The sequence below is a fragment of the Narcine bancroftii genome, chromosome 4, assembly GCF_036971445.1.
Source record: "Narcine bancroftii isolate sNarBan1 chromosome 4, sNarBan1.hap1, whole genome shotgun sequence".
Lineage (NCBI taxonomy): Eukaryota > Metazoa > Chordata > Chondrichthyes > Torpediniformes > Narcinidae > Narcine > Narcine bancroftii.
The window spans coordinates 55369362-55616720 of record NC_091472.1 but is presented as its reverse complement, the minus strand read 5'-3'; the positions used below and the strand labels follow the sequence as shown (position 1 = coordinate 55616720).

Genomic DNA, 247359 nt, shown 5'->3' with positions numbered 1-247359 from the left:
CAGTATCCCTTCTATTATTATTGATGTATTTTTGTTAATTAGAATTGCTACTCCTCTTGCTTTTAAGCCAAATGAAAGACGATATTGCATGTCCCACCCATCCTCTTTTTAATTTAGCATGTTCCGATTTGGTAAGATGTGTTTTTTGTAGAAAGAACATATCTGTCTTTAATATTTTTTAGGTGTGCCAAGACCCATCTCTTCACTGACCCATTTGACCCATTAACTTTAGAACTAATAAATTTTATGTTTTATCCATACTGATTTTTTAAACAAATATTTTAACCTTTTCAGTTATTTAAATAATAGTGATATTTCTCCTTTTAAAAACACATACAATGTCTTTGACCTGACAGTGACGTAAACAGGAAACCCCAAAAGCGCATGAAAAAGCCTGTGGAATCTCTTGAGGAAGAACCCTTCACTTTGGCGCCATCTTTTATAAATACGCCTCTCTGGTATGATGAGCCCTTTCAATATGTAATTTTTCTCTGAATTTGTCTTCTCCCTGCACTTGCGGGATCCATGTTTCAAAGAAGTTCACTGGATCTCTTCCCTAGATTCCGTCTTTCAATTGAATAATTTGGACATTATTTCATCTGCTAAAATTCTCCATGTGATCGATCTTGTCCAGCAGGCTTTGTCTCTCCAACTCCCATTCCTTCACATCTTTCTCCAAAGCATTTAGCTTATCTTGTGTTTTTACCAAGTCTATTTCTGCTTGGGTCATTCTTTCAGTTAAGTCTTCAACAAATTCTTTAATTTAAGTCATCCTTTCAGCCATGTCCTCATTACATTTTCAACACCAGCAAGTTGGTTGTTTAAGTTTTCCATTTTCTGCAGGATAATATTTAGTTCTTGTCCCAACTCCCCAGCTCTGCGGGGATGCGCCAAATCCAAGGCCACTCGGCTCCCTTTTGGGTTTTTGCTCAATGTTCCTGGTTGAGTAGAAATGTCTTCATTTTTTGTTCTTGGCTGCCTTGGTTTTTTAGTACTTGTTTTGTCCATTTTTTAGTGAAAAATTCTTAATTTTAAAATTTTAACCGTCTTTTTGATACTCTTCATGGAAAGCTCAATCAAAACACATCTGCCTAGGTCTGCATGGCCACGTCTCCCAAACACAGGCCCTTTAATCTATGCAGAACTATTTTTCCGCCTCGTTTCACTGACCTGCATCCAGTCAAAACCCCTCCCCCATCCATGTACTGAACATGTCAAAATTCTTCTTAAAAGTTAAAATTAAGTCTGTATTTACCTGTTGGCAGCTCGTTCAACACTCCTACCACTCTCTGTGTGAAGAGTTTTCCCTAAACTTTTCCCCTTTCACCTTTAACCTATGTCCTCTGGTTTGCATCTCACCTACCTGTGATATTTCTTTTATTGTAATAAAGTAACTTGAGTACTTTTAAAACACTATTCTTTATTAGCTATAGAACTCATTCACAATAGTGTGGAGGCATCTATCTTGAATCCAACCAAAGCTGCAACAAACTAGTCTCCGACTCCCTGTAGTGGTCAGGAGGATCACTAGTGCTCTATCGCTACACTGCCTACATTTACTGTCAATACCTGTCATAATTTTAAATACCTCTATCAAATCTCTCCTCATTCTTCTACGCTCCAGGGAAAAAAGTCCTAACCTGATTAACCTTTCCCTGTGACTCAGTTCCTGAAGTCCCAGCAACATCCTAGTAAATCTTCTCTTCACTCTTTCTATCTTATTGATATCATTCCTGTAGCTAGGTGACCAAAAATACATCCTATATTCAAAATTTGGCCTCACCAATGACTTATACAATGTTACCTTAAAATCCCAACCATTTACCATATTTATTCTTTCTTGGTTTATCCTCCCAAAATGCAACACATCACACTTGTCTGCATTAAATTCCATCTGCTATTTTTCAGCCCATTTTTACAGCTGGTCCAAATCCCTCTGTGTGAGAAACAGAAGTACCTTCACAGAAATTGCTTGAGACAAAAATTGAGAACAAAGAACATTTATTATACAACAATGCAAAGTTGGGTGCTTTCCCTGGGAATACACACATACACTGGGGCTCACCCAACTTTTATACAGTTTATTTCAGTGTAGAAGTACCCTCCCCTTACATCCTTTTGCCTCCTGGATGAGTTTGGCATTAGGCAATCCTGTCTGCCTACGTGCTGTTTCTGTGATCTTGGAGGACCAGGGGGTATCCTGTCGGTGTCCCATCATGTCATTGTCCTTATTCACACCTTCCCCACTCTCAGGGCTTACTAACATCTTATATGCAGAACTTGCTAATTCTGTCTAAGACTTACTAATTACATATGCGGAACTTGTTGACTCTGTCTCAGGCTAGAAGACCCTTATCTTATTCAGACTAACTTTACTTCCTACATTCTATTATCTATTATCTATTCTTATCTTATTCATACTGGCTTTATTCATTACACATATATCCATACTAGTTTTCTTCATCTTTCATATTAGTTTTACTCTTCTCTCACAATCCTCACTTTTCTTTTAGCTATGCTTCGTGAATTCTCAACTGGAATGTATTACTTGTAAACTTGGTCTTTTTCCCAATGGGTCAGTAAACGAACTGCAGTCTCAGCATCATCAGACAGAATTTGGGAAACATACATCCTTTGGGTTATAGTGATCTGACGAGGGGTCTGTTGAATTAAATACTGCACACAAGTCTTTAGGCAGGGGAGCACCACGATGGCCAGAATAGTGAGTCCAGCTGCTATAAGGGCTGTGGGTATCAGATTCCAGTTACCAATAAAAAGTCTAGTCTATCCTACACCGGACCAAGGCTGCCAAGTCTGAACCTGGGCATGGGAAGATTTTCGAACTCCTGAAGAAGTGTCTTTAACCGCTTGACCGTTGTGAGCATTGTCATTAACCAGTCTTTCACAAACGCTGCCTTCAGCAACCAACGAGTAATCGAGAGCCAGGCGGTTTTGTTGAACTGTGGCTCGTATCTGTCGTCTTTCTTCAGCCCATAAATTCAGGGCCATCACTGTCTGTTCAGTGATGATCTCCAAGGCTGCCTGGAGTCTGATTAAACAATTTAAATGCCAAGCAGCTGTGGTGTTCTGGAGCAGCTTACGTCGTTTACAACTGGAACTCCCCTTACAGTGGTGGTTCTTAACATTCCGAATGTCTGTGTGACCCAAAGGATGATTTACAGGAGACCAAGTTGGGGAGGGGTGTTTCTTATCGCTTAACCTGTGAGTTGCAGCTTGTCTGCGAACATTAGTGCAAGTATCATTGAACCTGTGAGTTGCAGCCTGTCTGTGAACATTAGCATATGTATTCACTCTATCTCTGCTACATGTACAATCCTGACTAACATTCTGTCTGTCATTGTCCCACCATCTTCTTTGTTCTATCTCTTTAAAACTCCTCTTTTTAATATCTGTAGAGGCCGGAATACAAACCAAGTCTACTCCCCTAGGGCCGTTCTGTTCCCCTGGTCCATGTTGGGATCCTATATTAACCCATACTAAATAAGGTACCCCACTATGACTATACTCTATACCTGCGCCCTGTCTGCATTCTAAAGGTAAATACTTGTCACCTCTGCTGCCCCTATTCCAGGAGGATTTAATACATTGTGAGCAATTTGGTGATTTCCCAAAAATTGGGAACCAACAAGTAAACAAAACAGCAAATGATAAAAACAACATTACAGCACTTTTTCCCGGCGTAGTGTAACTTTCAGATCAGAAGGATGAAGGACTGCACGCCAGATGGAGGGTAGATAATCAATGTCTTTAATCCGTGGATCAGCAGCTTGTTTAATTCGTTCTATGTGAGTCCACCCCTTTTCTTTCATTCGCACTGCAGTGTCTGTAATCAAAAGTACACAATAGGGGCCGTCCCATACAGGTTTTAGTTGGTGATCTTGCCATGCTTTTACATATACCCAATCACCAGATTTAATAAAATGAATAGGATGCTCCAGGGGTGGGTTTTGAGCTAATAAACCCTTCCGTTTTAATTCGTATAGAGAGGGAGAAAGTCCCTTTAAATATTTGGATATGTACTGGTCGTTCGCCTCAGGGGTAGGGGTATTAAAAGGTGACATACAAGGTTCGAGTATACCATCTTTCACCAACTGGTCAATTACTGGCTGCAGCCACTTTCGGCCAGCCATCGGAATTGGATACTGCTTTCGTCTAATTACTTGCTCAGGATCTTTTAAAGTAACTTGCAGGGGAGGAATATCTAACACTCCTCTATTGCTTCTTTTTGCCCATACTCCAGGATTTATTAGTTCCCGATCCTCCTCGGTTAATACATACAATTGAACCCCGATACCTGATTCCTGTGGTCTGGTTCCGATAGCCAATTGGTCCTGTAAATCTCGTCCTAACAAACAAACTCCATCTTTGGGAACTAGTAGAATGTCCTCCATTACTATCTTCTCTCTGATTTGTATTCTTACATCCCTTAATACAGGGACCATAAAATCTCTTCCTCCTACTCCCGAAATCATCATGGTCCCCTCTATCTTAACACCCTCGGGTGGTTGTAAAATACTAGACCGGGCTTCCCCAGAATCTACTAAAAAGGTCATCTTGTCACTGTGGGGTTCTATGCTTAAATTTACCAATGGTTCTCTGTGCAGCCCCATGATGTGTATTGACTGAGAACCGTGACCCCCCCTATTCAAATTGTGAGAGATAACTAAAACTGATATAAAAATATGAAGATGAAACTAGTATGGATATATGTGTAATGAATAAAGCCGGTATGAATAGGATAAGAATAGATATTAGAATGTAGGAAGTAGAGTTAGTCTGAATAAGGTAAGGGTCTTCTAGCCTTAGACAGAATTAGCAAGTTCTGCATATAAGAAGGTTGTAGCCCTGAGAGTCAGGAAGGTGTGAATTAGAACAAAGGCAGGTTTGTTTTTGTGAATAAGGACAATGACATGATGGGACACCGACAGGATACCCCCTGGTCCTCCAAGTTCACAGAAACAGCACGTAGGCAGACAGGATTGCCTAATGCCAAACTCATCCAGGAGGCAGAAGAATGTAAGGGGGAGGGTACTTCTATACTGAAATAAACTGTATAAAAGTTGGGTGAGCCCCAGTGTATGTGTGTATTCCCAGGGTAAGGGGAAAGCACCCAACTTTGCATTGTTGTATATAATAAATGTTCTTTGTTCTCAATTTTAGTCTCGAGCAATTTCTGTGAAGGTACTTCTGTTTCTCACAAATGGGGGTCGTCCGGGATCCCACTCCCTCCACTGACAGAGTGCCCGACGACGGGGGTAGGTGCACCCTGGCTGATTCAGCTGGACTCACGGATGTTGGGTGACTGGTCAGTGGATGAAGCGAGTGATATCCGAGAAGAGGCATTGAGAACAAACAACGGGAGGACGTTAAGGAAGCGCGCTAGGAATAGCTACTGGATCCCGGTAAGAGGAATTTTACTTACCTGTTAGTATGGGAGGTGTGAGTAGCATGGAAGAAAGTCCTAGGGAAGGATGGGACGATCTGATAACTAAGCAAAGTCCGTTAGGATTAATGCTATCTGATTGGGGTGCGGGGAGAACCCGCGGGAAAGACAAACTGACCATGGTCAGGTATTGCTGTCTGAAATGGGTTAAAAGTCCGATAAAAGGGAGTTCGGTATATTGGCCAAAGTTCGGATCCGAGGATGACTGGATATGTCAGGCATTGAACATCTGGCTCTATCAAAACCAAAGAGATAATATTGAGAGCAGGGAATATGCAGCCTAGCCTGCTGGCTCAGTGGATCGGTTGATCAACTGGTTTTGAATGAAAAGGAATGTAAGGACAAGAAGGATGAGGAACCTTTTGTCCCTGAAACACAAGGATGGGATGTGTTACATTCCCTTCCTCCACCTTATGCTCCTCCTATGCCGGCTCCTATCTTTCCCCTCTCTCCTATGCTCTACCCTTCTTCACCTTCCCCTCCTCCCCCACAGCTAAAGAAAGAAGAAAGTAGGGGTGGTATGATGACCTCTTCACAAAGTACTAGATTACCACCTCAATTGACAAGAGAGGGAGGAGACTTTGATTCAAAACAGTGTGAGACCCTCCGGGAGGGAAGGGCAGAACCCTTTGATTCATTTCCTGGAGAGCAGGAATCTTGACATTATAAAGGAGAGGATAAGCCAGAAATTAACTGGATGAGACCTTTACGGGAAGTTCCCATGGGAGGTGCTCTCGGTTTCGTAAATGTGCCCCTGACTAGTACGGAGGTGCGTAATTTTAAGAGGGAATGCCCAATAAACAGAAAGGAAAGGCTAAGATTTTGATGCAGGCAGTCAAGGAAGTCGTGGAGGGACAGCAAGGAAAGGGTAGGGGCTGTGTGCCAGCTCCTGGACATTGGGAGTAGCTCCCGGAGAGGGAAAGTAGAGACCAGAGCAGGGGCAAGGGTAGAGGGGAATTCCGGGGACGACGACCGTTCCTGGGACCTCGTAATCCCAGTAGGAATTGGGAAACAGGAGCATTAGTTTGCTACCATTGTAAAAAGGAGGGACATTTTAAGAGAGAATGCCCAATGCGAGCCAGGGAGACGCGATCTTACGCACTGATGTGTTGGAATATAGGGGTTAATTAATCATAGAAAATATGTAGAATATATGCTTATGTACTATTCTGTTTGTATACATGAATCCGGTCTAGTATTTTACAACCACCCGAGGGTATTAAGATAGAGGGGACCGTGATGATTTCGGGAGTAGGAGGAAGAGATTTTACGGTCCCTGTATTAAGGGATGTAAGCATACAATGGGAGAAAAGATAATAACAGAGGATATTTTACTAGTTCCCCAAGCTGGAGTTTGTTTGTTAGGACGAGATTTACAGGACCAATTGGCTATCGGAACCAGACTACAGGACTCGGGTATCGGGGTTCAATTGTATGTATTAAGCGAGGAAGATTGAGAACTAATAAATCCTGGAGTATGGGCAAAAAGAAGCAATAGAGGAGTGTTAGATATTCCTCCCCTGCAAGTTACTTTAAAAGATCCTGAGCAAGTAATTAGTCGAAAGCAGTATCCAATTCCGATGGCTGGCCGAAAGTGGCTGCAGCCAGTAATTGACCAGTCCAAAAACCAGACGGTACCTATTGATTAGTGCAGGACTTGAGGGAGCTGAACAAAATTATTCTCACCCGTCTGTACCTAATCCCTATACAATAATGGGTAAAATCGATCCCCATAGTAAATGGTTTAGTGTGATTGACCTCAAAGATGCTTTCTGGACCTGTCCGTTAGCAACAGAGAGCAGAGACATGTTTGCCTTTGAATGGGAAAATCCTTTTACTGGACGCAAGAATCAATACCGGTGGACGGTCCTTCCCCAGGGTTTTACAGAATTACCAAATTTATTCGGCCAGGTCTTAGAACAAATACTAGATGAGGCTCCTCGGAGAGAGAATTGTCAGTTGATACAATATGTTTAATTACGGGAAAAAGTACAAATTAGTTAAACAGTATACTGTTGAACTTTTGAATTTTCTGGAGAATAAGGGTCTCGGGGTGAGCAAATCCAAATTACAATTTGTTCAATCAGAAGTTAAATACTTAGGTCATCTGGTAAGTCAGGGAACTAGGAAAATAAGTCCAGAGAGGATATGTGGTATTCTACAGATCCCACCTCCCAAGAATGCCCAAGAACTTAGGAAATTCCTTGGTTTAGTGGGATACTGTAGAATCTGGATTGAAAATTATTCTAGCCTGGTCAAATTCCTCTATGATAAACTCACGATTCTAGGGGGCGAAGCTGTTGTCTGGACAGAGGATGAGATTAAAGATTTTAACTTGGTGAAACAGCGCCTTATCAGTGCCCCAGTGTTGGCTTCATCTGACCTAAATAAGCCGTTTGACCTATATACCAATGCGAAAGGAGGTGTAGCCACCGGAGTACTAACACAAGAAAGGGCAGGCTGTAGACAGCCAGTTGCTTTTCTGTCAAAAGCTTTAGACCCTGTTTGTCATGGTTGGCCAGAATGTGTGCAAGCCATTGCAGCCACTGCTATTTTAGTTGAGGAAGGACGAAAGATTATGTTTGGTGCCCCGATGATAGTTCACACCCCTCACACTGTCTGCAATATTCTCTTACAACGTGCTGGAAGGTGGCTCACAGACTCTAGAATTTTAAAATATGAAGCGATCCTAATGGATAGGGATGATTTGACCCTGATTACGAATAAAGAACACAATCCAGCAGCTTTCTTGGTTTCTCCGGTTTCTCCAAATTCTGACAATACCATAAATGAGTTAGAGCATGTATGTTTAGAGGTAATAGATTTACAGACCAAAATTAGAGAGGATTTAAGCGATGAGCCTTTACAGGAGGGTGAAAGATGGTTTATTGATGGATCTTCCCATTGCATTGATGGCACTCGCTATAGCGGGTATAGTGTAGTGGATGGGAAAGAAGGAGTGGTGATTGAAGCCGGTCACTTCCCCGGTCATTGGTCAGCACAATCTTGTGAATTGTATGCCCTCTGTAGAGCTCTCCAGGGTCTAGAGAACAAGGTGGGCACTATCTACACGGACTCAAAATACGCTTTTGGTGTAGTGCACACCTTTGGGAAGATCTGGAAAGAGCGGGGAATGATAACTGGAAAAGGACAAAAGTTGATCCATGTAAACTTAATTGTCCAATCTCTAGATGCTCTTACATTACCTGAAGAAATAGCTGTAGTTCATGTACAAAGCCATCAAAGTGGTGATAGTCCTGAAGCACAGGGGAACAGACAGGCAGATGCAGCTGCCAAACAGGCTGCGCTCACGGAGAAAATAGACATGCAGCTGTTACTGCCCACCCCACTTGAGGTTAAAAAGACTCCCATCTTTTCATGGGAAGAGGAGGTTTACATGAAAGACCAGGGAATGCGTCAAACCGTTGATGGGTTGTGGTGGACAGCAGAAGGACGTCAAGTACTGAACAAAGCTTTGTGTCAGCAAATTATTGATCAGCTACACCAGCAGACACACTGGGGAACACAGGCACTTGTGCATACTTTTGTACGGTCTTTTCATTGCTCAGGCATATATACTATAGCCAAACAAAGTACTCGGGGCTGTCCAATCTGTCAGAGAGTAAATAAGAAAGTTATGCACCAGGTAATGCCTGGCGGTCGCGATATAGCTGTACGCCCGTTTCAACGGATACAAATTGATTTTACAGAATTACCTAAGATAGGGGTTTACAAATACCTCCTGGTGATGGTAGATCATTTCACACGATGGGTTGAGGCTTTCCCGACCCCTAATGATCGTGCCAGCACCGTTATCAGGATACTACTGGAGTCTGTGATTCCACAATATGGTATGATTCAAACCATTGACTCAGATCGAGGTACACATTTTACCTCTCAGGTACTCCAGGGTGTGTGCAAAATACTGGGAATAGATTGGCAGCTACAAACCCCATGGCACCCTCAGAGCTCAGGCCGTGTTGAACGAATGAATCAGACCTTGAAAAATCAGCTCACTCGACTTCATGAGGAAACTGGCCTCTCCTGGATTAAATGCTTACCCTTAGCTTTAATTAGGACTCGCACAGCTCCTCGTAAGGACCTTGCTGTCTCACCATATGAAATGATGTTTAGTCTTCCTTACATGGGATTCCACACTGATACCCCTATCCCTGAGGCGAATGACCAGTACATATCTAAATATTTACAGGGACTTTCTACTTCTCTCCATGACTTACGTTAGCTCAAACTCCACCCCTGGAGTATCCTATTCATTCTATTAAATCTGGTGATTGGGTATATGTAAAAGCATGGCAAGATCACCAACTAAAACCTGTCTGGGATGGCCCCTATTGTGTACTTTTGATTACAGACACTGCCGTGCAAACGAAAGAAAAGGGATGGAGCTACATCCAACGAATTAAAAGAGCTGCTGAACCACAGACTAATGACATTGATAATCTACCCTCCACCTGGCGTGCAGTCCTTCATCCTTCTGATCTGAAAGTTACACTATGCTGGGAAAAAGTGCTGTAATGTTGTTTTTACCATTTGCTGTTTTATTTACTTGTTGGTTCCCAATTTTTGGGAAATCACCAAATTGCTCACAATGTATTAAGTCCTCCTGGAACAAGGGCAGCAGAGGAGACAATTATTTACTTTTAGAATGTAGACAGGGCACAGATATAGAGTATAATCATAGTGGGGTATGGGTTAATATAGGATCCCAACATGGACCAGGGGTACAAAACGGCTCTAGAGGAGTAGATTTGATTTGTATTTTGGCCTCTACAGGTATTAAAAAGAGTTTTAAAGGGATAGCACAAAGAAGATGGTGGGACAATGACAAATATGTTAGTCAGGATTGTACATGTAGCAGAGATAGAATGAATACATATGCTAATGTTCACAGACAGGCTGCAACTCACAGGTTCAGTGATACTTATGGTAATATTCGCAGACAAGCTGCAACTCACAGATTGAGTAATAAGAAACACCCCTCCCCAACTTCGTCTCCTGTAAAGCATCCTTTGGGTCACACAGACATTCGGAATGTTAAGCTCCACCTCGGTAAGGGGAGTTCCAGCTGTAAATGATGTAAGCTGCTCCAGAACACCACAGCTGCTTGGCATTTAAATTGTTTAATCAGACTCCAGGCAGCCTTGGAGATCATCACCGAACAGACAGCAATGGCCCTGAATTTATGGGCTGAAGAAAGACGATAGATACGAGCCACAGTTCAACAAAACCACCTGGCTCTCGATTACCCGTTGGCTGCTGAAGGCAGCGTTTGTGAAAGACTGGTTAATGACAATGCTCACAACGGTCAGGCGGTTAAAGACACTTCTTCAGGAGTTCGAAAATCTTCCCATGCCCAGGTTCAGTCTTGGCAACCTCGATCCAGTGTGGGATGGACTAGACTTTTTATTGGTAACTGGAGTCTGATACCCACAGCCCTTATAGCAGCTGGACTCGCTATTCTGGCCATTATGGTGCTCCCCTACCTAAAGACTTGTGTGCAGTATTTAATTCAACGGACCCCTCGTCAGATCACTAGAACCCAAAGGATGTATGTTTCCCTAATTCTGTCTGATGATGCTGAGACTGCAGTTTGTTTACCGACCAGCTGGGAAAAAGACCAAGTTTACAAGTAATACATTCCAGTTGAGAAGTCACGAAGCGTAGCTAAAAGAAAAGTGAGGATTGTGAGAGATAAGTAAAACTGATATAAAAATATGAAGATGAGGAAACTAGTATAGATTAGATGTGTAATGAATAAAGCCAGTATGAATAGGATAAGAATAGATATTAGAATGTAGGAAGTAGAGTTAGTCTGAATAAGGTAAGGGTCTTCTAGCTTTAGACAGAATTAGCAAGTTCTGCATATAAGAGGGTTGTAGCCCTGAGAGTCGGGAAGGTGTGAATTTGAACAAAGGCAGGATTGTGAATAAGGACAATAAGGACAATGACATGATGGGACACCGACAGGATACCCCCTGGTCCTCCAAGTTCACAGAAACAGCACGTAGGCAGACAGGATTGCCTAATTCCAAACTCATCCAGGAGGCAGAAGAATGTAAGGGGGAGGGTACTTCTACACTGAAATCAACTGTATAAAAGTTGGGTGAGTCCCAGTGTATGTGTGTATTCCCAAGGTAAGGGGAAAGCACCCAACTTTGCATTGTTGTATAATAAATCTTCTTTGTTCTCAATTTTTGTCTCGAGCAATTTCTGTGAAGGTACTTCTGTTTCTCACAATAATCTGCTTCCATCTGTCGGACTCTGGCTTTACCCTACCCTTAATTTAGTCTATGTGTCGTCTGAGTCCAGCGTGTTCGTTAAATGAAGTGATAGGAGAAGGTATTCGGTTCAACAATCAGTTTATTACACAGCACAAGAATAAAGCTTAACAATGCTCTGGTTCAGTTGTTAGTTCATAGGTCACCTGCACAGTGAGCTATTCCCCAAGACTGACCTCTACTGTCCACTCTCTACAGTTTATATAGCTCAACCTTATCATACAGAACAAAAGTTGGCTTCCTTTGCTAGATTTCATTATCATACAGAACAAAAGTTGGCTTTCTTTGCTAGATTTCTTGCATAAGATTTATCACAAGTAATTTCCTGCTCTGAGGTTATCTGGGGTGTAGAGCACCCATCTTAATCCTCAAGGTCAGAATATCCTGTTGATCAGAAATCAATTCATACCCCAGATATTTCTAATTATTTCTTTGTTCTCATCTGGCCATATACTTCTGTTCTACTCAACACCTCCTTCTGTCTTAGCCTTCTTACTGATTCCCATTCTCTTTGTTTCTGACAGTCTCTGTCAGGATTCTTTTTGTTTGTGCTAATCAACACCTCCTTTTGCCTTAACCTTCCTACTAAATTGTTTCATACATATTCTCTCTTTTGTATTTGGGGAGCAGACAATTCTAAACCTACTGTAATCAGCCAACTTTGCTACATACTGTGGCTGCCTCTTACTTACACTACTCTTTCCCTTCACCATGAGGTAAATATTAAATTGTTACATAGTACTGGATTCATGTATACAAACTGAATAGTACATAAGCATATATTCTACATATTTTCTATGATTAATTAACCCCTATATTCCAACACATCAGTGCGTAAGATCGCGTCTCCCTGGCTCGTATTGGGCATTCTCTCTTAAAATGTCCCTCCTTTTTACAATGGTAGCAAACTAATGCTCCTGTTTCCCAATTCCTACCGGGATTACGAGGTCCCAGGAACGGTCGTCGTCCCCAGAATTCCCCTCTACCCTTGCCCCTGCTCTAGTCTCTACATTCCCACTCCGGGAGCTACTCCCAATGTCCAGGAGCTGGCACACAGCCCCTACCCTTTCCTTGCTGTCCCTCCACGACTTCCTTGACTGCCTGCATCAAAATCTTAGCCTTTCCTTTCTGTTTATTGGGCATTCTCTCTTAAAATTACGCACCTCCGTACTAGTCAGGGGCACATTTACGAAACCGAGACCCCCTCCCATGGGAACTTCCAGTAAAGGTCTCATCCAGTTAATTTCTGGCTTATCCTCTCCTTTATAATGTCTAGATTCCTGCTCTCCGGGAAATGAATCAAAGGGTTCTGCCCTTCCCTCCCGGAGGGTCTCACACTGTTTTGAATCAAAGTCTCCTCCCTCTCTTGTCAATTGAGGTGGTAATCTAGTACTTTGTGAAGAGGTTATCATACCACCCCTACTTTCTTCTCCTTTCTTTAGCTGAGGGGGAGGAGGGGAAGGTGAAGAAGGGTAGAGCATAGGAGAGAGGGGAAAGATAGGAGCCGGCATAGGAGGAGCATAAAGTGAAGGAAGGGAATGTAACACATCCCATCCTTGTGTTTCAGGGACAAAAGGTTCCTCATCCTTCTTGTCCTTACATTCCTTTTCATTCAAAACCAGTTGATCAACCGATCCACTGAGCCAGCAGGCTAGGCTGCATATTCTATGCTCTCAATATTATCTCTTTGATTATGATAGAGCCAGATGTTCAATGCCTGACACATCCAGTCATCCTCGGATCCGAACTTTGGCCAATATACCGAATTCCATTTTATTGGGTTTTTTTTTTAACCCATTCCAGACAGCAATACCTGACCATGGTCAGTTTGTCTTTCCCGTGGGTTCTCCCCGCACCCCAATCAGATAGCATTAATCCTAACGGACTTTGCTTAGTTATCTGATCGTCCCATCCTTCCCTAGGACTATCTTCCATGCTACTCACACCTCCCATACTAACAGGTAAGTAAAATTCCTCTTACCGGGATCCAGTAGCTATTCCTAGCGCACTTCCTTAACGTCCTCCCGTCGTTTGTTCACAATGCCACTTCTCGGATATCACTCACTTCATCCACTGACAAGTCACCCGCCGTCCGTGAGTCCAGTTGAATCAGCCGGGGTACGCCTACCCTCGTCGTCGGACACTCTGTCAGTGGAGGGAGTGGGATCCCGGACGACCCCCATTTGTGAGAAACAGAAGTACCTTCACAGAAATTGCTCGAGACTAAAATTGAGAACAAAGAACATTTATTATATACAACAATGCAAAGTTGGGTGCTTTCCCCTTACCCTGGGAATACACACATACACTGGGGCTCACCCAACTTTTATACAGTTTATTTCAGTATAGAAGTACCCTCCCCCTTACATTCTTCTGCCTCCTGGATGAGTTTGGCATTAGGCAATCCTGTCTGCCTACGTGCTGTTTCTGTGAACTTGGAGGACCAGGGGGTATCCTGTCGGTGTCCCATCATGTCATTGTCCTTATTCACAAAAACAAACCTGCCTTTGTTCTAATTCACACCTTCCTGACTCTCAGGGCTACAACCTTCTTATATGCAGAACTTGCTAATTCTGTCTAAGGCTAGAAGACCCTTATCTTATTGAGACTAACTTTACTTCCTACATTCTATTATCTATTATCTATCCTTATCTTATTCATACTGGCTTTATTCATTACACATATATCCATGCTAGTTTTCTTAATCTTTCATATTTTCATATTAGTTTTACTCATCTCTCACACTCTGCAAGCTTCGAAAACCTTCCTCACTGTCCACGATGCCTCCAATCTTTTTGTTATCAGTAAACTTGCTAATCTAATTTACCACATTATCATCCAGATCATTGATATAGATGATAAGCAACAATGGTCCCAGCACAGATCCCTGAGGCACACCACTAGTCACAGGCCTCCATTCTCAGAAGTCATCATCCACCACTACTCTCTGCCTTCTCTCACATAGCCTATGCCCCTTTCACACCTGCATCCCACTAAATTGGCTGTTCAGTGTTCTGGGATAGGAATGGGGGTTTGGCTTTTCACACTTGACCACTTCTAACTGGGACACTGAATGATTTCATCCTCGGGGGTTAGGACTTTTCTACCTTCTACTGATGCATCACGTGATGGTGCACCTGCCTTAAATCCTGATCAATGTATTATGATCTTGTATTTGAACAAAATTAATCAGTGTCTAATTATAACAGCACAGTATGAGCCCTTCAGCTGGCCTATATAAACCTTTATAAGGGACCGTGGGAAAGTGCGAGCAATAAATAGTAATAGTGGACAATTTTTAAACAGGGTGGGAAAGTTGGTAGCACTATCGTGTACAATTTATAAATACAATGGGAAAAAGCGATGGTGGACCTTCCCCCCCAGAATTCCATGCGGCAGAGAACGTGCTGTATGCCTGGCTGCATACCTGGAGCATTCATAGAGGGGTTTCTCTGCTGCAAGGCCTTCTGGGAAGTCAGGTCTGCCATTACTTTTTTTTCCACCTTCTTTATAAATTGTGTGCTATAGTGTGTGATAGTACAGATTCTATCACCAATGTGTATATGTATAGATTGTAGTGTAGGATGACTGTGATTGGCTGAGAGTGTAGCCACACCTACTGGCAGGTCTTAAAGGATTGCTCCTAGCCAGACCAGGTCATTCTGGACTGGTCGACCTACTTGTGATATGCTCCAGTCTTTTAGTTAATAAAATTGTAGCACGCATCGAAAGAACCAAAGACTTGTTGATCCAAACCAAGGCTTTTATTAACTAAAAGACTGGAGCGTTTCCTGAGGGAGATTAGCATATGAAGGGCCTCTGAAACAATGGTATAATGGACAATTGACACTTCTGGGAGAGGTTTAATAGGTTGGACATTGCAGCAGATTAAAATGTGGAATATGTCTTGTCTCTTGTCCCAAGTAACTGCAACTGCTCTTGTGAGTTGAACTGGAGGCATGGAATGGAGAAGAAAGCATTCTTGTTGCAGGGTCTGTACTGTTCTTGGAGGGAAAGGGACAACAACTGGTTCCCCTTTGCCTGTCCCATCTACAATTGTAGCCCGTGCAACCCTGAATGTAAACTTGCCCCTATTAGTATAAAGGGACTGTTCCTTTAAAACATTGATCCTTAAAATGCATTCAGGGAAAGGACCTATTAAGACTATTACAGGTATGTATGGCCTCAGGTTCTCCGAGTAGGAGTGGGCAATTGAACAAATGTGCTGGGGGCCCTGGCCTTCAACAGGCCTGTTCATGTCAGACCTCCGTCTGGAAGCCGGCTAGAAGAGTGGATTGAAAACCTAAAAGGCTGCTCCAGTGTTGTATTCATATTGAGTGGTGCCTCTTAGCGCCCTCAGGATCCGGTGGAGGTGGGGGTGATTGGTGCCGTAGTTCCACCCATCATAATGTCTGTCTTCCCTACCCATAATCCTCCACACAGCTGGAACCGTTCTGTATTTCCCAGAACAGTTCCAGCTGCTTGGGTAGGAAAGACAGCCATTGACCTGCTGCATTTTGAGCTGCAGAGTGGCCCTGAAAGCTGAAGCAGCTGGTGAGGCTGTCACAGCTCGCACCGGCCACCCCTCGATGGCTCCCGCTGTCTTCGCCAGTCCCTACTGCCCCGACAGCTCCCGCTGGCCCCTGCTGCCTCGATGGCTCCTGCCATCCCCTGCTACCCCGACGGCTCCAGCCGGCCTCCGCTGCCCTGACGGATCCTGTCCTCTGCCTTGGGGGGTTATGGAGGTAGAGGGGTGATGTCAGTGTCAGCAGAGGCAGCCCTATGCTTTATCCCAGGGTGGGTGTAGGTTTTCCCATGGCCTTTTTTCCCCCCACAAAGCTCTTTTCACAGAGTGTAAATGGCAGAGATTGGGATCTCATCCATGCTGGCATGGTCAACCCCTGTACGCAGCAGATCAAAGTTTAGCTGCCTGTGCATAAAGCAGGGAAGGAATGTGTTTCCAAGTCTTCACTGCTGCCCTATGGACCTGAGTGGGTGCTGCCTACTGCATGTTTTCTAGTCATTCCAGGAGGGTGATGGCATCCTACATGGTCTTCCCATTAGCTGGTGCTATGAGGGGCAGGTTCATTGATTTTAAATTGGGGCGCACGGAGGTGACCAGGTGACCATAACTAAAAAGTTATGGTCACAGGCTCCCTGGTAGATGCTGCTGACCAGCGCCTACTCTCTAATAACCCAGGTGCCCATTGCGGGTGCCTGTGTAGATCCCACTCCAGGAGGGTGGGGTACCAGACCACTGCAGTCACTACCTGATCCCACAGGGTAGTGCCATCCCAGATCTCTGGCTGGGGTGCCTGAAGGGCATTGTTAATGCTTTGTTGGTCAGAGAGACTCTCCGGGGCGGTCGCCCCTTGATGAGAGAGGCTCACTGGGGGCTCCTCGTCCAAAAGCTAGAGCAGTCATGTGGCCAGGTGCTCGCCTGGCTGTTGGTGATAGTGATCTACCAGCTGAGTCAGCTCCTTTGGGGAGAAATCTCGGGTCTCTGTGGTCTCAGAGTGACCACAGCATGCCTCCCTGCAACATGGTCATCTGCATCCTTCTCTCTGCAGTGGACCTGGGACAGGGTGGTGATGGGTTGAGCATACAGTGGTTCGGGTGATTAGGGGAAAGAGTTGTTGTAGGACCAAGGTTCCTCCAGCAGCCCCTCCTCGTCAATGTTTAACCATATATCCCCATCCCCCAGTCATCCATCCAGCTTGTTACTGCGCTGGACCAGGGCTTGGATTTTTTTGTGGGTCCCACACCTGCTGCAGCTGCATTAGCCTGCAGCTGACTTCAGTCTCCCTGTTCTTGAGATCGTTGGCTCGAGTCTGGGCATGCTGGACTGCCTCCTGCAGCATGCACCAGCGCTGCCGAGCTCTTCGAACTCCCTGTCCTTCTGGCTGCATAAATGCTGGATCTGGTTAATAATCTTGACCTGGCGTCTCAGGAAGGATGCAAACAGCCAAAAGGCACCCCTTTGACTCCCTTTGGCTTTTGGGAACCCCATCTTCTTAAGGAGGGAGACCACATGGTGTCCCAGTTTCTCACCATGTGTGTTATAGATAGAGAACTTAGGTTAAAATGGCTTAAGTTAAAATGTGATGATTAATCATAAAAAGGGAAGCCAGAACGGACAGGGAGCTTACTAGCAGCCAAGGACAAAAAGTTCAGCTGGATATGTTTTTTTAAACATATCTTTTCATGGTCATAGTGAGAGACATGCAGGAGACAAAAGATTGATAAGAAGGGTGAGAAACAGAATTTAGTGTATGTAGAGTTCGCAGCGTACGTAACGAACGTGATAATTAAAAATGCAGTTGTACTTAGAATGCTTTTGCAATACTAACCAATTAAAACAGTATTAATAAGAAGGGGAAGGGCAAACAACAAGGGTATAAAAATCAATGAACTGTATGTATCGGGGCTTAACTGGTGAGAAGCCAGTTGAGTCCAACTCTGCAGACTTGTAAATAAAGCTTGTCGTGTCATCAGTTTTAAAGAGACTCATGTGTGAGAAGTTTTATTTCTGACAATGTGGGTCCAATTGCTCAGACCAGTCCACTGGTTTACTGCAGTCTGCCAGCGTGCTGGCCAAGCGTTCAAATTACTCCCTCTCGTCTATCCACCTGGGAATCCTATCCTCGGTGCTTGCACTGGCTTTTTTTGCCCCTGTTCCAGAACATTTCCCCACACCTACGTCCAGCCGAGACCCTTAGATCCTGATTGCAACACCAATTGTTGCTGTTCTGATATTTCAACAATAGTCTGGATGTACCAAACACTTTCAAAATAGCTAAAATCCCTGCACAAAATCTTGCTGGGCTAATCTGTTGGCAACAAAAACAGTGCTTGCCATGGAAATATGGGTTAGAAATTGCAAATAATACCAAATAAAATAGTTTGAAATTAGGTCTAATTCAGTGTAAATGTGCTCAATGGAAAATTCAACAGTTAACCTTAAGGCAGAATTTTTAATTTGATTAGATAATCCTCCCTGGCATTAACTCAGTCAGGTTATATCACATTAATACATCCCAAATTCATGACGAGTAAGATTTTCAGCCATGTTAGCATGGAAAACAACAGTTCTTATTTCATCTTAGTAACTCTACCTCTCCTGAAAGGGTTAATGTCCTAAGTGCATTTTCTTTTGGTCCTCATTGAGATTAGTAACATCCTGTTATCTCAACTGAAGGCTCACAGATGTGCTGGGACTGCTTTAGCAATTGAAGTCAAGATCTCTGTCACTCTCAACTTCCTAGCCCCAGAATTATTCCAGACTTCTACTCAGCCACATTACACAATCTACTGGTGCCTTAGGGTTGGGAGTGAGCGGGTGGCGGAAATGACACGAAGCTTGGTGGGGTTGTAGATAAACTGCTGGGTTGTCAAAGATTACAGAGGGACATTGATAGGATATAAATCTGGGCTGAGAAATGGCAGATGGAGTTTAACCCAGAAAAGTGTCAAGTTATTCAAGTTCATTGTCACCTGATTGTATATATACATATATAACATGATGAAACAGTATATCTCTGGGCCATAGTGGAACACCCTACATACAAATGACAAATTTAGAACAGAATATAATTTTAACTGAGAGATTTTGGGGGTCTGTGTCCATAAGACACTCAAGGTGCCTTACAGGTTGATAGTGTTGTTAATAATCGTGGGATTGAGTTTAAGAGCCATAAGGAAATTTTGCAACTATGTGTCAGCTGGACACCATTTGGAAAATTGCATTCAGTTCTGGTCACTTCACTGCAGGATATAGATGCTAATAGAAAGGGTGCAGAGATTTACAAAGATGCTGCCGAGATTGGAGAGCATGCCTTATGAGTACAGGTTGAGTGAACTTGGTGTTTTCTCCTTGGACCTATGGAGGATGTGAGGTGACCTGACAGAGATATACATTTGATGAAAGGCATTAATTGTTTGGATGGCCAAAGGCTTTTTCCAGGGTTGAAATGGCTAACATGAGGGGGCAGAGTTTTAAGGTGCTTGAAAGTACGCATAGGAGGAAAGTAAGCATAGGAGGGATGTGAGAGGTGGGTTTTTCCACACAGGGAGTGGTGAGTACATAGAATGCATTGCCGGCAATGGTGGTGGAGGCAGGTACAATAGGATGTTTTATGATACTACTACAAAGGTACATAGAACTGAGAAAAATGGAGGATTATGCAGGAGGGAAATTCTAGGCAGTTACACTGTACTAAGGTGTAGATTTCTATGTTCTCTGAAAGGCCCTAATCTACTGCACTGGACATCAGTAACCAGCCAAACATTTGGCTTACACTTCAGGCTTACAAAAGTGCAAATACTCATGGACTGGAGGTTTTTTCTACCTTCCATGCACAGAGGTCTTGCCTCTTACATCTACCATCCTATGAAAGTCCCTCACACCACATGAAGGCACTCTCTTATCACCTTTCATCATTATGGCTTCTATTCTATTCTTTCATCAGCATCACTTTCCAACCTTGGGAAGAGTGCTGCTTGTAATGTGTCTATGGTCCTTAAAAGGTTGGCTCCCAAGGTCGAGCTTCAAAGCTAACCGTCAGAGGCTACGTGATCTTGGCTTTGGCTGGCTTGGCTTGGCGGACGAAGATTTATGGAGGGGTATGTCCACGTCTGCTGCAGGCTCGTTGGTGACTGACAAGTCTGATGTGGGACAGGCAGGCATGGTTGCAGCGGATGCAAGGGAAAATTGGTTGGTTGGGGTTGGGTGTTGAGTTTTTCCTCCTTTGTCTTTTGTCATTGAGGTGGGCTCTGTGGTCTTCTTCAAAGGAGGTTGCTGCCCGCTGAACTGTGAGGCGCCAAGATGCACGGTTGGAGGTGATATCAGCCCACTGGCGGTGATCTTACAATGGATTGATACAATAATATATGTTGAAACTGACAGTGTAGCATTGGAAAGGGAAACTCAACTGCATTGTCAATTTAACAAAGCAGCAAGAGAACACTGCACATTTTTTGTTCTCACGGCAATGTTGGCTCTGAATGACAATGCTACATCACTGAATCCTTCCTAACTTTCCCAAATTACCAGAGGCACTGCAGTACATTTAGACTATTTTCCAGTCACGTATGATATTAAAGTAAGTAAGCAAAATTTTAGAATTGAAACATTGTGGTGAGCCAGGTCCTAGTTTGGCAACTTTGGTGATTTTAGACTCATAAAGGAATGGATGTGTTTAGCCCAAATATTGATACACACAAAAAAAAGTTGTGCACCATACTGGCACTGAGTTCATTCACATGAACATCGGAATACACCTTCCTTCGCTTCCCCAAAGACTCCATTATCAGAAACATGAACAACATGAAATTAGGATACAGAATTATTCTGTATCAACTCAGTCTTATTTGGAAAGTTTTGCTCTTTGGCGTAAAAGCCCCAACACTCCACCTCTCAACTCATAACCTCACATTCACGTTACCATTGTATTCGATACACTGACATTCTCAGATGTTACATATTTTCTATTTCCTCGCCTTTAGTTCCCGGGGAAACAACAGATAGAACAGGTTGCAAAGAAAACTCTGCGCCGGAGACAAGTTGAGCCATTCATTGTGGAGATGCAGTCGAACCGAGGGATTAAGTGGCCAGGCAATCAGTGGCGTAAATTTGGATTGCGAATTATACATTTTTAAAACGATCTCCTCTGACGCTCAGAGACTAACGGTGAAAGGTGAAGGAAGGCAGGAGGGTGCCACTTCGCGGAGACGCGCACACACCGGAAGTGGGCGGGCGGCGACGCGAAGACGCGCAAACACCGGAAGTGGGCGGGCGGCGACGCGGAGACGCGCACACACCGGAGGTGGGCGGCAGGGAGCGGGCTGAACAGGAAATGACGTAAAAGGGAATGGTTGCGGGTTGGGCTGGTGAGGGTTGAGGTAGACCATGTTATCACAGAGACAAAAAAAGGACCTGGCTCGCTTTTATACGGTAACAGACCCAAAGCGTCACAGGAAAGGCTACACTGTTTACAAAGTGACGGCCCGGGTGAGTGGCATTTTGTGCTCATCCATTTCATCGCGACGGAGAGAGGTTTTGATGCTTTCATTGCGCAGCTTTTGTGTCCAGATGATACAGAGCTGCTGCCCGTTGTAGTTCAATGTTGAAGCTGGAGAGATCCGCCCTGGTTCCAGTAAAGAACGAGCCCTTGGCAATTTGTACCCGATCCCTGGTCAACCTGGCGGAGGGGGGTCTGGACCACTCCAGATATCCATCGTACTGGCACCTTTATGGCAGATAGAATAATTACCGATTGAAATGAAGACCATAGGGATATAAATGTTTAAATATACCAAAAAAACCCCAACTGCTGTCCATTCTTCTTATCGAATATGCCGCCTTGTTTCAGAAATCTGGAATTTACATTCCTTTAATGTGTATTAATCTATGTTCATCTGATTTGGAGAAGTTGATTTGTAGACATTATGCTGTATCACCAGTGTATTTTGAACCTGTTTGGTTTGCAATTGGCGGCAGCTAGCATTTTTTGTATTAATGATGTATACATGTATTTAAATAGGTCGTTTCAAGGAGAAACCCCGAGGAAGTCCAAGAGGTAACTATCAACTATTGAGCTTTTGAATTGAATTTCATAATTGATACTTTTAATAACTGCAATTACAGTTGCAGAGTGACTTTACATCGAAAGTTGAAAATAACTTTTTTTTTCTATTTGTTGGCAAGGATAGCATTTACTCTGACCATTCTTAACTGTTTTTGAGAAGGTGGTGGTGAGCTGCCTTTTTGAACAGCTGCATTTGCCTTCAGTGGTTGAAGAATTTAATTTGAAGGAATGAATGATATAGAAACTTAGACTAGGAACTGTATAAAATGTATAATTGTGCATGAAAGATGAGAAAATAGTCATATGTATGAGAAAGACAATTTCCTTGATGACTGATTTCACAAGTTCTCCACAAAATTATTGCAATAACTTGTTTCCTCTTCTAGAAAGTCAGTTGTTTGAAACCATAATTTTAAGAATGTTTTTCCACAAAAAAGAAAGCAGTAGCATGCTTTTGGATCTCAGCAGTATGTCACATGAGCAAGATTGAGTTTACAGTAATGTCAATTGTTACAACAATGTATGACTTCCACTGTGTGCTTAAGAAACTGTTCTTGTAGTATTAATCCTTCAACAATGCCATTACTGTAATATTTCATTCTTGACTGTCAACTTGGATATAATAGTGGAATATATTTGGAGAAAATACTCATTAGATAATATCTCTATAAATTAAATGTGTGCATTGGATGGGGAAAAGTGCTGACTTTTTAAGAATAAAAAGTTATTACTAGGTGGATGAATCTTCTAATATGCATACTGAAATTATTTGATAATTAATGAGTATGTATGCTAACACTCTGAGCTGACCATTCTATATAAATAAATCACGATCAATGTGAATGTTGGCATTCTTCCAGAATGTGGATTCTTAACCAAATCAGTCATTTTCAATGGGGGCTTACAGCATTTTTAAGTAAAAACATTTTCTTTTCACCTCGCAGAACAAAAATACTTATGTTTTTAATGTCGATATGAGAAAAGAACAGAAGAAACCAAAACTTGATTGCTTCACAGAGAAAGATGGGTGGGGGGGGGGAGGAGATATATACTTCGAGTAGAGTCTAAGAGAGGGTTGTATCTAGGTGAAAAAAAGGTTGAGGATGGCATATCTAAACTGTAGATGTAAGAACTATCTCCATTGTGGAAGTTTTATTCTGCGGTTTGAAGCACAAATGAAATTGCTTATTCTGAGCACATTTCTTGATCCCAATTTAAGTGATCTTATCTTGTTCCTTGGCTATATTGGATATGCCTTGATGTTCCAAGATCTTGGGTTCTGTTTGTACCTTAATTCAAAATGTTGAAGCAAATTTGCCCTTCTATAAATTAGCTAAATTTTAGAAATTAGTGCAGACTATCAGAAAGCTGTACAAAACTTGTTTATTATGTACTGCTGGGATTGAACACCTTTTTTATTTTGGAGTGCTCAAAACTTCTTCAAAGTAATGTATAGTTTGGCTGCTTTTGTTTAAAATGAAGATTCCAAGCAAAACAAATTTGGGAATAGATTGATATTTTACAATGTTGGATGTTAACATTATCAATCATGTTACAAAGTGCACTATATTAGAATACAAATCTTAGCTATGCTTCTTGTGGGAAATGAGATGTTCTTGGTTAATGGAAGTACATTTGTAAGTGCCCAATGGTAGTGGGGCATTAGCAGAAAGTGAGGGGGAGATCATCTGCGTCCACTGTCCTGGCCTGAATGGGGAGGGGGGGAAACCAAATATAGGAAATTGCGTAACTTTGTTTTCTAATGTAATATTGGGAATCTAATATGTTGGAGTAAAAAGGTGAATATTTCTGCTTGGGGATGTTTTGGATATTAACCTATGTTAATAAATTGCATCAAAAATGGACTCTTGCATCATGAGGCAATCTGATCAGGTTCAGCTTCTAATTATTTTTGCAAGTTTATGTTGCATGTTATGGGGATGGGAAAATTGTGTTAGGATAAACATTTGTAGGAAGTGGCCACCAGGTTGGAGTACTACTGATCGGCAACTCATCGAGATGAATGTGAAGTATTTCATGTCCAAAGAAAATAGGTGGGGGGAGGGTGTGGGGCTTTGCACATATTTTGTAAAAATACCTAAAAGTGAAGGAGATTGCACAGCTGCTTCATGGAGAAAACCCTGAAAATGGTAGAGCTCCAAGTCGGGCAAGTTGGATATAAAAAGTTTGATTTGCCCATAGTTCTTGTGCTGATCTGTTCACCAAGGAGACTATTTAATTTTGGAGCTGTAACTGATGTCCAGGATTTGGGGCTTTATCTTTGGAATAAGCTAATTGCTATATACATGCACTATAAATAAATAAAACCAAGTTATTTCAAAACCAATCAACTTGTGGAATGGCTTTCTAGATGTCAATATTTTATAGTTTTCAAAGAAAATCTGGTTACTCTAACCTTTAGGTATAGGTTGCTTTTGAAAGAACTAACAGAATGGTTAATATTGTATCAGACTTCCAGTATTTTTTTTCACCAAACATGCCTGTTTTTACTATGGTATTGGCTTGTAGATTTTAAATTCCCTGAGATGCATTTTGTTGAGGAAAATGGGCCAAATCGTGCTATTCCCTGCATGTGGCTATATTAACCTTTAACTGCTTGGTCTTGTGTTGTAGTCCTTGATACTGGAGTCCAGTAGTTTTCAGTCTTAGGCCCACCTGACTTCCACTTAACATATCATGACCCACGAGTGTCAATGACTGAGCAATACTTTCAAGTCAAGTACATCTTTATCTAATTTAAAGTATTTTCTTTAACATTTTTAAAGACCCACATGGTGGCCCACAGGTTGAGAACCACTGCTGTAGTCTGTCAACTATAATTCTCTGATAATCAGTTGTTTTGTAAAAAGGAAAATATTCAAATGCATTTTAAAATTTAAATAATTTTAATACATTTTATCTGAAAAAATGAATATAAAATATTAAATCCAATCTTGCCTGCATCACCTTTTTAAAATCCAAATTGGCAATCTTATTCAAACTCCCTACTTATTTATATGCTGGACTCGGTTGTGATGGAGTTTAGGGGCCAGAAACAGGATATCCAGCTTGATGGATTTGTGCTCTACTGCTGGGCTTGGTGCAGAAGATAGAATGCTTTGACATTTGAGCTGTAGGATGTCCCTGACATCCCTATTACAAAAAGCACAAGTGGAAGCTATAAAGAGGATGTACCTGACCAGAAGGTGAAGTACCTTTGTATGTCTGGCCTATTTCAGTGATACAGACTTGCTGCACTGTGACTGTGGTGCATACAGTCCCCTCTTTAATGCTTGGGACAAAGACACTTTCCACCCCACCCCCCCCTTTATTTGCCCTGTGCGCCAGTTAAACTTGTAATCAAACAATTCATGTAATTCAAGTGCACATTCCAGATTTTATTCAAGGTTAATGTACGTTTTGTTTTGACCACATAGAAATTACACTTTTTTGTACATCATCCCCCTCATTTCAGGGCACAATAATGTTTGGGACGTTTGGCTTGACGAGTGTGTGCCAAAACTTGGGTATGTTTAATTGTTTCATTGGTGTGAGTATAAGAGAGCTAAATTTGCTTTTTAGGAGTCTGTTGTTTCGATTTTTAAACACAAGGACCAGAGTTGTGCCAATGAAAGACAAATAAGCCATTATAAGGCTGAAAAACAAGACTAAAACAGTAAGAGACATTGCCTGAACCTTAGGATTATCAATAGTTTGGAACATCATTAAGAAGAAAGAGCATACTGGTGAGCTTGGTGATTGGAAAGGAACTGGTCTTCCAAGGAAGACTCCACTGCTGATGACAGAAGAATTTTCATCATCATGTCTGACAGATTAGAAACACTTCAGAAGGCAGGTGTGGCTATGTTAATGACTACTGTCCTCAGAAGACTTCATGAAAATAAATTCGGAAGCTGCACAGCAAGAAGCAAATCACTAGTTAACCACAGAAACAGGATGGCCAGATTACAGTTTGCCAAGAAGTATTTAAGAGTCTTCAGAAATTTTGGGGAAAATGATCTTGTGGCCAAATGAGAACAAGATTAATTTCTTGCCATCACTCTGATGGAATAAAGTGTGAAAGCATAAAGGAACTGCCCAAGCTCCAAAGCATACCACCTTTGACATGGCTTGCAGTGTAGCCTCTGTATTTCATTAATACATCTGCCTCCTGAAGAGTGTTTCTGATCTGTTGGTCATGCATTTGGGGATTTTTCTTCATTATGTTGAGAATTCTTCTGTCATCAACAGAGGGGGTCTTCCTTGGAATATCAGTCCCTTTGTGATTACTGAGTTCACCTTGCACTCTTCCTTCTTAATGATGTTTCAAACAGTTGATTTTGGTCACTGTAATGTTTGGGTTATGTTTTATTCTTGTTAAGCCATATAACGGCTTCTTTGACTTTCATTAACCCAACTCTGGTCCTTGTGTTGAAAAATGGAAACTACAGTCTCCAAAGCTTTGAAGCAAGTTTAGCTCTCTTATACCTTCACCAATGAAGCAATTAAATATATCTTGAGTACTCATAAACACCTTTGAAGCCAAATTCCCAAACATTTTGGTGCCCTGAAATAAGGGAACTATACACCAAACTACTGCAATTTTTACATGGTCAAACCAAATATATACAAATAATCTTGAATAAAAACTGGAATGTGCACTATAATTCCATGTGAATTGTTTGATTACACATTTAAAACTGGAGCACAGGGCCAAATAAAGGGGGGAAAAGTTGTCCCAAGCATTATGGAGGGCACTGTATATTAAATGTGAAATTCAAGTTGCATTCAACTTTTACAGTTCGGGGGAAAAAAATAGATTTTTTTTGTTACATGCATGCAGAATTATAGTTCTAAAATGATAAGACAAGCTTGTTTTATTTTTAGGTAATGACAATGTCACAACTACAGATTTGCATTAATAAGGCAATATTTAAGTAAATTATATAATGGGAACAATTTTGCTACTAGATTGTGGGTTGGAAGCAAATGAATGTGGCTGTTTGTGTTGAAACCTTTAGCAGCAATGTAGACTTTATTTAAAAAAAATTGATTTTAGTACAGTTCCACAGAATAGACTGTTTAAAGATTATTGCAGCACTATTTATATTACTTCCTATTCAGTGAGTTGGGCTGGGGGGTAATGTTCATTTTTTTCCTTTTTCAATATTTTTAACTGAATTTAATGTAATAGTATATACATAAAGGAAAGATGCATAAAACTGTAATAGATTAGACCAAGAACAATGTCAGAAAAATTCTTATCAATATTATTAATAGGTAAATTGAAAAAAATAATTAACTAATCTAAACCCCAAACCGTTCCCAAGTTGCATAGCAATAGAGGAAAAAAAAAAGTTTAAAGAAAAGATAATCACAAGGAACCTGATTAAGAATCCCATTAGAGGCTGTGAAAATGGAAGACATTTTGGCCAGTCTCCTCTCTATTTTCGACTGATTTCTTAGAGTGAACCTGCTAATAGAGGGTCACTAATAACCAAGAACTGAGCAGATTTGTTTATTTCCTCAAATGTTATTGAGATTAACTGTGGCAGTTGCACTATTTAATATATTGCCATAGACTGGGAATTGAATTTGAATTTCTGACCAACTGGTTGACATGGATTACTATGGTATGTTGGTCTCTTAAGTGTTAGAGCAGTTATAGAACTTCGTATTGTGCAATTTGCTTTCTCTGTCAATGTAGCTTCTGTACTATTGTGTGTAAATAATTGGTTTTCTAATTTCTTATTTCCCTCCCACCCTTGTTTCAGATAGTAGTTTGGAAACGTTACAATGATTTTAAGAAACTTCATAAAGAGTTCTGGCAGCTTCATAAAACTATATACAGGCATCCAGAATTATTTCCACCTTTTGCTAAAGGAAAAGTTTTTGGTAAGGCAGTTAAATTTTTTTATTTCTAATTTTACAAAAATGCAGTGTCAGAATTTAATTTCTTCTGCAAAAGTTTCAGTGATGGCAACTGGATTGGTTTATAAATGGGGAAATGTTTTTTTTGTGTCACGTAAAATGTATGAATTTTGCAGAAGAAACATGGCATGTGATTTTATTCCAAATTTAATTTGTGTGTGATGCTAATACAGTGTTCACAGAAGGCAGAGGAATTGAAATGGGTTCATTACAGAGTGGATAGGCCACCAGCACAGAACAAAGTAGATTTAAGATTAAAAGTGGTTACTTTAGCTAAACTCTGAAGTTTTTCTGATGTTTACCATATACATGAAAAAAGCTCTGGAATTGAATTTACAAGTTCAAAAATTTACTGTCAAATTTGGGGCATAATTAATGCTGAGGTAGATTGCAATAATGCATGATGTTGATAAGTGTTTATATAATAACAATTTACTAGTTGATGCATATTGGTAAGAAGAATAAAGATGCTAACTGCACATGGAAACAGTTTAGAGGGGGAAAGAGATTAAGAGGACCATGCGTAACACAATTTTTTTCACAATATATTTAGAGTTTGGAATGGGGGGGTGATGGGGGGGGAGGTGGAAACTAAAAATCCATTGGTGTTTCCTTCCCCCAGGTTTACTTTTGTTTCTCATTTGATGTTTTCCAAAATGTGGATTATTTTATACAAAACTTTAATTTCCCGCAAATAGCTGCTACTTTGTAAATGCTTATTTATCTTCTAGAAATGGTTAAATGTTCTATTTGCATCAAGCGATGCTTGCTGAAAATATTGTTAAGATTGGAGGGGGATTCTTTGGTGGGTTATGGAAGAACTCACAAGTTACATGAAATGTTTTGCTAAAAATAACTACACTTTCATGGTCTATAATTAAAGGCTTAACAATGGCAACAAAGCTTGGAATAGTGTTTTTAAAAAAAAAAAAAATCATTTTTAAATTTGATTTGTCAGAAGTGAAAGGGGGCTGGGAGTGGGAAGCTTCAAAAAACATGCAGGGGTTGTAGGTCAATTGGGTGTTATTGGGCAGCAGGAAGTTGTGAGCTGAAAGATCCTGTTACCGTGCTGTATGTCTAAAATTTTAAAAAATCCAGAATATTCAATTGAGCCAAAATATTAAAAAAAAAAGGCAGAGAGGCTTTAAATGGCCTGTTAAGGAAGCCAACTGTGTTTTATTTTAAAATCCTGCGACCATGGGGACAGGGCCCTCTATGCTGGTGCCCAAGCTTGGGAAGCAGATGACTGATGCAGGGCACCATAAAACAGGGAGACCACCCCCACCCAGTTTGAGAGAAAGAAGCAGAGGAGACAATCCAATGGGTGGAGACCAACGAAGGGCTCTGCAGCTGAAGAACATACAGGTGTTGGTGACTTGAGGTAAGAAATCCATGCAGGCTGCGATTGCTGGAAACTTGCAGTCAAAGGACTCCCACCAGGCTGGAGTCTGGCTCGAGACTTACTGAAGGGGTACCAGGTATCAATGTGAGAGGGTGCTGAAGGCTTCCTGATCATGTTTGAGGTTTGGATATAAGAGTTCAAATTGCTAATGGTTGGGAATGAGCTCTGTGTGACTGCAGAGCTGTGGGAGTGCTCTGTGACCTCTTAAGGGACTCTTTTTGATTTTCTTTCTTGGACTGTAAGAGCCGCTGGGCAATTTCTGCTGATGGCAGACTAAATGCAATTTTGTGTAATGTGTGTTTTATTACATGACAATTAAAAAAAAAACACTTTGAATAGCATCTTCATTCATGTTTTCCTTTATTTTTCTTGAAGCAAAATTAATTAATATCCAGTTATTAGCTTTTTACCCAAAATGTAAAATAAATAAAATAATTGCTTTCATGTTTTGGCATTGGTAACACTTAAACAAAGAAGCCACAGAATAATCAAACAAGAAGTGAACTTTGTTTAGTGCTGCCTTGAGTGCAGTAGATGCTACAAGGATTGTTAGTTACTCTGGCATGAGCTATAGCAGGCATTGCTCTCCAATGCCTCCAAAGAAATAGATTTATTTTGGGCGCTAATCCATAATCTGTGAAGGAATCCACAAGCAGACAATTGCTGGTAAATTCAGTTACAAAATTATGTATATATGGTCAATCTCTCCTGCAGTTATTTGAATATTATTTAGAAATTTTACTCATTCAGAGCCAGCTCTTCAGCGCTTGATGTCCTGTTTTGCGGAAACTGCCAAAATGTTTGGCTGGAAGTCAGCCTGAAGAAAACTGAGGTCCTCCATCAGCCAGCTCCCCACCATGACTACCAGCCCCCCCACATCTCCATCGGGCACACAAAACTCAAAACGGTCAACCAGTTTACCTATCTCGGCTGCACCATTTCATCGGATGCAAGGATCGACAACGAGATAGACAACAGACTCGCCAAGGCAAATAGCGCCTTTGGAAGACTACACAAAAGAGTCTGGAAAAACAACCAACTGAAAAGCCTCACAAAGATTAGCGTACACAGAGCCGTTGTCATACCCACACTCCTGATCGGCTCTGAATCATGGGTCCTCTACTGGCATCACCTACGGCTCCTAGAACGCTTCCACCAGCGTTGTCTCTGCTCCATCCTCAACATTCATTGGAGCGAATTCATCTCCAACATCGAAGTACTCGAGATGGCAGAGGCCGACAGCATCGAATCCACGCTGCTGAAAATCCAACTGTGCTGGGTAGGTCACGTTTGCAGAATGGTGGACCATCGCCTTCCCAAGATCGTGTTATATGACGAGTTCTCCACTGGCCACCGTGACAGAGGTGCACCAAAGAAGAGGTACAAGGACTGCTTAAAGTAATCTCTTGGTGCCTGCCACATTAACCACCGCCAGTGGGCTGATATCGTCTCAAACTGTGCATCTTGGCGCCTCACAGTTCGGCGGGCAGCAACCTCCTTTGAAGAAGACCGTAGAGCTCACCTCACTGACAAAAGACAAAGGAGGAAACACCCAACCCCAACCAACCAATTTTCTCTTGCAACCGTGTCTGCCTGTCCTGCATCGGACTTGTCAGCCACAAACGAGCCTGCAGCTGACGTGGACATTACCCCTCCATAAATCTTCGTCCGTGAAGCCAAGCCAAAGAAAAAAAAAAGAAAATTTAGAAATTTAACACTATTTATATAAAAAAAAAATTGAGCATGCTGGAAGCTGACAGAATGCTGTCCCATATCTGGGGAATGAAATTTTCCCTCCCCTTTTTAGAATTTTGCGATTCTTTAGATTTCATCTCCCCATCTCTCAAGTTTTCCAGACAAGCACAGGAGATACACACCCACCCTCTTCCCTTCTGATCAGATTTATTGTCAGAGTACATATGTGACATCACATACAACCCTGAAATTCCTTTTTCCTGCAGGCATGCCAGAATTACCACTAATTGGTAATGCAAAACAAACTACACAGGGTAAACAATAAACAAACTGTAAACAGTGTAATACAGAAATAACATACGAAAATCAATAAAGTGGACAAGTAAGAAGCCTTAACTGAGTCTCTAAGTTTGTTGTTGAGGAGTCTGATGGTAGCAGGGTAACAGATGTTCCTGAACCTGGTGGTGCTAATATTGTGGCACCTATATCTCTTTCCTGATGGCAGCAGTGAAAACAGAGCTTATGCTGAGTGGTGTGGGTCTTTGATGATTGCTGCTGTCCTCTGATGGCAATAGTGGGGAGGGTTTTGCCTATGATGTCCTGGGCTGTGTCCACTACCTTTTGGAGGGCTTTACGCTCAGAAATATTGGTGATCCCTTACCAGACCATGATGCAGCCAGTTAGCACATTTTCCACCATACCTCTGTAGAAATTTGCCAGTATTTTTGGTGTCATACCAAACTTCCACACACTCCTAAAGAAGTAGAGACGCTGACCTGTTTTCTTCACAATGCCATTGGTGTGTTGGGTCCAATTCGTTGAGTTGCAGACAGAGCTATAATCTGGCTCGTGCGAAAAATCAAACATCAATTAAAGGACAAGGCTCAATTTTGATTTTAAAAATCATGGATAAAGTTTGGAAAATGTCTTTCCCAAAAACTCTAAATTTGGGCATTTCCAAAATAGGGCAAATTTAATCTTTGCATATTAGACATTTTGTTTAAACTAAGCTTTGATTTTCCTCAAATTTTAGTCATTAATATTCTTGATTTATTTTTTTAACTTAATTTTTTTTCAAGGTGGATTAATATCATTCATTTACAATAATTGATATTAAGAATGTTTTGGGAATGAAATTTGAATATAACCTTTTCAGACGGGGATTGGTACTCTACTCTGGCTTCTTTAATGATTCTTGATTTTATGCAAGGCATTGCCTTTTGCAATTTAAGGTGGTACTATAGCGGCAGCTACACCTGCTCCTGCAATAACACACAACCAGATGGGTTGAACTCAGTGAGCAGACTAGTTTATTGCAGGCTGCTGGGCTGCATTTGTACTCCCAACCTGAACCTGGCTGAGAACAGTGCTGGAGGTCACGTGGCTCCCCCAGCGCTGGTTTCTGAGCCCCGAGCTGGAAGGAAGGGAAACCCCCGACGGTGCCATTTTGGCTGGCTGCCCCACCATGTGGCTTACAAGCGGGGCTGGTTTGCCTGTCTTGTGGTGAGCTGCCACAGTACATAGTTTAAGTTTAGATGCGTTTTCTATCTTGTTTCTATGTGTGAAATGCAACATTTTTGAAGTTTCCCTGATCCACATGTTTTGGGAATGCTCAAAATATCTTTGAACATGTGAAAATTCTCCTGATTTTTAAGAAAATTAATGTGTGGATCCTTTTGTTCTGAAATTGGTCCAATTATAAAGTAAAGCTGCAGTGTTGGTGGAAGATGAAACTCCCCTCTAATATTATAGATATGCTGGAAATTCATCTTTGTTCTCTTGGAGAGGAACTTGTCAAATATTTCCAAATTTTGTGCTGAATTTCTATAACTATTCATAATGTTTCAGAAAGTTAGCCACTGAGCAACTTCCACTTCCAAATCTATGTTAGGCATTTTACTTCATCTTTTGTGTATAGATGATTGTCATATGGATAATGGGATACTTTTAAAAAGTGATATAGTGAAAGTTCAGGGGCATTGTGCTCCTGTTAGTGTGAAAGGCATGGCTGCCAGAAGGAGGGAGCTCTGTAGGACAAAAGGTATGGAGGCTCTGGTTGAGAGAAAAAGGAGGCAAATGTCAGATCTAGTCAGCTGGGACCAAGTGAATGTTTAGAGGAGTATAGGGAAGGCAAATCAAAAGGGCAAAAAGGGGACATGACATAGCATTGGTAGGTGGGGTAAGGGATTCTACAAGTATATAAATTGCAACTAGGGAACAAATAGGACCTCTAAAAGATAAGTGAGATGATCTTTGTGTGAAGCAATAAAAAAATTGTCAAGGTCTTCAATGGATGTTCCTTGCCAGAGGACATTGGGAACCGAGAAGCAAATTGCGATGTCATCAAGTGAGTCCACATTAAAGAAAAGAAGGTGCTGGAGGTTTTACAAAATCATCAAGATAAAGTGTATCCTAGGACATTGTAGGAAGTAAAGGAGGAAATTGCTGGGGTCTAGGCAGTGATTGTTGTAGCTTGGTCACAAGCGAGGCCCCAGAAGCTTGGAGGGTGAGGGTGGCACATATTGTGCTATTACAGACATGTGTTGCTTAATGTCCATGATATGTTCTGTGAAATAGGATGTTAAGTGATTTTATAGTGGTGTGAAAACCATATTATATACTTAGCAAAGTTATTTGGGATATTGTAGTGTACCTGTATTGATCTGTAATATTTTCAAAAGAAAATTAAGTTGAGAGATAACACTGTAACACTCGAGCTGTGTGATACGCTAGCTTGGATACTGCTGCCTATAAGCCGAAGCATACACTATTATACAGTAAACTTTTTGTGAGTAGGAAAGTTCAAAGTAAAATAATGATTAAAAAGTTAAGTACATAAGCTTGTAACAGGCTTTATTATGACTGTAATACATGTGTATTATAGGTTACAGGGTATACGTTCTGTACCATTATATGCCTGGCATTGCAATTGCTTTGTAACCTTATGGGAGCAAGGACATAAATGTGGTTGGATGTTGTCTGAATGAGTGTTATGCAGTGCATGGCTATTTAAGAAGGGCCTTGAGGACAAGCCAAGGAGCTACAGGCTGGTAATATTATCATTATTGGTGAGAAAATGACTGAAGTGAATTCTAAGAGTTGGGATTTATTTGCATTTGGAAGGTATTAATTGGGGAATGTGAGTGTAGCTTTGACTGTGGGGAAACTGTGTCTCATGAATTTGGGTTTTTTTGAGGGTAAGACTTTTGGAAGTCCTTAGACTTGCATGATATCTAGTATGGAAGGTCAAATTGCATGGGAACCAGGATGAGCTGGACAATTGGATATAAAATTAGATTGATGGTAGGATAGTTGTGGAGGTTTGTTAGTTGAATTGGAGGCCTAAGGCCAGTGGTGTGCTGCAGGTATTATTGCTGGGTTCACTTTTATCATCTATTTTAGTTGTTTGGCTCACAATGCAGTAGTATGCTTTGTGAATTTATGGATGGCATCAACATGGAGGAGCCTGATTAATGTAGTGGATAGCACAATGCTATTACAGCGCCAGTGGACTGGGTTCTAATCTGGTGCTGTCAGTAAGGAGCTTGTACATTCTTTACTTCCTCAGGAGTTTGTGGAGATTTGGTATGACATCAGAAACAGATGTGTCGTGGAAAGTGTGCTGACTGGCTACATCACAGTCTGGTATGGGAACACCAATACCCCTGAGTGTAAAGCTCTCCAAGGGTAGTGGACACATCCCAGGACTTTACAGACAAAACCCTCCCCACTATTGAATACATCTACAGGGAATGCTGCCTTTGGAGGGCAGCAGCAATCATCAGAGATCCATACCACTCAGCACATGCTTTGTTCTCGTTGCTGCCATCAGGAAAGGGGTATAGGTGCCACAAGACTTGCACCTCCAGGTTCAGGAACACCATTAGACTCTACCATCAGACTCCTCAATGACAAACTCAGAGACTCAATTAAGGACTCTTACTTGAGCACTTTGTTGATTTTCTTGCTGTTTACAGTTCTTTTGATTGTTTACATGTTCATACTGTGTACAGTTTATATTTGTTTTGCACTTCTAATTAATTAATGGTAGGAAAAAAGAATCTCAGTATTATGAATGTTATTTATGTACTCTGACAATAAATCTAAAATCTGATCTCCCAATGTCTGTATGGGGTTTCTCCCAGGTACTCTGGTTTCCTCCCTACAAAGCATATGGGGCTGTAGGTTAATTTGAGTGTAATTGGGTGGCACAGGTTTAAATGGATGGAATCTGTTTCTACTGTATATTAAATAAAATTTAAAACATTGGTGGCAAGCTGTTTAGTGAGGTAGGCTATCTTAAGATTTCAAAAAGTTCGAGATCATTTGGAGAAAAGTGGGACAAGGAATGGCAGATAGAATTCAATTTGGATTAGTGCAAGGAATTGCAATTTGGCCTTTTGAACTGGGGCTGGATGTGCAAGAAATAACAGGGCTTGGGAGAGTGCTGTTTTTAAAAAGTGGGGAGAAGTATGGGGTACATTATATAATTCCATGAAAGTGGCTGCACAAGTAGATGGCAGGGGGTGGGGTGGTCGAGAAGGCGTTTGGCATGCTTGCCTTCATTGGTCAGGGCATTAAGTATGAAAGTTAGTCATGTTGTAACTGTACAAAATTTTGATGAGACTGTGCTTGTAGTAGTGTGCAGGTTTGGTCACCCAGCTACAGGAAATGTATCATGAAGCTCAAAGGTAGAGAAAAGATTTAACAAGTACTGGCAGGCTTGAGTTACAAGAGAGGTTGGATATGCTGGGACTCAATATGGTTGTATAAAGTCATGAAGGGCATAGACATGATTAATAGTTGTGTTGGGATAAGAACGAAAACAAGAGGGCACAGATTTAAAATGAGAGAAGAAAGATTTAAAATGGACCAGAGGGGGCACATTTTTCAGAGGTAATTATCTCTCAGAGGAAGTGGTAGCAGCAGATACAATAGCAATGTGTAAATTATACTTTGAGAGGTATGTGGATAGGAAAGATGTGGATGTGGACCAAATGCAGGGAAATGGTAGACAACTTGGTCATCAGAGACCTATCTAGCTGAAAGATTTGTTTCTATGCTGGAAAAATCTCTGTTTTTCTGCTCATGAACTAACAGGTCATCTGTATTTTTTGGATCTAATGGTAGTATAGAATTATATAATTTCTCCAAAACTACTTTAATACCTTGCCAAAATGATTGAATTTTAACACAATTCCAATACATGAACCACATCTAAAACAAGAATCCAAATTACTAAATCCAACTTTTCCGGGGTCAAATACAATTGATGTAAAAAATTATAATTAACCATTCCATAGCGCACATTAGTCAATTTAGTTACATTGTCTTGACACATACTTGCCCAATCTTCTTCAGGAAAAATAAACACTAAATCACTCTCCCATTTAAGTTTAGATTTCTCCCAATCTGGCTTATCCATACTATCTTGTAACAAATTATACATAACTGAAATATAGCTCTTTTTCGGTATAGAGGAAATCAAAGATTCAAATCTCTTTACCATAATTATTTTTTTATCAAAGCTCTAAGTTGATAATAGACAAACAAAGAATTAACAGGGATATCAAATCTTTCTCTCAATTGATTAAAAGAAAGAAATTGCCCCTCTACAAAACAATCTTATATTGTCTTTATACCTTTAGAATCCCAAGTCTTTAAATGATTATTAAACATTGAAAAAGGAATAAGCTGATTATTATATAATGGAGTTAAAATAGATAATTTATCTTTCGACCCTAACACCCTGTTTTTTTTTAGCCAAATCTTTAATAAATGTTTCAATATCGGCCTATCATATTGCTGTAACAAATTCAAGTTCCAACGAAATATAAATTCATGTACTTCAACCCTAGGAATACACACCATCTCCACTTTAGCCCAGCTAGGAGGCCGAACTAAATCCATCAATCTACTTATGAACTTCAACTGGGCCGCTTCATAATCATTTTGAAAATGTGGTAATTGTAATCCACCCAGTGTATATTTCCACGTAAGTCTATGCAACGCCATTCGAGCTAATTTACCTTTCCATAAAACCTCTCTCACTGCTTTATTCATATATTGAAAAAAAAACCCTTAGAAAGTAAACAAGGTAGTGACTGAAATAAATATTGAATTCATGGAAAAATATTCATTTTAATAGAATTAACCCAATGAATCAAAGTTAGTGGATCTTTCCACTTAATCAAATCTGCTTTAATTGGTCTTAATGTAGGTACATAATTTAATTGATATAATGATTGATAATTCGTATCCATAAACACACCTAAATATTTAATTTTACTTGTCCACCTTAATTTTGTAATTGTTTTAAATTCAGAATAAGCTCCCACTCCATCGGGTAAAATTTCACTTTTGTCCCAATTAACTTTATATCTCTACAATTCTCCAAATTTCAACAAGCACTCTTGCAATTGTTTCAACGAATGTTCTGGTTCCGTAAAATATACCAACATGTCATCTGCAAATAAATTAATTTTTTATTCTTCATTCTTAACTTGCATCCCTCTAATTTCTTCATTTTGTCTAATAGCTTGAGCTAACAGTTCAATAATCAATGCAAATAAGGCTGGTGACAATGGGCAGCCCTGTCGAATTGAACGGGTCAATTTATATGATAAAGAGATTTGGCCATTCGTCATCACCCTAGCCATCGGGTTCATATATAAAGCCTTAACCCAACCAATAAAAAAAGGTCCAAATTTAAATTTCTCTAACACCTTAAATAAAAAATTTCACTCAACCCTATCAAAAGCTTTTTCTGCATCTAATGCAACCACCAAAGGATGGTTAGGTTGCTTTCGGTATGCATGCCCAAAGTAATTAATTGAAGTATATTGTCTGATGCATTTCTATTTTTAATAAAACCTGTTTGATTAATATGTACAAATTTAGGCAAATATTTAGAGAGTCTATTAGCTAATAGTTTTGCTATAATTTTATAATCCACATTTAATAAAGAAATAGGTCAATATGAAGACACTTTCAATGGATTTCTTTTTTTTCAGAATGACAGTTATTAAAGCACTTGAACATGATTCTGGTAACTTCTGATTTTCAGTAACCTCTCCAAATTCATTAGATAAATCATCATTTAAAAAATTTATAAAATTCCACAGGAAATCCATCGTCCCCTGGGGACTTTCGGTTTGGCATTTCCTGAATAGCCTCTTTAATTTCAGAATCCATAAAAGGAGATTCCAATTCCTGAACATCAATTCCATCTAATACCGGTAATTTTAATTTAGACAAGTAAGAATCAATAAAACCATTATCCTGTTTTCCATCAGAAGTATATAATTTTTGATAAAATGAATAAAATTGGTCATTAATTTCCTGAGGCTTATGTTATTATTGAATACTTCACAGCATTAATAATCCGAGACGTCTGTTCAGCTTTCAATTGCCAAGCAAGTACTTTGAGCTCTTTCCCCCAACTCATAATAACGTTGTTTAGATCGATTAATTAAGTGCTCAAACTGATAGGTTGGTAAAGTATTATAACACAACTTCAACCTCTCCAATGCAATTTTTTTTATCTTCTGTTACCTCTTTCTGAAAATCCTTCTCTAACTTAGCCATCTTATTTTCTAACTCTAAACTTTCTGCCATATATTGTTTCTTAACTTTTGTAGAATAACTAATGATCTGCCCTCTCAAATAAGCTTTTAAAGCATCCCATATTACAAAATAACTATCCAGAGAATTAACATTTTCAGACAGAAATAAAGAAATCTGCTCTTTTACAAAAGTAACAAACTCTGGTTTTTGCAATAACATTGCATTAAACCTCCATCGAAACGACGGTTGCACTACCTCTAAACTTTCACAAGAAAAAAGTAATAATGAATGATCTGATATAACTCTACTTTTATATTCAGCTCGTAATACTCTGCTTTGTAAATGCGCTGATACCAAAAATAAATCAATTCTAGAAAACGAATCATGTCTCGAAGAATAAAAAGAAAAATCCTCCTTAGGGTTAACTTTTCTCCAAATATCCACCAAATTTAAATCTTTAATTAACGCATTAATTTGTGTTGCCATCTTTGATTTCCTTATACTCTTTGGGTTTCTATCCAATAAAGGGTCGAGAACACAATTAAAATCACCACCAACTAAAACATTTTCATTAGCTTGAGTTAACAATAAAAAAGCTTCGGAGATAAACCGCTCATCATCTATTTTAGGGGCATAAAGATTCAACAAAGTCCATGATTCAGCAAAAAATTTACAATTCACTCTTAACACCCTACCAGCATACCCTTCTGAAGATTCCAATTCCAAAGGTAAATTTTTATGGATCGAAATTGCTACTCCCCTTCCTTTAGAATTAAAAGAAGAAGCAAAAGCATGACCAACCCAATCCCTTTTCAATTTCAAATGTTCTTTCTCAGTCAAATGAATTTCTTGTAAAAAAAAAGCAATATCAATTTTCTTTTTTTTTTAATATAGGCCAATATTCTCTTTCTCTTGATTGGATTATTGAGTTGACAGTTGACATTTCATCACCCTGAACATTAAAAGTTGCAAAGTTCAATTGAGACATTTTTTTAACCTACTAATGTAAATAACACTATAAAATAATGCTCCCCTCTAAAATTCTTCCAAAAAAGAAAAACTCCCTCAAAAAATAAAAATAAAAATAAAATAAAAATAACAAAACAACAAAACAAAAAAAAGCCCAAAAAACCACCCAAAGGTAGTAATACCTTAAAAAACTGGGTGTGATTAAACCCACTAATGGCAGATGACTGTCGAAGTTTTAAGTGTCATCCATCCCCCCCCCCACCCCCCCAGCCAGATACATATTGATTATTTAATCAAACACAATCAAATATAGTCCACATATTCAACCCAATGATTCTAAGCCAAATGACTGCTCCGGATCTTCAATATCAAGATGACTCTGTGTCAACTCTCCTTTTCTTCCATACTTTCCATTTCCATTCTTAGGAGATAATGGAGGAGGAGATCCATTTCTTCGCAATTCCGGCAAAGAATTAGCAAAAACCAAGGCATCATGATCTTTCCCAAAAAATTGAGATTGAAAATTACCATAGAAAACCTTCAAAATTGCAGGATAACGAAAGCAAACTTGTAACCTTTTCACCACAAAACATCTTTAGCCGTATTAAATTCTCGTTGTCTTCTAATAACCTCGACTCAAATCAGCATAAAAGAACACCCTATTATGTTGAACCATTAATGGAGGTCGATTCTTTCTTGCATTCTGTACTGCCATATGTAGAACCATTTCACGATCTTGTTATTTTAAACAACAAATCAAAACTGCTCTCTGTGCTTGTCCTCGAAGTGGTCTTCTTCTCAAAGCCCTGAGCCCTATCCAATTCCAAACCTTCAGGGAAAGACTCTTTACCCAGCCCTGGGATCCGGTGCTTAAAATTTTTTATAGGGTCAGCACCTTCCATATCCTCTGGAAGAACAACTATTTTCACATTATTCCTCTGACTTTGATTTTCCAACAAATCAATCTTCATTAATCTCTTTTCTGAATCCCCAATCTACAAAAGAACCTTCCACTTTTTCCATTTTTTCTCTATTTCTTTTCACCTGAGTTTGACACTCAGAAAAAGCTGTTTCAATTTTCTTAAAATTATCTTGCACAGTATCTACTGATTGTATACATTTATTAATATCACTTTTAACTAGTCACTTCATGCTTCACAGTTGACATTTCATCACACAAAGTATTCATTTTTATTTTCATCTCCATAAATCCTTGAGACATTGGAGTTGATATTTGTTTTGATATATTATGCATTTGCTGTATTTGACCAGCAATCCCTTCCAAAACAGTAAACACTGAATCCAGTCCAGATTCCAGTTCCACTTTTTGAGATTCACCCTCTTTAATAGCAAGCTCCTCCTCCTGGACATATTCCAATAAGGTAAGTTCCTCTTCTTCCTCAGTCAGTACAGTTCCCTTAACTGAATGGCTGCGGGTCTGGACACCTGATGCCGGGGCCATACTTTTTCTCACACTAAAATACAGTCAACCATCATAGAGGAGGAAACCACAGTTAGGAAATCTCTCTGAGCTGCCTAATTGAATAGACCCTTTTCCCACCTATTCTTTGGAGTATGATTATTATTTGGGGGGTTGAATTCATTAAATTTATTTCACTTTTCTTTGTTTTAACAGTTTCTCTCTTGTGTTTGTCGCCTGTTTTTATTTCCTGCTGACTTGCCATCTGTTCTGTTTTTTGCTGAGTAATTTGGGAGCATTAGTCCAGTAAGCAGCCTTATTCAAGGTTCTTAGCTCAAATCAGCTGCTAAGTAATAACTGCACATATTTAAAGTTCAAAAATCAATACCTTTTTGGATTGAATTAAATTAAAATGAATGAGATACAAGCAATTGTCAAAAGGATCCCCAACAGAATGCATGAAGCTTTTAAATTCTGTATCATTGTGGGTTATCTATTTAAAAAAAACTTTGCTTCTCCATTAATTGCTGTTAAAGTCCTCTCAAATTAATTTGTTAATTGTGTGCAAAGATTGAGTTTTATTGTGTTTTGAACCAACAACCCTTTTAATTTCTTTTGGGGCTAAGGGGACTTTGTTGGCACTTAACAAAGCAGAAACAGCAATGGAAAATTCACTAGACAATAGTAAATTCAAAATAATAGTCCTTTTATTAAACTATTAGCAACATAATATTTCTTATTTATCTCTAAACTTAACTCTAAATTTAATCCCTCTATGCTCAAATTCAATATGTGTGTGTATAATTAAAGTCCCACTCTGAAATGTCAATCTTTAAAAGTTCAGGATCATTTTAGGCTTGCTCAAAGGTATGAAATTCTCATTTTAGAAATAATTATAAAGTGCTTTTAAACATCATATATTCAGGCTTATTTACTCACAATGTGGCTATTTTCTTCCACGATGAATTCACAAACCCAGACAAAGATTAAATGAAGTGGCCATACAAAAATAGACCCAGTAGAATTTTTTTCTAAAGAGACAGCAAAGTGGTCTTCTTTATTCCAAAAGCCATTGTTTTGTGTTCCTCTTTTCCAAGGAGTAACACACAACAGCACCATTTCTGATGTCTGTAACTCAACCCTGTCTTTCTCAAGGTTTTAACCCCGGCCACTCTCCAAACGGAATGCTACCAAAAATGTCTCAATTCGATAATATAGTGTGCCAAATCATGTGATTGTTACATCATCAGTCCCAATTCTTGGAAACCACTTGACTATCAGTTTTATTTCGACCAAAAATCTGTTTCTTTTTTAAAACCATTCCATATCCATAACAACCTCTGACCTCATCTCTGTTCAAGAGGCTTAAGTGGCTTTGATTAAAACAGATGACCTCTTCAGCAATTTTTATTGAGTACTTAGATACTTCAGTTTTTAATTAATCAAACACTCCATTGTTCTTGAATAATTAAGACCCACTTCAAATCCATTAGCTGTCTTTCCAAGATGCTCTGAGAATGAACTCTTCTGAGTTCAATGGCGTATCTAAATATGCTGTGACCTGTGTGTGACCCTGTACCAGTCCACAACTAAGAATACAGATACAGTATTTTAATTCTGTTACTTTACAAAGAAAATTTTATATATCAGAAATATAGTTTGACATTAAACTAAAGGTCAAGACAAATCTGTTACAATTGAAAATCAAAATTTAGCTCTTTCCTAATGGCTTTTCTGTCTATCCACTCTGACCCATTGCTGGTTATTGTATGATTTTTTGTTGCATGATGCTTTTAATTCTTTTAAATGTGCAGTAAAGCCATTTTGGTTAGGGCCATTAATGTTGTTAATGAAAATGTTTTTTAATATTGTCCATTTTGCACCAAATCAAATATATATTTGCAGTGAATTTGCATGCTAAAATTAGATTACAGAAGATTGTTGTGGCAGTGTTTAAAAGTTTGCATTTTAGATCTGTGTGATATGATGATGTGGTTGGCCAAGTCCATAACACTTTAATCCTTTTAGATAAATCTCTGCCCACAATATGCCTGTGTGCATTCACTGTATATTTAAAAAGTCCATCAAAAATTAATTCTGTTTGCAATCTTATTTGCGTCTGGGTGAGGAGTGCTTAATCTACATAATGTGGTAAATTAGCTAAGATGGGCAATATTGTGATGCACAATCAATTTTGAATATTTCTAACCCATATTTAAACCTAGTGTCGTTTATGAACTAATTGTAGTTATGCCCAAAATTAATGGTCATTGTGCTCTCTGGAGGTCAAATGTTGGATTTTGAATCTTTTATTCTCATAACACTTTTGTGAAAATCTGCTCAAACAGTTGGACTAAGTAGATCTAGTGCAAGATCTACATTAATTTCAAACAAAGAGGCTAGTGGCAAATGATTAAGGTGTTTCTTTAAATACTTTTTAATTGTGTTTACTTTAATGTTTTGTCCTTTACTTTTCTGGCCATTTGAAATCTTAAGACATTTTGACAGCTAGTGATTTGTATGTGGTTTTACCAGTTGTTGTTTGCAGAGTTGTGTTGGTGGAGCTTGTTCTTTGTCAGACATGTAATCTGCGCTTATGGAGATTATGCTTAAATTGCAAATAATGAGATTAGAATATGATTACAAAGTTTTCAGTTATTCAATAAAGCAGATTAGTCAACTGTTTATTCTTAAATATTTCTAAAATGGTTTTCACTGTGGGCATTTAGAATACTTTTGGAAAATTTAGTTCTTTTGGGACTGACCTTTATCAGTTTGTAATTATGATGAAGAATTAAATAATAACTAGTATATATTGTTCATTCAGTAGTCAATATCATAAGATTATGTTTAGACATTCCTAGGTGGACTGTTTTAAGGACAAAGCTATTACAAAAATAGATTTTCATCTTCTGTCACATTAGTCTCGATCAACATCATTGCAAAAAAGGAGTTTCTCCAACATCCCTGATGCTCGTAATGACTTGGGATCTCTTTGCTACATGTGTGGTTGAATAATATGAATAAAATGATGTAGCCCATTTTGATTTGAAGCTGTATGAAGATTCTAGCTTTTTTTTTTTAAAGCATTTGTATAAACAACCTACAGCCTGCCTACAACAAAGGAATTGGCATTTTATGTGGTGTTTAGTCACGTAAAGCAATATTTTTAGGTTTCCGGACAAAATATTTTCCATAAGATAGAACTGAATGGACCTTTTTGGTCCATTGAATTTGCTCTGCCATTCGATAGTGGCAGATTCTCTCACCCCCCCCCCCCCCCTCCACCACACACCCCACCATCTATTCACCTGCTTTCTCCCTGTAACCTTTGGATGCCCTTGCTAATTAAGAATTTCTAAACCACTGCTTTAAATATACCCAACAACTTGGCCTCCACAGCCATCTGTGGCAACAAACTTCATAGATTCATCATCCACTCTTCATCTCTGTTCTGAAGGGATATCTTTTTATTCTGATCTGTACCTTTTGGTTCTAGACTCTCCCACATTGGAAACATTTCCATGTCCACTCTATTAAGGCTTTTTTTCTGTAGTAATACTGGTGCATCTGATTTTTCGTTTCTCCTTCTCAAACTGTAGGGTGAATTCTAATGTATTATAATCACTGCCTCCTAAGGGTTCTTTTATCTGAAGCTCCCAAATCAAACCTGCTTCATTGCACAGCAAATCAAGAATTGCCTCTTACCTCAGTGCACTTGACCACAAGCTGCTCTCAAAAGCCATTTCATAGGCATTTTACAAATTTATTTTCTTGGGATCCAAGAAAACCTGATTTTTTTTTTTCTCAGTCTACCTGCATATTGAAGCTCCTCATGACTACCATAATATTGCCTCTTGCATGCCTTCTTTAACTAGTGTTGCAATTTGTACCCCACATCCTGGCTGCTATTTGGCAGCCTGTATAATAACTCCCATCAGTATCTTTTTACCCTTGATGTTTCTTAATTCACAAGGATTCTACATCTTTTAATCCTATATCTCTTCTTGTAAAGGATCTGATTGCATAAAAAAAAATCAATTGAAACAACCAACTCCTCTGCTCATTTGCCTATCAAAGTTCAAATTTATTGTCTGAATACATACTTGACATCACATTCTTTTTCCTGCAGCTGTTCCTGAACCTGGTGGTGCAAATATTGTGCCTCCTATATCTCTTTCCTGAAAGCTTAATTACTACTTTCTGTTAACATAAAACTGTTTTCAAGTAGAAAGATGCATACACAAAAGAGAAATGTAAACAAACTGCAATACAGAGAAGAAAAATTCAATAATAAATAATGTGCGAAATAGGAGTCCTTAAGTGAGTCGGATTGTGAATGTTGTTTAGGTTTCTGATGGTGGAGGGGTAGCAACTGTTCCTGAACCTGGTGTACTGGGTTGTTGTCATTTGCTCCACCTTAGTAAGGAGTTTTTAGTGATATATTTCAGTTATGTGCAATGTACTATTTTTTGACTAGCTCCCTACAGTGATCTGCAACTGGTATAATTAAAACAAATGCTTTCCAGTTCAATTGCCACATTTTTTATTGTAGGTCGGTTTGACAAATCCGTGATTGAAGAAAGAAGACAGTGTGCTGAAGATCTCCTGCAGTTCTCAGCAAATGTCCCAGCTTTGTATAACAGTAAACAGCTTGAAGATTTCTTTAAGGTAAGTGGACTTCCCAAACATTTTTCAAAAATTAAGATGGGTGAAGGGAGAGAAGAAATGCTGCACTTTTACGTGTATATATTTGCAAAAGGACTGTTATTTAGCTAAATTTTAGAGGTGTATTGACAGGCTGATATTAGTCGAGGGAAAGAATTGTGAAGAGTTGGATAAGTGTTTGGTGCCATAGTTGCAAGCAACACGTCCGTGCCAGGTTAAACTAATGCATCCGCCTGCAGATGATCCATATATCTGCATTTCTGAAGGACAAAGAGAAAGGAATAAACATGAGGCACGGAACCTAAATAAATACTAGTGTGAGAGTACAGCTGTGAGTCCAATCATCAACTGAGAGAATCACAAAGGTGTGTATGATATATCTGATATTACATGGCTATCTCTCATTGTAGTTATTAAAGTTGCTCAAAATGTAAGAATTGACTGGTGCTCTTTTCTTCAGATTTATTGTTAGAGTACATGCGTGATATCAGATACAACCTCGACATTCTTTTTCCTGTGGGTGAGGCAGAATTACCACTGCAAAAAATGCAGTGGTAATGCAAAAAAAAACTGTACACAGCATATACATGTAAACAAATAAATAACTATAAACAGATAATGAATGTAAATAAACTGCAACGCAGAGAGAATTAAAAAATTAATAAAATGCCAAGTAAGAGTCCTTAAATAAGTCCCTGATTGAGTTTGTCGTTGAAAAGTCTGATGGTGGACGGGTAGCAACTGTTCCTGAATCTGGTGGTGCAAGTATTGTGGCTCCTATATCTCTTTCCTGATGGTAGCAGTGAGAATAGAGAGTGTTTTGGGCGGTGTGGATCCTTGATGATTGCTGCTGCTCTTTGACAGCAGCGTTCTCTGTAGATGTTCTCAATAGTGGGGAGGGTTTTGCCTTTACTGTCCTGGGCTATGTCCACTACTTTTTGGACTTTTTCCACCACAAGTGTGTAGAAATTTGCCAGGGTTTCTGGAGTTGTTCCAAACCTCTGCAAATTCCTGAGGTAAGGTTCATCACAATGCCATTAGTGGGTTGGGTCCAGGAAAGATTGTCCGAGATGGTGACTCCCAAGAACTTAAATTTGGTCACCCTCTCCACCTCTTTCCCTCACCCCCCAAATAATAATCACTGGATTGTATACCTCTGGCTTTCTTTCCCTTCCTGAAGTCAACCATCAACTACTTAGTTTTGGTGACATTGAGTGTATGTTTGTTATTGGTGCATCATCAGCCAAGTTTGCAATCTCCCTCCTATATGCCAACTTGTTGCCTTCCTTTATACATCCACTATCGTGGTATTGTTGACAAATTTGTAGATGGTGTTATTATCATACAGATCCACTGGTTAATAGTCAATAACGCAGGTTATTACACTGTTCCTGGGCACTGGTATGATTGATGCCTGTTTGAAACAGATGGGTACCATGCCCTGCTGGAGTCAGATGTTGAATATATCTGTAAATACATTGGTAAGTTGGTCAGCACTGGTTTTAACATTCGGCCAGGTACTCCGTCCAGGCTGGATGCTTTCCTCAGATTCACTCTCTTGAAGGCAGCATGCACATCCTCCTCAGATATGGACAGGATGGGATCATCAGGGGACATAGGGATGTGGAGAGGTGGTTCTTTGCTGTTATAGTCATCAAATTGGGTGTAGAAGGCATCGAGTCCCTCTGGGAGCAAAGCTTTATCATCTGCTACTTCACTGGATCTGGTTTTGTAGCAGGTGATGGAATTTAGGCCCTGTCACAGCTGTTGAGTTTCCCTTGTTTCCATTTTCATCTGGAATCTCCACTTCACCAAGGAGATGGCTTTTCGCAGGTCATACTTGCTCGTTCTGTATTGATCTTGATCTCAAGACTTAAATGCCTATGATCTGGCTCTCAGCAGGTTCCAAATTTCATTGTTCATCCAGGGCTTGTGGTTGGGAAAAACCCTGAATGATTTAGTGGGGGCACAATTGCCCACAGCTGTTTTGATAAAGTCTGTGACAGCCCTGGTGTAATCATTCAGATTCTCAGCTGAGTCCTTGAACACTGTCCAATCTGGTGACTTGAAGTCATGTAACTGTTCTTCAGCCTCCTGTGACCACATTGTAGCTGCCCTGACCTCCGGAGCCTCTCTTTTTAGTCTGTATGAAGACAGAAGGAGCACAGCCAGGTGATCAGACTTGCCAAAATGCAGTCTCTGGAAAGAACAGTAGGAATTCCTTACCTTGATGTTGTAGTGATCAAGTATTCTGGGACCTCTCATACAGCAGGTTAAATGCTGGTGGTAGTTGGGCAGGGTTTTCTTGACACAGGTTAAAATTGCCGACTAAGATTTGTAGTGCGTCGGGCTTGGCCGTCTCTTGTTTACTGACCACCTCGTACAGCTTTGCAAGTGTCTATTTGTAATTGGCTTCAGGAGGGATATAAACTCCAGTGAGAATCACTAATGAAAGCTCTGTGGGTAGATAGAAGGGTTTACATTTAGTTGAGATTTGCTCCAAAGGCACTAGAGCAGGAGGTTGCCATAACTCCAATGTCTGTGCACCACCCAGTATTAACGAAAAAGCACACACCACTCCCTTTCCCTTTTCCAGAATCTGAGTTGTGATCCAGTCTATGAATGGTGAAGTCAACTGGTCAGATAGCAGTGTCTGATATGTTCTATTAGCCAGGTCTTGGTGCAGCAAACAACTGAGATCTGTCTTGCCTGTTTCTGATAAAGCAGCCTCCAGTGACTGGACAGTCGCCAGTTCTATGGATGGTAGGGGAGACCTCTGACTCGTGCGTTTCAGTCTTGTTTAGATCTCAACCTTCAATCCACATTTCTGGCCTCTGCCTTGGCAATCTTTATATAGCTAAAAATAAATGAACAACTCCTGAAGATGGAGTTAGATACAGGGGCAGAGGTGTCCCTAATGCTGTTACATGTAAAAGAACGCTTGCTACCATGCCTCCTGTTTAAAAGCAACAAATAAGATCTGTTACAGGAGACAGAATTAAAGTGTGTGAAAAATGTATGGTCCCAGTACAATACAAATAACAGCAACCAAAAACACTCTCTCTACATCGTAGATACCCAGGGACCAGCCCTTTTGGGAAGAAACTGGCTAAAACACATTCCCCTAGACTGGGTGGAAATCGGTTCAATACTAAATGTAAACCACACAGATACCTCCCAACCAGAACTTGACCAAATCCTCAACAAGAATTGGGGAAAATCAAAGGTGTTCAAGCCAAACTGCAATTAAAAGATAACGCAGAACCAAAATTCTTCAAAGCCAGAACCGTTTGCTATGAAAGGGAAAATTGAGGCTGAATTAAACAGACTAAAACATGAAGGCATATTAGAACCAATACAATACAGTGATTGGGCAGCGCCCATTGTACCCGTACGAAAAGCAAATGGTGAGATTTGCATTTGCGGCAATTACAGTCACCATCAATCCATCACTCAGAGTACCCGAACACCCCATGTCCTTGGCAGAAGACTGGTTCCAAGCACTAAGTGGAGGGCAAAATTCACAAAACTAGATTTGTTGCAAGCATATCAACAGATAGAATTGGACAAAAAAAATCAAGGGAATATGTGACAAGCAATATCCATCTGGGACGATTCACCTTATGGAATTTCAGCAGAATCTGCAATTTTTTTCCAAGCAACAATGGACAGTTACTACATGGACTCTCAGTTGGGTGTTACCTAGATGATATCACCATCATGGGCCGAGATGACAGTGGACACTTACAAAACCTTGAAAAGGTTCAGACTACAAAAGGCTAATATACGATTACAAAAGGACAAATGTGTCTTCATGTGCCCCTCAGTAACATATCTTGGGTCTATGACAACGAGGGGGTGTGAATGAATCCAGCTGGAACAGAAGCCGTTCGCAAGGCCCCATACCCAACCAACAAATCGGAATTACTGTTCTTCCTAGGACTTGTTAATCACTACTGAAAACTTATCCGTAATATGTCTACACTATGCAGCCCGCTGAACCAATTACTCAAGAAAGATCAAACTTAGTATTGGAACACAGAAACCAAAAACACAGTCCTCCATCAACTAGAAGAAATACTAACATCAGCAAATAAGGTGCTGATCCACTATGACTCTAGTAAAGAAATTACACTAGCCATGGATGCTTCACCAGTGGAACTAGGAGTGGTACTAACCCAAATCACAGAAAAAGGTGAACAACCAGTAGCTAATGCTTTGTGAACATTAACCACAAGCGAACACAATTATGCCCAACTAGAAAAAGGATTGGCAATAATTTTAAGAAAATTCACTCTGATAACAGACAAGCCTCTTGGTTTAATCCTGCGGCCACACAAAGATATACCAGTACTAGCTGCGGGCAGAATTCAAAGATGGGCCATGCTACTACTGGCGATTAACTATGATATAAAACATAAACCAGGGACACTCAACAGCCATGCAGATGCCTTACCACACATTCCGCTACCCAAGACAGAACAACGAGAAGAAATTATTAAGTGGACAACGGATGCAGCAGCCATCAACCAAGAACAACTTCAACAACTGCCCATTACAGCCCAGATGATCGGAAAGGAAACCCAAAAAGAGGCAACATTAAACAAGATCCTATACTTCACCCTTAATAGGTGGCCTGAATCTGAAGTCATCCCAGACGATCTAAAACCTTACCACACACGCTGTCGTGAACTATCAGTCGAAGAAGGATGTTTACTATGGGGTACCCGTACAATTATTCCAGCCCAATTGCAAATACCATGTTATCAGAACTGCACCATAACCATCTGGGAATGGTATGAATGAATACACTGGCCCAGATGCATGTCTGGTGGCCCTCCATAGACAGAGACATAGAAACAACAGTAAGGGAATACAAAGTATGTCAGTCAATGCAGCCAAAAATGGTGCAAGCTGAAGCTAACTCATTAAAAATGGCCATCCAAACCCTGGCATTAGATTCATGTAGACTTTGTTGGACCATTCATGGGTGAGACTTTCCTAATAGCTGTGGACACACACTCCAAATGGCCAGTAGATTCATAGCTGAAAAATACCAAAGGAGATCCCAACTGTGGAGGCAGAACATTTTGTACAAACATTCAAAAAAGCAATGAAAACCATGAAACTTCAAAATGCCCCCTGGATACACAAAATTGCAGATTTCCTATTGAGTTACAGAAACATGCCATATTCTGCCACAAAACTCACCCCAGCAGAACTAATATTTGGCTGCAACCTCCGTCTGTCCGCGGTTCATCCAGATCTGGGTTTCTGATTGCAAACATAAAAATAAAAACAGCATTGCCACAAACCTCATCTAGAATATTGGAAGTGGGTGAGAGAGTTCTGGTACAAGATTATGGGCAATATAAAGACCCATGGGTGGTAGGAGTAATCTTACAAAAATTGAGCCCCTGTTCTAGTGGGGGACAGATTGTAGAAGCGACACATTGACCAATTATGAGCATTGACTGATACTAAGGTCCATGAACTGCCTCATGAAATGGAGCAGGTGGAACCAGATCTGCTATGGCCTGCCCCGACTATCCTACTCCTCAGGTTGAGTGGGGGGGATAGAGATGGTCGTGGAGCTGAGGAGTCCAGTAACTGAGACACGCAGCCAGGAGGGCAGCGAAGGCAGGCAGCCGCCGGCGACTCGACCATTGATCCAACTGTCTACGGGTCCTGAGCAAAGATTGGCTCAGCAAACTATGCCGATGTGGTCCTAATTATTATTAAATACTTTCTCTTTTATAATTATAATAACTCCTGAGATGTATTCTAATTCTCACTTGTAGTCCTGGGCCCGATGTAATAACCTTGTTAGTTTGAAGGGGCCAAATCAGCATTTATCGCATGCTGGGGGAGAGTATTGGGTATAAGGCCGCCCTCTGCAGAACATCATTGTGTGTGTGTGTGTTTTAACTAGCCATGTTAGTCTAATAGAAGTAAAGGATGAGAAAGCATCACGTCTCCGAGTCTTAATTATGTGAGTGCATGCACAACACAACCAGTTGTTAAAAAAACAAATAGTGCTATATACAAATAACTACAAGCAAATAAAAACAAGCACATTCAGCAAGCAAACAATTATAAAAGTGCTGACAGTACAACGTGAGTGCAGTACCACTCAGCACTGTGATTCATGGTTCAGCAGGGTCACAGCCTTGGTGGGGGACATGGAAAGCTCTTCTTGAGCCTGCCGGTTCGAGACCGAAGGTGCAACAGGAGCTTACCAGATGGGAGAAGAGTAAAAAATCCAGTTTGGCTGATGCTCTTCGCCCTGCCCAGATGGCACTCCTAATAGATGTTCTCAGTAGTGGGCAATGGAATGCCAATAATCCGCTGGGTAGTTTTCACCACCCACTGAAGTGCTTTATGCTCCAATACGAAACAATTGCCGTACCAGACAGATGCCCTAGGTAGGTGCGCTATGGATCAGATTGAAGTTTTGCAGTCTTGCCACATCTAGTTATGATTGGTGAGGAGAGATCTGGACCAACATGAATGCTAAATTTATGGCTGAACCATTTGCATTGATGATCAGCCAGAAATGCCAAGTGGATCCAGCTCTGCTTCCTCTTGAGATTCTCCATTATAGAAGCCCAGGTTTGATCAATTCGGCGCACTCTTTGTGTCATTGGGAAACTGCGTAAATCTTTAGATACAGCAAAGCCTCTGGGAACAGACAGCGTGCTGGCTGTATTACCAAAGACCTGCACTCTAGAACTGACTACCTCTCTCTCCCAGCTGTGCTTGAATATTAGACACTTAGGAAAATTGCACAATGTTCAACAAATGAAACTGGCCAATGAAAATGATCTCCATTTTTAATTCTTCAGTGCACTGGTAATCAAGATGTCTCTGCCATATGGTGGAAAACGTTGTTAACAAACAACTTGGGTAAGTTTGAGAGCTTGCCTGTGATTTTGTCTTCCGCCTTGTTGGTGAGAAATGCTTGGCTGCCATCAAGTGACTGAGAAAATTATTGCAGGCAGCGAAGTTTTGGTGCAATGTTCTGGATGCTGCCCTTTCAAGCTTGCTGGTTGATCATTCTAAAGGTGAGAAAAGAGAATTTTTAGTACAGTGGAAATTTCCAGTGTGGAAATACAACTTCACATTTCTTTTGAATGAGCAAGTTTGCTTTCCACATGATCCTCAATGCCCCATTTGTAGTACCAGTGGTTACAAACTTTATACAGCATCAGTGGTCTTGGAGAGTCTTAACATTTAAGGAATCTTCCAACAATTTGAAATGTTATTGAAATTTAGTCACAAAGTAGCTGGAAGCAGAATTTATTGAAGGAATGTTGCCAATGATACACAGCAGAGTTGGGACCTGGATGAAGGGCTTACATTCAAAACATTGGGTTATGTATCTTTCTTGACGTCCTGTTTTGCGGAAACTGCCAAAATGTTTGGCCTGGAAGTCAGCCTGAAGAAAACTGAGGTCCTCCATCAGCCAGCTCCCCACCATGACCACATCTCCATCGGGCACACAGAACTCAAAACGGTCAACCAGTTTACCTATCTCGGCTGCACCATTTCATCGGATGCAAGGATCGACAACGAGATAGACAACAGACTCGCCAAGGCAAATAGCTCCTTTGGAAGAATACACAAAAGAGTCTGGGGAAAAACAACCAACTGAAAAACCTCACAAAGATAAGCGTATACAGAGCCGTTGTCATAATCACACTCCTGTTCGGCTCCAAATCATGGGTCCTCTACCGGCATCGCCTACGGCTCCTAGAACGCTTCCACCAGCGTTGTCTCCGCTCCATCCTCTACATTCATTGGAGCGCTTTCATCCCTAACGTCTCTCGAGAGGGCAGAGGCCGACAGCATCGAGTCCACGCTGCTGAAGATCCAGCTGCGCTGGGTGGGTCACGTCTCCAGAATGGAGGACCATCGTCTTCCCAAGATCGTGTTATATGGCGAGCTCTCCACTGGCCACCGTGACAGAGGTGCACCAAAGAAAAGGTACAAGGACTGCCTAAAGAAATCTCTTGGTGCCTGCCACATTGACCACCGCCAGTGGGCTGATATCGCCTCAAACCGTGCATCTTGGCGCCTCACAGTTCGGCGGGCAGCAACCTCCTTTGAAGAAGACCGTAGAGCACACCTCACTGACAAAAGGCAAAGGAGGAAAAACCCAACACCCAACCCCAACCCACCAATTTTCCCCTGCAACCACTGCAACCGTGTCTGCCTGTCCCGCATCGGACTTGTCAGCCACAAACGAGCCTGCAGCTGACATGGACTTTTTACCCCCTCCATAAATCTTCATCCGCGAAGCCAAACCAAAGAATAAAGTACACTGTTTGACCAGCTGAGTTTCTCCAGCATTGTTTTTGTACTTCAACCACGGTGTCTGCAGAATTTTTTGTGTTTTACTATAGTTGGGACTTCCTATTTTGGCCTGTTTTAGGTTCTGATTGTATGCTCAGTTGCTGGGCTTGTCACTGATTTAGTGGGAAATCAGTGGTACACTGAATCAGGGATCCCCATTCTCATTGTATCCTGCCCTTTGCTTTGCAATAGGGAGGGGTGCTATAATTGTATTCATGTGAATGAAGTAGGTAAGACGCTGGGGATGGGGGGGAAGAATCAAAAAGCTTTAATCTGTTTAAAAAAGCTTTTTTTGTTTGTTTGTGTTGGATTTTGTCTACCCACAGGAGCAATTTGAAAAATATTTAAAATCCTTCTTGAGCTAGTGAGCTGTCAAAGATCATTGTGTTCTGAGGTAGGACCTGTGAATACAATGTAGAGGTCCACCAATGCTTTGCAACCCATTTTCTCTCTTTTTCTTGAACATAATTAAAATTTTCCAACATGTATTATCAAATTCAACGCATTAATACAAACTAAAAATGACTAACAATCTAAAACCACATACATGTGGTATACAACCCTCCCCTCACCCCAAAATCCCCCCCATCCTCAGAATAATCAATATAAGAATAAAATATAGTTAAATAGAAAGGAAAAAAGGAAAGACTTTCAGGCTTGTGCAGAGGAATATGTTCCAACATACCTACTTTACCAAAATCTTTTAATAGATTCCAGAAGAGATTGTTTGTGGGTTCAGAGGTATAGGAAGCTCAACATTATAAAATCAAATGCTTTTTGGGCTTCTAGAGCCACATAAATCTCCCCCTTTTTTTGCTAAATAAATTATATCAAGTAATCTAGCTCATTCTCAGCTGACTCTTTTTCACAAAACAAACTGTTTTGTCTTATGGATGCTTGACAGGTGTGGGTATTGGTCAGCTTGTCAGCCTTCAGTTGCAGTCAAAGTGTGGGCAGGGGCAATGGATGGTCCAGCACAATTAACGATAGAGTCCTATCCTTAAACGATAACTGACCATTTCTTTCCTTGAATGTTGCTTGACCTGCTGACTTCCCATTGTTAACTCCATCACAATTCATTTCATTGAAATTGTGTTTATTTTTTAATTGTCAGAATTTATGCATGAATACTACTAATACACTTGTGTATGGCACTGAGAATCCCTAAATTGTACCTTTGGATCTTGCGTATGAAGGTTCCTCTTTCACTGCATTAGAACATAAGAGCCTAATGAATTAAAGTTATGTAAAGGCCATTTGCCAAAGCTCTACTTTGTAAGATTGTGGCTGATCTTTCTCTTCATGCCATTTTCTTGCACTAATCCAATACTGTTTAATTCCCTTAGTATCTTTAAGTTTATACATTTTCCTTGGGGGAACTTGTACAGCCCTCTTGGCTGAGATTTAAAAATACTTATTGGACTCTAGATGTTTTTTTTTTCAGCTTTGTCTGAAATGGTGATTTTTAAGACTGTGACCCCTATCACCCAGGCAACTAGCTGGAGGATTCATCTCCATTTTCAAAGAGGTCATTTCTCATTAATTGAGGAACAGTTGTTCTCCACAATTTTGGAAAGGTTTTCTGTGTTACTTTATGTGAGGTTTTCTTAAGGTTGTGTGGGGGGGGTTTAAACCTTGAAAAGCAGGGGGATGGGAACTAATGCTGCAAACGAATAGGAGAGTGGAGGAGGGAAAAGATATGAAAATTGCATGTAACGTTAGAAGTTAAAAGGTTGTAAGTAGTAGAAATGGTCTCTGTTACATTTATTTCGATGCAAGAAATTCTGTGGGAAGGGAAGATGAGTTTAGAGCATGGATTGGCACATGGAATTATGACATTGTGGCCATTAGTGAAAAAAATGGTTGCAGGAGGGGCAGGACTGACAGCTCAATGTTCCAGGTTTCCATTGTTTCAGAAGTGATAAAATAGTGAGGATGAAAAGGGGAGGAGTGGCATTACTCATCAAGGAAAATATCACCACTGTGCTTGGGCAGGACAGACCAGAGGGCTCGTCTACTCATGCTATATGGGTGGAACAGGAACAGGAACACTCATGGGGTTGTATTATAGATAGCGAAAATTAGAGAAGCAAATCTGTAAGAGATGCCAGACAGCTGCAGGAAACCTAAGGTGATACAGGAGATTTTAACTTTCCTCATATTGATTGGGACTCCCATATGGTAAAAGGGCTGGATGGTTTGGAGTTTGTCAAATGTGTTCTTTAAATTTTTTGAGTTTTTTAGAACAGGCACACATTGTGTAGAGAATACATGGTTACCAAATGTGAAGAATAAAAGAACATTTCCAAAAAAATAAAATAATAGAGATATATCCCTTCCCCATACAATGTTTTCAGTATGACAAAAGAAAAAAAATCAAAGAAAAGAACTCTAATCTACCAAAAAAACCTGGGATGCTTTGACATGAAATTAAAGGTAATATAATTCTGCTGAATCAATAAAACATTACTAACTGAAGGAAAAACCATGAATATAAATAAATGCATTCAATGAACAAGACAAACAGATTTAACAAGTATGAAAATAGTTCATAAAAAGGACTCCAAATTTTATGAAAATAAAATTGGAGCATCTGATCGCTTCTAAGTTAAGGCATGATATGACATGACATAAACACTGAGTATTAGGGGTAGAACAGCATCTTTCTATCTAAGCAGGATAGCTCTTCGTGTCATAAGCATTGTAAATTGTATGACTTGATGATCAGATGAAGAAAATAGCTCATCAATGTCCTCTTACACTCCAAACAAAACCATTAAAGGATTAGGTTCAAAATTAGCACGTAATATTGACAAAACACAAAAAAGTCTTCCTCCAATAAGGTTCAAGAGCTCAACAAGACCAGAACATGTGTATCCAGGTTGGTTCCCTGTTACATCTGTCATATCGGGGATTTACATCAGGAAATATGTGGGATAATTTTTCTTTAGGCATTTAAATTCAGTGTACAACCTTGAACTGAATAAGAGGATGTTGAGCACATAGTGAAGAAGTATTCATTTAAGAATCAAATCCCTATTTTGATCTGAGATGGAAAACTGTAGATCATGGTCTTTTAATTTTATTGAGGGGAAATCTGATGTGATTTTTTGAAAGCGTATCATATTATGCTGGCTGGGTTATAATTTCAAAATGACATCCATCATGTTAGATTTTCAAACCATGGGAAAATTTGTGTGTGTGTTTTTTTTAAATAAAAATTGGATCTGCAAGTATCTTTTTAAAAAAAAAAGTGAATTTGTAAATTAAACTTCACTGATAACTTGCTCAAAAGTCATGAGACATCTGTCAACAAACAAGTCTCAAAAACACTGAATACCATTGTAGCGTTCGTGCAAAGTGGGCATGGAGAAGAATGACACACACACTGAAGGCTTGAAGTCTAGACTAGTTTATTGCATTGGCCATCGCGTTTATATAGGGCACAGGCGCTGACGTCAGGGTCCTGCATTATCAGAGCATTGGCCTGGGATTGGTTGGCATTTCCACTGCAGTTCCCAGTCTTTACGCCATGCAGAAGGTAACCTGGGACAACAGCTGGTGTCACCCCCAGGTCCGCACATTCGTTGGCCATTTTGTGGGCTGGTCCACCCGTATCTCTGTGCAGGCAGCTACACCATAATCATACAAATTGATAAACGTTGAATCATATAAATAAGAAGGAAATGCATAATTAGATTATATAAAACTTAATAAAGAAAAAGATTTTTAAGTGAAAAATAATTCCTGAATTCAAAGCAGATACACAAAGAATGTTTTAATACAGGGCTGTATATCATTCAGTTAACTTTAGCTAAAGAAAAAGGAAGTGCTACTCCTAAAAAGGATAAAATGGAAAACTTCTCAGCTGACCTCAATTCCAGAGACCCAAACAAGGTGGTTCAATCTATTAAAATCCTTGCCAGGTTTTTGATCTCTTGACTCCTTGAGCTACTTCTTCATTTTGACTCTGTGAATGTTGTAGGCTTCACGTTTTGTCTCCGTCTTTTCTTGTATATTTTGGAAAATCATGTAAAGGGTATATTTTGGAACTTTATTGTACATTCTTTTGACATTTATATAGGCCTTTTAAATTTGTTTATTGCAATTAAGGCATTGATGGTGCCCCTCAGCTTTTTTTTATTAACATAAGCTGTCTGGTTTTTAAGCTGGGAAACTAATTTCTTTAATTTTATCTCAAATGGAAGATAGCCAAGGAACAGGTCTTGGGTTAATTTAATTAAACCATGTTTTCCTCCTTTAGGACGACTATTGGTTTCTGGTGGTTGGGGTGGGGGGTTTAGCTGTTGAGGCTTTTTTCACTGGGATTCTTTGACTACAAATATAATATATGGGCTTTCCCTTATTTGGCATATTTATTGGACCTTTTTGCTGTGCATATTTTTTTTTAAATTATACGTCAATAAATTTATATTCTGAATAAAAATCTTAATTTCTTGGAATATCTGTGGTGTTAATAAAAGGAAGAAAGTTATTAATCAACAAGATTAAGACATCAGTTTTGTTTGTACAAGAAACTCACATTAGAAAAGAGGATAATTTATGGTTTTTTAAAGTTTTTAAAGGGTAAACAATTTTATTCAATGTTTTATGCTAAAACCAGAGGGATCTCTTTTTTTGATTTCTCTGTCCCTTTTGTTCATCATAAAATCACTGCTAATTCTATGGCCAATATTTAATTGTATCTGGTAATTTGCACAATAGGAAGGTTTAATTTGTTGATATTTATGCACCTAACTTCGATAATCCACATTTCTTTGAGTGAGTTTTTTCTTTACTACCGGATTTGAGTGAATGTGCTTTGATAATGAGAGGAGACTCTAATTGTTGGATGGATCCAGTGATTGATAGGTCTTTCCCCTATCCTGCTATTTTAAACAAGTCAGCTATGTTTATTCCTTGCTGCAAAGTGATAGTGTGGATGTTTGGCACTATTTTCTTTTCTCATGTTTACCAAACCTTTACCAAGATTGATTATTTTATTAACAGTAACCAACTTGTCCCTTTTGTCAGTTTGCGTAAATACCAGATGATAGTTATCTCTGATCATGCTCCTATATCTTTATTGTTTAATTTTTCTGACATGCCTTATAGTAACAATCACTGGTGTTTTAACTCTACATTCCTTTCAGATAAATAATTATTGAATTTTATGGAGGAGCATATTACATTTATGTTGAGATGTATGCTTTGACATTAAGAGATATGGTTAAAGCTTACCTTAGGTCAAATTATATCCTACTCTGCAAACTTGAAGAGGAAAAACTAACATATCTTAAAGAATTAACAGATAGATTAAAAGAAATTGACTCTTGGCATGCCTCAATTCCTAGTTTGGATTTATAGAAGGAAAGAGTTGAATTACAAAAAAGGTATAACCTTTAACCTAACCAATTGAAACTCAGCTCTTAAGAACTAAAAATCAATTGTACAAAATGGGTGATAAATCTGGAAAACTGGCTAAATCAATTAAAAGTAGCTTCCATCAGGAGACAGATAACAGAAGTACGTAAAAAAAAAAAAACGGGATCCTCACAACTGATTATAGAGGAATTAATAATGCTTTAAAGATTTTTACTCCAGATTAAATGTTTCAGAGTTTCCAGATAATAATGGTTCAATGATAACTTTCTTGATCAACATAATTTTCCTGCATTATCCTCAGAGCATCGTATAAGATTGGAGGAACCCTTCTCTAAGGAGGAAATCTCTAAAGTCATTTTATCTATTCAATTTGGGAAGGCATCCGATTTGGATGGCTTTCGTGAAGAATTAAAAAAAAAAATCCTTTTCTCACTTATTGTCCTCCTGATTAAGTACTGTCCTTTGCAAGGGACACTCTGCCTAAAACTTTCTGAGACTTGATTTTCCTTGATTTAAAAAAAAATCTGACTGAATGTGCCTCCTACAAACCTATTTCATTATTGAATACGGATGTTAAGCTTCTTGTTATAGTGTTAGCTAATATTTTATCTTTGATTGTTTCACAGGATCAAACTGGTTTCATTAAAAATCATCACTCACATTTTAATATTCAATGGTTATTAAATATAATATATTCACCATCTAAAATTCTAGAGTGTGTTCTCTCTCTAGATGCAGAGAAGGCCTTTGGCAGGGTTGAATGGCAATATCGTTTTGAAATCCTAAGAATATTCAATTTTGGTCTTGATTTCATCTCATGGATTGAATTATTGTATTGGAGTGGGCCGAGTGTGGAGACATGGGCAGCCCCACAAAATGGTCGACGACTACACGGCGGGAAGATGGGGAACTCTGGGGGGGGGGGGGGGGGGGGGGGGATGCTGGCCAATTTGAGGCCGGGGCTCCAATGACTTGGAGGCCTGACGTCAGCACCAGGGGCCCCATATAAACATGATGGCCAGAGCAATAAATCAGGCTTGTTTTCCAAGGCAGTGTGTGTGTTGTTCTTCTCCATGCTTGTGTAGTGTGTACGCTACATTGGTGACCACGACAAGGCCAACCGGCAGTTGGACCTGAAGATGATGGATCAATCTGAGCCAGCAACCATCCACGTGGTCTCTCTCAGGCTCCAGATGTTCTGGGTGTCGCAGCCACGTGTAGTTTGAGCAGGCCAAGGCTCAGTTCCAGCTTTGCCACATCAGCACCAACAACACCTGCTACTTTTATGTTGTGAGCACCCCTGATCAGGACGCAGCTGCAAGGATCGTAGATTTCCTCCAGCAGCCTCTGGAGCAAAGCAACTACATGGCCCTCAAAGAGCTACTAATCCGCACCTTTGTGCTTTTCCAGTGAGAGCACGCTGCCCGATTTGCTGCATATGGATGGATTGGGGGACAGCCCCATTCTCAATGAGTGAGATTCTTGCCACAAACCTTTCCTGCTTTTTGAGCATATCTTTCTGGAGCAGCTGTCTTGCTCACAGACGAGGACTTCAACGACCCTTGGAGGGTTGCAGCCTGCGTGGGTGTGCACTGGAGAGCAAAGAAGGACACCAGCACTGTCGAAGACCACATCAGCAAGCCCCACAAACAACCCCTGGCAAGATCAAGGCCAGCGGAGAGGCAAGTGTACACCCCGGGACACGCTACTATCACCAGCGATGGGGTGCAGAAGTCTGTCGTTGCCGTGCCCCTGAAGGCTTTCGGGAAAAGCCCTGGCCAACCGTTATTGATGGCTGCGGTGGCTGGCCCAGGTGATAGCCTCTTCTACATCTGGGGCTTACTTTTGGGCAGGTGTTTCCTGGTCGACACAGAGATAAGTGTCCTAACCGTCGCAGTCATCGACACCCACAATGGCAAGCAGGGCCCAGCACTGAGGGCAGCCAACAGCTCCTACTTTCGAACTTTGGGACTGGCACAATCCCCCTTCATTTTGGCAACAGCCACTTTATATGGACCTTCACCCTTGTCCAGTGGCGCAACTATTCCTGGGGCCGACTTCCTTAGGGTCCACTACTTGCTTGTCAACCTCAAAGGATGGTGCTTGGCGCATGCCAAAACCTTTCAGACTGCTACTGGGGGAAGCCAAGCTACCTGCCCTCCACCTGGACTCTATAACACACTTGGACAATGAATTTGCTGGTGGAATTCCCCTCCATAGTGGCGCCACAGTTCTCTAGGGTGTGAGGGGGGTGTGAGGCACTCCATGCTGGGGCACGCTGACTCCCTCCTGAAAAGCTCAGCCTGGCAAAGGAGGGGTATAAGAAAATGGAGGAGCTGGGAATTGTGCGGTGCTCCGACTGTCTCTGGGCCTCTCCCCTCCACATGGTGCCCAAATCAGCAGGGAGTTGGAGACCATGCGGTGACTACCACTGCCTCAATGAGGTCACCATGCCTGACAGGTATCCCAAGCCCCGCATCCAAGACTTTGCTGCCAAACTGCACAGGACATAGTAGTTGTTCTCCAAAGTGGATCTCATCCTCACCCTCATGACGGCAATCATAACTCCCTTTGGCTTGTTTGAATTTCTCCACATGCTCTTCGGTCTAAAGAACGCGGCACAAACTTTTCAGCGCCTGATGGATGCAGTGGGCTGGGACCTCCCATTTGTGATGAACTATTTGGACAATATCCTCATGGCCAACTGCAGCTGCAAGGACTATACCGCCCACCTGAGACAACTGTGCACTGGTTGAATGACTTCACGCTGACCATCAACTCCACAAAATGCCATGTGGGTCTGGACACCATCGATTTCCTAGGCACAGGATTAACAGACACAGGGCTACACCCCTCCATGAGGAGGTTGAGTTGGTCCAGCATTTTGCTAAGCCATGCATAGTCAAAGGGCTGCAGGAATTGCAGGTATGATAAACCTTTACCACAGGTTCATACCAGCAGCAGCACGCATCATGCACCCCCTCTTTGTGCTGATGACAGGCAAGGCAAAAGACATTGCTTGGGACGATGAGTCCTCTAGGGTGTACCAGAATGACAAAGACGCACTGGCCAATGCCACCCTCCTGGTCCACCCCAGACTGGAGCCACCTATTGCCCTAACTGTTGATGCCTCCAGCACAGCAGTGGGGGGGGGGGGGGGGCGGGTACTAGAATAACTCATCAAGGGCCAGTGGCAACCCCTGGCCTTTTTCAGCAGGCACCTCCACCCCTGCCCCCGAGCTCAAATACAGCACTTTTGACTGAGAGCTATTGGTGCTGTACCTGGTAGGAAGACATTTCCATTACTTTTTGGAAGGCCAGAAATTCAGGGTGTTCACTGATCGCAAGCCACTGACTTTTGTCTTCCATGAGATATTGGACTCATGGTTGGCCTGACAACAGACACTAGTCCTACGTGTCTTAGTTTATCACCAACATGGGGACAAACAATGTGGTAGCCGATGCTCTGTCCTGCCCCGTGATCTAATTGATATATGCCCTGTTCCAAGGGGTTGATTTCGTGGCCCTCGCTGAAGCACTGCAGCAGGATCCTGAGATCCCTGGTAATAGGACACCCATCTCTGGTCTCAGGGTGGAGGATGTCCCTGTTGACTCAGGTAACCTGACACTGCTGTGCAATGGTTTTACCAGCAGCCCCGGCTGCATGGAGGCGCCAGGTTTTCGAAGCTATCCGCAATCTGGTGCACTCTGCCATCCACGCCATGGTCAAAAAGGTGGCCAGAAAGTTTGTCTGAAATGGCCTTTGCAAACAGGTCAGCATGAATTGTCAATCTTCCAAAGTGTAGATTCACAGAAGAGCACACACAGACTTTTGAGCTGGCATAGTGCAGATTCAGCCATGTACACATTGACATAGTGGGGCTGTTGCTGGTTTCCCGTGTCCTTTTGACCATGAGGTGGCTGGAGGTTGTCCTGCTGGCTGAAACCACCACAGAAACCTGTGCCAGGGCACTCATTGACACATGGATGTTCCGATTCAGGGTCCTGGAACATCTCACCTTGGACTGGGGGGCACAATTTGACTCTGGGTAGTGCTGGCTAACTTTTTGGGGTCCCAGTTCCACCACATCTTGGCGAATCGCCCTCAGGCCAATGGGTTGGTGGAACACTTGCACAGGCACCTCAAGGCACCCTTGGTGGCCCGGCTCAAGGGTCCCAACTGGGTGGACGAACTGCCTTGGATCCTGTTGGGAATTTGTACAATGCCTCAAAGTGGAGATGGTCTATGCGCGCCTTCAATTATTCATGGGGAGTTCCTGGCCTCTGATAAACACCTAGAAGTCCTTGCGGCGACCCTCGATAACATGCGACAAAAACTGGTGTCCTTGGTCCCCCGGCAACCCCACCACACGGTCAGCCCAAGCCTAGCGTCCTGAAGGAACTAAAGACTTGTCAGTACGTGTTCGTGAGAAGGGGCGCACACAGTCCACCCTTACAACGGCCTTATGAGGGTACCTAGTAGGTCATTAGGGACAATGGTTCCACCTTCATCCTCAACTTCGGCGGTAAGGAGGAGACTTTTACTGTTGACTGCCTGAAACCGGCATATTTGGACTGTAATGAGGCGGTCTCCACTCTTTCCCGTGATGCAGAGGCTACGGACAATGGCCCGGTCGCTGGTTCTGGGGGCGGGATTGTCATGTAGCGGCCTGTGTGCGGAGACACGGACTAGCACACAAAATGGTCAACAAACGTAGTGACTTTGTGAACCTGGGGTTGACACCGGCTGTTGTCCCAGCTGACCTCCGCACAATGGGAAGATGGGGAACTCTGGCAGGAACGCTGGCCAATCAGAGGCCAAAATTACAGATGTGTTTCAGATTTGGGACTGAAACGGGAACTTTTCTACATGCTATGTGGTCGTGCGTGAAAGTGAGGCCATTTTGGCAAGAAATAGCAGAAAAATTAACCAGGATAACAGGAGTGGCCTTCACTGGTGTCCTATGCTATATCTATTAGGTAATTTCATGGAAATAAGAGACAAATTTTCAAAATATCAAATCTCATTTATAAAAGTAGCAATGGTGGTAGTAAAATAAAAAGTATTGTGATCACTTGGAAGTCTGCTTCCCCTCTATTCAAAGCACGATGGACTGTGGAAATAAACAGCTGTATACCTATGGGAAAAAAAACCTTAAAGACTCTTTTGTAAAGGTCTGGCAGCCATAACTGGACCACACAGGGATCCAGATACAGTAATAAAAAGGTATAAAAGTAACTATTTTACATATACAAAAATGTAGTTTCCCCAACTGTGCTCTATAAACTTAAAATATTAGCAAGCTCTGACAGCAAATAAAGTGGAGGAGGGAGGGACTCTTTTGTTTTTGTTTGTGAGAAAAATGTTAATATATTGTATATGTAAAATGTTATGTGTAATTTTTTGGGGGAAAAAATACTTGCATCGTGGAACTAGGCAGGGATGCCCTCTTGTTTGATTTAGCTTTAGCTATTGCTATTCGTGATTCGGAGGACATCTCTGGGATTTCTGTAGGGGGTATAGTTCACAAGGTCTTGTATGGGTATGAAGTAATGAAGTATCTATTCCTTTTATGTTGTTATTACTATCACAATTCAGTCACTTTTCAGGGTGTAAACTAAACTTGCACAAGAGTGAACTTATTACCCTGAATACTATGGTGCCTATCTTTGCCAATATCCCTTTTAAGATTGTTAAGAATCAGTGTACTTATCTGGGAATTATAGCCACCAAAGACCACAAACATTTATTTAAGCAAAACTTTCTTAATTTATTAAAGCAATTTAAGCAGATGGTCATCTTTCTCTATTTCATTAGTTAGTCATAATAGCTCTAGTAAAATGATTATTTTACCCAAACTTTTATACTCTTTTATGCAATTTCTGTCTTCATCCCCAAGACATTTTTTGATTCCCTTGACTATTATACCTTCCTATATTTGACAAAACAAATGACCTCGGCTGAATAAGCTTCATTTGCAGAGATCTAAAAAGAGTGTAGGCTTGGCATTGCTGAATTTTAAATACTATTACTGGCCAAACAGGAAAGTTTTCTAAATCACTATCTTGAGGCACCAACCAGAGAGAGCAATTTCCTATTAGGAAATGAGACAGGGCAGGTGACAGAAGTATGTATATTTTGAGACCAGTAAGCATAATGCCATTAGTTTCAAGTTAATTATGGAGAAGGACAAGTCTGGTCCTCGGGTTAAGATTCTAAACTGGAGAAAGGCCAATTTTGAGATCATGAGGAAGGATCTAGATTTTTGTGCATTGGGATAAATTGTTTTCGGACAAGGATATGCGATGAAAATGGAAGACCTCCAAAGATGACATTTTGAGAGTTCAGAGTTTGTACTTTTGAGGGACATTGGGGATCTGGTTCGAAAGAAGGAAGAAGTGTAGAGCAGATATAGGCAACAATGAGCAAATTAGGTCCTTGAGAAGTATATAAAATAAAAATGCAAGAAAAATACTCAAATCAGGAAGGCTAAAAGAAGAGATGAGGTTGTTTTGCAAAGCAAATAAGGGTGGATAAGTTCCCAGGGCCTGACAAGATATTCCCTCGGACATTGAGGGAGGCTAGTATAGAAATTGCAGGGGCTTTGGCAGAAATATTTGAAATGTTCTTGGCCATGGGTGCGGTGCTGCAGGATTAGAGGTTAGCTTGTGTTCTGCTCCAAAAGTAAACCTGGAAATTATAGGCCAGTAAATTATTGGAAGGTGTTCTAAAAGATTGGATGTACAGGTATTTGGATAGCCAAAAACTGATTAGGAATAGGCAACGTGGCTGTGTACGTGGTAGGTGTTTAACCAATCTGGAGTTTTTCAAGGAGGATACCAGCAAAGTTGATAAAAGAAAGGATGTGGATGTTGTCTACATGGATTTTAGTAAGGTTTTTGACAAGGTCCCACATGGGAGGTTAGTCAGGAAGGTTCAGAAGTTTGGTTTTCAAGGTGGATTCAACATTGGCTATATGGGAGAAGCCAGTCAGTGGTAGTATATGATTGCTTCTCAGATTGGAAGTGTGTAAATAGTGGTGTGCCTCAGGGATTGGTGCTGGGACCATTTTTTTTGTCATGTATGCCATTGATCTGGATGATGTGTAATAAATTGGATCAGCAAGTTTGAAGCTAGCAATAAGATTGGAGGCTTTCAAAGTTTGCAGAAGGATCTGGACCATCTGGAAAAATGGGCTGAAAAATGGCAGATGGAATTTAATGCTAACATGTGAGGTGTTACAATTTGGAAGGACAACCAAAAAAGGGCATGCAGAGATCTGGGAATACAGATACATAATTCCTTGAATAGATAAGGGTGTGACAAGAGCTTTTGGCATATTGGTCTTCATAAATCAAAATATCAACTATAGGAATTGGGATGTTCTGGTGAAGTTGTATAAGACATTGGTGAGGCCAAATTTGGAGTATTGTGTGTAGTTTTAGTCACCTAATTACAGGAAAATATCAATAATGTTGAAAAAGTGCAGAGGAGATTTGGTAGGATGTTGCCTGGACTTTGGAAACTGATTTATGGGGAAAGGTTAAACAAGTTAGGACTTTATTCCTTAGATCATAGAAGAATGAGGGAGATTTGATAGAAGTATTTAAAATTAAGAGGGGTATAGACAGAGTAAATATAGCTAGGCTTTTCCACTGAGGGTAAGTGAGATACAAACCAGAGGACATGGGTTAAGTGTGAAAGTGGAAAAATTTAGGGTGATCATTAGGGGGAGCTTTATCACACAGGGAGTGGATGAGTGTGGAACAAGCTGCCAGCTGAAGTGAATACGTGCTCAATTTTAACACCAGAATAATTTTGACAGGTATACAAATAAGAGGGATATGGAGGGGTAAGGATTGGGTGCAGGTCAGTGCAACTAGGCAGAAAAATAGTTCAGCACAGACTAAAAGCCCTGTTTTTTTTTGTGCTGTAATGTTCTATGGTTCCAGGATAGATGCAAAACATCTGTTTAATTTCTTTTGTAATTTTCTTATTCCTCAAATATTATTCTCCTTTCTCTGTATAAAAGTAACCTGCATTAATCTCAGTAAAGCTTTTCCTTTTTGCACAAGGAAAAGGTTGGATGTGAATGTTTGGCGTTAAAGACACTGTGAATTTTGTGAAACTCGTGTTAAATCCTTCAACACAGATTTAATTCCATTTATAATATGCTCTGATTTTTAGAAGGTGCTTAATTTATTGAATTTAAGGTTATCTGCTCAGAATCCCACAGACATGTTTTGTTTTTAAACTTTCTATGCTGTTTTATTTTGAAATATGGGGGCATTCAGAAGATGTGCTGGTCTCTCTTCCAGCTCAGAAGGATGCAGTTGGAGTGCCCACTATCTTGACAAAGGTGCTACACAAGCTAAAGATATAAATTTCTCTGTTTTTTTTGAATATTTTATTTTAATTATGTGGACAACATGCATCAAAAAAATAACCATTACTTAAATTGAAATTAAAAAAATCAATGGTACATGTTGTCCATGTCTCCAAACAATCTCAACCCCCTTCCCCTCAAACAGAGCCCCAAAGTAAAGAATGAAAGAGAAGTTAGATTTAAAAAAAAGAACAGAAAAGCAAGAAAAAAAGAGAGAAGGAAGTGTTGGGATCCATTATCCAGTTCTTAGGATCTGATTCTTTTTCTTAGCTAGCTCTCTAATAAGGGAAAGAACAAGTATGTCGAACTCAGGAACAGAATAAATGTCCTAAATATTCAATGGGTTGAATATTTGGGTTGAATAAAATTACTTTCTCAATGCTCTTAAAAAGAATTTCATTAGGAGATATTTGTATTTTTGTTAATATGAAAATTCTCTTTTAGGGCGGCGAAGTTTACGATGGATCGGAACTCATTGGTCCAGTAGATGCCTCATCAGAGTTGCTGAATGATAGTTTATCAGATGGTAGTACGGAAGGTATGCAACTCAAAAGTTTGAACACCAAAACCTGAACTTTGGTGGATTCAGAGTTGTCTATTTTTATAGAAAACTTTGATAGGTACATTGTAATTCTCACTGTCTCTCCATCTGTCTGCATATGGAAAAGTTTTGTTTTAAGGGCAATTGGTTAGACCACTTTATTTGTGTTGCATCTAGATGTAATCCATAGTCATATTAGCACTGAAAATTGGAGCTGGAGCTCATTGACAGACTTGGCCTGCACCCTTTATTACTGGTAGGCTTCCATTTATTTTGACCCAGAGCACATTGTTAGTCTATCATCAGCTTTGGGTGACCACCTGAAAATAGTGGTCTCTGATCTGTGCTGGGGTAATGCAGCTTCTAACTTTTAACTACATGTCTGAATTGGACTGGAATGAATGTTTCTTTCATGTGAACTGTATTTTAAAAAAAAACCCAAATTAAAATTTTAATTGCCTTTAAAATTCTGAATTGATGAAGGTGCGCTGTTGCAGTCACTTCTCAAGCACTAATAAAATTCAATTTAATTTCAGACATGTTAAACTTTCCTATCTTGCCCTTCTAGATGTCTATAGGTCTGATTTGGTTGGCACCATGCTTCATCAATACACCCCTATTATCCAGCAGCGTGAGGCACAAGCCCTTTTCCATTCTTATCTGTCCATTCATTGCTGGGGAAGAGCCTGCAATGACTTCTCTTCCACCTATTTTTTGGAATTATTCAAGGGTTCATCCCCCCAACTTCTATTTCTTAATTATATGCTGCTCTTGCAATTGTTTCTATATCCATGCCAGCAATCCCTACCTCCGTTGACTTGTTTGCTGTTTCTAGTTTGTGAAGCTTTGCCTTAACTAGTCACTGGTTCTATTGCATTACTTGGCTACAAACCGAGGGTGAACCAGGCTCTTTTCATCCTTGGCAATTGGAGCAGTTCTCCCTCATGTGGATCCCCTCCAGCACTGCCTGTTTCCTCCTCTATGACATTTTTAATTTCTGACTTCGTCTTAACCTATTTTTTGTCTATGATAACTTCATCCATGCCCACAAGATTTCTCTCTTCCAATGTTATCTTGATTGTTTTCCCTTTCACTTTCTTTAAATTTAAAGTGCTCCCATTCCAACTCACACCAACCCCCATTCCCCTTTCACCATTGTGTATGCTGATCTACTTTGGCTCATGGTGCTGGCTGGATTTTGAAATTTTTAATCCTTCTTTTGAAATCTCTGAAATTTCTTTCTATTTCTGCAACCTCTGCTTACCCAATAATCTGAAGATCTCTGCCAGTTCTTCCCTCTTGCATATTTCTAATTTTCTTTGCTCCATCCTCGAAAACAGTCATTCCCAAAGGGGGCAGTGGAAAGGTCCAAGGGGGTGATAAAGAAAAAGGGGGCAGTCCGAACATTTGTATATTAGTGGCGTTGTCTGGACAGGACACATGCCACATGCCAGCCAGATCAGAAGCCTTGGAGATGGATAATCGTTGCATTTTCACATCTGCAAGGGCCAAGACTCTAGGCTTGTAAGCATTGCAAGTTATCTCTTGTAATGTTCATTTAAATTATAATATAAATATATGATTGGGGACCCCACAATGTTTCCTTATGTTTTTTGTGTTGTGTTTTGCTGTGATTTGCATGGTTTTTACATGTTTTTTGCTAGAAATGCTTAGTTTTGTCATTCTCCTCTGTAGCACACAAAATATATTCATTTATTTATATTCATGGATTATCAGGCAGCGTTAACTTGTATTTCATGATTGCACATATAAATGTTCTACATATATAGGCGACGTTGTGTTACTGGCTACACGTCGTATTTTTCGTTATGTATTTACACCTAACTAACTTCTAACGTTAACTAATTCTTAAGTATTTGATGTTTTTAAGTTTCACAATTGTAATTTTATTATTGTCATGTACCTTTTGCAGAAATTGCATTGCATGTTTTGTTTTGGGGGGGTGGGAGGTAGGGAAAGCACTAGGGATGTGGCCTTGAGCTAAGGGGATGGCAGCCCGAAAAAGTTTGGGAACCACTGCTCTGAAGTGGCTCTATTTTATTCCCCTCCCTTTTGTTCATATATCTTAATGTAGTCTTCAATTGTTCAGTGTCAAAAGTTGATAAAGGTCCTTTGAAGTCATTTGTGATACTTTATTGTGTTAAAGGAGCAATATAAATTATTGTTAGAATTCTCCATCCAGTCTCTGGAGAAGGGAGTTAAGTTGTGCTTTCTGATGGGCTCCTTTCAAGCTTGAGTACTAGTAATTCTAAAGAAAGTTTTGGTTGTGAGGGAGCTCAGCTACAGCGAAATTATAGCTGTCATTAAACTGGGATAAGGGCCTTGTATTCATTGTTCCCTTTTAGACCTACTTCGCAATTAGTCTGGTGTTGTTTCTTTATCTGCTTGAAGAATGTAAGACCTCATGCCAAGATGCCCTTTCTCCTTATTATTACTCTTTTAAGGTGCTTCCCAATGTTTTGAAATGGTGAAGGTTTCCAATTTTCTGGATTGAAAATATTTTTGTGACCTGGTATTTGAAAACATTAAAAGAATTGTGTATGAAATTTCTTATTTTTTATTGCATGGTTAAGCTGTCTTGTTTATTTTGAATCTAGAAAGTATTCAATGCAAGCTTTCCTTCTAGCTAGGAGGATATAATTGTATGCGTTAATGAAGCTACAGAGCAGGCAGGTCTTTGGTACCCTGCAAGACAATAGAGAATGACCAGAAGAGCTTTTTGTAAAGACAAAGGATGGGAAGAAGGAACATGGGAATAAATCACTGGGGTGCAAGGAGAGTTCATGGAGTTAGGTGCTAAGTTGAAGAAGAGGAGCTTCATGTGCTGGAGAGGTTAGAAATAGGAGGATAAGGCAGCTGGAAACATGGTGTAATAGGGAGTGCTTCACGGTTCTAGTTCACTGGGTTCTGTTCCAGGGAAGGTGGGATCTGTACTGACGTGACGGTTTGCATATTAACTGGAAGGGGATTAATATCCTTGCAGGTAGGTTTGTTAGTCTTGTCCCCATGGGTTTAAACTAGATTTGCAGTGGGAGGGGAACCAAAATGTTAGAGAATTTAGTGAGAATGAGGAGGATAAGGCCATGCGTTGACTGCATGTATAGACAGAAATCAAAGGTTTGTACATGATAGAAATTTCTCAGGTGTATTTATTTTAATACAAGGAGTATTGTTGGAAAGGCTGATGATCTTGGGGCATGGATTGACATTATTGCTATCAGCAAAACTTGGTTGCAGGAGGGGCAGAGTGGCAGCTTAATGTTTTGGAGTTCTGTTGTTTCAGATGTGATAGAAGGGGAGGGATAAAAGTGATATTACAAGTTAGAGAAAATATCTCAGATGTACAATGTCAGGACATCCTGGAGGGTTTGTCTACAGAAGTTGAGGAATGGGAAGGGTGTGTCCACACTGATAGGGTTGTATTATGGACCTCCCAATAGTCAGAGAGAATTGGAGGAGCAAATCTGTTGAGAGATACCAGACTGATATAAGAAGCAGAAAGTTGTGATAGTTGGAGATTTTAACTTTCCATATATTGACTGGGACTCTTATACTGTGAAAGGGCTGGATGGCTTGGAGTTTGTGAAATGTATTGAGGAAAGTTTTCTAAATCAACATATAAAGATGCCAACAAGAGAGAATGCAGTACTTGATCTGTTAGGGAACAAGGCAGGTCAGGTGACAGATATATGTGTAGGCAAACATTTTATGTCCAGTGACCATTATGTCATTAGCTTCAAATTAATTATGGAAAAGGATAAGTCAGGTCCTCATGTTGTGATTTTAAACTGGAGGAAAGCAAATTTTGTAGAAATGAGAACGGATCAAGGAAGAATGGATTGGGATATGTTGTTTTCTGTCAAAGGTGTGTTAAGTAAGTGGATGGCCTTTCAAAGGTGAAATTTTGAGAGTTCAGAGTTTGCATGTTCCTGTTAGGAATAAAGGCAAAGTTAACAGACATAGAGAATCCTGATTTTTATTTTTAAGGGATGTTGGCGATCTGGTTAAGAAGAGGGAGGTGTATAGCAAGTATAGACAACAAGGAGCAAATGAGGTACTTGAAGAGTGCAGAAAATGCAACAAAATACTCAAGAAGGAAATCAGAAAAGCAAAAAGAATACATGAGGTTGCTTTGGAAAATAATGTAAAGGTAAATCCAATCAAATGGTTTTGACAAGTATATTAAGAGTAAAGGGATATTAAGGGACAAAATTGGTCCTCTAGAGCACACATGTCAAACTCAGGCCTGCAGGCCAAATTTGGCCCGTGATATAATTATATTTGGCCCACAAGATCATATCAAATGTGTATTAGAGCTGGCAAGCTGGCCGTCGCGCCAGTATAGCGCATGCACAGCTAATACTACAAATCCCAGAATGCTTTACAAATGCGTTGGCGCCGGCCCGTCAGCCCGCTAATCGCTCCCACCTCCTCTCTTTACTTTCATTAGCATCTGCGACCTGTCGCCCAACTCACATGTAATAAACCCCTTACGAAAAATGGCCAAACGAAAGACAGAAAACAGGACCTTTCAAGACAGGTGGGAGGAAAACTCTGACCCCAGAGTTTGATGAACTTGCATCTTAAGAAGAGATGCCAAGTATCTGGTTTAGACCCAGGTGCATCAGAGTAAATCACAGTGTAGCAAGCTAAGCTTGGATTAATATTTTCTTTGGTTAACTTTGGACTGTTCATAGTTGAAAGATTGGATTTTCATTGAAGCAAGTTGTTATTTTTTTGACTTGTTGGCTTGTGGAAAAAAATACATTTAAAAGGAGCTTAAAGGCTATAGAGAAATATTATTTATTGAATAATGTGGTGGCTGAAAGTTCATGGAGAGAAAAGAAGGGAAACACTTAATTGAACAAATGAAGAAAGTAAGATGAAGTGTTGGGCTTGTGGTTTTTTTTACGTATGGTGGGACACTAGTATGGGGAGAAAAAAAATGATTTTGGACTTTGAGCATTTGTTAATGCTTCTTCTGGAAAGAGTTTAACCAAAACTATTATTAAACATTTATTTTAATAAGAAAAAGTTTAACATTACATATGTTGAAAGAAGAGAAAACATGCAGATGTTGTTGAAAATTTTCAATAAATATTTAGTTTGGCCCACGACTTAGTCCAAGTTTTTAATTTTGGCCCTCTGTGAATTTGAGTTTGACACCCCTGCTCTAGAGGATCAGAGCAGTCCACTATATGTGGAGCCTCACATAATGGAGGAGATCTTAAACTTTTTGTATTAGTATTTACTCTGGAAATGGGCATCATCTATAAGGAAGAAAGGGAAACAATCAGAAGGGTCATGGAACATGTGGAAATTAAGGAGGAGGTGTTGCTTGCTGCCTTACAACAAATAAAGGTAGATAAATCACCCAGGCCAGATATGATATTCCTCGGACCTTGAGGGAGACTAATGTAGAAATTGCAGGGGCCCTGGTGATGTATTTAAAATGTCCTTAGCCACAGATGAAGTGCCAGAGGATTGGAGAGTAGCTCATGTTGTCTCTTTGTTTAAAAAAGGCTCCTAAAATAAGCCAGGTTATTGTAGGCTGGTGAGCCTGACATTAGTAGTAGGTAAATTATTGGAAGGAGTTCTGAGATATAGGATATATAGGTATTTGGATGGTCATGGGCTGATTAAAAACAGTCAGTATGGCTTTGTGCATGGTAGGTCATGTTTAATGAATCTCGAAGAGTTTTTCTAGGTGGTTACCAAGAAGGTAGATGAAAGAAAGGCTGTTGATGTTGTCTATATGAACTTTAGTTAAGCCTTTGACAAGCTCCCACATGGGAGGTTAGTTCAGAAGGTTAAGACACTAGGTATCTATGGAGAGGCTGTAAACTAGATTCAAAATTGGCTGTGTGGGAGAAAAGAGTGGAAGTGGATGGTTGCTTCTCAAACTGGAGGTCTGTGGCTAGTGGTATGCCTCAGGGATCTGTGTTGGGACCATTGCTGTTTGTTGTTTATATCAATGATCTGGATGATAAAGTAGTAAATTGGATTAGCAAGTTTGCAGATGACACAAAGATTGGAGGCGCAATCAACAGCGAGGAAGATTTTCAAAGCTTCAGAATAATCTGGATCAACTGGGAGAATGGGCCAAAAAATGACAGATGGAGTTTAATGGAGATAAGTATTAGGTGTTGCATTTTGGAAGGGAAAACCAAGGTAGAACATGCACAGTAAATGGTAGGGCACTGAGGAGTATGGAGGGACAAAGGAGTTTGGGAATACAGGTACATAACTTCACTGAAGTTGGCCTCACAGGAGGACAGGGTTGTAAAGAAAGCTTTTGGCATCTTTCCTTTAGTTGCGATGTTATGTTAAAGTTGTTTAAGACATTGGTGAACCCAAATTTGAAATATTGTGTGCAATTTTGGTTGCCTAACTACAGGAAGGATATCAATAAGATTGAAAGAGTGCAGAGAAGATTTTCTAGGAGGTTGCTGGGTTTTAAGGAGTTGAGTTACAGGGAAAGATTAAACCGGTTAGGACTTTATTTCTTGGAGTGAAGAAGAATGAGGGAAGATTTGATAGAGGTTTACAAGATTATGAGATATAGACAGAATGGATACGAGTAGGTTTTTCCCACTTAGATTGGGGGAGATAAATGTGAGAGGTCACAGTTTTAAGCTGAAAGGGAAAAGGTTTGGGGGAACATTAGGGGAAAGTTCTTCACTCAGAGTGTGGAATGAGCTTCCATCTGATGTGTGAATGTGGGCTCGATCTTGTTTTAAGAATAAATTTGGATAGATACATGGATGTGAGAGGTCTGGAGGGTTATGGAATGGTAGCGTTCTATGGTTTAGCTATCAAAATTTAAAATGCATTAAATGTCGCAGTGAATATGATTCTGACTGCCTTTCTTTGTATTTCATTTAGCCCGAAGAGACTTCTTTGATGATGTCACTCTCAGTAGTCAATCAGAATGCGCTGGTAAGATGCCAGAACTAGTTTTATTCTTGACTTTCATTCTCCTATTCTCCTATGAATGATCTTCTTTATCTGAAATAGAAAGCGCTCACTTTTGTGAATGCCTTTCACAACCTCGAATGTCTCTCGTTCCCTACACCGGTACTGTAGTTTCCTGAACTACGATCATTCCTATAGTTTTGGACTTGAGACATTGAATGTCCACAGGGCAAGTGATAATTACAAGATAATGGATAATTAATCTTTTAAGCTCAATTGAGAAAACAGATGGGGCCTTGGTTTGTTATTTCATTGAGAAAGTCGACATCTCAGTGATGTAGAGCACTGGAGTGTCGATGTGAATTCATTTTCAAGCTGGGTCTTGACCTTGTGACCTTCTGTATCAGAAAAACTGTACTTGTACCTGGGCATACAACTTCTACTGTGTGTAAATCATTAAAAAAAAGTGTGTTATCAGCTGATAAGAATAGGATCATTATTTATTTAAAAACAACTCGATGGGAAGATTGCTTGAATTTTAAAGATGGAATGACCAAAGATGAGCATTTAACATAAGAACTGCTTCTTTCTCCCTCCACGTTAAGTTACCACTTCAAGCTGCAGTTCCATTTCAGTTCACGACTTGACTGTAATCATCACATTTCCATTCGATTATAGTAAGATTAGATTTTATTTTGAATGCTGCAGTATAAAGGTAGAACTCTGCTCCTTGCTTCTTTTTTTAATTTAAAAAATGAAAACCTGCAACATAAACCCTTTGTAATGTAAAAAAAAAATTACATGAAATACTGATGCATCAATGGGAGTCTGCAAAAGTGGGAGAGAAGCTGGGCATACAACTGAATAAGAAATTAAGAAGGTTGGTAGCAGAAATGAGAAATAACAAGATGAAGTAGTTTGAGAAAGGAACTCCAGAATGTGGTGGCTTAAAATTCATGGAGAGAAAAGAAGGGAAACACTTAATTGAACAAATGAAGAAAGTAAGATGAAGTGTTGGGCTTGTGGTTTTTTTACGTATGGTGGGACACTAGTATGGGGAGAAAAAAAATGATTTTGGACTTTGAGCATTGCAATTGGAATCAATAGAAATTTGGAGATTAAGGTGGAGCCATAAAAGGTGAAGGTGAGAGAAACAGATGGAATTTTGGGAGAGCTTTGCTGTAAGAGTCTTTCTTGGTTGAAGTGAAGGAACAAATTTAAAAAAAGATGAATGAAACTATGATTTTAAAATCAATTTTTAAGTGAAGTATGATGTAATTTTTTTGCATATTAATGATTCCCTTCATGAATTTGAGATTATCATGAATAGAAAGGGTGATTTACTATTATTTGCCTTTGGAGTAATGGCAAATACCTATTAAGTGCCATTAGTGAACATTTCAGCCTTTTTTGATGAGGAAAGGACAACCCATGTTGAACACCTCCGGTAGAATCTGCAGAATTAGGACTTCTTGTGGTGGCTTTTGTTAAAACTTTATTTATAGATTTTAAAATACATACAAAAAACATGCTAAAAACTCTACCCATACTAACCCCCTCCCTTTACATCCCTCCCCCATACAGGAGCCAAATACATATTTCGGGTAATTATCGATTGCTGTGGAGTGTGCCAACCCTTTACAAAAAAACACTTACAATATATCCAAACCCACACATTTCAAATATGGAGTCCACATTTTAACAAAAAAAGAATAATTATTCCGTAAATTATGTTATCTTTAAATAGAGGCACAAGTTTAATTCATTATGCCATGTTTGTATATTTTTTTTTAATTTTTTTATCACACCATGAACCATACTAACCAAAATATACATAAACATTTCCCTCTTGAATATACCCACTCAATGTTCAACCTATATGATGCATTAAACCCATTAAACAATGTCATCACTCAATGAAAATAAACAAGAAATTTGTGTCTTCTACTTTTACATACTGGGTCAGTTCATTTCGTCGTCTTCTCCTTCTGTCATTTTAGGCAGTTGTGTTCCACGTACGGTTCCCAAATTTGTTCGAATACTGTGATGTATTTCTTAAATTATATGTTATTTTTTTCCAATGGAATACATTTATTCATTTCTATGTACCATTGCTGTATTCTCAGGCTATCTTCTAATTTCCAGGTTGACATAATACATTTTTTGCTACAGCTAAGGCTATCATAACAAATTTTTTTTGCACTTCATCCAGTTTGAGGCTTAATTCTTTACTTCTTATATTACATAGAAGAAAGATCTCTGGATTTTTTGGTATGTTGCTTTTTGTGATTTTATTTAATACCTGGTTTAGATCTTCTCATGTTTGTATATTCAATTCAACATCATTCTTCCATGTAACAGCAATACATTTTCTAGCTACAGCTAATGCTAAATGAATAAATGCAATTTGAAATTTATCCAATTGCAAACCAGTTATTAATGTTACAGCATAACCCATTAAAAAAAGTAATGAATCCATGTTAATTTGATCTTAAATAAATCTTCCAAAAACTTCATAATTTTTCCCCAAAAAGGTTTAACTTTTTCACGGCCATACTGAATGTAAGAAAGTACCTGTCTGTGTTCCACAATGAAAACACGAACCTGAAGAACTAAAACCGTATTTTTTCAACTTTTCAGGAGTTAAATACAACTGATGCAAAAAGATATAATTAACTAAACTATCTCTTACATTAATTAATTTCGTAACACTATCTACACACGTCATCTATTCCTCCTGAGATAGTAAGATAGATATGTCCTTCTCCCACTTATTCTTTATTTTGTATAAGTCAACCTTAACCATCTTCTCTTGTAACAAAGCATACATTTCAGAAATAAACTCTTTTCCCCACTGTCAACAATTAAAATCTCGAATTTAGATTTTCCAGGTAATACCATATCCCATCCAAAATTTTCCATCAATAACACATGAACTTGATAATAAGCAAATAAAGAACTTAATAATATCCCAAATTTTTCTTTGAATCTAGCAAAAGAAAGAAACATACCAGCTTCAAAACAATCCTCCATCAATTTAATACCTTTCAGTTCCCAAGCTTTCACTTGTGATGACTTTTCACCAGAGCTTTGAGAGAACTATTGATAAGAGACTAATTTTCTTCTCTTCACACATTCTGCTTTTTTAATATTTTAAGATTATGAAAGGGATAGACAGAGTGGATGTGGATAGACTATTTCCGTTAAGAGGAGGAAAGATTAAGACAAGAGGACATGAGTTAAGAATTAAGGGGCAGAGGTTTAGAGGTAACATGAGGGGGAACTTCTTTACTCAGAGAGTGGTAGCTGTGTGGAATGATCTTCCGGGAGAAATAGTGGCGGCGGAGTCAATTGTATTATTTAAGAAAAGGTTGGACAGGTATATGGATGAGAGGAAGATGGAGGGTTATGGGCATTGTGCAGGGAGGTGGGATTAGAAAGGGCTGTTTGGTTCGGTGCGGACTAGAAGGGCCTAATGGCCTGTTTCCGTGCTGTAATTGTTATGTTATGTTATATGTTATATATGTTATGTTAAGAAATTTTTTAAAATAATTTTAAGCATCAGCAAGAAATGGTTGGATTTATAATCTTTTAATCCCTGAGAGCCATAGAACACTACAGCACAGAAACAGGCTCCCTCTGCCCTTTTAGTCTGTGCCATTCTTTTTTTTTGCCTAGTCCCACTGACCTGCATTCAGTCCATAGCCCTCCATACATCTCCCATCCATGTACCTATCTAAATTCCTCATAAATGTTAAAATGGAGCCTGCATTTAACACATCAGCTGTCAGCTCGTTCCACACTCCCACCACTCACTGTGTGAAGAAGTTCCCTCATGTTCCCACTAAACTTTTCCCCCTTCACTCTTAACCCATGTCTTCTTGTTTGTATCTCACCAACCCTCAGAGGAGAAAGTCTATCTACATTTATTCTGTCTTTCCTTCTCATAATTTTAAATACCTCTATCAAATCTCCCCTCATTCTTCTAAATTCCAGGGAATAACGTCCTAACTTGTTTAACCTTTCCTTGCAACTCAGTTCCTGAAGTCCAGGCAACATCTGAGTAAATCTTCTCTGCTCTCTTTCTATCTTATTGATATCTTTCCTGTAGTTAGGTGACCAAAACTGCACACAATACACCAAATTTGACCTCAGCAATATCTTGAACAACTTTACCATGACATTCCAGCACTTGTACTCAATACTTTGATTTAAGAAGGTCAATGTGCCAAAAGCTTTCTTTACAACCTTTATCCATTTGTGACGTAACTTTCAGGGAATGATATAACTGTATTCCCAGGTCGCTCTGTTCTACCACAATCCTCAGTGCCCTACCATTCACCGTGTATGTCCTTTGTGGGTTTATCCTTCCAAAATGCAACACCTCACACTTGTCTGCATTAAATTCCATCTGCCATTTTTCAGCCTATTTTTCCAGCTGGTCCAGATCCCTCTGAAAGCTTTGAAAACCTTCATTGTCCACAATGCCTCTAGTGTTAGTGTCATCTGCAAACTTACTGATCCATTTTACAGCATTATCATCCAGGTCATTGAAATAGACATCAAACAACAATGGTCCCAGCACAAATCTCTGAGGCATACCACTAGTCACAGGCCTCCAGTCTGAGAAGCAATTTACTCTCTGGCTTCTCCTGTCCAGCCATTGTCAAATCCAGTTTACTACTTCACTATGAATACCCAGTGTCTGAACCTTCCTGACTGATCTCTCATGTGGGGCCATGTCAAAGGCCTTACTAAAGTCCATGTAGAGAATATCCACAGCCTTTCAATCATCAACTTTCCTGGTAACTTCCTTAAAAAACTCTAAGATTAGTTAAATATGACATACCATGCACAAAGCCATGTTGACTATCCCTAATCAGTTTCTGACTATCCAAATAATTTATATATCTGATCTTTTAGAACACCTTCCAATAATTTACCTATTACATCAGGCTCACTGGTCAATAATTTCCAGGGTTACTTTTGAAGCTTTTTTTAAACAACAGAACAACATGAGCTACCCTCTAATTTTCCGACACCATACCCGTGGCTAAGGACATTTTAAATATTTCTGCCAGAGCCCCTGCAATTTCTACACTAGCCTCCCTCAAGGACCAAAGGAATATCTTGTCAGGCCCTGGTGATCTATCCACCCTTATTTGCTTTAAGACAGCAAGCACTTCCTCCTCTTTAATCTGTATAGGTTCCATGACCTCAGTGCTTGTTTTCCTTCCCTTGTCTCTGGGCTCATTTCCCGTGTGAATACTGATGGGGGGCGGGGGGGGGAGAAACCATTTGAGATCTCCCCCATCTCTTTATTTTCATACAAAACCGACTACTCTGATCTTCAAGGGGACTAATTTTGTCCCTTGCTTTTCTTTTGCTCTTAATATACCTGTAGAAATACTTCAAATTTCCCTTCACATTATCTGCCAAAGCAACCTTTTTTTTGTTGCCTTCCTAATTTCTTTCTTGAGGGTTTTCTTGCAAAATTTATACTGATCAAGTAACTCATTTGCTCCATGTTGCCTATATCTGCTGTACACTTCTCTTTTCTTCTGAACCAGATCCCCACTATCTCTGGAAAACCAAGATCTGCTTACCTTTCCTTTAATCCTGACAGGAACATACAAACTCAGTACTCTCAAAAATTTCACCTTTTGATTGTCCTCCACTACCTCACATTTCCTTGCCTGAAAACAACATCCCAATCCATACGTTCTAGATCCTTTCTCATATCTCAACCCAAGCTCAATCCTAACCTTCTCCATAATTAACTTGAAACTAATGGCATTATGATCACTAGACTCAAAATGTTCCCCTACTCATGTCTGTCACCTGTCCTGTCTCATTCCCTAAAAGGAAATCTAGTATTGTATTCTCTCCAGTTGGTACCTCTATATATTGATTTCAAAAACTTTCCTGAACATATTTGACAAACTTCAATACATCTAGCCCTTTTACAGTATGGAAGTGGGAGTCCCAGTCAATATCTTTTTCTTTGGCTTGGCTTCGCGGACGAAGATTTATGGAGGGGGTAAAAAGTCAATATGGGGAAAAATAAAATCTCCTACTATCACAACCTTCTGTTTCCTGCAGCTGTCTGCTATATCTCTACAAATTTGCTCTTCCAATTTCTCGTTATTGGGCAGTCTATAATACAACCCGATGAGAGTGGTCATACCTTTCCAGTTCCTCAGCTCCACCCATGTAGCCTCAGTAGATGAGTCCTTTGGTCTGTTCTGTCATGATCATTGTCATTCCTCTCCTTTCATTCCTCACTCCCCCCCGTTCTATTGGAAATAAAGCAATGATACCCCGGAACATTGAGGTGCCAGTCCTGCCCCTCCTGCAACTATTTTGCTAATGGCCACAATGTCATAATTCCAAATGCCAATCCAAGCTCGACTGGCTTTCCTACAATACTTGTATTGTAATAGATACACTTTAGAAAATTTCCACCATGTACAACCTGTTGACTTCTAACAGTGCATGTAATTTTCACATTATTTTTTCCCTTCTCGGCTCTATCAGCTCTGGCACTTGGATTTAAACTAGATTTGGAAGGGGATGGGAACCAATCGGAGGAGCACTAGCAAACTTCCCCACAAGGATATTAGTCCCCTTCCAGTTTGGGTTCAAACTGCCCCACCTTCCATGGAAGAGAGCCTAATGATCCAGAAACCTGAAGCCAGCCTTTCTCCTGTACCATGTCCTTAGTCATGTGTTAACTGCATTATCTCCCTATTTCCAACCTCACCAGCATGTGGCATGATTACCAATCCTGAGATCACAACCCTGGAGGTCCTGTCCTTCAACCTAGTGCCTAACTCCCTGAACTCTCCTTACAGGACCTCCTCACCTTACCTACATCATTGGTCCCTACAAGGACCACAAAATCTGGCTGCTTACCCTCCCTCTGAGTACTCAATCTGAGATCTCTCGGACCCTGGCACCAGAGAAGCAACTTACCATCTGGGATACTTGATCTTTTCTACAGAACATCATATCTGTCCCCCTGACACTACAGCTTGCCTCTTCTCTTCCCATCCCTTCTTGGCCACAGGACCAGACTCCATGCCAGAGTTGTGATCGCCATGGCTCGTGCCTGATATGTCATCCCTCCCCAACAGTTATTGAGGGGAATGGCCCAGGGATTCCCTGCACTGCCTGCCTGTTCCCTTTCCCTCTCCTGACTGTCACCCATCTACTCTCTTCCTGCATCCTAGGTTTGATAGTATCCCTGTAACTTCTCTCTTTCACCCCCTCTGCCTCCCGAATGGCCTGGAGTTCATCCAGCTTCAATTCCTTAAATTGGCTTGTCAGGAGCTGGAGCTGGATGCATTTCTCACAGATAATGTTATCAGGGATACTATTAGCTTCCTAATGACCCACATTCTGCAAGAGAAGCATTCCCCTGCCTTGGCTGCCATTCCCACTGTTTATGACTAGAGGAATAAAATGTACAATATAATATCTAAAATCTGCTCTTACCTGTGCCTATCTGCTGAATCCCTTTTGTTCTTCCAATAGGGTGGCCCTTTCATACTTCAACTCCTACTATCCCTCGCCTCTTTGCTCTTCTCGCCAAAGCCTACTACTCTGACTCAGTCCATTCCAACAATGACCGATGTCTCAATTACCCTTCTAATTCCTTCTCTCCCCATCAGACTGAAGGGTATCGGAATGAACATTTGCTGGGTTTATGTTGATACATGCAACAAATATGAAGCATTCTAATCATTTCATTCATCAATTTTTATTGTTGTCCTTTATACTAATTTGGATCAATCTGCAGATAACCTAGTTGGTTAATGCCATTACCTCATAATTGAGATGATTGTGATTAAAATTTGAGGAACACCCATTTTGATTGCTGTATTGTCTTATGAAACAGATAAACCAAACCCTTAATTATTTTGCATTTAACAAGTAAACTGTCCATCACAAGAATCATTCACCCTGTGAATGTTAATGGTGCTGTATTGCTTCTCCAAGTCATCAGTTTTGTTATGAGCATCATAAAGAGCCATCTGGAATTCCTAAAATGTAATTTGGTTAAAAATGGGACAACACAGAAAAATGACCCATAAATTGAAAGGACAAAGCATTTTTTTTTGCACACAGTAAGACTTTTGTGGTACATTAAATTGATGTGGATAAACTTATTTTGTGTGGAAAGAACAATAGGGAGATGAAAGATCAACTGTTTACAGAATTTCAAACATACTTGAAAAATATTCAGCCTGATTAGTTTTTGTGTGATAAACAGTATTGTTAAGTAGTGACTTTATTGTTGTGATTACAAGGAGAATGTTTTATTATTTCCTTTTGTTCTGATTGCCTTAAAGCTTAATTTTAATAGCCACACAACTGCAAGTTTAACTCATTACAGCAAGTTAAATTCGATTTGCTGCTAAAATAATGTTTAAAAATATGAAAATACATGTGGAGACTGCTAATGTCTTGCTCTATAGGTGTGATAACTAGAGATACCAATGTATCTGGTGCATTATTTTCCCATCTCTGTAGAAAAATCTGACAGATTGGATAGAGTACATTGGTATTAAAGGGATCTGATAGTCGAATGAGGGCATAATTTTGAGTTTAAAACAAAACAAAACTGCATGATATTATTAATTAGGCAGTGTGGTTTTGGGAGCAAGTTACAAAGAGGGTGTAGTGGATCATAAATACTGTGGAAGAATTTCGAAATGAATCCTTGGATGTGTATTTCATTGGGTTGGATCACAGAGAAGCACTGAGACTAAAGCAAGATAATGGCGGTCAGTAGATATTTAGAAAAAGATTAACTTGGTGTGAATCCTGGGAAGTCAGCAAGAAAGGTTGTCAGGAGGTGAGAAAAATGCGGGCATTTCTGTGACTTTGAGTTGAGAGGGGAATAAACTTAATTGTATATTATTTACGCAGTGTGTGATGAAATTTTGATGTTTTGTATCACTTGTTTTATTCTGAGGGGAGTAAAGTCATGATTTTTACAATTATTGAAGATGGTGATCTTCAATGTTTAATTGTCATACATCTTGATTTATCCATGACCTAAATATCTGGCAATCATACCTGTGCATCGTCAGTTCTTGTTATGTTTAAACTTTAGCACTGGAATTTAATCAAGTCTGTGGTTAAAGCTGGAACAAAATGTTTAAATCAGCCTAAGACAATTAATCTATTTGAATTAAGTTACAATTTAGTGGGGTAAATTGAAAGGTTGCAGTTGAGGCTTCTGATATAGTGAGAGAGAGAGAGAGAGAGAGAGAGAGCGCAATCTGGCATCAGTGGGTAGGAATGAAAATGGGCCATTCTACGTACATTGTTATCGAGGCGTGATGTGTATTTTTAAAAAAAAAAATTGGCTATTTCAGAATCAGAATTTATTGTCACGAGCAAGCCATGAAATTTGTTGTTTTGCGGCAGCGTCACAGTGCAAACATTAATATAAACCACCTTACAAAAATGAATAAAAATAGTGCATAAAAAGTCAAAGTAAGGCAGTATCTTAGGTTCATTGATCATTTTGGAATCTGATGGCAGTGGGGAAGCTGTCCTTGCGCCGCTGAGTGCTCGTCTTCAGGCTCCTATACGTTTTTTCCTGATGGTAGCAGAGTGAAGAGTGCATAGCCTGGGTGATGGGGGTCCTTGAGGATAGAGGGTGCTTTCTTGAGATACCACGTCTTGTACACGTCCTCATTGGAGTGAAGCCTGGTGCCTGTGATGTTGCAGACCAAGTTAACAACCCTCTGGAGTATTTTCTTTTTATAAGCTTTGGAACCTCTGTACCAGACAGTGATGCAACCAGCCAGAATGTTTTCCATACCTGTAGAAGTTTTCAAGAGTCTTTGGTGACATACTGAATCTCCTCAAACACCTCACAAAGTATAGCTACTGGAGAGCCTTCTTCATGATTGCCTTGACACTGAAGCTCCAGGACAGATCCTCGGAGATGTTGACACCCAGGTATTTGAAGTTCTTGACCCTCTCTTCTACTGAGCCCTCAATGAAAACTGGATCATATTCCCCTGACTTCCTCCTGAAGTCCACAATCATCTCTTTGATTTTTGCTAATGTTGAGTGCAAGGTTGTTGGTGTGAAACCACTCAACAAGCGGATCTATCTCCCTCCTGTAAGCTTCCTCTTTGCCATTTGTTATTTTGCCGACATTTGTCATTGGCAAATTTGTAGATAACATCGGAATTGTGCTTGGCCAAACTGTCATGGGTGTATAGAGAATAGAGCAGTGGGCTACGCACACATTCTTGAGGTGCTCCTCTGTTGATAGTCAATTAGGAGGAGATGTTATTTCCAATTTGTACTGACTGTGATCTTCTGATGAGAAAGTACGGGGTTGCAGAGGGGCTGCAGGGTTTGGAGCAGGTTGACCAGCACTGAGGGAATAATAATGTTGAAGACTGAACTGTCGTTGATGAAGAGCAGCCATATGTACAAGTTGCTGTTTTTTGAGGTGATCCAAAGCTGCAACACTGGAACATGAAGCAGTCTCAAAAACAACTGTAAGAATCTTGTGTTCATAGGGATCTGGAAAATGCTTCACAAAGGTAAGGAGTTATGGTCAGCCACAAAGATAGTTAATGACTTGCTTTATAGGCTGCTTCTGCCTGTAAATCTGCTGTTAGAAACAATCCAGCAAAGCATCTATAGCCTTTGAATAATTCTGAGACTCTCCTTGTGAAGTATTTTGCCTTTTAATTCTGGATTGCAGCGGTGACATAGGTACAAATTCTCATTGATATTAGTATTGGGTCTTTCCAGTAAAATCTGTACATGTATGATTAATAACTTGCAATGTCATGAGTCTAGATCCACCATTCTTAATGGGGGCCATACGGCCTCCAGGGAACACAGAATATTTAAGGTCAGGGGGTGCAAGGACTGAAATCGGAGTGTTTTGGATGTTTTTTATGTAGTTGGTAGGAAAGAAGTACATAAGAAACCAACTAAATTTGACTGCGTTACAGGAAAAAGAGGCCATAAACTTTGAGTGGAGTCCTAAGGGGGTCATAGCCAAAAAAAAGTTGAAAATGGCTGGTCTACATAGACATGGTAGTAATGTTTAGCGTTATTGTGAAAACCCAATGAGAATGGGCTGGCAGTGGCTTTCAGATTAGATAAAAGGAGAAACATTTTCAAATTTGCAAAAGCTTAATGAACTGATTGAGGAAAATGCAAGATCTGAGTAAGGGGCAACCAAAACATTGATAAGGAAAGGGAAAATAGAGTACAGGGCTTAAAGCTTTTCAATTAAATCAAATATATTTTAAGGAATGAAGAAATTGCAGAAATGAAGTTTGTCTTCATGGATGAAGACACAGAAATTCTTCCATAAATAGTGAAGTGTAGATTCAGAGTGGACAAGGTGAAAGTTAGTGTACAACACATAACTTGAAGGTAAATTTAGTCTTAATTGCAGTTGAATTTGGTACAGGAAAAGATGCACCTTTCTTCAATTATGTGGAGTTCTGGTGAGACTGCACCATATGAGGTCCAAATCTCATCTTTCTGCAAAAGGATAGCTATATTTGGAAGAGATGGTATATACTATAGGTTCACAATATAAATTCTTAGAATAACTCCTTTAGCATACGATGATGCAGACTGAGCATTTATTGTAAATTTGGTGAAATTTATCTCTTTGAAATGTGTTCGTTTAGTTATCATCTGTTTATATAAGTACAGGTTATACCTCTTTAATCCGGTGACATTGGGGCCTGGCCATTGCTGAACCACAGAAAATGCCAGAAAACAGAAATTGACCCCTAACGGAACCCCCTACATTAACATACCAAAGGTAGAACAAAGCATAAAACAGGAAATAATACTGTGGAGTGGCATGGAGAGCGTAGTGGTGAGCGCCACATCTTTACAGTGCCAGTGATCGGGACCAAGGTTCAAGTCTCGCACTGTCTGTAAGGAGTTTGTACTAATGGTGGCAGATTCAAACATGCCGAAGCACAGGAGTTGACGGACCACAGAGTGCCAGGTAAGAGAGGTACAACCCAACGAAACAGCATTCTCTGGTCCCTGGTGCAACACTGCAAAGACACAAACGGACAAATGACACCTATATAGAGTACTTATTTATTTTTAAAAATATTTGTAAACCTGATTGTTGCCGGTAAATAAATAGTTGAGTCATGGAGGGTTTGTATGAGCTGTTTCTCAGTCTTTCAGTAGTTTCACTGCCAATGCAAAGAAGCTATTTCTCAGCCTCTTGGTTCTGGCTCTGTGGGTACTTCTGTCTCTCTTTCCTGATTGGATTAGCTGAAAGATGGTGTGTGTGAGGAGGTGGTGGTGGGGTGTCCTCACTGTATTTGCAAACATTCCTTTGACTTGTCCATGTTGAGACTCGGGTTATTTTTACACAGTTTCACGAGATTTTTCACCTTTGTTGTTATTGTTGGAGGTCAACGACTGTTGTGTCATCTGCAAACTTGATGACGCTGTTGGAGCTGGATCTGGCGATGCAGTCATGGGTCAGTAGTGTGTGCAAGAGTGGGTTGAGCCCACAGTCCTGAGGTGTGCTAGTGCTTAGTGTGATGGTACTCAACATTCTGCTGCCAACCTAGACAATCTGTTGTCCTTCTGTCGAGAATCCAGTTACAGAAGCGGGGAACCGCTTCTCCATGGGTCATTTGGGTATTAAATGCTGAGCTGAAGTCTATGAGCAGCCACCTGGCATATGAGGAGTAATTCTTCAGGTGGGACAGAACAGAGTGAAGAGACAAAGCTATATCATCATCAATGGTACCATCTGTAGGCAAATTGAAATGGGTCCAGTATCTCTGGGAGATGTGCTTTGTGCTCCATTACCAGATGCTTGAAGCATTTCATAATGGTGGAGGTCTGTGCCACTGGGCAGTCGTCACTGAGACCTGTTGTCAGTAACATGTTGAAGATGCCTTTAAGGACCTCCATCAGTTGGTGTGCACAGACCTTCAGTACCCAACCGGGTATGTTGTCAGGTATGCAATACTTTGGGGACATTTATGGAGAAATGGAGTTTTTCTTTGAGCTGGGCTATCTCCAACCAGGGGTCACAATCTTAAAATAAGAAGTCAACTATTCAGAACTGCGGAGAGAAGAAATGCTTTTATCACAGGGTAGTAAATCTTTGGAATTCACTGCCCAAAACAGCAGTGGATGCTCAGTTGCAGAGTCTCATGAAGATGGAAATTGATGGATTTTTGGCTCCTAAATGAATAGACCATTATGGGTTTAGTCCAGGAAAGTTGTGCTGACGAAGAACATGAGGAGGCCAAATGGCATACTTTTGGTTCTGATGTTTCTCATGGAACCATTGAACAGTTGGTGTGAAAAGCACACAATGCAAGATGAGATGAAGGACATTTCTTGCATCATGGGGAGGCTTTGATATTTTGATTGTTGAGCTGTTGCTAGCAATTTAAGGAAAAAAAAAACTTCATCATAATATCTTAAATGGTGCAGCCAGATTTTTATAATGTCCTTTAGTTCAATTCAGCATGACTGTTTCAGAGGAGATAGGAAGATGAGTGTAAAATATCATCAAGGACAAGGTCTTTTAAGAAAAGATGATTATTTGATGGTTCAGAAATTATTTGCTGAAGAGAAATGCTATGTTCACACCACACTGGGAATGCAAATTAATTTTAAAGTCACCTTGTCCAGGCATTTTTTTTCTGCTAATAGTTGAGTGGTGTGTGCACCTGGCACTTCCAGATGTGTGAGAACACTTTCTAATGCAGAAAACATCAGTGTTTATTTATCTTAACCAGTGGAGTAAGTACATCAGGACAACATTAATTGCATATCTCCTTAAACATGCACTTAGCTTCAAATTCTAACATTGTTTCTTTTCTGCTGATTGGATTGCTTCAACAGTTTTCCCCCTTAATACCTTCAACATCAAGCAAATAAAATATTAGTTATTTCCCAGCAGAATATTTTGCTGCTCTTCAGTGTGCTTGAGAATATTAAGGGGCATCTTTATTTCCTATAATGAGCATATGGAGCAGAAGACCTTGACTTATAATTACACCTCTTCTAATTGAGAAAATAGCATGCATCCATATTGATGGACTGACCTTGATTTGAGTAACTGACCAATTAGTCTGCATACATTTGAGCTTGTATTAAATCATTTAATTCAATATAAGCGAACATAATATAGGTTTACAAAGTTTTTTTTGTTTTAACCCTCATTTTTCAGTAGCTGTTTTCAGATTCTTCACCCTCACTCATTTTTTTGTGCAGTAGCAAGAAAGTAATATACCATAATCGGTCAACTGCCAGATAAATAGGGTCCCCATTTTCAGCCTCATTTTAATAGTTTTATTATATATTGGACGTAAAAGTCAACTCCCAATTTTCTGCCTCCTAGCAACAACCCTAAATTTGTTACAATACCCCAATCATCAAGTAACAAAGCAGTAAAATAAGGAAGCAAGTAAAAAAAAACAGTTTATATTTAAAAAAAACACCTTTGTTTCTGGCTGGGAAGATGCCAAAAAGTGCTGGGTCCAAGTCTTTGGTGTCGGCTGTGGCTGGAATCGGTGACGGAGACTCCATTTTCAAAGTCTGGCATGGTGCTGTCTGCATCGAAGAAGTGCCTCAGTGCCCAAGTGTGCTCGGTGTAGGAACCACGTCCAGGTGTCGGCTCCTGGGCAGTAGCGGCAACCTTGCTCTCATGGGCTCAAGCCTGAAACATCGGTTCTGTATTTTTATGTTTGCTACATAAAGGAGACTGTTTGACCTGCTGAGCTTCTCCACCATTTTGTGTTTTTACTTCAACCACAATGTCTACAGATTTTTGTGATTTACTTCTGACTAATACAACAACTCTGTGAATGCTTTTCAACGGATGCTTACCCTGAATAAGTTTGCCTTTGCTCTCGTATCTTGATGAAAGGTTCAAGCCTGAAATTTTGGTTAAGTATTTTTACATTTGCTACATGAAGGACCCCGTTGGACCTGCTGAGCTTCGGCATTTTAGATTTTTGCTTCAACCACGGTGTCTACAGATTTTTTGTGATTTACTTTTGGCTCAATTCCATCATTGTGTTTTGATACCTTGCTGCAGTGCATTTCCTATTGGCTCCAACTTGTGAGATTCCTTCCTTTTGCAAGAAATCTTGGAAGAAGTAAACTTTGGAACCCAAGACCATGATGACCACAGTGAACTGAATTATAAGATGGATTATAATTTGAAGTGAAATTGCTTGGCTTAATTACATTAATGAGCTATCAGCTTCAGTGTAACCACTCTGGTTTGTAATTAAAACAATATACAAAAACATGCCCCTGCTTCTGACTCTGGGCCTGATCTCAGGCCTGACCATCTCCAGGTCAGGGCTCATGCTGTCTCCAATGCTGCTGCTGACACCCACTGACTCTCTTCCTTTACCTTATCCATCCCTGTTCTTCATATCTCCCCCAACTCTTGACTCCCCTCTGTTCCTGTGAGCCCACTCTTTCCTTCTTTAACCCTTGCTCTCCTCTGACCCCTCTAAATCTAATCCTCCATATTCCCATGGCCCCAGCTCCAATCTCTACTGGATCTTCACCATCCCCTCTGATCTTCACCTCTCTGAGGCAGAACGTTCTGTCCTCAGAAAGCACTTTGCCTTCCTTCTGCAGCCACATCTTAACAGGTTCCACATCTGCCATGATGCCAAGCTCTTCTTCCACCACCTCTGAGCCTACATTTTCAATCTGAATTCTCCACCTTCACCAATGACCACTTCCCATGTCTCGAGCCCTCTTCCTTCTCTTGGAGACCCTATTCTGAACTTTTTTAAAAATGTAAATTTAGACATACAGCACGGTAACCGGCCATTTCGGCCCATGTGTTTGTGCCGCCCAATTTGCACCCAATTTTCCTACAACCTGGTACATTTTGAATGGTGGGAGGAAACTGAAGCCCCATGGAGAAAACCCATGTAGACACGGGAAGAATGTACAAAATCCATTACAGACACTGCAGGATTTGAACCAAGGTCCCAATCACTGGCACTCTAAAGGTGTTGGGCTAACCGCTACGCCACCTGTGCCTCCCTTCTGCCCGGCCTGGATTTTTCATCTCCAATTGCTGATGAGATATCAACTGACTTGACTTCTTCACTCCTCACATCTATTCTAATCTCATCATCTGAGAGCACATTGCTCTCTGCTTTTTGTGTGTTGCTCCAGTTTTCCAGGGTCTGCAGTCTGTTGATTACCTCTAGTTTTTAATTTATCTTTTCAAACTAGAGCAAACAGAATCTGAGTGAAGTGAAGCTGAAGGTTTTGTCCATGTCTGCATTGGCTCTAGAGGATGCTTATTAGACCAGTCAACTTTCACTTTGCCTGTAGCCATGCACTTTTTTTTCATTTTCAGTTGTACTTTAATTTCTCTTTTGTAAGGTACTTTTTAATTTGCTTCCGCTGTTTTCAGATCAAATGTGTTGAGTTAATAAAAAAAAGACTTAGCTGTCTTCTAATATTTTTGTAGTCCTCATGAATCTCTGTTCATCAATTCTTACCCGGTGGACTTGTCTGATTATAGATGCATTCTCTTGTCTGTCTACTTAGCCTAACATGTCCCAAAGAAAGCAGTCCAAGATTAACTAGTCTCTTCTATGCTATTGAGCAATGCTGTTCTCTATCTTTGGTTCAAAACTAACAGCATTGATGCAATCCTCAAGTTAATAAACAAGATTTACTCACCAAATCTTCCTGGTCTTGATGGCCTTTATTGGATTGCATCATTTTATGGTATCTACAGGGAAAATAAATTTGCAGATTAATTCCAATGCCATTAAAGAGTTCTTAATTTTCTGTGAAGGGCATGAAGAATGGAATGAAATATCTCTGAGGGTGCAAGTGGAAGATGGGTTTTCATGGCCAAAGGAAATGAAGGAATGAGTGCCTAAATCCTGCAAGTTCATGCTGCACATCGACTCTTCTGGGGGGGGGGGGTGGATTTGGTAAGAGTTTGTAGGAAAAGCCTCTCTTGGCAGAATGAGTTGCATGGTTTCTCTATTGAGAGTTGCAAGTTCAGTTATACCACCAGCATTTTATTTTCCATCTTTGAGTCCAAGCACGTGTGGTAAATGTTCCTAAAGGCTTTGCAACATTAGTGCCTTAGGGAGCTATTGGATTTGAAGCAGATGTCTATTTTGTGACTTCTTACAAAATAATAACATTTAAAAAATCTTGTTTAAAAGCATGGTATGGTACATGGAAACTGAGTGGCTATATATTTTCAAAAGTAAGTTTACTCTAAAGTTTAAATATGTTTTGAAAATTCTAATGTTTAAAAAAAACTCAGAGTAATGGCTTGTCACAACTCTGTGCAGCTATTTGCCAAGTGATTTTAAAAAAAAAAATTCTTCAATGTATTCAGATCAAGTTTATTATCATCTGACACGCGACAAAACGGCATCTCTCCAGGCCATGATGCATCAACAAAAATGCACAATACCCAGTACATTAAACAATTAAAATAAATGCCCTGAATATAAATATTTGGGATGATTGTTACTGATATGGTTTATCAATCTCACAGCCAGTGAGAAAAAGCTACTCCTCAGCCTGGCAATGCTGATTTTGATTCTCCTGTATCTTTTTGATGGTAGTGGGTTGAAATGCTGTGCGCTGGATAGAAGGGATCATCTATAATTCCTTGAGCCCACTTTATATAGTGCTCCCAGTGAACGTCACCTATAGATGAAAGGGAGACCCCAGTGATCCTCTTGGTTGTTGTCTTAATGATACTCTGTATAGATTTTGGTCTGATGCTTTGGAGCTACCATACCAGTAATGATGAAGCCAGACTGGACACTCCCAATTGTGTTCCTGTTAAAGGTTGTCAAGATGGGGTCAGTAGCCTTGCCCTCATTAAGAAATTATTTACTGTAAGCAGCACTAATATTATTATGATGACCCATGACTCTTTGAATCCATGTGACAAAGGTATGTTGTTGGTAATGGCTTTCAATCACAATTATCAAAGTATAGGCAAAGAATGAAAGGGATTTTGAACTTGACTATTCCATTGGGCACTGTTGAACTTTATTAACTGAACTAGCCAGGTCGTAAAGATTCAGAGGAATTATGTTTGATTCAGAAAATATGACTGTTGGAAAGAGGCCTTTGTGTTATGCCAATATGTAATAAACATACCTGCTTGTCTTGTTTTCCCTACTGTTTCCCCATGTCCTTGCAGATTGCACTTTTTCAAAATGCCTGTTCAGTTTTTTCTAAAAAAAAATCATAATTCATTCTTCTTTCTTCTTTGGCTTGGCTTCGCGGATGAAGATTTATGGAGGGGTAATGTCCACGTCAGCTGCAGGCTCGTTTGTGGCTGACAAGTCCGATGCGGGGCAGGCAGACACGGTTGCAGCAGTTGCAAGGGAAAATTGGTTGGTTGGGGTTGGGTTTTGGGTTTTTCCTCCTTTGTCTTTTGACAGTGAGGTGGGCTCTGCGGTCTTCTTCAAAGGAGGTTGCTGCCCACTGAACTGTGAGCGCCAAGATGCACGGTTTGAGGCGATATCAGCCCACTGGCGATGGTCAATGTGGCAGGCACCAAGAGCTTTCTTTAGGCAGTCCTTGTACCTCTTCTTTGGTGCACCTCTGTCTCGGTGGCCAGTGGAGAGCTCGCCATATAACACGATCTTGGGAAGGCGATGGTCCTCCATTCTGGAGACGTGACCTACCCAGCGCAGTTGGATCTTCAGCAGCGTGGATTTGATGCTGTCGGCCTCTGCCATCTCGAGTACTTCGATGTTGGAGATGATGTCGCTCCAATGAATGTTGAGGATGGAGCGGAGACAAAGCTGGTGGAAGTGTTCTATGAGCCGTAGGTGATGCCGGTAGAGGACCCATGATTCGGAGCCGATCAGGAGTGTGGGTATGACAACGGCTCTGTGTACGTTAATCTTTGTGAGGTTTTTCAGTTGGTTGTTTTTCCAGACTCTTTTGTGTAGTCTTCCAAAGGCGCTATTTGCCTTGGCAAGTCTGTTGTCTATCTAGTTGTCGATCCTTGCATCTGATGAAATGGTGCAGCCGAGATAGGTAAACTGGTTGACCGTATTGAGTTTTGTGTGCCCGATGGAGATGTGGGGGGGCTGGTAGTCATGGTGGGGAGCTGGCTGATGGAGGATCTCAGTTTTCTTCAGGCTGACTTCCAGGCCAAACATTTTGGCAGTTTCCGCAAAACAGGACGTCAAGCGCTGAAGAGCTGGCTCTGAATGGGCAACTAAAGCGGCATCGTCTGCAAAGAGTAGTTCACGGACAACTCTGCATGCCAAACTGCATGAGTTTTTCAAGCTCTGCATAATTAATTACATATCCTCCATTCCTACAAACAAATCAAGCTTCTCCCACACATGATCCCTTGTATTTTTATTGTCTGAAATTTTAAATCTCTACCCTCTGGTTCTTCAACATGTTGCTCATGGAGATAGCTTCCTTCTACTCTCTCAATTAGTATGACTAAAAACCCTCTATATCCGAATCACATCTCCTTTCAACCTTCAGTATAGCAGGGAGAACAACACTAACATCTTTGTCAAACCTTGTAATTAAAGTCCCTTATTCTTTAAAAAAAAATTCTGATCAGCAGGTCGATGGCCAGGATTGGCCATCTCAGTATTACATATAGTTTAGAACATTCCCAACCATGCCATTTTGAAAGATTTGTACTTATGTACACTAAATATTAAAAAAAAATTAAAAACTATTTAATTTTTTTAAATAACCTGAAAACAGTTGGAAGCATTTAGTTAAGCTTGACATTTGAAGTTGATTAAAATTTATAATTGTTCTAACTGCCCTCTCCCCATTAAATATGCTTAAGAACCAGAGGGCGATGATTTAAAAGTTCAGTCTCCATTAAAATTAATGGTGCTGGTTTGCAAGATTTTCAGGCAGATATTCATGGAATAATTGACCTAACCTTGCACCTTGGTACATGATTTGTGAGTTGGCATCTGAGCAGTCAAAAGCTATCAAGCAGATGCCAGCTACTTCAATATTTGTAAACCTGTGTGCACAAATACAGAAAGCTCAATATCAGGAAGGTCAGTAGTTCCAAATGAAAGTCTGACATTCCCTATGAAATCTGAGCCAGTGCGCTCTCTGTCCAAATTCGCTGACTACAGTATTGGTTGGATAAAAAGGAGCGATGAGGGAGTTTGAAATCTTGGCTGGATGGTGCACCAACAACCTCACACTCAATGTCACCTCAAGTAAAGTGCTGATTGTTGACTTCAGGAAGGAAGATGCATACATCAGCATGCTCTTTATTGACTGCAGTTTGGCATTTAACACCATCATCCCCTCAAAACTGATCAGAAAACTGGGAGTTAACATGCCACTGAGTAATTGGATCATGCATTTCCTCACTTCCAGACCACAATCAGTGAAGATTGGTAAGAACTTGTCCTGCACAATCTTGATCAGTACCGGAGCACCACAGGGCTGTGTTCTTAGCCCCCTGCTCTCTTCACTTTACACTTCACCTTCTTCAATTTCCTTTGTCACCTTCTCATAAATTCATTTGGGCTCATGATGGCCTGCCTCTTGCAAAGCACTGTATACCATCCCAGAGATGACTATGCTTCTCTAAATGTTCAAAAATCCTGTCTCTAAGAATCTTCTCCAATGGTTTGCCACTACTGATGCAAGGCTCACTGGTCTATAGTTCCAGGATTTTTTCTCTTATCTTCCTTAAACAAGGTGACTACATTTGCCATTTTCCAATCCTCTGTTACCTCTCCTATTACCCTGGAGGATGCAAGGATCATTGCCAATGCTCCAGCAATTTCTTCCCTCAATTCCTGTAATAGCCTAGAGTATATCTTGCCTTGTCCCAGAAACTTAACTATCTGAATATTTTTAAGAAGAAGCAGATTTCCTGTTTTGGCGGTGATATGATTTTCCTCTGTCTTAACCTCGACATGCTCCAGCACTACCACCTGTTCTAGACTTTTCTCACATTCACCAAGATCCCTCTCTCTCTGGTGAATACTGAAGCAAAGTATTCATGTAGGACTTTCCCTAAATCCTCTGCCTCCTGGCATGTTCCCCCCTTTATGCCTAATTGGTCCTACCCTCACTCTCATCATTCTTTTGTTCTTCTCTTATGTGTAGAAATCCTTAGAATTTTCCTTAATGCTACTTCCTGACTAGTGATTCTGGAAAGATTGTTATTAATGCCTTCACAATATTTTCAGTTACTCTTTCAGAACCTTAGGGTGTAGTTTGTCTGATCCAGGTAACTTATCCACCTTCAGACCCTTTATCCTTCCAAGCAGTTTCTCCTTAGTAATGAGGACTACACTTCTGCCCTGACTCAAATTTCTGGCATGTTGCACGTAGCACACTGAAGACTGAAAAAATATTTGTTCAGTTCACTTACTATTTGTCTTTTATTACTACTTCTCCACTGCCATTTTTCAATGGTCCAATACCCATTCTTTTCTCTTTTATTTTTATATATCTACGAATGTGATTTGCATCTTTTTATCATTGGTTACCTTACCCTATTTCATTTTTTTCCCTTTATTCCTTCCTTTTTTTGTTGCTTTCTCTTGATTTTCAAAAATTCCAAACCTCTGGTTTCCTGCTAATTTTCACAATATTGTATGCTCTCTCTTTTGCTTCCACTGTCAGTCATCCTCCCTTTAGAAAGTTGTTTCTTCTTTGATATGAAATTATCCTGTGTCTTCCATATTATTTCCATAAACTCCTATTGCTGCTCCACCCTCTTCCTTACTTGAGCCCCTTCTAATCTATTTTGGCCAGCTCCTCTTTCATGCCTCTGTGGTTACCAGTACTCGACTGTTGTACGATACATCTGGTTTTAGTACTCTCTCTCAGATCACTGTCTTCTGAGGTTCTTTTAGCTTAAGGTCCCTTATCAAATTCAGTTCATTCCACAACACCAAACCCAGAATTTTCTTTTCTCAAGCTGCTCTAAAAAACCATTTTGTAGTTATTTTACAAATTCCTCCTTGATCCAGTGACAACTGGATTTTCCCAGTCAACCTGCACATTGAAGTCCTCCATGACTAGCATAACATTGGCTTTCTTAAATGCTTTCTATAACATGTGGAAATTTGCACTCCACATCCTGGCTGCTTTTATCAGAGCAGCTTGCTCTTACCCATTGTGCACTACTTTTTATTGCAAAGTTTCCTTACCTGAATGCATGCATATTGGACAGATGATAAAGTGAGGAGAATGCAACTGATAGGAATGTTCTTAGAGCTGGTATCAACTCCATGGCCAAATGGTTTTGTGTGTTGTTAGAAACATGAAATATATCATGTGATTGAAGGGATGGTAGTCTCCTGGATGAGACTATCCAGGTATCTTTTCCCATTCTTGTTGCATTTGATGCCAGCACTTGGACATTGCACTCAAGCCAACCACCCATGAATGTGTGGCCAGGAACAATTCCAAAGCCATCTACAAGTTTGCCGATAACACCACAGAATCACAAACAGTAATGAGGAAGTGTGCAAGAGGGAGATAGATCAGCTTGTTGAATGGTGTAACAACAACAACAACCTTGTGCTCCAGATCAACAAAACTAAGGAGATGATTGTGAACTTCAGGAGGAAGTCAGTCCTCATCGAGGGCTCAGTAGTGGAAAGGGTCAAGAACTTCAAATTCCTGGGTGTCAACATCTCCGAGGATCTATCCTGTGGCCTCCACATTGATGGAAGCACAAAGAAGGCTTGGTTATGGCTATACTTAGTGAGGTGTCTGAGGAAATTCAGTATGTCACTGGACTTGTAAACTTCTACAGGTGTACTGTGAAGGGCATCACTGCCTGGTATGGAGATGCCAACTCCCAGGACAGGAATAAACTCTAGAGGGTTGTTAACCTGGCCTGCGACATTACAGATTCCATCAAGGACATCTACATGAGGTGGTATCCTTAAAAAAAAAGTAGTCTCTATCCTCAAAGATCCCCATGACTCAGGCCATTCCCTCTTCAATCTGCTACCATCGGGGGGAAAAAGGTACAGGAGCCTAAAGATGAGCACAAGGTCAGCTTCTTCCCCCACTGTCATTACTGCCATTACTTTTCATGCATTTTAAAAAAATATAGTAATGTTGTAAGATGATTATAATATGAATGTTTGCACTGTGACGCTGCCACAAAACCCCAAATTTCATAACTTGCTCATGACAATTGATTCTGATTCACTCTAATCCCAGTTTCCTCTAGATGCAGACACTAGAATGATTTGCTTTAAATCATATCATCAGATCTTTAACATCTACCTACAAGTTAGAAAATGTCTGGTACTTTGTTTGGCTGTACTGTTGACTATGTAAAATTTCAACTGTAAATTCATAAAAAGGGTTTCCATTGGATTTTACCCTTGGAAATTGCCCTCCGTTTGCTTGTGTTCTTCCTTTGTGGTGTCAAGCAACATCAAATTGTTTTAATAGTTTCCTCCTACAAAACTAGTGAATATAGAAGTATGGACTGAGTATTTGCATTTGTGATTTGAATTGTGCTTGTAAGATAGCCAGGCAAAATGGAAGTGATCCTTTATTTATACGAAAAGAATTGTTTTATTTGATTAGCTATACAGCTTTCTTGACAGTAGGTGGCAGTCAGAGTTAATGTTCTGTACACTGCTGCAGGATCTGGGCACAGATGTAGAAAAATGTCCAGTAGTCATTTCACATGGCCCGAAGTGTTTTCGATGTGTCATCTCTCAACTTGGGATCATATTTTTATTTTGATTCAGTCCCAAACCATGTACAGCCCCTTTTTATTGCTTACTATTTGTACCTACTTTAAGACCTAGTTGAATTGCAACTAACATTTGAAAGGTCATAATAACTTTGAAGGCCTTTTTTCACAAAATAATTGCCGTTTAATCCAGAAACATGATCGCTTACAAGTACATGGGTGGATGTCCTTCAATTTAAAGGTACCATTTGACATTTTTTTTGTGCAGTAAAAAATACAAAGGAAAGTCATGAACTGGAAGGGGGTTTAAAAATAAATTCTAACTGCCTAAAGGATATATCTGAGGCATCTTTGTCTATCAGCATAAAATATAAAGCTCTGTGAAGTCATAGTCATACAACAGGATAAAAGGTCCTTCAGCCTAAAGTGCAGTGCTCTCCCAACCATGGATAACTATCCTGTTATCTTTTCTTGACTTCGTTTAAGTGCTTCAATTTATTCCTCCTCTCTCATTTTCTCATATTGCATGGTTTTGGTCTTCAACTTTAATTTTTCTACTTTATTTGAAAGCATAAAGCCCCATTGCAAGATAATCAGTCCAGATCTTTGCGCTCCCACAGGTATTTACAAGAAATACACCTTTGAAAAGGAATTTGATTAAAGAACTTGGGTAAAGCATTGGATCAGCTTTAAGGGACTGGCAAGAAGAAACAGATTTCCTGTTTTGTTGGTGATTATGATTTTCTTCCGTACTTTGGAGAATTTGTGACAGAGCAATATGGTGTTCTGCCACACAGCTACCAGCTAATCAGTGGTAGTGATGTGATTACAATAATGAAGCTGTAAAGAGAAAATGCTAAAAATTAGCAGGTCTTCAATCTCAGATTTCTTGCCCCGACTCCATAGCTCTGCATTTTGTTTTGTGCTTGAAACCAATCTCCGCACTATTGCTGTCCAGGAGAGCTTGCACTTTCTGACAACACCTATGTTACCTTGGTCATTGTCAACCATGTGATTTGCGGGAACCGTGTCTGCCTGTCCCGCATCGGACTTGTCAGCCACAATCGAGCCTGCAGCTGACGTGGACTTTTACCCCCTCTATAAATCTTCGTCCGCGAAGCCAAGCCAAAGATCTTTCCTCCTCTTGTCAACTCTGCTTTGAGTTTCGCCAAGATTTGAATTCATTTAACAATTAAAAAAAAATTGCACCTTTTATTGCACAGAGTTTTCCTCCAAATAAATGTCTTATCAACAAGAGCTTTTATCCATGCTTTTGTTCCCTCAGGATTTAACAATCCAAAGGCAATCCTGGTCGGCCTCCTTTATTCTGTCCTTCATTAAGATGCAATTTTGTCCTTCTCTATCGTCCTGCTTTTGTCCTGTGTTGCCCTTGAGGAATCAGTTGCATGTCAATTGCCTTGATGATTAGGTCTTCTCACATGGACCAGACTGAGTTAAGATGGTGGATTTCCTTTCTTTAAAGAATGTCAGCAAACCAGAGAGATTTGAATGACAATTCTACATATTGATTGCCTTATTGGTACCAGCCTTTACTTCACATTTATTTATTCCAATTCTCCAGCTGCTGTGGTGGGAATTGAACTTGTGTTTGTGGTTGATCATCTTAGAATATTTCCATTTTTTAAAATAGCTTGAAAATGGAGTGCTCAGATTTCTGGGAGCCCTCTGAAAGTTAAATTACAGGCTTAGTGAGGAGTTAGTTAGACAAATGATATGTTGGCTTCAATTTTAAGAAGAGCTGAGTTCAGAAGAGAAGTCTCACTCCAGTTATATAGAATATTTTGTATCAGCTGAGCCTTCCTGAACATGAAAGGACATAATTGTGGTGGTGGGGGAGATTTTTAAAAAAAATGTGTATGGAAGTATAGAACCATAAAACACTTCAGCATAAAAACAGTCCCTTGGCCCATGTAGTTCACGCCGTTCTATTTTCCATCTTGTCCCATCAACCTGCACTTAGGCCATAGCCCTCCATACACCACCTCCCAACCACGTACTTATCCAAATTTCTCCTAAATGTTGAAATTGAACTCTCATCCACCACTTCCTCTGGCAGCTTGTTCCATACTCTCAAAGTGCTCTGAGTAAACATTTCACCATTTACTATCTCTAAAGAGGTCATGCTCAGAAAACTTGTGGGGGTAAAGATAGATAAATCCTCTGGTCTTGCTGGAATACATCCCAGAGTACTGAAAGAAGTTATAGTCCAGGCTATGGTGATAATTTACCAAAATTCTCTGGATTCTGGGCAGGTCCTGATGGATTGGATGATGGCAAATGTCACAGCATTATTCAAAAAAGGAAGTAGGCAAAAAGCAGGGAATTAAAGGCCAGTTAGTTTAACATCTGTAGTTGGGAAAATGTTTGAAGCTATCATTAAAGAAGAAATAGCGAGGCATCTGGAGTGAAATGGATTCAGCAAAGGAAGATCCTGTTTGACAAATTTTCAGGAATTCTTTGATATAACGAGTGCAGCAAATAGAAGGGAGCAGGTGGACATTATTTGGATTAAATTAGATAGATTTAACTTTATTGTCATTATGCCAAGTACGAATACAAAGCTATTGGAAAGCAATTAGCATCTAACCAGAAGTATAAAGAATATTTACAAGTAACTGAATAAAAGCAAGCGCTCCACCAAACAAACAAATAAATATAAAAGTACTGACAGTACAACATGGATGCAATTCTGCTCAGTGCTTTGATGTAGGATTCAGCAGGGTCACCGCCTCAGGAAAGAAGCTCTTCTTGAGCCTGCTGGTTTGGGAGTGGAGTCTCCTGTAGCGCCTACCCAATGTAAGGATAGTAAAAAGTCCATAATTAGGGTGAGATGCATCCCTGATAATGCATTTCTTGCCCTGTAGAGGCCATGTTTCTGATAGATGTTCTCATTGGTGGGCAACTTTCACTACCTGCTGGAATGCTTTACGGTCCAATATGGGACAGTTGCCATTCCACACTGAGATGCTGTAGGTGAGTATGCTCTGGTACAGCAGTAAGAATCCATCAGTATATTTGGACAAAGGTGAGGTTTCTTGATGCTCCACAGAAAATAAAGGTGCTGTTTGTCCCTTTTTGATCAGGATGGAGGAGTTTAGGGTGAGATCATCGGAAATGTGGACAACAAGGAATTTGAAGCTTAATACAAGTTGCTCATGTATGTAGATAGGGGCATGAGTGTGGCTCCCAGCACACTTGAAGTCCACAATGATCTCCTTGGTCTTCTGGGTGTTAAGGGCCAGGTTATTGTTGGCACACCACGTGGTCAGGCTTGGGACCTCGTCCCTGTAGGACTAGATTTACCTGGATTCACAGAAAGTTACACATAAAAGACAAACAAGATTAGGATACATTTCTTTAGATGTGATAGTACGAGATGGGGGGTGGGGGGGAAGGGGGAAGAAAGGGAGATGAGTGACATTGCTCGTCAGGGAAAATATCACAACTGTGCTTAGGCAGGCCAGACCAGAGGGCTCATCTACTGAATCTATATCAGTGCAGCTGAGGAACAGAAAAGATATGACCACACTTAAGAGGTTGTATTATAATAGACTGCCCAAGAGTCAGTGAGAACTGGAGGAGCAAATCTGAAGAGAGATAGCAGATAACTGTAGGAAACAAAGTTGTGAGAGAAGGAGATTTCAACTTTCCACATATTATTGGAAGGTGTTCTAAGAGATCAGATATACAATATTTGGATAGCCATGGACTCGTTAGGAATAGTAGTTTCATCAATCTTATTGAGTTTTTCTGGAGGTTATCAGGAAAGTTGACGAGGGAAAGGCTGTGAATGTGGTCTACATGGACTTTAGTATGGCCTTTGACAAGGTCCCGCAGGGAGGTTACTCAGAAAGGTTCAGACATGAGGTACTTATGGTGAAGTAGTGAACTGGATGTGACAATGGCTGGATGGGAGAAACCAGAGAGTAGTGGTGGATGATTTCTTATCAGATTGGAGGCATGTGACTAGTGGTGTTCCTCAGGGATCTGTGCTGGGGCCACTGTTGTTTATCATCTATGTCAATGATCTGGATGATAATGTGATACATTGGATTAGTAAATTTTCAGATGATACTAAGATTGGAGGTGTTGTGGACAGCAAAGAAGGTTTTCAAAGCTTGCAGGGGGATCTGGACCAGCTGGTAAAGTGGACTGAAAAATGGGAGGTGGAATTTAATGCAGATAAGTGTGAGATGTTGCATTTTTTTAAGGACAAACCAAGAAAGAACATACATGATAAATGGTAGGGCATTGAGGAGTGAGGTAGAGTAGAGGGATATGGGAATGCAGATACATAATTCCCTGAAAGTGGCGTCATAGGTGGATGGGGTTGTAAAGAAAGCTTTTGACATATTAGCCTTCATAAATCAAAGTATTTAGTGCAGGAGTTCAGATGTTATGTAAAAGTTGTATAAGACATTAGTGAGGCCAATTTTGGAATATTATGTGCAGTTCTGTTTGCCTAACTCCAGAAAGGATATCAATAAGATGGAGAGAGTCAGAGCAGATTTACTCAGATGTTGCCATGACTTCATGGACTGAGTTACAGAGAAAAGTTAAACAGGTTAGGACTTTATTCCCTAGAATGTAAAAGAATGAGGGGTGATTTGATGGAGGTATTTAAAATTATGAGGGGGATAGACAGAATAAATGTAGATAGGCTTTTTCCATTGAGGGTGGGTGAGATTCAAACCAGAGGACATGGGTTAAAGGAGAAAGGTGAAAATTTTAGGGGGAACATGAGGGGGATCTTCTTCACTCAGAGTGGTGGGAGTGTGGAATGAGCTTCCAGCTGAAGTGGGCTTGATTTTAACATTTAAGAGAAATTTGGACAGTTATATGGGTGGAAGAGGTATGGTGGGTGATGGACTGAATGCAGGTCAGTGGGACTAGGCAAGAAAAAGTGGTTCGGCAAAGACTAGAAGGGCTGAGGTGGCCTGTTTCTGTGCTGTCATTGATATGTGGTTCTATGGAATTGGGGCTGATGTATTAGCATGGATAGAGGATTGGATGTGTTTTTCTGGTTGGCAATTGGTGGTGAGCGGGGTGCAGCAAGGGTTGGTGCTGGGCCCGCAACTGTTCATGGGATGTTGACATCTGGAGTACTGCGAACGGTTCACATTCCCTTACTTGAGGAAGGATATACTGGCTTTGGGGGCGGAATCACCAGGTTGTTTCCAGGGATGAGGAAAGATTAATTCGTCTGGGACTGTACTTGCTGGAATTTAGAAGAATGAGAGGGTATATTATAGAAACATATAAAATTATGAAAGGCATAGATAAGATTGAGGTAGGTAAATTGTTTCCATTGCTTGGGGAAACAGCCTCAAGATTCAGAGTAATAAATTTAGGACAGAGATGAGATAGAAAACATGCAAAGAATTTAAGCAGGTTAGACATGTACGGTCTTGAATTAGTAGAATAAAAGGTAACCTTGCAGCATCAAAATTCAATGGCCTTAGAATGAATACAGATTTAATGTTTACTCTGGCTGGGGTGTTTGGAAGCAAAATACTCAACCTCAGAAATAGGGACTAACATTCAAGGCATAGATGAGAAGAAATTTCTTCACTCTGAGGGTGGTGAATCTTAGGAATTCTGTACTCAAGAGGGCTGCGGAAGCTCTGTTATTTCATATATTCAAGGCAGTAACTAATACATGTTTATATAAGAAGGAATTGAGGGATATAGTTTTGTGCAAGATGTGGGCTCTGAGGTAGAAGATCAATTGCGATCATAACCGAGCCTGCTGATGGGCTGAATAATCTACTCCTGCTTATTTCTTGTATTCTGGTCCAGTATTCTACCATGTCTCTGCAAGTTGCTCTTGTTCTTCAGACATCTTTATCAAGTGTTTGGGCTCCCAAACACTTGATCAATCGTTAGAAGGTTTGAGAATCTAGAATTCCCCCTTTTTAAAAATCGATCAAATCTATCTCCTTTGAATATATCTGGTAGGTGTTGGGGATCCGAGCTAGAATCTCGGGTACCTGGGTAGGAAGGGGGAGGTTTTGGGGATTTGTGTGGGGACCTTGGGCTGTCAGGCAGGTTCCGTGATGGCAGTGCAGTGGGGAGGTGTCGGGGATCCAATTGGGGACATTGGGCTCCCGGGATTGTTCTGCGATGGCAGTGGGGAGGTGTTGGGGGGATCCAACCAGGAATCTCAGATGCTTGGGCAGGAAGGGGGAGGTGTCGGGGATCTGAGCAGGAACCTTGGGTGCCTGGACAGGATCCGCGATGGTGTTGAGGTGTCAGGGATCCAAGCTGGGATCTCAGGTGCCTGGGCAAGAAAGAGGAGGTGTCAGGGATCTGAGCAGGGACCTCGGGCACCTGGGCAGGTTCCGCGACGGTGATGGGGAGGTGTCGGGGATCCGAGCAGGGACCTTGGGTGCCTAGGCAGGATCCACTACAGTGGTGGAGAGGTGTCGGGGATCCGAGTGAGGACTTTGGGCTCCAGGGTAGGTTCCTTAATGGTGGTGTGGAGGTGTCGGGGATCTGTATGGGGACCTCGGGCGCCTGGGCAGGTTCCACGACAGTGGTGCAGAGGTTTTGGGATCCAAGCGGGGACCTCGGACTTTGGGCAGGTTCGGCGATGATGATGGGGTGAGTCTGGATTAGCGATTCTACTGCTTAAAATGGGCTGCAGATCAGATATTTGGAAAATGCAGTTAACTGATACAGGTCTGGTCCTGAGCTTTTTGGATATTTGGAAATGTACTGTATTACAGTTTATGAAATCAACCATGTGGTAGACATGATACTGTTAGTGTTAGATGGTTTTAGCTAGACTTAAAATGATAATCCTCATGGGTATGGAGGAAAATTAGGGGCCAATACTAATTGTCCAAAATGGAATTTTTGACTTTATATTTTAAATGTTTCACTCTGCGCAAGTCAATGTCTTATCAAAACCGATCAGCTGGTTATTCTGTTAAAAGAGAATATTAATTTTGTCTGTTAAACAGAACAATTTGATTTGTTCTATTATGACCTCCTACTAATATTGACATTGACTGATAAATCATTTGCCATAATAACTGATTAGCATGCAGTGACTGAATTTGCTATGACATAAAGATTGAATTTGCAAATTTGCTGATGATGCCACAGTCGTTGGCAGAATCACCAACGGAAAGGAGATGGATCAGGTCATTGAGTGGTGTCACACCCACAACCTTGCTCTCAATGTTAGCAAAACCAAGGAGATGATTGTGGATTTCAGGAGGAAGCCAGGGGAACAAGACCCAGTCCTCGTCAAGGGCTCAGTAGTGGAGAGAGTCAAGAACTTCAAATTCCTGCATGTCAACACCTCTGATCTATCCTGGAGCCTCCATGTCGATGCAATGATGATGAAGGCTCACCAGCAGCTATACTTCACAGTCACCAAAACTTCTATAGGTATACCATGGAGAGCATTCTGGCTGGTTGCATCACTCTCTGGCACAGAGGTGCCAAGCTCATGACAAGAAAAATATTCCAAAGGGTCGTTAACTTGGTCTGCAACATCACGGGCACCACTCTTTACTCTGTCGAGGACATTTACAAGAGGCTGTGTCTTAAGAAAATAGCCTCTATCCTTAAGGATCCCCACCACCGAGGCCATGCCCTCTTTACTCTGCTACTGTCGAGAAAAAGATATAGGAGTCTGAAGACGAGCACTTGGTGGCACAAGGACAGCTTCTTCCCCATTGCCACTAGATTCCTGAATGACCAATGAACCAAAGACACTGCCTTACTTTGACTTTTTGTGCAATATATTTTGTACGGTGGTTTTTATAAATTTATGTACTGAGATGCTGTTGCAAAACCAAATTTTGTGACTTGTTCATGACAATAAATTCTGATTCTGAATTGGTGAGCATATATTAAAGTACGTTTATTATTATCATACAATTGTAAAGTACAACTGGATGAAATGGCGTTCTTTGGTCCTTGGTGTAAAAACATGCAAATGCATATTTATCCAGAGCACAAATATTTACAAGCGGTTTAAGAAAGGAAATAAATACTGATAAATAATAGTAGATCCATGGAGGGATTGTAGGAGCAGTTTATCAGTCATCCTGCAGTCTCAATATTCATGGAAAGAAGCTGTTTCTCATTCTAGTAGTCTTGGCTCTGATTCTTCTGTATCTCTTTCCCAACTGGTGTAGCTGGAAGATACTATGTGTGGGGTGGTAGAGGACCTTAATGATTTTGCAAGCCCTCCTCAGACAATGATCGTCTTAGATCATGTTGATAGGGAGGAGGGAGACCCCAGTAATCCTCTCTGTCGCTCTTTTGGTCCTATGATTTAACCTCTGATCCCTTGGTCAACAGCAACTGTACAATACTGTGGTGCAGCTGTCAGGACCCTCTTGATAGAGCTTCTGTGGAAAGTCAACAGGGTGGTGGCTGGTAGCCTTGCCCGTCTCAGTTTTCTCAGGAAGTTTAGTTGTTGCTATCCCTTCCGGACAAGTGAGGAGAAGTGTGTCCAGGATAGGTCACTACTTAAGAGAGATCTTCAAAGAATTTGGTGGTTTCTGCTCTTTCCCCTTCAAAGTTATTGATGAGGAGAGTGGTTGTCCTGAGTCGCCCTAACTTCTCAATCATCATCTTTGTCTTATCCACATTGAGACTTGGGTTGTAAGTATGACTAAACTTTGATTTTACAACAATGGAAAGAACCCCAGGTTAAATATGCACTTGAAAGGTCAAAGTTGAGATGATTAAACTTCACAACCTTAACGATAATGCCAGACAGATAAGGTGAAGGTAAAATTTTGGAAGGATCTGTAGGCAACTTGGATTGTATGTGCTAACTTATGATTTTACGATGTGTCCTAGATCTGTTTTAATGTTTTTTTTCTTGGTTTTGTGAGGTGCTTAATTCACATTATCAATGGAAGGACTGCAAAGTCTTTTTATATAAAGAAGTGTGAAATTTAGATGGATCACCCCTGTAGTCTTGGAAATAGCAATAATGTGTCTTGCCAGAGTATGATGTGTTGTTGCAGCTTCCATCCTTGCACCTAAAACTCAGAGGTCAATGATAATTGTAGCATTGGTGTTAACTCTAATATTTGTCAGAAATTATATTCACTGTGGAATAACAAAAAAAGGGAAAATTAATATATTTTAGGAGGGATTTAAGCAGCTACAACATTTTCCACCCTAAAGCCAGTGTCAATGTCAGGTCAATTCTGAGTATTTCTACAGCAGTCCTTGTTTCAGTGCTGGCATCGATCTAAATCGTGAGGATTTTTTTTCCTATCCTTCTGTCATAGCCGTGGCTACCCAGAAGAATCTTCATGGAGTTCAGGGAATCAGCCCTTGACTCTGGAAATCTCCTGAATCTGTGCCAAGTTAAACCTGGTGGAAGCATGGCAGTCCCCACTCAAATAAATGGTAGACTTTGTGCTAATGGCAAAGTGTAGAAGTTGTGTTTTATATTACTTCAGTTTGTTCCAGCTGTGCATTTTAATTATAAAGAGTTTTCCTGATGGTTTCAAAATTTTAAACATTATTGATGGTCACAAATGTTTCAAGTTCCTGATATACTGATGACTTGACATTTCTTGAGGCAGGGGTGTGGGATGTCACAGGGTTCTGGTACTTACTGTAGTCCAGTAGGCTGCCTGTGCAGAGACAGCCAATATTGGACTGGACCATACCATGGTACTGGTAGCTTGAGAGTCCCAGGGGAACAGTGTGGCTCACGAACAGGTAGTGAACAAGTTCAGGGCAATAGAAGATCCAGATCCATGGTCCAGATTTTATTTAAGGTTATTTGTGAATATTTTGGTTTGACCATGTAGAAATTACAGCACTTTTTATACCTAGTCCCCTCATTTCAGGGCACCATAATGTTTGGGACATTTAGCTTCAAAGGAAGTTTGTAGAGTTGCAACATGATCTCTCTACTCCTGAACTCAATCCCCCTATTAATGAAGCCCAGCATCCCATAGGCCTTCTTAACTACCCTATAAACTTGTGCTGCGACCTTGAGGGATGTATGGATTTTAACCCTAAGGTCCCTTAAGTAACTGATCATTAACCATGCACTTTAGATTTATCCTTCCAAAATGCATCACCTCACACTTACCCTGATTAAACTCCATACACCACTTTTCTGCCCAATTCTGCATCCTGTCTATATCCTCTTGGAAACTACAGCTCCATCTACATCTCTGACTTTTGTGCCATCTGCAAACTTACTCACCCATCCTTTCACCTCATCATCCAGGTCATTTATAAAAATCACAAAGAGCAGGGGCCCAGAACAGATTCTTGCGGCACTCCACTATTAATGATACCTTCGTATGATCCAAATCATAGATAAACAAAATAAAAAGAAATGGCTCAAACACCAGTCCCTTTGGAACACCACTAGCGACTTGCAGCCAATCAGAATATGATCCTTGTATTTCAGCTCTCTGCCAATCAACCAATGGTCTGCCCATGCTAGGATGTATCCTGTAATATCATGAGCTCTTATTTTGTTAAGCAGCCTCATATGTGGTACCTTGTCATATGTCTTCTGATAATCCAAATGCACAACATCCATTACACCTTCCTTATCTAGCCTGCTTTTCACTTCCTCAAAAAATTCCTATAGGTTTGTCAATCAATATTTTCCCTTAAGCCTTTGGCCTATCCTGTCATACCCCTCTATGTACTCCAAAACCTCATCTTTTACAATTGACTCCAACATCTTCCTCACTACCGACTTCAGGCTAACTGGCCTATAAGCAAAAACACAATGGAGAAACTCAAAGTGCATTAATTAATTAAGCCAATAATTTATTTTCTGCTGCCTCACTCCCTTGAATATTGGGGTAGCATTTTCAATTTTCCAGTCCTCCCGGACTGTGCCAGAATCTATTGATTCCTGGAAGATCATTGCCAGTGCCTCCACAATCTCTACCAATATTTCTTTCATGACCCGAAGGTACAATCCATCAGGTCTGGGAGACATTCACTCTAGACCATTCAGCTTTCTGATATGTCTCCATAATTTAATGTCCACAAAATTACTGATGAATAGAAAGACTAGGCTTTTGCAGTAACAGTGTTGGGATAATCAGCCCATACCAGTATTATGGAGCAAATTGGACAGGAACTTTCTGTATTGCTAAATGGAGAAATGAGGAAGTTGATGTCTAAGTTCCCCAGCTTCAGGAGCTTCACAATGACACCAAAAGATTTACTAAGTTGCTCCTCTAAATATCTAGAATCTCACAAACCTGGAGCTTGCTTGATTAAGTGTAGATTTTTTTGATGGTGTAATAATTAACCCATTGCCCACTGCATTTTACTTGTATTGGTTATTTTAGGAATATTTTTAAAAATAGCTTTAATCTGTTTTAATTGCATCATTTCCCATTATTTTGCTTTCTTTACATAATTTTCTGATGAATTAAAAATTAAAATTTGCATTGATTAGTTTAGTCTGTACTGTTGGTCAAGCCATGAATCTAGCTTCGTGCTTGTAGCTGAATGTTGTGCCTGATTTCCTTTTCCTTCTTCCATCAAGTGAAAATAAGATCAGGATTATTGTAAAATGTGTGGCTGATTTAGTCCCCCCCCACCACCATTTTTCTTGGATGAAATGATGTGTATTGCTTTCAGTTCCTCCATGTCCTAGAACCCCTGCAGAGAGTGCTGCACCATTCTACTGACATCTCAATAAGACTAACTTGCAAGAGAGACTGAAGGAGCTAAACTCCACTTAGCAAGGCCAGATCCACAACCTGACAACTGCCTTGCAATGGGAATTGTGGACACAGAAAAACAATCAATAGTTGATATGCAATAAAACCTCTGGTATCCGGAATTCAAGCAATCGGCAGCCTCAAGCAACCTGTATAAATAAAAAAAATCAAGAAAAATAAATAAAAAAATAAAATAATAGATAAAAATAAGCAAGTTTAAAATCATACGTGTAAATGCTCTCTGAAGTAGCACATAAATCTTTGGTGAAGATGTGAGCAAATATTTAGTTTGCGGGGTGCCTTAGTCAAGTCGTCACCTTTATTTGTTGTTCATACCATGCATTGCAAAGACGAGATAGCATTTCTCCAGGACCACAGAGCAGATTTACAAAAAGAGAAGTTAAAATATTTTGACATGTACAATAAAAGTCCATGCTACACTATCCACAAAGGTCCTGGGAATTCAGAAGCCTGATGACTTGGTGAAAATAGTGTTGCCCAATCGGGATGTAAGGGCCTGAGTGCTACGGTATCTCCTACTAGATGGCAGAGGGAGAAAAGTTTACATGAGGGGTGTGTGAAGTCTTCACAATGTTTATTGTTTTCTGCGTGCATTGTGTGTCATTAGGTATCAAGTTAGGGAAAGGGGAAGCACAACAAGATCTAGATGTTCTCATTCATCAGTCAATAAAATTAAGCACACAGGTACTGCAGGCAGTAAAGAAAGCTAATGGCATGTTGGCTTTCAAAACAAGGGTAGTTGAGTATAGAGGAAAGAGGTCCTTCTCTATGCGAGTCCACACCTGGAGTATTGTGTGCAGTTTTTTCCTCCAAGTTTAAGGAAAGACATTCTTGTTATTGAGGGAATGCAGTGTAGGTTCACGAGGTTAATTTCTGGGATGGCGGGACTGTCATATGTTGAAAGATTAGAGCGACTGGGTTTGTATATACTGGAATTTAGAAGAATGAGAGGGATCTAATTAAAACATATATAGGATTATTAGGGGATTGGACATGCTAGAGGCAGGAAAAGTTACTGATGTTGGGGGAATCCAGAACCAGAGGCCACAGTTTTAAGAATAAGAGGTAGGCCATTTAGAATAGAGTTGAGGAAAAACTTTTTTCACCAGAGAGCTGTGGAATGCTCTGGCTCAGAAGGCAGAGGAGGCCTATTCTCTAGATGCTTTCAAGAAAGAGTTAGATAGAGCTATTAAGGATAGCGGAGTCAAGGGTACTGATTGGGAATGTTAAGCCATGTTCACAGTGAATGGTGGTGCTGGCTTGACTCCTGCACCTGTTATCTATTGTATGTTGTAGATGTCCGTCATGATGGGAAGAGAGCCCCCAATGATCTTCAGGGACCTCTTCAGGGTCTTGTGGTCTGAGGTGGTACAGCTTCCAAAACAGGCAGTAATGCAATTACTCAGAATGCTCTCACTACATCCTCTGTAAAATATAGTGAGAATGGAGGGTGGGAGATGAACTTTCCTCAGCCTTCACAGGAAGTAGAGGTGCTGCTGGGCTTTCTTGACTCTGGAGCTGGTGTTGATGTTAGAGGTGACATCCTCCGCCAAGTGCACTCTAAGGAACTTAATAATCTTGACAACCTCAACAGTAGGGCCATCAATGGTCAGCGGAGAGTGATTTTCTTTTCCACCCCGAGCCATGCTGAAGTTGACAACCATTTCTTTTGTTTTATTGACGTTCAGATACAGGTTGTTGGCTCTGCACCAGCCTGTTAGCGACTGCACCTCATCTCTGTACGCTGACTCATCATTCTTATTAATTGGGCCCACCACAGACATGTTGTCAGTGAACTTGATGTGGTTAGAGTTGTGTTTTGCTGCACACTCAATGGTCAGCAGAGTGTGATGGTCTTGGAGGTGCTGTTTCCGATCTGGACAGCCTGAGGTCTCCCTCAGTCAAGAATCCAATTGCAGAGGGAGGTATGTAGCTGACTCATCTTCCCTATCAGGTACTGAGGTACGATGATGTTGAATGCCGAACTTAAGCCAATAAAGAGCATTCGAACATACTTGTCCTTATTTTCCAGGTGGGTGAGGGCTAGATGGAGGGTGGTGGCGATGGTATCATCTGTAGAGTGGTTGGATCTATATGCGAACTGCAGAGGGTCCAGTAACAAGGTCAGCAGGAGCTTGATGTGTCCCATGACGAGCCTCTCGAAGCACTTTATGACGGTCTATGTGAGTGCAACAAGGCAGTAGTCACTGAAGCAGGACTCTAATGACTTCTTTGGCACAGGGTCAATGTTGGTGGCTTTAAAGCACATTGGGACCACGGCGCTTCTCAGGGAGATGTTAAAGATGTCGGTTAGACCATCTGCCAGCTGAGCCGCACATCCCCTGAGCACTCTGCTGGGAATGTTGTGTAGTCCATCAGCTTTCCGTGGGATGACCTTGCCGAATACTCTCCTCATATTGACCACCGTAAGATACAGCACCTGAATATATGTTGGAGAGGTGGTCTTTGCCACCATATCGGTTTTTTTTTGGCTTAAACTGCACGTAGTTCAGTGCATCTGGGAGGGAGGCATCACCAGCACAGGCAGATGGTGTAGTCTTATGGTTGGTGATTTCTTGGATGCCCTTCCACATGCGCCACGTGTCCTTGCTGTCCAGGAAGTGATTATGAATGCGTGTTTTGCTTGAGCAGCTGATTGAATAAAGTTGGTGAAACAAACAGCGGTGTTGCCCAGGATGAAGAGCTAGCTGATGCTGCTTGTCGGTGGGGTGACTCTCTTAAAGTGTCTCCTTATCCCTGATTACTAAGAGTCACCCTGTATCTGCTACCTTGGGGGGAGGGGGGAGGTTAATTATCTACAATGCTGTTGTTTTTCTTTTGGGCAGCTCTGTGGAGAGAGAAATGCAGTACAGTTAAATGTTTCAAAGAATGTGACTAAAAATAAAGTAAAATGCTTTAAGGTTTATATATTCACATAAGTGAAGTTTCAGTACAAGTACAATATAGTATTTTAGTCTTTTAAATTGTTTATTGTTAATGCAGATGTATTAATTAGGTATCGCAAGAGTAAGTCACAAGCAACTGGAAGATGCACTTAACCAGCATCTACCAATGCCCATAGTGCCAGATACCAGGGATTGCTGTAAACTAGCTTTATTTAGATCGGCACCACATCTTGGGCTGAAGAGTCTTTTCTGTGCTATAATTTTATAAAATAAAGTTGTAGACTGCATATGTGTGTCAGGAGCATAATATATTGGTTGACATGGTTAAAGGTGAACTTCAGAGTGCACCTCTGCAGCATGCTGTGCTCAGCTGTAAAATGCCCCATCCCCAATGTTTCTGTACAGGACATGTCAACAACTCACCTCAATTGTTAGAACAGGTATTTTCCTTGAGGAAGATTCTCCTTGGGGAGAGTTAACCACATGCTGGCTGCTAGCTGTTTAAGAACAGGTCTGTCTGGCTCATTTACAACTATATGCTAAAATTTATAGGACGGTCCAGGGTTAAAGGGGATAATAAACCCACATTTCTTGATCTCTTCAATAATGCTCACTGAAAGCCCACATATTTGTATTTCGCCTGGTGAGCAGTTCAAATGCGGCAACAATACACTAGCTGGTTTAGATGTCAGATTAGAATCAAAAGAAAATTGGTAAACCTGAACTCAAAATGTATTGTTCCAGATTAAATCATGGCAAGATTTGGACTTGATGCAGCCTGCACAAACTGCTGTTTGTATGGCAGTTTTGTGTGCCGTTCAGTTGGGGGGGCATAATAACTAATTTTGGGGGAGGGTATGGGCTGCAATTGGCTCCCATGATGCTGACCCTGGCACAGACTTAACCACCTTCATGCAGAACAGAAAGGGTAGAGCAAGTGCCTTTCCAGTGAGGGAAGGAGGAACTGATTTTTTTTAATATTATTGGCTGAGCAAGTAGATACAGTGCCCTCCATAATGTTTGAGACAAACACTTTTTTCCTTTATTTGCCCCTGTGCCCCAGAGTTTAAAATTTTTAATCATAATTAAAGTGCACGGTCCAGATTATATTCAAGGTTATTTGTGTACGTTTTGGTTGACCATGTAGAAATTACAGCACTTTTTATACATAGTTCCCTCATTTCAATGCACCATAATGTTTGGGACATTTAGCTTCGGAGGCATTTGTGAGTAATTGGGTATGTTTACTTGCTTCATTGGTGCAGCTATAAGAGAGCTAGGCTTGCTTTGAAGTTTTTGATCATCTTTGTAGTTGCTATTTTTCAACATGAGGACCAGAATTGTGACAATAAAAGTCAAAGAAGCCATTATGAGACTGAAAAATAAGAATAAAATATTAAGAGACATCGCCCAAAAGTTAGGATTACCAACATCAACATTTTGGAACATCATTAAGAATAAAGAGCATACTGGTGAGTTCATAAATCAAAAAGGGACTGGTATTCCAAGGAAAACCTCCACTGCTGATGACAATGAAGAAAAATACCTAAACATATGTCCGAAAGATCAGTAGCAAGTGTGGATGTGTCAATCACTACTGTTCACAGAAGACTTCATGAAAGAAATACAGAGACTACACTACAAGATGCAAACTATGGTGGTATGCTTTGCATCTTGGCAGTCCATTACGCTTCCACTCTCTGCTGTTGCCATGACTCCGATACGTTAATTTTGGTTGTATCTGTCCACAAGACCTTTTTCCAGAATTCTGCAGGCTCTTTTAAATACTTCTTGGCAAACTAATCTGGCCATCCTGTTTCTGTGGCTAACTAGTGATTTGCAGCTTACAGCGAAGCCTCTGTACCTCTGTATTTCTTTTCATGTAGATTTCTGCGGACAGTGGTTATTGATGTATCCACACTGCCCCCTGAAGAATGTTTTTGAATGGTTGGACATGTGTTTGGGAATATATTTGATTATGATGAGAATTCTTCTGCTATCAGCAGTGGAGGTCTTCCTTTGAATACCAGTGCCTTTGTGATTACTGAGCTCATCAGTACGCTCTTTCTTCTTAATGATGCTCCAAACTGTTGATTTTGGTTTTCTAAGGTTTGAATGATATCTCTTGCTGTTTTATTCTTGTTTTTTAGCCTCGTAATGGCTTTTTTGACTTTCTTTGGCACAACTCTGATCCTCACGTTGAAAAATGGCAACTACAGTCTCTAAAAGTGATCAAAAGCTTAGAAGCTCTCTTATACCTGCACCAATGAAGCAATTAAAAGCATCTGAGAAATAACAAACACCTGTGAAGCTCAATGTCCCAAACATGGTATCCTGAATTGAAGGGGACGATGTATAAAAATGCTGTAATTTCACAATCTCAAACCAAAATGTATACAAATAACTGAATGAAATCTGGAATGTGTATTTTAATTACATGTGAATTGTTTGATTACAAATTTAAAACTGTGGGATAAATAAAGGGCAAAAAAGTGTTGTTGCCTGAACACTATGGAGGAAATTGTATGTTAACCTATTTATGACATAAGTGATCTGGCCTTTTCTACCCTTCATGACATATTAATTTGACTTCCACATCAGTGCTCTGCAACCTAACCTCCAACCAATCCAGCTGACTGGCTGGCTGCAACAAGCAAACCAAATTAAATCTGTCTTGGAAAAAAATTGCAATGCATGGTATAAACATCAGGACCTCTGGGAAACAGCTTCATCTTTTACCTCCCATCTTGCATTTGATAGATCCCATGGCTCCCAGAAACATGTTTGGGGGCTGTTTAGTTATGCAGCTTAGTGGAGCTATGTTGAATGGTATATTGGCCAATTTTTAAGTAGTTTTCATTGTGGTCTCAAGTGGGTGACACCCTCTGGTTTCAGATAACCCCAGCAAAGGGAACATTCTCTCAGCATCCAACTTGTTAATCCCTCCTATCAATAAATTCACCCCTGTTAGGTCTGCTTTGTTCATGAATGAGTGAGTCAGACACCAGACTGAGTCGAAATCAAGGTTCTTTGTTCTTTATTACCGGATTGTAACACTTGCAACTAACAGTGTTAGTTGGAGAAGGCGCATTCTGCCGTTATCAGCAAGTGGTGTTTTTTTTATACCTCAGGATACGTACTTAGTAAATTATCATACCATTACATTGTCCAATGAATAAACTGTTGCTATCCTTCTCTGCTAGCTTGCTGCACATCAATTTGTCATTACCACTCTTATCTTGAGAGTACAAGGTCACAACTGCATCTTGTTACGGCCCAGCACTGGGTGACTCCTTCTTCATTCCCAGCTCATGATGTTTTTACCTAACAATCCCTCCTTTGTCCTCTTTAGAGGACAATCTTGCCCTGACTATGCTACCACTGCGTTACATTAGTTCGCCTATTATTGCCAAGCTCTATACGGGTTCTGTTCACGGGGTTGTTCGGCTGGTGGGCGAGGGCTCCTCCCAACCCTCTTTTGCGTATACCCCCCATCTGTTTCCCCGATCCCATTGCCCGTTTACAAGTTTCATCCCCATTTGCCCCCAAGCAAATAACTAGCTAACCCCCCAAACATTAGTAAGTACCCAAGTTAACATATGGTCTACAATCTATTTCATAATATTTGTTCTACAATCTATTTCGTAAACCCTCCTCCCCGTCACATTCTCCATCAGACTCCAGATCGATCTCAGCAACTTTTGACGCCTCCTGTGATATGAGATGGTCCCGCTCCGCAGCCTGCACAGCTTGATATTTCGGAGGCAGCTCGTCGTGGTTGGCAAAGGCTCTCTCAATGGTCCTCGTGACCAGCGTTCGAATGCATGGAATACAACAACAGCCACAAGTGATAAAAATCGATACAGAAATGAACAATCCTAGCAAAAGTTGTCCTAACATTGTGCCCCATCTCCCAAACACTCCCTGTAACCAGGACAAAACAGGGTTAGAGACTCCAGATTGGGCTTTTAATTCCTTCGCCAATGCCCTAAGTTTTGTTAGCCCCTTAGTGAGTGACCCATCTGGCCCTGTGTTATTAGAGATAGAAGTGCAGCATAGATCTCCAAACATGGCACACACTCCGCCTTTTTCTGCCAGGACCATATCAATCGCTATCCTATTCTGAAGTGTCATAAGGGAAGTTTCTGACAGTTGTTGGTGTACTGCCTCAACAACGTCCCTGGTCAAATTTGCAAGGCGCTGGACACTATAGTGAATTAGGTTGATCCTATTTACATTTTTATTTACTGTGATGAGAAAAATTGCACTAAATATAGGAAAACTTTCAAACCCAGCTGCAATCTCATCGGCTAGTTTAAATTCGTCCGGTATATTCCGGGCTTGGCCAATCGCATCAATCCATACCCCGTCAGGGTTCCTTCCTCCTGGCCCCAAGAGTCCAACACTCCTCCTTCTTCTCCACATCCAACCCTCTGTGTGGTGTAAATCTAGGGCATCCTTGTCCCCCTCCTGCCTTTCCACAATCAGGACTGGCGCATTAAGCGTTACTAGAGCACACTGACCATTCCAGTTTGAGGGGAGCCAGTTATACAGCACTCTCCCTCCGCAAAACCACCAAATATCTGCCCTAGCCTGGGTCAAGCGGGTTGCACTCCTGCTGCCTGAGAGATCAACATGAGTCCTGCACGAGTCACTGGGCAGCCAACCCATGTGGAAAGTGTGCGCTGCTGTGTTGTTATTGGCGAAGCAAGTAACATTACTTATGCCCGTGGATGGGGGGGCGTGGCAAGATGGCGTAGGGAGCGGACGTGCATTCCCGGTCTCCCCCAGGCAGTTATATAAATACCCATTTTAAGAATATTTCTTTTCTGTTAAAAGTCTTTGTTTTGTTTATCAATTGTTTTTAGTTTAAAATGGCAACAAAGATTAAGGAAAATAGAGTTCAAATACAGAACAAAACTACACTCTCCGACTTTGGAAGAAACTCGGCCTACTTGCCCAGACAGAACCACGGAGTCAAGGCTGGAATTTTCTTAAGAATGGAGCTCATTAATTGGACTGTCGGATAAGCTGGCCTTGGACACCCCTCTGAAAGATGTTTAAAATGGCAACAAAGATTAAGGAAAATAGAGTTCAAATACAGAACAAAACTACACTCTCCGACTTTGGAAGAAACTCGGCCTACTTGCCCAGACAGAACCACGGAGTCAAGTCTGGAATTTTCTTAAGAACGGAGCTCATTAATTGGACTGTCGGATAAGCTGGCCTTGGACACCCCTCTGAAAGATGGTGATGAATATTGATTTGAAATGTTTTATGAAGATAAATTGCAGTAATTGGCATTGGTTGCCCGAGAGTTTTAAAAATCCAGATAACATTAAAGTTTATTAGTGATTTTTTTTTGGATGGAATATCGGAAGGATGAATTTATTATCTATAAATACAGAATAAAATTACATTCTTTGACTTTGGAAGAAATTTGACCTATTTGCCCAGACAGAGCCGGAGTTGGTGCTGGAATTTTCTCAAGAACAGAACTTATTAAAGTTGATTTCGGACTCCTTTTTGAAAGATGGCGACGAATGTTGATTTGAAATATTTGAAATATTTTCTGAAGATAAACATATATATGGAACTCCTTGACCTGCAATAAGGTTTATCAGTGATTTTTTTTTGGATGGAATATTGGAAGAGTGAATTTATTATCTGTGAGTATGCATACATTGCAAACAGATTTTAATAGTTTTGAAAAGGTTTTTTTAAGCTAAACAACAAGATCAGTTTAATATTGAGAAAATTGGAAAAAACGGAAACTTTATTATTAAATTTGGAAATTCAGTAGAAAGAAACTATGAACAAGGTTGATGATTTATAAAATTAAAGTCGAAGGAGCAATGTCCAAGAAGAGTTAAAAATTTTGAATGTTTTTCTTGAAAATAAACAATAATTTCAAGTTAACATTGAGAAGATTGACAAAGTGGAAAATTTGGTATTAAATTGGGAAACACAGAAGAAAGAACTTATGAATAACATTGATGCTTTAGAAGATCAAGACCGAAGGAATTATGTTCAAGAAAATTTAAAAAAGAACTTTTATTGATTGTAAACAATGTTTAACTCAGTGTTGGGAGGGTGGAAAGGGTGCAAAATTTAATATCAAGTTTGGATTTTCAAAAAAAGAGTTTATGAATAAGATTGGTTAAATTGATGGACCGGGGTTTTATGGATATAAGAAATTATGATTTTTTGCTTTATACGTGTATTTTGTCTGCCTGGGGGGGGGGGGAGGGGGGGAGGGAGTGGTACTTCTGCTCACGAAAGTCATATGCCACTTGTGGTTTATACCACACCCATTTTGGTTTTTGGGAATTAACCACCACAAGATGGTTTCCTAAGGGGTTAGGGGAGGTGGGGGGGGGGTGAAAATTTGAAAATTATTTAGTATCTATTATGTAATATTATACTAAGTCAATTTGAAATGAATGTATGGAGATACTATAAATAAATTTCGAAAAAAAAACTTATGCCCGTGGATCTAAAGATAGGGGGGGGGGCCACATTAGCCGGAGCTATGGGAAATGCCTGTTCCCATGTCAGACACCTATTCAGTGGGTTAGATTCTGACATTAGGTTCAAGGCGCAGTCCATAGCATCTGTCTCCTCAAAAATCGATCTGCTCATCCGTAACAATGGCCTTCCTCGGGCACAGACCCAGCAGTTCCCATACCCTGCCTGGTCCGCATATTTACCCATCTGTTCTATCCAAGAGTTTGTCTCATCTATACCTGTCTCAATTGCTATCTTCTCTCCCCTGGACAGCTTCGTACTGTCAAATTTTCGCACTGCCCCCTCTGTCGAAGTGGGTTTAGGTATGTCCTTTGTGTAGGTTTGTAAGTCGAACCTCACCACTCCCCAAGGATCTTTTCCACTTACAGACACTCCAATCATTAGGTAGAGGAGGTCTCCGACACCATGTTCTCTCCCTGTGCCCCCCTCGCATGTCTTAGAGCTCCATCCCTTCATATCCCACGGGTTGTTCAGCCCCGCTTTTACTGCCATACCCATAGTATGGGTCACAGCACCACCTATCAGGGAGATTTTAGTGAAAAAATTATAATAGGGTCTGCTGGACCCTTTGTTAAGGGGTTTTCTTATCCATCTAGTGTCGGGTCCTGTCCACCACCAAACCTCACCCCAAGACGGACATACATTTAGGCCCCACTTAGGATATCCTCTCCGAAAGTTACACATGTAAATATCATATCCTCTCCAGGACGCCTCATTCCTACCACACGCTATTACACTGCATAGATCAAACTGGAAGGTGCTATCCCTGTCTTTGTCTATCTTCAGAATAACTTTGGCCCCGCAGGGATCCGAGCTACTCTATTGACTTATTTGGCATCCCATCAGTAGGAATGCCCATAAGGCCCTCGGCATTGTCCACATGAGTCTCATCAATTTTTCCAAGACTGGCTACTTGCTGTTTTGCCTTGGAACAAAAGGCAAAATGATGCCAATTATTATCCCCTGGTTTGTCAATTCTTATCGACCTATCTGTTACGGTGGTAACAGTGTATGGTCCAGACCACCTAATTTCAGTCCAATGTACTTTCCCTGGTTTACGGATATACACCAGGTCTCCCTCCTTCACTGGAACTCCTTCAGTGTCCGGGTTCTCCTTATTTGCATTCGCCACCTGTTGTGAGACTGATCCAGACACAGCTTTTGCAGCCTTTCGTCGTTGTCCTTGTTCACCAGGCAGGTGTCCCTGAGTACTCCTTTTGTCATCTCAAGGTCTCTAATGTCCGCTGTGGTATTCCACCACGGGGAATTGGGGAAATAAATTCTTAAGTTTTCAAGTGTACAGACATTATCATACCTACTGGACATTTATAAGTGAGTCTTATACAATTGAGGCCAATAAGCCTGAACCTTTGTTTTCTTTCAAAGCCCAACCTTCACGTGGGAGATTTCTCCTCTTAATAACCAGTTTAGGGCAGAAAACTCAGGTCCTCAATTGTTCTCAGACCACCTTCTCACTCTATTTGACTTTGCAACGTCACAATAAAGACTTTTTAAACTCTAGTAGTTTGTCGGCGAAGCACTTATCAAATGTCACTAAAACACCTTAAGGACTTTTCTTTTATCTGTAACCACTTATGTGTTACAATCCTGGCAGGTAACGACCTTCAATTATGGTCGTCTAATTTGTCCGATCTCCAGTTCTTACTGACAATCATAAAGATTTTAAAAGAGAGAATTTTGTTAAAACAGGCTTCTCTGGACCTTTTTATCAGCCGGCTGAGATGATTGTCAAGAGAAACAGAAACCGTCGTCCAGTGTCCACTCACCCATCACGTCGGGGTCACCAAATTGTTAGGTCTGCTTTGTTCATGAATGAGTGAGTCAGACACCAGACTGAGTCGAAATCAAGGTTCTTTGTTCTTTATTACCGGATTGTAACACTTGCAACTAACAGTGTTAGTTGGAGAAGGCGCATTCTGCCGTTATCAGCAAGTGGTGTTTTTTTTATACCTCAGGATACGTACTTAGTAAATTATCATACCATTACATTGTCCAATGAATAAACTGTTGCTATCCTTCTCTGCTAGCTTGCTGCACATCAATTTGTCATTACCACTCTTATCTTGAGAGTACAAGGTCACAACTGCATCTTGTTACGGCCCAGCACTGGGTGACTCCTTCTTCATTCCCAGCTCATGATGTTTTTACCTAACACCCCACATTCTTCTAAACTTCATTGAGTATGGGCCCGTGCTCAATTTTTCATGTGTTAACCCCTTCATTTGAATGATTATCCTTGTGAACATTCCACATAGCCTCAAATGCGAGTATATCATTCCTAAAATATTGGAAAGAAAACTCTCTGCTTTACTCCAGATGCATTCTCACCAGCTCTCTAAAATTGCTTGAAAACTTCATAAAATACTCCATTCCTCTCATTATAAAGGCCAACATTGTATTCATCTTCCTAATTACTTGCTTTGGCTGCATGCTAGCTCACTGTGCTTTGAATTGTAGGATTCCAAATGACTTTGTGTTGCAACATCTTATGCCACTTAAATAATTGTTGTTTCGTTCTCTTTGAAAATGAATAACCTTGCATTTAACCAACTTGTACTCCATCTACCAACTTTTTGCTGGTTCATGTAACCAAAGTCGAGGAATTCTTGTTAATTTCTTCAGATATGTCCTTTCTTTATGATACAGTTTCAAATTTTAGATTTATTGTTTGAGTGTGTACGCGACAGCACATACAATGCTGAGATTCTTTTTACTGCGGTTGAGGCAGTATTACCACTTACTGATAGTGCAAGAAAAGCTGTACACAGTGCATCCATTATTAACAAATAAAGAACTGTGAATAAATAACAAATTGCAAACAAACTGTGCAATACAGAGAGAATTAAAAAAAAAATCAAAGTGCACAAGTAAGAGTCCTTAAATGAGTCCCTGTTTGAGTTCATTGTTGAGGACTCTAATGGTGGAGGAGTAACAGCTGCTCCTGAACCTGGTGGTGCGAGCCCTGAGGCACCTATACCTCTTTCCTGATGGCAGCAGTGAGAACAGAGCTTATGCTTGGTGGTGTGGATTCCTAATAATTGCAGCACTTCCTGTAGATGTCTTGATAGTGGGGAGGGTTTTGCCTGTGATATTCTGGGCTGTGATGCAGGGCCTTTGGTGTCCCTATACCAGACCATGATGCAGCCATTCAGCACACTTTCCTGCACACATCTGCAGAAATTTGCCAGGGTGTCTGGTTTCATACTGCAAAAAGTAGAGGTGCTGAAGTGCTTTCTTCATGATGCCATTAGTGTGTTGCATCCAGGAAAGATTCTCCAAGATAGTGACACCCAAGAACACCCTCTGCACCTCTGGTTTTCTCTTCCTGAATTCAATGATCAGCCTCTTGGCTTTGGTGACATTGAGTGCTTTGTTGTTGGTGCACCTTCAGCCAAGTTTTCTATCTCCCTCCTGTATGCTGACTCATCACCTTCCTTTATACAACCCACCTCAGTGGTATTGTCAGCAAATTTGTAGATGGTGTTATTGTTCTGAGCCACACAGTCATAGGTGTAAAGCAAGTAGAGCAGTGGGCTAAGAACACAGCCCTGTGTGCTCTGGTACTGTTGGAGATTGTGAAAATAATATACCATTTCCTTTTATTTACCTTTTCTCCTTTTTCCTCCTTCTCCATAGAACAAGAACAGCCAGATTTGTCCAGTGATAGTGATGCCTTGTCACTGACAGCAGATGTGGATTCTCTCACTGAATGGGATGATGGAATGGCATCAAATAAAAGACACAGAAGGCTTGAAGCCTCCCTTGAACCTACCACCTCTCCTCTTCAAGACACAAGCAACAATGGGAGAGAAGGAACCAAAGTCTTGTGGTCACAGCCATTTGGAAGTCTGAAGCACAGAATTGGGAGAGATGACTATTTGGTAAAGGCAGGAGAGCAGATAAAACTGGCATTGCAAAAGGAGGCAGAACAAGACTTTGAAAGGGCCTTCAATTTCTACCGGACAGGAGTTGATTTGTTGCTTCAAGGAGTTCAAGGTGAGTCTAACAAAAGTAACGTTTCTGGAATATAAAATGAACACCAAAAAGTTATGTATTGAAAATTGATTCAAAATGTGTTTTTACATTTAAGATAAAAAAAAAACAATGAATTCTGGGTTGTATTAAATGCTTTAAAATTGACATAACTGTTTGTTTTCTTTGCTGTAGGGGTGATTGCACTGGTAAGTTATTTTCTAAGAGACATCCAGAAATGTTGATTAGGCGTATTTATTAGTTTCTGATTGACAGCTTTTGAATGAGGTAAGGCTTTGTTCAACCTAGAATTGTTCTTTGAATATCCCAGGTATAAAATGCCAACATGCAAACAAGTACAGTCTTGCAATTAGCCATTTATCTTCTTTACACTATTAATCTTCAAGCGCCAAATTTTATGTGGATGTAGAAAATCTAACTTGAGATCACAGTGACCTCCTGCACTTCATGTATAAAACAATGTGAAGAGCAATTGAATCACACCTCTGAAAGAGTAGCCATGCCACTACACATCTGGATGGATTTCCATTTAAGCAATGTTTATGAAATTGGGAAGTTGGATTCCAGTAGACAGTTGTGAATTCCAGAGGTTTTGTTAAGTTTTTTTTGTGCCTCAATTCCAGCACAAAAGGGGGCCCTTCATCCCATTCAAAATACCTTTGCACCTGTGGGCAAGGTTTAAGGAGAGGAGTAGGAGGTTCAGATGGGATGGGGGGGGGGGGGTGGTTTGACATGATGATTGGAGTCAAGAATGGACTCACTGCCTGAAGAGGTGTTGGAGGCAGACGTCCTCACAACTTCTAAGAATCATCTTGATAAGTGCTTGAATTCCCAAGGTATAAAAGGCATTGAAGTTAAGATGGGGAAATGGGATTAGTGTAAATGGGTGCAACAGGTGATAGGAATATGGTCGGCCAAAGGACCTATATCTGTATTTGTGCGCTGTCATACATCACCTGAGATTAAATTCAAGTAGTGTGAGGAAAGAATTGGTTCTGCCCCCTTCATAGCACACCTTGCACTTTTACATCAATAACTTGTTATTATTATTTTCTGAAACATGTAAAATTAAAGGAGTTGGGAATCTAGTTAATTTGGCAGTTTGGGGAATTTTACTGCAGTCGTGGTTACATGGCTGTCAAAATAAAATTTGTTTTGCTATGCAGGTAACATTAATGTAAAATTGGAAAGCACCATCAGTGTAAACAGTACAACCCAAGACATTTTACCAGAAGTCTTGGTATAAGATGGAAGGGGTACATTTTGGAGGGTCTTCATGTGGAGTGAATTGGTTGTTTGGAGAATGTTGAGAGAGGATCTCAAAGTGGGGAGTCATGATGGCTGAAGACTTTTTAAAGATGGTGAAAGGAAGTGCATAGTATGTTAAAGAAATTGATGACATTTTGTTAAAATGCATCTTCATTTACTTTGGATATTTTTTTACACTTGTTAAATAAATTTGCATTACCAGAAGTCACAACACTATATGTGAGGAAGTACAATGGTGGTTGTGTACAATGCTCACATAGGTGTCTCACTTTTTAATGGATGGTTTCTGGAAACTTTTTTTTAGTTCCTTTTTTTAGAAAAATATGACTGGGATACTTTAACTTCAATTGCAAATAGAGTATCTGTCTGGGACCCTTAAAAATTGATTTAAATATGCTATTTGTAAATATGATTTTACTCTGCATGTAAATTAACGAAGTGAGTCAATTTTAATAGGAGCACCAGGGAGTACAGTACATTGCAGAAAATGTTTTTCAGTTAATAGATGAATTGTAATTGTTCTGAGAAGCTGTTTGGAAGTAAGGGGGAATACTTGCATCAAATTTCCATTTTGTAATTTACTGTGTAGTAAAGAAACATTGTTGTGTGCACTTTATAAAATTTGAGTTGCAAGTGAACTACATTGGTTGAACCATGGCAAGTTATGGCTGCCCTTTTTTTTGTACTAAACACTCGGAAAATCACTACTTGTACACCAACACGCATTAAGCTACAGTATCATCATTTAGAAGAAAACAGCTATAATTATGATCGCATGCATGGGCTTAGTATTAAATGTGTTAATTTGGTATGACATTAATTACCTGCTTCTCCAGATGTTTAGTGTATTGTTGTGCACGCAGTTTACAAAATAATTGCAGTAAAGTTGAATGAAAATAAAATAAGCGAGTGGTTTCTTGCTTTAATATTTTCATTCATGTGAAACTGTATGAGACGCAGCTGCTGCAACGTTAATGCAAGCGAATGGTTACAGAAACAACAAAGGTTGCCATTAGGAGGCTTTTGTCCAAATGTGTTTCCAGCTGATTTTCTCCCCTCGTACATTAATCCCACCATCATTGCTACTCCATGAAACCATCTCAAAGACTTTGTTTCTGTTCTGATTCTGTTTTCTGCAAAATAGTAGATTTGTTGGGGGACAAAAACAGCAACATTTGGAACCAAAATAATATGTTTATTTTAGTTTGAAAAATAAATTACAACCTGCAAACCTGGCTCGCAAAGATTTGCACATTTCACAGAATGGATAGCAAGAAAAAATGTGATGTAGTTCTTAATTAATCCTAAAGCTATTTTATTTTCCACTAAATATTATTTAAGCAATAGATCACTCTTGTATTTTATAGTGTAGTTAGTTATGTAGGTATTTGCAGTGTTCAGTGGGCATCTTAAATGGGTGTTTGACTGTGGAGTAAATCACAAGCAAGTTGAGCTTGACCCATTTCCAATGTGGAGTAGGTACTCAAATACTTAATGGCTCTAAGAGCAAGTATGGTCCATCATATTCAGTTCCAGGCTGAGAATCTTACCTATGGCCTTTGATCCAAATGACATCATACCACAGGCCTGTCCACCAAGGCAGTGGTACCTTGAATATTGTGTTGGTAAGCACAACATTGGCAAATGTTAATTTGCATTAAAATAACTGAATGTACCAAGACATTTGACCCTGTTGATTTTCCTATTGGAGATCTCTCCCTTCAGAATATTGGATGAGCTGCATCAGCATCTGCACGTTGAGTCTTTGCACCTCTGGCCTTGTCTGGCTTGCATTCTTTGAAGCATAAGAATGCTGTTCCACAGTCTGGATATTTTAATTGCATTAAAAGCGTGTTTCTTCCCAAGAATTTTTTTAAAGTATATTAAATAGTTTGAAGAGATTTAATTTTGAATATGAAAGATACCAAAGAGTAATAAAAAGGAAGAAAAAAAGGGTATAAAAGTCATTATTATATATTTTTTAAAAAAAAGTAGTTTCCCCATCTGTACTCTCTATACTTAAATTATATGTGAGCCCTGATGGTGAACTGATCTGTATGTATGAAGGGGGAGGACTGTTTTTGTTGTGTTTGTGAGAAAAAGTTTAATATATTGTCTATTTAAAAGGTTATTATGTACAATTTTTGAAAAAAAAAGGATCCACACCATCTAGGATATGCTTTGTTCTCGCTTCTGCTATCAGGAAAAAGATATAGATGTACCACTATCAGACTCCGAAACATCAGACTCCAGCAGAGGCTCATTTTTGGACTCTTACTTTTCATATTATTGATTAGTGAATATTTTTTTTCTGTATTGTACAGTCAATTTGTTTCATTTCTTTATTTACACTTTTCTCTATGATATAAGTATCTTTCTTTTGAGTGCAGATTATACTACCGATAAATAGAAATTCTGACTGGCCCACATGAAAAAGAATCTCAGGGTTGTAGGTGTACATTTATGTACACTGACTATATAACTTTGAACTTTGAGGTTATGGGTTTGGGAAGTGCTGCTGAAGTAGCCAGGGCAAGAAAGCATTGTGTATTTTCTAGTTGGACATAATCTAGCCACTCAGAGGTGGATGAAATTCCAATCATGTGTGCTGCTTTGCCATAACAGATTCAGATTTACTGTCGGAGTACGTACATGACATCACCTACAACCCTGAGATTCTTTTTCTTGTGGGAGAGGCAGAATTACCACTTACTGGTAATACAAAAAAAAACTGTGCACAACATACACATGTAAACAAAGAACTGTAAATAGATAATGTAAACAAACTGTGCAATATAGAGATAATTAAAAAAAAAATCAATGAAGAGCACAAGACTCTTAGTCCTTAAATGAATCCCTGATTGAGTTTGTATTCAGGAGTCTGATGGTGGAGGTGTAGCAGCCATTCCTGAACCTGGTGATGTGAGTCTTGTGGCACCTGTAACTCTTTTCTGACGGCATTAACAAGAACAGAGCAAGTGCTGGGTGGTCTGATTTCTGCTGCTCTCTGATGGCAGCATTTCCTGTAGTTGCTCTCAATAGAGGGAGGGTTTTGCTTGTGATGTCCTTGGCTGTGTCCACTACCTTCTGAAGTGCTTTACACTCCGGGGTGTTGAAGTCCCCATACCAGACTGTGATGTAGCAGGTCAGCAAACTTTTCAGTACAAATCTGTAGAAATTTGCCATGGTTTCTGGTGTCATACCAATCCTCCATAAACTGCTGAGCAAGTAGAAGTGCTGCCGAGCTTTCTTAATGATGCCATTAGTGTGTTGGGTCCAGGAAAGATCCTTCGAGGTGGTGACTCCCAAGAACATAAATTCACCCTACCTCTCCAATTCTGATCCTCCAGTGTTCACTGGATCATGTATCTCTGGTTTTTCCTTCCTGAATTCAACGATCAGCCTCTTGGTTTTGGTTATATTGAGTGCAAGGTTGCTATTGGTGCACCATTCTACCAAGTTATCAATATCCCTCTTATATGCTTCTCATTTCCTTTCTTTATACAATCCACTACTGTAGTATCATTTGCAAATTTGTAGATGGTGTTATTGTAGTACTGAGTCACAGGTGTAAAGTGAGTAGAGCAGTGGGCTAAGAATGCAGCTGGTACTGATAGAGATTGTGGAGGAGATGCTCTTACCAATCCTTGCTCTTTTCTTTTCCTTTCCCCTTTCCAGATCTCCCCTCCCTTCCCCCTCTAACCACCCAGCCTCCCTCTTATTGCTGTTGCATCCTTCCTCTCTTCTCCACCTATCATCTCCTCCCTTTGCCACCCCATCTTTTTGTTTGGATGCCTGCTGACATTCTTTCATACCTCGATGAAAGGCTCAAGCCCGAAACATCAGTTATAAATGTTTACCTTTGCTACATAAAGGACCTGTTTGACCTGCTGAGTTTCTCCAGCTTTTTCTGTTCTTACTTCAAAAACGACAGTGTCTACAGATTTTCATTATTTACTTCTTACCGATCCTCACAGATTGTGGTCTGGAGGTGAGAAAATCCAGGATTCAATTACATAGTGCAGTGTTGAGTCCCAGGTCTTGGAGTTTGCTGGTCAGATTTGAGGGGATGGTGGTGTTAAATGCCAAAATGTAGTCAATAAAGAGCATCCTGATGAATGCATCTTTGCTGTCCAGATGTTCCAGGGCTTCACATGCTGAACTTCTTGAGTATTTGTTGGCAAAGCACTTATCCACATAAGTGTAGAGCAGTGGTTCTCAACTTTTTTCCTTTCCACTCAAATACAACTTTAAGTAATCCCTAAGCCATTGGTGCTTTGTGATTAGTAAGGGATTGCTCAAGATGTTATGTGAGTGGGAAGGGAAGGTTGAGAATCACTGCTCTAGACCCAGTTGATACTGAAATATTTTGCTTGAGAAAAATTGGTATTGGCCCATTTCCTTTGGAGTTATGAAACTGTGCACATAATGAGTCAATTAAAACAGTAGTTTTCAAACTTTTTCTTTCTACTCACATACCACCTTAAGCAATCCCTTACTAATCACAGAACACCGATGGAATAGAGAATACTTAAAGTGGTATGTGAGTGGAATGAAAAAGGTTGAGAACCACTGGTGTAGAGTGTTCCATTAAATTTCTTATTTCAAGCGACAAGGTTATAGCTCGGATACCCTGTCCTGATCAAAATGCAGCTGCAATATTTATGTGGCTGTCTAGTTAAGCTTCAGCTTGATGGTGCTGGATTTGGTATTGTAATGCCTTGACTATCAAAGATAGCTGTTTAGAGAATTTTGCTGCATGACACTTGTGTGGCACAAGTATTATTTTCCACCTTTTATTTCCATGTCTAGGTCTTGTTGTTTACCAGCATGGGCTCATTCATTTTCAGGGAGTTGCAAGTGGAATTGAGTATTATTCAACAGTTAGTGAACATAGAACATTACAGCACAGGAACATGTCCTTTGGCCCAGTATCTCTGCACCAAACAGATGCCCAATCTGCACTAAAACTTTACTGCTTGCACATGACATGGAATCTTCTATTTTTTTTTTCATTTTAATATGTCTATATAGAAGCCATTTAAAAACCTGTTGTACCTGCTTCTACCACTTCTGGGAGCCTGTTCCAGGCGTCTACAACTCTGTTTTTACAACAAAAACTACTTTAAGAGACCTTGTCAAATGTTTTATTAAAGTCCATGTGGACAAATTCACCTCATCAATCACCTTTGTCACTTCCTCCAAATTGTCATATTGATAAGACATGAACTGCCCCACACAAAGCCATGCTGGCTGTCACTAGTGTGACAGAATATATAGAAATACTTTTGGGAGATAGATTGGGAAAAGTTAGAATAAGTTACATGCACAAACTTTAAAAACATCTTATTTGAAATACTGGAGAATTCATATTCACAGTGACTTTGGAGATATTGTGAAGAATGCCTATGGAGACTTCACAAATAATTGAACTGAAGTTGTGGAAGAATGGACTACTATCTTCAAAGCAACAGCAAGAGACATACTGTCTCCTAATACCTTTTTGCAAGGCTTTTGACAAGAGTGTTCACAGGTCACTGATGGCTTCTTGTTTACCTAAAAACAATAGATGAACCAGAAGATGGATAGAGACACACACGCACGCACACACACACACGCACACACAAATGTTGGAACTGAAACAGAGATGGTTGAAAGTACTGGCTGTCTAGTGTTTCTCTTGGGATATAGAAAGGAACTCTGTGGTAAAAGAAAGAGGTTATCATCTGGAGAACCCTGATGGGGCAAGTTTCATCAGCAAGACACTGAGGTGACTAATGATAGTGCCTCAGTTATGGAAATCCTGGAACAGCACATCTCTCGCTGCAAAACCTACAAGAACTTTCCTGAGCGGTAACCATTTACCTTTCGAGCACCAAAGCCTGGTGAACTTTATTCATGTAAAATTATGTGCACAGTATAACAATTGCCTGCAACCAGTGAACTTGGAAGAATGAGAAGTGAGATTGGACTGTGAACCAAAGAACTTTCCTCAATTTTCACACACATTACATACACGTGCACTTAGAATTAGAAGGGGGTTAAGTTAAGTAAGTTAAAAATAGAGATAAGTTGAAGTTTGATTCGGTTTTCATGTTTAAGGATAATTAAAAGCAAATTTTGTTTAAGTAACCATTTGTTGTGGTGAATATCTATTGCTGCTGAGTTTTGGGGTACTTTTGGCTCGTAACACTAGGCCAATGAAGATTGACTGCCCCCACAAGTGCAAAGTGAAGTCCAATACAAACTGCTACTGCGCTCACCCTTAGTCGTACTATCACCCAAGTACTGAACTCCTTCCTCAAGAGAATCTCCTCTGGTAGCAGCATATCTACTTACAGGACTTCACATGAATCTTTTGAATGGATTACTTAATGTTGACATCCAGCTATGATGGCCTCAGTTGGCATGTGAAAATGTTTGTTTTAGAGTCATCAGATGCTGCCTTGTTGGTATGTGATTTGCATTAAATCCATTTGCAATAGTTTTGGTTATTTTGTTTAATCTGTCAATAACTCTGTGTAATTGAATGCTGCTTATCTTTGTGTCATTGCCATCACCAATGGATGACACTCCCTCCTGTTATAATAATTTGAACTGTGCATTATTTAAATATTGGCTGCTTTTCTGATCAGTTTTTTTCTGTGGAGAATCCTGAGAGATGGTTCTGCTGACCACTTGATTTTATCTCAGTAGTTACTATTTTTTTCTGTTTTGTTCTGGGTCAGTTTCTAGCTGGTTGGAGAATTTTTATGAGGATGGTGTGCTCCAGTTTGAGAAAGTGTTTAACATTCTGCTTGACATCTGCAGCTCACTGATAAAATTCAAATGAGGTTTGAGTCTCCCAGCTGTGGCCTTGAATAAAATTTGAAATAGGCACTCCCCCCACTTGTTATTTTGAAATGTACATAATATATTCTGATTTCAACAATGTTTCATTAACACGTATCTCTTTAAGTTAAAGAGCATGGGGGTGGAAATGTATTATTTGCTCAACTAGCAATGTTGTAGCATATGTGTGTTTTGCTTTCTTTAGAAATTTTGTTCCATTGAAATCAGTGGAGGTAAATATCTGAAGCGGAGTCCAGTGTCTAGTTACTACTGAATTGCAATTTTATTATATGTGACAGAAGATTAATTTTTACCCAATGACGTCCAGTTTAGAAAAGATCTTCTTCCACTCAGTTCTGCAATGACCAAGGTAATAATACTATGATTCTTTCTCTTATGGCTGATCAGATACATGCATTCATGTAACTCCATCTTGCCAGATTGGTAGTTGTAAAACATCTTGGTTGTCAGACTTATAGTTTCCTAAAATTATAAAAACAATCTAGTTTCATCAAATTTTTATGTGAAAAGGGTTAGCAACTTTGGGGTTGCATACAGTATGTTGTACTTGAATAATGTTCAGTCAGATAAATTTTTAAGTAAATTGCTCTAGTATGAAAAATACAGATATTTACATTTTTTCACAAATAATTGAAATTTTCACAAATTGTGTATTGATTAAGAAGTCTTTACTGGATTATAATCAGGCAGAGACTTTTGATCAGATGTGGCAGAACCAATCTAACTTTTAACTGTGAATGATAGAACTGGCCTGACTAAGAAGTACCGTATTTTAATGCATGCCAACTCCCAAAGCAGTGAAATTAACCATAACTCCTATCCTTGTTGGAAAGGATGGGTGTTGGAATTTGTCGTGGAGATTAGAACTTATGGTAGCATTGATGGCCTGCTGGGATGTTGGTGAGGGAAGAAATGCTTACCTCCTTTGGTGATCCCTGGTGCTCATCAAACTGCTGAATGAATGAAATTTATTGCCACATACGTGCATGAAAATTTTACTTGCTGCAGCTTCCATGGTACATTCAACACATAAGAGAAAAAAACTTTTAATAAAAGTCGAAGGAAGAGAGCAGGTAAGCTTGTACTGTGCTAGGTCCATCACTGTAAAAAAAAAAGTTGCAATTGAGAGCATTCAGAGCTTGTAGTCTTGCTGTTAGTCTGCCACGTGTTGACTTATTAAGTTGGGAGGTCTTAAATTGTGAACCGGTGTAAAAATGTTTTGGGTAGCTTTCAAGTAAACATGGTTGCTGAAGTTAAAAATTAATGGAGAGCTGGTCAGGAAAAGACTTAGGACATCGGTGTGTTACGAGTCCAGAGGACCTATAATCCCTGCAGCAATAGATATTCACCGAGACAAATGGTTACTTAAACAAAAGTTGATTTTAATTATCTTTAAACATGAAAATGGAATCAAACTTAAACTTAACTCTTAATAACTTAACCTAACTTAGCCCCCTTCTAATTCTAAGCATATGTAATGTGTGTGCAAGTTCAGAAAAATTCTTTGGTTCACAGTCTAATCTCACTTCTCATTCCTCCATGATCACTGGTTGCAGGCAATTTTTATACTGTGCACAGAATTTAACATTTATAAAGTTCACCAGGCTTTGTTAAGGTTACCGCTCAGGAAGGTGCTTGTTGGTTTTCAGTGAGAGTGATGTGTTGTTCCAGGACACCTACAACTGATGTACTTCCATCAGTCACCTCAGTGTCTTGCTGATGAAACTTGTCCTGTTCTCCAGATGATAACCTCTTTCTTTCAGGTCATCACAGAGTTCTTTTTTGTTTCTCTTATTTCAAGTGAAACATTAGACAGCCAGACCTCTCCTCTTGCATGAACCACAAGGACTTTGACCAGGCTGTCTTCCAAAAGCTTGTCAGCTTGTCCTGGTTCAGTCCCAACAACTTCTACTGGCTGACATTGTCAAGTCTCTCTCTCTCTCTCTCTCTCTCTCTCTCTCTCTCTCTCTCACACAGGCTGAGTGAAAGGCTGTTTGACTCTCTCTGCTTGCAAAACCAAATGACCCTCTTACAACAGCAAAACTCTCCTGCAGACAATAGTGGCTCCAGCCTGCTCTTTCATCTGTGCCTTGATAAACAATAATCCATTAGTGATGTCTTTTGAGGACTCTTCAAAGCTCTTGCAAAAAGGTGTGAGAAGCCATTGTCTGTTTTAGTGTTTGCACGTGACCTACTCTAACAAACCTTTCCCACTTTATCTCCCAAAAACATTTCTCTGTACTCTGTCACAGGTGTTAGTGATGCAGATTCCAGTGGCATAAGGTCTGTTTTCTTTTGCAATGCACTTTTATTGTTCAAAGTACACCATTACTATGTGTTATTTTTTCATAGTGCTGATTAGCATCTGAATTAAAAAACATTTTTTAATTTAGACAATCAGTCTGGTAACGGGCCTTTCTAGCCCACGAGAAGGAAGAAGAGCACCCAGAAGAAACCCACACAGCTATAAAGAGAACATACAAACTCCTTACAGACAATGGCAGATTCAAACCTGGAACGTTGGTGTTATAATAGCGTTGCACGAACTACTATGCTAATCAAGGCACGTGGCAAGCATAATTACCTGACTCTACACTTTAATTAGAAAAGAGAAATGATAGTGTTGGAAATAATTTCTGCAAAATAATATTACTTGTGTAAAAAAAAATCTGTGGTGCCCATTTCTTTTTCGGGAAGTATGCATTTTGCCGAATTTTCCTATGGTTGGCAGTAGTGAGTTCATAATGTTTCACTTGCACTTCTACAGACAGAAAAGGCTTATCTTTGATTTTAGACTTTGAACTAATAAAAATGACTGCTGAAAGAAAGATATATAGATTGTATTGGTCGTATTGTGCCGTTCGTGTACCAGAGAATGTACAGACTTTTTGGAAACTGTTGCAAATAGATGCTATTTGATCATGCCTGCATACAAAGCTTAAAAGTTGACAAACAACAGCCAGAAGACTGGTGGGATCAAATAAGTAGCATGCATTTTGTGGGAAATACAATGGTCATGAACTAAGACAATTATTTCAAAATCTGTTAAATTGCAGTATTTTTATAGATGGTTTAGGAATGATGTTTTTCTGGTATTTCGTTCCTTTTCTCAAATAAGACCAAAATCTGATGGCTTGATGGTATATCAGGAGTCGGTTGATTGTTGGTGGGGGTGGGGGGGGGGGGGGAGAGTCTATTTGTAATGGTAGGTTTAGTAATTTTGGAAGGGGGAGGGGAGGGCAAAGTCTTCACCATTATTATTTGGATATGGATGATTGGCAGTGATACGATTTTATCATTCACAGGGAATTTATATTTTTGAAATACTTGGTGCTTTTCCAATGCTTTTTACTGGTGGCTTTTTCCAAGGGCCTTTAGATATGATAGTGGACAAAAATCCTGTATATTAAACAATTCTTCTCTGTCCTGATGCCATTCTTTTAATCTTCGCAAATCTTGCTTGACCTGGTGATTTCTTCCATCATTCTACATTCTAGCATCAACAGTCCTTTTTGTCTTTAGGCATGCTGATCACTATGGTCTGACCAGCATCAATATTCTGTGTGATATCAGCAAATGTTTCAATATCTAAATTTCATTCGCTGTGAATTTTAGTATTCAAAGGATATGTAGGAGCAGAATTGCATCAGGCAATTTGGAGAGTACATGTGCAGAGTAAAACTTTTACAACGAACTTGAAGTTTGTTGTTATCTGGGACCATAAGCATGCTCACTAACAACATTAAGCAACAAAGGTGAAATAGAAACGTTAACCATGATATGATTTAAATTAATTCATATTATCCTTTTGTTGTTCCATCTGAGATGCTTGTGTCTCAAGAGTAGACAGGGCATAGAGTGTATCAAAGAAGGCTGGTGAAAACTAAGATCACAGATCACAGAACATAGAACACTACAGCATAATATAGACCATTTGACCCTCAATGCTATGCTGACCCATCTATTCCTTAAAAAATGTGCTAAACCCTCCCTACCCTGTAACTCTCTTATTTATTCCATGTGCCTGTCCAAGAGTCTCTTAAATGGCCCTGTTTCATCTTCCATCCACAACTCTGTGTAAATAACATGCCCCTGATGTCTCCTCCAAACTTCCCTCCCTTCGCTTTGTACATATGTCCTCTGGTATTGCAATTTCTGCCCTGGGAAAAAGGTGCTGGCTATCCACCTTATCTGTGTATCTCATAATCTTGTAGATCTCTATCAAGTCTCCTCTCCTCCTTCTTTGCTCCAAAGAGAAAAGTCCCAGCTCTGCTAACCTTGCCTCAGACTTATTTTCTAATCCAGGCAACATCCTGGTATATCTCCTCTGCATCCTCTCCATAGCTTCCACACCTTTCCAAAATGTATCACCTTGTAACAGCCCACACACAAAGAGGTGGACTGGCCCACAAAATGGTCGATGAACGCAACATCCGCACAGACTTGGGAGTGACACTGACTGTCATCCTAGGTGACCTCCCACATGGCAGGAAGACGGGGAACTGTGGTGGGAATGCTGATCAAACATGCGGGGCCCTGACGTCAATGCCTATAAACACGATGGCTAGTGCAATATAAATGTCTTGACTTCAAGGCTTTGATGTGCACGTCATTCTTCTTCACGCCCATGTAGTACAAACACTACAACCTCACCCTTATCCAGATCGAATTTCATCTGCCATTTTCCCGCTCAACTCTATATCCTTTTGTAACTTACGATAACCTTCAGCACCATTCACAACTCCTCCAACCTATGTATCATCTGAAAACCTACTGACCCATTCTAGGCCATTTATATAAAAAAAAATCACAAAGAACAGGGATCAGTCCCAGAACAGATCCTTGCGGTGCTCCACTAGTCACTGACCTCAAGGCAGAATACATTCCTTCTACTACTACTCTGCTTTCTCCATGCAGGCCAATTATTTTTTATCCAAGCAGCTGAAGTTCCCATGGAACCCAGTTTTATGACTTTCTAAACGAGTCTGTCATGGGGGGACCTTGTCAATGCCTTACTAACATCCATATAGAGACTTCTATTGCCTTATCATCATCAATTTCTTTTGTAACTTAGTCAGAAAACTAATTTAGACTTGAGAGCAACCTTCCCCACACAAAGCCATGCTGCCTGACCTTGAATAGACTGTACTTCTCCAAATGCTCATAGATCCTATTCTTAAGCATCCTCTCTAGTAGTGTGCATACCACTATCATAAGATTCACTAGTGTTTCACTTCTAGGATTCTCCCTATAACCTTTTTTAAACAAAGGGCCTACATTTGCCATTCTCCAATCCTCCGGCACCTCACCTGTGGCCAAAGAGGACTCATAGCCACTGCCCAGCTATCTGTTTCCTCGCTTCCAACAGCACCTGGGGTATATCACGTCTGACCCTGGGGATTCTCAATCTTAGTTTTTAAGAAGATCCAACACTTCCTCTTAATCTCAACGTCATCCAGCACACAAGCCTGTTCTATTCTATCCTCACCTCTGATCAAGGTCCTTTTGTAAATACTGAAGCAAACTATTAATTTAGCACAGTGGTTCCCAAATTTTCAGGCTGCTGCTCCCTTGGCCTTTAGGCCACATCCTGAGTGCCCACCAATACAACTGCGCTTTGGGGGGGGGGGGGGGGGGTGGGGAAGCTAAGGGCAGCACTGAGCGAGATGGGGGTGTTGGTGGTGGTGCTGAGCAGGGTGGGGGGGTGGTTAGTGGTGGTGCTGAGTGGAGGTGATGGTGGCGGTACTAAGTGTGGAGTAGTGACGCCAGTGTGGGTTGAATTTTAATATTTAATATAAATATTGATAGGTACATGGATGGAGAGGTACGGAGGGCTATGGAGTGGGTGGGATTAGGCAACAAAAAAAACACAAGCTAGAAGGTCTGAAGTGGCCTGTTTCTGTGCTGGCATTCTATGGTTCTATAAGCCGGCCACTGAGACCAGCTCTCATGAGAACGCATTGTCGGTGTTTATTTTGCTCACTACTGCCACCCTGAGTCTGACCAGAAAATTACTACCCTGGTTTCTTCATTAAATTTTGCAGTAGAATGAATAACAACAAGACAAGGTTCAGAACGCCCCATTTTTCCTCACTGCCCCCTTGGATCTTTCCACCACTCACGGGGCGTGGCAGCTCCCACTTTGGTGATCACTAATTTAGCACCTCCCCAAGATGAAGATGATAGGAGCAAGGATAGGCCATCTGGACCATTAGGCCTGCTCTGCCATTCAAAGAAGTCACGGCAGATGTTAGTGAACTCCACTCCACTTACTACCTGTTCCTCTTCACTCTTAATTTCTCCTTCTATTTGTATAGAAAAGAGTACAGTACAAAAACAGACCCTTTCACCCAAACAAGTGCATCATTGAGAGTATCCTATCAGGATGTATCACTGAGTGGTATGGGAACTGCACCACTCAAGACTGCAAGAAACTGAAGAGGGTTATAAACGTGCACAAAATCTTCTGCACTCTTATCAACACCATCGATGGCTCCCTCTGTCTTGGAAGAACAGCCAACGTATTAAAAGACTTATCCCACCTTGGCTCTGTATTCTCTTCAACACTCTCACATCAGGAAGAAGATTGACTGATATGAGACCACACCACCAGATTCAAGGACTGTTTCTATCCTGCCATTATCAATGAACCCCAAAATGGTAAAATTATATTGCCATTACTCCTGATCTGTCATCTGTGGCAGTGACCTTATGTGAGTGTATGTCTGAGGTTGATGTGGTATGTGCCACAGGCTCACTGGCCCCTTGTTGGAAGCAAGTATAGAATCCATTGAGCTTGTGGAGGAGGAATGCACCTTGCTATTCTGCTTACTTTTGCTTTATAGCATACATGCCCTGCCATAGGCCACAGGCGACCATTATGTCTTGGACTCTCGTGGCCATGCAAAGTTTGTACTTGGATTTCTTGTATTGGGCTAGGTTGTCTGAGCTGAAAGCTTTGGACCTGGCCTTCAGCAGGGAGTAGACCTCCCAGTTCAGCCATTGTTTCTGGTGAGGGGACGCATGGATTGTTCTCAATGACGTGCAGTCCTGCATTTGCTGATGAAATCGATAATGGTGGTGGTATATTCTTTAAAATTGGTTGATTAATTTATTTGGTTTATTTTAAAACATAAAATGTTTGTTTTCACATTGATTAATATTTGTAATTTACTAGCCGCTCTCAGTCGCTTAATACTGTGGAATTTTTCAAGTTATTTCAAATTAAATTGATTTCATTTTGTGTGAATTTATAGTCAAAGAATTTGGTAATTGATTTTTACATTTTCTTCCACTGATTTTCATGAGTGTGGTTAGTTTATATTTTGAGGAATTTACAAAAAGAAATTTGATTGAAACTAATTTCAAAATTTTTTACTTTAAATATATCGCCTAAAAAATTGTTTAGAAATAACCACTTTGAAGTGGACCAGTCAATATATTTAGTCTACTTTGGTAAGCAAATAGTTCTAATTTCATTAATGCTTGACTGTATGTATTTTTAGGTAAAGCAGGCGGTACTCAAGGAAGAACTGCGTGCATAAACATAATTTAGTCATGTATATTTGGCCTTGATTTACAAAGGAAATCTTTTGTTTATTGTAGTTGAAGTTATATGAATGGGCATTCTACTTTGTGTGGGTTCCCTCCTATGAGTGAAGGGTTTAATTACAAGAGTTTAAAGCAGAAAATATATTCAGGTGAATTGTACCTCTCCATCATTCACATACACAGCACATGGTGATAGATGGCAGTCATCAGGAGAACATGGGCAATCACTAAGATATCTCTTTTGCAGTATATGTTCCAGAATGATTTGTGTTGGCTGCCATGCTTCATATATAGACTTTTTTTTCCGAAATTTATTTATAGTATCTCCATACATTCATTTCAAATTGACTTAGTATAATATTACATAATAGATACTAAATAATTTTCAAATTTTCACCCCCCCCCCCCCCCACCTCCCCTAACCCCTTAGGAAACCACCTTGTGGTGGTTAATTCCCAAAAACCCAAATGGGTGTGGTATAAACCACAAGTGGCATATGACTTTCGGGAGCAGAAGTACCACTCCCCCCCGCCCCCCCCCCCCAGGCAGACAAAATACACGTATAAACCGAAAAATCATAATTTCTTGTATCCATAAAACCCTGGTCCATCAATTTAACCAATCTTATTCATAAACTCTTTTTTTTGAAAATCCAAACTTGATATTAAATTTTGCACCCTTTCCACCCTCCAAACACTGAGTTAAACATTGTTTACAATCAATAAAAGTTTAAAAAAATTTTTTTTTTCAAGTCTTCCTGAATTTCATCCACTGAATTAAAACACCTCTGAACATCCCAGTTCAACACCGAATCTTCCATTCTTCTCAGTCTCGAGTTGAATTTGTAGCTTACTTTCAAAAAAAGTTTTTTTTTTCAAATCTTTTAAAATTTTCTTGAACATAATTCCTTCGGTCTTGATCTTCTAAAGCATCAATGTTATTCATAAGTTCTTTCTTCTGTGTTTCCCAATTTAATACCAAATTTTCCACTTAGTCAATCTTCTCAATGTTAAGTTGAAATTATTGTTTATTTTCAAGAAAAACTTATTCAAAATTTTTAACTCTTCTTGGACATTGCTCCTTCGACTTTAATTTTATAAATCATTAATCTTGTTCATAATTTCTTTCTACTGAATTTCCAAATTTAATAATAAAGTTTCCGTTTTTTCCAATTTTCTCAATATTAAACTGATCTTGTTGTTTAGTTTAAAAAAAACCTTTTCAAAACTATTAAAATCTGTTTGCAATGTATGCATACTCACAGATAATAAATTCACTCTTCCAATATTCCATCCAAAAAAAAATCACTGATAAACCTTATTGCAGGTCAAGGAGTTCCATACATATGTTTATCTTCAGAAAATATTTCAAATATTTCAAATCAACATTCGTCGCCATCTTTCAAAAAGGAGTCCGAAATCAACTTTAATAAGTTCTGTTCTTGAGAAAATTCCAGCACCAACTCCAGCTCTGTCTGGGCAAATAGGTCAAATTTCTTCCAAAGTCAAAGAATGTAATTTTGTTCTGTATTTATAGATAATAAATTCATCCTTCTGATATTCCATCCAAAAAAAATCACTAATAAGCTTTAATGTTATCTGGATTTTTAAAACTCACAGGCAACCAATGCCAATTACTGCAATTTATCTTCATAAAACATTTCAAATCAATATTCATCACCATCTTTCAGAGGGGTGTCCAAGGCCAGCTTATCCGACAGTCCAATTAATGAGCTCCGTTCTTAAGAAAATTCCAGCCTTGACTCCGTGGTTCTGTCTGGGCAAGTAGGCCGAGTTTCTTCCAAAGTTGGAGAGTGTAGTTTTGTTCTGTATTTGAACTCTATTTTCCTTAATCTTTGTTGCCATTTTAAACTAAAAACAATTGATAAACAAAACAAAGACTTTTAACAGAAAATAAATATTCTTAAAACGGGTATTTATATAACTGCCTGGGGGAGACCGGGAATGCACATCCGCTCCCTACGCCATCTTGCCACGCCCCCCCCCTTCATATATAGACTTAATTTTGAAAATGCTCTGTAGACTTATTAGGGAAGAAATAGCAAGTTTTGCCCATCAACTTTTGGTGTGCATTAGAAATCACAAGAAATTATTGTCTTTTTTAACCAGTTGAGAACATGATTGGAGTGAGGAGGCGTAGCTGAAAGTCCTACTGCCATAAGTGACAGTTGAGACCTTTATAGTTTGTATTTAATAAATCTAAATACCATAACCAATATTTGGTGATGTAGCCAAAAAGTGTATTGATTTCACAGACTAATTAGTTGTGACATTAGTTTCAATTTAAAATTGCCTTCCATGTAATTCATTGTATTCGACCTTAACTCATTTGCATTTACAGAGTGTATGGTTTTTTTCAAGCTGAAGAGGGCTATATTAATTATATTTAAATGCTTCTCAATATCTTTGGTATTTCTAGGTGAAGCAAGTCCGAGTCGCCGTGAGGCAGTCAAAAAGAAAACTGCAGAGTATCTAATGCGTGCAGAACAGATCTCTACTCAGTGTCTTGGGACGTTCATGAACAGTGGTTCCCATCACTCAATGGTATGACTACACTTTCAGTGTATTTCACTTCTGCATGTTTCTATCTGAAACGCTGTCTTGGGTAAACTTATACCTCTCATTTTGTCGTTTTAGATTGGTCACAGTGTTTGAGCTACCAAAAGAAAATAGATACACACACTGAGAGCAGTTCAGTTTATACAAATATTTATTACAAATTCAAAAGCTGATTTCAAACGACAGTATGCAAGCCCTTCCCAACTATATTTATCAATGCTTGGACTGGTCCCAACTGCCGAAGCGAGGCAACGACTGCACTCTTGTAGTAGGTTGTCAGGGCGCCGGTAGCAGGTTCTCCACCTCCCCCGACCGGGACGTTGGCTGGACTCTAGAAGTTCTTCTTGCTGAGAGATGTTGCCACCTCTCGGAGAGTCTCAAACGTCAGCAGCGGGACCATGGCTTATATTACCCAAAAACTGCTTACCCAAGCATCTATTCCCAGCACAGCAAGAAAGATAAGCGAGCAAGCTAGCATGCTAGGCTTCTATCGAATAACATAATTTTCAGCTTATCACTTTGAATACAATAGTTTATTTTGCATCAAGGCTAGGCCTCTGACAGTCTGTGACCAAAACAAGCAGGAAGATTAAATGTTCTTGGTACACAGATGTCCTTTCTTCAGATAACAGCATCTCTGACCCCTCGGTGGAATTTAGCTTATGTCTGCTGATTCTAAAACACAAGCAGGTTCTCAGCCTTGCAGAAGCAAAGGCTGCAAAAGTAAAAAAAACACGGTTAGAATCTTCTATTACAAACGCATCAGAAAAACTCCTTTAAACAGGGTTTGTAAAAATAGAGACAGTGTGCTGATAATGTAACTAGACTACTTAAAGTAATACGTTTGGGTTACGGGGTAGGGAGAGTTAAGTGTGGCAGTGGCTTTAGACGCAGAAAAGGCATTTGAAAGAGTAGAATGGGTCCTTTTTTAAGGTGTTGGAAAGATTTGGCTTGGGTCGGGTATTTGGATCAGAGCTCTATATAATGGACATAAAGCTAAAGTTGTAACAAATGAGCAGGTTTCTGCACCATTTCAATTAACTAGATCTATTAGACAAGGATGTACATTATCATCAGTTTTATTCATCCTAGTGATAGAATTGCTTGCAGAATTGATTCGCTCTGATCCTGATATTAAGGGAATTAAAGTTAATAGAGAAAAATATAAAATTAATTTATTTGCTGATGTGTTGATTTATTTGACAGAGCCAGTAGGTTCATTACATAAATTATATCTAAGACTAGAGGAATATGGTAAAGTGTCAGGTTAAATTGGGACAGAAGTGAAATGATGCCCCTCATTAGAGGGGGCTATACTTAGTGCCAAAGAGATGCCCAATTTAAATTGCCGGCGATTGGATAAAATCTGAAACAGTGGATGGCGTTTCCAATAACATTACTGACACACTTAACTGTTTTAAATTGAACTTATTTCATAGAGTACAGCATCTCTTTCAAACATTGCCTATACTGTTACCACAGAGGTTTTTTTTTTAATGATTAAACCGCTGCAACCGTGCCTGCCTGTCCCGCATTGGACTTGTCAGTCACCAACGAGCCTGCAGCAGACGTGGACATACCCCTCCATAAATCTTTGTCCGCGAAGCCAAGCCAAAGAAAAAAAAAAGAGAAAAAATAAATATTTAAGATAGTTTCTTTGGAAGGGTAAACTGTCGAGGGTTTCTTTAGATAAATTAAAATGTAAATTTTAGTTAGGAGGCCTACAGTTTCCAAATTGTAAAAATCATCATAAGGCGGCTTAAGTGAGGTTTCTTACTTCATTTTTTGAAGAGGGAGAGAAGTTAGCATGGGTTAGGATAGAAATTGATAAAATTGGTTTTGGTTTTTGTTGGATTTTTTGAATTATTACCACCCTGCTCCCTTCTGTTTCTTGGTTGACCAACTAGCATGTGAATTGCTCCTGGAACCTTGCCAGTGCTGACTGCTCTCCTGTTTCAGGGAAGGTGTTTGGGTAATTTGCCCACCTGGAGTAAGCACCATTTGCAGAGGTTGCCATTTTATGATTATTTTTTGAAGATGCAACTGAAAAGGATTGATGAGGGTAGGTGGTAGCTGTTGTTTGCATGAACTTTAGCAAGGCCTTTAACAAAATCCTGAATGGTAGGCTAGACCAGAAAGTTGGAACAAATGGGATCCAGGGAGAACAAAATTGACTTGGTTGTAGCGAAAGGTTTTTTCTTCCAGATTGGAGGTCTGTGACTTGCACTGTGCCACAGAGATTGGTGCTAGCTCCCCTGTTTTTTGTTATTATAAATTAATGGATCGAGAATGTAGATGGCATGATTAGTATGGCTACAGCTGAGGTAAAAAAAAATGAAAGCCTTGTGGACAGTGAAGAATAAGGAATAAGGTTTCGCAGGATATAGAATGTATTTGAGAAGCTAAACTAGAGCAAGACATGCACAGTGAATAGCTGGTCCCTGGGGAGAGGTGTCGAACAGAGAGACCAAGGACCATTGAGTGCTGGAGCTACAATGTACAAGACATTGGTTAGAGCACATTTGGAGTACAGTGTGCACTTCTGGTTTCCCAGTTATCGGAAGCATGTAATGAGCTGAAAAAGGTGCAAAAAAAATTCACAAGGATGTTGCCGGGACTGGAGGGTTTGAGTTGGAAGGAGAGACTGTATAGGCTTGGGCTGTTTTACCTGAGTGAAGAAGGGTGACTTTAAAGAGATTTATTTTATGCTGAGGGCCATAAATAAGATAGATAGTTTCAGTCTTATTCCTCGGATGGCCTAAAACTAGATAGCATTGGTTTAAGGTGAGAGGGAAAAGATTTAACGGGGATCTCTGAGGCAGGTTTTTCACATGGACAGTGGTGGGCATGTGGAATGAGCTGCAGAGGAAATGGTTGAGGTGGGTACATTTACAAGACATTTGACAGGTTAATGGGCAGGAATGGTTTTGAGGGATGTGACTCAAACACAGGCAAATGAGATTAACTGAGGTAAACATCTTAGTTGGCATGAACAAATTGATCTGAATCATCTTGCATGTTGTATACCTATGTCTATGAAGGTTGTGTTGGAACAAAATATACTGTATTGTGAAAGAAAAGATGTTTTTAAAAAAAAAAGTGAGATTAATGGTAGGGTAGAGATTGAGTCATTGGGCTGGCATTATTTGTGTGTTGCCTATTTGTACAAGATGTTTTGTAGTCTAGACAGCAGAATAACATTTCCCAATAAAATTGACCAATGAAATAGGGTAACGAGGCACTGATTGTTAGTTGTACTGAAAAGGACATCCTGCCTCATAGTGTTCCAAATGAGAACTGTTAGAAATGACTCCCTATTAGATCTAAGTAGATCTACTCCACTCTTATGCATTAACGATTGTGCATGTATCCCTTTACTCCTTCATCTAACTTCCCTAGCCTTCCCTTACCACCCCACCAAACACAAAACACTCTCTACAAGGAGGTTTACATTTACATTTTGAACTTTTTCTACAGGGGAACCCCACTACTAGTGGTCAGTGAAGTAGTTTTAATTGTGTCCAATTCTGGTCACCTACGTCAGAATACACATGAAACCTTTACAGAGGGAACAGATTTACTGGTACAATTCTGGGGTGAGAGATCTGAGCTACATAATTAGAATGGATACACTAGTTTTCTACTGGAACAAAGAGGGTTAAGATGACACGATGGAGTATAATGTGGTTCAGATCAGCTAAATTGAAATTGGTTCAAAAACCACGGGTACAGATCTATTTTATTTTGGAAAAATACGTAGGAAAATTAAGGAAATATGGCTTTCAGGAAATCCCTGCCTATTGGGAGAAAAGGCCATCACTTTCAAAAGGGAACCGAATAGACACTGCTAAGTAAATAATTTGCAGGGTTTTGGTTTTAAAAAAACAGGCCATTAGTATTGACAGGCTTCCTGAATCAGGAGTAGACATGAACACATTGGGCAGAATGGCCTCCTTTGTTCTAACCTTGTACGAGCTCCACTGTAGCTATGGGAGGAATTTGCTGGAATGCCCATAGCTTCTTCAATGTTCTAATCCGGCAAAGCTCCTCCTGGTAGTTACATGTGGTCCTTGTTTTATTTTTAGGTTGTGAAGGTTTTGTTGACTGGTGATAACTGTTCTTTTGTTACACAATACTAATTACACTTGTGACTGTTAAATTGCTGATATTTGTGAACAGCTGTCACACTAAACTTAACAATGACTGTATCCTGACCAAATGAATATCTTCTATGGGGGTTCTCCTTGGCGCTTGATGCAGATTTAAAGCGGAAAGAAATTGCCTTTTGATCTTGCCACAACTGTTGTGTGACAAATTTAGTTTTCTGTAACTTGGCATTTGCTCCAGTAGGCCATCTTCCTTTAAGTGTTGCTGTGATTGATGTGCTATCTTTGATATCTTCCATTAGCCTCCAGGATTGCTAAGTTCAAGGCCTGCTTGGAACCTGAGGAGTCCTGCAGAGGAGCTGAAGGCCTTCAGAGTCCTTGGGGTGATTGACAAGGTAATTCTTCAGTATCACTTCAAGGGTTCAACCATAAATCAACCACCAGCTGAGATTGGAGCTTTGAAGCTATTGACAGGAGACAAAAGAAAAATGACTTGGTTAGTTTTTTTTTCACAGGGGAGATGGGTGATTGTAAAATTACATATGCATGGTACATATTATGAGGGGAGGTTTTAACACTGGTCCTTTTAAATAATAACATTAGTTTTGTATGGTAAAGCAAAACTGATATTATATCTTAAAATCTTAAAATCACATCTGGACATTTATTTTTTTCAGTAACTTTTTGTTTTATTTGCAATTGTGAAGCTTTCCTGTTGAATACGGTGTCTATCAGAGCCTACGATGATCTAAGAGGTGAAACTATACAGCACCGTATAATACTTAATGTTATATGACGAGGTTTATTCTTCTGAATTATTACAGTGCTTTCTGTTTTTCTCATATCTATGTATGAGTGAGAGCTGGTGTTTATCTTAAGCCCTGCATTCATGTTTGCAAAGAGAACTGATACCAAGACAGAAAGTAATAATATACAGAGAGAATTAATGAGAACCTTTTGACATCTCATTCATGTCTTCACAGATTTTATTTAGTGACCTTGTATTTAACAGATATTGTTGAGCCATGGAGTATTAATTTTCTGAAGCAATTTCACAAATTAAATTCTTCATGAAGGCTAAACATAATACCGATGGGTTGTCATAACTATTATCGTGAATAATTTTTAGTGCTTCCTTTTGTAGTCCAACACTAAGAGAGCTGAGTAAGTTGAAAGGCAAAACTGTAGCCATGCGCTACACGAAAGAATGACACTCACAAGTGTGGTAAGGTTAAGCTCTGCTTTATTAGGGCTCGAGCCCAACTTTTATATCGTTCAAGTTCCCACCGTTTACCCCGATTACTGATGCCAGATTCTGCGTGACAAAGGCGGGTTTTTCTGTGCGCAAGTACACCTTGCATGACAATACCTTCTTCCCCGCGTGTTACCCAGTCTGTTGGCTGAACAGCAGGGCCAGTGCCATTTTAGGGTCACTGACCCTTTAGGCTGATTTAGCCATTTATCTGCTGGTTCGCTCGCTGGTGCCTGTGCCGCTGTGGAGTCTGCTGGCTTTACGTTGTGCTTGCCGCCTGGAGTGCTGGCTTGCTCCTGCAATGGCGGGCTGTCACACTGTATGCTTATAGTTTATTATATTGTAACTTTTTGTTCTCTAGTATTCTATGTTTTTCTTGTGTTCCTGATGTCTGGTATTCCTTTCCCAATTTTGTTATATGCTTCTCTATACCTTTCAAGTCTCTTGCATATTCTCTCAAGTTTTTAAGTAAAGAAATAATTTGTCTCCTCAGATAAGCTTTAAGCATATCCCATATTAGAAAACTGTTGTCAGTCGAAGGAAGTTTGTTTTCACAAAATATTTCTATCTGTCTCTTAATAAATTCACAAAAATCCTTCCTCCTTAATAATGTATCTTTAAGGCGCCATCTATACATACTTTCTTTCTTTTTCATTATTGTAATAGTTAATGTTAATGGCGAGTGGTCTGATAAGTCTTGTCAAAATCCACACTACTTTGCAGCTGGACAGTCATTAAAAATAAATCATTCCTTTTTTGTGAATCATGTACCCTGAATAGAACGAGAAGTCTCTTTCTAAGAGGTTGAACCGCCTCCATATATCAATTGAATTTAAAGCCTTCAGGTATGATAATGTTGTTTTTGCAGCTTTCATCCTTGTTACAGTTCCCACTGATTTGTCCAATATTGGATGTAAACAAAAATTGAAATCTCCTCCAATCAATATATTTTATCTTCTCCCTGTGGTTTTTAAAAAGAAAGACTTCATCATCATAATTAGGGGCGTAAATGTTCATTAACGTCTACTGATTCTGCATAAATGTTGCAGTGTGCCATGACAAATCTTCCAGCTGGTTCGGTTAAAGTCTCTTCTATATTTTTGTTAATTATAATTGCTACACCTCTTGCTTTTGATCTAAATGAAGATTATATTATTTGCTCCTCCCATCCTCTTTTTAATTTTACATGTTCCAATTTGGTAAGATGTGTTTCTTGTAAAAAGACTATTACTGCCTTTAATTTTTTTAGATATGCCAAGATGAGTTTTCTCTTCGTTCTGTTAGTTCCATTAACATTAAAAATAATAGATTTTAATGTTCTATCCATATTCTTCTTTAAAACAGTTTTTTTTTAAACAGTAAAATCTCTTTGACTCTTTAAATAATAGTGATCCTTCCCCTTTAGGAAAAACACACAATGTCCCTGCTCAGAAAGCTGGCGAAAAAAGCCAGCGGAGTCTCTCGAGGAAGAAGAACCCTTCCCTTTAGTGTCATTTTTTTTGCTACTCCTTTGCAAGTGCTATTTTCCCCCTGAGACTGGAGTTTCCACCCTGCCTCCACTTTTCCCAGAATTTTTTTTCCTTTTACTGAGCTCTCCGTGAGCATTTCTAAACAATAAATACAACTAGTAAAAATTTAAAAAATACAACTTTTACTACTTTTACTTAGTTTCATTATAAATAGTTTCACAATCTTCTCCTTCGACAACCTTGAACTTTTTTTAATATAAACTTCTCAGAAAGTCTTCCATCTCGTTCTAGTTCTTGAAAAATCGCCTGTTCCTTTCTGCTACTTTGACTCTCAACAAAGTGATGGGGTATATCACTGAGTATTTCAAGTTTTTAAACACATAGTTTCTACACATCTTCGAATTCTTTTCTTTGTATAATCAAGGTTGGGCAGAAATCTTGAAAAAGTTGTACCTTTTCATGATCAACCATGGGCAGGCCATAATACTGCATAGAATGCTAGTATGCTGCTTTCAGAATTTTCTCCCATTTTCAGTAACTCAAAAGTCTTATCAGAACTGGCCTTGGTCTCTGATCGCTGCCCCTTCTGGGTCTGAGTGTTCGGTGAGCTCTCTCTCGCTTGTGGGATCCATTTTTGAAAAAAGTTCACCGGGTCTCTTCCCTTCATTCCTTCTTTTAGTCTAATAATTTGGACGTTATTTCGTTGACTGAAGTTCTCCATATGGTCAATTTTGTCAAGCAGTCCTTGTTTATCCGACTCCCATTCTTTGGCTTTTTTTCCCCCCCAGAGCCTAGAGTTTTTCATGCGTTTTCACCAATTCATTCACTGCTCCACCCAATCTCTCCAATCTATTTTATTTCAGTCATTTTCTTTGTCATATCTCATCACTGTTTCAACACTTATGAAACGGTTACTCAAATTCTCCATTTTTTCCAGGATGATGCTCAATTCTTGACCGGACTCCCCAGTTTTACCTGGTTCTGCCCGTCCCGTCAACATTCTTGCACCGCTCCTTTTTGGACTTTCACCCGATGTTCCCGGTTAAAGAGGAGCTTCTTCAATCTTTGTTCTTGACTGTCTTGGCTTCTTCATGCTAATTTTATCCAATTTTCAATGAAGTAAATCTTGGTTTTCAAGTTTTTAGTCTATTTAGACTAAAACGCACCTGTTTTAGAGAGCTCAACCAAAACACACCTGTTTAAGTCCTTCGCATGGCTGTGCCCCACCCATAGGCTTTCTTAACTATCCTATCAACCTGCACGGCAACCTTGAGGGATGTATGGATTTAGACCCCAAGGTTCCTCTGCTGCTCCACACTGTTAAGTATCTGTCCATTAACCCTGTACTCAGCCTTCTGTTTTATCCTTCCAAAATGCATTACCTCACACTTATCTGGATTGAACTCCATCTTCCACCAACTTTCCTTGGTATCTTGAGGGCTACTTGGGGGCCTATAGACTACTCTCAGTTCAGGAATTTCTTCCTTTCCATTTCTGACTTACACCCATGCTGACTCAGCTGACATTCCCTCTGCAGAATCCTCCCTTTCTACATCTGTGATGCTATCCCTGACCAGTAATGTTACTCTTCCTTCCGCCACCCCCCTCTTACCTCCCATCTTATTCCTTTTAAAACACCTAAACCCTGGTATCTGCATCAGCCAATCCTGCCCTTCCTTCAGCCAAGTCTATCTAATGGCCACAACATCATAGTTCCATGTACTGATCCATCCTCTAAGTTCATCTCCTTTATTCCTTGCATTGAAATAGACACATTTCAAACCCACCATCTTTTTTTTTCGAAATTAATTTATAGTATCTCCATACATTCATTTCAAATTGACTTAGTATAATATTACATAATAGATACTAAATAATTTTCAAATTTTCACCCCTCCCCCCACCCCATCTCCCCTAACCCCTTAGGAAACCACCTTGTGGTGGTTAATTCCCAAAAACCCAAATGGGTGTGGTATAAACCACAAGTTGCCTATGACTTTCGGGAGCAGAAATACCACTCCCTCCCCCCCCCCCCCCCCCCCCCCCAGGCAGACAAAATACACGTATAAACCGAAAAATCATCATTTCTTATATCCATAAAACCCCGGTCCATCAATTTAACCAATCTTATTCATAAAGTCTTTTTTTTGAAAATCCAAACTTGATATTAAATTTTGCATCCTTTCCACCCTCCCAACACTGAGTTAAACATTGTTTACAATCAATAAAAGTTTTTTTTTAAATTTTTTTTTCCAAGTCTTCCTGAATTTCATCCACTGAATTAAAACACCTCTGAACATCCCAGTTCAACACCGAATCTTCCATTCTTCTCAGTCTCGAGTTGAATTTGTAGCTTACTTTCAAAAAAAGTTTTTTTTTTCAAATCTTTTAAAATTTTCTTGAACATAATTCCTTCGGTCTTGATCTTCTAAAGCATCAATGTTATTCATAAGTTCTTTCTTCTGTGTTTCCCAATTTAATACCAAATTTTCCACTTTGTCAATCTTCTCAATGTTAAGTTGAAATTATTGTTTATTTTCAAGAAAAACTTATTCAAAATTTTTAACTCTTCTTGGACATTGCTCCTTCGACTTTAATTTTATAAATCATCAATCTTGTTCATAATTTCTTTCTACTGAATTTCCAAATTTAATAATAAAGTTTCCGTTTTTTCCAATTTTCTCAATATTAAACTGATCTTGTTGTTTAGTTTAAAAAAAACCTTTTCAAAACTATTAAAATCTGTTTGCAATGTATGCATACTCACAGATAATAAATTCACTCTTCCAATATTCCATCCAAAAAAAATCACTAATAAACCTTATTGCAAGTCAAGGAGTTCCATATGTATGTTTATCTTCAGAAAATATTTCAAATATTTCAAATCAACATTCGTCGCCATCTTTCAAAAAGGAGTCCGAAATCAACTTTAATAAGTTCTGTTCTTGAGAAAATTCCAGCACCAACTCCGGCTCTGTCTGGGCAAATAGGTCAAATTTCTTCCAAAGTCAAAGAATGTAATTTTGTTCTGTATTTATAGATAATAAATTCATCCTTCCGATATTCCATCCAAAAAAAATCACTAATAAGCTTTAATGTTATCTGGATTTTTAAAACTCACGGGCAACCAATGCCAATTACTGCAATTTATCTTCATAAAACATTTCAAATCAATATTCATCACCATCTTTCAGAGGGGTGTCCAAGGCCAGCTTATCCGACAGTCCAGTTAATGAGCTCCGTTCTTAAGAAAATTCCAGCCTTGACTCCGTGGTTCTGTCTGGGCAAGTAGGCCGAGTTTCTTCCAAAGTTGGAGAGTGTAGTTTTGTTCTGTATTTGAACTCTATTTTCCTTAATCTTTGTTGCCATTTTAAACATCTTTCAGAGGGGTGTCCAAGGCCAGCTTATCCGACAGTCCAATTAATGAGCTCCGTTCTTAAGAAAATTCCAGCCTTGACTCCGTGGTTCTGTCTGGGCAAGTAGGCCGAGTTTCTTCCAAAGTCGGAGAGTGTAGTTTTGTTCTGTATTTGAACTCTATTTTCCTTAATCTTTGTTGCCATTTTAAACTAAAAACAATTGATAAACAAAACAAAGACTTTTAACAGAAAAGAAATATTCTTAAAACGGGTATTTATATAACTGCCTGGGGGAGACCGGGAATGCACGTCCGCTCCCTACGCCATCTTGCCACGCCCCCCTCAAACCCACCATCTGACTACATTTATGCTTCCTCCCCTGCCTGTTCTTCATCATAAACCCACAACACATTGCATGCTTTTCACTTTCTGCCCTATTCCCTGCACTCACATTCTGATTCCCTTCCCCTGGCCAAACTAGTTTAAGCCCTTCCCACCAGTTCTCACAAACCTGCCCACCATGATATTGGTCTCTTTGCAGTTCAAGTGCAGCCTGTCCTTTTTGTACAGGTCAGACCTTCCCCAGAAAGATCCCAATGATTCACAAATCTGACCCCTCTCCCTACACTTCATCCATGAATTCATCTGCTATAACTTCCTATTCCTATCCTCACTGGCATGTGGCACATGCAGCAATCCCTAGATTACCACCCTTGATGTTCTGCTTTTCAGCTTCTTTCCTAATTCCCTATATTCCCTCTTTAGGACCATATCCCTTTTCCTATCTATGTCATTGGTACCAATGTGGACCATGACATCTGGCTGCTTATCTGCCACTTGAGAATATTGTGGACTGGATCAGAGTTGTCTCTGACCCTGGGAGGCAAAATACTACCTGTGTGCCTCAACCTCATTCACAGAACCTCCTATCCACCTAACTATAGAATCCCCAATCACTATCGCGCTCCTCCCCACTCCCCTTCTGAGCCAAAGGGCCAGACTCTGTACCAGAGATGTGACCATTACGACTTGTCCCCGGTAGATCATTCCCCCATATCAGTGTCAAAAACTGTCTACTTATTGATGAGGGGAACTGCGACAGGAGTGCTCTGCTCTAACTGCTTATTTCCCTTCCCACTCCTAACAGTCACCCAACTACCTACCTCCAGACATTTAGAGGTGACTGTCTCCCTGAAGCTTCTGTCCATCACTACCTCTACCTCCTGAATGATCTGGAGTTCACCCCAGCTCCATTCCCATAACTCTGTCTGTAAGAAACTGCAGCTGGATGCACCTCTTGCAGGTGTAGTCATCAGGGACAATTGTGCTCTCCCAGATTTCCCACATCCAGTAATTAGACCATTCCACTGCCCTAGTTGCCATCTCCATTGCCTATTATTTTTAAAATGAAAAGATTTTACCTCAGCTTAGCTTTCCTGAAAAAAGTACATCCTCAGCCTCTGCTTGCCAAAGTCCCACTCCTTCACTGGCTGCTCTGCTCGAGCTTCCCCTCTTTTTATTGGCTGGAGCTGATTGGCAATGGAGAGAGCCAAAAGAGGACTTACTGCTGCTTGGAACCTGCTTGCTCCACCTCTTGCTCGCAGCTTATTCCCACAGTTCCCAAATGGGATTCATTGATAATAAATATGAATGTTTGAATCAAAGTAATTCAATTTAGTTTAGTGATAATTAGAGTAACTGAATAATTTTATATCTATGAAAAATCTGAGTGCAAATAGATGCTCATTTAAGCTATCTCCCAGTTTACATCTAGTCCTCCGATGTAGAGGAGGCCACAAACAGATGACCAGATGCAGTACGTGACCCCTGCAGATTCACAAGTGAAGCGTTGATTCACTTGGAAGGATTGTTTTGGGCCCTGAATGGCGGCAAGGGAAGAGGTGTGGGTGCAAGTGCAGCACCTCACCTGGTAACAGGGTAGATGTCAAGGGGGTGATTGGAAGGCAGGAGTGGACAAGGTAGTAATGAAGGGAGTGGTTCCTGCTAAAGACAGAGGGGAGGAGAGGGGAAGATGTTACTGGTAGTGGGATCCTGTAATAGGTGGTGGAAACTGCAGAGGATGATATGTTGGATGTGGAGGCTGGTGCAGAGTTAGTGGAGGCCAGGAGGAATCCTGTCCTTTGTTACTTGTGGACCGGAAGGGGCTAGGGCAGATGTCCGGGTAATGGTGGATATGCAGATGAGGGCTGAATTGATGGAAATGGAGGGGAAGCCATGTTTTTTGGATGATCTGGCATGGAGAGTTTTTGACTCTCGACAGTGAAGAATCCTGACAGTATCTACACAGTGAAGCCTCTCATTTTTTTGTAATTGAATGAGATCACCACATGCTTTTCTACATTGAACAATGTGCACAGCATCAGCTGGATCTGGATGCTACCTTAATGGGACAAGAGGGCAGGCGTGCAGTTTGTGAGCTGGTACACTCCTCTGCTTATTTGGGTTTTCTGAGCACTCCCAGTGCATTACTACTGTGAACATTTATCACTGAATTGGTAGCTTTATTCATTAAGATGTCATCTAAATTTTTCATAGTAAGTTCGATTTTATCATTTGCCGATTTCTCCCAAATTAATGAAAAATCTTGATCGGGTCTTCCTCATTTGCTTCTTATGTCTAATATATTTTTGCCCAAATTAACCATATTACTATCATTACTTCTTACCTTGCATATGGGTTATATATTGTTTGATTTGTTGTTCATCACATCTAAATTGCTCAATCATTCAAAATAATTTTGATGCAGACTTTACTGGCCAACTTTTGAGGTTCACAGTCATCAACTACATCATTGCGGGTAGGAGATTTGTTGGTAACAACTCTCTCCAGGAAATCAGACACTTTGATTTATTTAATTCTGGCAACAGTGTCTTTATTTTTCCTGATCATTATCACTTTTCTTTGTCCCTTGATCTTTCCAATGGGTTAAACAATCTCATTATTTGAAATGCAAAGCATGGTGGCAGTTTTTAAAAAAAAAAGAAATTTAAGAATCAAATGTGACATCCACATTTTAATTTGAAATATTTTAAGTTGTGAATCTTTTGTACATTTTGTAACTTTGCCTCTGTCTTATAATTGCCATTTATGTTTGTGTCAGTTATGATATGGTAAACCAGTTATAATATGGCATGTTTTTCACCACTATATTTAACTTTCTCCCTTTAGTTAATTATGGCTCCTTTCCACTTGAAAATGCCTGACAGGATTTGGATGAGAGCAGATGGTAGACCCTTGGGGTAGTTATGCTATGCTGGTAGTTGGTTAGGACATTCCATTAAAAGTCTGTAGCACACTTAAGCAAATTTATTCAAGCATCTTTTTAGTTGCATTTTCAAAATGTATCTTCTGACTATAATTTGAGTGAGCTGGTTTACATTGGTAAGCTAACACAATGGAGAGAGCAACTGAAGGACTATTGAGGTAAACAAGAAAAGCTGCAGATGCTGAGGTCTCGCGCAGTACACAAAAGTGCCAGAGAAGCTTGGTAGGTCATGCAGCATTCACAGGAAGTAAAAAGCAGTCAACCTTTCAGGCCTGAGCCCTTATTTTATTGCAAAAATAATTATGCAACATTCTAGTGGTATAAGAGTAATTCTGCAATCCAGATTGTTCATTTAGTATTGATTGCACTAAATTAAAAAACATTGTTCATTGCATGAGTCTTTTTTAATTACTTTTATTAAAACAAGAATTTTCCACAATCATCTCTTCCTCAGTCAAAACAACTGTGGCATGAGGATTGGTAGCCAGCTATCTTCTGCTATTTGCCCAAGTACCTTGTATCGTATGGCTCCTGCATAGCAACTTAGGAATGGAAACCATACACAAACTGGGTCGCTTGGGTCACTGAACACCCACAGAGAGTAATAGCCCCCCCCAGTGATTAAGGTCGCTACACTTAACTGGTCCTTAATACGACAAAGCTGGATCCCCTGAAGTGATGATGCTCCAAATGGCAGAGTTGGGGAAAAGAAGGTTTATTGACTTCTTTTGCAGAAATGCCATGAGTCGAACTGCTAGAAGAAAAAATGGTCAAAACAAATGGGAAAAATTTAGAGTTTCACAAGTGCATGGAATTTGGTTGTCAAACAGAACCTCAACAGGGATCAATTTCAGAAAGTCTCGGAAAGAACCAAACACTCAACTTCTACAGTATTAGGTAAATATTTTAATTAAAATCCACATTCAGGTTCTCTCTTTTTAATGGCTTCTGATGACACAATTATGATTTTTTTCATATGCTATTGTTTATATCATATAAATATGCAGTTAGGATAACAATGCAACAAAGAGCTTTGACGGTCTTGTTTAATTTTAACATTTACAGCTGGGGTCTGGGATGTCAAATTCTCAGTTATTCTTTGTAACCGCAAAACCCTGGCTGCTCAACATGGAGAAACTTTTGGGATGGTATTGAAAATCTGTGGCCATGCCTCAGGTGCACAAAGGCTGTAGACTCACTTGACTTGTCAAGTCTATCTGCTGAAGGGAATACATTTTCAATCTTTGCTTCTGAACCCAGAAGACCAGGCTGCTGAAAAAAGACCAAATTACATCAGCCAACATAAATAATGAGCAAAACCTAAACAAGAAAGCTAATCAGAATTGTTTTTTGGATAATTACTGGTGAAGATGCACAAAATGATCTGTAAAGCAAAACTAACCCATGGGTCATTGAGGCTATCTTAGTCAAGAGGCATCCAAGATAACAGTAACTCCTTTCAACTGTGTTCACTGCCTGAATTGTGTTGACTAATCACTGGCTGTCTGCCGTTGATGGTTCAGTGTGTCTTCAATTTCTACTCTTGAGCACTGGAAGGTAGAAGGCTGATGCATCTCACTATCTCCTCCACTGCTCGTCTCACGATTGAACCCCTTGATGGAGCTGAAGAAGATCTAAATGCTCTTCACCTCTATTCTTTGGCTTTGGGGCAGGGGTAGCTAGTATGGGTGAATGATTAAATGTAAATTATCTTGCTTTATTGTTCACTATTTGTATTTTGTATGTTGAGATTATATTTATTTTTTTTAATCATTGTTTCCATTATTAAAGTCCATTTCACAGGTTTTTGGAATTCTGATTATTAAGGACATTGAGAAACATTGACTGCTCACTGACTATCAAAAACATTTAGATACCTATTGAGACTTTCTGGGGATGGTCCTAGGGCATACTTGCTGTGTGGTGTGCTAAGACTTGCTGGATGCCTTTTAGGTGTGGAGAGGCAACTCATCCAGTCTTAGCAATGGAAGAATTAATTGTGGGTGCACTAAAACCTCAAAAGCCTGAGTCTGACCAGTGGGCTCAACCACAGACAATCCTCTCATGAATTTAAATGGAATATTTATCACTTTCCCAGCAAATTCTTATAAAATCAGAAAGGAAATATTGGCAACCAAATGCACAACTCTTGAGGCACAAACTCCCATTGAATATGTATATTGGAGAAGAATCTAACCCATTTGCAAATATTCTAAAATAATGAAAGCATGTAAAATAACAGCATTCATAAATATATCTCGCACGCGCACGCGCATTCTCTTTAGGATTGTATACAAAATGTCACATTTGAAAATACAAGTATATTAAAGACAGAAATACATTTTTGCATCCTGCTAGAATGAATGAGGGAGAAAAATCAAGTAGTGGTGAAATGTTAATTGGTTTTGTAAAGACATTTGTCACCCCCTGTAGAAAGAGTTTACTGTGGATGATAAATAATTAAAATGCAAAATACTGAATTTCTGTTTACATCATAGACCATCACTTGGGTTAGATACAACCCAGCTGTATTCCATTCTGTTCTAACTTTGCTACCACAGGACTTGGCAGCACAAATATTCATGTTTTAGTAAGTAAGTTTATAGAAGCTCAGTTGCTGCAGATTCAAAGAAGTAAAAGTGATTAAATATGACATTGAACAGATGGAGACTATCTACTTGCCTGATGTATCTGGCTCTAATTATATTATCGTTGGTTTCGCCTGCCTTGGAGGTGGTGTTTCCAGGGGCTGATTTACAGTCATTTATAAAACACCTGTTTGGGAAAACTATCTGCCGATGTCCAATTTAGAGCAAAAAAAAATCACAGATGTGTTTTCTTCATGTCAGTGTGCTGTAAATGTAAGGGGGAGAAAAAAAAGGAGCGAGGTAAGGAGATGGTAAATGTTTAACCAGTCCCCCACAGCCTTATTTAACATGATTTTCAAGGGATCAAATTTGGATACTATTATTTCAGAAGCCACTCGACCTTATTCTTACTAAGTCAATTTTAAATGCATCTTTCAAACTGATTTTTAATGGTCGGATAAGTATGTATGCATGCATGCACTCTCTATTCAGAGTTAATGAAAACTTTATTTTTGACCTATGTTTAACTGTTTTTGAAGGTTTTGCTCGTGTCGGATTCCAGAACACAGGAAACCTTCATTTTAAAAGTAAGCAACTTTCCAATATTTTAATTCATGGCTGAATTCTAAAATTGTAACTGTTACTAAAATTTTTGTTTGCTTGCTCTCAATTTACCCCTCTTCAAATTCACTACAACCCCAACCAGAAAACAAGCTTATTCTTAAATATCTTGCTGTAATGTTGAAAGCAAGTGAGTGAAACTATACTAGTGTTTGCCTAAACTGATGGTTAATGAGAACTCTTTTGCCCAATGACATACAGTGCTGAAGCCAGAATGTTTGCAACTTTGCCATCCTATAGTCACTTGTTCCCTTAATAGCCCAGATGAGAACAGATGGGCAATCCCATAGATGGTCTTACTATTTGATTTATGTTCTGTCCAACTCCAAATAATAAAAAGAGGCCAATAGAATGCTGGCCTAGAGCAGGAATAATGCTTCGGCTCTACAAAACTATGGTTAGACTATACCTGGAGTTCTGTGAGTAATTCTAAGCACTACACTTTAGGGAAGATGTATACTGGCCCTGAAAAAATCTGCAGTATAGAACTTCCCAGCGTGATATCTTGACTACAAAATATAAATTGTGACAAAATTTACAAAAACAGAGTTGTACTCTCAAGAATTTAGAAGAGCAAGAGGCTATTTGATCAGACGATCTCAAGATCAGGATAATGGAGAGGATTAAAAAAAAAACTTTGGTTTAGAAAAACTCTTCTGATTGGGGAGTGTTGGGGAAAAGGGTGTTAGTTGATGACTGGGACCTTAATCTCAAAAACGAGAGCATGGAATTTTGGAAATAAAATAAAGTAGTACTTCTCTCACAAAACAAAGGAGAAGTGTGAAACATTATTCTGCAAATTGTAAATGATGCCAGATCATTTTTTTAAGAATTAAATCTGAAGGTGATAGATTTTGATAGCTAGAGAGGTACAAAGGGGCAAAGGTGATGATGTGGATTTGTTTCATTGATCTGTCAAAATTTCTTTAAATGGTGGAATATGCTTGAGAGGCAAAATTGGTTATGAGTGGACTTATGAATTTAAAGCACATAATTCAGGTTGCTCCCTCAGCTGAATATAAAGCATTATTTTGAAGAGTATGAAAGTTGTCCCAGAGAAGCCTAATATTTACTTGCCATGTATTTAGTTTCCATGTATTAATTGGTAATTTTCTCATTGATTTTTGTGGACCTTGCTTCGTGCAGATTGGATGCCATATTTCCCTGAAATATTAGCAGTGAACATACCTTGATGATAATTCCTATAAATTGGAAAAGCTGCTGGTTTTGAAAGATGCTATACAGTCAAGTGTTTGAGCTTTATACAACGATCATATAGGCATCATTTTGTTAAAAAAAGTAATACATTGTTTTGCATTGAGAATTAATAAAAAATTGAAGATTGCATTTAGATTAAAAATAAGGCTTTCTTTTTAAATACTCACCTAATGTTTATCTTTATGCTTCTTGGAAAGGGACTTGGTATAAAAGTTCAAATAATTCAAATGTTCATAATATTTGTGTGGGGATAGGTGAAAGTGAGGCCTGGTTAAAATATTGTTCCTTCACCTGTAAAAAAAAATGTCTAAATACAGTTTGGCAGATGGGATAGAAGCTTTGTCTCTGTCTCTCTTTTTAACAGCTGTTATCCTAAGTGAAATTAGTCTGGACAGTCTCAACTCATTCCCAGAAGCTCACACTGTCTACAATTCATCACTAATTGACACTAATTGGGCAATCTTGTACTAAGATGCTATAAGGATGGCTGTTTTGAACATTGGAAACATAATGCATATGAGATATAGGGTGTTTTTCTGAATTTGGTAAGTTACTGCAGCAAACTCTCTTTACCCAGAGGTTACACTAAAGCACAGCTGAAACAAAAATCATCTCCTCCCTACCCATTTTTGGTCTTGACAACTTGATCAAGATGATATTTTCATTCTGTTAGGAGTTGCCAGTTTTTTTAGCAAAAAAAATGAAATGTTGGTTCACTTATAGATCAATTTTAATATGTATTGTAGCATCTTGCTTGAGATGTTTCTTTATTTCATTATTTGATTGATTAACTCACTACAATGGTTGTGGCTTTCCTGTGCCAAATCCATGTTTTATTGTTGTAGTTTCTCCAGTATCTTGTGGTTTGCATTTTCCAGATACTTAAATTTCACTCGCGCTGCATTTCAACCAGCAAAACTGCTATGTTGGGAGCTGGACCAGCTGCAGAGTTTCTGGAGTTGGGGATCTGCACAGTCTTGGCATGATCCCTGATTTATATTAGAGAGCTCATCTGGTGAGAGAAGGGCGTGAAAAAAGACTGTGGCATAATTTGCAATCAACTTGGCTGGTGGCCTTGGCTGGCCAAAACAAAAATTCTTTTAAATTTTGAACAGAAATTTCATTGAGCTTGAAGTAATTCTGATATTTGCATAGATAATAACACCGCTGGCTTAAATAAGCAAACATATTGTGCACCCCAGTAATGTAAAGTGCAAAATCCTTGCAAGTAGAGGGAGAGTCAGAAGCCAATGAAACCAATTTGTAAAGAAATTTCTATCAAAGTTCAATCAAAAAACACAGGGAAGTCTAATTTGTAGGCAGTTGAGATCTGCCTCAGTCCGATATTCTTCATATGTTAGCTTCGACAGAGTGTCAATGCACTCATTTATTTGCAATGAATCAGGTGGTTCTCGTTTGCTTTGTATAGTGAGGTCTACAACTCCCATTTGTTCTGCTTCTTCTGAAGCCTTAGCTGAGATCAGATTTCTGATAGCAGTCGATCATAGAATAATTTAAACAAAAACAGGTACTGTCGGACATTCAATCATTCAAGCATTCTTTACCATTCAGAGCAATCATAGCTGATCATGCAACTTCAGTACTGTATTCCTGCTTTCTCTCCATAATCCTTGATCCCCTCAGCCATAAGGACCACATTAAACTCCTTTGAGACTATATCTAATGAACTGGGCTCAACGATATTTTGTGGGAGGGAGTTTTACAAGTTCACATTTCTCTGAGAGATTAAGTTTATTCCCATCGTAAATGTTTTATCTGTTATCCTTAGACTGTGACACCTTAGTAGGCATCTGGGACTTTTTGGAAAAGAATGTGAATGAGAATCCTCTGATTAGGTAGTGCCGTACAGAATGAGAAATCTTATTCTATTATATTCTGCCAAGATTCTAGCTTATATTTTCATATAAGGGACTAATTTTGAGTTGAAACTATTTCTCTCTTAATTAATAAAGTAAGATTAAATATTTGTCCTCCCTTTGAGATGGCAGCACATTATGGTATTGGTTTACATATATGTTCATCAGTAAAGTGGGAAAGCAATGGGAATTGAGGAGAACATTGTCCAATGGCATCAGCCCAAAATAATATAGTTATACAGTACCCTCCATAATGTTTGGGACAAAGGCACTTTTTCCTTTATTTACCCCTGTGCTCCACAGTTTAAAATTTGTAATCAGACAATTCACATGTATTAAAAGTGCAATTCCAGATTTTATTCAAGGTTATTTGTATACATTTTGGTTTGACCATGTAGAAATTAAAGGACATCATGGCACCATGATGTTTGGACATTTGCCTTCACAGGGGTTTATGATTACTTAGAACCATAGAACATTACAGCACAGAAACAGGCCCCTATGGCCCTTCTAGTCTGTGCCAAACCATTTTGTTTTGCCTAGTCCCATTGACCTGCTCCCAGTTCATAGCCCTTCATACCTCTCTCATTCATGTACCTGTCTATAAATTTGTATTAAATGTTACAATTGAGCCTGCATTCACTACCTCAGATGTAAGATTGTTCCACACTCCCACCACTCTCTGTGTGAAGATGTTCCCCCTTGCGTTCCTCCAAACTTTTCCTCTTTCAGTCTTAACCCATGTCCTCTGGTTTGCATCTCACCTACCCTCATTGGAAAAAGCCTCTCTACATTTCCTCTGTCTATACCCCTCATAATTTTAAATACCTCTCAAATCTCCCCTCACTCATTCTTCTACACTCTTAACCTTTACTTGTAACTCAGTTCCTGAAGTCTGGGATACATCCTAGTAGATCTTCTCTGCACTCTTACTAATTATTGATAACTTTCTGGTAGTTAGGTGGGCAACACTGCACACAATACACCAAATTTGGCCTGACCAATGTCTTAAACAACTTTACCATAACATCCCAGCTCCTATACTCAATATTTTGATTTATGAGGGTCAATATGCCAAAAGCTCTCTTTACAGCCCTATCCGCCTGTGACACCACTTTCAGGGAATTATATATCTATATTCCCAGTTCCCTCTGGTCTACTGCATTCCTCAGTGCCCTGTACGTCCTTTATTTGTTTGTCCTGCCACATTTTTTTGCATTAAATTCCACCTGCCATTTTAAAGTCCATTTTTCCAGCTGGTCCAGATCCCTCTGCAAGCTTTGAAAACCTTCTTCGCTGCCTCCAACCTTAGTGTCATCTGCTAACTTGCTGATCCAATTTACCACATTATCATTCAGATCATTGATATAGATGATAAACAACAATGGTCCCAGCACTGATCCCTGAGGCACACCACTAGTCACAGGCGTCTAGTTTAAGAAGCAATCATCTACCATTACTCTTTGGCTTCTCCTGACCAGCCATTGCTGAATCCAGTTTACTAATTCACTATGAATATCTAGTGTCTGAACCTTCCTAACTAATCTCCCATGTGGAACCTTGTCAAAGGCCTTACTAAAGTCCATGTTGTCAACATGCACAGCCTTTGCTTTGTCAATTTTTCTGGTAACCTCCTCGAAAAACCATAAGATTGCTTAAACACGACCAACCCCATGCACAAGGCCATGTTGACTGTCCCTAATCTGTTTATGGCAATCCAAATAATAGTATATCCAGTCACTTAGAATACCTTTCAATAATTTACCTACTACTGAAGTTGGGCTCACTGGCCTATAATTACCAGGGTTACTTTTGGAGCCTTTTCTAAACAATGGAAGAACATGAGCTATCCTCCCATCCTTCGGCACCACACCGTGGCTAAGGACATTTTAAATATTTCTGCTAGAGCATTTGCAATTTCTACATTAGCCTTCCTTAAGATCCGAGGGACTATCTTGTCTCGCCCTGGGGATTTATCCACCCTTATTTGCTTTAAGACAGCAAGCACTTCCTCCTCTAATCTGTATAAGTTGTTTTTCCTTATTCTCGACTCTGCCCATTTCCTTAGTGAATACTGATGGGGAGAAAAAAAGCATTTAAGATCTCCCCAATCTCTCTTGTCTCCATACAAAACTGATTCCTTCAAAGGGGACCAATTTTATCTGTTACTATCTTTTTGCTCTTAATATACCTGTAGAAACCCTTAGGATTTTCCTTCACATCATCTGCCAAAGCAACCTCAGGTCTTCTTTTTGCCTTCCTGATTTCTTTCTTGAGGCTTTTCTTGCATTTTATACTCCTCAAATACCTCATTTGCTCCATGTTGCCTATACCTGCTACATACTTCTCTCTTCTTATGAACCAGATCCACAATATCCCTCGAAAACCAAGGATCCCTACACCTGCTAACCCTGACAGGAACATACAAACTCTGCACTCTCCTCCCACACCTCAATGAGTTTCACACATGCCGCAATGCTGAACTCTTCTTCCTCCTCCTCCGGGTCCACTTCCACAACCCCGAGTCTCCACTCCCCCACCCAGGACCCTTTCTCCTGCTTCAAGCATTCTTCCTTCTCCTGGACACCTTGTCTTGGCCAACTGCCTGTTCTGGACCTCTTTATTTTCAACTACCGCCGAGACATCAACCATCTGAATTTTACCACCCCCCACTTGTATGCCAACCTCACCTCAGAACGCTATTCCCTCCACTGTCTCTGCAACAATCTCAACCTCACCATCAAACCTGCCAACAAGGGTGGCATAGTTGTCATCTGTTGTTCTGACCTCTCTCTTACCGAGGCCAATCGGCAGCTCTCAGACACCTCCTCCTATCCACCCCTACCACCAAACGTTAAACCACTGTTGCCAAAACCATTTCCAACCTTATCACCTCTGGTCACCTCTCCTCCACGGCTACCAGCTTCATTCTATCACTGCCTATTTCTACCTTCTACCCAAGATACACAAATCCAACCATCAGTTCTGCCTGTTCCTGTTCCATTAACTCATTTCATCATACCTTGACTCTATCCTTTTTCCCTTGGTCCAATCTCTCCCCATCTACATCCGCGACACCTCTCAAGCCCTTCATTTTCTCAATGACTTCAGATTCCCCGAACTGGACTGCCTCATCTTCACCTTGGATGTCCAATCCCTCAATACCTCTATCCCCCACACAGAAGGTATGAAAACACGTTGCTTCTTCCTAGATCAGAGACCTGACCAGTCACCCTCCACCACCACCCTGGCACCCTCCACCTCTGCCTGGCAGAACTTACCCTTACCCTCAATAACTTCTCCTTTAACTCATCCCATTTCCTCCAAATTAAAGGAGTAGCCATGGGTACCCGTATGGGTACCTGCCTGTTTGTGAGCTTTGTGAAACAATCCATGCTGCATTCCTCCACAGGCAAGACCCCTCAACTCTTCCTCCAGTATATTGTTGACTACATAGGGGCTTCCTCATGCACTCATGATGAACTTGTCAACCTCATCCACTTTGCATCTGACTTGCACGCCAAACTCAAACTCACCTGGTCCATCTTCAATAACACTCTCCCCTTCCTGGATCTCTCTGACTCCATCTAAGGAAACAAGCTTTCCACTGACATATACTATAAACCCTCCAACTCCCACAACTACATGGACTACACTTCCTCACATCTGCCCCCTGCAAGTATTAAATCCCCTTTTCCAATTTCTCCATCTCTGCCGCATCTCTGTCTTCCAGTCCAGATCTTCCAAAATGTCTGCCTTCTTCCACAACGCTTCCCCTCCACCACCATCAACTCAGCCCTCAAGGCATCTCCTCCATTTTCTGCTCATCTGCCCTGGTCCCCTCTGCCCCCAGACGCAAACAACATAGAATTCCCCCCCATCCTCACCTACTACCCCACTAGTCTTCGCATCTAATACTTCATCCTGCCGGAATTTCCGGCACTTAATACAGGATCCCACCATCAAACACACCTTTCCCAATCCTCCTCTCTCGGCCTTCTGCCGGGTTCGGTCCCTGCACTATTCCCTTGTGCACTCATCCCTACCCACCCATCACACCCCTGGGCTCCTTCCCCTGTCCCTGCAGGAGGTGCAAAACCTGCGCCAACACCTCCTTCCTCACCTTGGCATGGGTCCCCAAACAGGTCTTTCACATGAAGCAACACTTCACTTGTACATCCACAGGACTTGTTTACTGCATCCAGTGGCATTCTCTACATCGGAGAGACCAGATGCAGACTGGGAGATCACTTCGCCCAGCACATCCATTCTGTTCACAACCACAACAACCTCCCAGTGGCCAATCATTTCAATTCCAAGACACACGCCCATGCTCGCGTCTGTCCATGGCCTTATGTACTGCCCCACCCTGACCACACACAGATTGGAGGAACCACACCTTATTTTCCATCTGGGCACCCTCCAGCCAGATGGCATGAACGTTGACCACTGTTTTCTATTAAACCTGCTTGCCTTTTCTTCTATCCCCTCCCCCATTTCCAGTTCTTTCACCTGCCTTTCCCACCTCCCCCTCAGTGCTGCTGTCCTTTCTTTCCCTTTTCCACCTATCATCTTCTGCCTTGCCATCCCCTCCCCCCCACTCTTTTGTTCTGATGTTTGCCAGCATTTTCTTATACTTTGATGAAAGGCTCAAACCTGAAACGCCAGTTCTGCATCTTTGCCTTTGCTACATAAAAGACACTGTTTGACCTGCTGTGTTTCTCCAGTATTTTGTGTTTTTACTTCAACCACAGTGTCCTCACAATTTTGTGTTTTATTAAGATTGGGGCGATGTCCCTTTCTGTTCTTGTTTTTCAGTCTGATAAAATGTTTCTTTGACTTTTATTAGCATGACTCTGGTTCTCACGTGAAAAATGTCAACAACAGACACCAAAGGTGATGAAAAGCTTAGAAGCAAACCTATCTCTCTTATACCTGCACCACTGAAGCAATTAAACATACCTGAGAATTGACATACACCTGTGAAGCCAAATGTCCCAAACACTATGCCCTGAAATGAGGGAACTATGTATAAAAAGTGCTGTAATTTCTAAATGGTAAAACCAAAATGTATACAAATAACCTTGAATAAAATCTGGAATGTACACTTTTATTACATGTGAATTGTCTGATTACAAATTTAAAACCGTGGAGCACAGGGAGGAAAAAAGTGTCTTAGTTCCAAACATTATGGAGGGCACTGCAGGTCAAACGCATCACCCCAGGAAGGCACTGCAGAACTTTCTCCCTTGTCAGCTGCTTCATCATTGACTTTCCAGCCTTCAGACACTGCAATATTCAATTTCATTTAATTTTTATTTACAGCATGGTAGAAGCCGATTCTGGCTATTTAAACCCATGCTGCCCAATTAAACTCAAATTAACTTATAACCCCGTATGTTTTGGACGGTGGATGGAAAACGGAGCACCTGGAGGAAACCCATGCAGAGCTAGGGAGAATGTACAAACTACTTACAGACAGTGCCGGATTCCAACCTGAGTTGCTGGCACTGTAATGTTCCACGTCTCTATGCAGGAAGTCCTGAACTGCATTCTTGCATCAGTTGACATGTAGCAGATAACATCCACATCACACATGGACTAGACATTGATATGCTCCAAGAGTCTAAGAGTATTTTTTGTTCTTATCACAGTAACTCTATGGAGCATTATAGCTGTACTTTCCAAAACATTGATCTACACCGTCCAGAAGGGAAATGAGAGCAGGAGCAAATACGAGGATGAATGCTACCATGTAATTCTCCAAGTTTGGCTTGCTCTTAAACAGCCACTGCCATGACAACTAAATGTAGAGCCAGAGGAAAGAGCACTCCTTCCAACCCCACAAACTCACACTCACACTTTCCTGATATCCTTCATAACCATGGTATCCCTTGCACCTGATCACTGGTTCCTGGCCATGCTGCACTTCACTTCTTGGCTCAAAGAATACCATGGTCTTCAGCATCATTAGTTACTCATTTTCCCACTGATCATCACCCCACTTTAGAGCCTGAGGATTTTTCACAAGGAGATGAAATGGCTTCTCCTGCTACTATTATTTATGTTCTTTTTAGTTGCTTTCTCATGGCTGTTTACATGTGAAATATTTCATTATGTATGCAAAATATTCTATTATATGGAAAAAATACTAAAGGCCTGAAGAATCATGCATTAATACAACTTGAATAGATAAGGATATCTTGATCACCCGAACACAGACTGAAAATGTTTGCAAACCTTTGAGGATGCATAGTTTTCAGTATAATTTACTGCTGGAATTTGTTCTGAAGAAAATAATGTATTATTCTTATGACTTTGTTCAGAGAAGCAAATAAAAACATTGACCCATGTAATTGATTTTAATAGTACCTTAGTGCCATCCTCTGTGTGTTGGAGAGCAGCCAAATGCCATCAGTTAGGCCTTGGGGAGCTCGGGGCACTGAAGAGAAGATGAAGAGGACTAACTGGTTTTCCAAAAGCACAGAGTAGCTTAAATAGATTAGTCTAGTGTTGATGTGCAGAGCGCAGCATGTTCTAAAGCAGCAGAGGGTACAACTGACCTTTCTGTTCTCTGTCAGAGTCTGAGGAAAAGCAGCGAGTGCAGCAGGAACAAAAGAACCATCATTCCCCACTGTGTTCCTAACATGGTACAACTAAAGAAGCAGATAGTCTCTGACGACTCCATCTTTCTTTTGTTGCAGCATGCAGAAGGTGGGTATTGATCTTTTTTCCATTGAAGTTGAGATGATTTGGAAACTCAGTTTCAACTTTAGCATTCAACCTCATTGATCATTATAAAATGACTGCTAATTGATTCATGTGGAAGAACTAGTGATTAGAAATACCTACCAGGTTGCGCTCACTGTCAACACAAGTCTGATTACTAGCCATTGAGATCCAGGTCCAGTACTTCCAAATGTGATTCTCCTTGTCATGACTGACATTTGCCTGGCACCAGTCATGATCAAATGAAGTTAGGTAGTGTATAGCAGTTTCCATATTTACTAGCAGGTATTGGCTGCTTTCTTTTAAAAAAATAGTGATGTGCTGTGTGAAAATCAAAATTCTTTGGATGTTGGAAATCTGAAATAAAGTAGAGTAAATATTGGAACTTCTCAGCAGGTCATGTAGGATCTCTGGACTGAGAAATGTACCCAGAGTTTTTCACTCACTGTAAAAATAAGAAGCAAACCTCTCTGCAAGTCCAATGGGGATTGGGATGTCTATGTATGGCCCACAGCTATTGTTAGATACACTCTTAAGCACTCCCATTTTTGTATACAAGTGTTACTGACAAAGGTGGCAGCATCTTTATACAGTACAGTGCAAGATGCTTTGATCATTGGTGCATTGACCACTTGCAGCATAACTGCTTGGTTAAGTCAAGTTTATCATCTGATTGGACAAGTACAACCTGACGAAATGGCGTTCCCCGGTCTTTGGTGCAAATCACACACACACGCAGACATATCTCACATACAGACAAACAATACATATGCAGGACAAATATGTCAATGATACAAATAAATAAATATTGTTTCATGGATATGAGAGTCGCAGGTGGGTAGTATGTGCAGGTCCTTTGGTCATTCACCATTCTCACTGCCAGTGGGAAGAAGCTGTTCCTCAGCCTGGTGGTGCTGGCTCTGATCCTCCTGTGTTCTTTTCCTGATGGGAGCAGCTGAAAGATGCTGGGTGCAGGGTAGAAGGGATCCTCAATGATTTTGCGCACCCTCTTCAGACAACGATCCTGGCAGATCACATCGATGAAGGAGAGGGAGACTCCAGTGATCCTCTCTGCCACTCTTATGGTCCTATGGATTAACCTCCAATCCATTTCACTGCAGCAGCTGTACTACACTGTGATGCAGTTGGCCAGGAGGCTCTCCATAGAAGCTTCCTGTAGAACAGTGGTTCTCAACCTTTTTCTTTCCACACACATACCACTTTAAGTATTCCCTATGCCATAGATGCTCTGTGATTAGTAAGAGATTGCTTAAGGTGGTATGTGGGTGGAAAGGAAAAGTTTGAAAACCACTGTTTTAATCGTAGCTCATTGACTCGTTATGCGCATGGTTTCTTAACTTCAAAGGAAATGGGCCAATGACCATTTTCTCAAGCAAAATATTTCAGTAATAATTGGGTCTAGGGCAGTGATTCTCAACCTTCCCTTTCCACTCACACACCACCTTAAGCAATCCCTTACTAATCTCAGCACCGATGACATAGGGATTACTGCAAGTGGTGTGTGAGTGGAACCACTGCTGTAGAAGTCTAATATAATGGTGGTCAGTGCCCTTGCCCACTTCAGTCTTCTCAGGAAGTGCAGTTGCTTTTGCACCTTCCTGATAAATGAGGAAATGTGTGTCCATGATAGTCAAATGAACTCCAAGGAACTTGGTTCTCTTCACGACAGAGATATTGATGTGTAATGGAGGCTGGTCGTTCCAGGTCCTCCTGAAATCTACAAACAGTTCCTTCGTCTTGTCCTTGTTGAGACTCAAGTTGTTACTCTCACACCATATCACGAGATTTTTCACCTCTTCTTTGTAGTACGACTCATCCTGGTTGCTGATGAGGCCAACCACATTTGCGTCATCTGCAAACTTTTAAAAATTTTAAAAAAAATTTTCACACTATGAACCATACTAACCAAAATACACACAAACATTTCCCTCTTGAATATACAGTGTCATTTTCTCCCCTTTTCCCCCCTCCCTTCCCTCCCTCCTTCACCCCCCCCATCCCACCCACTCAACGTTCAACATATATGATACATTAAACCCATTAAACAATGTCATACAATGAAAATAAACAAGAAATTTGTGTCTTCTACTTTTACATACTGGGTCAGTTCATCTCGTCGTCTTCTCCTTCTGTCATTTTAGGCGGTGGAGGTCCGTGGTAGGACTTCTCTGTTGTGTTCCATGTACGGTTCCCAAATTTGTTCGAATACTGTGATGTTATTTCTTAAATTATATGTTATTTTTTCCAATGGAATACATTTATTCATTTCTATGTACCATTGCTGTATTCTCAGGCTATCTTCTAATTTCCAGGTTGACATAATACATTTTTTTGCTACATCTATGGCTATCATAATAAATCTTTTTTGTGCCTCATCCAAATCGAGTCCAAGTTCTTTATTTCTTATATTACTTAGAAGGAAGATCTCTGGGTTTTTTGGTATGATGCTTTTTGTGATTTTATTTAATACCTGGTTTAGATCTTCCCAAAACTTTTCCACTTTCTCACATGCCCAAATTGCATGTACTGTATCTTCCCGTTTCCTTCTTACAACAAAAACATCTGTCTGATATTGTTGGGTCCCATTTATTTAACTTTTGGGGCGTGGTGTATAGCCTTTGTAATCAATTATATTGTATCATGCGTAACCTCGTGTTTATTGTATTTCTCATAGTTCTGGAGCATAGCTTTTCCCATGTTTCATTCTTTATCTTTATGTTTAGATCTTGTTCCCATTTTTGTTTGGGTTTACAGCTTGTTTTCTCGTTCTCTTTCTCTTGCAGTTTGATGTACATGTTTGTTATAAATCTTTTATCATTGTGTCTGTAATCACATATTCAAAATTGCTTCCTTCTGGTAACCTCAGTCATCTGCAAACTTGATGTCACTGTTGGAGTTGGAACTGGCAATGCATTTGTGGGTCAGTAGCATGAACAGGAGTAGACTGATCACACAATCCTGAGGTGCACTAGTGCTGAGCTTGACAGTGCTCGATGTTCTGCTCCTGGCTTGGATAGACTCTGATCTTTCCATTAGGAAGTCCAGAATCCAGTTACAGAAGGGGTTGTTAAAGACCATTGAGGACAGTTTCTCCACTAGCCTCTTGTGTACGATCATTTTAAACGTTAAGCTGAAGTTGATGAACAGTAGCTTGGTGACTGAGGCATAATTGTGCAGATGGGACATGACGTAGTGAAAGGACAAGGAAATAGCATTGTCTGTAGTACAATTTCTTCTATAGGCGAATTGAAATGGGTCCAGTGTCTGTGAAAGGTGTGCTTTGATGCTTACCATCACTGGATGCTCAAAACATTTCATAATGATGGAGGTCATTGCCACAAGGCGGTAGTCATTGAGGCCTGTTATTGTTGCCCTCTTGGGTACTCGGATGATGGTAGCTTTCTTGAACACAATGGACTGCTGCAGAGAGGTGTTAAAGATGTCTGTAAAGACCTCTATTACTTGGTCTGCACAGTCCTTCATGTATGTTGTCTGGTCTCACTGCCTTGTGTGGGTTTGCCTTGGATAGAGTTCTTCTCCCCTCAACCGTCATCCTGTTCTTATCAAACCATGTATAGAAGACATTCAGTCTGTCCGGAAGGAAGGAAGGGAGGTGTCGTTGTCTTTAATTCATAAGGGTTAACTTGAGATCTGTTATAGTCTTGATCCTTTGCCACATATCATACATTTTCTGTGTGTATCCCTGCTTTGCCTTCCAGTCTGCACAGGAGAGTTCAGCCCTGGCTGATGTTAGTGCCATCCTGTTCCCTGTCCTAAAGGTATCATCATGAGCTCTGAGAAGTGACCGGACCTCTGCATCCAACCATGGTTTCAGCCTCTCTATCATCTTGGGCAGGTTTGGGGAAGTGGGAGGGATTCCCTGACATACAGACTGTATCCTCTGCTCTGTCTCCCTTACTGCACATGGCTGCCAGGAAGAAAACTTTATAAGAGCTGACTAGCCTCCAAGTGCTCATTGCAGCAATGATGTGGTAACTGCAGGTAGCTGAAACACGTGCATGTATTTGCAGGTGAGTTTAAATTATATTCAACTTTTTTCTCCACATGTTGCCCAATTTAGATCCTGGCCCAGTACCAAAAAATGGCTGAATTTCAATTTATGGCCACAGACTTCCTGGAAGATTATTTTGGGACAATTAAGAATGGACAATCATTGCTGATCTAGCTAGCAACTCCTTCCTCCTGCAAATGAAAAAAATAAATGTCTCTAAAATGATGCAGAAGTTGCTGTTAACTGAATTTAGAATACCCCAATTAGTAGATTTTTGAAGGCATGTGTGCAAAAATAATATTGGGCTCATTCCCTGTGGCATCTGCCTGCAGAGCTCTTAGCTGCTGCTTTAGTGCTGCACAGACACTGAATGCAAGTCGATTCTTAAAGGAGTTTCTTCATGACAGCCCCAATACAGCAGAAAACTGTGCCATGGAGGTGAGAAATGGATGGGGACAGTGGGGATAGAATCACTGCTCTGTTATTTATGTATAGGCAACTCCTATGCAGAGCTCAGGCCTGCTGAACCTCTGAGTAGTGATTTGCCTCATTATTGCTTTATCAAGAGGTCAATAATCCTAACTTCTCATACTGAGATGCATAATCTAGAGATGCTGGTTATTCAGCATTTGAAGTCTGGCTAATCATTTGACTAGGAGGCATATTAGATGGCCTTTTTCCTATTCTGTTTACTTATTCAATAACTCCCATTCATAATTCAGGAACTGAGTTACAGGGAATTTTAAATTTAAATTTAGATGTACAGCACGGTAATAGGCTATTTTGGCCCACGAGTCCATGTCACTCAATTTACACCCAATAAACCTACAACCCCTGGTACATTTTGAATGGTGGGAGGAAACCAGAGACCCCAGGGAAAACCCATACAGACATGGGGAGAATGCACATACTCCTTACAGACATCGTGGGATTTGAACCTTAGTCTCAATCACTGGTGCTTTAAAGGCGTTCGGCTGACCGCTACACCAACCATGCTGCCTTGTGCCAACTGTGCCACCCTTTAAAGGTTAAATAGGTTAGGACTTTAGTCCTTGGAACATAGAAGAATGAGGGGAGATTTGATCGAAGTATTTAAAATTATGAGGGGCAAAGACAGAGTAAATGTAGATAGGCATTTTTCACTGAAGTTAAATGGGATACATACCAGAGGATATGGGTTAAGAGTGAAAGGGGAAAAGTTTAGGGGGAACTTTTTCACACAGAGTGGTGGGAGTGTGGAACGAGCTGCCCGCTGAAGTGGTGAATGTGTGCTCAATTTTAATATTTAATACAAATATTGATAGGTACATGGATGGGAGAGGTATGGAGGGCTATGGACTGGGTGGGATTAGGCAACAAAAAAAACACAGACTAGAAGGGCTGAAGGGGCCTGTTTCTGTGCTGGCATTCTATGGTTCTATAAACAACATCTGAATGCTGTAAGGGATGCTGTTTTAAGAAAAATTTGCTATCAATAAGAAAGATCATAATAATAAAAAAAATAATCTGCTAGGGGAGCTCAGTGGGTTGAGCAGCATCTATGCGCAAGGGCAAGTGAAAAGCTGTGGCCATTTTGTGTTGAAACCCTTCATCATGACATATTTCCAGCATTTGCACTTGTTATGTCTCAACATGATAATTCATCTGATAATTTAAGAATGGTCACCCATTGTAGGAAAATTGATCTTATTTGTATATTCAAAGTTTTCTATTGTACTTATGAAGCAACCCTAAATATTTCCGAGTGAAATGCAATAGCATTATGTACAGGGAATCTTGGTTCTGATGGGTACGATGGCTATGATGTTAAATGTGCAACTTTAACCTTCACATTCCAAATAAATACCATTGATCACTGATATTCCCCATAGCATTAAGATCTGACCTTTCCATGTCTTGTTCGTCCAACACCCTGTTTTCATATTTTAATTGGGGCAGTAGGTGAGGGGAAATCAAAATCACTATGAATCACCTACAATTACAGAGCAGTGTTATTTTCTGCAGTGTTTGGGGGGAAAAAAAATAGATACTGCATGGTAATGGGGCCTTCCAGTCTGAGTCCAAATGCACCTATGCAAACAATAACCAACTATAGCAGAAAACCTCTTCTGAAACATTGCTGGAGTATGCTTCTTGCATTTTCCTAATTTCTATTATTCACATGCGAATTTCAACAGTACCAATAGAGTGACCGTTTCCAACTTTCCAAAACAGAGGACCTGCAGGGTCAATGCTCCGGGAAGGCACAGGGACCAGCGGGCACCCTCCCCAGGCACATATTGGCAGCAGCAGGCACCCATTGGCAGCACTGGGCACCCACTCTGGGAACCCATCGGCAGCACCAGGCACCCACACTGAGCACCGGACACCATGAACAGCCGCAGCAGACACCCATCGGCTACCTATCCTGCGCACTCATTGGCAGCAGCAGGCTCCACCCAGTCCACACAGATTGGGTTGTGACCTACAGCTCCGGGCGCACACTGGATGCTGCGGAGACCGACTCCAGGCTCACACTGCGTGCTGCAGACACCGGCCCCAGGCGCATACTCGATAATCGATAATCGATCCTTTACCGCTCACCACAGCCGCTCAGCACCTCCCCTCCACCCTCCTGAATGGTCGCAATCTTTCCCTGTCCGCAGCCCATTGCCATCTCCCATTGGCCCTGTCTGACATTGATTAGGGCACGTCACACAGCAGGCTCGTGCACCTGTTCCGTTGTGTCTCAAGGCATGGCAGAACTACAGCCATTAGCCCACCCATTTTCAAGGGAGAAGGGTTTGAATGGGGAAACAGTGATGATGCAAGAAAAAGCATGGCAGCGCACGGCCTATGGATCCTGGGACAATCCATAGGTAAGTGCCATTTGGGGGTGCAGGGCCTACAAATGGGCCCGAGGTGACACTGGACGGAGGACAGAGGGCTCAAAAGTGAGGGGGGGGCTACTGGGTGACTGAAGTGGGACTGAGGGAAATGGAGGTGGATCAGGTGAGGCAGGTTGGTGTTTCTTAACAGCTGGAATTTTATGCTGATTATGGTGCAGTCCAGGCAGCAGGACACCTGGAACCATAATGAAGGCGGGCAGGTGGTCTATTTCCTTTACCAGTGAGAATTAAGGCTCGAGGAAAGGATTACAAATGAGTGATGGGTGAATTAAAGTGAAATTGAATTTGAAACAATGTATAGAGGGCAAAAAGCAAAGTAAAAATGAAATCAAAGATGTCATTTATTTTAAATTGCCAAGAACAACTCCTAATGCCTTGTCTGATAAAGCTATCTAATATTATAAGCACTTTTTTTGAGAACCTGGACATTTGAAGAAATAAGTTCGGATAGTTCAAGTCATTTAATCTCTGCACCAGAGCTGTTGATAGCATTAAGTTAACAATAGTCACTATGTTAACTTTCTGTTTGAAATTTAATGGAGAAGAAATGTGTAAGTATGGAAGGTTTATTAAAAATATATATAATTATTATCAACACAGTAGAAGTTGATTCTAACCATTGAAACCCATGCTGTCCTATTAACTTATCAACCATGTACGTTTTTGAAGGGCGGAAGAAAACTGGAGGAAGCCCATGCAGACACGGAGAATTTACGAACTCCTTCCAAATTCGAACCTGGATCACTGGTGCTGTAATAGCATTCGGCTAACTGCACCTATACCTGTGCCCCTCATTATTAAGAACATTTATAAGTTCTTAAAACTAAGACCAAGACCAAGGTGCCATTTATGTGATACAAATGAGGAAGTGTGCCCCTATTATTATTGTAGTCTCTGTTGTTAATTTCCCAGCACACATCATCCTTTTGTTTTTTGGCTGTTGTCAGATAAGGAACCTCAATGAGGGAGTCCAAATAAACTCAGCCAAGGATGGCCCACTCTTTTGTTTTCCAAAGAGAACCATGTAGAAGCAGAAAGGCTTTGAGGGAATAAATATAATTCAAAAAGAAAGAACAACTCCTAATGTCTCCTCTGATAAAGCTACCTAATATTATAAGCACTTTGGACGAGAACCTGGACATTTGGAATGACATCTTTAGTTTTAGTAAAACCTTATTACAAAGGCACTGTTTGATATGCTGGAAGCTATGATGTGCACTTGGGTTTAAAGTAGCAATTAAATCATTACAATTCAAGCACTTAGAGGAGTATTAAGTAAAAGCTGCCAGCTTATACCTGCATTCCAATCTGGCACAGTAAACACGATCAATTGAACATGATAATGGCACTAGATGCTCATGTGGGCTGCTGTTATTTGTGCAGATGCTCAGAATAATTTTAGTGCCTTAGTGAAGCAGATAATAATAGGCTTTCTATAACAAAATATTTTAGGTACATTAACAGGATTAAAGTAAGAACATTACTTGCTCTTAGATTTCATACGTAGATGTCGTAGATTTGTGTGAACCCACAATACTTCAGAATATTTCAGAGAACAAGGCTCCTTCAATATATTGTGGTGGAGGCAAGACACAATATTTGAGTTTTTAATGTTGGTTCTCTTGGTCATTATTAAAGGAGCATTTTGAATGTGAGCATGTGGATTGTTTAGTATAAAGATACAACTGTAGATGTTGGATGCTTACTCTGCCATTTGTTGAGAAAGCTGAGCAGGGTGCAGCTGTATAAAGCTCTCGCACCCAGAGCCCCAGCTAAACACTCTGCTGTCCAAATGGCTGCATGATTTCCCAGCATGCTCTTTCCAATTTGTGAATTTGCCTGGAAGTCATTGCATGAAATTAGCATTCCCTCAAGTTAATAAAATATTATATTACTTGTGTTTCTCCAGATGATATTGTAAAATGTCTGGACCAGGACCATTTTGATAGTTTGTTTAATGATATCTAGTCAAGGATAGAATAAAAAAAAAGAATTTGTAAAATCAAGTCACTTTTTGTTTTTGCTTGTTATTTGTTAACTTAGGAGGTAAACTGTGGTCGTACATTTGCAAATTCCTCCAGAAAATGTCCGAGGAAAGCTTTAAATCATCGGGTCCAGGCACATCTGGCTTCAAAACACACGCGGAACGAGGTGATTTTACTGTGGACCAGTTGGGCACCGAAGGCTTGGGCAGCAGTGTCGGCTCTGGGACAAGTGACCTTGGAAATGTGCTTCAGGACCCACCTATGAACAGCAATCTGACTTCAAGTTCACAGGATAGTAGTAGTGCCCTAGACGAGGATGCTTCAGACAATTCACATGAACTATTAGGATCGCCATCCTCCGAGTCTGAAGCAGATGACGGCGAATGCACTAGTAGCTATCTTACATTGTGTCATGAATATGAACAGGAGAAGGAAGAACCTGACAGTCTCTCATCTGAAACTTTTCCAACAGTTTGTGAAGATGTGCCCGGAAGATCTGCAGACATAGGAATGACCACAAGATCACATTCCCTCCTCAGTAATGACAGTCTTTGTTCCCCTACTACAATGCAGGAGCTTCGATTTTTTACTGAGGATATTAACATGGATGCCTTTAGTCCTACCAAAACCTCTGAATCACTAAATCTATCTAAAAAAAGTCCAATGGAATTTTTCAGAATTGACAGCAAGGACAGTACAAATGAATTGGTAAATCTTGACCCAGGAGAAAAAATGCAAACTGAAAAAAATGATTCTGCACCAGCTTTTAATCTGGTGCCTGAAATTGATCACAAGAGTAATTCTGATGCTGGCCACATTAAACTGGATTCCACTGACTCCTTAGCACTGGATGATGACAGCAGAGGATCTTCCAATGATTCTGTACCAGTCATCTCCTTCCAGGATGCAGCATGTGGAGATACAAGCAGCAGTGAGGAGGGGAGGCCTGATCTATTAGTAAATTTACCAGGTGCTTCACAGGACAGCAAAGCAGCTGGAGTGGTTTTATTTGATAAATTCAGTGTGACTGACGGTGATATTCCAGAGAATAGGCTGTATGAAAAACCTGATGTTTTACAAATTAATTACAATATTGACCATTGTATGAATTCTCAAGAAACACTGGGACAGATTTTACTCGATGATGAAGAAGCCTCTATTGATGGAAACATAGATAAAGTCTCCAGGCAGCAATTACAATTTTCTGAGAACAGAGAGGAACAAAATGTAAGTGAACGACTCAATGCCAACATTCCTGCTGACAAAGAAGTTAATTCTTTATTCCCCATTACCCAAACTGAAAATACATCATGTATAAATGTTGCATCTTGTAGCACCTTGGACTTGACGTACAGCAATAAAAAAACTCCTCAATCACATGATCCTATTAGGTCTTACGTAACTGTTACAGCTGAAGATTATTCTGATCATAAAGAACTCGCCAGAACAATGAAAGAAGTTGTTACGGGCAAGAAAGAAGTCTCGCATGAAGATAAAGAATTTGGAGAACACACAGGCACCTGTGATGAAGGAACTCAGGACATTGTTTCACATTCAGAGAGCATCAATGACAATCCAGTAGGAGAAAATAATATTACCACAAGGACAAACGGAGATAAGTTAGTATCACACATATTTAAAGAGCTGGAAGAAAGTTATATGCGAGCTTCCAATGTTCGCATTCCAGAGAGTTGTATTCAACATTGGGCAGCACAGATGGTTGTCGCCCTTGATGCACTTCATCACGAAGGAATCATATGCCATGATTTGAACCCAAACAACATCTTGTTGGATGATAAAGGTCAGGAACTTTTGCAAATGCATTTTTTTCCTTAATATCTCTTTCTGTTGCTTACTTGCCTCCAATTAAATGAGTAGGCGTTTTATCCTATAATTAGTATCTTCATTTCCTGTCTGAAGCTTCAATTCCAGTGCAGTGAATTCACCCACAGTAATAGCTTCTAGTGCTTAATGATGCCATTATTCTTAATGATACTGTTTTTTTTTTTAGCTGCAAAAGAATAATTACAGTTCACTTCTGCAGAAAATGTAGGAAAAAATTGTTTTGATTTCTCATGTCATTTTGTTTTTAGGACACATTCAACTAACATATTTTAGCAGATGGAGCGAGGTTGACGATTCCTATGACAGCAGTGCCATAGAGAAAATGTACTGTGCCCCAGGTTAGAACACTTAGTTGCATATGAAATACGTTGTACTCCTTGTCTTCTGTGCATTATGCAAACCACATACCTTTCTTTATGTGTGTAGTCCATTTGGTATGCAAAGCATTTTTTGTAATTAAAAAGTGTGACATGGGGTTGAATTTATAATTTTCTAAAAAGCATTTACTTATGTAAATTTCTATTGAATGAAAAAATGCACATTTAAAACAAAAACTTTGTACTTTCCGTTCCCCTGAAAAGTAAGTTGCTAAACTTGAAGAGGGATATGTAGATGTTGTTTTGGAACATTAAATTAAAATGAAGAGAAAATACTTGCAAGCAGTCAGAGGTGTTAGAAGAAAAGATGGCAAAATCTGAGATATTTTGAAGAGATAAGGAAATGAAATGAATGTGGTGTACATTGACTTTCAGAAAGTCTGTGGCAGGGATTCTTGTTGAGAACATTAAGGCCAAGCAATAGAAACTAGGAGTTAAGGGCATATGGAGTGCCATTAAGCTTGGGCTGCAAATTGTGAATGACAACCCAGTCCTATTGGTTTCTAAGCCAACTAGCTGCATTTAAAATTAGCTGCCATGTTTCCATCATGATATATCCATAATTTTTTTATTCCAACTGTTTCGTTCATAAACTAAATACAGAGGAGATAAAAACTAGTTTTTCTTTTCTGGTCCAATACCAGAGTATGAAGGAAATTATTAATGTAGCTCTCTAAATTCTTTTCAAGAGTTTTTTTTTTATAAACCCACAAATGTTATGTTTAAACTAGTATATTCCCAATGGTATTGCTTACAGGTAATCATTTCAGGTGTTAACTGCTGGAAGCTGGATCCTAGAGATGGGGAAGTCACTGCTATAAACTTGGACGTTCTTGACCATAACCATAATTTTTTTCTTTGGCTTGGCTTCGCGGACGAAGATTTATGGAGGGGGTAAAAAGTCCACGTCAGCTGCAGGCTCGTTTGTGGCTGACAAGTCCGATGCGGGACAGGCAGACACGATTGCAGCGGTTGCAAGGGAAAATTGGTTGGTTGGGGTTTGTCAGTGAGGTGGGCTCTGCGGTCTTCTTCAAAGGAGGTTGCTGCCCGCCAAACTGTGAGGCGCCAAGATGCACGGTTTGAGGCGTTATCAGCCCACTGGCGGTGGTCAATAACCATAATAAGTCTGGAATAAAATTGTATGAGAAGATTTAGATGGTGTAGGGCTACTATTGGCTGATCTAAACTAGGAGAGGAAGCATTCAACATGAGTTATGCTGGCCCATAAAAATAACAAGAATGGCGCAATAAGTTTAAAAGCAAATCAGGCTGAAAAGAAGTAAATGAATAATAATTGGACTCTGCTCAAACACATTAGAAAATTAAGGGGAAACCCTATTGGATGCCTGTCAAGGTGCATATAGGCCTCAGGTCCCCAAGGAGATTTATTAGAAAGCTTTCTGGCAGGAAATGTGCAATTTTCCCATTAAATATTTTGGTTTTATGCACATTTTTGGAGGTTCGGGGCTTTAAAATGGATTGATATGGAACTGGAATAAAACAAGCAAAATATTGTTTTGAGCAGTAGAATTTACCTCCCAATAAATAAGAAGGCAATTTTATCTAACTTGCAATGCTGTTGTTTTTGTTATCTGAATAATTCCCACATTTCCTTAAATCACTTATTGCACAATAACAAACATAAACTTACGTTGTGATCACAGGGTGTTACACAAGAAAGTATTTAATGTAAATAGATATTTTAATCGGGAAATTTTATGCAATAAAAATAAAATATAATATAAGCATACAGAAATTGGGAAGAGTTGGAGTATCAGTATTTAATTTTGTATAATTATTTATACCATGACTAAGGAAAGGGTTAAAAGAGATATTTTAAAGTGCAAAAGTAAAAAAAAAATTCAGACAACATGGAGTAACCAATTCTTGCATGCATTAAACATTGATTTATTTTTATTTGTATCATCATAAATGGTGCTTAAATTGCTAAATGATTCCAGTTGTTTTTCTTGCAGAATTTGCTGCTTGATTTTTTTTTAATGGTATTGAGGTGAAAAGTAACGTGTTTTAATTTGTCTAATGCATTTCTTCATTCCTTCATGGTTTAGAATAAATGCTTTGAGAATTAAATTTTGCATTTTAGGAGTGTTTACCTCACATTTTAAAAATAATTTGCTGTATTTTAATTTGTTTATCCTTTTGGTTTCCAAATAAAACCTGGAAACATGACATTGTTTCTCAATGCTATTTCCATGAATTGTTCAGAATATAATCTTAAAAACTAGAGTAAGAACAGTGTTTCTGACCAATTAACCTTAATTTAGTATTCATTTGCTTCCCAGTTTTACAGTACACAAGCTCACATTCACGGAATTATTTTGGATACTATATATTATATATACTATACTTTTGTACTTTAGGTATTTTCCATTCCTTTTATTCCAGATGAGATTTTATTTTGTCCCCTCATGTTTCCCCCCCACTATTCTTGCTTACTGTGTTTGGTGCTGTTGTCTTGAAAGATATTGCAAATTCTGTTTATTTCATCAGTCGCAAGGCTGAGTGTCATAAAATGGATTCTAAAATAATTCAGGAATGATTGTGCTGACAGTAATTTGGACAGTCAGCGCATTAATTTAGTCAACAGAACGAGGAATCAGGTGTAGGCTATTCAGTTTTTTTGACCCATTCAATAGGATCATGACTAACCTGACATTTCTCAACTGCACTATCTCATGGTTTCATATAACTCTTGATTCTGTTATTGATTGGAAATCTATTTTTCTTAAATATGGTTCCATATGTCTGTGAGCAAGAATATCCTGAAAAGATAATCTTCCTCATCTTAGTTGTAAATGGCTTCCCCTTCTACTGGAACTGTTCCCTCCAGCCCCGGACTCAACCATGAGAGAAAGCAATGTCTCAGAATTGATCTTGTCTGGCTCCCTAAAAATCTTGTGTGCTCCAATAAGTTCTCCTCTGATTCTTCTCAACTTCATTAAATAGTCTCTCTAATCGTTTAAACTGTTTCCTTGTAGGAAAACCTCTCCATAGATGGGAACAACCTAGTGAATATTCTTTGAGTTGCCTTTGAGGAAATGTTATTCATTAATTAGCAGTGGGGGTGGGAGGGGGGGGTCAAATTTGTTTGCAGTATTCCATACACTGTCACAATAGTTGTAGTAAGATTTTATGTCCCCAGTCCCCTTGAAATGAGGGCCAACATTCCATAAGTCCTCCTTATTACCTGCTAACTTTGTGTTTCAAGCACAAGGACCCCACCTCATCTCCCTCCCCTCTTCCCCACCCCTCAATTCCCTTGCAGCTTTCTGTAGCTTTTCTCCATTTAGTCAGCTGGAAAGTTGGACACAGTAAATGGAATTTCATCCTGACAAATGCAAAGTGATAAATTTTAGGAAAGAAAACAAGAGTAGGACATGTAGAGTAAATGATAAGGACTAGGGAATGTTGATAAACAGATAGGCCTTGGGGTCCTTAAAAGCAGCGGCATTGGTGGATCAGGTAGTGAAGAAGATGTAGGATGCTTGCCTATGTTGCCTGTGGCATAGAATGTAAGACAAGCATGGCATGTTGCAACTTTATAAACATTGGTTAGGGCACACTTGAAGTATTTTGTGCACTTCTGGTTGCCACTTTGAAGATGCGATTGCATGAGAGAGTAGATTCATGAGGATGTTGCCTGGATTGGAGCATTTCTGTTGTAATGACAGAGCAGATTGGCTGGGTTTGATTTCCCTTAAGTGGAGGAGGTTGAGGGGCAACCTCATGGATACCTTTGGCTTGGCTTCGCGGACGAAGATTTATGGAGGGGTAATGTCAACGTCAGCTGCAGGCTCGTTTGTGGCTGACAAGTCCGATGCGGGACAGGCAGACACGGTTGCAGCGGTTGCGAGGGAAAATTGGTTGGTTGGGGTTGTGTGTTGGGTTTTTCCTCCTTTGTTATAAGGGAATGGATAGGGTTGACAATAAAATATCTTTTTCCCATGACGAGAGGTTTAAGATGTGTTATAGGAGATTTGTATACGAATCAGGCACTTCAGGAGAGTGAATCCAAGGAAAACATCCGGTCCGGACAGAATGCCTGGCTGAGTATTAAAAATGTATGTTAACCAACTAACCAATGAATCCATGGATATCTTCAATATCTCACTCTGGCCAGGTGTGGTACATTAGGTGTGTTTCAAACAAGGCTCAGTTATAGCTGTGCTCAAGAAGAGTGTGGTAACCTGCCTAAATGACTATCAACCAGTGGCTCTCGCATCAACAGTGATGAAGTGTTTTGAAAGGCTGGTATTAAGTCACATCAGTTCCAATTTGCCTATCGTAGCAACAGGTCTATGGCAGATGTCATCTCACTGGCTCTATTTAAAGCCCTGGAACACCTGGACAGTGGACAACAAAGATGCATTCATCAGGATGTTCTTTATCGACTACATTACACCATCTGCAAATTTGCTGATGATCCCACGGTAGTGGGTTGTAGAGAAAGGGGCGATGAGTCAGCAGACAGGAGGGAGATTAAAACTTGGTTGAATAGTGCCCCAACAACAGCCTTGCACTCAATGTAACCAATACCAAGGAGCTGATTGTTGACTTCAGGAAGGGAAAAACAGAGGTTTATGATTGAGCGATCACTGGGGGTGGAGAGGGTGAGCAAATTTAAGTTCTTGGGAGTCACTGTTGGATCTTTGCTGGGCCCAACACATTAATGGCATCAGGAAGAAAACACGTCAGTGCCTCTACTTCCTCAGGAGCTTGTGGAGGTTTGGTATGAAATCAGAAACCTGAGCAAATTTCTACAGATATGTTTTAGAAGTGTGTTAACTGGCTGTATCACAGTCTGGTGTGTGGGCACCAATACCCCTGATCATAAATCCCTGCAAAAGGCCGTCGACACACCCCAGGACATCACTGGCAAAACCATCCTCCCCATTGAGAATATCTGCAGGGAATGCTGCCATTGATGAGCAGCACCAATCATCAAGGATCCACTGCACCTAGCACATGCTTTATTCTCAGGAAGTATGTATAGGTACCTCAAGATTCGACCACCAGGTTCAAGAACAGCTGCTATCTTCCACCATCAGACTCCTCAACAATAAACTCAATCAGGGACTCATTTAAGGACTTTTACTTTTGCACTTTATTGATTATTTTTCCTTTCTGTTTTGCACAGTTTGTTTACGTTCCTTTATTTGTTTGCATGTGTACATTGAGTCAGTTTTTTTGCATTACCATTAAGTGGTAATTCTGCCTCGCCCACAGGGAAAAGAATCTCAGAGTTGTATGTAATGTCATGTAGTGCTCTAACACACCATTATCTGCGCCATCCAGGATGTCAAAATAGCTAATTCAATATATCTCCATTTCCTGCCTGTTCATGTGTCTGTATTAAATATCCCATAAACATTGCTCTCATGTCTATTTCCATCACCTCTCCTGGTGATGCCAGACACCTACAACTCTGCATGTAAATAAAAAAGATTGCCTTGTAGCGGCAGCTAAGCGGAGTTGAAAGTAGGATCATCTGCACTCCAGTTGTTTATTGAAACTTACCTTTCTGCGCCTTATAAGGCCACAGATAAGTCCCACCCTTGCGCCAGAAACCATGTCACGATGTTGCCCCACACGCAATCGGACATGACCCGGCCAGCGGAAAAGACAATCCCTGCAGCGCTATCTTGACACGGCTGCTCCGCAGCTGCAACCATAACATACGGAGCCAGTTTGCCTGCTGTCAGAGATGTGCACCACTTTGAGACGGCGTCTGCAATGGCGTTCTCCTTGCTGGAGAAGTGTTGAATATTAGCGGTGAATTCTGAGACGTATGCCAAGTGGTGTTGTCAGGGGTTGAAAACTTTTGCAAATGTATAGGTGAGGGCTTTGTTGTCAGTGAAGACAGTGAAAGGTCTGCCCTCAAAAAAGTAGTGGAAACGCCTGACTGAGGCATAGGAGTTCCCAGTCAAAAGCACTGTGTTTTAACTCGGGGAAAGGGGGGGTGCGCAAATGGTGGCTGAAGAAGGCCAGTGGCCTCCATTTGTCCATTGACCAGCTGTTCGAGAAGCCCCCTACTGCTGTGGTTGATGCGTCGACTGTCAGAGAGGTGGGGACATCAGTTCTGGGGTGGACCAGTGGCGTGGTGTGGACTAGGGCTTCTTTGGGCCGTTCAAAAGCTGTGGCTGCCTCCTAGCTCCAGGCCAAGTCTTTCTATTTGGAGGTCATCATGGCAAAGAGAGGGTGCATGATTTGTGCTATGGAGGTATAAAGCAGTTGTAAAAATTGCCCAGTGACCTCCATCTTCCATGGAAATGGTATTGCCCTGTCCTTGGTGATCCTGTGGCCGAGGAAATAGATCTCCTCCAGGCCGAACTGGCACTTCGCTGGGTTGACCGTGAAGCCAAAGACAGCCAGGCAGGAGTAGAGTTTGCGAAGGTGGGTAGCATGCTCCTGGTGGTTCCTGGTAGATGAAAACAAAGTCCAGGACCTTGCCCACTGCATCCACTAGGTACTGGAAAGGAATGCACTGCATTTTTAAGTCCAAAAGGCCCGTGCAGAAACTCGAAAAGTCTGAAGGGCGTGATGATGGCCGTCTTCTCGATGTCGTCTGGGTGGACGGGGATTTGGTGGTAACATTGCACCAAGCTGATCTTGGAGAAAACGGCTCTGCCATGCAGGTTAGCCATGAAGTCCTGTATATGTGGGACTAGGTAGCGGTCTGGGGTGGTTGAATTGTTGAGGCGCTGGTAGTCCCCTCAAGGTTGCCAGCCCCCTGTGGCCTTGGGTACCGTGTGGAGAAGGGAAGCCTGTGGGCTGTCGGACCTATGGATGATCCCCAGCTCTTTCATCCGTTTGAATTCCTCCTTGGCTAGTTGCAGCTGGTCTGGCCTTCACATGGAGGATGGGCCCTGTGTCAGAATGTGGTGCTGCACACCATATTTGGCATGGTGGATGTGAACTAGTGCCTGAGAATAGATGGGAATTTGCCCAAAATATGCTGTACCTGTCAGTGGAAGTGGTAACGGTGGCCATTTTCTGGTCCCTAACACTGCTGGCCACGAGCTGGATCATCTGGAATGTCTGGGCTTGCACCAGGCATTTAGCTTTGAGGTCCATGAGCAGGCTGAGAGCTTAGAGAAAATCTGCACTGAGGAATGGCTTCTCCACTGTGGCCAGTGTGAAATTCCAGCGTAATGTCTCGTCGCCAAGGGATATCAGTACACGCCGTGTGCGGAAGGTCTAAATGGCAGTATTGTTGGCTGCCCACAGGTTTGGCCCTCGTGGGCACATTCAGGTCTCTAAAGGTGTCGGTGGGATGATGTAGAGCTCTGCTCCTGTGTTGATGAGGAAACATGCTCCTGTGTTGATGAGGAAACACCGGCACATGGATTTGTCCGTGACACGTAGGCTGTTTGTGTTGCCAGCTGCTGTAGCCATTAGCGGCAGCTGGCCTGGGCATTTCCCGGGAACAAGCAGGGCTGTTTGCATTTGTGAGCTTTCCCCCCCCCCCAGCGCTGGTGGTAGAAACACCACCTCTGGTGCTTCTGTTGGCCTGCGAAGATGAGGCTGTTCACCACTTGTTCGGGTTTTGGGCTGCTGCTCTGTCTGGGAACTCATTAGCTGATTCATGGCGGATTCTTTCTCTCTTTTGGTGTGCCAGAGAATGTCCACCTTCACTGCAACCTTGCGAGGGTCGCTGAAATCTGGATCTGCAAGCAGAAGCTGGACATCGTCGGACATCTGCTCTAAGAATGCCTGCTCAAACATGAGGCAGGGCTTGTGGCCCTCTGCCAGTATGAGCATTTCGTCCATAAGGGCGGATGGCGTTCTGTCCCCAAGGCTGTCCAGGTGCATAAGCCTGGCTGCTCTCTGGCATCTAGAGAGCCCATAGGTGCTGATGAGGAGCACCTTCAAAGCAGAGTATTTACCTTCCTCTGATGGGTTATGTATGAGGTCGTCCACTCTGGTCATGGTTTCTTGGTCCAGGGCGCTGACAACATGGTGGTACTTGGTGGAGTCCGAGGTAATCTGCTTCATCTGGAACTTTGCCTCTGCCTGTCCAAAACCAGTGCGTGGTCAAAGCATCCAGAAAGTGGGGAGTTTAAGGGCGACTGCACTAACTGCTGCAGCGTCCGTAATATGGAGTCCAGAGTCATCTGGACCTGTTGGGGGTCACCAATGTAGTGGCAACTAAATGGAGTCAAAGGAATGAGACCGGTACTCGGTGGGCTCGTCTGCACTCCAGTTGTTTATTGAAACTTCCCACGCTGTGCCTTATAAGGCCACGGGCAAGTTCCACCCTCGCACCGGAAACCACGTCACGATGTTGCCCCACATGCATGTGGACCTGACCCGGCCGGCGGAAAAAACAATCAGGGCGGCGCCATCTTGACGTGGCTGCTCCGCTGCCATGACAATAACATGCGGATCCAGTTCGCCTGCCATCAGAGATGTGCACTGCCACAGCCTCACAAATCTCCTTTAAACTTTCTCCCCTCACCTTAAACCTGTGGCTTTTAGTATTTGACATTTCCATATCAGGAAAGAGACTTATCTACCCAACTCTGTGTCTCATAATTTTATAAACATCTATCAGAATCTCCTCTGCCACTGACACTCCAGAGAAAAGTTTTTCCAACTTCTCCTTGTAGCTAATACTCTCCAATTCCAGGTAAAATCCTGATGAATTTTTCTGCATCCTCTCCAAAGTCTCTACACCCTTCCTGTAATCTAGTGACCAAATGGGCACCCAATACTCCAAATGTAGATTAATTTGAGTTTTCTGCAACTGCAACATGACTTCCCAACTTTCCTTATCAATGCCCTGATAATTAAGGCAAACATGGCATCCTACTCACATTTATTGTTACTTTTAGGGAACTATGGACTTTAACCTGAAGATCTCTCGTACATCAGTACTCCTAAGGGTCCTTGCCATTTACTATATACTGCCCTCTTACATTTGATCTCCCAAAATGCACTACCTCCCACTTGTCCAGATTAAGGTCCATCTGTCATTTCTTTGCCCAATTTACCAACTGATCAATATCCTGTGACTACATTCATCATTATCTACAACTCCACCATTTTTTTTGTCACCTGCAAACTTACTAACCAAACCACTTATTTTTTCATCCAGATTTATATCTCAAACAGCAGAGGAACTAGCATTGATCCTTGAGGAACAACACTGGTCACAGTCCTCCAATCAGAAAAGCACCCAGCCTGACACTCCCCTCTTATATTTAGAGAAGATCTGAAGGATTTTGGAATCTGAAATGCACTGCTTGAAGAAGTGGCAGAAATAGATGCTCAACATTTAAACATATACTTGAATTTCCAAGTCCTAGAAGGCTACAGACCTAATGCAAGTTAATGGGATTAGTGTAGATACAATATGTGGACATTATGGATTGAGGGGTCTGTTTTGCTAAAACAGACCCCTCAATCCATAATGTCCACATATTGTATCTACACCAACCAGCAAGTATCAGATGGACTAGGCAAATAGTCTTAGGAAAGAGCTGTAATAACAGCAAGGAACCTGCAGGAGATGTCACGCACCACTAGTGAAATTACTGTCAGGAAAGTGCACATTACAAATGTTCACGAAAAAGAACAGTTGGCACAATAGTCTTGAATTAAATTATACTGGACAGAAAATGTTACAAAGCCCATTAACTCTGACTTTCCACTTTGAAAATATTGAAAGGTCCCAGTTTGAGCATTAATTCTGGATCTGTAATGTTATATTCATAAAAATGCCAGATCTACCGAAACTTGAAGGAAAGGTGTACAAGTCCAGCTTCTAGCTTTAGATAATCAATGTTTATACAGTATTTGAAATAAATAAGATTGGAGGAGGCAAGTGTGGCAGTTCAAGATGATAAAAACATTTTTATAAGATCAAGTTTGCTCTATTTATGGATTTTGACATTAGCTTTTTGAACATTAGTAGTTTCTAAATCTGTTTCTGCTCCTCCCCTTTAAATTATTATTTTTCAGATGACAGGCCATCGCAGTAATCTAAGGTGACCTTGTACTCTTTTGTCTTGTAGTGTGTACTATTAATAACTTGTTAGTGACCTACATTCATGTAACAAATACCTACAGATGTGTGTTATCAGCCCATTATAAAAACTGAGAATAGACTGATATCCCTCTTGCTTCAGAGGTATAACCACATAATCAAGATTTTGCCCTGATGCAGTGTTAATTCAGCTGCTGGATAAATTTACACAATTTATAAAGCACTACTTTGCACAAATTTGTGGGGGATTTTTTTCTGATTTTATAAATAAATTAGTATAATTTCAACTAGAAGGCAAGAATCCAGATATTTTTGAAATAGTTTATGAAAAGCCAAACCAAATTATCCTGCATGTAGATGAGAGAGAGAGAGAGAGAGAGAGAGAGAGAGAGAGAGAGAAAATTCCACCTGTGTTGCCTGGGAAAGGAATCAGGTTGAAAGGAAGTACAATTAATCATGTGAGCTGATAATTTTACCAAGGTTAAAAATGGGAGAGAGCAGGATTGTTATTTTGCTCAAACACAATGTGCAATATTCTTTTGAAAACATTAAAATTGGAATATCAAAGTTTCCAGAAATACAAAATGCCAGTGCAAGTGGTGGATGCAGGTTCATTTTCAATATTTAGGAGAAATATGGATGGGAGAGGTATGGAAGCCTTTGGTCTTGGTGAAGGCCAATGGGAATAATAGTTTGGCAGGGAGTAAATGGGCCAAAGAACCTTTTCTGTGCTGTAGGGTTCTGTGGTTCAATTACCTTTGTGTATACAGTAAGAGGCCCAAAAGAAATCAGTAGATTGAAGTGGGAGCAAATCTATGATCTTCCTTCTAGTTTATGGGCATCCAGATTTTAGTGCAGGGATCTTGAGGCACTGAGAGGTCCTGTTCAGAGGAAGGATTGACTCACATTAACCTATGTAACTATGAATAGTAATGGGGTGTGGGCCAAGCTATACCCTGTGACTTTTGTGGTTCCTAAGTTTTTTTAGAAGCCTTGCTGAGAGAAGCATCTATTGGAATTCTTCTGAAAATCAAGCTGAGCTTTATACTTGGCAAGCTTGAAAGGTTGTTAAAGGGATCTAAATATAAGTGAATATTATATCAAGGACAAAGGTGAGGACATCAAGGAACTACTAATTAATCTGGTTGTGTGATTGAAATGTTGATCTCCTCTTGCAAGTAGATTGCTAAAGACCTCGTCTGTTGGAATTCAAAGCTGGAAGGAACTGCTGATGTACGATATGCCTTTATATCCACAGTAAATATCCTAATAACCATAGAGCTCCAATAGTGTCATCCAGGAATAGGAAATATGTCACTTTGTGATATTAGTGAGAGAAATTTGCAATTTATGCACACCTTTTTGAGTTTCAACATCTGCCAGATCCTCCATCTAAAAGAGCTTAAAAAATGTAAAGATATAGACATAAAATAGTATTCTGTCTCAGTATATTAAGAGATGTTCGTAAGGTAATTTTACCTTTTACCTGACAGCTGGATGGTTTCAAAATGCCAATGTAAACGCAAATGGGTTCATGAGGTCCCCATATTGAACAATATTTTCACCATGGAATAGGGAATTACACACTCAGGCTTGCTTTGGTCCCACATGAAATAACAAAATTTGATTATCTGGACAAGAACCCAATGAATAATTGATAAAGCTTTAGTGGAAAAGATCTTGCCTGACCTGTTGTTAATTCTATAAGGAGCAACAAGTTAAGCTAAACTGTTCTGGCCTTTCAAAGGGAATTTGTTAAGTTTAATTGTGAAAATTGCTAAGTAAATGGAAGTTAGAGAAAAAAAAATTGGGTGTATATAGAAAATTGTCTGAATAAAGAGTAAAATAAAGTACTAGTAATGCAATATGGACGTGGAGAAGGCTGTGTTTATTGCCTTAGCTTAGCTTTGGGACAACTGCGTTTCTAATTTTATAATGATGACTTGGAAACTCCATGCAAATTGGTTAAACTCAGAGCCCAGAAAGGATAGAATGATTTTAGCAGATTATGACGGGTCAAAACAATGGCAGCTGAAATATAATGCAGGCATTTTCCTTTCAGGATATTTTTTATTGTCATGTACATAAGATGCACAGCCTGTAAAGTGTAGATCATAGGATGGAAATGTAAAACATACAAAGAAAAATTGGCTAAAATAGCTGACTTTGAAAGAGTCTTTGTCAATTCAGTCCCATCCTGTCCAGCCAAGGCAGAGCAGAACTCACTAAAAATTAGTGGCACGCTTTTATCAAAATAACAGAATACAGTTTCCAGCAGGTTCTGATTAAAATTATACAAGTAGCATTCATAAAAACATTATTTTGCCACTCAGAGCTACTTGCTAGGATTTCCTGAAAGGAAAAGTGGCTCAAAATAAGCAAAAACAAGTCTTGTTCAGTTAAATAAAATTAATCCCTGGAGGTATAAACAAAAATAGTTTTAAGCAAAAGTTTCTTTAAGATTAATATCAGGGATGCTTTTGCATTGTAGTCAATGCTTGCCATGGATTTCTGGACAGATTGGGGAAAATGTAAGTTCCAGAATTATTTCAGGAAAAGAACTTGTATTTACATTATGCCTTTCTTTTTCCTTTCAGGATTCCAATATTATCATGTACACTAAATGCATACAATTTGTAAAGGCACATAAAGAGGTGCCACTAGTCAAGTGCCACCATCGAGAAAAGAAAGAGAATCCCTTCAGAGACACTGAGTGTCCATCAACCTTACAACCTCCTCTGATGCCGTCATCTCTTGCTCCCCTGTAACTTCTGTAGTCACACAGCTTCTTGACCATTTCAGTGGTGAAACTGATCTTGAGGCATCAAGTCATCAACTTGGCCCCTTGTCCTGAACCCCTGATGCTGCTAATAAGCTGTCATCACCTGCAGCCCTTCAAGTGCCCTGCTCGCTATCAGCACCCTCACGAGTCCCAGTCCCTAGCTTCTCGAATCCGATCGCCAGCAGCTTGCAGCCTGGTGTGAATCCTTTAGCCACTGAGCCCCGCACAGGCTGGTGGTTTTCCTATCCTGTGTGGTCCTCTCCCAGGCTTCTCTTTTTTAGTGGAGGTGGGGAGGGGATAATGTTAGTATGTTCTCCTACTCTGAACAGCCAATGCTGTATTTTTATATGAAGTTCCTGTTGTACACTTTATGGCAGCCTCATTAAGGTGTGGCAAATGACCATCAGCAATCGTGCTTGAGGCAATAGGTTATACATAAGGGAACAACTGAGATAAGAAATTTCTCCACTGTTGTATATGCTAAGAGAGCAAAATGCTTCTGAAATGCTATTCAATTTGTCAATGAAACTGAGATCAGGAGCGGCGTTCAATCCTTGCAAGTCAATACATCGCTCATTTGGTACAGGCAAGAGAGGATGAATTTCAACCATGAAATCTCTCCCAATTGCTAGATTATTTTCTGGATATTATTCAAATTAAGGGCCTGTAGATTGTGATGCAGTGAACAAAGCACAACAGAAGTCGTCTGAGCTGAACCAACGGAATTCTCTTTTTGGAACCTTTGCAGGAATTTAAATAATTACAGTTGGCGTGCGCTATCACAATCACCCGACCTCTGAAGTCATACGCCTCCCAGAGTTCTTTGTGCCCCCCCAGCCACTGGGAACTCCTGATCCTGCAGGGGCCCGGAATTATGGACGCCACTTCGATAATGGGGTGACGCGGTTCACCACATGACACCCCCCCCCCCCCCCAAAAGAACCAGAGATCGGATGTGACACCGCAGTCTCACTTAAGGGGCTGGTGGATGCTCTCTGCACCAGGGGCATGCCACCCATACTGGTTGGTCCAGGTCCAAGTGTGCTGGCTTAAAGCAATCCACAGAAACGTTCTTTTGTTTGGCACCCATTCTAGAACAAACGTTGTGATGTCATTCTGCAGCACCCGAAAAGGGCCCTCGTATGGCTGTTTCAATGGTGTCCTGTGGGCAAGGAACACATACTGGCAGTCCTTAAGGTTGGCCAGAACGTAGGAAATCAGAAGTCCATGCCGGGTGATTGGGACTGGTGCCAGTGCACCAACCTTCTCTCAGATGTGTCAGTAAAGAAGTGGGAGACTCCTGCTGCCCATGTGCTGCCAGGATGAAATCACCTGGGACTATTGGGGGTGGGGTGTCCATACACCAATTTGGCTGAGGAAGTAGCCAGATCTTTTGACGTGGTACGTTTACCTAACAGTACCCAGGGTAATTCGTCCATCCAGTTCGGACCCTTGAAGCATGCCACGAGAGCTGTCTTCATGTGTTGATGAAAACACTCCAATATACAGTTAGACTGAGGATGATAGGCCATAGTACAGTGCAGCTGCGTGCCCAGTAACTGTGTGATTGCAGTCCATAGCCTGGATGTGAACTGTGTCCCTCTGACATAGGAGATATCCATAGGTAAATTGAAACAGGCTATCCAAGTGCACAAGTGTAGTGGAGGTGACCGAGAGGCCATCTCATAAATCTGTCCATGGTAAAAAAAAAAGTGAGTAGCGCCTCTGGACAGGGTTAATGGCCTGACGATATCGAGATGGATATGATTGAACCGCCTCTGTGTCGGGACGAAAGTCTGCAGTGGAACCTTGATGTGGCGTTGAATTTTGGAGGTTTGACATGGGGTACGTGTCCTTGCCCAAATGCCAACTTGCTTGTGCAATCCGTGCCACATGAATTTGACCACCATGAGCCTTGTTGTCGCCTGAATAGAAGGGTGAGCCAAACTGTGTATGGCATCGAATACTCGACAGTGCCAGCTAGTAGGGATGATCAGCCTTGGTTGTCCAGTGGACACATCACAAAGCAGCATGGAATTTACTGGTCCAAACTTTACATCCTCTAATTTCAGGCACAAGATGGTAGTGCGATATGTGGCTATCTCATTATCTTCTTGATGGGTCGCTGCCAAACCCATATAGTCTATTCCTGGAACCAGAGAATGGACTGGTGTGATGGTTGTGTGAGATAATGTATCAGCCACCAGATTGTCTCTCCCCACAATGTGCCACATAGAAGTTGTGAATTCCAAGATATATGAGAGATGTCATTACTGTTGGGCTGACCATGGACCCGACACCTTGGTGAAAACAAACGTGAGCTGATGTGATTTGTAAATCACATCCAGAAAGAGACAAAAGTGACCTACGGCAAGGTAAAGACCAAGGAGTTCTCTATCAAAAGTGCTGTTATTTTGTTCAGGCTGCTTCAGGTGGTGACTGAAAAAGGCCAGGGGTTTCCAGGTGGCATTAAACAGCTGTTCTAGTACCCCACCTACAGCAGTGCTTGATACATCGACCATGAGAGCCGTCAGCATGTCAGTCTGTGGGTGCAGCAGCATAGTTGCTTTCACCAGTGCTACTTTGAATTTTTCAAATGCACCATGGCCTCTACATCCCATTTCAGCTCTTTAGGTTGTGCAGCAAGAGCTTGAAAAGTGGCTGCATTATTCTGGTGGCTGCTTGCACAAAACAATGATAGAAATTTATCATCCTGACAAACTCCTGCAGGTCCTTAATGGTTGATAGTTTGGGGAACTCAACCTTGGGTGGTAGTGGGACCGCCCTATGTTAATCAATGTGATTGCTAAGCCATGCTCGTCAAGCTGCTGACAGAACTGAGAAAAATGTGCCTGGTGTTCCTGATGGGAGCGGCTGGTAACGAGGATGTCATCCAAATATATAAACACAAAGTCCAGGTCCCGTGTCCATGAGTTATTGATAGGTCTGGGCTGCGTTCTTCAATCCGAATGGCATATGGAGGAACTCGAAAAGCCTGAATAGGATAATGAGGTCTGTTTGAGGAATGTCGTCCGGATGAACTGGTAACCGTGTACCAGGCAATCTTGGAAAAGATTTTAGTGCCATGTAGATTTGCTGTAAAATCCTGTATGTGGGGAACTGGGTATCGATCTGCCATTGTAATCTCATTAAGGCAACAATAGACCCCAAAAGGCCTCCAGCCACTAGATGCTTTGGGAACCATATGAAGTGGGGGACGGGGCTCTCTGAGTGCCAAATGATGCCCATCTCCTGAATTCTTCCTTGCCCAACTGCAGTTTGTCTGGAGGCAGCCTGCGTGTTCATGCATGAAGAGGCAGTTCATTTGATGGGATAGGATGCTAGGATGCTGTACTGCGTGCTTGGGCTTGGCCGCTGTGAATGGTGGAGTGATGATGCTCGGAACCTTGGCCAGGATTTTGGCATACTCTTTTTCTCCAAGAGGGTCACGGAGTCGAGGTGTGGTGCAGGTAATACGGCAGATCGGCAAGTGACTTCAACATCTTGGAATTAACCAGATGGCAAACTTTTAGATCCACTAAGAGGCAATGTGCTCATAGAAAGTCGGCGCCCACTAGCAGCTGAGACACATTGGTGATGGTAAAGGGCCATCTAAATCAGGAAGAGCCAAATTTGAGTGGTATTGATGCTGCTGTTGTTGGTGCATGTCATGGAAGGCCTCTTCTTTCCAGAATGCGTATCCAAGCCAGAGTGGAGCAATGCACTGCTCCTGTGTCGATGAGAAAACACCAACCCAAATGCTGATCCCACAGGTAGATGAGGCTGTCCTTGTGGCCGGCCATCATTGTCACTACTGGGTACGTGCAAGGGGGTCGGCACTGGCGAGCCGTAGGTCCCTACCTTTGGTGATAAAAGCACCACTGCTCTCTCCCAGTGCCTCTCACCGCTGAGTTTGACCCCACACCTCTGTCAGGAGTAGGTATAGCTCATGACTTTTGGCGTGGCACTGCCACAAGACCAACAGTTGCTTCCCATGGTGTTTGACATGCCCTAGCTCATCCATGTGGGCAACCAGTTGACGGGGATCACTGAAATCATTCTCTGCAAGGAGTAGATGGATGTCCTCTGGCATCTGTTCCTTGAAAATCTGCTCGAAAATAAAACTGGACTTGTGCCCATCCATGAGCGCCAGCATCTCATTCATTAGTGCAAAAGGTGTTTGGTTGCCGAGGTCTTCCATATGAAGGAGCCTTTCCACCCTGTTCTGACGAACGTGAAACTGGGCCTCTGCCTGCTCGAACCAAACCTGTGACTGTAAGGTCCAAAAAAAACGGTAGCTTGCTTATCCATAGGGGTTACCATTATAGCGTGTGGGGCAGTGAACAGAGTACAACAGAAGTCGTCTGTGAGTTGAACCAATGGAATTCATTTTTTTTTAACCTTGGCAGGAATTTAAATAAATACAGTTGGTACGCTATCACAATCACCCTGCAGTCACGCACCTCCCTGAGTTTTTTGTGCCTCCCCCCACCCCCCCCAAGCACTGGGAACTCCCAGTCCTGCGGGGGCCCGCAACTATGGAAGCCGGTTCGACAATGGAGAGGCACAGTTCGCCACATGCCCTTCATTGAGAAGTCATGAGTTTCCTTTTAACATTCACAGTTAAAATTAAAATAGATGAAAAATAGACATGATTATCTATATACCCATAGCTTGAATTAGTCTGCTTTTGTCAGTGTGTACAAATAATGACACCAAACTGGATTTTGTGAGACAGGCAATTGCCTTTTCAATGGAATGTTTTGAAATCAAAGAACATTGCAATTTACGCTTATTCTAGACCAGCTTAATTCTTTCTTCTTTAGAAATTAGATTGGAAGGTTGAGCCTGGCTCTTTGAGATTTAAGGGGAACTTGCTGTGAAGAGGAGAGGATGTTCTTTAAAGTTATATTTCTAAAAACAATAGATTGGTTTTATTTTCTGAAATGGGTGTTGAGGGGGAATCGGGAAAGAGGTTGTTCTTCCTTTACTGGACTTAAACCAAATAAATCATTTCAAATGTGCTCCATGCAAAATAATTAGTAAGATCTATAAGTTTGTGTGTCCTCTTTTGATGTAGATACTTTTGGGGAAGCAACACGATCTTATTGGGAAGTGTGTAGTTTCTTCCTTTGCATGAAAATATTTTCCTTAAAGGACAGGTGGAACTCCTTCATGTGAAAACGGAACCTCCCTCGCTATGCCTAGAATTGAGGAATATTTTACTTCAATAGAAGTCTTCCTCTTTCGGAGTTGACATTGAAATTTATTTGGTCCCTACACAATGTATATCATTCACCCACCAGCAAATGCACTTCAGTCATGAGACTCTGTTATTTAACCCATTCACACTAAGAATTTAAAGAACCTCCTGTGGCCTATATGTGAAAACCTATTCTGGCTGCATTTTATTGTGAAATGCATCAAACTCCCAGTCTTATAGGAAGGAACCTGTGACTAGTTTTGCCATTGAAAATTCAATCACAATCATAAATGATGTCTTGTCATCAGCCCTAATATGAATTTTAAAAAAAATATTATCAAAGCTGTTTTATAACAGGACAGCATGTTTAGCATAGGGTTGGCATGCTTAGTGTAGTGGTTAGTGCAATGCTACTGCAGCACCAGTGACCTGGGTTTGATCCGGTGCTGAGTGTAAGGAGGTTGTATGATCTCCTTCTGTTTGCATGGTTTCCCTCTGGGTGCTCCAGTTTCCTCCCACCCTTCAAAAAAAAACACATAGGTTGTAGGTTAATTTGGCTATTTGGGCAGCCCGGGCTTGTGGACCACAAAGGTCTGTTTATTGTGCTGTATGTCTAAATTTAAAATTTAAAGGCAATGATCACTTTTGATGCATGAAGTTGATGATTCTGGCAGTATGTCAGTATGAAGAGAGAGAGAGACACACACACACACACACACACACACACACACACACTAAATGTGGCCTTGTGTCCATGGAGTCTGACAAGGAGTGAATAATATGAGTGGCTAAAGAAATTACTTTGTTTTGAATTTTAGAATATTGAACAGTGATCTTACTGAAGCATGCAAGTTCCTGCAGAGGAATGACAAGGTAGATGTCAAGATGTTTCCTTTGGAGGGAGAATCTTGAACCAGGGCACAAGCTGAGCAGCACAGTTGGCATAACAGTTAGCACAATGCCTTTACAGCACCGGCGATTGGGACGTGGGTTTTAATCCCACGCTGTCTGTAAAGAGTTTGTATGTTCTCCCTGCATCTGCATGGGTATTCTCTGGCTCCAGTTTCCTCCCACCCTTCAAAATGTAGGTTAATTGGGTGTAAATTCAGGCTCGTAGGCCGAAATGGCCTGTTAACGTGCTGTATGTTTTTTTAAAAAAAAATCAGGTTTAAAACTGAAGGACGTTAAATCTTCCTCGAGGGTTACAGAGGCTAGATTATTTGAAGAGGGAGTAGATATATTTTTGAAAAGTTGGGGCAGGTTTTTGGAGATCTGGCACAGAAGAGGAGTTGAGGTCTGGGGTAGATTGACCGTGACTATATTGAATGACAGGATAGGTTGAGGTACTCAGTGGCCACCTCATGTTCTTATTAAAGGCTCATTGAAATTTAAGTAGTTCCAATTTGAAGGATTCTCCAAATGATAAAGTGAGTAAAGTGTAAACAAACCTTACTTTAAGCTTAAATAAAAATAGAAAATACTGAGTTCGGCCCAATATATCTGTCCCACAACTGAGTGAAGGGAAATGATTAATATTTCAGGTCGATGGCAATTAAGCACTTGGAGGCACCCATTAAAAAATAATTTCATTCAAAATTTAATGTTTTGATTCCATCAGTTCCACAACTTAAAAGTTCAAGCAACAGGAGTCTTGTGTTGTTTAGCACTTTGAATAAATGAATGAGAGTTTATTGTCATGCACTTAAGTACAAAATATAGATGTAATGAAAATCTTACTTCAGCTTCCTAGTTATATAAAACATAAATTAAGTACAACTAAGATGCCACAAAGAGGATAAAAAAAAATAAATGTGGGTTAGGAGATTCAAAGTCAAAGTTCAAAGTTTAGATTTATTGTCAGAGTACATACATGGCATCACATACAACCCTGAGATTCTACCTGCAGGCTAGGCAGAATTTCTACATATCAGTTGTGCATTACTCAAGAAAATATACATATCTTTGGCTTGGCTTCGCGGACGAAGATTTATGGAGGGGGTAAAAAGTCCACGTCAGCTGCAGGCTCGTTTGTGGCTGACAAGTCCGATGCGGGACAGGCAGACACGGTTGCAGCGGCTGCAGGGGAAAATTGGTGGGTTGGGTGTTGGGTTTTTCCTCCTTTGCCTTTTGTCAGTGAAAAGATACATATACAAAAGAGAGAAATGTAAATAAAAAAGAAAGGTAAGCAAACTGCATTACAGAAAGTAATATTCAATAATAAATGATGTGCAAAGTAAGAATCCTTAAGTGAGTCTCTGAGTTTGTTGTTTAGCTGTCTGATGGTGGAGTTTGTGAGAATTTTGCCTGTGGTGTACTGGGCTGTGTTCACTCCTTTTGCAGGGCTTTGCACTTCGAGGTATTGGCCCCCTCACACCAGGCCGTGATGCAGCTGGTCAGCACACTTTCTGCTACCCATCTATAGAAGTTTTCCAAGGTTAACGATGCCATACCAAACCTCTGAAAACTCCCGAGGAAATGCAGGCGCTAACGTGCTTTCTTCATGGTGAAAGGTCCTCCAAGATAGTGACTCCTGGGAATTAAAATTTGCTTACCCTTCTCCCTCTGATTCCCCAACAATCACTGGATTGTACATTTCTTATTTTATCTTCCTAATCAGCTCCTTTGATTTGGTGAGATTGAATGCAAAGTTGTTGTTAGTACAGCATTCTGCCAAGTTTTCAATCTCCCTTCTGTATGTTGTATCATTGTCTTTTTTTATACAATTCACTACTGCAGTGCCACTCAGTCATAGATGTGAATTTCAAAAAATCAGGGTGTGATAAAGAATATTCAACCGCCATTATTTAGTCAATCTAGGGTATTAATAGACAAGATCACTGGAGAGTGGTCAGAAATTAATATGTTCTCATAAGTACAAAAGAGAAGAAATTAATTGTTGGTCCATAAGAAAGTAATCAATATTTGATTATGTATGGTGGACCTTTGGGGAAAAAAGAGAATTCCTTATCATCAGGATGGAGAAATCTCCATACATCAATAACACCAGGTTGTAGCATAAAAGAATTTATGAGTATAGCTGACTTGTTTAAATTAGCAATCTTATGAGATGAACAGTCAAGTACTGGATCGAGCCAGTAGTTTAAGTCGCTGCCTACTACCAAAGGGTACATATTTAAATCAAGTAAAAGAGAAAAGAGACATTAAAAAAAAAAATGGGTTATCGGTATTAGGATCATAAATGTTAACAAAAACATAAAAGCTTAGAACGTAGTTTACCAGACAGAGTAAGAAAATGACCATTAGTGTTGGTTATCTTCTCTCTCTTTGTTAAATAAACAGCACTGATTAATCAATCAAGATTGAAACTCCCCTAGATTTAGCCATAAATGCAGAATGAAATTTCTGCCCCTTCAAAAAGTTAAGAAGCGGGAGATATCAGATACATGAAGATGTTTTCTTGTTAAGAAAATAATCTCTGGTTGAAACTTTCCAATATGTGAAAAGGTCTTTTGACATTTAACCAGGTGGTTCAATTCCGAGATATTCCAAGATAAGATTTTAATATCTTTGGCCATCTGAGAAATTAGAAATCAGTAATTCAAAATTTATAAAAGTAATGCCATGCCCAGTAATAAAAAGCCAATCTAGCCTCACAAAAGAATCCCATGTTAAGCTGACAAATCTCTCCCCCCACCCTGCGAGTCTCTTGTGCTTATGGCAGCAGCGCGTTTATAGATGTAAAACGGTGTGATTGGTCACATGGGCCAGTAGGGGCTATTACTGTGATGTTTCATTAAAAATCAGAATTAAAATAAAAGGAGGAGAAAATAAAATAAGCAATAAGCAATTGGTTGACCAATAATACAAAAACTTGTCAGTGGTAAATAAATAGATCTTTGGTGGGCTTGTATTATGCTTCAGATGGTGCAGGGAGATTCCAGAGCTTAATACTGTTGGAAAGAGTCTATTTTTAAATCCAGAGGTGCTGAACTTCAGTCTTCTGAAGGTAGCAGTAAGAAGAGAGCATACTCAGTGCAACAGGGATTGTTCATTGATGCCTACTGATCAGGGGCGGCACGGTTAGCGTAGCTGTTAGCGCACCGGCAATGACCAAGACCAGGCTTTGAATCTCCCACTGTCTGTAAGGAGATTGTACGTTCTCCCTGACTCTGCGTGGCTTCCTCCAGGTGCTCTCATTTCTTCCCACCCTTCAAGTTGTATCAGGGGCTGAAAGGACCTGTTGCAGTGCTGTATGTCTAAATTTTAAATTTAAAAATGAATGAGAAAATCAATTTCAATACTTCATCTTTGTCCATCACTGTAAGATTACAAAGGAGGAATCTCCTAATGCTGAGGGCAGTCTGTGGGTAGAGAGTTCTAGGGAGTGCGTGCTAGGTCCCTTCCCGCAAGATCCTGAGGCCAGCTTCTGGTTGAGTTTGGGTCTTAGTCAAGATGAGTAAAACTTGCATCGCCTCATCTGCCCAAGAGTGCCACTTGGTAACTTCCTCATGTGAGGCCTTTTTGTTTCCTGCTCTCACAGTCCCAAATTATGAACATTAACAACACAACTAGTTGAATCAAGGACAAGAATACTAGAATTTCACTGCTTCACAAAGATTTTTTTTTATTTTTGAGAGGTGCTTCTGAAAGCTTCATTTCCAATGAAATGATGTTCTTGGGATGCATGATTGACAAAATTGACTGAAATTTCAACTATTTTTGGATGCAATTACTAATTTTTTTTTCATCCATTCATTTTTTTTCCAAATATTCTGCTCACCAACATTTTCCTGTTGAGTTATATCTAAGAATTCAAAAATGTAATGTTTATGTTATTTGGTGGTAACAAAGGTCTGGATTAATAATACAGAAAGGAACTGGTAAGAGTTTAAAGTAATCTCCCAAGTTATTAGGATTTGTGATTTAATAATTAAATATGTATTTTTTCAAACTACAACTGCTATTCATAAAACTACAAAACAAAATGCGGATACTGCATATATGAATTGAGGTCAGGTCATGCAGCATTTGTGGGTGGAGAAGCAGTTAATGTTTTGGATTGGTGACCCATCAGGCACAGCAATGTAGCCAAATGGAGCTGCCACTTCACAGCTGCACTGACCCAGGTTGTACCCTGACCTCTAGTGCTGCCTGTGTGGAGTTTACATGTTCTTCCTGTGACTGTTTCTTCGGAGTCCTCCAGCTGCTTCACACATCCCAAAGACGTGGGTCTGATAGGTTAATTGGGCACCTTTTTTTTTGGGTAGGTATATATGGGTCTTTGCAACATCGTGGCCCAAGGGCCTGTAATATGTTGTAATGTTCTGTGTTCTATGTCAATTGCCCCTGCTGCATAAATGATTGGTGGAGATATTTGATAGGAATAGGGGAGGGTTTGTTTAAAATGAGTATGTGATTGTTGACATGTATTTGGTGGGCCAAAGTGCAGGCTGGCGCAAAAGTCACTTGTTTAAAGACTAGAATGGGGCAGCAAGGAAAATCATGGTCTAAAATGTTCTTGGTCAAATGATCCTGTAACTAATTGGGTTTTGTAACTGAATTAAAGTGCTGGTTTAATCTAAAATGAATTCTTTTCCATAGAGATTGGGGGGATAGCAGAAGAAACGGAGGCTTGTGATTGGTGGAGTCTTGGAGCAATTTTATTTGAACTCTTAACTGGAAAAGTGAGTATAACATAGTTGTAAACTGGATGACATCTTGTAAACATTCATGTATGTAAAAGAATTTCTTTATGATGGCAATTGATTTTCTTTGCTCCAGCCTCTTTTTCAGTGCCATCCTGCTGGAATAAATACACACACAGCTATAAACCTGCCAGATCATGTATCAGAGGAAGCTAGATCAATGGTGCAACAGGTAATTTGCTATTCAAATGAAATTCTACAGTTTAGATGTATTGAGAGTCTGTGCCCTGAAGTAATAGAATCACAATTTAATGTCATGAACATGTCACAAAATTTGTTTTGCGGCAGCATTACAGGTCCAAATATTGCTATAAATTATATCTTTAAAATAATAAATAAATTGGGGAAAGTGGGTAAAGACTGTGGTTCATTGTTCATTCAGAAATCTGATGGCATGGGGAAGAAGCTGCTTTTGTGCTGCTGGTCTTTTGTATTCAGGTTCTGGTAACTCCTTCCTGATGATAGAGGGCATGGCCTTGGTGGTTTGAGTCCTTGTAGATATCCTCGATGGAGTGAAGACTGAACCCCATGATGTCCAGAGTTCACAACTCTGTCGCCTTTTCCTATCCTGTTCATTGGCACCTCCATACTGGGCAGTGTGCAACCAGTCAAAATGCTCTCCGCAGTATAGCTAAAGAAAATTTCAAGAGTTTTTAGTGATGTACCAAATCTCCTCAAATTCCTCACAAAGTACAGCCGCTGGCAAGCCTTCATCATGACCGTATTGATGTGGAGGCTCCAGGACAGATCTTGAGATATGTTGACATCTCTAGTCCATTTGTCAGATGTTTCTTGTTATAAAACAGAAGACCACACTTCTAGGGTGCCTTTTCTCCACTTGGTCTATTTCCTCATCTGGCTTTCTGAATGAATGAATGAATGAATGAATGAATGAAGCCATAAGAAACAGCAATTGTCCTTGTGTTGATGTCTTGTTTACTGGTAAAATCGGACCTTTGTCAATCTTTACCCATGCAAGTGCAATTAGGAAGAAACTACCAAGAGTTATATGGGTTCTCTACAGACCAAGATGGGACAAATGTTAGTGATGAATAAAGAAATAGCAAACATTAAGTAGAAGACGCTAAAGAACACGATTAAGGAGAGTAAGAAACTCAAAGGAAAAAAAAGTGTTAAGGAAAACATTGCACCTAAAAGATGATAAATCCCTGAACCTGATGATGTAAATCCCTAGGCATTGAAAGGAGAATAACATGTTGTATGTCCATTAAAATTCTTCAGGTGCTAGTCAGGTTCTATAATCTCCTTTTTATTTATTGGTTTTCATTCACTTAGTTTTCTCAATATTTTCTGCTTTTATTTTGGAAAATGCAAGAGTATTATTGAGCAAATAAGAATAGGGCATTTAGAAATCAATAAAGTCAGGCAAAGTCAACATTGATTTATGAGGAGGAAATCACGCATGACAAATTTGTTAGTTTATAGGAGTTGAAATTTGCAGAATAGATAAAGGTGAATGAGTAGATGTGATGTATATGGACTTTCAGAAGACATTTGATGAAGTTCACAAAACTAGAGCCCATAGTATTTTGGGTAAGTGCATTTATTGCAGTTGAAATGTCACTTTTAGGATGAAAGGCTTTGACCATTGTGTATTTCAGCAATTTATGTTGCAACTCCAGGATTTTTATAGTCTGATGATTTGGATGAGGGCATTGAGTGTAATATGTTCATGTTTTCCAATAATACTGAACTGGATTGCTGTGTAAGGAGGATAGTTTGGCAAACTGGCTGAGGATATGATAGGTGGAATGTGGTAAAATGTTTGTTGGAAATAATAGAATCAGAATCAAGATTTATTGTCAAAGAAGTCATAAAATTCGGTGCACACCTGGCAGAGAACCTCACCTGGTCCTTTAATTACCAGCTCCTTAGCCAAGAAAGTCCAGCAGCACCTCTACTTCCTGTGAAGGCTGAGGAAATTCCATCTCCTACCCTCTCTCCTCACTACATTCTACAGAGGATGTTTTGAGAGCATCCTATCACCACCTGGTTTGGAAACCGTACCACCTTGGACCAAAAGACCCTGCAGAGGATAATGAAGTCAGTAGAAAATACCATTGGGGAACCTCTTCCTAGCATGGAGTACATCTTCTACACTTGATGCAGGTGGAAAGCAATAAACATTGTGAAAGACTCCATGTACCCCCTCATGCAAACTGTTTCCCTTCTGTAATCTGGCAGAAGGTACCGTAGCACTTTGGCCCTTACATCCATAGTGGGAAACAACTCTCTGCCCCCCCCCCCCCCCCCAAGCCATCAGGCTCCAGAACTCCCAGTACAGATGTGCATAGTGCACCGTGGACTTTCAGTGCATACGTCTTAATGCCTTAATATTTTAATGTGTTAATTGCTTTCCTAACATGGTATGCTTTGTGGTCTGTGCGATCTTGGTATGAATGATAAATAAAGTTGACTTGTTTTGCAGCAACATTATAGAGCAAATAAAAATATTATAACTGTCTTACGACATTACTATGTATATAAAAAAAAATAATAGTTTATGAAAAGTAAGGAAGTGTCTTTGATTCATTCATTATTCAGGAATCTCATTGCAGCGGGGAAGAATCTGTCCTTTTGCCACTGAGTACTTGTGTTTAGGCTCCCTTACTTTTTCCCACGATGGTAGCAGTGTGAAGAGGGTATGGCCTGGGTGGTGGGGGTCTTAGAGGATAGAGGCTGCTTTTTTAAACCACCGCCTCATGTAGATGTCCTCAGTGGAGTGAAGTCTGGAGCCTGTGATGTCGCAGGCCGAGTTAACAACCATCTGGACTTCTTGTCCTGAGAGTTGGAGCCTCCATACCAGGCAGTGATGCAACCAGCCAAAATGCTCTCCACGGTACACCTGTAAAAGTTTACGAGAGTCTTCAGTGACATACCGAACTTCCTCAGACACCTCACAAAATATAGCCACTGGCGAGCCTTCTTTGTGATTGAATTAACGTGGAGGCTCCAGAACAGATTCTCGGAGATATTGACACCCAGGAATTTTAAGTTCTTGACCCTCTCCACTACTGAGCCCTCGATGAAGACTGGGTCATGTTCCCCTGACTTTCTCCTGAAGTTCACAATAATCTCCTTGATTTTGCTGACGTTGAGCACAAGGTTGTTGTCATTACACCATTCAACGAGCTAATCTTATCTCCCTCCTGTACACTTCTTCATTACCTCTTGTGATTCTGCTGACAACTGTGGTGTCATTGGCAAACTTGTAAGTGGCATTGGAATTGTGCTTGGCCACACAGTCATGGGTGCATAACGAGTTGAGCTGTGGGCTAAGCACGCATCCATGGGGTGCACCTGTGTTGATGATCAATGAGGAGGAGATGTTGTTTCCAATTCATACTGACTGTGGTCTTTCGATGAGAACGTCAATGATCCAGTTGCAGAAGGGTGAAATTGAAAAGTATTCATATTCAGAGAAACCTTTACAGTTTAGTAACTGGCATGCATATGCAATAAGTGATTACAAAAATAAATAGCAGTGAGTAGACAAACAATTACTGGAGGAACTCAGCTGTTCAGACAGAACCATTGGGTAGAAATGGTCAGTCAGTGTTTCATTCTGATCCCTTTATAAGACTAAGATAGAATAGGTGAAATTACATAGTTAAAGTAGGGAAGAAGGGGCCCAGAGGTAATACAGTATGCTATATTCTATATACAGTGCCCTCCATAATATTTGGGACGAAGACACTTTTTTCCCTATATTTGTCCCTGTGCTCCACAGTTTTAATTTTGTAATCGAACAATTCACATGTAATTAAAGTGCACATTCTAGATTTTGGTTTGACCATGTAGAAATTGTTCTTATACATAGTCCCCTTATTTCAGGGCACCATAATGTTTGGGATATTTGGCTTCACAGCTGCTTGTAAGTACTCAGGTATGTTTAATTGCTTCATTGGTACAGGTATAAGAGAGCTTGGCTTGCTTCTAAGTTTTTGAAAATCTTCAAGAGTCTGGAGTTGTGCCAATGGAAGTCAAATAAGTCATTATATGGCTGAATAACAAGAATACAACAGTAAGAGATATTGCCAAAACCTTAGGATTACAACAATCAACAGTTTGGAACATCATTCCGAAGAAAGAGTGTGCCAGTGCGCTCAATAATCACTCTAAACCCATCTTCTCTGGTTTGTATCTCACATTTATTTTTTCTATATCCCTCATAATTTTAAATACCTCTATCAAATCTCCAATCATTCTTCTATGCTCCAGGGAATAAAGTCCTAACCTGTTTAACCTTTCCCTGTAATTCAGTTCCTGAAGTCCAGGCAACATCCAAGTAAATTTTCTCTGCTTTCTTTCTGTCTTTTCTGTAGTTAGGTGACCAAAACTGCACAAAATACTCCAAATCTGGCCACAGAAAGAATGGCCAGATTACAGTTTGCCAAGTAGTATTTAAAAGAGCCTGAAGAATTCTAGAAAGCAGCTTAATGGATAGATGAGACCAAGATTAAACTGTATCAGAATGTTGGCAAGAGTAAAGGTTGGAGGCGTAAAGGAATGGCCCAAGATCCAAAGCAAACTACCTTTGCCATAGTTTGCATCTTGCAGTGTGGTCTCTGTATTTCTGTTCATAAAGTCTTCTGCAGACAGTGTTCATTAGCCCTTTTTATGCTGAATGCTTGCATTATAGCCGCCTCAATTTAAAAAATGGTGAATTTACCATTTATGGTGATGACCTATAGTGCAGATCTTGCAGTACCTTTATACAGAGCTGAGTCGGGAGCTGACTTCCAGACCTGAAGGAGGCAGGGCGAGTGGTGCAGTAGCACCGCTTGCCACTGACGTCAAACATATGCACTGAAAAGGAAAGTGGCCTATACTCAAAAATGGTGACAGAAGAGCAGGTAAGAGTGCTAGTGGAGATCTGTGGAAGCAGTCTTAGGACTCAGGGAGATCTCCTGCGCAACGTAATCGCCTCTATTAACCATATGGGTTTAAAAAAAATTTGCACTCCTGGGTCATGGGCTGATGGCATCATCGCAACATCATTAGCCCTCCCCTTTGGAGCCGTATTCAGCGACATTTCTTTTACGGAGGAAGTGGAGCAACTTCACCTCTGAGTCTACCCCCCTAGCCAGATGGAAGATGGAGCAAAATTGACCAGTCAATCTGCCTTTAGACCTTTTATGGAGGTAAATGAAGCGATTTAAAGACAGAATATATTTTTCACTGTAAAAGGGCCTACTGCCATATCCACGCGTTTCCTGAAGAGTGTTTCTGATCTGTCGACAGGCTTTTGGGGAGTTTTCTTCATTATGATGAGGATTCTTCTCTCATGAACAGTGGAGGTCTTCCTTGGGATAGCAGTCCCTTCTGATTAATGAGCTCACTATTTGTACGTTCTTTCTTCTTAACGATTTTTTAAATCCTAAGGTTTGGGCGATATCTCTTTCTGTTTTATTCTTGTTCATCAGCCTCATAATGGCTTCTTTGACTTTCATTGGCACAACTCTTGGTCCTCGTGTTGAAAAATGGCAACTACAGGCTCCAAAGGTTAACAAAAGCTTAGCAGCAAGCCAAGTCCTCTTAATCCTGCATGAACGAAGCATCTAAACATACCTGAGTAATGACAAACACCTGTGAAGGCAAATGTCCGAAACATCACGATGCCCTGAAATGAAGGCACCATGTACAAAAACTACTGCAATTTCTACATAGTCAAACCAAAATATATACAAATAACCTCAACTAAAATCTGGAATGTGCACTTTAATTCCATGTGAATTACAAATTTAAAATTTGATTACAAATTTAGCACAGGGGCGGGAAAAAAGTGTCTTCATCCCAGACATTATGGAGGGCTCTGTACCTAGTGACATAATGTGTGTGTGTATGTATATACAGTGACTAGGTTTTGCCTTTGCTTTGGATTAAAGTGCAGTACTAGAGCTGAGATATCTTACTGTATTTATATGGAATGCTGGTGAAACTGCATCTGGAATATTGAGTACAGGTCTGATCTCCCTTTACACAAGAAAGAAAATATTTCCTCCAGAGGGAGGGCATTGAAGGTTTACTAGACTGATTCTTAGGAAACTATGCTTATCATATGACAAGAGGTCACATATACATTGGGCCTGTACTCCATTTAGTGAACTGATTGAAATGAAACACAACATTCTTGTGGTCTTGATAGTAGAAATGCGAGATGCTGATTCCTCTGACTGGGGTTCTATTAGCGGGGAACATGGTCTCAAAATAAGGTGTCATCCATAAAGAACTATTCATGCAAGAGATGTAAAGACTGAGTTGCTAGTTATATTCAAGACAGACCTTTTAGATTTTTGGATATTAAGGGATATGGCATTACAGGTTGAAAATGGTGCCAAGCTAAAAGGCCAGCCATGACCTGGCAGGAAATAGAAAAACAGACTTACAACGTAATGCTGGAGTAACTCAGTGGGCCTGGCTAATCTTTCCACTCGAGTTTCTGACTTCTATCCCCTTCACTACCACTCCCAAATCAGAGCTTGGAATAATGAACTCTATTCTCAACTCTTATATGAAATCAAAACAAAAAAAAATGTTGAAAATACCTAAAAGTTAGAGAGAAACAAATTTGATGATTCAGGCCTGTGACTCTCCATCAGGGCTTGCTGGAGCTGGGTTATGCCTAGCTGCATTTTGTAGTCTTGTTCTTTAAAGATTTTAATTTGCAAAAGATTGAATTTGGACCCTAATAAAACTGACCTTGAGCTCATCAGGATTGGTGGCCATTTTTCAATGCGTATGTATGCAAGAAAGAAAGATACTAACAGAGTTCATTAATATTATCAATAAATAAACTGCATAGCAGTTATTTGGAAAAGTTTAGGATGCATAACACTGTTGAATTGAATGATCAGTAATCATTCTGCAGCTTGTGATCAATAGCAAGCTTCATTTGAGAAGTGGGATATTTCACCTTAATCATTCTGGGACAAGGATTTCTTGTTGGGAAGGAATGAACAATTCCCTGTTGAAAAGTTGCTGTATTTTTACTTTGAACATGGGACAGAGAATACATTTTAATATGATTGTTTGCCTGAAGATTCCCTTTCGTTATTTATAAAGCTAAAATAAAGTGTAAGATAAACATATTCTATTAGAAGGATAAAATAGCCTAGACATTATTTTGCCTCGCTCAATGTTTTGTATAATTGTGCAATTATTGTATATTTAAGCTTGAAAGGAACCAATCAAACCTGGCTTATGGACATGGTCTGGTGCATGGGAAATTCTTTTCAATATTCCTCCTCTGCTCTGGGCATCTTTCGATCCTGCTTCTTCCCAGTTACTCTCTGGTTGAGTGAGTGAAATAAAGGCATTTGTATGCAATTTGTGAGCATGACCTCTTCTACAGAGTTCTATTGTGTTGGACTCCTTGGCCCATGTGCACAATGGAATGCTTCTTCAGGGAATCTATGCACAACACATCACTGGTTTAACATCCCCTTTGAGGCATGGAATAATTTCAAGGCCAGCGCCTGAGGAGAACTCAAGGATCTCTTCAAATGCTATACATGCAATGAAATACTTCTGAAGCCTGGTCCTTCTGCAGTACAGCTGACAGCTGGTGTGCAGCAAAGGTTCTATAGTACTAACCACAGTATTATCATAATGAATATTAGTTAAAGTTACAAATTAGCCAGGCACATGCTCCAACTATTTTTATTCATACCAACATGTGGTTTCTGTCCACCTGACAACTCAGAGTATATTGCTCTAATATCTCACCCAAAAGACATATTTTGAGCTTCTGTCATTACTGCAGTGAAATTTCATCTCAGATTATGTGCAACTTGATAGTTTTCTCCTTTGACAATTCAGCTGCTGTAGGTGACTCTATGATGAACCACCTAACAATTTTATAAAAACCTAATGCATTTATGATTCAATCTTTGCATGAAACAAGCAAACAAATTATTAACTGGTTTATCATCCAAAGCTTAGTGGATGCTCTATTTTCTTAGAATGCTTTGGGTGAACCTAATATTCTCTCTTGGAACTGTAAAGCTGACCAGCAGCAATAGAAATTCACCAAGACAGTGGTATCTTAAAACAATACTTTTTATTAATACTGGTAACTATTAATTATACAATCTCTTACAACTCTAAACATAATCCCAACTATGCACAAATGTATGTGTGTGTGTATGGATTACTGAAACCATTACAGCTTAGGCACAATTCTGAAATGTCAAATTCAAAGTTCAGTCTTAGAAATCTTGTGTTGGAACTGAAAATCTTTATACTGATGTTCAGAAGTAATTATGACACCAAGTTGCCAGACTTCTCAAAACTCGCAAATTCTTGTCAAGTTGCTTTCAGAGAAATGTTTCTTCATAAAAATGATGTGACACAACTTCCCCTTTCTTGCATAGAGGTTACGAAGCTTGTGATGCTTTCACAGACCCATGCAAGGATTTTAGATGAAATAACCATCAAAATGGTCGCAATCCAAATGCAGGAATGATCTTGATTCTTTACCCAGATATGGGTCAGTCACAAGGGACGATTACATTAGCCACAGCAAATCATTGTTCCCCCTGGTGAGGAAAACACAACAGCAATGTCCATCTCACAGAATGTCACTGCATTTCTGTCTTCAGATCAATACTCAAGCTGCTTTTTGAAATTCTGCCATGAACAATACTGTTTTAGTTTAATTTTTTTCTGAAAAGCACGAGTCATTATGGCAAACGGCCTCCTGATGGATCAGATGTCTTTCTGTTTCAACAAGGGTTCTTCTTAGCAAACATTCACGTTTCAGGCTTTCAGTGGAGAATGATAATTCTGGTTTTATGACCTTTGTATCTGGGTTTCAAGATGCATTTATATTTCCCCTGTTTCCAAAACCCCACAGTAACCCTTTAGAATATAATGTATATAATACAGATAAAAAATAAGTCTTCAACAAAAGCAAATTAAAATCTTACTTCTATGTAGCAGTACTTTGTGCTGCAAATTGAAACAGTTTTTTTTTTGACTTGGGTGAAATGAAAATGGTGTATTTTCCTCATTATAATAGAACAGGTTCCACACTGGAGTGTGATAGTTGAGGTTTTCTTGGCTACTCTCTACCTGTAAAACATAGAAATATCTGAACTGATTTATCAAGTATCATATGAACAGCAAGTTTCACTTAAAACAGCTGTTGTAAGATGTTACAAAGATGCCAAAAAAATGATATGCCCCTATTTTCTCTGGTATTTGTTTCCTTTGTTTTCCAATTACAGAACATGTTTAATATGTAATGCATAATTTAATCACATTAACATGATTTTTTAAGAAAACTTTTAGAATGAGTAACTCTTTGAATGCCATATGTTTAATTATAAACCGATAAAATACAAATATTTAAGAAAAGTAACTTAATAATTTGCTTCTTAAATTTAATTCAGATTGATCTATAAAATTTAAAAAATGTAATACAAGTAAAAATGTTCCCCCCTAGTGAAGCCTGATTGCTGTTGCAAAAGTCCTACTTAACTTTAAATCGGAATTGGTCATATTTAGATGAATGGTGCATGGCTAATCTGAATCTTTTTGCTTATAACATTGTACTTAATTATATTGTATGAAGTGTTTATAATTACGGATGGTCCTCTACTTGTGATGGTACAATAGTGATACACGTTCTGTTGAATCCACATTTTGAATTTCATTCTGTTCCCGCACTCGTGATATGTGGTACGATGTTCTCGCCTGATGCTGGGTGATGGCAGTGGGCCGCAGCATCTGCTCAATCACGCGAACGAGCGTAAACAATCGATATTGTGTTGAAAGCATTTTTTTTAATTTTGGCTTTGTATTGATGATTTTGCCCAGCTGTAGGTTATGATAAGTGCTCTGAGCATGTTTAAGGTAGGCTAAGCTATGCTGTTCGGTCGGTGCAGTACAGTATTCTTCTTCGACTTACAATTTCAACAAGCTGATAATGCCTTCAATGTTGTGGTGATGAGATGGTGAAAGTGGACAACTGAAATATGGTCAATGTGTTTTAACTCTTTGAAAATAGAATATTTTGATGAATCTGATGCAATTCCTTCAAAAGCTAGGTGTTAAGTTAATGCACAATTTCTGCATTATGGACTCTGGAGGACAGTAACAGACTGAGGCAAATACACAGGAAATGCAGATAAATGTGAGGCAGGAAGAATGAGGAGACATGCAGAGGGACCTGAGGAAAAATCATTGAAGACCTTGGCGCAGGTTGTATATTCAGTTGCTATTGGGATTAATTATTAAAGGTGCAGAGTATAAAAGTTGCAAAGTCTGGCACCCTCAATGGAAGCATACACTTCTTTTGCCGCGTTTGAGGAAGAATGGGTGGTTTAAAGAGGATCCAGAAAATATTTTGAGATTGGTTCCTGGGATAAAATACCATAGTTACAAGGAAAAATTAGAGAGCCACAGGTTGTTTCATTTTTACAGAGAAGATGTAGGAGAGATATGACAGAAATGTATAAAATGATGAGAAGTCTCGACAGACCGCACAGTGGGAAGCTGTTCCCTTTACTGGAGGGGTCAAGTGGCAAGAGTTAGAAAATAAAGTGTGATCTAAGGAAACCTTCTTTTAAATGCAAAGTGTAGTTGGAACCTGGAATGCACAATCTGCAGATGAGGTTGAGCCATATTCCATTTGTGGCTTTCAAAAGGAAGTTGAATAATTGTATGGGGAAGAAAAGTTTGCAAGACCATGAAGATGGGGGCCAGGACTGGTAGAAGAAGTGAGCTGTTCAGGCAGAGAGCTTGCAAAGACTCTCTGGGAGAAATGGCTATGACACTCTGATAAATAATCATTGCTGGCAATCATTTATGAAAAAAATTGATATTTTTGGAGCTGTTTGTTGGATCCAATAGATTTGTGGATGAGAATAAACTGCTGTTTGTGTGTATTTTACCAGTCAGGTTAAAATATATCCAGGAAAATTATCTGATGAATGGATGTGCATGGATCTAAGATAATGGATAGAAATTGTATTATCGGTTCTTAAAATGTGCTCAATTAATATCAGAGTAGTTTCAGTTGAAGCACTGACCTATGAGGAATTATATTGGAACCTGACCTGCACAGTTTCCTCACTTCCACATCCATCTCCCACCATGGCTGAGAATGACAACAACAGAAGTAATACAAGCCAAATATTCACTTGTGTGAAGGTTTTTCCAATCAAGTGGATGCTGGTCAAAGTGCTCTTTAGATAGATTGGGCATTTAATATCTATGCACATAAAAGAAAATAATATTGAGAATATAAATTGATATATAAACCTAGTAATATTATTATTGGGTATGCAGAATTTAATGAATTAAAGTGCTTTAAAAAAGATTTAGTTGAGCAAGTTGATCAATTGTTAAAAATCCTTTAAATCAGACAAAATGATTTTTGACTAGGTAGATCCTTAGAGTAGAAATTTACAAATATTTAAATTGAGAAGGCATTGAGGCCACACTTGGAATTCTATATTCAATTTTCAATTAGTGATAAGAGAGAAAGTGAAATAGGTTCAAACCAAAGTAAAATGGATGATGACGTGTTTTTTTTTAAAAAAACTAAATCAATTTTAAGATTATAACGGCTAGACATAGAATAAAGGATGTGTAATCTTTATTTTAGTTATGAATAAAATCAGACCAATCTTTCTAAATATGATTTGTGGATAACTAGCTTCTGTAACAAACTACAAGATGTGTGTGATATTTTTATCTTTTTTCTTTAGCTTTTGCAGTATAATCCCAGTGAGAGGCTTGGTGCTGGTGTGTCAGGTGTTGAAGACATCAAATCCCACCCATTCTTCCATACAGTGGATTGGTTCAGAGTAACAAAGTAAAAGAACTAATGCAAAGAAGACTTTATCATTACTGCACTAACAGGATGGTAATTGAAGATGAATATATCACCTGCCAAATCTTGGCCTTCAACCATTAAAGACATGACCTGTGTCCCTGCTATTGGGCAAGATGGGGGAATTTAATTTTTGTGGAATTATTTCATTGAGTCAGGATTACAGTCCACTCAGGTGTTGTGTCTTAGATCATCATGCTGTCAAATCTGCAAAGATTCTGTGAATAAGGGTGTATAAAATAGGCAGATACAAGCAGACTGGAAAAAGAGATAGTGCTCTTAATGTACACAGTTCCTATTTATTTATAGAACCGTTTGTGGTGCTGTAAATATTGAATTTAGTCTGTCTCGAATGAGGGTAACCTGCTGATTATTGTAACGAATTACGATTCTTATTACATGACCCAATGAATTGCAGGGTATAGATTAGAATAAAATGGTTTACAAATGACCAAGAGTGGAATCTCTGTTCTTTCTAAGGAGTGCCATATAATCTTTATCTCTACAGTATTTCAAAAATGAATTCCTGATCAAAACATATTTTTGAGATTAGATGTATGTTATTGGCATCAGTCCAAAACAAAGCCCTGCTACTTTATGCACACATCAACCAAATTCAGAAATGTAATCATATCTGGAATGGCTGGAGCTGAGTAATTATCAGCTTCAAAGACTAAACTCACAACCATGTTTGGAGAAATGGTTATATAATTGATTGTCAGTGCCATTTATTTTCAGAGGTCATGCCTCTGTCATCCCATGAAAAGCCAGTGTTGTGTTTGCTATCTTTCATACAAGAAAACCAAAGTATTCTTTGAATGAATAATTGAACAAATTTAACATCTTTGACTAAAATATTACTTAGAATATCTGAAGTGTAGTTGCAATCAAATTATTGTACATTTTTGGATCAGTTGTCAAGTTTTACAGCATTGAACCTGGCCATTCAGCCCCACACACCTATGCCAACCCATCTGTATTAACCCCACCTTCCAGCATTTTATCCAGAGTCTTCTATGCCTGGGCAATTCAAGTACTTGTCTTGTCACTTCTTAAATGCAGGTCGCAGCTTCCATCACCCTTCAAAATAATTTCTCCCTTGCCCTAAAACCAAGTCCTCTAGTTTAATCTACCTCTGATATGGGGATAAGTGTCCTGCAGTCTACCCTCTCTATAATTTCTCCAAATATTATATACCTCCACCATGTTGCCTCTTAACCTCCTCCCATCGAGGGAGAAAAGACCTCACTTCTGTCTCTCCTCACAACTAAAATGCTTAATTCCAGCTGATATCCTGTTGAATCTCCTCTGCACCCTCTCCAGCCGTGTCACATTTTTGATTGCAAAACTTATTTTTTTCTAAATGCTGTCATAATTGATCAGTGGGTTATCATTGCCGGAATACCTGGTATCACTTTGTGTATTCCTAGCCAATGGCGTGCTTTTGTTTGCATGTTAAATTCCTATATTAATGTAAAAATAAGCCTCTGCCTTAACTTCAGGGCCTTTCTTGGGAAGACTGTGAATTAACATAATCACAAGGAACTGCTGATTCCACTGGTTATAGGAGTTGAGAGATTGGTCCCACCAGTCTTGTGTTTATTGCATGGGTAAAACAGCAAGTTTTCATTCACTTCTGCAGTCAATGCCAACTATTGAAAAGATTTTAAATCTAAAATCTACATTACGTTTTGCAGGAACCAGAAAATGAAAGTCCTATTATTCTAAATGAAGGGTGGTTCTAGAACTCCCCCATCTAAGATTGGAGCGAAGCCATAGTTTCAGAAAAGAAAGTGCTGGAGGAGCAGTGTTCAAGCAGCGTGTGTGGGAGGATTTGAGACTCTACGTCAGGATTGAGAATGGAGAGGGAAAATTGCCAATATAAAGAGAGAATGGGATAGGTGAGACTGGCCAGGTGATGGGTGGACTGAGGAGGGTTAAATAATGATGGGAAGAAGGCGGAGGCCGCTTCTGGGGGGGTAATACAAAGGGATACAAGGGCAACCACAGCTGGAATCTGACACAAGGAAAGTGATAATGGAATAATTGAGGAAGAGAGAAGGGCAGATGGAACCAGATGGAGAAAGAGATGTGGTAGGTGAAATGTGTTGGTGGATGAAACCCTGCATCACACAACAGATCAACAACAAAATTTAACCATCAAAAGTCACTTGTCAGGGCAATGGTATAAGAACTACTCCACAAGAAACTTCAGAAAGTTTTGAATGTTGCTCAGTCCATCCTGCAAACTTCCCTCCTCCATTGATCCTATCTACATCTCCTACTGCTTTGGGAAAAACAGTCAACATGTTAAAGAGCTCATCCCATCCTGGCCACACTCTTCTCCCTCTTCCCATTAGGAAGAAGACTGGCAAGTGAGGTCACACATTTATATTCAAGGAAAGCTTTAATTAACAGAATATGAGTAAAATAGTGTTTGCTGTCTTTGCTCTGTTCTAATTGATCCCTCTCTGTACTATGTGTTCAGTGCAAAATGTTTTCACTGTACCTCAGCAAATAATATTAAATTTGAACGATGCAGGGCCACAACCCAAAATGCTGATATTTCCTTTCCTCCACAGATGCTGCTCAACCCATTGAGTTCCTCCACCAGTTTTTTTTTCTGGATTTCAGCATCCGCAGGCTCTTATTGCACCTCTGGAGTATGGAATAATTGTGTTCTATAAAAACATTTATTGTTATAAATTTAATGATATCTTGCAACATAGAACATGGAATATACATCACAGGAACAGGCCCTTTGACCCATGTGTCTATGCCGAACATGTCCAACTCAAAATCAATACTGCTTACATTTGATGGATACCTTCTATCCCCTTCATTTTCATTTATGTAGATTCAATATTTTGATTTGCTTTACTCCAAAAAAAAAGGCAAATCTTGTTTGCAACACAAAAAAAAATTCTCACTGTTCGACATTACATTTCCAAATGTTTCTTCTTGACATCATAGAACCATAGAATGCTACAGCACATAAACCAGGCCATTTGGCCCTTCTAATCTGTGCTGACCATAATTTCCCTAGTCCCACTGACCTGCTCCCATTCTATTACCTATTCAGACCTCTCCCATCCATGTATCTATACACGTTATTCTTAAAACACATGATTAAGCCTGGATTCACCACAGCAGATGGCAGCTCATTCCACACTCCCAACACTCTTGAGTGAAGAACTTTCTGCTAATGTTCCTCCTTTTAGCTTAAATCTATGGCCTCTCATATTTATCTCCCCAGCAAAAAGCCTAGTTGCATCCTGTCTATACCTCTCACAATCTTGTAAACCTCTATTGAATCTCCCCTCATTCTACTTTGCTCCAAGGAGTAAAGTCCTAACCTATTTAATCTTTCCCTGTATCTCAACTCCAGAAGACCTGACAACATCCTAGTAAATCTCTACACTCTTTCAATGTTACTGACATCCTTCCAGTAATTAGGCAACCAGAACAGCACACAATATTTTAAATTTGTCCTCACCAATGTCTTACAATGTCAACATAACATCCCAACTCCTATAATCAATCATATGATGGTATATGTGTGACAACTTCCAGAGCAAGAGAATAATGGACCATTTCTAAATAGTTTCCACAAAGATTACACATCTGGTTGCATTTGGGAGGTTTAGACACAAGGATGCGTGCAAGTTAGTTTGTTTAATATCAAAGATGAGTTCACTTTTATATTTCCCTTTTGCTGTAATATGGTCATATTCCTATAGCTGAGTAAATTTATCTGCTTTCCAAATTTATAAAATATGGAATGAATTTAAGTAGAAAATATTTTCCAAAGGTGGTAAAAAAATGGGTTGGATAAAGTATTGGCAGTTTTATCACCAGCAGTAATATGACCAGATATTGTTCATAATTCTGATATTGTACAGAAAACTCAACTTTATAGAAGTTAAAACACTTAAATGAGGAAATACAGTTAACAAGCCAAGTTATTCTGCAATTTTTAGTTTGACGAAGATTTGACCAACGAACATGAGGGCAGACATCCATAGAGATGGAATTTCATATGCTATGCTGTACGTTTTATAATCTTTTGCATTGATATCATTCAAGTGCGTATGCCAATATATGTAGCAACTTCCAGAGCGACAGAACAATGGAATATCACTGCATGCCTTTATTTGACTGTTGATTTTAGAAATGGAATCTTTAAGCACATGCTGTTTTCCCCAATTTCATTCTCTGTGACTTGGGAAATCCGGGATCTTGGATTCAGAGCCAGCACCATTAGTTATTCCATTGATGACTCATTGATAGCAACAATCTCTGGAGGAGAACTATTTTGTGTTAATAGTCTCTACTTCAAAATGTAACTGGCCAATGTACAATTTTACATAGGTTTTGCCAATAAAATTTTCATCCATCTAACAAGTCACATTCAATTGACAAGTTCAGTGTAATTAGTTTTGCAGGCCATAATATGTATAACTAAGTTTCTTGGGAGTGACTAACCAACTCAGTTTACTTTTTGATTTCACAGGTAGAAATTCAGGAGTTCCCAAATTGAGTTCAAAAATGGAATTCTTTGATTGAAACTGACTCATCAGATCATTCTATGTTATCTTTTAACTTTGTAATTTAGTGACCTACTATTTAGAATGCAAAAAAAAACTTGTGACTAAACATCAGAAACATTCATGCACAAGTTTGACATACAATTTGAATGTTAGATCACACATTTTGAGAGAGACTGCTCTTGCCCATAGAGAGGAAGAGGAAGGGCTGTGGCCTTGCTGGCCCAGAGGAAGAGGAAGGGCTGTGGCCTTGCTGGCCCAGAGGAAGAGGAAGGACTGTGGCCTTGCTGGCCCAGAGGAAGAGGACGGGCTGTGGCCTTGCTGGCCCAGAGGAAGAGGAAGGGCTGTGGCCTTGCTGGCCCAGAGGAAGAGGAAGGGCTGTGGCCTTGCTGGCCCAGAGGAAGAGGACCGGCTGTGGCCTTGCTGGCCCAGAGGAAGAGGAAGGGCTGTGGCCTTGCTGGCCCAGAGGAAGAGGAAGGGTTGTGGCAAGGTGACTAATTAGCAAATGACATGAAAATACAGTATGTGCTATGGTGGAAATTAAGAAGTTTACCTGGGTTTGCAATGGCTTCTATACCAGATGGGGAACTGGACTAATGAATGGCAACGTAGTTCATCTTTGATAAGTACGAGCTGCTGCATTTGAGAACACTAAAATTGGCAGGAGTTACGCTGTTAATTGTAGAGCTTCAAGGAGTGTTGTGTAGCAAGGGTGCCTAGGGGGACAGGTACATAACTCTAAAGATGGCAGCATGGGTAGAGAGCATTTAGGTCACTTTGCTTCATTGGTCAGTACATTGAATACAAGTGTTGGGACGTCATGTTAACATTAGACAAGATGTTGGAATATTGTGTGCAGTTTTGTTCACTTAGCTTCAGAAAGGATATCATAAAGTTACTAAGAGTCCAGAAGAGGTTTACAACATTGTTGCAAGGATTAGAGAATTATCATGAGAGTGGGAAATCTAGACCTGTTTTCCTTAGAACATAGGAGGTTGAGAAGGGACCTTAATGAGGTCTATAAAATCATGAGACTTATAGATAGGGTGAAGACTACCAGTCTGTTTTGTGGAGTGGGAGAATCTAAGGAGCAGTGTGGAGTAAGGTAAGGCCTTAAATTCAGGTACTTACCGGGGCTCAGACCCAGTGGGTTCGAGCAGTGAGTTGGAGGAGGCGGAGACCAGAGCTTAATGGTGTTCAGAGGAGGAGGAGCGAGGTGAAAGTGACAGGGTTAATTGGTAAAGGGCCAATAAAAAGAGGGTAAGGCGAAGGAGCGGCCCAGTGAAGGAGTGGGCCTTTGAGGCTTTGGTGAGCAGAGGCTGAAGAGAGCAACTGCTGCAACCAAGGTAAGGGGAGAAGGTAAGTTTAGTCAAGGTATAATTCTACAAGCTAATGGAGTCGGCTATAGCTGTGGATTGTTCCAGCTGCGGGATGTGGGAAATTTTGGATGGTATACTTGTCCCAGACAACCACACCTCCAGGAAGTCCATTCAGCTCCTGCTCCTTACTGACTGAGTTCAGAAAATGGAGCTGGAACTGGATGAATTGTGGGTTATTCAAGAGGCCAAGTCAGACATAGATAGAAATTACAGAGAGGTAGTCACCCCACATAAGCAAGATGCAGATAGATGAGTGACTGTCAGGGAGGTGAAAGGAAGGGGCCAGTAATGCAGAGTACCCCTGCGGGCATTGCTACCAACAATATGTATGCTGGTTTGGATACTGCTGGTGGAAACGATCTACCAGGGACAAGTCGAGGCGGCCAAGTCTCTGGCACAGAGATGGACTCCTTGACTCAGAAAGGAAGGGCTAAGAGGAGAGCACTAGTAATAAGGGACTCGTTGGTTAGGGGGACAGACATGGAGACTCCTGGATGGTATGTTGCCTCCCAGGAGCCAAGGTCAGGGATGTCTTAAATTGTCTCAGCAGCATTCTGGAAGGGGAGGGAGAGCAGCCAGATATAGTGGTCCACGTGGGGACCAATGACCTAGATAGAGGTAGAGACAAGGTCCTCAAGAGGGAATATAGGGAGCTAGGTAGAAAGTTAAAAGACAGGACCTCGAGGGTAGTAATCTCCAGATTGCTGCCTGTGTCACATGCAAGACAGGGTACAAATAGGAAGTAATGGCAGATGAATGCATGGCTAAAGAGTTGGTGTAGGGGGCAAGGCTTCAGATTCCTAGATCACTGGGATCATTTCTGGGGTAGGTCAAACCTCTATAAAAAGGATGGACTGCAGCTTAACTGGAAAGGGACCAATATCCTGGCAGGAGGGTTTAAACTAGATTTGCAGGGGGATGGAAATCATAATGAGAACAAAGAACATTAAATGGGGAGTCAGGGAGTTACATCAGAGGAAGGAATTAATAGTAAAGAAGTGGTCAAAAATGACAAAGGAAAGGCAGGTGAGCAGACAGGAGAAAGAGTTGTTCAACAGGAATACAGATCATACTTCATCGATAGCAGGCTTATGGACACATCAGAAACAAAGTGGATGACCTGGTCACTCAGATTCAACTAGTAAGGTAGGACATTGTGGCCATTACTGAAACATGGCTCAATGAAGTGTGCGATTGGGAGCTCAATATCCAAGGATACACAGTCTGTAGGAAAGATCGGCAGGAGAGTAGAGGTAGAGAGGTAGCTCTAATGATAAGTAATTACATTAAATCAATAGAAAGAAGGGACATAGGGTCTAAAGCAGAAGAATCAGTATGGGTTGAATTAAGAAATGCCATGGGTAAAAAAATATTAGCAAACAGCAGCCGGGAAGAGGACTATGAGATACAAATAGAAATACGAAGGGCATGTCACAAATATCAAATTAAGGGAGATTTTAATATGGGAGGGAATTGGGAAGGACAGGAATTTACTGGATCACAGGAGAGCAAGTTTGCAGAAAATCCAAGAGATGGATTTTTTTGAACAGCTTGTTGAGAAGCCCACCAGGGGATCCACAGTTCTCGAATGGGTCATGTGCAACGAACCTGAGGTCGTTAGGGAGTTAAAGGCCTTAGAACCTCTTAAAAAGCAGTGACCACAACATGGTCGAATTCAATTTCAAATTTGAAAAGGATAAAAGGTTTTTGGATGTATCAATTTTTCAGTGGAATAAAGGAAGTTATGGTGGTATGAGGAAAGAATTGGCCCAAGTTGACTGGAAAAACAAACTAATAGGAGGAACAGAGCAGGATTGGAAGATATTTTTGAAAATGATAAAAGGCATGCAAGATAGATTTATTCCTAGAAAAAGGAAAGTAGTCAAAGGAAAGATGGTACCAATGTGGTACCAAGAAGGTCAAGATAAAAGCAAAGGGGAGTGCATTCAAGGAAGCTAAAACTAGTGGGAAATCAGAGGACTGGGATTCCTTTAGAAACTTACAGAAAGAAATAAAGTCATAAGGAAAGAAAAAATGAGTTATGAAAGGAGATTGGCAAACAATATAAAAAAATACTGAGTTTTTAAAAATATATATAGAATAAAAGAGAGACTTAGGACTGATAGAAAACATTGCTGGGGAAATTATAATGGGTTACAAAGATATGGCAGAAGAATTAAATCAATATTTTACATCAGTATTCACTGTGGAAGACATTAGTAATATCCCTGACAGACAGAGGCTTCAAGGAGTAGAGTTGGATACAGTTAAGATTACTAGAGAAATTGTGCTAAGTAAATAGAATGGATTAAATCTGGACAGGACGAAGTACACCCATGGGTTTTGAAAGAGGTGGCTTTAGAGATTGAAGATCTCATTAGTCTCTGGTGTGGTTCTGGAGGATTGGAAGGTTGTGGTTCCGCTGTACAAGAAAGGTGGGAAGCAGAGAAAAAGGAACTACAGACCTACAAGTCTGATGTTGGTGGTGGGGAAGATATTAGAGTCAATCCTCATGGATGAAGTTGGGAAGTACCTGGAAATGCATGACAAGATAGGTGTTTTAAAGGGTAGATAGTTTTTTGAAGCAATCTCAGTTAGGATAGACAAAGGGGAGGCTGTAGATGTTATTTACTTGGATTTTCAAAAGCCTTTCGATAAGATGCCGCATGCTAGGCTGATAAATAAAATGAAGGCCATAGAACTACAGGGACACTATTAGATTGGATGGAAAATTGGCTGATAGGCAGAAAGCAAAGGGTTGAAATTAAGTGTCCCCATTCAGAATGGCTGCTTGTAACAAGTGGTGTTCCACAGGGGTCGGTCTTGGGGCGCTGCTGTTTACAATTTATATTAACAATTTGAATTGTGGACTAGTTTCGTAGCCAAATTTGCAGACGACACCAAGGTAGGTGGTGGAGCAGGAAGTGTTGAAGAAACCGTAAAATTATAGAGGGATATAGACAGATTGGGAGACTGGGCAAATATATGACAGATGAAGTACAATGTTGAAAAATGTTCAGTTCTACATTTTGGCAGTGGAGTGCTATCTGGATGGGGAGAAAATTCAATCCTCGGAGGTGCAGAGAGACCTGGGCGTCCTTCTGCTGAGTAATATAAATGTTAATGCCCAGATGGGATTGTTAGTGAAGAACGCAAATGCTATGCTAGCATTCATTTCAAGAGGTACAGTGTATAAAAGTAGAGAGGTATTAATGAGGCTCTATGGGGCTCTGGTGAGACCCCATCTTCATAGGAAAATGAGTTTCTGCTTCCCAATCCCTCATCGGTCTGCATCAGTGTAACATGACTGATTGCACTCAGAGACAAGTGAGGCCCCCTTCCTTTGAAAAGATGTGATGTTGGAAAGGGTGCAGAGGAGATTTACCAGGATGATTCCTGGAATGCAGGGGCTGGTGTATAGGGAACTTTTGGCAGCTCTTGGGTTGTACTCGTTGGCGTATAGGAGAATGAGGGGGATCTCAGAGACATTTCAAATATTGAAAGGTTTTGACAGAGAGAATGTGGATAAGATATTTCCCTTGAATGGGAGAGTCAAGGACAAGAGGTTATAGTCTTAAAATTAGTTATCCAATCAAAACAGAGAGGAGGAAGAACTTCTATAGTTGGAAGTGGAACTCACTGCCGCTTAAAGCAATGGAGGCCAGATCACTGGGAGTATTTAAACAGGAAATGGATAGGTATCTCATTAGTAAGGGTATCAAGGGATATGGGGAAAAGGCTGGTAATTGGAACTAGGGGTGAGTTTAGTTTAGCTTAGTGCTTAGTCACGGAACAGACCTAATGGGCCTAATGGCCTGCTTCTGCTCCTTTATCTTGTGATCTTGTGACAATGAGAGGACAAAACTCTAGGGTGAATGGGCTGTGATTCAGAATGGTCATCGGAGGACAGATTTTCACTCAGAGGGTGGTTGGTTTCTGGAGCAAGTAATCAAAGTGGTGGAGGCAGGTATGCCAGTTGGCTAACTTCATTGATGGGAAGGGATTGGAGGGGTATCAACCTAATGCAGGGAAATGGGACCAAAGCAAGAGGGCATGTGGTTCAGCACACTGTTTCTGTGCGGTCAGTCCCTATGACTAGTAGTGCAGTGGCACTTTGATGCCACACAGCCCCAGGGATACAGGTTTGATAAAGATCGTAGGTGCTGTCTGTAAAGTCTGCCCATCTTCTGCATCCCTCCATGTGTTGCCTCAGTGTGCTTTGGTTTCCTCCCACACCCTGAGAATAGAAAATGGCAAAAAGTTTCTGAGGGGCGTTGATGGGCATGTGAGACAAAAAAATAAAGTAGCAGAACCATAGAGAAATAAGGGGACGGGAAACAGAACTGATGGGATAGTGTTGCTAGGAGCTAGCATGAACATATTCTGGTGAATAGCTGCCTCCTTTGTTTAAGTGGATAAGTAAACAACCTTTCCAGGTCAATTAGTGACCTTTGGGGAAACTGGCTCAGACACTTTGGTGATCGGATGTTTGATCATTGTCAATGTGCATCTAATTTTTAATCATTAAATGTGCAGCAGTTAATTTTGCATTAACTGAATGAAAATCCCTGATAAGGTGCAACATATTACCTGTGTCATACATTCACAGTAAAACTAGGGACAAGTCCCACAGCAAGTGGTTAGAGTCCAGGAATTCCCCCATTGGAACATAAATGTTCTGTCTTCAGCATCTAATTTGCACTGATTACAGCTTTGCTATATTATGTGCTTCTGAGATAGGTGCTACACTCACTGGGATCTTGGTGAGTGCAGTGGTTTGGGACTATTAACTCTGAATATTCGTCCTGCTTTGCGGAAACTGCCAAAGTGTTTGGCCTGGAAGTCAGCCTGAAGAAAACTGAGGTCCTCCATCAGCCAGCTCCCCACCATGACTACCAGCCCCCCCCCACATCTCCATCGGGCACACAAAACTCAAAACGGTCAACCAGTTTACCTATCTCGGCTGCACCATATCATCAGATGCAAGGATCGACAATGAGATAGACAACAGACTCGCCAAGGCAAATAGCGCCTTTGGAAGACTACACAAAAGAGTCTGGAAAAACAACCAACTGAAAAACCTCACAAAGATAAGCGTATACAGAGCCGTTGTCATACCCACACTCCTGTTCGGCTCTGAATCATGGGTCCTCTACCGGCATCAACTACGGCTCCTAGAACGCTTCCACCAGCGTTGTCTCTGCTCCATCCTCAACATCCATTGGAGCGCTTTCATCCCTAACGTCGAAGTACTCGAGATGGCAGAGGTCGACAGCATCGAGTCCACGCTGCTGAAGATCCAGCTGCGCTGGGCTGGTCACGTCTCCAGAATGGAGGACCATCGCCTTCCCAAGATCGTGTTATATGGCGAGCTCTCCACTGGCCACCGTGACAGAGGTGCACCAAAGAAAAGGTACAAGGACTGCCTAAAGAAATCTCTTGGTGCCTGCCACATTGACCATCGCCAGTGGGCTGATATCGCCTCAAACCGTGCATCTTGGCGCCTCACAGTTTGGCGGGCAGCAACCTCCTTTGAAGAAGACCGCAGAGCCCACCTCACTGTCAAAAGACAAAGGAGGAAAAACCCAACACCCAACCCCAACCAACCAATTTTCCCCTGCAACCGCTGCAGCCGTGCCTGCCTGTCCCGCATCGGACTTGTCAGCCACAAACAAGCCTGCAGCTGTCGTGGACTTTTACCCCCTCCATAAATCTTCGTCCGCAAAGCCAAGCCAAAAGAAGAAAGATGTGGAAATATGCAGAATCATAGGAGAGCATTGCACCCTTCCATCTGTCCCTTCTCCCCTTCCCCACCATGGCAGTCTTTTATCATGATGTGATTTTGAAACCGATGCTATTTCCTGCAGTCTGTTGCACACAGGTAATGCTTCTTCATATGGTTCAGCCTGAGAAATTCAGCCTGAGAATCATAGGAGAGCACTGCACCCTTCCATCTGTCCCTTCTCCCCTTCCCCACCATGGCAGTCTTTTATCAGGATGTGATTTTGAAACCGATGCTATTTCCTGCAGTCTGTTGAACACAGGTAATGCTTCTTCATATGGTTCAGCCTGAGAAATTCAGCCTGAGAATCATAGGAGAGCACTGCACCCTTCCATCTGTCCCTTCTCCCCTTCCCCAGCATGGCAGTCTTTTATCATGAGGTGATTTTGAAACCGATGCTATTTTCTGCAGTCTGTTGCACACAGGTAATGCTTCTTCATATGGTTCAGCCTGAGAAATTCAGCCTGAGAATCATAGGAGAGCACTGCACCCTTCCATCTGTCCCTTCTCCCCTTCCCCACCATGGCAGTCTTTTATCATGATGTGATTTTGAAACCGATGCTATTTCCTGCAGTCTGTTGCACACAGGTAATGCTTCTTCATATGGTTCAGCCTGAGAAATTCAGCCTGAGAATCATAGGAGAGCACTGCACCCTTCCATCTGTCCCTTCTCCCCTTCCCCAGCATAGCAGTCTTTTATCATGATGTGATTTTGAAACCGATGCTATTTCCTGCAGTCTGTTGCACACAGGTAATGCTTCTTCATATGGTTCAGCCTGAGAAATTCACTCGCATTTTCCATTGCCTTTTTCACATTTCCTTACGTTTTTTTTCATTTATGCTGTGGTCACCCTATTGGGTGCCGAAGCTAGGACAAATTAAAATAGGACAACAATAATTTTTAGGCAGTGGAGAAATTGATGGACATAGGGTGATTCCTGGACCAGAACTTGATGGGAATCCCCAACAGTAAGATTTCCACACACATACAATGTACACATACAGAGGGGTGTTGAGGATAATCATGGGGATTTTAGTCGGCAAAATTTTCCCTGCTTCTTTTAGATGACCATGCATACAGGATCCAAATTTAAACAGGACCAGGTTTGATCAGTTGAAGTTTTCATTATCAGGCCAGAGCAGAAGTTGGTTCTTGTTATTGTCATGTACACAAAGAACACACCATTTGTTTTTCTCTGGCTTGTAAAGGCACACAAAGAGGCAACACGATCAAAATAAAAGAAAACAAGAGCGAGGGACCCTTTAAAGTCATAGAGGATCCCACTGCCTCCTCTGAAGCTGCCACTTCCTGCACCCCCTTAAACCTCTGTAGCTGCATAGCCTCCTGTTAGGCCTAGTGGTGAACCCAAAGTAGAGGCATCCAAGTCACACCTTACTTGGACCTTCGTTATGAAGCATACAAGCAATCAAGAGGTTGTCAACCCCCTCTTCCCCCCCCCCCCCTCAAGGTCCTTCAAGAGTTCTGCACACCATCAGCACCCTCACTAATCCCTGTTCTGGTTCCCAGAGCCAATCACTAGCAGCTCACAGCCTTCAGCTGCCAAATTCCCTGCTGTGATTTCCTATCCAATAGGGTTATCTTCTGGGTTTCTGCTTCTCAGTGAGGCATGTTGTCGTAGTTTGGTGCCACATGACAATCTCTGCTTTGATGGACATTGCAACCTTTAAGGTCTTACATGCTGAAATGAGGGTGCTGCTGTCTTGGGGGCCTGATATCCATGAATCTTTGGTGTTAAAAAAAAATGCTGGTGGACCAACAGGCAGTTAAATCCCACCCACGCGGGGTGGTTGTCCAGTAGGACACCATGTAGGAGAGTAGGAAAATGCATTTCTGCTCCTCAACCCCTCCTAGGGTTGCATCAGTGTAACGCGACTGATTATACTCATAGACCAGTGAGGAGTACAAAAACACATTTAATAGCTTACAATCAATGGCCAGTAGACACAATAGTCCTCAGGTGAATCTGAGATAAGATGGGAAAACCAGGGTTTATATTGGGGTAGGTGAGGGTGGAGCAAGGGGAGGAGCCAGCCATCAGGACAATATATAGACAGTGAATTCCAGTTCACTGGAATCAGTAGGCCCTTTCAAGCTGGCATGCAAAATAGGGTTAACTGGGCAATTTGCCGAGTTAGCGCCCAACTCACATGGCAGCTTGAAAGGGTCCGACCTGGTCAGCATGGTCCTAATCAAACTGGGTCCCTGACCTACCTCAAAACATTAGGTTACAGCTACCTGCAGCTCGAACAGGAAATGGCTGACCTGCTTGCGTGCTGGCATCACAGGGAAACCCCTGGCTGAAGTGCCTGCCATGATCAAGGGGAGAGAGGGGTCCCTGCCATGATCGGGGTTGGGGTCCCAGAAACTGTAGTTTAAAAGAGCCTAGTAACAGAACAGCTTTTGGAGCAGCATTACACCACCACATTGCCAAACTGAAACTGAATTGTAAAGATTTCTAGCACTGGTATTCAATATAAAATGATATAATTCTTCCATAACCTGAGCCTTGAAGACTAAATAATTATAAAATTGGGGGGTGGACAAGGCATTTTTATTTTTAATGATTCACCCTGTTACCAATGCCACATAGAGAAACAGGATGGGAAACTCCATATCCTAAATCAACCAGCTCACTATTGAACTGAATTAATTGAAACTGGTCTGCTTGCATAATATTAATGATGAGTTTATTTTCATGCATATTGTACGATGTACATAGGGCTGAAATTTTTGCTGCAGCCAATCAGGTAGGTGTAAAAAAAAAACTGTAATATTAAATTCATTGAATTAAATTAAAAGAAGAAACAATACATAAGGATAATAAATATTCACGGTAATCCTAATGCAAAAAATTGATCCTAATGCAATGGTGCAGAGAGTCCATGCTTAGTATGCCAATGGGACTTTCAAGAGCCTAATGACTGTTGGAAAGAAACTGTTCTTGAACTTAGAGGTACTGGTTATCAGGCTACTGTACCTTCTGCCTGAAGGTAACAGTGAAAAAATGTTGTGACCAGGGTGATGGGGGTCCTTTATGACGCTGATTGCCTTCTTGAGGTAGCACCTCATTTAGATGTATGGAATGGATGGGAGGTTAGAGTCCAAGATGGATCTAGCTATGTTTTAATAATGCAGGAATATAGAAATTACTTGATTTGTTTTATGATGGACCCAAGTACAATTCCTTAGCTTGAAATATTGCTGATTTATAGGTAAAGATGGTCATTCTCAATTAGTATTATCTCACAAACCCATGATTGCCCTGAGCTTTGTGAATAATACAACAGTATCTTCCCAATATTGGTTGAGGGTAGAATGTTGATGAAGGCACAGAGAGAACTGTCTGCAATCAGTAAATGATGCTGCAGGGCATTTAAAGTCCACCTGAACTGCTGGAATAGGCAGATCTACTTTTGCCTTGAGCCAAACTATAGGTATCAGGGTAGAAATTGGTCTACAGGGCAATTATCTGAGAAAAGCCTCAGGCCCTTCAAGTAAATTAGGATATTTGTCAGGTATGAATGGAGCAGACATTGAACGTACACCACTTGGGATTGTTCAGCTCCCGCACCAACCTATGAGAAACAGATAATCATTTTTTTTTTACAAAAGAATCACGTTCACGCAGAGGCATTGCAGAGCTTACATTCTCCCAGGCTACCTAGATTGTTGACATGAAGCCTGCTGCTGGTGATGGAGTTGGCCTGCCACAGGTGTCTTTGCTTAGGCAAAGTGTCCACTGAGGAATGACGAGCACTCGTACCTTAGAATTCCTGTTGATTCCCTAGTTTTCATAATCTGATGTATGTGGTTCTGCTGTTCTGAGCTGATGCCCTAAACCAGCATCCACCCTGATGTGTAAATCTCCACCTGTCTTCTAAGAGTTCAGTGTGTGCATTCCTGGAGGACATAATCTGATGCAGTGTGGATTTGATAGAATAGATTTCAGATTTATTGTCAGAGTATATACATGATATCACAAACAACCCTGAGGATCCTTTTGTCTTGCGGGTGTGGCAGAATTACCTCAATTGGTAGTGCCAAAAAATAAACTGTACACAGTGTATAACATGTAAACAGATAACGAATGTTAACAAACTGACTGTGCAATAGAGAGCAAAAAGAAAATCAATAAAGTGCACGAGTCCTTAAACTTTATTATTTCTTTCTTTCTTTTTTATATACCTCCTGCAAAAACTTCTGTTCCCTATCTACATTCCTCTCATTCCAATCCAGAGGGTATCAACCCAGGCCAGCACACACCCTCCCCTTTAGAGTCCTTAAATGAATTTGTCATTGAGGAGTTTGATGGTGGAGGGGTGGCAGTTGTTCCTGAACCTGGTGGTGTGAGCCTTGTGGCACCTATACCTCTTTTTTGATGGCAGGAGTGAGAATATTGCTTGTGCTGGGTGGTTTGGGTGTTTGATGATTGCTGCTGTCCTCCGACAGCAGCATTCCCTGTAGACATACTCAATAGTGGGGAGAGTTTTGCCTATGATGTCCTGGGCTGTGTCCACTACCTTTTGGAGGCCTTTACGCTCAGGGGTATTGGTGTTCCCATACCAGACTGTGATGCAGCCAGTCAGCACACTTTCCACCACACCGCTGTAGAAATTTGCCAGGGTTTCTGATGTCATAGAATATCTCTGCAAACTCCTGAGGAAGTTGAGGTGTTGACATGCTTTCTTCATGATGCCATTGGTGTGTTGGGTCCAGGAAAGATCCTCCAAGATGGTGACACCCAAGAACTTAAATTTTCTTACCCTCTCCACCTCTGATTCCTCCCATGATCACTGGATTATATTCCTCTGGCTTTCCTTTCCTGAAATAAACAGTCAGCTCCTTAGTTTTGGTGACATTGAGTGCAAGCTTGTTATTGGTGCACCATTCAGCCATGTTTTCATTCTCCCTCCTGTCTGATGACTCATCCCCATCCTTTATACAACCCACTACTGTGGCATCATTGGCAAATTTGTAGATGGTGTTGTTGTCGTCCCGAGCAACACAGTCGTAGGTGTAAAGTGAATAGAGCAGGGGGCTAAGAATACAGCCCTGTGGTGCTCCGGTACTGATGGAGATTGTGGAGAAGATGTTCTTACCAATCTTCACTGATTGTGATCTGGAGGTGAGGAAATCCATGATCCAATTACACAGTGGGATGTTAACTCCCAGGTCTTGGAGTTTTCTGATCAGTTTTGAGGAAATAATGTTGTTAAATACTGAACTGTAGTTGATAAAGAGCATCCTGTGTAAGCATCTTTACTGTCTGGGGCTTTGTGTAGATCCAGTGAGATGGCATCTGCTGTAGACCTGTTATTACAATAGGTGAACTGGAATGGATCCGTGTGACTGCTCAGACAGGAGCTGATCTGCTTCATCACCAACCTTTCAAAACACTTCATCACTGTTGATACAAGCACTACTATGCGATAGTCATTAAGGCAGGTTACTACATTTTTCTTGGGCACAGACACCTCTTTGAAACAGGTAGGTCCATATCCTGATGGAGTGAGATACTGAAGATATCAGTGAATACCTTGGTAAGTGGGTCAGCACACTTTTAATACTCAGCCAGGTACTCCATCTGGACTGGAAACTTTCATTGGATTCACTCTCCTGAAGCCTGAATGCACGTCATCCTCAGATATAGACAGGATGGGGTATGTGGGGGTGCGGAGAGGTGGTTCTTTGCTGATACTGTCATCAAATTGGGTGTATGAGGCATTGAGTTCCTTTGGGAGAGAAGCTTTGCTGTCTACTACATCACCAGATTTGGTTTTGTAATAGGTTATGACATTTAGGCCCTGCCACATGTGTTGGGTGTCCCTTGTTGTTTCCAATATCATCTAGAATTTACACTTCACCTGGGAGATAGCTTTCCTCAGGTCATATCTGCTCTTGCTGAATTGATCTGGATCTGAGGACTTGAATACCTGTGATCTGGCTCTCAGCAGGTTCCAGATTTCATTGTTCATCTAGGGCTTCTGGCTGGGGAAAACCCTGAATGATTTGGTGGGGACACACTCATCCACAGCTGTTTTGATAAAGTATGTGACAGTCTCAGTGTACTCATTCAGATTCCCAACAGAGTCCTTGAACACTGTCCGATCTGCTGGCTCAAACAAGTGCTGTAACTATACTTCAGCCTCCTGTGACCACATTCTAGCTGTCCTGACCTCTGAAGCCTCCCTTTTTAAGCTCTGTTTGTATGAACTCAGAAGATCAGACTTGCCAAAGTGTGGTCTTGGAAAAGAATGGTAAGCCTTCCTTATCTTGGTGTAGCAGCCCAAATCCAATGCATTCTCAAATCCGATTTAAGAACTACTGGCAATCCATTTATATGCTTAGCAGTTCAGACGCTGCCTCTGCACTGTTTAAACATTTAATATTCAATTACTGCTGGAGGAGCACTCTGCATTATACAAGAAATTACATGTCCTGTGTCCTGAGCAATAGTATCAGAGATCCAGGTAGCTTCCACCCACAGTTCTGGGATGGGAAAAGATTAGCAGGCAGAGAGAAGAAAAAATTCAAGGATGAATTCAAAGCTTCCTTGAAGAAATACAATATCTCTGGAAATCCTTGCCTCAGAGAGGAGGAGCATTCTGGATGCTATTGGAAACCATGCATCTATACCTAGGTAACACACAGCGAATGAGTGAACAATCTCAAACTACCCATTCCCTGTCCAAACCACTTGGGCACATCCTGCCCTTTGGTAGGAAATTCAGAGGTCCCCACACAGCTTGACCAGTCACCTCAGACCCACAAAACTGGAATCAAAGCAACTCATCCAGAGGCTAAGGGACCACCTAAAACAAAGCAGTTGAGAGCCTGAAATCCCCATCAGCTCTGTAATGATGCAACACTCCTCACAACCTCATTGTAGGATTACTCTATATCAGTGGTTTTCAAACTTTCTCTTTCCACTCACATACCACCTTAAGTAATGCCAATGCCATAAGTGCTCTGTGATTAGTAAGGGATTGCTTAAGGTGATATGTGAATGGAAAAAAAGGTTGAGGATCACTGCTCGAGATCCAATTTTTACTGAAATATTTTGCTTGAGAAAAATTGTCATTGGCCCATTTCCTTTGGAGTTACGAAGCCATGCACATAACAAGTCAATTAGGTACGATTAAAACTGGTTTTCAAACTTTTTCTTTCCATTCACATACCTCCTTAAGTAATCCCTTACTAATCACAGAGCACTTATGGCATAGAGAATACTTAAAGTGGTATGTGAATGGAAAAAAAAAATGTTTGAAAACCACTGCTCTAGATTAATCTGGGTTTTGTTTGTAAAGAATTTAAAAAGTTCAAATAAGTAACTCAGGAATTATGTGGAATGAGGATATATTGGAAGCAAGAACAGTAACAATGTTGAAGGGACATCTTGACGAAAATGAGAGAATGAGAATCAATATACATAGGCATGTGTCATTAGTATAGAAGGGTACAATGGTGACCACTGACATGGTGGATCAAAGAGCCTGTTTCTATAATGCACAACTCTATGGCTGATGTATATACCCTATTTCTGCTGGTTCTCTCCATATCTTAAATTGGCCATTCGGAAGAGCTTAAGGTAGAGGTAACGCTTCCATTATTGTCACATAATGCTACGTTTAGAATGTAACATACATGAAATTCTTTAACTTCTGTCTACTGTAAGGCAGACCAAGAGTCACCACCTTGTTCAGCGCCCCTCATATGTCAACCATATGTTAATTATTGACATATCCAACTAAATGGACAATGAACAAAACCAATCAATAAAGCCACGTACAATCTACAGAGTGCACAAAGTAGACGCAGAGAGTGTTGTGGCTACTTAATAATAGTGGGTATTATTATTCACTTTTGTCCTGAGGGCAGATCGTGATTTATCACACTGCTTGATAAAAATGTCGATAAGATTATGTGCTAATACCACTGGGAGATTAGGGGGAAAAAAAACACTATTGGTTAAAGAGCACAGGCCAATACTGAAATGTTAGCAGATTAGGACACTTTTGATAGTTCTGGTCAGAGACTGGCAGTTGCACGATTGGCTAAATGACCTCCTGTGCTATGTTGTTCTGTGATTTCATTCTGAGCCTGCTCAGTCCCTGTCTTGGTTTCAGTTTATGGTACACTTCTCTCCCAGGTCATGTTGAGTCTTTCCTGTTCTCTTCCCTGTGTTCCTACAAAGAAACGTTTGAAAAAGAAATGGGTATGAGGCATTCAGCCCCTCTCATTCAAATCAGTGCAGGACTGATCTTCTACTTAAGCAGCACTTTCTTGCACGAACCTCACAAACTCCGATTCCCTCAACATATTTGAATAACTGTGACTGAAGGAGGAAGGTGGAGGCTCAATCGCCACTCTTCTACCTTCAAAGATTCACGAGCCGATAGCTTCTTTTTTTTCTATTCAGTATTATGTCTGCTCCTATAATAGTCTGCAGTTAGCTCCTGGGGTTGAAAATTACTCCACCGTGGATACTGATTTTGGAAAACTATCTCGTGCGGGTTTCTGCCTGCAGGAAGAACTAGATTGGTACAGTGGAACTGAATTGATAATTGTTGAGCTAGAACTAGAAAGTTAGAAATTCTATTGAGGGACTGAGTGTCAGTGAGGGACATTAGGAAATGCATCTACGGGATGGAGCTGAAAGAAAGACTTAAGGTAGTCTGACCTGTTTGTGCTTTCTGCACCCTCTAAAGTGAAATAAAAACAAAAATGCAGGAAACAGTCAAAGACTCTGTCCATTCTGATTCTGTTTCCAGCGTTATCAGTTTTTATTTCAGATTTCCAGCATCTGCATTCTTTTATTTTCTCTTGGAAGTGGCTCACTATCATCCTGCAATGCAAGTAGATGGCTATTGAAGAATTCCTCAGAGCAAGGTAGGAGTAACCTTTCTACCCACTGGAGCAGATAAAATGGCCCAAAACATCTTTGCAAAGCTACTTAATAGAAGTTAATATATATTATGTTCACATCCACAGAATTACATAAAAACAAACAATTTCTTGTTGGACAATCCTATTTCATTTTAGGACTTTCCATGAAGTTTAAAGGTTTCTAGTAATTGTAAGTGAAATTGATACAACTGAAAAATGTGAAAATTGCAAAGAACTCCCAAGCTAACTTGCATGTGGCATTAGATTGCCTTGTGTACATCCAGTTTATCCCATTGCTTGTTGTTAGAGCTGGTTGCTGCCAGGCGCAACCTCGGTTCAGCGAACAGGAATCCACAACAAAATCTGCACCAAATGTTTGCCAACTTCAGTGCCAGATGGTCATGGTTGACAATGGAAATACTCTGCTGCAGCAGGATGACCCTTTCTCCTTGTTATTTTGGGTTTAATATCAAGATAATAAAGAAAACACTTGGCATTGCTGCCAGTCAGCTTAGCACTTGACTTAAAATATCTAACCAATGAAACACTAACTTTTTTTGTTTACATTTGATTTCACTTTAATGAGCACCAAAGCCTGGTTTAACCCAGAAGTTGAAGGAGAAATTATCCAACGTGACAAGCAGGACATGTATAAATGTTGAAGAGTATTTTATCCCTGTAGCAATTGTACTCTAACCTTGAATTAAATGTTTGATTATCCTTCACCTCTGAAAATATGGCACAAGAAATATTGATGTTTAACCTACATTACTGATTCTTTCATCTCTTATCCCGTTTAGTGTACATTCAGAGTGCAATGCAAAAGCTGCAGATTTATACACTGGGGAAAAGATCATTTTGGTTCAATGAGAAAAGCAATAAAGAGATTTTATTTTTTAAAAAGTGTTGTTAGCTGACACAGCTTTACTGCATAATTTGGATTTTCTATATTTTCAAAATAATTTGCTTCCTCAGTGATTCTAATTTCTTGTGCTAGATGACACTACCAACATTTAAACCAATTAAAACACTTGTGTGAAGTGAAATTGAAAACATTTGTTATTGAAAATAACAAATCAATTATAAAATATTTCTCATCTTTACGGGTTTGTTTCAATGTGTGGTGTGACAGTATCAGAGAGTGTGGTGGTGGTGGGTCAGTCTCTCGAGTATACTCAAGACAAGAGATCAAAAGGTTTTTAGATATAAAGGTAGGCAAATGATTTTGGGTTAGTGCAGAAAAGTGCCATTGAGATAAAAGGTCAGATAATTTTTGCACTCCCAATAAATGGTAATTCTGCTGCGCCCACAGAAGAAAAGAATCTCAGGGTTGAATGTGATATCGTGCATAGACTCTGACAATAAATCTGAAATCTGAAAAAAAAACTCAAAACGATCTTATAGGTTGGCAGAGAAGGCACAAAGTTACAAATGGCTTACTAGCCCAGGGGAAAGGCAAAGGAAATGACTTACAGGACAAGGGCCTGAAGATGGAATTAGTACGAATGGTTGACCATTGATCAGAGTGGACAATGTGGCTGAATGACCTATTTCCATGCTGGATGATTTTAATCATTCTATAACACTTAAAGGAGGATACAGACCCATCACAGAAATGGGAGAATTTATAATGGGGAGTAAGAAATGGTAGAGGAATTAACCAAATATTGTTTGTTTGTCTTCATCGCAGGTGACATGGAAAACTCAAAGTTTAAGTGAGGAATTAAAAGAAATGAGCATTTGTAATGAAAAACTGTGATTTGTTAAAGGGCCTGAAAACTGATATATCCCAAGGACCAGATGCTCTGTATCTCAGAGTTCTGAGAAAGGTGGTTCTAGAAATGTTTTGGTTATCTTCCAATGTGGAGGAGGTCCAGCAGATTAGAGAGTTTTTAAAAAAAAAATACCAAACTACTGACCTGTTATTTTGATATTGGTAGTTGGAAAAATGCTGGACACCATATCAAAATATGTGAAATCAAACATTTAGAGTCAACCTTGAATTATGAAAGAGAAATCATGTTTGAGTAATCAGTCAGAGTTCTTTAAGAAAGTAAATGTTATTTTGTTTCTTGTTATGAGACAAGTTGAGTACAGAGTAAAGAGGTCTTATTCCAATTATACAATCACCAAAGACTCTTGAAAACTTCTACAGGTGTACCATAGAGAGCAATCTGACTGGTTGCATCACTCTCTGATTGGGAGGTGCCAATGCTCAGGACAAGAGAAAAAAGAGGATTGTTAGCTCAGCCTGCGTCATCACAGGCACCAGTCTTCACTCCATTGAGGACATCTACAGGAGGTGGCATTTAAGAAAGCAGCCTCTATCCTCAAGGATGCTCATCACCTAGGTCACATCCTCTTCACTCTGCTACCATCAGGGAAAAAGGAACAGGAGCTTGCAGGCAAGCACTCAAAGGCACAAGGACAGCTTCTTCCCCTCTGCCATCAGATTTTTGAATGAACCACAGACACCATTTTACTTTGTCTTTTTTTCTTGCACAATTTTATTTAATGCTGCCCAAAAAAACCAATTTCATGATGTGTTCATGATAATAAATTCTGATTCTTTAGGAACTTGGTGAGACCATACCTGGTGTACCATGTACAATTGTGTTCTTCTTACCTCAAAAAAGGGATCTACTTGCTTGAGGGAGTGTAGTGAAGATTCACCATTGACTGGTTGCTGGGACAGCAAGTTTGTCAATTGAAGGGCGATTGAGAAGGTGAGGCATCAGTTCTCAACCATTTAGGAGGCATGTAAAATAGACAAAAATGTCTAGAGTTCTTGGTATAGTAGATGTGGGAAGGTCTTATTCCCTAAGAACTTGAGATTGGTCTCAAATTAAGGAGGAACATATTAAAGTCCTGATAATAAAGAGCAATTTCTTCACTCAAAGTGAGGTGAGTATCTGAAATCTCTAGAGTGGGGGCATGAAGTGGCCTTTGAAATTATTAAATAAATCAACAATGATATATTAGAGAAATCAGGATTTGGGATAAGGCAGAAAAGTGGTGTGTTAGTAGATCTACTTGTGAAGAGCAGAATAGTCTCAAGGATCTGATTGTTCCACTCCTGCCCATTTTCTGCAATGCTCTGCTCTTCCGGACATGGGAAGCAGTGGGCAACTTTATGGATGACAGGTGAAATTGAGGCACAAGAGGAAGAGGGAGGAATCTGGAGCTGAGGCCAATTTCAGATTGGCCACAGTCTTATTGTAGAGCAGGTCTGAAGAACTCCTGGCTAACTCAAGCTCCCATTTTTTATGTTCTTGTATTTCATGTTTATTATTGAGAAGGTCTTTGGAAATGTTGCAAAGCTTCTTTAGCTCTCACTATAAAAGGTCAATAGTGATGTTCAGCCAAAGTATCAGTGGAAGTCAAAAGAAGAGGGTGAAACCCCAAAGAAATATTGAAAAATCTGACAATATTGTTCCAAACAAAAAGCATATATAAAAGGAATACATTGCAGAATTGGGAAGCCGAAGTAGAAGATGAGGAATTTATATCAAATACATCAATATTTTCAATCTTTTGCTCATCAAAGGCTTAAGCAAATCAGAATGAACAATGTAACACTGCTGTCAAAGAGCAACAGCAATCACCATGGATCCACACCACCCAACACATATTCTGTTATCACTGCTACCATCAGGAAAGAGGTACAGGTGCCCACCAGCTTCAGGAATAGCTGCTATCCCTCCACCATCAAACTCCTCAATGACAAACCCAAAATCAGGGACTTATTTAAGGACTAACTTTGGACTTTAATATGTTCCCTCTCTCACTGTATTGCACAGCTTGTTTACATTTCTTCATTTGTTTACATGTGTATGTTGAGTCAGTATTTTTGCATTGACATTAAGTGGTAATTCTGCCTGGCCCACAGGAGATTCTCAGGGCTGTATGTGATGTCATGTTAAGTACACTAACAAAAAAATCTGAATCTAATCTATCAATGCATTCAGGTCATTTGTATTATATAACTGGCTAATAAATAAGAATAGATCTTATTCAAAAATTTGTAAAATTAAAAATGAACTAATTTTCTGTTAATGATACCAAAGCTGGCAAACCCTAAAAATAACAATGACTTTTATTTGAACTTTAAATTACCTTTCTTTCATTGTGTGTGAGAGGAAATAATTTTTAAAAATGCCATTTAATAAAGATTAAAATATGCACAATATATCTATTAGATAATTCATGTTTATGATAACTGGACATACAAACATCTACAACACTACACTGTTGGTGTTAACAATAATGGCAAAAGAATTCATGGTTTTCTTCATCTTTAGTGACATTTACTTATCGTTCCGATTTCTCTGCAGCAATTACAATATTTCAAGGTCTTCCCTTAGTGCAAGGTCTAACCACTTCTGTTATTCCTCTCTCATGTCATTCAATATGAAACAAAAAGAGAATTCTGGAAAAACTCTGAGTCAGGCACAGCATCTGTAGAGAAGTGACCAGTTCACATTTCAGGCATAACCTTTCATCTGGTGACTTCTCTCCACAGATGCTCTGCCTCATGCAGTTTCCAACATTTTCTGCTCTAGTTCAGGTTTCCAACATTTACAACATTTGTCAATAATTCAGCACAAATGACTGTTCAAGCTTGATCAAAGTGTGTTTTTTTATTTTGCCAAATACTATGAATGTCTTTATTCTGCAATAAAACTGCCCTAAAAAAAACAAATAGTTGCAATAATTAGTTCCTTCTGCTCTAAGTCACCACAGTTTACATTGCTTACCTACACAATACATTTAATAAATAGAAAAAATGAGTTCTACGGGAATGTTACTGGCTGATCCTTCTGCTAAGAAAATTATCAAGGTTGGCACTTTCAATTATTTTAGTTGACTATCTCCCTCTCCACAGATCAGAATCAGAATCAGGGTTATTGTCATAGACTTGATTCAATGGCATGGTGAGGTCCAAGAGAGCTGGGGAAGTTCTGTTGTAGTGAATGGCCCGACCAAGCTTCAATGCAAGGGACGCCCTTTCTGCGCTTTACAGCACATGTTTGCTAGTTGACTGTTGACCCTTCTAGAGGGTTTGTCTGCCTTTTGAACACTACAGCACAGAAAACCTTCTAATCTGTGCCAAAACATCATACAGCTAGTCCCATTGACCTGCAGCAATTCCATAACCCTCAATACCTCTCCCATCTATGTATCTATCCAATTTATTCTTAAAACTTAAGAGTGAGCTTGCATTTACCACATTAGATGGCAGCTCATTCCACAGTTCCACCATTCTCCTAGTGAAGAAGTTCTCCCTAAATCTTTCCCCTTTCACCTGAAAGCCATGTATTTATCTCTCCTAATCTAAGTGGAAAGAGCCTACTTGCATTTACTCTGTCTATATGCCTCATAATTTTGTAAACTTCTATTAAATCTCCTCTCATTCTTCTATGCTCCAAGGAATAAAGTCCTAACCTGTTTAATCTTTCTCTGTAACTCAACTCCTGAAGACCCGGCCACATCCTAGCAAATCTTTTTTTTTGAATATTTTATTTTTGATTTTCTAAAGACTCATGCAAATCCAATAAACAAAATATTACATTCTCTTTCCACATAATATGGTTTACAGAGTCTATTTCCCCTCCTGATACCCTCCCCTCCTTATTTCCTTAAATTATACAAATACCAAAATATAAAAATACAAACATACAAAAATCATCTGAATACTGACAAAGACACTGATCCTCCATGAAGGTAGAGGACCTTGGATGTTAAATAAAAGCAGGCAGGGGCAAAAACACACGTCATCTGCACCACATTCCTTATTTCATACTCTTAATCCTTTACCTGCTGGGCCAGATTGTTTCTTTTCTCTTATTTTGGGGGGAGTGGGAGGGGGTGTGTGAATTATATCTGTGCCTCAGATACGGTTGCCACAATTCAACGAATGTGCCATGTCTCTTCTGTAAATTGGAGGTGATTTTCTCCAGGGGAATGCAGAACGCTATTTCCATATTCTATCGTGTGACATTTAGCTGGGAGTCGGACTTCCATGTAACTGCTATACACTTCCTGGCCACTGACAAGGCGACCTTCACAAACTGAATTTGGTCTTTAGACCATCTAAATTGTACTTCCCCAAAGTCCCCTCGAAGGTACAACTCTGGATCCTGTGGAAAATCCACCTTTGTAAATTTTTTTCAGAGTGTCCCCCAAGTCTTCCCAGAAGGATCTCACCCTTGTACACAGCTAGGTGGAGTGGACAAAGGTTCCAACCTCCACATGGCACCTAAAGCACATTTCAAACATTTCTAGCTTTGAGTTGTGCAATTTTATCAGTGTGAAGTATAGCTGATGCAAGAAATTATATTGTACTAGCATGTGTCTGGCATTAACAATTCCCATCAGGCTATTCAACACAAATCCTCCCACCATCATTCATCAATTGTTATGCCCAAATCGAACTCCCATCTCTCCCTTGATTGATGTAAGCCCGGCTTTGGGGCTTGACTTTGGATTATGGAATACATCCTAGAGATAAATTTTCACATAGTCCCCTTTAGTATTAGAGTCTCCATGTCATTACAGTCAGGCAAGGTCATTGATGGTCCCAGTTTGTCCCTTAGGAAAGATCTTAATTGCAGAAAGCAGAAGAATTTTGTATTCGATTACTCATACTTAGATTTCAAATGCTTGAATGACATGAGCTGTCCTTGATAGTAACAATCTTCAATACACCTGATTCCCTTCTTGCATCAGGTGTCCAGGATCTTATTGCAGACTCATGAGTATTAAATTGTTCTTGATCAAGGTTGTTTTAGGAGATAACCCCACTTTCAATCCAATACATCGATTTATTCTTTGCCATCTCTGGCCCACGTTTTATTATGGGGTTATGTTTTTTTTAAAAATTAATTTGACATCCCATTTCTATATAAATTCTCCTATCTTTTCTCCTACCACATGTAACCCAATTTGTGCCCAAGAAGGGGGACTCTCTCCCTCAAAAAATGAGGCAACAAATCTCGCCTGGGATGCCCAGTAATATTTTTAAAAATCTGGCAGTTTTAAGACCCCTACTTTATATTCCTATGTCAACTTTTCCATGGAGGCTATAGACACCTTACCATTCCAAAAAAAAATTTTGACACATCCATTGAGCATTGTAAAGAAGCACTGGGACAATGAAATGGGAAATGTTTGAAAAATATATTGTAGTCTTGACATCACCTTCATTTTTACTCAGTTAACTCTGCCCACAAACATTATGGGCAGATTTTTCTATATAGCCAGGCCCTCCTCGAACTTCCAGAACAAGGGGAGATCATTTAATTTACATACATATTGTGTAGGTCTTTATCCACTCGTATCCCTATGTATTTAATGCCTTTCTGCAGCCACGTGAATTGGCTTTCCTGTTCATAGGGTCTATATCTCCTTTCAACAAAGGCACTTTTCACTTATATCTAGATTAACCTTATACCCTGAGACCTCCCCATAATCCTCCAGTATGGTCCTCAGTTGGGCAAATGACCCACAGGTTCCATCAAATACACTAACACATTGTCAGCAAACAGGTCAATTTTGTGTTACACCTGGCCCACCATGAACCCTTTAATGTCTGGATCCCGCCGAATGGATTCTGCAAGTGGTTAAATAGCTAGTATGAACAGAGCTGGGGACAATGGGCAGTCCTGTCTATCAGATCTATTCAGTGCGAACACTGGAAACATCTGCCCATTCATGATTATTTTAGCTTGGGGTTTATAATATAATGTCCTTACCCAATTGATAAATGTTTGACCATCCAAATTTCTCCAGTGTCTTAATCAGAAAATCCCACTCCAATCTATCAAAGCCTTCTCTGCTTCCAGAGATATGGCCACTCCCAGGTCCTCCCTGACTGTGCCAGGTGTATTATATTGAGCAATCTAGCTACATTATCTGCTGATTGCCTCTTTTGAACAAATCCAGCCTGATCTGGGTTTGTTAATTTCGGCAAATGTTTCGCCAACCTATTGGCCAATGTTTTTGCTTTAATTTTATAATCTACATACAATAATGATATAGGTCTATAGGAGAGTTTCAATGGATCCCTGTCTTTTTTCGGGAACACCATATTGATTGCTGTTGAAAAAGACTCCAGGGGAATGCAGCACAGTATTTCCATATTCTATCGTGTGACATTTAGCTGGGAGTCGGACTTCCATGTAACTGCATAGGGATTATGTCTCTGCCGCCTGATCCACCACCTTCATAAAGATGGGCATTAAAAGATCTTTGAATTTTTTTATAAAATTCAATGGGGAAACTATCCTCTCCCAGTGATTTACCTGCCTGCAGAGCGCTCAGAGTATGTTCGATCTCTTCTCTAGAAAAGGGAGCATCTAACTCCTCCCGATCCTCTTGATCCAAATTTGGTAGTTCCAATGAAAGCAAGAAATCATCTGTTTTTGCAGGGTCCCCAACCCCCCCCCCCCCCCCATTCTGATTTATACAGTTGTTTGTAGAACTTACTAAGTGTATCATTTATTTCTTTTGACTTACATGAAATCTTGCTTTCCCCCTTTGAATTGTCTTCGAGACCTCTTCCACCTTCACCTGCCAGGACAAGACTTTATTGACCCTTCGCCCCAGCTCATAATATTGTTGCCTCGATCTTAAGATCAGCTTCTCTGTTTTGTATGTCTGCAATGTATTGTATTTGAGTTTGTTTTTCACTAAATCCCTGTATCTTACCTCAGACAATCTTTGATAATATTTTACCAATTGAGCTATGTCCTATTCTAAATTACTATTTTCCTTCATATATCCCCTTTTTATCCCTTTAATGTATCCAAGTATCTGGCCCCTTGGATATGCCTTCAACATATCCCAAATTTTAAAAAAATTGATGTTAGTAGAGGGCAGTTCATCTCGCAGAACAGTTCTATATGAGTTCTGACAAAGGTACAAAATTCCAGCTTTCCCAACAGCAATGGACTTGAGCACCATCTATATGATGCAGCCTGCTTATCTGGAAATATAATCAATAAAGTCAGGTGAATATTCTGATAGTGGCCAAAGCCATGTACTCCGACTCTCCTATTCTACTTTACAACTGGGCTGATGCCAGAAAAAAAATCAATTCTCGTGTAGGAATCGAATTGCCTTGAGTAAAAGAAATAATCCCTTTCTCTCGGACTCAGTCTTCTCCAAGTGCCTATGAGATTCAGATCTTTCATGAAGGCCAGGATGGACTTAGCCAGCTTGGCCCTCATCACTTTCTTGGCTAACTTATCCATGACTGGATCCAGTCAAAAATTGAAATCCCCTCCAATCAGCAGATACTTACAAGAATATATCTTGTATAAATTTTCCATCATTAAAATTTGGGGCATATATATTCATAAGGGTCCAGGATTCATTTGACAATGCATCATCACGAATCTCCATGCCAAGTCAGTGACTACACCACAGACCATTATTGGAACATTCTTTCCTATTATAATTGCTACTCCCTGGTGTAGTGCAGTAGTGATAAATAATAGTTCGGTTATCGACTATAATGCTTTGCAGGATAACATAAATTGGTTATTGATTGTAATGGCTGGCATGTTGCTCAGAATCATGAGGGAGTCATGCTATACAGAATCACGAGTGGGAGTAAGAGACAGTAATGGAATAAAGATTAAGCATATTTGAACTCCACCTCAGAGTGTTAACTTTATTTGAACTCAGGATTCGACACCCGGCTCTGGAATTGAAGGAGGATGTTTCCACCTGACCTACCTGTTCTCTTTTTAATTTGAAAAATTTCTGGTTCATAAGATGGGTTTCCTGCAGGAACATTATGTCTGCCTGGAGCTTCTTAAGGTGTACCTAGATGCTTTTTCTCTTAATTGTCCCATTGACATGAAAACTTATAAACTTAATTGTTTTACCCATCACACAAGTGCCTCTTCAACTTCCTGTCCCTCTTCCTTCTTGTCCTTCAATACTTACCTTCCATCCCTTGGTCTTGTGCAGATGCTCGTGTACAAATCGAAACCTAAACAAATTGACAAAACCAAAGCCAAAACCAATAACTTTGGTGACCAGAACTGCACACAATATTATAAATTTCTCCAATTTAGAATTTCAACTTGAGACCCAGACCTATCCTTCTCCATCATTAACTTGAAACTAATGGCATTACTGGATTACTGGACCCAAAATATTCCTGATATGTCTCTGGAGTTACTTGGGAGGCTTCTTAAATAAATTAGAGATGCAAGATTCAAATAACAAAATAGGGGAAGAAGCTGATTTTTTAATGTTGGGTGTTTCAGTCTCTTATACCTTCTTCCTGATGGTAGCAGTGAGAAGAGGGTGGTGAGAGTCCTTGATCATAGAGGTTGCTTTCTTGAGATATTGCTTCTTAAAGAGTGAAGGCTAATGCCCATGGGAGTGGCGCTGGCCGAATTTATGACTCTGCAGCCTTTTTCTGTCCTGTGCATTGCCACCTCCATGCCAGACAGTGATGCAACCAGTCGGAATGCTCTTCATGGTACACTTGTAGAAATTTTCAGGAGTCTTTGATGACACACCAAATCTCCTCAAATTCTTAACAAAATATAATTGCAGGTGAGTCTTATTCATGATTGCATTAACATGAAGGCCCCAGAATAGATCTTCAGAGATTTTGACACCCAGGAATTTGAAGTTCTTTATCCTCGTCTCCACTGACCCCTCAATAAGGACTGATTTGTGTTCTCCTGGTTTCCCCTTCCTTGTCCACAATCAGTTCCTTACCATTTCTAATGCTGAATGCAAGATTGTTGTTGTGACACCACACTGATCTATTTCACTCCTGTGTGCTACCTATTGCCATCTGTGATTCTGCCA

General features: G+C 40.3%; 1 protein-coding gene across 5 annotated transcripts; it reads left to right on the top strand.

Moving 5' to 3' along the window:
• The first annotated feature begins 21617 nt into the window (after positions 1-21617).
• Positions 21618-220298, top strand: rps6kc1 (ribosomal protein S6 kinase polypeptide 1). Of its 5 annotated transcripts, XM_069931317.1 has the most exons (17): positions 21618-21772; positions 22305-22340; positions 28124-28244; positions 45888-46003; positions 68572-68665; positions 75575-75628; positions 124147-124506; positions 142615-142739; positions 147163-147255; positions 159351-159398; positions 169109-169241; positions 178221-179963; positions 180256-180345; positions 203941-204023; positions 204121-204216; positions 215783-215940; positions 218490-220298. In XM_069931317.1, exons 1-16 carry the CDS (start codon positions 21671-21673, stop codon positions 215891-215893), a joined length of 3405 nt encoding a protein of 1134 aa, XP_069787418.1. In that variant the 5' UTR covers positions 21618-21670; the 3' UTR covers positions 215894-215940; positions 218490-220298. The 5 variants fall into 5 exon arrangements, with proteins under 5 accessions (XP_069787418.1, XP_069787417.1, XP_069787419.1 ...); XM_069931316.1 differs by lacking the exon at positions 218490-220298 and having other exon boundaries at positions 215783-216358; XM_069931318.1 differs by lacking the exons at positions 215783-215940; positions 218490-220298 and adding an exon at positions 213888-214696.
• Positions 220299-247359: the final 27061 nt, after the last annotated feature.

Bases quoted from the DNA above. Each gene is read 5' to 3' on its own strand.
- rps6kc1 (XM_069931317.1), top strand. From the start codon at position 21,671: ATGTTATCACAGAGACAAAAAAAGGACCTGGCTCGCTTTTATACGGTA. The intron at 169,242-178,220 runs GTGGGTATTGAT...TTGTTAACTTAG, and splicing joins TTTGTTGCAGCATGCAGAAG to GAGGTAAACTGTGGTCGTAC. The intron at 179,964-180,255 runs GTCAGGAACTTT...TTTTGTTTTTAG, and splicing joins CATCTTGTTGGATGATAAAG to GACACATTCAACTAACATAT.